This window comes from Poecile atricapillus, chromosome 2 (genome assembly GCF_030490865.1).
Source record: "Poecile atricapillus isolate bPoeAtr1 chromosome 2, bPoeAtr1.hap1, whole genome shotgun sequence".
Taxonomy (NCBI): Eukaryota; Metazoa; Chordata; class Aves; order Passeriformes; family Paridae; genus Poecile; species Poecile atricapillus.
Genome location: NC_081250.1, coordinates 64,456,532 through 64,744,889, shown reverse-complemented (window position 1 = coordinate 64,744,889; position 288,358 = coordinate 64,456,532). Strand labels below are relative to the sequence as shown.

Sequence of the window (288,358 nt, the reverse complement as noted above, 5' to 3'; positions counted from 1 at the left end):
GAGCAATAACAAAGCCACCTTGAAAGTACTTATCTCTGGCAATACCTTGTACTTCTGATTTCTGTCTGTCTGGAGTTTTCAGTGCATTTCAAACTGTCCATGAATTAAACCCCACAAGTAAGGTTATCTCATTTTTCCAGTTGTAGAAACCAAAAACCAAAGGGGTTACAAATAGAATTAGGCGACTTCTTTGTGTTTTGAGCACTTCCCAAGGCCACTGGCGACAAGAGGGCTGTGCACAGAGTGTGATACTGCCTGAAGTGAATCTGGCTGTGTGATTCACCTGTCAGCATGAGGTTGGTCTAGAAAGAAAAGCTGTGTCTCCTGATTCTTGGTTGTGCACCTCAGAGATGCTGCTCTTTCCTTTCTTTAGAAATAATGGTGCTGAAGAGTCAGGCAGTATTCAGGTACAAAAAAGAGGAAAATCTTTGGTGTCATATTGGATCATACATGCAGAATTTTATGAAGTATCAAGGCCTGATCCAAAACTGTTACAATTACCCATTGTTCCACATGAGTTTGGTTTTATTTTCCAGTGGTTCTCTTGCTGTAGGAATGAGCAGAGGCAATTCTGATATTGCAAACCACTGGATTTTTCCCTCTTTATGTCTACCTTGAGTTTTTCTCAGCACTGTAGAGGGAGGTATTTTTGAAAGCATAGCTCTGTGACATATTTATATGATCAGCTTGAACTATGAACTAGGAGAGGAAAATCTAAAGGGGATGACAGGAATTCAAAGACTTGTTAAAATAGTTCGAAAATTCCAGGAATTCAAATGGGAATCTCACAATGGTCGGAACTCATGTTGTCAGCTTGTGGTGGTGCCAAAAATTTCAAATTAAACCATAAATTAAAACCAAGAGTCAGATTTTGAATTTCATGGGATTGTGGTAGGGCTGAAGGAACCAGCAGACTTTAAAAAATGTTGACAACACAGGTGTTTTTTAAAAAAATGAAGGAGATGTCCTCAAAGACATTCTCTGAAGTAGATTGTATGGATAAAAAAGACAGTTAGGACTGTAAATCAGTGCTTCAAACATACTGGGATAATCAAATAAGGGGGTAGGACTTGTTAGAACTGGCCTGTACTGAAGAGGAACAAAAATACATGGCAGAACAGAATTGTTTCTGCCCTAAGGCAGCTGAATCTCTAGAAACACCTGTAACAGTTCTGCTAAACATAATTACAGTTGTCAGATGAAAAGGAGACACGATAAGATCAGATAATTCCACCTTTCAGAAGTGCAGTCCACTGAAATCAATTAGGTGTTTCCAGGTTACTTTAGAGGATGCTGGGTCAGAGGGAGAAGGACCTGCTTAGGAACTGAAAATTTGCGGTTTTGCAAGTTTGTGGTATTGAAAAGCACTGCTATAGGGGGGGAGAACTGGAAGTTTTGAGGAAATGTCCTGCTCTGTGATGCTGATATGTCCCCTCCTGCCTGATCAAGAATGCATCGATTGAGAGGCAAACAAGGGGAGGGGAGGAGCTCAGTGTGAAGGTGCAACAGGTCATGGATAAACACCAGCAGATATGGCTTTAATCGTGAAGCTTGAAGTTACAGGTACTTCAACAAAACTCAGATGTTTTGAAGCTGAGTTTTCTTCAATTCTGAATCAGAGAAAAAATGCAAACGTACTGCAAATTAGATGAGCCAGAGCTTAGGGCTGTATGTAGAAGTTAAATAAATGCCTGTCTACTATCTGGATTGTGGCATGCTTATGTGAGGGCTAAACAAAAATTAGTTTAATGAAAAAACAGGGTTCTCTATCCAACCTCCAGCAACTCCAAACCAATCTAAAAATAGGATAATTCAAAAACAATAGCTTGACCATGTTCTTGCTAGCTAATGACCTAAGCATATGAGAAATCTGATGTGGCTACCATGCATCAAATTGTTGACATGGACTGTGAGAGTCTGTCTGTTATTTTAAAAATAATTGGGGGAGGGAGGGAGGGCTATTTTGAAAGAAATAAGTTTTGCTGAAAGCAAGATTTTTGCATTTTAGCCAAACAACCTTTTTGAACATGACAATGAAGAGAACAAGGAGCAAAAGTTGTTCCTCACCTTATCTTCAGAGGGAGCAGTGAAACTGTTTTCATTCATGTCTGGAAAGATGGTTGTCCCTGCTAGACTGTTCCAAATGCATCTGAATGACAGTTTTAACAGATAATTGCCAGCTTTGAGTCAACTTATAAAGGAGAACACAAACAATAATTTAGATTTCACAAGAACCCTGATAACATTCTTAGTCTTGAGAAAGGATTACTGTGAAGGAGTTCACAAAGAGTAATGAAATTCTTTAATGAGTAACTGCATAGTTGATATTAACAGTAGTCCTTATTTTAAACTGCTGCATGTGTGTGATTGCACACGTGTGTGTGTGCGTGTGCACGTGTCAGTGTGGGCAGAGTAGGAGAAAGCTTATTGTGCTAAATGATGGTATTGTTTAAAACAAATAGGTGAGTTGATCTTTTAAGCAGTGCAGATTTAAATGTAAAAAATAAAAAAAATTAGATCCAAATTTAGGAAATTTTATTTATGACAGCATTTGACAAATCTTTTTAGCATAGTCAGTGGGACTTTTCTATTTCATGGTGGGTCCAATCCTTCAGGCATTTTAATACATGTGAACTATCGGCTGAAAAATCAATGTATTTCACAGAAAGATACTCTCTAAACAGACTAAGCAGACTCTTTCTTTTCTTATTTTTTCCTCCAAAGCTTTAACTATTTAAAAAAAAAAAAAAAAAAAATCCTAACTGCAGTTTCTAAGTATCCACAGGTATGTTCTTGCAGCAGCATGGCCAACAAAGCCCCGGAGCGTTCCGGAGGCAGCGCCCGAGGTGGCAGGGTGCAGCTGGCTGTGCGGAGCGCTCTTGGTACCGCAGCGCTCCATCTGCCGGGGAGTGGGGAAAGTCTCCCGTGCACCTCTGCCTCCCTCTGCCGCCCCGGGAGCCGGCTCCGAATGATTTTAGATGCCTTAGATCAACCTGTGACGCTGCTTTCACACTGGGGAGAGCTGACATATTTAGCCGGTGGTATCACCTTGCTTCCTTCCTCTGCTACATGGCTGTCCAGGCATCTTCATCTGTCATCGAGGTTAGTGGCTGAGATCGTGTTTCAGCCTTTTAAGAGCTGAGATTTGGAGGCCAGGGATCCCTGAAAGACCCACTTCTCAAGCCACAGCTAGCTGTGCCTGCCAATTCTTCTGAGTAGTAACTGCTGTGAATAAATTGGTGGCCTGGAAAAGGGGCAGGTAGGAAGAAATCTATCGCTAATGTCGGATGCATTAATTTATTATTTGCATTTTTAAGGTCTTGTCAGTGACTTGGGTTAAAGGCAAAAAAACCCCTTTGAAATGGGGGAAAAATGTCTGCATATATGAACAGTGCTGGGGTTATCCATTCAGTTAAAACAGATCTTTAACTGCAGTGCCAGACAATCTACATGGCCAGCTCTGGCTAGAAGATCTCAAGTGAGAATTCTGTTCTACAAGGGGACCAGGAGGGGTTGCTACTTGGATTTTGATGTTTTACTATGATGAAAAGCCATATTCACTATGGAAAATCAAATACTTGTTTCAGAGCATGAGAATAGAACATATTCAGTCTTGTCTGTTTCTCTAAAAAGATGTGACTTAAGAAATCAGTTCATTTTGAAAAGCATTACCTTTCCAAGTGGAAAATTATTCAGCCAAGAGCTCTCCAATGAAATTCATCATTATTTCTTCAGCTTCTGAAAACAATGCCAGAAGTTAATAACAGCTTATGTAGACATATTCTGATCTTTTGCAGGGCAGAGAAACTAAGCTGACCCTACTTTTCCACCTGTAAAACTAATTTCCTTTGGCTGAAGTCAGCGTTTACAGCTGGCTCCTTGCAGTGCTTTGCACGCACACAGCACAGGGAAGCTCCCAAACCTCCCAGCTGCTATGAGGGAATAGGGCAGTGGGGCAAGGAAAATTAGCTCGTCTGGGATGAAGATCAGTCCCTGTATAAGCTCTCAGGTGCTCCCCATGGACCCTTTCACCGGCAGGTTTGGATGTGTAAAGGAGGCCTGGAGTCTCTCAGGTGTTTGTGGTGGCTCAGGGCTGGCTGTCAGGCAGACCATGAGGGTTGTGTCCCAGCCTCTGGAATACCACACAGCAGTGGAAGCATGGGATTTGTATACAAATTGTGAAGGCTTCTTTGTCAGGTTGTCTCCCCCCCCCTGCTGTTTTCCCTGCAGTTCCAAGCCTTCTCCTGATCCCTGCTCTGCAGAGCTGGTCATGCCCCAGCTGCCAGCCCTCCCTCTGCCACCCCACCAGCAAACCCTCTCTAACACCGTCACCTTCCCCACGTTTTCTGCTGTGCCTGTCCTCCCCACCCTCAAGGTGCCACAGAGGTGGAAGTGGTCTTACCAGGCCCTTGCTAAAGGACTGCTTCTCTTTTCTGAACATTAGTAATTTAAGGAACTAGTTTATCTGATGAAATTCTGAGATTATGTTCTTAGGTATTTTTCTTCTTATTTTCTTTCCTTCCTGTTTTAATTATCAGGACAGTGCTGCCCACTGTGATTTCTCCTCCCTGAGATCTTTTCAGCCCTCACCACCTTTGCTTGCCTTGCTCAAGCAGCTGTGGTATATTCTTCCCCTGAGTCACAGTTTCAGCAGCAACCTAAATCCTTCTGGGAATCCCTTGCCATCATCGCTGTGCCTCTGAACATTGCTGCCTACAGAGCTCATAAAAATCCCTGCAGGGAGCTGGTACACTCAGGACTTCTGTGGCAACACCACCCATATGGGACGTCTTGCTGAGGACAGAGTTGGCTGCAATTCCCTGCTCCTACGAAGCTACAGTTTGCAAGAGTGAATTTTGGTTGTTTCTGCTGCCTCAGTCAAGGCACTCTGTTCCTCCAGAATGACCTCCTCCCAGTATTGTGCTACTGGGAAACGTCACTGCCATGTAACAACCCTGTGGTTTTTTTTGCTTTAAAGTCAGTACTTGAGCAATATTTTCCTGAATAATCCAGTTAGCCTTGTTTTCACATGATGAATTTGTATTTAAATTTGTATCCAGCTCACCTGCTGGATGATGGATTGAGGATTAAGTTGAATAAATTATATGAATTATGGCCCCTTTTACAATGAATCTCTGTCCCTTTATCACTTGTACACTGTCCCAGTGTGTTGGAGGTTTTTGATAGAAAAGGTTAATTTAGATGTTGCATGCCTGAGATTTGATAACCATTTTTAGCCTCTAACAGGGAGTTTCAGTGGAAGCTGGACTGTGGTTTTGGTGGATCTCTCTTTGGAAGAAAGCTGGTTTGTTCTTCCAGGGCTTGAGAGGAGCAGCTCTGTGTTCGCACTGTCCCTGCACTGCTGGAGAATGATCAGCCCTCCCTCAGGGAATCTATTTTCCAAATCTCTAAGGAGAAACCATGTGCAAAATCTTGAAAAATGGTCCTGAGCAAATACTGCAAGAGTCTGCAGACTACAGAGATACCCTCTTGACCTCTATGTGAATGTGTGTCCTGTACTTCTACTGTAAAACCTTGAGGAAGGTATTCCAGCAAGTTCTGAACACAAGTGGTTCAAAGCCAGTATTCCCCATGCACTCTTCCTTGTATGGAACAGAAAAAATCATCCATGTGCAGGCAGAAAGGTCAGCAGGCACCATTGCAGCATTACTTACAGATCCATGCATGTTTCCATGCATGCCTCTGGCCTATCAAGTAGTCTTGCTGACATCTGTCAGTAGGAGATTCATGAGAGAAAATGGTCACCAAAAGTACTCTTCCTTTTTACAGTAAGTTTGATTACACCACAGTGTCCTGCAGAGTATACCTTGGTCTACAGCGAAAAATAAATTTTGGGTCTGGGATGTTTTTTTTTAAATGGCATTTAAAAATGTTTGTTTTCTCAGAGTTTGGCATGCAGAAGTTAAAAAGAATAAACCAGAAAAACTGTTCCTAAACAATTCATTGTATGTTTCACATTCAAATATAAATTATATGCTCTTTTCTCACTTAGCCCTACAAGTATGGAATAATTCTGCCCTAAAAATGAATCACTACTGTATAATGAAGGGAACTGTTTTCTGTAAGGCCTGAACTACACAGCTGTAAAGCAGTGGGATTACAGGGAGAGAGAGGACCTTCCCTCGATCATGGAACAGGGATCTGGCCCAGCAGCTGAGTTCTTTCTCCATCAGTGATCCATCCCGTGCTTAATCAGTGAAAGCCAGAGCCCCCTAGGGAGCTGTTCCCTGTGAGTTTCTCATTGCCTGGCTTGATACCTACTTGCAGAAATGCCAAGCACTGTCAGCTGCAAAAGGCTTTGGGAGCATTCCCCTGAATCAGACATCCTGCAAAAATCTATCTGAAAAAATTCGGGTCATTGGCATCAAGCAGGATATTAGTTGATTTATCTGACATGGCTCTTCATCTATAAATTGCAAATTTTATTATGAGTTGCTTTGCCTCTTCAACCCTTTCCATCAAAGGATGCTGACATAAAATGATGTTAACGATGTTCTGTAGCAAGCACTGTTGAAGAAATGCCAGCGAGGAAGTGTGTGCACTAAATGTGGCCTAGGGATGCGAATTTAAGAAGGGATGGGGGATGATTGCTGGCATTTACATCGGTAAGCACCGTGCATCCCGTGATTCGAAAGAAAAGAAGTTTTGAAAGAAAGAAATCGCGTCCAGCTTAAAGACGCTCTTTATTACAGGAAATCCACAAAGGCATAAAATAAAGAATAAAGATTCGCTCACGATTTCTGACGTTTTCTAACCTTCGGTGACTTTAATCTGCGGCCACAGTGACGGTGGAACTACGAGGTTCAGAGGGATAGCAGGGTGAAAACACTGCTCCCATCAGAACTCAGATTCTGCATTTTGCTCTTCTCCGATGCTTAAACGCCCTCAGAAGCATCAGCTTATATACCAGCTTTAATACCATGGAGTGTTATCACTTTATTTTCCCCTTTAGATCTACACATGTGTGTACAGATTTTATTTGACACACTTCTTGCTAACGCAAGTTTCTTTGGGCTTCCACGACATGCCCAGTCTTTCCCGCTCTCTTTGAGTCAAATTGTGATTCCGAATTCTGGTTCTCCCTTTGGTGGGAGGAGCCCGCACTCCTCCCCCGGCTCCTCCGGCCGCGCCTGCGCGGGGCCGCCCTCCCGCTCCCTCAGCTCTCGCTGCTCCCTCAGCTCCCGCTCCCCTCCGGGAGCCTCCCCGCTGCTGCTCCCGCATGGAGCCGCCCGCCTGAGGGACGGCCCGCCGCCGCCCCGCCCTCGCTCCAGGTGATGCCGGTGACCGGGGTGACGATACCGCCGGCGAGGCGGCGGTGGCCACTGCTGATGGAGGAGGAGGCGGCGGCGATGATGATGATGATGATGATGGTGATGGGCTCCGCCGCCCGGCCCTGCCCCTGAGCGGCGGGGAAGCGCCAGCGGCCGGCTCCCCTCCTCCCCCGAGATCGCCCGGCTCCCCCCGGCCGCCGCCTCCCCCACTCCGTCCTCGATGTCTCCACCGCGGCGCGGAGCTCCCTTCGCCGCCTCCCCGCCCTCTCGCTGCTCGCCGCCGCCGTCTCCCTCTCGCCCCGCGGTCCGGCGGCTGCCGGAGCCCGCCCGGCGGCGGCACCATGAAGGTGGAAGCGGGGGACAACTCCATGATCAACCTGTCGGTGCAGCAAGTGCTGAGCCTGTGGGCTCACGGCACCGTCCTCCGCAGCCTCACGGGTAACGGGGCCGTGCGGGTGCGAGGGTGCGCTCGGCGGGGCGGGCGGGCTCCGGGGCTGGAGCACAATGGAGGGCGTGGGAGTGGCGGTGGTCTCCCTGTGCTGCGCCTAGGGAGAGCCGGGGCTTGTGCTCCCCAGTCTCTCCGGGTGCCTACGTGCGTGTTCTGTGGGATGTATCGTGTGTGTGTTTGTGTGCGAGTGATGGGTACCTGTGCGTGAGTGAAGGATTGTAGAGAAAGTGTGTGTGAGTGTATAAATAAATATGTATGGAAGGCTGGAGTGTGTTTGTGGGGGTGGTTGGTTTTTTGTTTTATTTTTTTTCCCCTTGTGCATATATGCTCACTGGCATTTGACAGAGAGCTATAAAAAAACAACTAGAGGACCGTAAAATTGAATGTGGATAGTCACAGACTTCCCCCCTGTGTATACCTGTGGACGACGAGACCCGTGGGAGTGAATTAGGTGACAGTTGTTTTCTGACAAGTAGTTGTAATCTTAACAATCTGGGATTCTTAAAGACTGAGCTGTTAAGAAAAAAATCCTGTGAACCAAAGTAGAGTCAGGTCCTCACCCTCTGTTAGGAGAGGGGAGCTTTGGCTGGCTTTTGGCAAGAACTGCTTTTTTCTGCTCAGTCTCAGGCTGGCAAATGGGTGTGGACTACCGTGAGACCCAAGGCATACAGGGGAGAGGGGTATCCTCCCTTATTCTGTCCATGTGTAAACAAAAACATACAGCTCTGAACTAGCAGGGATTGGGTGTCAGTAAAAGAGATGTAACTGAGTAAATTCTTTCTAGTCGGTTGTAGGGGTGTATTAGGTGGTGATAGATTAGTGGAAAATGTTGAGTAGCGGTGGGTTTTAAACAGCTATGGAAATATTCCAATATTTATGAAAGAGTATTATGAAATCTTTTTGTATGTAACCATATAATAATGGTTAATAGATACATTCTGTTCTCTTTTTTTTAGTCTTTTCAAGGTGGAAGAAGTGAGATGGAAATAGAAGTGAGATGAAAACAGAGGTGTAGCTGAAGTTGAAGCTGTAGCAAACAGAAAGTGATCATCTTTCTTGTTCTTTTAACTTACAGGATGCATCTTAGTGTAATAAAAAAAAGATTAACCTTTTAATATTTATCTTATCTGTGAACTTTGTAGTGTGTGTCTGATAATTAAAGTTTCCAGGTATTAGTGTGGTGACACACTAAATACAGCTCACTTCCTGAGTAGTCACTTTAACGTACCTGCTTTAAAAACTTGTGCTCTTAAAGGAAAAAGTTCACAATGGATTTTGCTTTGCTTTGTGCCAGACATCCTCTATAAAGTTTTTCTTATTAGATCATTATGCAACATAGGCATTTCTATGAAATTCAGTGCCCAGAGTTAAAATCAGCTCATTCCTCAGTGCTTTTGTAATAAGATGAGGGCTTGCATAAGGCATTTCTAATGTGGATTTTTTTCTTTTTAACTTAAAAATATGAAAAATAATTTTTTATCCATCATAGTGTTGTTGGAGAATGTGTCACAGACAGTTATAATTGCAGTTTCTAAATTGGTGCTTAAATGCAGGGTGCTCTTACAGCCATAACCTGTTGAGCTCAATGTTCTCATGGACTATCAACAGTCCCAAACTTGCACTGGACTTAAAAATCATTTCCACAGGACAGAATCTATATTGATATAATGATTGATATTAACCAAAAGCTGAACTGGTTACATAAGCCCTTTCTTACTACTTATTGAAGTAAACTTTGTTCAAAACCTAAGAAAATTGGTTTGTGAATGCGTTTATCTTCTTTGGCTACTTAATCCATTCCCTTTTGCACCTCTCTGAGGTATAAGCAGAACCTTCTACACAATATTGGGAAAAGAAAATCATTAATATACCATGTTCCATGAATATTCCGGACTGTCTGCTTTTGAACTTAAAGTTGTGGTCCTTTTAGTTGCACAAGTAAAGATTTATCTCCTTGAGATAAACCATATTGATTATGTTTTCACAAACATGTTGCAAAATTTTATCAGCATCCTTCTTAAAAGTATGTTAATTTTCTGAAATTTTCAACAGGGTCCTGATGTGAACTCCAGCCTAAGCCAGGGATGCTTCATGCCCTAATAGCTTAGTTTTGGTGGGTTCTTTTTCTTGTCAATGCAAAAGATAATTTTTATACCATATTTGTGAATCAGGTTCAACATAAAGAAAGGAAATCCTGTCTTTCACTCGTGGCCTCGGATGCCCAGGAGACCACAGACAGGTTCATTGTTGCCACATACACATCACACCAGTAACAGCTAAAGCTGCAAGCGTTGCTCCTTTTAGCTCAACATAGGTCCACCACCATGGTGTGCTTGGTTCCCATCTTCCTGACCTCTCTTGGGAGGCGGAAGTAAGGCTTTAGGAGACATTGGAGAGGTGGAGTGGCTTTTGCCTCACTCTTTGTTACATCCTTCAGTAAATCACAAGAACACCTCTTTTATGTGAACTGTTGTGTTTTAGAATTAGTGCTAGATCAGGGTTTGCTAGAGCAGATCAGATAGCTGAATTTGAACTGCAAAAGGAGGAGAAAAAAATCCCGTTTTTAGTATCCAGTAAAATAAAAATTGTTTAAAGGCTGCTTCCACAATAAAGGACTTGGCAAAAATAATACTAATAAAATACTAACACTAATAGAAGCTCCTAAGCTCCATTCTGTGCTCCTTTGCCCCAGATTGTCTGGATTTTCTTTGCTCCCTATGCTGTCACTTGAGAGGACTAGTCTGTAATTTGAGATTTAAATGCTCCTCAGCTAAGTGCTTTTTTCCCCACTCAAAGAAGCAAAAACGTTAGCATCTCCAAACAACAATTTGAGTGCATTGTTGATAACTTTGAAAGTACAAGTTAATACAATAATTAAGGACAGGACCTGCTGCTGAAGAAAAAAATGCAGCATGTAAAGAGCTGAATTACATTTGCAGGTATGATATGCTGTCACTTCATCTGAGTGCTTTGAGTTTATAAGCTACAGGAATGTAACATTACTGGGGTTTTTTTTAGTACTAAATTTGATGTGTGCTACATTGTGGATTTAAATTTGTATTTTTGTATTCTTAGTACAGGTGCTTATTGCTTGACTTACCTCTGTAGCTAATAGTAGTAGGCTGGGTACTGGGTTTGGGCTGGACATAGAGAGACACTTTTTTTTGGAGTGAATCACTTGATTTATGACATGTTGTAGGCAATCATTATTCATCTGGCCAAACGAGCTTAGAACTAGAGGAAAAGTGCTGAAGATGAAGGACTAAGGAGATACTCAATGTTTACTGAAGCTGAGTGGCAGTAGGGCAGCATATTGATATATATATAGAGATAATATTTGAAAATGTTATCATTTATGTACTTTCCTTGTGTAAGAGGAAACTCTTGATGGAGTGCAACTTCAAGTCTTGATAAGGTGGAATTGATATGAATGTCATTCTAAACAATAACATGCATTAAAAAATATTTTCCTAATCTTTTATGTTGTGTATGCCTACACTAATACATGTATAATGTGTATTTATAGTACATAAGCATAATGTATGCATGTTTTCTATCTGATATGTATGAGTATCAAAATTAACAAAGTACACTAAAACTGGTACGATTGGGCATTAATTACAAGATATTTGAGCCTTGCAGCTTTTCTGATAGGAAAAAAACATCCCCAACTAAGGCGAACCAGAGTAAAGAAATATAAACACTGTCTTAAATCTTCTATTCAGTTTAAGCAGTAAGAATTTTAAACATGAAAAATGTATCTCAGTGGCTCTTATTAGTAGAACATCTTTGCAATATACTGAATGTCACTGTGCTTGTAAATTACTGTGCCTTCCCTAGTTCCGAGGGAACTAGTATTTCTCTAGGAGCTGTGGAGTTTTGATACAGGTTTGTTGTCTTTTGTTGACTTTAAGGAATTTGGATACACTAAAAGTAAACTCTGACATTTTCTTAGGGTCAAGCAAAGGAAGTTGCAAGTATTTTGTTGTTTGTTGTTTTTTTTTTTAATTTTATGCTAGTCATGTCTCTTTTGGGATGCTCTTTGAGGACATGACTAAATAAACTGAGGCTAGGTGTGTATTTGAATCTCTCTGACAGATAGAGGTAAATCATTACCTCTGTAACAGCAAAGTGCTCTGTCTGCAGTTCATGTTGTCAAAAGAGCCAGCTGATTAGAATAGCTGCACAAAGACTGAAGTTGCTTTTTTTTTTTTTGCCAGGGTAGCAATACATAAATTTATGCTGCCTAAAGGATCAGTCACTGTATGGGACATAAATAGCTGAGACACTTCAGTCTCACTTCCTCTTCCTTAGAGATGTTGCAAGTCAATTAGCAATCAAACTCCTCAGTCATTTTTGAACAAGTGAAGTCTTGACCATTTGTTTTCAGAGGTCCATATTCTCTTTCTCTATTATTTAGTGGCACCTCTCAGTGTTATTCCCAACCCATTCTTTGTGTCTTTCAGTGTTATTCTAACATACTGTTTTTGAGAGTCATCTCACTTCGTGATTCAGAGGTTAGATGATATTGAATTTTACAGAGCATGAATAATTCTCTGCCCTCACCGTATCAGGGTAAGAGCATCTACATTGTCCTCTACATGAATAGAGCTTAAGGTCTCCTCTAATTTGCTGGAATATTTTCTCTCTCTTCATGCCTTGTTCACCTCTGTTAAACAAATTACTTGGCTGGCTTCATCACTCACCCTATGAACAGAAGTAAATAAATGACTGTGTTGACCTAGCAGGCATAGAAAGAGTAAATAAAGGAGGATAAGAAAGGATAACTTCTGGCCTTTCCTAGGGAAGGTGCTTCAAAGTGATTTATCCTGTTTCAGCTCCTAAGACCTGGGTGATGTTTTAATGAAGGGAGGTCATAGTTTAACAAAGCTCCAACTGGTTTTGTGTCAAACAAGGAATATTTCTGGATGTTCTCTAACTAACTGTTCAATATGCCTGCTGCTTTAAAGAGTAGGAGGAGAAAGTGTGTTACAAAGAACTGAAGTTTACATTCCTTTAGCCAACAGGACATTTTGGTCCTTTTTCTATTTCCAAGTCTCCTGCCCTAAATATAAAGTGAGGGGTGATGCTAATTTTCCTTGAGCCTTATTTGGAACATAAATAAGACCGAAGATAGTTGCTCACTGTGGAGCTATTTTGTTGTGTAAGAGTTTGTAAATATTTTTGGTTTCTTAGTTACAGGGGAGTAGTTAACCTTCCCATAAGCTTTCATTTTCTTCTAAAAATACAGTCATCCTAGTGAGTTTTCCTAAGACTGGAAATCATTTGTCTTTTCTACCTGATAAAGGTTGACAATGCCTACAAACACCAATTTCCTCAAAGGTGGTGCAATGCCTAACAAATCCGGTAGAAATTACGGGGTATGACTGTGTCAGATTCCCGCAGACTTTCTTGGTCCAGATTGGTCATTAAATCCTAAAGTTTGTTTCCCTGTTGTCAAACTGTAGGTCTGACAGGGCTGCCGTGTTCTGTATTGGTAGATCTTAGGTTAATCCTCTTGTTCACGTGCTTCCACTTGAATGAAACAATGGAAACACCCAGGCTGTGCTAGTATTGGCCCAGGCCTGTTAGGACAGCAGGAGAGGTTCTCCTCCCACACATTAGCTCAGTCAGTCTTTCTTAATTTTAGTCAGGGGGTTTGTCAGGGGACTACCTGACACTCCTGCAACTGTTCTGTCACAGTAACTTCTGAGAATGATGAGACATTCATTTAGGGGAACAGTACCCTGGTCATTATCCCTTTGCCAAGATTTTTGAGACCCATTTTGGGGCCTGGGCTGAAGGGATGGAGGATCTCAGGAGAGCTGCTCCGAGCCTCCCTCAGGATGTGGGTGCATGTATCCAGGCACTCAGAAGGAACAGTTGCACCTTGAACTACAGTTGAAGTATTAATTGGATGTAGATTTGCTGGCCACTTTCCTTGCTGCTCTCTCAAAAGTGCTTTTGGCTATCATGATTTAGAGGAGTTGTACATCCTTGGGCAGGTATAGTGTTGCCATTTATGCCTGTGTGAAAGGGGAAAGGTTGAGCTACTCCCAAAGTACTGCTAAATAAAAAAAGCATAAACTCTGTATCTGTGCTATCTATATACATATCCTACTGACAATGGGCTCCCAGGGCTGTGGTTATTGTGTAGCAACATTTTATTCTCAGCATCTTTTCACGGTATGTTTTGTGCTGCTCAGTATTTTTAAAATTAGCTAATTGGGTTGTATTTTTTTTCTCCAATAGTTGATATGAGTCAAGCTACATTAATACAGGCTTGCCTCATAAGTACTAAGTATCTTGCTTTTGTAAGGAAGCTGGGGTTTTTTGTTTTGTTCTATTTTTGAGAGGGAACTGCAGCAAATACTGAATTAATGACAGTGTCATGGGATTATGAAATATGTACCCTAATTTGCTAAATTCTGTAATGATACATACCTACTGTAGCTGACTTAAAACAAAAGAGATTTTTTTTTTAATTTTCTTACCCTTTTGATTCATAGAATGTTTTCAGAAACACCAAGTGAGAAAGGTTCTTCAGTTAGTCTGTAGCTCCATAGATGGTTCCAGATCTTTTCTTTGAAGGTACTCATCCTGTCTGCCGTTCTTCAAAGAAATGTTTGTGCTTCAAACATTCTCAAGATCTGATGCTCATTTTAGTAATTTAAATAATAGTCACTACCTCTCTCTGAAGTTCTGTACTAAGCAATTAGAAGCGAGGAGTTAGATGTGTTAAAATTTCTTGTTGAAATTATAGTGTTTTTATTTGCATCTTTGAAGCTAATTTGATGAAACAGTCTATTGCAGCTCCTGGGTGTAGATAAGCCAAAGTCTTTAATCTCAGTTTTCCCGTCTGATGTTACCTCATGCTGTCTCTTATTTGTGAGGGTTGGGAAACGACAAAAGATCCACACCCGCCCCAAAGTAAAAACTCACGACCCAAACAAACCCCAAACCTGTTCTTGAGTTTTTCCTCGTTCAGTCTTTGAGTCAGAGAGTATTTCATTCTACAGAAGAAGTTACAATTCCTACTAAGAAATTACAATCAACACTATTTAAAGAAGCCATTAAAGGAATTATGGCTACTTGTAAAAATACATCTGAATTAAGATTTTTGCCAGAATCCTTTTTATAATTTTTAACATAATACAGCTAATCCTTTCTGACAGACTGCTGAAATGAGGAAAGAGTCTTGAACGTGTGCAGATGGTGTCACATGTATCACTTTTAAGATGGAAATCAGTATTGCTTTTCTCTTACTGTTGATTGTTTGCAATGTTTTAAAGTTTCTTGCTTATAAAGTTCTTGTCTAAAAAGTATTAACCCTTTATTTGACTGCTTTCTTTCAGAGATGTGGTACTGGGTTTTCCTCTGGGCGCTCTTCTCCTCTCTCTTTGTCCATGGTGCTGTGGGAGTATTAATGTTTGTGATGCTGCAGAGGCATAGGCAGGGGAGGCTGATCTCTGTCATTGTGGTCAGCATTGGATTTCTGGGTTCTATAACTGGAGCAATGATAACTAGTAAGTCTGCCTTTTGTTCTTGTTTGGGTTTTTTTTTGTTGTTTTGGGGTTTTTTTCCGTTCCTATTTTACATCTAACTTCTAAAACAAACAAAACCAAAACTACTTTTCTGAGTTAATTGTTTATTAAGGATTTTGCAATAGTTATAGAGTGACTTCCCCCTCCCAAAAAAAAAAAAAAAAAAAAATTAAGCTTTGCTGATGTTCTAGGTGAAGTACTGTTTGTCAAGGGCATCTGTTACAGAGTTTCTTTTGGCATTAGATGAATGACTGCCACTCAAGATACAATTTTTATTTTTTGACATTGTATCCTCAGATAGATGCAACCATTTTTTCTGTTCAAGCCGGAAGATTCACAGAGCTGTAGTTAAAAACCACACTCGTGTTTAAAATATTGCAAAAAGTAGGAGTGTGTTATGTAGTTACACCTGACCAAATATGACACGAGTGGTGCTGCCAAGAATGTTTTGAGGAAATGCTGCTAATCTTTCTTCATCTAGAGTTATTGGTTCCAGATGCTGCTTTTCCATCTTTCCCAAGAAATTTCGTTATCTGTGTCAGCACTGAAATATGGGCCATAAAACCTGTAGAACACTTTATTCATTCTTTGGTTTTATCATGTCCAGCTCTGTTTATCAAACTTATAAAAGGACTACAGTAGCTTTCCCAAGCAAGTAGGAGCATGCTGAGTTTTCTGTTGTGGAGGGAAAAATAGTAGATGTTATTTTTTCAGGAAAGTAGAGTGTGTTTGTCTGAAACAGTGATAGTTAGGAGTTCTCAACATTAAAATCCGTGTGTTGAATGGTGCCTATGTTAACTGATCAGTAGTTTCTGCCTCAAAATCTTCGGTGTTGCAGAAAAGATTGCCTAACTTGAAAGGTCTCTGAGGGTAAGGAGCCATAAATCTAGCAACCACCGTATAGTCTGAAGGCAAGACTTCCTACCTTTCATTTTGGTTTTCCTGTGTTCTGCCCAGGCTGTCAGAATAGTGGTATCACTATCAGTTTTGGACACATTCAGAGAGGATTTGTGACAGATTATTTCTAATTGCTGCTGAAAGACCTTCCTGACTATTGTTTTTCAAGGTTAAATAAAAATACAAATGTCATGAGAAGGTTCACTAAGACTTTCCTCAAAAGGTTGTTTTAATTGCTGCAAATTTGTCAGCTTAGAATTTCCATCATTTAACACAGTACAGTTCAATGTAACTATTTTTTGTTGGATTTTTGCAGGGGTGTTGGGTTGATAGTTTTGGGGTTTTTTTCTAAGGCAAGTTGGAACTAGCTGAGTGCCTGATATGTTATCCTGATTTTTGTTTTAGGATTAAAATGGGAGCGGCCTGTTACAAAGTCAGGCGTGCATGAGCACTTCTGAAGAACTGAAGTTAGGAAATGTGGTGCTGAGAGATCTGAGCAGAGACTTTCACAGCTTTCTGTGGTGGTGGGGAGGTTTCAGGATCAGTGTCTCTCAAATGAAAGTACTTTGTGTCTTTTATCTTTGCATAAAAAGAGGAGGAACATGGTTTTATTTTTGGCATCCAGTTTTTCAGGTCAAAACATTCAGCACATAAGCAGTCCTGTTTGTGTGCATATTCATCTGAGAACTTCTCTAAACCTAGACTGTAGACTTGTTATGCTGTTCCCAAGGGTTTTGCAAAGAGCATTGCAACTTGGTTAGGCAAGTACTTCTACCTTGAAGTATTTTTTCTGGCCAGAACTCAGTTGTTTCATACTGAAAGAAATTCTGTGGGGAGCTTTTGAAGGCAAATTATGGTGATCAAATATTAAAGAGGATTTTTAATAGCTACGGTGTTGCAAACTGGGAGATGTGAGTTGAAGTATCAGCTATTTGAATATGCCTGGTCCAGTGCTTAAGAAATTGAAATAGCAAACTGACTTCAATTTCCACTTTGTATTTCCAGTCTTCAGCATTGTTTGTGTAGGAGAATGAAGGCAGTATAGCCTATTCACAATGTAAGTTTAATTTTGCTCAGGGAGATCTTTCAGACTTTGTGATGTCTGGGACCTTTTTACCACCATATAGAAAAGCAGGAGATTCCTCTGTTTCTACACTTTGAAAAATCATGGAAATTAAAGGTCATTAAAAACAGTATGAAAAAATTACTAATCAACAGAGGATACAGTAAAAAAGAAAAACCAACAACCAAAAAACCTGAAACCAAAACCCAACAAAACCTAACAAAAACAAACCCACAAAACAACAACCAAAAAAAATCCCACCAAGCCAAACAAGAATATATAAACACCAGGCAGCTTAAGGCAAGGACTTCAGCTGTAATTGATCCAGAAGGGTCTGTCCTTCCTCCTCTTCCCCAGCACACTCCTTTTTGGTGACAAATTCTCATTTCCCTCATTGGCAGCCTATTGTACATACTTTTGGCTCTATACCAGCTGTGCTGGGTTATGCATTACAGGTTGTTCTGCACACTGTTATTTCTGTAATAATACATAATTAGCAGACTACCAAATTTTTATTGTTTTATTCTGGATACTTCCCAGAGTATCTCAGTGTTTTCTCAAAGCCCAAAATTTCTGTTATTGATCTAGTAGTGACAGTTCTGGTATACGTTTCTGGCCAATTTAAATTTGCTTTAAGAGTTCAATCTGAAAAATAATTTTAATGTCAGTAGTGAGCTCAGTCTAAATGATCTCTTTCAGTTTTTGACAGCAGCTAGCCAAGGAAGAAATGGAAAAGCTTATGAAAGGTAGCTGAGTCAAATACCATAAGGCTAGCCTTCTGGTGAGATATTTCAGACAAAATATACTTTACAGAATATGTGCTTTTGGGTTGTTTTTTTTTAAAAAAGCAACAACGAAAATAAATTAATCCAAAAATCACCTAACATTACGATTAATAGTGTTTATAAATACTGTTATGGCCACAATCATTAATGAGTTCTACTCTTCCTAAAGCTACTGTAAAACTGAGGTGTTACTTTTTGAAGATGTCAGATGATTCAGATGCTGATTGTACTTTCAGAAAATCTATTGGGACTCAATGTATTTCTGTGTCGCTAATGGATTTTTGATCACTCCAGCAGTCTATTCCTGTTAGTGACTGTGCAAAAAAAAAAACCAAAAAAAATCCCCTTTTTCAAAAAAAACTCTTGCATATTATTTGAAAAAGTTTTGATGACTCTTCAGTTCTCTTTGAGCCTGAAAAAGCCTCTGTGATCTCCAAGGGTATTTAATTATGACTAGATAGCATCTGAGACAATGCATACTGAAGGTCTACAATTAAGTTTGGGATTGGTTTTGGTTGATCCTGGCCTCTTGATATTATATTTCAAATGTTTCAAATATTGTACACAGCTGTAGAAGAAAAATGATCTGTTGAGTTTGTTTTGGTTTGTTGGTTTTTTTTATGTGCTTTATAGCTTTAAGTCTAATTGTACTGGTTAGAAATTTCCTCTCATACACATTTGTGGAAAACACTGCAATACTTTGACCTTTTTTATGTTTTCCTGGTTTTGCTAAACAATTGTTTCCAATTGAGTAGTTTAAGTCAAAATAAACTCATATGGTATGACCAGTTTATTCATCTGAAGTATTAAATGAAGCTGGTAAATGTGTGTTTACAATTGTTTTGTTGACACTAGCAGCTTTATTGTTCTTGTCTTCTCCCTGCCTATACAAACAGTATTAAACCACTCTTCAGACTTGGTCAATTTTTAGAGGACTGCCTTACTACCTTTTCAAACTGGTGCAAGGCAAAAATGTTAAAAAAATAAAATAAAATTTGAAGACGTGGACAGGGAAAGAACAAGATTTGATTTTCTTAAACTGATGATGGAAAAGTTGATCTGGTTCAATTGGGAAAATCATTCCTGAAGGATATATTTAACTATAAAAATACAAGCAAGGCTGATAATTGTGTAATGCCATGAAGTAATACAGTGTTTGGTAATGTTCTATAAATAGCTGACACATAGAGTAGATAATTTGTCACATATTTAAACCTTGGCTTTTTCTGTGATTTGATCATTGTTTTCCTTGTGATTCTTAGGTGCTGCGGTAGCTGGAATTTACAGAGTAGCAGGAAAGAATATGGCTCCCCTAGAAGCTCTTGTCTTTGGCGTTGGACAGACAGTACTGACATTAATTATCTCATTCTCAAGAATTCTTGCAACGCTTTGAAACTTATGTAGAAAGCGGGGAGAAAAACATCTTTGATTTGAAGAGAAGCTTCCTGAAATTGGATTCATCAGCTTATGAACTCGAATTCTAGTGCAAGAGGAAGGAAGCTATGTGGAAAGTGCACTACAAATCTCGAGGCTCAGTCAAATGATCAGGCTGTCCTCTAGTGTTGGAACTGCTGCACTCCTGCACTGCGCCTTAACGTGCCTCCGTCATGGGTGAGGGGGGATCCCTGCGTGCCAAGCAGAGATGGAGTACCTCCAGCAGCTGCCAGGCTTGGTGATGGGATCACTGTCCTTAACACCTTGGAATTGAACAGAGGGGCCGTCCTGAAAGTTGCTGCGTGTGCCAAACTTGGGGTTTAATTCTGAGCGGGTGGCTGGGTAAGCTCTGGAATGTAGAAGAATTCTGTGAATGTGCACAATTCTCCTTGAATTCAGGTGAAATAGCAAGATAACTGACTTGTGTGTATTAGAAGAATCTCTTTGAATGCTGAATATTCTTGTTCAGCATTCAAAACAACTGTTAGATCTGTTTCAAAATGTAGATTAATTTTGATGGGGTTTAAGAACCACAGCTTTAAGAACCCTGATATAATTAGCACTATGTGAAGAATGGCTCGTGGCAGTTTTCTTTGGCACATTTCTTCATGATTTTAGCCTGTCAGAAATCAGGAGTTTAAGGAGATTATATGAAGGTTACTAAGTACAAGCTGTTGTATATGCACAAACAAATCCTAAACTGATGTTTTCCTCGAAAATATTTTGTCTTAAACATACAGATGGTTACCAGCCCTTCTGCAAACCTCAGAAAAAGAGTACTCATTGCAAATAAACTCCCTATACTTAATTAAGCACTGATAGGACCCTTACCCCTACATGTATTCTGTAAGGAACACACAAATATAAAAAACTCTCAGAGAATACACCTATGAGGAAAATGGAGAGGGGTAACAATATGATATGTTTGTTTTCTACTGAACAAAAATATTAAGTGTAATAAAATAGTTACCATACAACAAAAATTTGTAATTGGGGCAGCACTAAAGTATTTACTACCTTGTTTCTGAACACTTTGTATCTTTGTAAAGATTAAGATACCTGGAACTTTCAAATGCTTAAGCTTTCAGTAGATTGTGCTTTTCTAGTTTAAAAGGGACTGAGTGGTGTTGTGCATGTGAAATGTCATAAATGTGAGTGTTTGGAGTAAAGAAAAATTTTAAGTCTAATGACTAATTATTTATGAAATGCAAAATTTAAAGGGCATAAAGTTCTGTGAAGAATAAGGAATCTTTTACATTTTTTCTCAACTAAATGCTTTTCAGCAGTTGTCTCTTAATGATGACGGGGAGTAAATCACTCAAATGTTTTGCTGTTATGATGTCAAAAACACTTTCAGGACTGTCACAAACACTGGCACCTACTGCACACCTAAAAGAATATGTTTAAAATATAACTTGCAATCCAGTCATTGCTTAGTACTTCAAAAATATAATTAATTAGCCTGTCTGACTTTATCTTATTCCACATACCTTTCTTTAAAGTACTGGGAATGCTAATGTTATTTGTTTTCTTTAGAAGCATCAAAGTCTTGTTTGAAAAACATATGAAGTTATGGGCTTTGCAGGGAACAAATTAAAATATAGGTTTATAAATATTATTTTTACTGTGTTTACGGTGTTATTTTTACTTTTAATTGCTTTAAAAATGTGGCTAAATACATATGGTCTCACTGTTTTTGAATGTCTTCAAAAACTTGTTTGTGGTTTGGTTTTTTTTTGTCTTTTGTCTTTTACTTTCTGCTTGTACTTTTTGGCACACAACCATTGCACTTTAGTAGACAATGAAATTATGACATCTGTAACAAGCAATTTAAACTTCTCCCCATTTTCTTAAATTGTGAGAAAACTGATTTCAGGTATTTAAGTCAAATGGATTAATAAAGTAATTCAATATATTTCTCCTAATGTGCCTTGTTACATATATGTTTAGGGGAGAGGATTTAAAACAAATTGTCATGTCTTCATTCTTGTTCTATTTTGATTATTTCTAATCAGTTTGGTTCCTTGCTACCGTGTCTTGTTCAACAGACTTTAAAACATTTTATTTGACAACCTGGAAATGCTTGTCTGGATCAAAACCAACCATATCATGAAGCACTGTGTTCATTAATTCAGATTGTCTCATGCCTTTATCTCACACTGAGAGTTATTCCACAGGTGCCAAATGTCCTTGAACATCTCAATTCTTGTTTTTAATAGGAGGCTATTATTCTGCCACTGGTCAATGGCTTTCTGTCTTTCACCAAGTTAGACTACAGCAGACTCCTGCTATAACTGATGAGATACATATGCTTGTGTTGATGAACTTCATTTTTCATTTTAATTACTGTGCCAATGCAATTGTTGCCATTGTAACTTTCCCCCTTGGACCAGGAGGCATCTTTGCAGGTTTTAAGCTACCTTTCTCCAAATAATTTTTATTGCAAATGGTCATTGTATTCACTTTTAAAATATTGTCGTGTGCTTAGTTTTCTCTGCATTATATGGCATTATTGCCGGGCAACAAGGGACAGGCAGATAATATAATGCTTAAGTGGCATAGGAGGGACAAGGCTTTATTTGACAGAAGTTTGTTTTCAGCTGTTTATTGTGAGGAATTTTTAATGATAAAAAGTTTGCCTGTGAGGTGCTCTTTGATCACAGCACGAACATATTGCTCAATAACTCTAGCAGTGAAAGAAAGTGTAAGTGGCCTTATGTCTGCAAAACCTGGAACTTTCATTCCATATCCCTAGAAACAGCATTGTTAAGCATAAGGTGCTTTAGTCAGCATGTGTATGTGTATATATATATATATATATATAAACATATATGAATGAATGGTAGCTTTGTGGAGTGTGTTTTATGCCTGACACATGCTAACTGAAACAGCTTTTCCAAGAAAAATAGAATTCTTTTCAATAGCCTCCCCTCCCCCTGCCCCTCTTAATTAAGCTACAAAGATATCTTGGGTGTGAATGGCACTGATGGTACCCTGGTTCCCCTTGGACAATAGTGTTGTCCACACAGGATGTTTGAGCACTATCTTGGATCAGCTCTGCCTGTCTCTGCCTTGTATCACTGGGCACATTCTGAATTGTGCAGAACAAATAATACATTGACACTGTTTAATATTTGGAAGAAGGGGGAGTACTGAATATATGATTTAATGTGGAAAAGCTGCTGGTTTTTTTTAGAAGCTGCTGCTATCAAAGATTTAAACATTCCACACACTTTCAATTTATCAGTATGATCATAGAATTATAGAGTACCAGGTTGGAGGGGACCTCAACGATGGTCTGGTCCAACTGTTCCTGTCAATAGCACAGTCTAAACAAGGTAGCCCAGCACTCTGACCAGCCAAATCTTTAAAGTGTCCAGTGCTGGGGAGTCTAACACTTGCCTGTGGATTTTGTTTCAGTGTCATTATTCCAGTGTCCAATTGGAATATCACAAAGGAATTTGTACACATGACCCCCCGCCTTTTCCTTGTGACTACTTGTAAAAAAGGAGTCTCTTCTTTGTAGCCACCCTTTGAAAATTGGAATATGGTGATAAAAGTTCTCTTAAGCCTTCTTTCTTCAAGGCTGAATCAACCCAATTCCCTGCCTTTCCTCATGTGTTAGGCTTCCCAGACCTTTGATTATCCCTGTGGCCTTTCTCTGGACCCCTTCCAGCCTGTCCATGGTTTTGTGGGTTTTTTGCATATCAAGGACCAAAGCTGAATACAGAGAACCCAGTATTGCAGGTGTGGCCTGACAAGTGCTGAGTGAGATGATGGTGATTTTATCTCTGCTGGTGATGCCCTTGTTGATGCAGTCCATTCTGTCAACAATCCCGTTGGCTTTCTTTACCATAGCAGCACACTGCTCACTCCCATGGAGCTGCTTGTCCACCAGGGCCCCCAGATCCCTTTCCACAGAGCTGTTCCTCACACAGCTCTATCCCAGCCTGTGCTGCACTCCTGGATTGTTTTGTCAAGTGCAAGGTCTTAGCCTTGTCCTTGTTGAACTCCTGAAGGTTCTCTGTACATCCTATCAATGTCATTTTAGTTCTCAATGTGTATTTTCCTGCTTTTCCATCTCTGGTACACTTCTCTTCTGCCTTTGAGAAGATCCAGAGGTTCACAGTTAACCAATGAGGTCTCTTGCCTTTCCTGACATTGAAGGTGATGAACCAGTTTAGTGTTTCCAGGAGACTGTTGGTGGAAAACTGCCAGCACTCACTAGCTTCTTTTTCCTCCATGGCATCCCTTCCCATGGGTTCTGAGCATAGTGAAGTTTGCTCTTCTGAATCTAAAATCTTTGCTTTAACACTGATCTTCAGTGTGCTCAGCAGGGTCCCACTACCGTGGTCATGGCAGCCAAGGCTATCACTGATTGGGATTTTACACAGCAGGTTTTCTTAGCTTTTGTAAGTAGTAAGTCCTGCAGTGCCTCACCCTTGGTTGGCACATTAACCATCCGTACTCCAAATATGTCGTCTACGTACTCCAGGAACTTGTTGGATAACGTGTGGGCTGCTGTATTGTTCTTCCAACAAGTGTCTAGGCAGCCAAAATCACCCATAGAAACAGGTTCTGTTGACCCAAAGCCTTCTTAAGTGACCCAAATATTGTTTAATTTGTGTTATTTCCTTGGTTTAGAGGTCAGTAGCAGATGCCTACTTGGAGATTCCCCTTGGAGACGACTTCTCTGACCTTGATTCAGGCATTCAATAGAGCTTCCACAGTCTCTGTGCATTGATATGCATATACTGGAGGTGGTTGCTCTCTTGCTTCTCCTCTTGGGAAGCAGCTAAGGAACATTTGGCACCGCTCTGGTTGGCCTGACATTCCCCAGATGAAAAAAATTTGTTTTGGTGCAAAACCTGCAGCTATGTTTCAGGAAAAAAAGCTTCCAAATAATTATTGTCTTTAATTTTCTGAGTAATTCTGAGTTTATGATACTAAGCTGTGTACTGTGGCTATCCATGATTTGCTGTTGACTTTTTTTTAAGAAACCAATGGGTTAACCAGTTTTGAACATTCAACATGCATCTGATTTTGTCTAAAGTAGCTTTCTATTTTTGAAATACACTCTTTTGTTGTTGATAAAGGAAATAGTGTTTCCCTCTCAACATATTGTACATTGATATTTATTTTGCTTACGTTTTGTATTTGAGTTCTGTTGTGGGGGGCACATATATAATGGCATTTGAGCAGAAACTGGAGTGTGAGCTCTATTAACTATAAGAACTGTTCTTTTTTGTTTTAATTTTTGTATTTCATGCACTAGGTTTGTTTTAATTATGCCTTGCCTGCATTAAATCTAAGTATTTATATCAGGAGTATATTAAACTGCATGCTTTTGTACACAGCCATCCAACATCACACATTTATAATTCCAAATAAATAGACACAACAGTATTGCTTGGTGTAATGAATTGTGGATTAATCAGTTACCTCCCCTCTCCAGAAACTATGTGTCTCTAATAGGGCCTAGAAATGCAATTGTGAACCTGAGAATTATTTTTCAGTTCTCTTCTGTTTCTAGAAGTAGGTTCTTTCATCATATGTGTATTTCAGTTAAGGGGAAAAAACATGGAGATAGGTCATAGTTGCCGTTCTAATAACCAATCTAATTCCAAGCAATTTGAGACAAAATGGAATTCTGAATGTTGTTCATAATTTATTACATACACAAAAATGCTAAAGCATAACCTTTTTTTAGAGTTAACAAAATTTAACATACAATTCCATCAGCATATTGATGTGATACCTTAAGAATTATAACATTTTTTTTTAGTCTTTAGATTGGGAGCAGCCCAAGGTAGAAAGACTGTTCAAATCTTCAGCTGTTGCTTCAGAAGAAATAAATGTTCTTTGAGCAGAGATGAGTTCATCAGAACATTTGTTTTGGGCTAAAGGTCAAATATTTGGTCGCACTTTGGTCACCACCATCACAACCTTTCAGGTCAGTGGGAAAAGTACTATGAACTCTGTTACAACAGTGAAATCTTCATCCTGTTTCATTAATTTGTGTATGTAACTGCACATAATTTTGGGAAAGTGAAGTTATAGAAAGTAGAATTCCACCTGAGTACATACATTGGATTTCCTAAAAGTGTGACAGATTATGTCCTGAAGCATTTTGTTTCTGCTGTTTCCCACAACTGTGCCTGAAGTTACACATGAAATTCAGGTTATACATAAATTCTAAATGTAATCACAAGGACATTTCAAAGCCTGTGAAGATATGTTACTGTTTGGGGTATTCTCCCAGTGTAGCAGGTATATAAATTATGCTCTAAAAAAAATTATCTAAAGAAGTATTTTCTTTCAAGAACACACATTTTGTCACTTCTAATTGTCATCTTGTAGTTACTGAAGACTTTAGGAAGCTACTGCATGAATCCTGGCAGGATTTGACATCTGTTGAAGGGAATGGGTAGTATAATGGTCCTTCTGTGCTTCTTCTGTGGACTGGGAAACATCAACTATAAGGAAAAGTAAATACTGAAGAGACATTTTCAGTAAAATAAACAATACTTGATTGATACAAATGGCATTTCTTTTGATTTGAGACCTAACTCTCTAGGTTTACTTGAGATATTTAGTATCAACACTGTAAAATCCATTATGAATTATCCATCAATATAAGGTATATGGGAGCTAAAAATCTAAAACTTTTTAAAATTTCTTGGGTAGAGGTTTTGTTTGAAATGTGTCTAAATTTTGTACAGTTAATGAAGTTCTGAAGGACCTTAATATTTTGCGTGTTTTAGAGAATAATCAGGTATCTATAGAACTAAACTTTTGCCTGTGACAATATATAGAATAGCACACAACTCTTCAGAAGTACTTATAGAAACCACTCACAATAAATACCTATTTTACAGTTAGAAAAAGCATTTAGCATATCTGTATTGATAACTTCAACAGTTGTACTATAAACTTTACAAATACAACTATTATAACCATTTGGATTTGTCTGAACAAATATTAGGAGAGGAAAACAGGAATTTGAAAGTCTTTAAAAATGACAAAGGTAAAAAATATCCATTAATCCACTGGCATGCTTGTGCTCTTTCAGTGCAGGTTTTCATCAAGCCTGTCTTGAACAAAATAACATTGCTGGGATCTCACCATAAACTGTCTTGTTTATAGAATGCATTCTTCAAACTTGTATTAGAAATAGATATTCATATATTCACTTTATGAAGTTGCCTAAGCTGAAGTGTTGTGACCTAGGCATTGTTATGAAGCTCAAAGATAGCAACAACAGTGATGGAGAAGAGTGATTTAACATTTGGTTGATTTATACTTTGTACAGGACTCTATTATAGTGTGCAAAGGGTACTTGTTTTGAGTTGTGGATGTACTGCATGCTCATGTAATAGTTTAGCTCCAGTTTAAAAAAGGATGGCTTTTAAGCTGTAAATACTGTACACTACTGTATTTCATTTTTTAAAGCAACTTTTTTATTTCCCTGTTTGTGTACAATTCTCTATGTGCATATTAAAAAAACCTAAAACAAACAAACCACAGCATTTTGGGAAACTTTTGTAGTCATCTTTTTCATTTCAATTGTGTTAACAACCTAAATATGTGCATTCAGCTGTCTGTTTAGTTTGAAGTCTCCATTGCATGCTTTCAGGTTCTTTGAAAAACAGCAATAACAGTTGGACAATTACTTAAAGTAAAACATTCTTCTGCACAATTTCCACTTCCTTTCTTTAGAATGCAGACACAGTGAAACAGTTGTCCAATTGTAAGATTTAAAGAATCTTTAAGTAATTATTTATATTTCTTTTATTTTCTTTTTGGTGGTAGGAAACGTCTCACAGTAGCTTATAAACAAAATTTGCAAGTTAAACATGATTTCTCACGCTGATTTATTTAACTAAAATTTTCTATTGAAGTATTTTCATAAACTTTATGTAGCTTGTTGCATGTTCTTCTTAGTAATCATGAAGTTATGTGTCAACCTCTGTATGAAACACTCTGATAACACAAGTTTTACATTTTGTGAATCTGTTGAAATGTACAGATGTACACATAAAATAAAGCTAAAATTAGTAATTAAATGATGTACCTTCTTGTAGACCACACTGGTGTGTTCCTGCAATTGTCTTAATTGTGATTTACAGATAGAAAAAAAACCCCTCACTGTTACCTGTATTAGCACAAGACTAAAGTGTGTTGTGGCAATACCTTCATTTCTGCATTGTTTCCACACACAGTTTTTTAACCTATGGCCTCTGTTTCTTGTAGTTAAACTTTAGTGTTTGGGAAAAAAAATACCTAAGCAAATGAAACATCTGTAAATGGCTAATTACAGCAGAAACTGAGGCAGCTGCTTCTGTGGTTATAATAAGGATTTGTTTATGCAACTGAGTGTATGTAGTTTAGAAAACAAATTGGTTGCAGAAATGAGAACCAGATTGATGTAGTTCATCAGGTTAAGCCAGCTCACAAGGGAAAGCTGTTTGGGGAAAATATGCTTAGTCAATATTTTGCTATATAAATATAAATGGTTTTATATTTTTTCTTTTGTGATCCTGCTGAGGTATATAGCTGCTAGTTATTCCTGCTTTTGTCCCATGTACTTAATTTTTAAGGAAGTCTAATTCACCATGATTAGTTATTATCTCTTGGACATGTGATTTTGTAAGCTTTGTATTGCTTATTTTAAAGGAAAAAAGTTCGATTTGCTTTGTATTTCCTTAAATAATATGTCTGAAAACATTCACAAGTACGTTTGTGTGTCTTCCAAGGAGACTGAAAGTATTGCTTTTAGAGATGGCATCACAGAAGCTGACTTATGAAGTGCTTAAAGGGCTTTAGAGAGTATAAAAACAGATTGCTATGTCTCAAAGTAGTGGTGGGTTGTGGGGTTTTTTGTTTGTTTTGGGGGCTTTTTTGGTTTTTTTTTTGCATTTGAAGTTTTGTTTTTGGGGTTTTTTAACTTGTAAGTTTAAGTTGCTTTTAAGATGAGCTTTTACTGTGAGTGATGGAGGTGCAAAAAGGGAAATCTGTCTGGAGAAAAGGATTCAAAATACCTGAACCTTCTGATTATAAACTCTGGAGGAACTTGTGTAAAGCACAATGCAATGCTGTGCAGAAGTATCAGATTTCAGAGGAACTGCCAGAAGCAAGCAGCTCCTTTAGCTTTGTGCCCTGCATGGGGTATCTGCCTCTGCAGAGCAGCTGGGTACCCTCTGCATCTGCCTCTGGATGGAGCAGGGATGTTCCACTGCCACCCTGCTCCCTGGCTGCCTTCCCTGTCCTGGAACTCTGCAGGAGCATCTCTGAAATCTGAGCTGTGTCCCCAGCAGGAGCTGAGAGCAGGAGAGCTGCTCCAAGGTAAGTCATCTCTGTCCAACCTGGAGCCCTCACTCCGGGAAGAGTAATGTCCAAATGCTATTTCCAGTACCCCACAGTGGCTCATTCACAACTAATTTTTTTTTTTTTTTCCTTCTTAAAAAATGAGATATACTTATTTTTAAGACACATATTCTTCCAAAGAACAGATTTTCTTGTTTTCTGAGAAGCTTAGTTTCAGGGAATGCTGTTAAGCATTGCATCTTACATTGCTTCACAGAAAGGTTTTTAAATCAGTTTCACTCTTCCTTACACACAAGAGAAATAATATGTCAACTTTAGAATACCATAAGTAATTAGCTTGGTGGGTTGGATGCAACCAGAATAAAACTGTGTTAAAGTGTTCTACATATTATGACATATATAAAATATCTACAACCATATATGTAAATACAGACATGTAAATATGTATATCCATATTTACTTGAGTTTGTCTTCCTGGCTATACTTTGTAAATGGTGGTGGGGTCTACCTTTTCTTTTAGATGTATTTATTATTTTTCACAATAAAAATTGCTTGGACACAGAAGTACAGTGTAGGTGAAGCTTGTTCAACTGTAATATAGAATATATTTTACATATTTATAGTTTAAATTATTCAGGGAGCATGAGGACACAATTTTTATTTCAAGTATGTTTCTTTTATCCAAATAAATGATGGCATATGTCAGCTCAGCTTTGTTGATGGATAATAGAACAACACTGATTACTGACATTCCAGGCATGCTAGAACCACTGGCACTATCAGGGGTTTTTAAAATTGTTAAAAGCTGACTGAAAATATTATTGTAAAATAGCAGCTTAAAATGTTATCAGTGGAAGGGGAGCCAGAGTAATCAGTAGTCTGAGCATATAGCTTCCTATTTAACATGGAATTTATCCCAACACAACTGTTTCAGAACCAGACAAAGCTGTCCCTTTGCACAGTGCCTGACTATCAGCTCACCAGCACATCTGTACTGTGGCTGCATTTTACTTTAGAGCTGCCTAAACTGTCCTTGCTGCTATCTAAAAAAAAAAAATTAAATAATGATGCCTTAAAAAAGAATGTTTCCGATGCCCTCTTTATTCTCTCTTTAGTGTTGGAGCAGTTACAGACAAAGGATGCCTTTCCATTTCCAAACCTTGCCAGGCACAGCTTCTGCTTTTAGTACCATTCCAAGCACCCTCCCTCATCAGAGGTTGTTGTTCCCTAACTATCCTGGGAGAGGTGTGCAGCCCTGCTCCTAGCACTGGACAGCCTAGAGCCTTGACCCCTGGCTGTTTCCCTCTTGTGCTGGCATGCATGCACAGGACCTGTCCTAAACAGGCTGTAGCTAAGTGTAAGACTGTAGAAAAGTAATCAGGATGGGAAATATGAGACTATAGCATTATTCAGCATGCTAAAATGCTAGGGTTTAGGAAAATGTTTTATAAAAAGTCAAAATTGAGGCTGTTATCACATAGGTAACTTGAGTGATTAGGGATGAAGCATAACAGTGCTTGAGAAGTCAGTCACTGCCCGACAGTAACATGTCAGGCTCATTGGATGTGGGTGAAAATGCCCTGATAGTGCATTAGATGGCTTGAGTGGCACATGCTTTTGGAATACCTTGAAGTGAAAGCATGGAACTGAGCTAGGATGGGGAAGCCAGAGCAAGAGACAGCGTGGGCAAGACTAGGAAACATTGAATTATGGTGAGGATCTTTACAGAGTGCACAAAGGGAGCAAGGTAAGGTGTATTTCTCAGAATGGGCGAAAAGGATGCTATGATAACAAGGAGGGAGGCAGCATGAGCTTCATCTGGAAGGCTAGGAGAGTTTTATTATTCTGAATATAAAAAGGTAGACATCCACATAAAAGATGTTGCCTCAAGTTTAGCATTTTTAATTATAGCAGTTCTGTACAGGAAGCGAAAGAAAACAGTGATATATGAAAGCAAAGATTAATGTTTCGTGCTGGAAGAATTAAAGACAGATTCCAGAGAATCTTCATACTTCACTCAATTCTCCTTCAGAGTCAAGTGCTGCACAAAGGTACACACCCAGGGCTGTTCCCCTCATGCAGAAGGAACACTTCTTCTTTCATGTCGTATTTATTCCATGTATTTTGGGATCCCACCAGTTTAGAAAACCCATGCCTCTATTAACTAATGACAAAATAATTAATTATAAACCTGTACCGGTACAGATAATATTTAAGTTATTTTTATCTAAATTGTTACTTTGGGGAATATTAGGACAGGTGCTTTGCCCCATTGGTTTTCCACAAATATAAGAAAAATATTTTTCTTTATAGTTTTTAAAACAAGCAAGCAAAAAGAACCAACAAGTACTACGTATTTCACTGTACCAAATCGTATGCTATGAATTTTTTCCTAATCCTGAAACAATATCTAATTCTTCCTTTAGGAAAGGGTTGTAAAAGAGTTGGATCATTTGTTTCTCTGACACCAGGGGTTTGTCTGATAGTTGAGCAAACCCCTTGCAAAGCAGAAGTTTTGTCACTAGGTGGTGATCTTGGCCTGTCCATGATTTCCCTTCATCCTCCTTTCCCTCCCCTTTCGTCCCACGCTGCATTTCTAGATAATGACCAAAGCAACAATCCTATTTTAATGCTGCTTCTGAATATTATGTCTACAAAAGTAAATAATCTTAGCATTTAAAAGCTTAGGACAGACTGAAACTATTCGTTCTCACAGCTTTCCTCTTAACTTTATCTTTGCTTATGATGTCTGGTATTCAAGGTATTATTTATTATTTATTCCTGGCTCTGTGTTTACCATTGTGCTATATGACACGAATATTTCTAAAATTCCAACTAAAAACTACAGGGGAAGATGAGAAAATCCAAATCTTGAACACTTAAATGTTAAATTACTCTTCACCTGACTCAAAAAAGAAATGTGGTTTTGGTGGTGGTGGGTGTGTTCCCAAATAAAGGAAAAGGGCAGTAATGTGTTGGCTTGGGAATTCAGGGCACAAGATTTTGCTAGTGAGAGGTACTAAGGAAACAGTAAAAGTGGGAGTGTGCAACAGTCTGGGACAGAAGGGAATGTCTTCTTGAGGCTAGACTTGCCACAGCAGGTGCCTTCTTTGGAGCACATCCCTTCTTTCCATGCAGCGCAGCTCTAACTCTGCACTAACTTTTGCAGGCTGACCAAGTGGGCCAGTAAAACTGGGAGTTTTTCAGGAACTGAATGTGATGGTTTTGCCACCTGTGTTAGCTCCTGCAAGCTGGGACTCAGAATCCCATAGGCCAACTTTAGGCTTGCCTCTCTCAGTGCACAGCCATTGCATTAAGTGCTCTCATTTCATGGTGTATTTTGGAAACTGAAGCCCTCCTTGGCTTCCTAATTGGTCAGACTGGGATATGAGATACTTCAGGAAGAAGCATTTCAGTGCCAAGACAGAGTCTTGCATTTAAATCTTTGCAAAGCACTTCCCAAGGGTTTGCTAGTCAGAGTAATTACTTTGCAGACAGAGAGGATCTTGGTCAACTAATGCCTTGACTGGCATGTCTGAGGAAGATCAGCCTGAAAACAGACAGATCATCCAAGTCACATTAGAATCTCAGTCAGCTACAAGAGAAACTTATCAGTTCTCACTGGAAGTAGAGCTATTTCACAGGATTTAATGTCCCATGGGAAAGATTCCAAACAGTTCTGTAGTGAACTTCAATAGCTTTACAGTAGAGAGGGAAAGTACCTGAAATTCCTCATATAAGCATTAAACCCCCCATACTTCCACTTATCTGCCTAAACAGTCTCATAATCACAGTGATTGTATATGTCCAGTGCTGAGCCACCCATTTTCATATTGAAGATTAACAACTATTTTTATTTATTTTATAATAGGGTATTATCCTGGAACCAATCAGGGGGAAAATAAGAACTTCAGCTTATGACAAGCCTTTTAGCTTCAAATTAACTCGTTTTTGAATCACTAACATAGTCAGTTTATTATATTGAACTTTGTCAGTTTCTGAGTACAGATTTCAGGTAGGTTAATAAGAAAAAGAAGACTTCAAATCTCCGAATTTAAAAGCTATGGGGGATTGTTGGGTTTTTTTTCAAAGCCCTTTTTCTTTTTCAAATAGGTTAAAGAGTCTTTGGAGTGCTTCTTCTAACTGAAGTCATCCAACTAATTCTTTCAACATGGTGAAATCTGTTAAATCTAAGCTATAAACATCTTTTAGATATCCCGTGGAAACTTCCAGTTGAAAAAATAAATGGTGAGTCCCTGTTGTAAACTTTCAACAATGCCAATAACAGCAATATTCTGCCTTTTACCGTAAGTCTGAAGAGTGAGTTTTCTAGTAAGTTTACAATTCAATAGTTGAATGCTCTTGCTTTTGCAGAGGGGCCTCTAAGCACAAACAATGTAATGTGTGGATCATGTGCTTGGAAGGTACTTTAAATAAACTCTGATGGAGAGATTTATTACTCCAGTAATTAACCAGAAAGAGTAAAGCAAGCAGGTATTTAATGCCAGAGGTTGCAGAGGGATCATTGTTCCGTGTCAAAACATGAACTTGCAAGTGGTAGAACAACGATTAAGTTCACACAGTTCCAGTTCTGAACCTGAAACTTGTAGAGCTATGAGTTTTGAAGATATCACGCCTTAATTTAAAAACAAAACAAACAAACAAAAGGCTAAATAGTCTGACCTATTGCAAAACAAGTCCATACTCAAAGGTCAGACTGAGTTCGGGAAGTGCAGGAGGAACAAGCACGGATATCCATCTTCTGAGAGCAAACAGCCCAGCCTAACCCTCTGAACAGCCAGTACTCCTCAGCAGAGCAGTCAGGGTGAACATGTGCAGCTATGGCTGGTCAAGAGCTTGTTTCCCTGACTTCTCTCTCCACATGAGAGAAGGGGACAACCCCCTTTAGTGAAGTCTCAGTGTTAGCTAAACAATGAACCCTATTCACCTGTAAACATGTGCATTTGAGGCTTTTAAAAGTGTATACGCTTTTGATAGAATGCCTATTACTAATCTTATAGCACAGGTCTGCAAGGTACAGCCTGCTCTTAGGCTTCTTGAGTGTTCTCTGCTCTGATCTTCCTTCAAGTGTTTGACACTGGTCTTCCTTGGTTTGTAAAGGTTCAACCTACCAAATTCATCCTATACCTAATTCAGGGAGTGAGGACTGAACATCTCATAGCCCCATGCCGAAAAGAGCAGAAGCAGATGGTGCTACACCTGTGTGAAAGTATTAATGATTGTAACACTGTCTGCCCAATTGCTTCCTATGAATAACAGATGGCTCACAAACAGGTTATATCAATTGATCCTTCCATCTTCTCTTCTGTATTTGCCAGCAAATTTCCCTTTCCAGGCTCAGTTTCATAAACATGTAATTTAATGGGGGCACGGTTGAATTACTTGGCTACTATGGTTATGAAAAATAAAAGCTGAGAGCTCAACACAAGAGCATGCATAGTTTGGGGGGACAAGGTGGAGTGTCATAACATTTATTGTTAGTCTGTAGTGAAAAAGAGCCCTACAAAAACCAAATACAGTGTAAGATTCGGGTGCTCCTTTCTGTGGCAGTGAACATTCTGTGAAATCTCCCCACTGCCTGCACGGTCTCTGCTTTTGTGTAAACAGCACAGGGAGTGGTGTGTAGGCAGTGGTCAGTGGTAGACTGACATATGTTCCAGGTGTGAATATCTTTAAAGCTCGTTCTTTCTCAATAGTTCCCTCTCACTAACAGCTGCTACTCTGTTGCCTTCTCTTTTACCGGTTCTTGATGTGGTTTTTGCAGCAGGACTCTTCTAAAAGGCTGCTACCTATCTGTACTTGTTCCTGCTCCATACTGGTCCCCCTGGCCTCCAGTAGCTCACCCCTTACAGTGAGCATGAGATTAAGTAAAAATATGGGATCCATTCTTTTCATTACCATAGTCAGCTGAGATATCAGTTTTGATACAAAGCAATAGTCCTCTAGGTATATCCTGTCTCACACATATGTATTTATTTGAGTAACACAAGCTGGGGTGAAGGAGTAATTCCCAGTGTGTATCAGTCCTGCACCACAAACAATGATATTCAGTTGCTCTTAACAGAGCACTTAAAGGGTTTCTAAGTTTCAGTAGTGTGCCAGGTCATATATACGTTGTATGTTTGCTGGCACCCATGCCGACTATATGTCTCTTTTTCAGTGAGAATAATTTTCTTTCAAAGAGCTTCTAATACTTCCTGGAGGATTCTCTCTGACTTCCTGTTTTTTATTTAGGATGACACTTTTTTTTTGATGTTCTCTTTTGTGTTCTGATGTGAAGTTACAGCTGCTTTTGTATGCCATTGCATTATTTTCCCCTCCGTCCCCAGTTCCAGTAAAGCTTGCTGCAAGACGGCCAAAATTATTTGTCTTGAACTGCCTGGGATAGTTGATATTACAAATATCATGCTATGTATAAGTACTGTCAGATATTCCTTTTCTCCTAGGTTTACTTTTGTCTGGATTCCTTAAAGGTGCTATGGAAAAGAGAACTTTACGTTCATGCAGCTGGAGGCAGAAATTATGCAGCTTATAACTACCTTTTAAAAATCTATTAAAAAATTAATTAAAATTTTAAAACCTGCCATTATATTATGGGCAAGCAAAATTGCTGTTTTCTCCCTACCCCTGGGTATCTTTTTCCAGGTGCTTTAAGGACATGTAGTACCTGTCTGACTCTATGCATTTATGACTCATTTTAGTTGTCTAAGAGAAAAGAAATAACTGACTTACGCCACACAAAAAGACACCAGTACAGAGAACGTGCCTCTTTGATTTTAGGAGTGAGGGGAAACATATGGGTGTACAACAGTAAAATCTCCTCTCCTTCTTGTTCTGTGGTGCCCTAGGAAAGGCAATCTGCCAGGGAGCAGTAAGGAATTTCAAGCTTCAGATGTGCAAGATTCTTGCAAATGTGTCTATCTTACAGGATATTGTTGTTCATTTGCTTTCCTGCTGTGAGGACTTTGTGTTGCAGTTAGAGTGCAGAAAGGGGGAAAGATGCATTGGTGTAGTCCTATCTTTTATCCTGAGACCCGGGGTTATTTTAGAAAATGACAATTCTAGGATAATAGCTTAAGTTAACAATATTCCTTAGCTAGATGAGCACTACCACGGCTTTAGTTAGCACATGTACAGGGTTTTTAAGTTACTTTTGCCAATATGCATATCTTAAAATCTCTGGTACGTTTTTCCTAAGCCAAAAGACACTTAGAATCAAAAGAAACCAAACCAAACAAAAGAAGAAGAAAAAAAAAACCCAAAACCCCAAACAGACTCCCAAACCCAGAAATGGCCATTTCAAAACTTTTCAATTATGCAGGATATATTTAGAAGAATATTGATGATTTCAGGCTTTGCAGATGGCTGTTCATATTGCAAATGCCACCAGAACAAGCTATTAGTACAATCTGAAGGATGACGTGTATTGAACAGGCTTGGCAGTGGAACAATTTTCTTCCTCTAAGTGTTCATCGTTTTCCTGGGGCAATGATATCACGAGAGAAGGAGTGAAGGTGTAGGAAAGGAGAAAATGAAGAAGTCCTGTTGCTTTTTTCTGTGGCAGCTTGATTTATGGACAGAGTTCCTTGTCTCAGTACCAAATAGTATTTGTCAGCCCTTCAGGAGAATTACTGTTATTTTAAGTATGCTCTGATTTATTTTCATAGAAAAACTTTTGATAGATGTTTCATGCCACTGACCTTTGTAAGTAAGCACTCCGTATCTCACTGAAGCAGCAGTAAAAGCAAACTATACATTAGGAAATTCATTTCACTCATGATTCTTCACTGCAGCACACTTCACAGGGGCATCGATCCAATGTCAAAAGAAGGGGTCAATTTAGTTTTAAATCCTTAGCCCTGTGACAGCAGTTTGGGATCTGAAGAAGGATAAGGTGTACCAGGTGCAATGGCTACAGAAACAAATTGCCTATGGACAGGCACAATCTCAACCACTTCAGAAACCACAGAGGCTTGCAAGGCAAGATGTGTAAGGCCTGTCTTCCTATGGATGACTTTCATAATATGAAGTTAAGGTGAAAGAATATTTAGTTGTGAAGTAAGAGGGTCTACAGAAAGTTACATGGGAGTGCTTAGCCTAGATTAAGTGTAGACAAGTGTTGTTAAAACAGGCCTCTAAAACTCATGTGGAATGTGAAAGACTTAATTGATAGGTCCTATGTGATACTGACAGAGGTATCTAAAGACCCTTATGACTTACAAAAAAATGATCACGCTAATTACTGGCTAAAGCAGCAGTGAAAAAGCCCTAAAACTTTTCCCCTTTTTGTTTTTCCCCCAGAATCACAATATTTAAAGAATACAATGAACATGAAGTAGCAGTTGTTTAGCATCCTACCTACCCTTGCCCACAGTGTAGTGGCCTGTTGCACACCCCTACTTCTCTTCTCCTACGTGAAGCAGCAGCCTCTATTCCTGCAGAAGTAACTTCTGCTGTCAACAGCAGTATGCTATGTCATATCTGGGGAGAAAAAAAGCTCAATGTGTCCATTAGGATATGTTTTGTTATGGGCAAATGAACAACTGGTGAGTGGAAATGTCCTGTGGAAAAAGTTGTTGAGTGATGTAGGACAGTGAAAGGAAGCAAATGAGCAGTTGGCAATTTAGAGAGAGAGCAACAGAGATGTTACAGGTCAGTTCTGGGAGCAGAAAAGTATTTCACGCTAATTAGCTGAAAAAATATTGGCAGTTTTAATTTCCTGAACAATTAGGACAAATAGAAATGTCTTCTGCTTGCTCTGAAAAACATCTTTTAAATAACATCATGCTACAAAAAGAATTAAGGATCTACAATAACAGAAATGGGAAGTGTAATAATCAGCTAATTACACCTGGACAATAGATCCAGGCCTCATAAATAAGATCACTGTCTGTCTTCTGATTGGCATTGAATGAAATCAAACCTTTTGCAAAACATGTTTTGAATGAAGGCTAATTCACTTCCATATAGTGTATGCTTATTTTCTCAGGAAAAAAGAGAATATAATAAAACAAAGTACCAGGAAGTTGATCTTGTAAACTGGAAAGAAAAGCGTGAAATTTCAACAGAGAAATTCTACAGAATGCCAGTAATCCTTGGGGGAACAGGTCTCCAGTTGGTAAAAGTATTCAGAACCTCATTATTCAGCTTCATTTTGGAGGTGGCTTTGCAGAAGCTGTAGGTTGCCCCTAGGCAGCCCAGATGCCAAGTCAAATTGTTCCACAAATGGTATAAATGGATAAAATCATTAGCTCTGTGTCAAAGCTACGTGGGAGGGAACCACCGCTTCTCTTCACAGCTTAATGGCTCGCCCCCCATTAAATTCTCAAGCCCCAGAGCATCCTCATGGCAACCTCATTATTACTTTGCAAGGAAGTTAATCCTAAATGTGCCTTTTGGCTTCCTTGAGTGTGATCAGCTTTCTGTCCTTGCAGGACTGTCCCCCCTGTCACTGTGAAGCAAGAGGAAAGCAGAGTGATGCACTTGACTCTCTGTGCCGTGCCAACGCTACCAGCCCTGCTCAGAGGCCCCTGTACTGGGCTGTTTCCCTCTTCTTAAATTAATCATTTTGGGTTAAGCTTTGCCAGAGTGAGTTCCTGGGATAGGTCTTGTTTTTCACCTTTGAACAATAACAGAACTGGCGCACTACCAGGAAGGGCAGTGGCTGGGGTGGGTAGGAAGGAAAGAATCATATGGGAAATAATTGTGTAGGAGGTTTTTAAGTATGAGGAAACAGAAAATAAGAGCTGGGACTTATATAGATCTGTGATGAAAACATATGTTCAGCTGTAAGTGATATCTGCATAGAAAATTGATTTATTTTTAGTTGGCAGGCTTTGAATCACTGTTCTAATATGCTATTCTTGTTTTTCCCAAATGTACTAATCCCTGCAGGTGATTCGAAACTGGAAGATTAAATGTGAGTAATTTAGGGTGATGGGGAAAATTCAGGCTGCAAATCCCAACAGCCCAAGATTCATACTCATCTCTGATATGTGCGAGACTCTGAGAGATAAAATCATCTGGAGATTTGAACTTTGTTGGAAAATTGGATGATTGCCCAGGATAGGGATGGGATGGAGGAAAGGAGACCTGCGATTCTTGCACTACTCAGATACAAAGACTGCATTTTCTCTAGCTGCAGAAACAACAAAATATCCTGTCTTCCCAAACCCCTGTAATGCTCTGGCCAGTTGATGGGTAACTTTTTCTGTCTATCCAGAGTGTGAGCAAACATTATTTGGGAGGAAGGGGAGGTCTGTGAAAGTAAATGACTGACATTGCAACTTTCCTTTATTTCTAAGGCTCTGTGTTTCCTCAGAAGCACAGATAGGGCAAAGGAGAAAGGGAAGGCTTTTTCACTATGTGGATTACCAGTGAAGCAACGGGATGATTGTCTTAAATGAACTTCTGAGAAAAGAAAGTAAAATTAATGGCAACCTTTGGATTTTTCTTCAGGAGACAGTTACGAAGGCAATTGTTAAAGATCTTATTAGCACTCCCTGTGATCCAATTGATACTTTAGTCTTAGTTAGAAGCTGCTGGAGTGTTTGAGGATAATTTTTGGTCCTTGCAAGATGAGAATGATTGGTAGCTTGCTAGACTTTATTTAAATTTTTAAAATATGGTCATCCAAACAGTTCCTTCTGAGGGCTGTGAGAGGTTGTCATATAATTGTAGTCAGAAATAGAGCACTACATAAACAGTAAGACAGGCGGAAATATGCCTTAAAAACAGTGCCAAAAATGGAAGTTATTATGCAGGACATCTACCCGGTTTTGAACACTCTTGGTTTCCTGGTTGTATGGTGTTATACTCTTGCACTGCAGATCCTATTCTAGAGGCTTTTTTTGTAGCTATTTTTGGATGTGGATGTGTATTTCATGTTCACCTATGCATAAATTCTGGGTGCGTTTGAGAATAAGGAGTCAGTGCCTACCTTAGCCTGACTTAACAGCCCTTGGGGGGATCCATGTGAAAAACACGACTTTGCTACAGACAGCTCAGCTGTGACCTTGGCAGCCTTCCCAGCCTTCAGTTTTGCTATTTTTTCTTTTTTTTTTTCTTCTTCCAGTTTTCTACCTTTTTTTTTCTTTGCAATTCAGCTAATCATCTCTGGCTCTAGAGTTTGGCACAAAGGCCTTTATCCCACTGCTGAAGTGGAGTGTTGTGAGGTGCACTGTGATACTCTGCTTGGGAAAAGGGACCTTTGATGATATCAAAGAATTTTTATGAAGCAGCACCACAAAGATCTGTGTTGTTTGTACTGCTGTTGGCAGGAATATCTGGAACAAAAGATCATATGAGCTCAGATATCCTTCAGATCTGAAAGAGGAGCAGCAAACCTCAAAATTGAAAGCAGGGTGAGGCAGTAAGCTTGATCTGATTCACAAAAGAATGGTGTAGTAACTTTCTGAATTCTGGGACACACTTGATCTTTCCTTCCTTGATTCTCAGGACATCCTAAGTTATGCTTTACCTGTGGAATCTTGTGCTTCATACACACATGTCAGGATTTTGCCTGTCACCTTAGCAAGGGTGATATCTTAGGTGTCCCATTCCTTGTTCCCCTCTCCTGCAGACCATGGAACTTGGCTAGTCAGCCAACATCATTAATTGATAGTAAATAACATCTCCTCAGTGCAGTTATTTCATGATCTGTTTGCACAGACTGGTCCCTGAACAATGCAAACAGAAGGAGTACATATCTTGAGCTGTTTGCTCTCAATTTATGAGCAGCAATGAAGTGACTACCTATTTATGAAAGTAGTGTAATATGCAAATGAAAAAGGTAAGAAAGCAATTAAAGAGATGGCTTCATCTAGCTGGTGGCTAACATTACATTCAAACAGGTAATTATTTATGATGTACTGTGGAAAAATCTGTTTACCACCTCTTTAGTGTGGCATTTACTTTATTTTCAGTATGCGGCTGCATATGCATATTAATTTTTTTTCCTTTTAAAGGTTAGAGGCTCTTTCAGCTCTTTTCTGCTGTCGCTTACCTAGAGGCTTCAAGACTGAGTCACCCTAAACCATTCAGTGTTGTTTTCAGAAAATAGCCAGAAGTGACAGAACTTGCCAAATCTTTCCTTTTCCTTGAAAGCAGTTGTCTTGAGGGAGTGCTGCTTTGCAAGGATTTTAACAACCTTTGTTTTTGACTCCTCTGGAATGTGACACATTGTTATCACACTTGCCTTAGAAGGCTTTGGTTGCAGGTTTATCATATACTCCAGGCTCATGAACTATTTCCCTGGGGACCACGCTGCATTCTTAATTTACATGGCGTCTAGTGACCAGCCAGCACCATTCAATTCCTGTCCTCTTGGCATCCTGTCTTAGAAAATGACCTTCTATTCTCCCTCAGTATCTCCAAGCTGCTATTGAAAAAGTGCCTGCTGTTCAGGAAGACCCACAGGCGAGTCTGGCAAGAGAAAACAGCATTTGAGTCTAGGAAGTTTCAGTGATGCATATACACACACACACACACAGAGACACAGCCATCTCAGGAAAAGCTGAGCTGTTTATGTTCCTGTCTTTGAAATGATGAAGAATACAGAAAAATTCCAACTATGTACAGTATGAAGCAGGTGCCGAGAAGCCCAGTAACAAACAAAGGGCAACGCAGAAAACCCTTCCAAAACATGGGCAGAGTTTGTGCTTTACAAAATGCTAATTCATAAGTTATTTCCAACATACAGCTGGGCAGATGCCAGGTTTTCTTTGATTCTGACTTTATATTCTTTCTTTTTAAGAACTCAGTTTTCAGGGGAAAACAATAAATAATCCCTTTTTAGGAATTAATTGCCAAACCATCTTGCAGCTCTCATATGGTAATACTGTAGACATTAAGGCATTTGTACAGTTAGCAGGATCCCCCTAGAACATAATTTTTAATCCAATATGCACTTAATCAACTATCTTGGTTCAGGACACAGTGAAGTTGTCACATTTTTGGAAACAGGTGCCCACTATCTCCTCTCCACCAAGTAATGACCTCCTAAAAATCACATTTTGCAGACAGGAAAGGCTCTTCTTTCCCTAACTACCTCAGAAAAAAATTTCAATTGTAGTATATTTATTTTAATAGATGAGAATTTTCATAACAACACGGAAAACCATTTTTTTCATCTTGCATTCATTAAACTCTCATTCCAAATTTTAACAGCACATTCCTAATTGAGAAAATGGAGCGATATGTGCCTGATTTATATTGTAGCAGTCCCTTGTAGATCTTACCCTTTCCAATTTAGCAAGATGGGTAAATGCATACTCAGCTGCACACGGGTTGTTTTCCACAAGTTAAGGGTGGGGCACACACTGAGTTCCTTGCTGATATGCATCTGTCGTGTGCAGTCCACACAGTTTGATATTTTTAACAAACACAGCCAAGCTACATTCCAGAAGAGCACTGCTCTTATGGAAAGCCAGTCTGTAGGGAGAAAAGGAGCAGTTTTTTCTGTCTGTTGCAGTCCTAGCTGGGCTCCACATGTGGGGTTAGAGGCCCTGCAAAGTAGTGACCCTAAAAGAACTTGGTTGGGTAAGTTTCTGACTGCAGCCCTTTCACACACGTGGAGGACAAAGGGATTTCTGAGGCACAGAAACAGGTGCCTCTGGCATGGCTGTGTCTACCCTGAGTGTCCCAAAGGTGAGCAGCTCCCAGTGCTGGAGCAGGGGGTGCCCTGCCTGCTTTCAGCTGCAATCAAGCATCTCCAGGTCTGGTTTACTCTTATCAAGGAGCATTGTACTGTGTATATTACTTTTAAAAAAAAAAAAGTTAAACACAATAAACTTTTTGAAGTGTTTTCTACAATGTTTAAAAACCCAGCTAAAGAACAGTGCCCTAGGAAACCTTGGCTCAGTACCCAAGCATTTTTCACCCATGTTTCAGATTCAAAAATAGCTCTTGTTGTTAAGGCTAATCTCAAGACAATAACAAAGTAATGATGATGATGATGATGATGATGATGATACTAAAAAGATCTCCACTTCCCTCAGAGATTTGGCAGTAGTTCACGTCTCTTTCAAACCTTTCTCTTAAATGTAGCCCTTTCCCATCATAGCCCTTAAGGCAATTTGAATGCTATGAGTGACCAAACAAAATCACATCACTGTGGAGCAAGAAGCAATTTTTTATCTGAAAATATTTATCTTCAGCACTGACAAAACTGATATTAAGAGCCAGAGGCATGTGTCCACAGGTATGTGCTTTTCCAATCCTCTCAGTCTCAGCAAGTTTTAAGCTAGTGCTGCGTTGGTTGCAGGGGGCAGATTTTGGGATGAGAAAGACCCTAAAACTACAACATCTTTCCCTGATTTCAGACCTTGAGGGCACTCTGTTGCTGCTCCATGTCAAGCTGCAGCCTCCCCATCTTTCTCAATAGCTCCACTCTCAATGTTATTCCAAGGTCTTTGCATCAGACACTGAAAGCCAGAGATGAGTGTGCCTAGGTCTGACATGGTTATATGCTCCTGTGATGATTTTTATGTTAATCCTTTGATTTGGTGTAACCACGTAGGTTCACACTGATTACGCAATAAGTTCTTCTGGGAATGCTGAATCAAATTGCAGTCAACAATCACCACTTTAGTCATTAGTAATATTGGTTCTGACAATTTCTCAGGACTTGCTATCAAAACAGACCAGTTGTGTTTCTTCTTATTAGAATAAAACAACAATACATTTCAGTAATTCCTTTTCCCTCTAAGGAAATAGATGGATGTGATTGAAATTTTTTGTTCTTTTTTTTAAAATCTCTTATGACACTTTAATGTACCTGTTGAATAGAAAGATGTAAATAAAAAACTTGTGTATAATGTTGCTGAAAAATTTTGTAACAATTTGAAAGAAAATCTTTGTTATTTGAAAACTAAACAAAAAAAGAAATATTTTTTCTAAAACATGGGGTTTTTTTGACTGAAAAGTTTCCAGCATGGAAATATTTATAAAGTTTCCTTAACAGTTCTTTTTCATTCAAGTAGTGTTAACAATAGCAGTACAATCATTTCTAGTTATCACTGATTTTTAGAGTGAAGGCATACTGAAAGACTATCTGAAACATGCTGCAATTTCTTCCCAGAACAAAATTTTGCTTATCTGATAATGATACAATTTTTAAAAAATTATGATAAAATTTTGCTGAATTACACTGTTCATCTGAAGTTTAAAGATATTTGAAATCTGGGAGATGCTTTGCTAAGTGGGATAGAAAGCCTAGCTGACATGCATCACATTAGGAGACTGTTGATGAAAAGGAAAAAAAAAAAGACAAGACATTGCTCAACTGGACTAATATTGGCTCAGTGTACAATAACTTTTCATTCCTGACTAGTTAGATGATGTTTCTTTGCTGGAGCAATTACACATTCACCTCCCCAGGGGCCCATGTCCTCATGGAAGTGTTAGCACACATTCCTCTCTAAAAGTTTTTGGGCATGTCCAGCTGAGGTCATGGTAATTAGAGATAGAAAAGACCCTTTGGATCACCATATCTTTGTCCCTGCCAATGCAATTCTGTTTCTTTAGGAGGTGTATTTACAATTGACTTGACAAAGCTTTGGAAAAGTGACTCAAGATGAGGCTATGGAGACTGTTACACAACCAAGAGATCGTAAGAATACTCTCTTTTTTTCTTTTTTTTTTTTTTTTTTTTTTTGTTACATTTTCTTACATTTTCCTTGCTGCAATTATTTTTTTATCTGATAGGCACTTGGGAATCCCCAGGAACAATCTGGTTTGGAGCTTGTCTGTCATTAGCAGCTTCCTACTTTGTCACATTGCACATTACCTCACTCCTTGAGCAGACATTCAGAACTCAGCACATGATGTGGACTTCCTTACCTTTTTATTACTCTGTTGTTGAGCCACTTTCTTTCCTGGAAGTCCTTAAGCTGTTTTGGGCTTAAATTCAAGTTTTCTACATGTGAACAACAGCATCAAAGTCAGACCTGAAAGCAAAAATTTCATTTTGAGGGAGGTTTGGGTGGGGGGAGCAATAGTTTTTTCTGACTACTTCTGCTACTTCTTGTTCATGATACTGCCTCAATTACACTTTAGTTTCTTGTCAACAATACCTCTCCCCAACACTTCCTTTGACTAGATTGAAAAGTTTGATTATGAGCTTGCTTATTCTGGGTTTACATCACTGTAATTCCATATGGCAAACCCATAGCTAGAGATGTTGAAGGCAGTTGTGGTTTTTACCTGTTTTTCCTGCAGTTAACTAGTACAAGTCAGATGTCCACATTTCCATTGTCTCCACGAATCCCTGCCTGTGTGTGCTGGTGTATTTATTTACCAAGAGAAGCTTTTCTTCCCCTGCCTTGCTCACTGCACGATGGAAAAGGCTTCATTTTCTGTCATATTAAAATAAATACCTTTGTACTTAAAGAAGAAAAAGAAATTCATATGTAATGAATCAAAAGCTTGATCTGGAGGAGGCTGCCTTCTAGTCCTAAGTGGTGGCTAAGATATAAACAAAAATAATTGGGGTATTTGTGTTTTAAAAGCCCAGTGTTCACAGCTGGCTCTGCTTTATCAGGAGGCTGGACTGGATGATCTCCTTAGACTCCTTCTAACCTGGCTTAGTCCATGATCCTAAGAACCTGCTTGAGGTGACAGCAGGTAATCCAAATGCATCACTTGAGGAAATTTCAGTAAAAAAATATTTGGTAGAAGTTCATTTTATGCTTCTCTCTTGCACACCTTTTTTTTCACAAAAAGCCACAGTATTTTAGAAGTAGGTCTTTTAAAATAATTTTCAGAATTTATCTCCATGTTTCATTTGTTCTATTCTGATATCAGACACTATGTGAGACCACAGTTTTGTTACTTGAGAGATAAATTGCCTGCCAAACTCTGCTTTAATGTCAAACTGTTGCTTTTACAGAGAAGATAAAAGCACAAAACAAACAAAAATTTTTAAAAAAATCACACAAATCCACAGCAACTTTTGAATAGCATTCAGACAGCAGGGTGCTTTATAAACATCCCTGCTTACAAAGTCACCTTTTGAAATACCAGCAATTATACTGCACAAGGCACAGTTACTACTCATGTGCCAGTTGTCACTTTTTAAAAGATGGCTATTATATTTCCTCCCTATGAGACATTGTGAAGCTGCTTAGCATTTTCAGGAAGCAAGTATGTTTTCCAAAATGCATATATCTTAGGAAAAAAACCAAAACCCAAACCCGCAACCAAACACTTGGCATTTATAAATGGCATAGGATATTTATGGCTTAAGTAGAAGCTCATTTTCTGTTGCAGGTGAGGGCTGCTGTCTGCACTCTCACTGCAACCTCACCATTGGAAGACTGCCACAAATACGTACAACATGTAGGAGACCAAAATGGAAGAAAGCAAGAGCAAGTTGTGGATTAGAAAGTAAGTCTTAAAGTATTTTTGTATCCATTACGCAGTTCTGACTCCTGTCCTTGCACCACTGTGTTTTTTTTAAGCATTTTTTAAAAATTCTAATAAAAATGTGTTTTTTAAGTTCATCTAACATTTTCACACAAAAAGGAAGTAATTGAAAACCTGGCTCAAAGGCTGTGAAGTAACATGGGGCTTTTAGATGCCTCTTCAACCTCACGTTGGTCTCAACCTGTACTCAGAAACTGGGAGTGCAGAGACAGATTTAGCAAAAGGGTTTTTTTGTAGTAGCTTCCAAATCTCTCTTTCTTGTATCTCCTTCTGTGTCTGACATTAGAGATGCCATTAGAGATGGAGAAGTGGCAGAGACAGAAATAGAAATACTATTCTTGGGGTGAAGCAGGGGGAACAAACCTAACCAAAGACCTTTCCAAAATGCCATCCAAGGCTTTATATTGCTGCTTCTTTCTGCTCTCCATGTGTGTAACAGCAAGTCAGCTGAACAGACATGGAACAGGACTCAGGGTCATTGCCAGAAGGGGCAGAAGGTGGGCATGATCTTTCATCACCTTTATTTCAGCAGTAGAGTGCCCTTGCACAAGCTGTCTGGCACAGTGATGGCATCCTACCTCTCGTGTCACCTGCTGTGTCCTGCTCAGCCATCCAGTGACTGGATGCCTCACATGAGGACAGCCTGAACTAGATTAAATAAACAAATGGTACTTGTGCAAGAACGTTTTCTTGCCACTGCTCCTTGAGAAGCAACAGAGGCCTGGGATGGGAGTGTCAGCTGTTCTGACCTTCCTCAGGAGCTCTGTGTTGTGTGAGCCTAACATTATGTAATTTCTTGTGTCTGCCACATTTAATTGCAAGCCTTTTCAGAGTATGGGAATGACATAGCTAGCAAAAAGTCTCCAGTGCACAACTAATCTATGCAGCTCATTTCTCACTGCAATATGAATTTCATGCAGGGACAGAATAACTGTACTAGAAATTACTGTATTAGAAAGCTCCCATTTCTTTTCATATGTGGCACCGGTTTTGACAAAATGCAAACTGTTCTGTGTTCCTAAAGAACCACAAAAAGTTGCTTGGGAAAGGCAAACTAGGTGTTTCTGTTACATGGAGCCAAATGAAATATGGCTGATATTTACCACTCTAACCCGGTTTTGAAGGTATTTCATGTCTTCATTAGCTTCCCAGATTTTATTATAGCTACAGCCTTCATTATTGTGGAAGTTAGGAAGAGAAATAAAATGTAGGCATAATAAAGGGAGTATTTAAATTTTGTTTTATTAAGAATGAACAGGATTTTATATTTTAATTTCTGAACTGTTATATTTCATGTATAAGCCACCATGGGGTTTGAGACCTACTGCTCTAAAATGTTATTGCTTCTTATTTCCATTTAGGGAGGAAAAATCTTCATTGTTATGGGTAAGTAGCCACAGGAGAACCTGCATTAAATCAAAGCTAATCAATACTGTGCTTAACAGTGCATTACCTGGGAAAGCAAAACAGATGCTTGAGAAGAGCAGAATTAACATATTTTGTGTTAGTTCTTACAGAAATTTTTTGGAGGAATCCTGACCAGATTGGCCCCCTTATTTTTTGAGAAAGAACAATAATTTTCTGCTTGCTTTATCAGATCTGCCATTCAGCCTCTTATCAAAGAATTGCCTGCATCTTTTCCCTTAAATGTTCATTTTGGGGTATTCCAAGAGTAGCTGTCTTCGAGGACTTGGTTTCATTTGCTCCAAGATCTAGAAAAGTTTGTTTTCACCGCCATATTTGAAACAACTTTAATTCTTGAGAAAAGGATAAATCTTACCATGCAATTAAACTGAATGTGATTTTTGTGTGGTTGCATTTATGAAAAAGGAGGTAACCACTCCATGACAGGCACAAAGTATTCAGCTAACAGCAGACCTGTGTGCCCCCAAAATAACCCTTGCTTTAAACAAGTTTTGGTGGAGGGATCACTGCTAGATTTGGGGATAGCTGGCAACCTTTTCTCTCAAGCTAGAGAGCTCAAGAGAAGCTATTTAAGTCTCCTCTATATGGAGAACCTGTTGAGGAATAAGCTAGTGGGAGAAGTTAAAGAAAAAAAAAGGTGGTTTCTGGGAAGAGGTTGTAGTACCAGATTGTTACTATGGAGTGCAATAGTCATGTTGCAAGCCCTTAATTTTACTTCCCTGAATAGGGGTGGCATCTTGGTTTGGAGTTCACTGTTCTAGTGTCACTTATGAGGAAATCTGATTTTTCATAAATAGAGCACAAAAGGCAGAAAAAGAGATTCTAGACATCATTTTGCTTCTGAGAACAGCATAGGACTTAAGGGGTCTCTGGGCAGAATACAAACAAAAAGAACCCCATGCTGAAGCACTCTTAATGTCACAGTTTTTCAGCATCGCATTTAAAGTCAGTGAAAAGCAAAGTATGGTGGCAGACCACACTTATTGGTGACTTGAATCTCTAAGAGACACAATTAAACTGAACCAAGCAGGGCTTAAACAGGTAACACTGTCCATAGAATAGCTTCCAGGTATTGGACTAATTTGATTAATAAGCTATTTTAAGCTAACATTTTGCAAATTTTGAATATCAGCATTCATCTTTGTGATCCAAGCATAACTACCTCATGCTAGCTCCTTAGAAACAAAAACATGGCAGGCTGAATTTAAAAGTAAAATGGTCTCTTTCAACAACACAGTCTAAGATGGGTGAAATGTATATAAGAAAACAGCCATATAGAGAGATCACTTTATGCAACTTATCAGGCATAAGCCTTTTGATCAGAAGAAGATGAAAGTTCTATTGAATTGCAGGGGCCAAAGCTCTGATGTAGTTTACACAACTACTGACAGTGGCGCTAATAACAGAGTTTGTTCCACAATTTCTATCTTCTGTGTGCACTGTTGTTTCAAAATACCTGATTGTGTGCATGTGTGATGCTTGCTTCATTGGATTCTGGGAGTGAAAGGGGAGCAATGTCTAAATCCCTTTTTATCTCTCATCATTGTTTTGGCACAGGGAGAGCTCTCAGTCTCTCAGTCAATCATCATTTGTATCCACTGGCTATGAGCAGCCTGGATTGAGGCTCAGCTCAACTGTGCTTTGTCCTTTCCAGTGGTCTTCGCTGTAATATCATTTACTGCCATGTGGCTGCCAAGGCACACCCATGTCACCCCTGTCACAATGTCACTTTAGATGGGTACAGCAGTGGGATTTAATTCAGCTGCTGACATAATGCAGGATCACTACTCACAGCAAAGCTGCAGCACTGCTCCAGCTGGTATGCAGGCAGTACAGCTGGGGAGATGGGAAGGCAGGACAAGAAGGTGAGTGCATGGGAATAAAACAAATCAGGGGCTGTAATTGCAAGTAATGTGCTTAGCTCAATTGTTTGATAACCTCTATTTTCAGCTCAGTATGATCATGTGAACTTTGTGGCCAAAACTTTGCTGAAACAATAGATATCATGGTGTAACCTTTGTTAATTAGAACCACAATAACAGCACATGGCAGCACAGGAGTGCAGAGTTGGGTGAATGGCCAAGGTTAAAGCCCAGTGGAAATATTTTTTGTATGCATTGATCCAAAGCCCAGTGAAGACAAAGGGAATGAAGTCTTGTGCCAGAAGTGAGAAGACCCAGATCCTCTTCTGATTAAGTCTGTAATGTTCTATCCAGACTTTTGAATTTCAGGTGTTTTGAAGGTAGTTTTTGTTTTAAGTACTCGTGTATTTCTGGGAAATCCAGTTTGATTATTTGAACACCTTCATGTATGGGCAGAGGAATATGCTGAGTGATAGAGCTGAAGTGGCAGCCATGGTCTGTTCTTGGATATCAGCAGCCATGTCATGGAAGAAATTATGAAGTTTCTTTTGTAGGAAAGTTGGGGAAATAGAATGGAGAAAAACAAAGTGGGAGAGCTGGAAGCAGATGGTAATACTAATAGCTGATTATTCTGAGTTATATGAAATTTTGAGATCATCTAGTAAGGTACAGGGAATTTAGCAGGGCTGGTACAAAAATGAGGGGGAAAACAGATGGAGAGGTTTGAGAACTATCTGCAAGCATGCCAAAGCATTGAGGCAGACTGAGAGGTGCACCATGGGAAAGGACAATGCATTCCAGACTTGTGTTTGCCATAATAAAAGACTTTTCCTAAAGCTTGGGTCAAAATGACACCAACAAATTTCTTCCACAAGCAAATGCAAGCTGGGTGAAGAACTGTATCCTTTGAGTTCTTTTCTCTCCCCTATAGCAGTGGTTGCTTGTGGGGCACACCCCTGCAGACCCTCCTTGTGGGGCAGACCTCCTGCTCCCCCACTGGACAATGGACAAACTGTTTTTCCTCAAAGCCACGTGCCCATCCTGGAGTCCATTGTGCAGCAGGATGCTCGTGTTGCTTGGGCAGGGGTGGAGAAAGCCGCTCTTCTTCCACTTCCACCCCCTCCTTCTTTTCATCTAACAGGAATACCCTAATCAGGGAAGTATGCACAGGCTGTTTAGCAAGGGGTCAAATCCATTTGGATGAAATTCCAGGGCTTCAAGGATAACAATGGCAGGAAGAGAGGTTTTTAAGCTGGCCCACACAGTACCTTGTTGACAGATAGGACCTGCTGCCTCATGCTGCCAGCCCTTGGAAAGCCCTGGCTGCTCCTGACAACAAGGAGAAACAAAAGCTCACTGCAACTGGAGTTAAATGGAAGAACCCCTCCACTAATTATGAAATTATTCTGTGACCATATTTCTTAGCCCAAACCTAAATCTCCTCTTCAACGCTTTGGACACTTTAGGTATTTCATAGGATGGTATGTTAGCAAAAAGGGAAGTCCACTTTGCCCCTTGCCTCATTCCCATAGGAAAACCCTCCTGTACAAACCCCATGGTTTTCATTACAAGCTCAGGTCTCAGATATTTTCAGTCTGTATGAGGGAAATCAGGATTTACTGGTTGCTCCTCAAAGCATATGGGGCAGCACACAAGTAAGATGCAGCACACAGACTTTGTGTGCTCGCTGCCGATGCTGGACACAGTGGCTGTTTTTTCATTCCTTCAGCTGCTGTTTTTCCTGCTTCCTTGAAATTCCCCAACAGTTAACGTAGGTGGGCAATTGGAACAAACCCAGGACACAGGACTGCATCTGGCATTTGCTTCAGGAATGCGAGTGCTGTAGACTGAGAGATGTCTCTATCTGCTTCTGACCCTGGGATGAGGAAGGGGGAGGAACTGGAGGGCTAGTCCAAGTTAGAGCACATTTTTTCATTTCCAACATGACACGCAGTTCTCTGATTGCCTGATAGTGACTGTATGGGAAAATTCTGTCTTATCAATTTGTTAAAAATGCCTTTCTCATTGGGCAATAGGAGACGGCATTCACATGCACAGACAGGAGCGTAGGAGCGCTTTGGGAAGGCTCTGATAACCGGGGAAATTCCAAACCCCAGCAACTTAGCAAAACAAACCAGAAACTCCTAAAAGGCACCACAACCACGAAAAGGAAAGGCTTTTTTCTGTCAGTGCAACGATGAGATCAACCTAATTTCTGTCATGACTTTCGTTTGTTGATTTGGGGTCTTTTCCCCAGCTGACCACAAGAGTGCACTCATGGAATGATGTCCTGCAGTGTTTCCTCCGGGTCATTTCCTTTCCCTCAGCTCTGGAAGCAGCTTGCAGCATGTGGAGGTCGGGGGGTCAGACCTGGGCCCACGTGTTGTTTCTCTGGACGTAGAGATGCCGTGTCCCCCGGGAGGAAGGCTCTGCAGCTGTACATTGAGTGGAACATGCTTCCACGATGAGCACACGGACATGTCACCAGGGACACACGCTGGGGGGACATCTGAGTGGCACAGGCTCTGCCCACAAGGCTGTGCTTTACTTTGGTAATGATTTTCTTCCTTGTCAGGGATGGCTATACTTAAAGAGCACGGCTGAGATTCTCACACAGTCTCGTCTTGCCGTATAGTTGGGGTTTGGGGGTTTTTCCCTTCCATTTTTCCTCCCTCACAGTGTTTCTCTACTACTTTTCTGTGACCTTCTAACACCGCGGATCATTTGTCAAGTAGCCAGTAATGGCTAAACAGAGGCCCATTGTAGCAGGCACTTGCAACAATTTGTTAACAGTAAATATGATGTGATTAGTAAATACCTCATAATTGAGTTACATTATGTAGAAATATCAGCTTTGGTACTTTCCAGAATGTTGGTTGTTTTTTGGTTTTTTTTTTTTTTTTAAATTAGCTTTTCTCTGAAGTAATTGTTATGACTTTTTTTGACTTGCTTAAGTTTTTTCTACGCCTATGATTCAGGACTTCGGTCTAAGTTCTGCTCTGAATTTGTATCAGAGTCTAGGATTTAGACTTAGGATGACTAAGTAGATCGATGATTAGAAGTAGAAATGCCAAGGAAAACTTGAAAGTCAATTTTCACATCGCACACAGTGTGCATGTGGATTTGACCTGCCTTGCAGGGCTTTCTTTATCAATAAATGTACCGCTGATGGAAGACGAATGATCTTTATATCCAGAGACATGCAACACAGAGAACAACAGTATGAAGGCCCACTGGTTCATGAAGAAGCCTCTTTTGTGGCCTGGACTACTAATAGCAGAAAAGCTAAACTGATCCTTCACTGTTATTTAATGAACTACATGTAAGAAATAAATTCAATTTTTAGGATGGCAGTTCAAAATAACACAATTTTTTTTTCTTTTTTCCCCCACCTCAATGCTTAAGTTTTGAATTCAGTACAGACCAGACTGCCCATAAGCTACAGGCTATATATATATCTTGCTGTGGGTCTGTGACCCCTATAATTTCCAGATACTTCTTATTCAGATAATGTATTTCTCCAACCAGGAAGGGTAGGCATTTTATATTCCCTCCCAAATCCTCATTCAAAGTGATTCTTTCCAAAATCAGAGCTGCATAAAAGCATCGTTTAAGGTGCAATTGCACAACCACCGAACTCACTAATTATATGCAAGCTGTAGGTGATATGAGCAATCAATTATTTGTGGTTTCACTTCTGCAACAACATGAAAGAACGAAACTAAACTAAACTTAACTAAAACTAAACACTTCACTATCATTTAATATAAACACTTTCTCATAATGCTTTTCTCTCTTCCATCCCCTACAACTTTCTTTTTTCTACTCCACCCACTTCCAATGTTCCTACGAGGTTTTCAAATTGTTCTGCTCCTTTCGGGTTTATTTGTGCTGCACACCATCCGTAAAGGCATCTCTGGAACTTTTAAGTAGTTTTGCAAAGACAACAGTGGGAAGGCAGTTGCACATCATATTGTTTTTGGCTAGACCCTTCAGGAACAATGGCTATTGTTTGGCAAGCTAGCAACAAGGAGGCTGCGTTAGTGATATAAGGGTTTAGAGCCCGGGGGATGTTCCACAAATGATTGCGAGGCATTTTGGAGTATGTGTGATTCAAAAACATTTGGCAACATCTGTTAAAAAAAAAAAAAAAAAAAGAAAAAGAAAAAGAAAACAAAAAATACAAAAAACGGGGGGTGGTAAAGAGGGGGGAAAAAAGAAAAAAAAATCCAGAACATCCACAAACCTAAACCTATGGATAAAAATAATGCGCTCTATTAACTTCTGCACATACGTTAACTTATCTTGCACGTAATTGTTACATGTGTTGACCAAAATGACCTTCTATTTGTTCTCCCTCTTCCTGTGATTTTGGCTTAATAAGGTGGTGTCGGCTGGCTGTGATCCGCCGCAGTGGGACACGGCGGGGACTCGCCCTCGGCTGGGGCTGCTTTGGGCTCACTGATGTGTGACGGCAAGAGCGCCTGTGCCAAAGAACTGCCCCCGTGCTTGAGAGGTAAACGCTGGTGCGTCTTTGGGAATCCACCAGGCTCGCCTCGTAACAAATTATTAATTATCGTATTAATATTAATTATTCATAAGAACGAAGAGGCGACCCCCGGCCGCTGCACCCCGGAACGCCATCGGCAAAGCTGAAATCGCCCACCAACGCCCATGACGCTGCAAGGACCTGCTTTGGGGAGGATGTGGCAGCTTTCCGGGGTGGGAAAGGGCCGTTCCCGGCGCTGGGGACCGGCAGAGCCGGGCCGGGAGTCGCCCCGGGCCCTCCGGCTCCCGCCCTTGCTCCTGAGGGCTGAGGGCGGGCGGGGGAGCCGGGCGCCGGCAGGGGGCGCTGTGGCGCCTCGGGAGCGGGGCCGCGGAGCTCCCGCCCTGCCGCGCTTCCCTCCGGGAATTGCCCCGCGCGGAGCGGCCGCAGCCTCGGCACCTTCGCCGGAGCGGAGCCGCCGGGCTCTGCCGCGCTGGCTCTGGCGCTGGGGAGCACGGCAGTAGCGGCGTTCCCGCTGCGGTGCTGAGTGCAGCGGGTCCTCGGCCACACCTCCGGTCCCGTGTCCGCTTCTGAGCCCCGCGCTGCAGCAGGGACGCTGAGGGCTGGAGGTCGTCGGGCGCTGGAAGGGGACGCCCACAGAAGTTCTGGAACCACCGTCCCTGGAAGTGGAAAAGACGTGTGGATGTGACATTTTGGGGCAGGGTTTATTAGTGGACTTGGCAGTGCTGGGTTAATGCTTAAATTCAATGATCTTAGAGGTCTTTTCCAACCTTAATGACTCCATGATTGAAATTGTGGTTCTTCCCCGTTTGAAGCGCACTTCCACAATTGTGCTTCTCTCTGTCCACAGCTAGAAAAGCCTGATGGAAAGAAATGCTTAACCATGGAGCTCCTTTTATACACGTGTCCTCATTTCCCACTTGGACACTGATGCTTGGGCACGCTCACTGGGGGTTTCCACATCAAAAAACTTGATTTAACATCTCAAAAAGCAGTCTTATTTGGCATGTATGGGTTTCCTACTCCTCTGCCTAAGGAACGTAGTCCATACCAACAGTGAAACCATATTTTGCTGCATACTTGGAGGAGGAGGTAATTCTGCTTGTCTTGGGTGTAAAATAAAGTATTATTCTCTTATATATGTGCTGTTTTCCAGGTAGTGAGGGAAATTACCCTCTCAAGGTGAAAGGAATTTGAAGCTTTGCTTAAATGTTTTGAGAGCATTTGATAGAAAGTGACATTTGAAACACCAAGTATTACCATTAAATTTTATAGTTCAGAACTCTTATTGGGCCATATCCTAAAGGTTTAACTCAATCTCTCATTTTTAGACTCACCAGTGTCTGGAATCTAAACTGAAGGCTACTGACATCAAACACTAAGGGAATTTGGTTTGCTTTTCAGGAACACTGAACTCCTTGCAGTGTAGGGTCTCTGGAGACCTTAAAAGGCAAAAATTCTGCTTTGGGGCTTTTGACCACTTGTTCTGATGTCTGGCCTATTGTAATTGTATTTGATTTTTACCTGATGCTTCTTTCCAAATGGTTAATTCAAGGACAAACAGTTTTTAGTTGTGAGCAGGAGCTTTAGTTCAAGAATCATTCTTGATATTTGGATTATTTATATAAATCCACACTGCCAATAACCTCTTCCCCTAAGGTAAGAGTTTACTACAGATAATCAGCAAGATTAAATACTAACAAAAATTATTATGAACCCATGTACGACTGCAATGGTTTTTTTACAATATTTACTGAATAACTTGCCTGGGAAGTGGGTCTTAGTTTGACTCTCATGGTTGATTCTAAGCCTTCTCTTACCCATACCCCTGAGACTCTGGTTAATTTTGTGGCACAAAATATTTAATTATGTGCTCTGCCAAGTGAATACAAGGTCTCAAATTGAATTTCAGCGTCCCTGGGCAACTATTTTAGACACTTTGGTAGAATGTAAATGCATATTTTCTGCATGCCAGATCCTGGCTGCATATCCATCAAAGTAAATCCTCACTGGTTCCACTGAAGGCTTGGAACAATCTTAAATTATGTTGTTGAGGTCACATTGTGACCCTGAAGCTTTGGCAGAGACCCAAACCAAGAAATTTGTGTGGGAAACTGGGGAGGGAATAAATTAGCACTTGCCTATGCTTTTTGTGGAAGTAAACTGTTTCAAAGGTGTGAGTTAAGATGAAAGCTCCTCATGGTGGTGGATATTGCTTTCCAGCTGTTTCTGCTGGAAACAGCTCAGTGTGTCTGTATGGGATGGGTCCTTATTTTCTGATGGTGCTCTGCCTCAAATAATAACCAGTTTTGCATTTCCATCCTCCCCACTGTGCCTTCCTCCTCACCCCCTCTAAACAAATATCGCTTAATCTTATAAAATGAAAGTCCAGGGGTAGGTTCTAGTCTGGGTAGGTTTTTTCCCTCTGGTGAATTTAATCCTTCATTTTCTCTCTCTGCCAAATTCAAGTGGCAGGTCTAAACAGTATTAGGTAATTGTGGTTGTCATGCTGCAGATTGCACTGTGGAAAAAAATTAATTGCTGTTTTTTCGCCCAGGGGTTTGAGCCGTGGTCCCTTCGTCTGCCTGGAACAGCGTAGTTTCCCTCCCCATTGGGGCTGTGTTCTGTGGAGCAGCATGAAAGAGCTCCTGTGCAGCTGCTCTGGGTGAGTGGGCGGGCACCTCATTCAGTAATAACAGCTAATTTATACAGCCGTGAACATCGACAGCTATAAATAAACAGTTCTGACTGACTTTGCATACTTAAAATGAAGCAAGAGAGACTGATGGACTGGAAAGAGAAATCTGGTGTAAATGTCGTCAAGGCCAGATCTTTACCCAGGGTGTCTCAGTAAAGCCTTTTGAAAAGTCACTGGGAAAATGTTGGTTTGTGAGCAATGACATTTTCCTCCTTTTGGGCCTTTGTGGACATGAGAGAAAGGAGCAAAGCAAACCCAAGACCCCCAGTATTCTGGGGACAGGCATTCCTCATTGCTTTCCTGAAGTGCATGACTGGAATCCAGCTTCTCTCCATACAGGATGTAGCAGAGAGAAGGGTCTCTTCTGAGCCCTTTTCAAAGAAATAAACATGATTCTCCTCAAGGCCCTGTAGTCCAACAGCTCAGTCATCACATCAAATCCCAAAGGTACCCCTGGTGTGAGCAGGAGCTGAGGGTGAGGTCTGCCATTTGGCTCCTCTGGTTGGAAGTGGAAAGACCTATCCCTCTGTGCTGGGGCCCAGGCTTCGTTTTGAGTTTCTGACAATTCAACTGTTTGTACTGGAGTATCAGTAAGAAAGAAAACAATTTAAGAAGAAGAGAGGTAGAGACAAAAATACCCAACAAACCTGTACAGGGAGTTTCCATAACTTTCTCTTCTTTCCTAATTCCCTTCACGACTTTTCTTCTGTCTCTCTCTCTGATATATTTCCTTTGACCAGCATCTTTCAGCTTCAACAAAAAAGGAGGGAGGAATGTGTTTGTGTGTGGGCATGTGTAATTGCTTACATTCCCCTTGCAAAGTTAGCTGGAGCGATTTATCTAGATAGGCTGGGAATTATTGAATGCATGCACGTCTCTCATTGAGTTCACTTAGTTTACAGTCTAGGCCTAGCATGTTAACTTCCCAGATTAGAATTTTTATCAGGTGCTTAACACATGAGAAGAACAATCTCATGTATACGCATTATCTTTTTATTGCTCACAGGCAGCTTACAATGTGCTTCGTTTTCACTAAGCTCCAGCGGCATTTGAAAGGTGAAAACAACAGCCTGGTGAACTGTGTGCACAGTAGCTCTAAGTGAGGGGCTTTGGCAACGAGGATGGAGTTAGACATTTAAGTACTGCAACTAGTTTCAAATCCTCTTTGAATGCAGGAATAATAAGAGAGATTTTTCTTTTTCACATTGACCATTAAGGAACACTTATGCTACTCGCGGTTTTGCATGTTTATTGGAGTTTGCAAAGCAGATCTCCAGTGTTTTGGATGTTAACAAAATGTTGAGGCTAATAACAGAAATCAACTATATTGAGGAAAATTAGTAAACATGTGAATGGAGTGTAATTATATGGCAGGCAGCTTTATGTTAAACAGTGCTTTAAATTAACATGCTTTCTGTCAAAGCAATCATACAGTCAGTATAATTAGGTTACTTTTGCTGCGAGATTAACTGAAACCAAGAAAAAGGAAGAAACTGTTGCTTTCAGATTTCCTGTTAAAATGGAGGGGAGATATTAAGCATATTAATATTACAGAAAGTTTCTCATTAGAAGAACTCAGCTTCATGGTGAACTTTCTGAGCAGACATTTCTAATTACAGTGCTTGTTAGCCCAATTTGTTATCTAGCTAGCTTGGAAGTCACAGCACTGTTAAAATTATCTCTCCTCTTAATTTTTTCCAGACTTGATGAAGGGCAATCCAAACAAGAGCTGGCTTGCATTCACAGGTCTTTTACAGAGTGGTGCGAGGCTCATGAGGGAGTGCATTTACCAGTGACAGCTTTTAACCATGGACACATCCTCACGTATGTTGTGCAAGAGATGAGAAATCTGTGTAAACAGATGAACACAATTTTCTTATTCATAGCAGTTGCAGAGTTATCATGAAAGAGGCAAACATTTCATATTTTCCACCAGTTTTCCATATGTCTGATGTCATAATGGCTTCACCAGAATCTGCAATGCTTTGGAGAAAGGATTTATCACAGCTGCATTTATTTTCCTCTACTTCATGGCTTCAGCATTCATGGAGAGATTGCTTGGCTTCAAGAGGAGGATTCACTTGCCTTTCCACTTGTGGTCCAGTATTACTATTGAATCTCCTGTTTGTAGACAGAGGAGAAGATATTATTGGGATGTGAGGGGGGAGGCACAACAGAGAAGTCCTTTCACACATCAGGCATGAGGAGGATGTGAAACTGGCCCCAGCCTCCCAACATCCCCAGGGAACTCTACCCATTTGGGAGTGGGAGTAAACTGCAAGTGCATGTCTTGGACCAGCTGCTAATGCTAAAGTGCTGCAGAAGTCAAATGAGCCTGGGATGTCCCCAGCAAGTAATGGATTACTCAATGACTGAGGAATTATTTGAAATCTGCCATGGGCCACACCCATTGAGAATAATTGTGCTTTCCCAGTGGGAGAAAGTATCTGTCACCAAGCAAACGTAGCTTGTTGTAAGAATATGTGAAAAGCTTTAAAAGTAAAGCTTGTCTGGAAGGGCAGCAGATGAGTAATCCCTGCACTTCAGTTATCTGGGGGATCCTCACATGGCTGGTCAGGACAGCACAGGAGCTACTGCAATCCCACAGTTTTCTGAAGCACCAGTTATTGTGCTACTGTGGGGCACCCAGTGTGGCAATAATCAACTGTTTATGGGTACCTTTTCTAACACATTATCTCAGCCTCTCTTGTTCCCCTCTGAGGATCATTCACTTACAGGAAACTCTCCTTTAAATGATCTTTCCTTGTCCATAGACCTCAGAGGCTCTGAAACACTAATTGCTGTATGGTATTGGTGTGTATTGACCAAATAGATATTTATGGGTGAGGGAAAAAAAACCCAAACCACAAAGAAAAAAAATTGTGTGGCAGGTCAGGACCAGCATGTTAACCAGCACCTGTTAATATCTGGCCTCCATGTGATGAATTCGTAAGCCCTGGTTTGTGAGAGAGGTTCTGATCCAGTCTGCCTCCAGTAGATCACCAGATAAACATATCACTAAAAGTAGGACCTGTGACAAATAGTGCAGGTTTCTTTTATGCAGTCAGTCATCTCTGCCTGAGGGATAAACAGCTTTGGGGAGTGACAAAATAGGAAGGACATAAATGTGCCATCACAGGTTTGTGGTACAACTAGGAGGAACGGATGAGTCAAAAGTAAATATCCATATTTAGTTTGCAAACTCTGGGATTTAAATCCAGTAAAATCTGAGTTCCATTCAACATCGGCAATATATTGAAATTATGGATATAAACATTATTTATATATGATAAATGTATATCTATATAATAATATAGCTATTCCTTTAATTATTACTGAAAGGAATAGTTAGACTCTGTACTCTTATTCTTCATTTCTAAAGGTGTGATACAACAAATCCTCTGGAAAGGAATCTCAGTTTAAAAATCCCTTCTGGATACTGTAATAACAAAGGGTGGAACCTGTGTCTGGAGTAATAACTATGGGCAGAACATCAGCATTTTAACATTCAGTCAAAAACTGCTGTTGATAAGCTTGTACCACTACAACGGTAGCATGGCTTCATACTCCACACAGTTGCCCTTCACATCCCTTCATTTGCCATCCGGGTTTCTGCAATCTCAACAGCTGCTCGGAATAATGACAGCATCAAGAATTCAATCTTATTATAGTATTGCTTTGTATTGCACAGATTTGTGAGCTGCCACATAGGCTGGATTTCCCAAGGCTACAGGGTATTAAGGGAGCTTGGTTTCAAAAGCCCATAAATACAAAAATAAAACTCAGGGAAAATAATCAGTTGTGAAAACATGTTATATCATTCTGGAAAATGCATTGAATGCAAAAGTACTTAAACACAAAAAAAAAAAAAAAAAAAAAAAAAAGGAAAAACAGGCTAAAGAGAAGATTGTTGTTTAACTTTATTTCAGACTTAGGTAAATAGGCTTCGGCAATGTCTTCCCAAGATATTTAAGAGCTCATAGAAGATCTGGAAGAGTGCATCTCTCTCTGCACTGAGCATGAGAAAATTAATCCACCATAATTTTTCTCTTTCTCCTCAGAGCAATGGTTCTTACTGTTGTTGTTCTTCCTTATCCCTTGCATTATAATAACCTTAATTTTTGTTTTGCCCTTGACAGTGTTCCTCAGCCAGCTGCTGGCCAAAGCTTTCCCTTCTGGAGGACAGCAAGCATCCAGGTGGGTCTGTTGGAGCTGCTGCATGCTCCAACAATCAGCCTCCTTTCTTCCCTGTTTCTTTCCCAAAGGACGGTTCTACCACCTGGGGATAAGCATTTCTCTGGGAGAGGCCTTGGGCCCACAAAATCTTGCAAGTGGTTTGCCAGATGTCCCTCAGGAGGCTTTTCAATCACTGGTGGAGCAAGTAGCTGTTGCTAGCTATAGCTCTTCTCCAGCTACATTTCAGAGTATTGAAATGAAGCAGATGATGAATGTTATTTTGGGTTTTTTTTTTAGATGTGTTAGATGGCAGAAAAAAGAAAGTGCTCCATCTTCAAATGCTGGTTCTAGATAAGAGACCTCACTTGAAAGGTTGCTTTGTCTGATGGGGAGCTCTGATCCAAATTTCTCCCAAGGATCTGATTGTCCCAACAAGAGCAAACCCCAAGCAAGCACTGCTTTGCTTTATTTTTGAGGATTCTAGTTTGACTGGTTGAAGAAACATGAGGTCAGTTGCCTGTGTGATGTTTTCCATCCATCAGGAAGGGGAGAAACTATGACATGGTTCATCTTTGGTACTCAGACCCTGCAGCCAAGTTCTTGGCTGAGGTAAATTTATGGCAGTAAAAGAATCAGCTCATTGTTTCAAATTATCCTCTTTGGAGTTTCTCTATTGCTCAACATTGTCTTGTACTCTAGAAACTCTGGGATTTAAAACAAAAAGAAGTCATTACTGGTACTATTTTCTGTGCCTCTCAGGCTGTGCAGCTGGGTTGCCTTAGTTACCACCAATCCAACTGTGCAAGGGGAGGGAGAGGAGAGGCACATGAGAGATAATACATTTTTAAAACCTCCAATACTGTATGAAACAGTTTGTCTATAAATAATAAAATGAATTAAGGGTCTGGCATCCTGAAAAGGAAAAAAAAGGTTATATTATTCTGCAGCCTAGATTTTCCAGCTCTCAGAAATGATGCTGCATCTCTTCGGTCAAGCACAGGAGGTAGATTTAACACTTACTTGCTTGAAGCTGGAAGCTGCCATCTATAGACTTTGGAATAAGTTGGAACTAAATAAATCTTTAAGTGTGGAAAAGAGTAAATATTTATGTAGCTGGTTTTAGGAAAAATAATAATGGCCTGGAGTTATAAGGGAGTGTGGAAGAGCCCATATGAAGCATGGTGTGCTGTGGAACAAGCTTCATTAGCAGCCTCAGGATGTAAGTCCAGAAGGGAGCCAGGCTTGCCACTCTGGTGGAGCTGTTTGTTAGTTGCTTCTTGCACCTTTGAATAAACACATCTGGGCAACAGTTCTTCATTCCAGTGGGAAAGAAATGAATGGAAACAGCAGCCCCAGATTTTTTTCCTTTGGGGAGAATCCTGGTGCCAGCAGCCCAGTCAGAGAACTCTGCCTTGTTGGATCCCACCAGTATCAGGTCTAATTGTTTGGTGGCTTTCAGGTGTTCTTAGACAAGGTGTTTTCAGATGTGCCTATAGGAACCTAGTAGATAACTGCTTTAACCTGTAACACAAACTGCCTTTGGGGAATGAGGAGGAAGCAAAAGACAGATCAAAAGTGCCCTTCCATGTACTTTGTCTTTTGGGGGAGGGAGGAGGTGGGCAGGGTGGAGAGTATGGAAAGATGAAGAGATCTGTCCTCTACCACTACTGATGGCTTTGCCTTGCGTGGGGGGTTGGTTTTTGGGTTTTGTTTTGTTTTCTGCAGGATCATTTCCACAGCATCTTCTGCCATATTGTGATGGAAAGGGTATGATGAAAAAAGTACATGGAGCCATTTTTGCTGTGGGAACAAAGGTATGTTGGAATCATGTTTTCATTCAGTTTGCAGCTCTGTTTTCTCTGGCAATGCTGAACCAAAAATTGTCTCAGTCAGGAATATATTAAAACTCTGGCACACTGTTATTTGGAATAGCTTCCCTGTGGCTATGTTTGAAGGCTTAGCGGGACTTCATTATAGATACCAGCTTAAGGAAGTTCTACTCTTCTCTTGGGTGGACGCAGCTGGGAAGTGGATCAGGAAAAGCACTTGGCACCAGCATGGGGAACTCTAGCTCAAGGAGAGTGTCTTGCATGTGGATGAAAACACCATATAATTGTTAAGGGCAGGATTCTGTGGCTCTTTTGAAAAATACCAACTGTGCATGGAGAGGCAGACCCACCACACAGATGAGGCCTCCAGGGATCGCAAGAGCACACCAGATATCAGTGGAGAATATTGTGTATTGTTTATATACATACTCTGAGGTTACATTCATGCTACCACAGCTGGGGTGCTTTTCAGCCTCTCTGTGTGCACAGTAAAGTTGAGTGCTTGCTCCGGTTTCTTTAGTCAGCTGTTGAATATGCATCTAGTTTTTGCAGTTGATTTGATCTCTGCTTGGCACAACATTTTGTCCAATCATTTAACACTTTGGAAATCAAATTGTTTTAATTCTTATTATCTCCATCTTATGCAGAAGGCATATTCTAGGCCTGAAATTACTAACATGGACTCAGTGATGAAAAAAAATATGATATATAGATGTATCAGATATCTTATATAAAGACTTAAGCCATCATGTAGTGATGGTGCAGTCTTTGATTAGTAATACTTACTATTTATGTGATGCCTCTTAAACCAGAGCTGGTGCAGAAAGGCTGCAGATCTGTTTTCATTTACCAGCAACCCTCATCTTGTATTACGTTTATGCAGAATAGAATGTGGCCAAAATCTCCAAACATGGACATGTAGAGCAAGCATCTTGTTTGCAAAGGTAGCAAGCGGTGAAGTTGGTTATTCAGCGCATTCAAAAGCCAATCTGCTGCTTTTAGGTAGCTGAGTGCGGATAGTGAGAGACTAGCTACAGACACTGCTTTGGCTTGACAGGCATGTGAGACTTCACAAAATGGATAAGGCATCAAATGTTCCCTGAGAACAGAGGGACGTTGTCTTATTTATTTTCAGAGGTGTTTTTGCAGTGTTTTTTCTTTCATCAGAAAGCTAGTTTAAGAAATTGCAAATGTTCACACATTTGTCCTAAATAAAATACACACATTTTCCTGACAGAAACAATTTCATCCTCAGAAATTCAATCTTGAATGAAAAAAGAGAGGAAACCAGAAGGAATAATAATGACAGAAACAATAATAATAGTAATAGCATTCCATGCCAAACCCCCAAAGGTGCTTCCTCAGTTCTCTCTTTCTTCTACTTGTTAAATATGCTTTCCTAAACTACTTCTTTTTTCCCCTCCAACTGCCCATTATGTCCAAGGAATCTGCTTTTCATTTTTTTAGGTCACAAATGGTTATACCCCTAGTAAAGCAGAAGGGAAAAATTCTTAGGAGTTTGTAAAACTTTCCAAAGTGCTGTTTTAGTCAAGGACCTGCTGCCACAGTGCTTTTGCTTGGATACACTAATGCATTTCTGTAAATTTGCAGTAAACACTGCTATTTCCTAGTCTGGTAAACAACCTGTGATGCAGGTATAAAAGTTTTAGCCCAAGACATGTGGCTTCTCTGGACCCTTCTTTGAGCAGAAATTCAAAATCCAGTGATTATGCTGGTAAGAGGTGTTTCTTGAGCCAAATTAGAGGAAGCTGGTCCAACCTTTGTCTGGTAAGGTTGGGACCCTTGCTCCAATTTGTTCCCTATTTGTTAGCACATGGATGGGACCCAACAATCACAATCTGACACCCAAATGCCACCATCCCAACACCTTCCCCTCATGAGGGTACTCATGCCCTCTTCCTCTCCCTGCCTGCCTGGGTAATCACAGCAATTCATTTTAGGGGTATTTTTTTCATATGCATAGAAGTGGTGAAGAAAACTTGGACTGACCCCATATCATACGGTTGAGGAACTCTCCGAAGTTGTAGAAGGAGACGATGACAGCAAGGCTACCGGCAAAAAAGGCTGCTAGCCCAGGGGGGCTGAACAAAGCAAAGAGAGGATATACCCACTCTCCCGTTACAGAATAAATCCACAGGACCCTAGGCAAGGAAGGAGAGAAATTACCTTTGGTTAGGACCATACCTTTGGTTAGGACCATTCAGTTAGAAGAACCACTTCAAAATTTCCAACTCCTGAGGGGCTGAGTTATCAAAACAGGCTTGATACAGGGAAAATTAGCTTGGCTGTCAGTACATCGCCTCGGCACTTGGGCTATTTGCTGTGAAGCACACTTAAGCCAGTGCTAAATTAGATGGCTTTCAGTTCAGGTTGAAATGCACACAATATTCTGCTGTCACCCTGGTGGCATTGGCTATTAACAGCAGTAAAAGCACAGTAAAATAGCAAAATGTTCAGGAACAGGGACATGCACTTGGCTATGCTAAGTGAAGCTTATTCAAATAAGCTCTCACATATGTTTACTCTTTAGATACAACAGCTTTTCAGCCCCTATCCAGATCCCTAGAGTCTGTGGAGACACAGAGCTCTTCCTCCCGGTCTCAATCCTTCTGCTGTTGACCACTGCTCTGAGGAGTGGAAAGAAATTTTCAGAAGGTGAGAGAGCAAGGGCAATTCTCCAGCACCTTTTCTCTTGTAAGAGAAGGAAAAGAAGAGGAATAGTTAGGTGGGAAACAGATGTAGCTTCTTCACCCTTTTGTGCCAGAATTGTTTGCAAAGCATGGTTTGGAAAAGAAGGAAAAGGAAGAGGATTAATATGCCTGCTTTATAGGGTTTCTTTTCTTCTAATTGTGCTCTCTCTTTCTGCCTTTTTTATTCTCTCAGAAAATATATTGTAGTGCCTGTCAGTTCGCTGGTAATATGTTCATTATTTGTGGCTTATAAGAGTGGTTGGTAGGGAATGCCTGAATTTAAGAATACAAAAGTGATCTTAATATATTAAGTATAGGAAAAACAATACTTTTTTTTGTGAATATTTTTTGTGAATAAAATTATTTATATTTGTATTGATTATGTAAAGAATTTCAAAAATAGGGTAAGTCTTCATTGATTGTTATCAGGATGTGCCATTTTAACAAGGACAGTACTTACCTAAAACTTTTAAACTTTTGGGTCCAAATGGTCCTAAAAGGTTTAATTCTTTATTAAAAAAAACCCAAAACATATCTGAGGATTATGCCATACTTTCCACCACCAGTGCTAACATGGGAATGCAATTGCAATTTTTTCTGATGGCACCCAGCCTGCTACCTTACCCTGAACATCATGCCTCAAAGAGAAGTGACAAATGGGCTGCCACACTATCCTGAAACTGTGTTGTGACACTGAGGAATGGGAGAATGCTAAGGAGGAAAAAAAAGGCTGAAAAGATGCTTCTTCCTTTCTCTCGTAAAAGAAGGAAGGAGTGGGGCATAAAAAGATGGTTTTGTCTTGCCTGTAAATTAAGATTTACTATCCTCACCTATGGAATAGAATGGAGAAATTGAGGGAATTGATAGTAGAGCTGTGTGGACTGAGCATGGAAATATTTAAATGTAGGGATTAATTTTCATGATTCAAGATTCTTTCATCTAACAAACAGAGCTGTGAAACACCTAAGTAATTAAATTTTTTTTTAAAAATAAAGAAAATAAAGCCTGCAGGAAAGGCCCCTGAGAAGCTGAGCAGAAACACTGAAGTCCAGGTGCTAAGTAGAGCCAGTGCAAATGTCAGCATGTGTTCTTCACTGCACAGGACTCCTCTTTTCATATTCCAACAGTAAAACAGGAAGTGACAACCACCTTTCTTTTATGTAGCGAGGAACTAGATTATCTTAATGAGATTTGGCTGGTTGGGGTTCTCATATGAAGCACTCCAACCTGTATTTTCAAATCCAAACAAATGACTGTGCAGGGTATTCAAAGCCACAGTGACACCCTGCTCAGAGGCAGGTGTCTGGTGTGAGGTGTAACTGGCTGCTGAGTTTCTCTGCTGCCTCGGAGGGACCAGTCACTTCTCAGCCCATTGGCACTGCAGCAATGGCAGTGACAGTCCAGGGAGAGGCTTGGAGGAAGGGCTCTGTTGCTTGTGAAACATATGGTGCTCAAATAGGGCTATTAAATCACCAGGTTTTAGCACCAACAGTAAAATATGTACATGTGTTGAGATTTAGCTGAAAGGGCCAGAAAACTTTTCTGTTGGTTGAAAGACGTCTGTGGTTTGCAGGGAACCACGAAGTGGAGGCAAAAAGAAAGGAGGCAGGGGATTCCTTGCTGATTTGAGGATGGTATTGACACCTTAATATCTTTTATCCAGTTATCAGGGCCCTGGCACCCAGGGAACAAGCACTCTAAGGGACCAGCTTCCACTCAGGACCCTGGCAACACAATGCAGCACCAACTCACAGAAGATACTGGAAGGGCTCAGATGCGTTGCTGCTTGTGTTGACCTTCATCCTTTGGTCCTAATTCAGGTCCTAATATGAGCCATGTCTCTTGAGGGATGAAATTGCTCAGCTGATAGGGATTTTAGGGGAAAGCATGGCTCACATGCTAAGAGCAGTCTGGTGTCAAAGATAGTAAAACCCAAATGTTGTCATAAGACAAGCAAAACAAATCTGGTGTTAAGCAATTGGGTGAATCAGAACATAGAAAAGGAATTTAGGAAGCCATGGTCCTAATCCTATTAGGCTCTGGGCTGGATTAGAATAAATGGCTCTTAATTTGCTTCTATAATGTATCACTGAAGTCCCTTGTTTCCACAGCCACTCTAGTGAGTTTCAAGTCACTCCAGTGTTTCATCTGAGCAGTTTACTGTCTGAAATTATCATTTCAGATTTTCACTCCCTGGGCTGAAGATGGTCTCTAGCTGAGAGTGAGAACTGGTAAGTAGGAATGGGAAGGATGGGTTTCCTCATAGTTCCAGTGACTTCTCAGAAGACTTACATGAGGACAAGTTGCTTTCTTGCTGACCTCTTGTTGTTATACAGGTGTTCTGTATTCTCTACCCTAGAGCCTGGATGTTTCCTCAGCTCTGGAAAGTTCTATCATGGCATACCCTGAAATTACACAGCCCCCTTCCTGAGTTTGGTCTCAATATAAGGCATCCTCTGAGAGCTTTGAAGTGTTGGCAGCTGTCCACAGTTACATGGGGTGGCCGTGCCCCCATATCCTGGCACTGCAGCCAGGATGCAATGAGCAAACCCACTCCAGGGGTGCATGACACGCACACAGCAGGTGGCTATGAGCTGTGGGAGGTGCAGATTAGATACAGTTTATTCTCTTGGGATCATTCTCCAACAGGTTGGGGGTCAACTGGTGCCTTGCTGGAAAAGTGGGCAGTGTCCACTGGTGAAGTGGGAGGAGGTGGTGGGGCAGATGCCTCCTCACTACCCACCAGTTTGCACCTGGCTCTGGGTATCATTTTCTGTCTCAAGTTTCTAAAACCAGCCACGTGTTCCTGCCAAACACTAAACTCCTCTCCTGCTCTCATGACCCCCAGACCTTTAGGGATTTTAGGTGGTTTTGCAGTGAGCAGGACAGAGAGTGGAAGCAAATTTGATGGTACCGGTGAAAGTAAATACTCCAACCCAGAAGAAATTACTCAAATTATCCCTAAATTTATGGAAACTTAGTTACTTTCCTATAAGAGACCTTACAAGAGCAGGAGGCACTATTTAAAGGTCTCAGGGTTTGAAGAAACCTGCCTTGCTTATGTTTGGAAATAGTTTTCATGGGTCTCAGCTGAAATTTAAACGATTTCTCCACAGAAAACACTGCTGTCCTCCATGTGTCTGGGTGGGAACTCTAGATCTAAAATACAGCATTTGGCCTTATTTTAAAAAGTAGATTGCTTGACAAAAAAAATACTTAAATTCTTACCAACTGATATACAGAAAAGCCACAAGTCCCAGTAGGATCAATCCCTTCTTCTTTGCTGGGTAACGATGTGGCAAGGCAAGGATTTCCAGGAGAGCAAATGGCAATACAGCCGTGTGCTAAGGGAAAAAGAAAGTGTGTCACTGACAGGTCACGGTGTGTCGCCTTCAGTCATTGCTGATCACAGAGTTCAGCACCTGCTCAGAAGCAAAAAATTATTTAACAATACTGAGTATGATTGTATACAAATGTGCATACTTTATTTTTTACAATTAAGTACCCCTAGAGTAATAAGCATAAAAATTTTCTTGTTAATACAATGTAAAAACAAGGTTTGCCTGTAGCATGGTCTATGTTTATAACAGGTGAGCTCTCCTTTTACATTTTGTAATGCATTTTTTTTTTTTATAATTCCTATTAGAGTACAAAAGATATTGAACTCTATCATTATGTACGGTTGAGGATGTTAGAAGAGTGCTCCTTGAACTCACTAAGCAATTGCTGAATTGCCTTCATGTTCTCTTCTAGTCATTATTGTATTTTATATAGTGTCATTTATTACTTGCTCCAGTGCAATCCCAGTGTGTTGTGCTTCCCCGTGTAAATGGAAAAATGGAGCTGTAAACATACAAGGGACTTCAGTTAGCTGTGATTGAAGGTGTGAAGGAACTTAAAACAAGCTTATCCCAGAGTCAGAAAGGATTAAAATTGATGGAGAAATGTCTCTTTTTTTCTCTCTGTTTTGTTATTTTGTTTTTGGGTTTTTTTGTTTTGTTTGTTTGTTTTGCTATGCTTTTCTCATTGAAGAGTTTGAATTGTAGCTTCAATTTCAAGGACTCTAATGATAACTGTATGAGCATGGAGGATTTTCAGCTCTGGGCAGACAGTTTAGTGACACTGATTGTTTTGAGGTGAGGACCTGCCTTCAAGAGGGATGTCCCTCACCATGGGAATGTTGGGAGAAAAGCAGAAAGCCTAATGGGCTCAGATGTTAAATGGCCAATGCAGGGATTCATGGGATGCTAATTACTTAGATTTTTGACTGATTTGTAACAATTTCAGAAAATAATTTTCCTGGGTGAAATTTCCCCACTGAAAATTTTGTATTCCCTGTGCAAGCAAACAATAAATTTGAATTGCAATACAGATGGCTTAAACAATGTTGGGGAACAACAAAGCAAAACTAGTCAATGAAATGCATCAGGAGAAAACTATAGCAACAACTGTAGCTGATTAGGTAGTTAAATTCCTGCTAATTAAGTAAATAGTTTCATGGGTAGATGGGGGAGGTATGGGAGGAGGGCAACAGAGAAAGATAGATAGACTTTTAAATAGAAAAAAATGTCAAACTAAGGATTTTTTTTTTTTTTCTCCATGAAGGCATATCCTGCCGGATGTATGGTATGAAGATTCCTCTTGTCCCAAGGAAATGGTTCTGTTTTTCAGAAACTGTGGTCAGTATCTCATATGGCAATGTAGTAATATGCCATATATCTATGCTACAGGTTGTGAAAAATACATATTAAATTCTTTAAATGTACACTGAGCTATCAACAGCATACAGATATTTAGCTATTTGTTTAAGAGATGGACATCCATTTTGTCTGCTGTTCCAAGTGACCATTGCCTGGAAGCTGAGTGTCCTCCCTCAGCCCTCCTACCACAACCAGGAGCTGCTATTCATACGTGGCTATCCTTCTATCAAAATAACTATTCTACCTCAGCTATCCTTTTTCAGAGAAAAGAGATAGAAAGTATTTCTTTGATGTTCCAGTTCCTTTCAGTAATTGGCACTGGGATTTTCTCCTGTTCTGTTTCACAAAGATATTTTTCAGCTCTACGACCTGCTTGGTTGATTGCAGAGGTCTCATATCAGTACAAGTGATTCTTGGATTCATTTAACCAGAAAAATATCTTCAGTGCACACAGTTTTCATATATAATCCCTGTAACTTCTTTTAGTCAGAAATCTATGTGTTAAGCTGCTTTCAAAAAGATTTGAAAGAGTTTATTTTCCATAGTTGAACAACAGTTTGTCCTTGAACAAAACCCAAAATGCCCATGGCAAGGCAGCAGTGATGGAAAACCTGCACCTTGTCCTCATTTTGAGGCTTTAGCCTAAGCCTTTGGCTGGCACGCTGATTTAGAGCACCTCATTTTGACAGGTATTTTGGAGCACGCCCAGGAAAGAGCAGCACAAAGAGCCAGAAAGTATGAACAGTGAGGCAGCCCAAAGGCATGCATAGAAATTGTGAGTGCACTGAATGTGTTGTTGCATCTAGAGAGGAAAGGAAAATGAGAAGTTTCAAAGGCTTAAGAGATTGATGCAGTGAGGAGTGTGATGGGCAAGTGTTCCATGTCCATCGTGTCCATGACCAGGGGTGAGTGGCTCAGTGTTCCACAAGAGAGATGTAGCTTCTTGCTGGGAAGCACATACGCTCCAGCAGCACACAGACAACGTGTGGACAGCAGGATATGGTCACAGGGAGAGGCTGTGAAGGGCAGCCTGCTGCTCAAACACGCTGTGCATTGGCACTGCTGCTGAGCAGCAGGCTGCAAAAGATTGCTGGGAGATCTGCTTTTTAGTCTGTGCTGGTTTAGGAAAGGCTGATATGCTTTACTACTCATTTTTGTCAGGCTCTTCCACTTAGAGAAAACACTCAGGGGCCTATAAATCAATAACAACTTGACAGTTACTGGCAAAACTGGAAAATTTGGCTGCTTTTGGGAATAGCCAGGACTTCAGTGGACGGGGTAGGCTGAAATTTCTGCTCTTCCTGTTTCGATGAGCTTTCCACTGCTTGTAAGAGTGTTTCCATGTCCAAGGACAGCAAAAGCATTCAGGAGTGGGACAGTCTGCCTCTTGTTTTGCAAACAGTTTCAGGAGCTATCCTGATTTGGAAAAACAAATGAAAAAAAAAAACAACAAAACCCTAAAAAAAAATAATTTGTTGTGGCATAGGAAAGCTGCAAGCTGCTCTCTTCCCAAGTCCAGTGATGTCATTGGCCCCTGACTGTGTGCTGTGTTTTCATTCAAATAATTGTATCTTTTAAAATATATTTTGCCATGCGTATTAGCTAGATGGGTTTTTTTTGTAGAGTCATTTAAATTCGCTGTGAAAATGCCTTCTTGAGACAGAGTTCTGCAGCAGTTCTGAGCTTTCTCAAGCACCCCCAGGATGGTCTTTTAAAAATCTTATTATTTTTCCTTTGTGGATATAAAGGGCTTTTTTTTTCCATTTTTCCCCTCTGCCCCCCAATTCCCTTTTCATGTACACATACACCCCAGGCTCATAAACATGTGGGAAAATCTTCCCTTGCACTTAAGCTATCCCAGAGTCTATTTCTGCCAGGCCGAATTTGTGCATTAACAGTAAAATCACAGAGGAATTTCTATCGCATACCCAAGCAAGTTTATGACAGCAGATGAGTATTTGTAGAACAGACACCAGGGGAATGTGTGGATGGCTGCAGGGCGCAGAGCCTGCCCTTTGCCTACGACACACTGTTGGCTTTCCACATGATTTCCCTCTCACAGCCCAGAGACGTTGACTTTGGCAACATCATTAGTGATAGACCATATATCATGGTTAATCAGATCTGCTGAGAGGCTATAAAGGCTGCTCATACCCTTCTCAAAAAAAAAAAAAAAGTATTTTCTCATATGCATTATTTTTAAACATAGGTCTCTGGTGTATAGTCATTAAATATATTTTCAGTCCTACTCAGCAGTGTTTCGTATTCTTAAACTGATGCATGTCTGAGGAGCACAGTATTTGTATGGAGCCAAATTAAAATATACAGTTTTGCCTCTTCCTTTAAAGAAAACTTAATGATTAAGCTCAGATTGACACAGATCAAAACATTGGCAAAACTTGTTGGAAACAGTGACTCATTTTTTATTTCAATTAACAGTTTCTCAGTTTCACATATAAACAGTGAAACTGTCAAAAATAATTATCACAGAGGGAGGGGGAAAAAAAAAAACCCTATTTTACTCTAAGGTAAGGAAAACAGGCTAAAACAATAGCTGTGTGTACTGATCAGGCTATCAATGAACCAAACTGAATCAGAGAGCTTTTCCTACTCTTGGCAGGGATCCTGTTGGTACTTATTTTTATGTTCTTTGAAATATTAATGTATTTATTTGTCTAACAACCTCTGTTTGTTGAGGAAAGCTTTCAGCTTTGCAAGAGCAGAGTTTTTTTTATTTCTTTCTATAGTGAAGAGACAAAAGTGATGGGACTTTCAAAATTATCAGAGATATTTAGTTAACTAATCACACTTTTTTAGCCTGAATTCTGCTTCCAAACATTCAATTTTAAAATCCTTTGTGTCTCTTTTTGGCAGTCATTATGATTTTCCAGTTGGTTTTAGTTTCTTTTCTTCTTTCCGGAAAAACTCAGATGAATCTGAACTAGTTATAAAATTTCTACAAATTTCTTTTTGTTGCTCATACAAACTCTGGCATATGAATACAGAAGGAAGAAAGTTTCTTAAACATAATCTGAACTTTATCTCAAATATTGGCACGTTAACCTATCTCCTGCAGACAAGAACATTCCCCTGCTTCCTTACTCTTTGCTTCCTACCCTGTGTTGTATGTTTCCCAGGATACGTTTCAGGTTCATGAGTTTAAGCTGAGATAAACAGTCCTCTCTGAATATTATTTCCAGTGTTTGCTAAGACTGTATGGAATTTTTATGTCCTGTATTTTGAGTAATTTGTGTATTTATTTAATTCTATATCCTCATTTTGCCGTTGAGAATTCAAGTAAGAGTGAGTTTCCTGGGGCTGAGAAGACGGGATTGGGTAGGGTTTGTGCTCAGCTGCAGGCGCTAGCCTAGGCTGAGCTTCGAGCCCATGAATAATCTCCCCAGAGCTGCTGAGGTCACTTGTGCTCCTGACACGTGTGTCGCAGTTGACTCGGTGTGACCTTGTTTGACTCCAGAGCAAAGGAAATGATGCCTCGGTTGACCAGAGCTGTTTGTTTCTGATTCGTCTGCATTTACATACCCTCCATGTCTGCTTTCCATTAACATGTGAGACTTTAGGGAGGGATCTTTTCACAAACAGTTACCACTGGCCAAACTAAACTCCACTGGACACGGTTGGAGACCATCAACTGCTTTTGAAAAACTGCCTGTGTTTCTCCTTTCAGACCAATTCCCTGCAGAGCTTGTGTGCTGACAACTCGTTGTGGCCAATACTCATGCTTCTCTCTTCCCCATCACTACGTTACTGCAAAGGAAAAGGAAAAACCCACTTTGGTGTTGCCTTATGAGGCTTGTAAGCCAGTTCATTGGTTGTCTCTTGAGGTGTTACTCAGATACTCTTTGTTGGGAAACCTCCTCCTGTCTGTGGAAATTTCTTTCAGTTGAATGCTTTCATGAACAATTACAGTCTGTGTTATCTGAGCATAATAAAACTAAACAGCTTCCTGTCACCATAACCTCTGTTTAGTTTTATGCTCATAATTTTCCAAATCATTGTATGGTCTCTCCTATCTTGGCCTAAGTTTGGAACTATTTCCCTCTTTTGATTTATTTTGCTATTATTTTGCCTGTGTTCAAAGGCCTCCTTCAAAATTTTTTTTTGCAATCTCTCCCTATACATTTTTCATCTTCTCTTAACCTCTCTGTTTTCAGGGTGGAAAGGGCTTATGCATTATTGTTCCTTTTATTTCTTTAAGTAGTACCTTGCCATTTTTAGTTGAAGAAATAATTGTGTCCTAGGCTTGCTGCATGTCTTTTGTGTTTCCAACCATCAGCGCGTTTTCAGGGAACCACAGATTTATTTTGTGGATAGAGCAGGAGGCACAGGGAGTCCTGTTACTGAGCAGGTGTGTAGGAGATTAGCAAGGAAGCTATTGCTCGATTTAATTCCAGCAGCACTCTTCTCTGAACCACCAACTACTATCTGTTTCTGCCCTTTCCAGATCCATTCACTCTCACCCGTAAAGAAACATTAATATTTTTTTCTCAGATGTGTAGGTTGTTTGGAAGCGTTATCATGAAAAATGGGTGAAACATTAGACCAATTGTATGATCAAAGATAAAAGAGCTTCAGAGATAAAGTTTCTTGTCTGCACACATGCATTTTTGGGAATAAGGCCCTGGCTGAATATCCTATTGCTTACTAGCAAATGTTTTGTCTCAATGTCAATGCCAGAATTTTAATTGCCATTCTCCCTGACATTAGATATGTAGTCTAAGAAAGTGATGTTGCATTGCAGCTGGAGGCTGACATGAAACTGAAGTGACACATCCTTTGCTGTGGAATATTTTTCTCCAGCTGTTTCTTTGTGGGGAGGGTTACAGAGACTGCACCTGTGCACGCTGGGGTAGCAGCAGCCCGGGAGGATTCCCTGCCATAACATTTGTCTGTGAAACACATACTCTCTCCCTGAGGAAATGGGCTTATGTCAACAAAAATGGAAACTTCAAAAAAAATCTGCATAGTGCTGGGAAAAGCTAAGCATCTTTGCTCTTAAAAGTGTGGGGTGATTAATTTTGTGTGCCATATTCCTCACACACACATTCTTCTTCTTTTGCCAAAAGCTGAATGTAATTGGCAGCCTGTGAATGTCCATAGTTGCCAGACAGCTTAAAATTGAGATACTGTGAAATGCAAACAAATGGAAATGTTTCTCCCTTGTGTAGAAATGTAAGAATTATTAAGCATTAAATAACACTTGAAAAGAGAGTCATTTAAGATGGTCAGAGATGAACCTGAGGTTGTTCTCGTGTACACACCTGGAGTAGAAGTTGAGTTCGAGTGGCCTGGACAAGAGGGTTCTGCCCTACAAACTGAATTTGTGCCCCCTTTTTTGGTTAGTGATGCAGCAGCTTCCTAAAATAGCTGTAGTAAGATGTAATCCTTCACATAGATACCCTCACATGAGAGTAACTTACATTCATATAACTTCCATTTTTTCCAGATGGAAGTAAATCACACTCATCTGAAATACCATTTCTGTTGATGTAGATGTGTCCACACAGGGAAAGGTGAGTTTTAGCTACGTAAGCAGAATGCAAGCAGCTTCTATATGCCAAGAAGCTCCAAGATGAGAGGGGATATGGCGAGTCCTGCTGGTACTCCTGCAGTGGGGCATTGGTGGCCTGCTTCAGTGAAGGAAAATTACTTGTATGTACCTTGCTTGTTCTCTCACTCCCTTGCATATTCTCTTTTTATTTTCAGGTACAGCTCAGCCACAACAGGGCAAAGTGCACTGGAGCTTCAGAAGTTCAGGCAGTAGGGGATCTGTTGTCATCTTTGCCAAGAGTCTGCCAGGTAAGAGATGTTTTTTCTGAGCCTCCATTTACCTTCCTTCCTTGTTTATTCTCAGCTCTTTAGCTTACAAAATCTTCTGAACATACACAATTCATAACCATGTGTCAGCAGAGTGCCCAGGGAGCTAAAATGCTGTTTTTTGTAAAGGTGAAAGGGTAACACAGCTACAGGGTAAATTAGAAAAAGAGGTGGCCAAACTCAACTTAGCTGCAGTCTGAAAATAAAGAAAATCATGCTTTTGAGAAGAATTGTGCCTACAGACTGAAAATATAAATCTTCTTTTACAAAAACACAATTGTACCATTACCATTTTTGTGAGCACATCTGCTCTACATTTATATGTATCTTTTGTTATAGATCAAAACATTTTTGAGTTGCCTTTTCTGACCTACCAATGGCACACTTTATTTAGCATTCAATTCTGTCAGACCCTTCAAGGTGTAGTGTTCCCCAATACTGCCATTAAGTTGAATAATACATGCATATGGTTTAATCCATGCTGTCTCCAGCAGTTAGTCTCCTTCTGGAGAATATCCAGACATAGCTTGAAAAGAGATGACTAGGAAAGAAATAAACAAATTCACTTGACAAATTGGCCAGCGTATCTTTTGTCTCAGCCATCTTCCACTTCAAAAATCTTGTTCAAATAAAATAATTGTGCTTGAGACATAAGTAGAGCAGACTTTTTTCATCCCCAAAGGTCAAGGTTTTATATATAGATGGTAAAACATAATTATCCCAGGCAAACAAAAGTGAAAACTGAGGCCCAGCCTTTGGGTTAAACTCAGTAGAAAAGCAAAGAGAGAAACATAGACAGTCTGGAATATTTGGTCTCCTTCAAATATGAGCAAAATTCCTTTCTACATTGACCATCCTGTCTTCAAAACAAAATTCTTCTGCTCAGAGTGCAAAAATATGGCTAAACTGTATTGCTCTCTCTGCAGCTCTGGGCTGCCAAGTGGGCACCAACAATTCTTTCCCACTGTAAAAGCAGGCCATGTGAGGAAAAAGATAGTTATTCATTTCTGCAAGGAAGGTGCTGCAGCATCACCACAAAGCCACGGAGCTCAGTATTCCTGAAGTGGTTTTGCATGGCTATTTTTTTAGGTTCACTCTCCAGTTGCATAACAACATATGCTTTCCATATTTACAACATTAAAATAGACCGAGATTTTAAAAAAAGAACTCCTACTGCAAATGATATGGCACTGATGGTTACTACTGATACACCCATGTCTTTCTCCTCCAAAGCCAGCTACATGCTGCCTCAATCTGTCATGAAATGCCTGTAATCTCAGAGCCATCATGCAATAGCAATATGCAAGGAAATGAACCCAAAGAAAAAGTGTCTGCTTGGCATCAGAACTTGGAGATTGTCCCTTAAAGTGTTGGTATGTCCCTGGGTCTCCCTAGTGTTTCCAGCGGATATTTTGTGTTGGAAGGAAGAAATGTCTCAGCTAAGCCTGAAGGCACCTGTTGGAAGGTGCTCTAAAACACAAGGATTGTCGATAGTGGGGATCAGTCTATACTGGTGGCAGATGTTTCATGCCTGATAATGACTGGAAGGAAAATTTCCTACCAAGGAACTGTCAAGCACAAGATGTCTGTAGTGTATTAAGAGCTTTAGAAATAAAATACCAGGTTGTGATAGAGGCTTGCTTTATGTGAAGTTTCTCTCTCGTCAAAATAATTTTCAGGAAGAACTGTTTTTCCTTTTTTAACACCTGTTTTTGACATTTCTGCTACAGAAAAGCTTTTTGTTGTAGTCAAAATAACTCTGTTATGAAATGTAGATGTAGGTAGGGTAAGAAGAAGTTATAACTGATATGTTTGAGGGGTTCCTGCAAAGAGTTCTTGCACACGAAAGAAAAATGTATGCCCTAACAGCTCTCAACCTTCCTATGTCATAAACAAATGTGGAAATGGAAAGGGCAAATTCTCAGCTGTGAGCCAGGATTAAAACAAGCAGCAAAGCCTATCTTCTCTGAGCTTCACTTTGTGCTACCCCCCTCCCCCCTTGCCCAGCACCTCCACCACTGTGAGGCTTTTTTAAACCAGTTCCCCATACGAAATCCTGGACCTGAAACCAGCATGATGCTGAGGACATGAAGAATCATTCAATTTGGTGGATGATGGTTTTCAGATAGAGCAGTCCCCTTTTGTACCTGTGAAGAGGTTTGGACAGCCACAGAAAGGTCCTGGTGGACAGAGAGCAGATGACGAGGTTAAAAGTGCACGATGGCTGTGGTTCACCACTCGGGTATCAGCAATGCGGACATGCCTCTGTGTGTTTGGATTCCAGGCACACAACTCTGAATGCACCTGTCTAAATCAAGGGGCTGCTCAAACCTTGAGCTGTCCTCAGCCAGACACCCCAAACCCTCCCAGATTTACCTTCAACACTCACTGGGGACTGCTGCAGTGGATGGCAAGGCACTGTTCTTACGAAATAAGGTCTGGAGAGAAATGAGTCTTCTATAAAATTATTTCATACTTTTTGGCTTCTCTCATTCAGCCTAGCGCTGAACCTCTCCCTTCTCTCCCACTTCCCATTCGCCCCACGAGGCCTCCCTGACCTTGCAATCCACCCACAGTTTCCATGTTACTGTCAGCCTCCTTTCACTTGACTGATGAGAAATATGTGATTATTCAACACATCATAAAAACAGCCAGAACAAATGAAGGAGAAATCTGGAAAGTATTTATAGAAAATCTGTAAACAATCATTGCAATCCAGCTATTCAAAACTGTGCACACATTAGTTTATTAGCTGTAGAGCTGTCAGAGTCTCTTTTGTTATTTCACCTTTTTTTGAAAATTAAGAGCTGCTTTGTTACACTCATAGCCATTTTGTGTTTCAGAGATTTCTGTTAGCAGACACAATTTCTTTTTTGAACCACAATAAGTGAGATTTTCTTTCCTTGTGACTACACATAATTTCATTGACTTCAGAGGTTTGACAAGCACCGATTCACTGACACTCCTTGTGTGCTAAAAGGCTTCTTGAGGCAGCTTCAAGCACAGGCATCTGATTGCTGTGTACAGCTCAACATCAGATTCTGATAAGCAGGAAGGAGGAGGTGAGAAGGGAAGAGCTGTAAAGCTCTTTGGGAAAACAGCACAATGCAATGGTGAGGCACACGTTGCAAAGTCTCTCTTTTCTCTGCAAGAGGCTGGGGTGTTTCTTACTCACCATAGCGTGATTTAACCAGAGCGGGATGACTCCATCAAGACTTTTGGGGTAAACCAGCTCTCGGTTGTAGGTATACAGTGTCCAAAAGGATATACACACAAACTGGAACCAAAATGCAAAATGAAAGAAATTTTAAAACAGAAGACAAACATAGCTGGTAGGATTTGGTTAGTGCTTTCATTTCTGAGAAGGCAAAATGTCTCCATGTTTTTTTACATGAAAAATGATGACATTGCCAGATAAACTCATGTTATCTCACATTTACTCAGAGATGCAGTGTTCTGTGTTGATACTGAGAGAAAAAAACCCTGCTTTATAAACTGCCAACACTGACATTTTCTGTGGAATCTGAGATTAGCTGCTGCTGCTTTTTTTTTTCTTTCCCTTTGCAGATGGGATCTTTTGATGGTCAAGTAGTTCTCCTCAAGGGACTGTCTGTCAAGACTTTGTTTTGCTCAGTAACAAAGTAAAAACAGATCTTGATAAGGCAGTTCACATAGACTTGCCCTTTACCTTCACAATTCATAAGCCTAATTCCTAAACTGCAGGTGAAAGCTGCACACTGTGAGCACCCATTTTTTTTCCCAATAGAAAAAATAGTGGGACAACTTAACTGGAGGAAATGATCCCTGGTTTCAGTTACTGATACCTGGAAGCTGATTTGCAATTTTTGGCCTGTCTTTGTATTTGAGCACACTTTATGCTTGGGGTTAGAAGTCGGGTGTGAGATGCTGGAAGAGTGAGACTATGCCGCAGTCCTGTGAGCATGGTGAGGATGCCTGGTGGGATATGAAAGCAGCACAGTGAACACTGCTGTACAGGGAAGATAATTATCCAATCTCTCTGACTCCATCCCTGGCAGGGCTTTTTATGGAGCCAGCTAGCTGAGCTGCTTGTGGACCATGTTTAAACAGTGCCTCTGAGATTCAGCTGGTGAGGTGGCTGCAGGCATCACTCTCACAGAGTGTACCTACATGTATAAATAACCCATCAGTTCCTGTCCAACCCACGGCATTTTGATAAACAGCATTGTCTGTGAGGGAGTAGGTGATCCATGATGAATCTGACGTAGGCTGTGACTATAATTATTTTTCCGTGAATCTGTTTCTCTCCAGTGCTTATTTAAAGCTACTCTGGCATCAGAGAAGGAGATGTGAGATTTTGCTGTCTCTAAGGTAGCCTCTCATGTCCTCCTGACCTGTGCTGCCCTTTAGAGAAAAGCCCTAAGTTGATAAATCCACAGCTATTTGGACCATGAGATTAACAGAGGGGTTACACCTCATTCACCCTTTGGGGTCAATCTGTGTCCGATTGAGGACAGCAACCCTAACGTTTGTGCAAGAGGCTTTGCTTTCAACCACAACAGGCTCAGCATTGTTTCCTCTTCTAAATGGTCCAAATCCATTCCAAATTCAAAGGTATAAGAAAGCCCTTGGTTCTTACCTATCTCATACACATACTTTTGGTACTGTACACTTCTAATCATTTATGCAAACGTTATTTTCACATCCAGAGACAAAGGGTACTTACCATGGACACTGGGAAAGCCAGGACACTGAAAAGAAGGTCTCTGCTGGAAATTACGCACTTAGCACATCGCAGTTTCTTAATTAGTCTCAACACATCAGCCAGGAAGGACACCCCATAGAAGACAGCCTGCAAAACCTAAAGTAATTACACCTAATGAGGGAAACTCATCCAGCTTTCATTAGCATGTTCCTGAATGAAATCTGTTCTTGCTCTTCAGGGAGCTGTTTTGTTTGTGAGCTGCAAGCCTGTGTGAGGGATATAGCTGTTGGCTAAATCTCTTCTACTAACCCAAAGTGATTAAATAAAGTTGGTCAGGAGACAACTTTAACAGTATCCCAGTTAACAGACTAAACAGAGATGTGTGATGCAATTCAGATGGGTGAAGTGAAGGGATATGTACAAAGCCAGCTCGGTCACACTTCCTATGTTAATAGTTGACCATTGGATGTATCTCAGCAGGAAAGAACAAATTATGCCAGGATATTTCCTGTAAAGCAATTGCTAGATAGCTTTTCCACTATTTAGCCAACACAGATTCTTCTTTCTAGGGACTCCCAGTGCAGTTGATCTTAGTGCCAAGTAGCTCAAAATGATCTAAGGTGAGAATTGGGTGCAGAAGTTACAAAAACAGAATCTCTTTCACTGAATTCAAAGGGATTTGAAAAAGGATTTCAAGTGCTTAGAAGCAAAGATCCAGACATCACCAACTTAAAATGAAGTTTTACTTAAGTTTGAATGAAGCAATTTATAACTAATGAATTTTAGGGTTAGGAGGTTGTGTTTTGGTTTGAAGTCTTTTTCCTTTTTTCATTAAATCATGTATAGGTAGTGAGGATGGGATTTTTTGGGGAGGGCACTAGGAGGGTTTGGTAAAGAACTAGATATGTGCACAGTGACAAAACAGTTCTCCAAATTATGTGTAAAATTGTCATATTACTGTGGTTTAAACCAATATTGCTTTTCTAATTGCTTAATTTTCCTCTAACACTACACAGCAGATCAAGATGAACCAGATTTGTCAGACACGCTAAGGCAGAATAGAACCTTGCAGTAAAATACTTCTCTCACTGTCCTGCATTTAGCACCAAGTCAGTTCAGTTCACTTAACTCCTGGGGTGACCGCTTCTTTTTAAGGCTAGGTTGTCCCAGAGCGATGCAATATGGGAAATGCAACCTACTCCAAACACTGGATCAGCTGGTGATGCTTAAATGGAAAGAGGGCTACAGCTTTCAGGATGAGATCTCTTTTGCCATGATCTTACTCTGAATCATATATTTACTTAGAGCAAAGTCTCTGAAGTTGTGGCTGGTTACTTCATCAGTTTCTGAAGAAGCTGAGAAGGGTGGTGCTTGGGAGAGGACAGGATTAGTGCAATGTTTTTCCACCAGAAATTCCTTTATTATCAAAATATATGAGGGGAGGAGGAGACTATGATTTCACCATGCCTGTTGTCAAACAAGGGCTTCTGCAAGCTTTAGTTTCCAGAGACTGACTCTTCCTGGGCAACAAAATGACCATAGTTTGTAGTTGTGTGAACGGTCCCAAAATATTTTGTTTCTTCACAGCACAGGGAAAAGAGAGTCTTCCTTCCCTATCCTTTCCACAGCCCAGAGAGCCACAACAGTAAGTACCACGGTTGGATTGGCCCTCTCCCTGTGCAGACCCACAGCAGTGGAGGTAGGGAGGTGCTGACACAGGCTGGGTAACCAGCCCAGGGTCACCCAGGATGAAGTATCAGAGGTTGTGAATCACCCAGTTCATCTGCAAAGCCCCACGTTTCCTATCAAGGCCTATTGTAACAGACATATCTTTACCAAAAAAAACCAAAAAAACAAAACAAAAAACCCAAGCAGGTTCATCAGAGCCCACATAGATTTTTGTTCAATTCTGAGGCACCTAAAGAAGCTGTTTCAAGTGTGATTTTCCCCTCTCCATTATCACAATTAGCAGGTACTATTTCAGTCAGTAGGGATTCATCCCTTTAAGTCACGGGTCTGGTTCAGTAAAGTCCATGCTGCTGTGCAGGGTGCTTAGACACAAACACATGTTCAGCCCAAATGTCTGTCCCAATCCTTGGCCTCACCAGGACACCAATAGCAAGTCCTCGAAGAGCTAAGAAAAGCCTGGTAATAAACAGTAGCTCTTGTTACACCATGTAGAGTCAGCAGTAACTTTCTGTAGAAGGCATGAAAAATGAACATGAGGGTGGTGACAGTCCAGTGACACATGGTGACTAATTGCCAATAAAGCAATTAGGGCGAAGCCTGGTTCCCAGAGGATGGGGCTATTATTATCTTGTTCATGGTCAGCCTTACATTAATCATGGGACAGGGATAGGCTGCTTCTTTCCCCGCTTCAAAATTAACTAAAATAAACATTGCTGAAAAGAAACAGTCCCAAAACAGCCACATTCTCAGCCTGGTAAATATTCTGTTATACACATGGGAGGACAATGTTATCTTGTGTATGGAAAATTCTTATCTGAATGTGTAACCTGACCCATTTCTCTGGCTAAACATGGAGAAGAATAACCCCTGAAGAAGTTTGAATTCAGCCTCAGGAACTTGGATTTGTGCTGCTGTAGCTCTACCCTTGTTCATCATCATAGCTTCAAAGGTGTTTCAGACACTTTAGTGATCACCCTGTATTTCCAAGAGCAGTGGAAGGTTATACAAGTAGTTTTCAAACCAGAAAACTGAACTTGGCTAGGATCACCCCTAGTACTGTGCAGTCTGGCACTGTACACCCCCAGTAGATTAAAATCCAAGCTCCAAACCCACTGGAGTTATTGTTGTAAGAAAGGTGCATCCAAATCTTGTAGCCCTCCAGTAAAGGGAAAATGCTGACATTAAAAAAAAAAAAAAAAAAGTGAAAACATCAAATTATTCCAGATGTCCTGTGAATTTCCCAAGCAACAGTGCTGGCACTCAAAAATCCATTGCAGGCGCTCATGGAATATAAATCCACTGGCTGTAAATAGACAGGATTCCCTAAAGTGTTCCCACACGAACAGAAGGAAGACTGGAAGCATTCAGAAAGCTAATGATTAACCCAAAGAGGAGAATATGGATATGATTATCCCTGCTGGTGAGAGGCTGCTTTCCCCTCTAGACCCTGTAGAGATCCATGGTGCTGGGTGCTGTAGAAACATTTAATTTGGCCAGATCAATTTTCCAAACTGAGACTCACAGTGACAAAGCTCAATTTTTATCTGGTGCAGTGATCAGAAGGGTGTTTCTGTTTAAGTAACCTGACATGATTTACTTTTGTGTATAAGATCTTGCCATATGTGTATATTGAAATCTCCAGCTAGTACAAATAAATCAGGCTCATAGTTCTGCCCTTTAGGGAGGGATAAATCCAATATTCTGAGCAAGTTATTAGACATAAAAGTCAACATTTGGTGTAGACACACACCTATTCACATGATAGTGTCCTGGAAAATATCTTTACTAAATACTATTTGGGCCTATTCTGAAATAAGTATAAAGCAGCTTTCAGGACAATTGAAAGGTATTTCTGTTATGAAAGACAAAAGCGTAAGGAATAAATTGGGGCAGGAACTCAATTAATAGCTTTTAAAGGTGCAGTGTGCTTATTATGCAGTGATTTACTAATGGATTTACAGCAGTGAGCAGATTTTTATGAGCTCAGATATTTCAGGCAATGAATGATTCCGCTTGCACTGTTTTGTGTCACAGATGAATGAAATGAATACAAAACTGTTTTTATCTCTCATTTCTGCTTCTTCAATAATGGGTCAATGAACCTCTTTGATACAAAGCCCAATCATCCTTTCTTTTTCCCCTACAAAAATATTTCCTTTCTGAATCTTGATTGCTGTGATCATTAAGAAGATGAATCTGAAGCAATGTCAGAGCTGTAGCTCTCTTGGGAGAGCCACGTGACTAGCAACAAATTGAATGAGGTGCTAAAAGAGGGCCATATCTTGAAGGAATGCTTCCAGCATCTCTCCAGCAAAACTGGGAGACAAGCAGCATTTCCATCCCCAGGAAATGTTACTTCTCCCAGTACTTCTATTTCAGATCACAGTGAGGCAGCCAGAGCAGCTTTCCACAGAAAGAGATTTTTAAATGCTATTCCAAAGAGATAAGAGAAATTTTGGAGGGAAAATTTCCAAGTGATTCAGAGAGCCAGTGCCAGAAGCCAGGCAATCCCAGTCTGGCAGAACACAGGCAGAAGAGCTGGACAAAGGCTGTCTCTGTGTTCCTGGCTCTGGGGAGGCCTCCAAGGCACTGCCCAGGCCTGCCCAGCACAGCAGATCCACTGAACCAGAACAGCCCAGTGTGCAGCTTTTGCCTGCTCTTCTTCCCAATGACCATACCTCCTGACATCCCAAGGTGTTTTCTGGGACTGTGTCCAGACTGACAGAAATTCAATGTGTTGGATGTGCACCCAATGGACAAGTGTGGTTGACAGGCATCTCTTGGTCCTCGATGTTCCTCAGCAACAATAGGAAGTGGCTTAATGCTAGACCATGGCATGAGTTTTTAGGTCCAGTGGAGCCCCACAGGGAGCACCATGGCATGTGGGACATGTTGTTTTCTCACCCTCTTCCTCTCTTATACAGCAGCTCAAGAACCTTCCACCACTTTTTGCTGCTGCTTTACCAAAAAATGCTACCCAGTTCAGCAGGAGAAAGGGGGGTGACAGCATTTCTTTCCCTAATCCCTCTTCATTTTTTGGCAATCCTTGAAAGAAGTAAATCTCTGAAGAGGAAGGACTACCATCCATGAAGGAGTAATTCTGCACACCCTGTCCCACTGCCACATTTTCCGCATGACAGATAGGCAGTATCTTCAGCCCAAACCATTTCCCTGTTGGCTGGCAGCTCCATTTTAGCATTGGGATCAGATCAATGAGTGGTTAAAAGTTGGGAGTCAAATGACTGGGGAAGCGGAGCAAGAGCCCTCACTCATGGAGATTCAATAAGACATGAGCTGTTCAGCAGATCTGTAAATGAGCTGGCAAAGGAAGCAAATACTGCGGTGGTACATTTTGTGAATCTGATGGGGCTTTTCTTTCCCTGTCAAAGCGACCCAACTGTAAAATTGCCAAAGAATCTCAGGATACTGAGTGCCTGAGTGATCAAATACTAGGCAAAAAAAAAAAAAAAATCAGTGTTGATAAGTGCAATGTAAAGCATTTCAGAAAAAAATTAAAAAGCAGCTTCAATTATATATTTTTCAACAGTGGGTTCTATATTAGTTATCACCATCCACTTATGTTGGACTCAGTGTGGATAGCTCTCTCAACTTGCTGTCTCCTTACCTACCAGTGGTCAAAAAAGACAAATAAAGACTTAAGAGCAGTCAAGAAGAATTAAACTACAAACAAGGAAACACTTAGGCTTCTGTATAAACCCATATATGCTCATGACGTGACCGCTACGGCCTGCCTCACCTATCCCCTCCTCAAACTTGAAAAACTGCTGCAAAGGGTGACATGGACGCTTTAATGAAAGAAACAGCCCTTTGTGAACAGAAATGAGAAAAGCTTGGACTTCCAGCTTGCAGAAAAGAGTAACTGAGAGGATAATCTAATGCCACTCTAATGAGTGGCAAAGAAAATGTGAACAAGGATAGATGATTAGATTACAACACAGAAAGAATGAGGCATGCAGTTCAGTTGTCAAGGAAGTAGGTTTACACCAACAAAATTAACTGTTCTTTCACACAAGGCACACTTGCCTCATGGCACAGAGGATAGGGAAAGTACCAGAAGTATGAACAGGCATGTTTTTCCTTTAGACAGATGAAAGGAAGGCTTTGAATGGTTATTAGCTACCTTAGCCTGGATTTATTTTTTGGCTGGGTTACTCAGGATGCTAATGGGACAGTAAAGCTATGCTTGTACATGCTCTTGCCTTGTGGAGCCTTTCCCTGCTGGTCACTAAGGAAAACTGGATAATTTCAGTGAGTATTTCTTCATCCCAAAATACTGGGAGATTGGTTACTTGCTTTGTCCTTTTGATCTCATGCTTTAGAGCTGGCTGGTAAATCTTATTATAATGGTGCCAGAGGATGAGGGTGGAGATGCTGTTTTGCCTGAAAATACAAGTGGTATTTTAGTGGGGTCAGCTATGCCCCAAAAATGGCTCTACTGATAAACAGACAATATCACAATTAGCAGTACAAATACCACCCCACTGCAGTGATATATATGTGTCCTCATCCTTCCACTGCCTCATTCACTGCCTCTTGGTTGCAAATGTTTCACAGAGTCACAGAATGGTTGAGGCTGGAAGAGAACTAAATTCCCCGCCTCCCTGAAGGTCTCCAAAAGCCCCACTTGGAGCTGGGGAGCCTTTAGGCTTCCACTGAACTCCAGCATAGGGTGTGTCCTTCTGAAGGGTAAAAGTAGAGACAAACATGCCCCAGACCAGACCTCCCACTGATATTTAACTCTGACGGTCACACAGAATGGCTGAAAGGCTGCATAGATCCCTGTGGTCATCCTTCAAATTAGCAAGACTGTGAATTTTTTTCTCTTAGGAAAACTCTTACATTTCCTTTATGAACCCTCTCCACAAGCCTGGTCTTTCCACCCTACCAGCACTACTTCCCTGAGTTGCTGATGATCACCTTGGACTTCGAACAAGCCCTTGGGTATTTCATGTACTTTCACTTTTATTTCTATCCTGTGAAATGTTAGCACATTAGAAAAACCAGAACATATTACAGTCTCCTTTTTCTGTCTGCTTTTAGGAAATTTACAACCAGTTGATAACACTGCTGAAACTCATTTAATAATATCACAAGCACCTCTCTCCACAGGCTGAAATTTCTTTCCCTTGTGTTCTCAACTGATTGTCAAACTAAGCAGGTACTCTGAATGGCTAAATTAGCACAGTATTCTGCTTTGTTTCACTTTTCCTGTAATTTAGAGGACATAAAAGCCTATTAAAAAAATTGAAGTAAAACTCCAAGCAGTGCTGAAATGTTTTGAATTGAAGGTTAGAAAACAGGCACCAAATTTGTATGTGTCCTGGCTGGACAACCCCCCACTTTTCTGTCCTTCTCACTGACAATATCTCTTTTGCAAGGAGGCAGCAATCTTGAAAGTACTGGTTCTGAAAACCAAGCATCTCACCAGTCAATATTCTTTCTGCATGAAACCTGTGAATACATTTCACAGCACAAGCACAGATGCCTCCTTAGTTTCCTTTGGGGCAAAAACCAGCAAAGGAAGCAGTTTAACAGCAGCTAATACACCAGCTGCATATGTCTTGAGGCACAGATGGCAGACAAACAAATAGACATATTGGTATCGCTGTACAACACAATTTGCTTACCAGATTGAGAACTGTCAAATATTTCCACTGCCCACCGTAAAGGAACACTTCAGATGGCCGCTCCTCTGTTTTCACATGTGAGATGGAATAGGCAACAAAAAAATACCAGACAAAAGCAAGGCAGTGGTACGTGGCGAGAGTAGAGATTTCCATGCTTCAGCCAGGAGCAACTGACTGCTGCTCCTAAAGCAGCTTTTCTCTTAAGGTGCTCAGTGCATGGGATAAGGCAAGGGAGGAGGGTTTACTGCAGAGAAGTCTCAGGACACGATGCCACTTTGCTCTTGTCAAAAGGAAAAATCACAAGGCTGCAAACTTTGCTTCTGTTTGTTTCCCTTTTCACTGTACAGATAGTCTGGGGGGTGGAGGGATGAGAAGAATAGGCTTATTGCATGGATTTAAATGCCTTGCTCAAGATTAACAAAGATTAGTTGGAGAGTTACATAAGTTTTGGGTTGGGTAATTTTTTTTGCAAAAGTGGGGGGGAGTTTTGCTGCTGATTTTGTGTAACAGGCTGTCATGTGTCGGGTAGAGAGTGAAAACAAGTGGCATTTTCCTCACTTGTAGCTGTATATGTAGCCATGTCTCCAGCTCAGCTTGGGAAGCCTCCGTGACTGTTTTTGCCTTGTGGAAAGAAAGAAGTGGGAAATCTAATGGCCTGTGAAAGAGAAGCATAGTTGATTTGTTGATAGGCTACGAAGGTGGTAAGGAAGCTGACAGGATTCATAGGCAAAGGTCCTTGGGGCTGAAAATCTCAGTGGCTGTTAATATTTTTTTTGTGGGAAAAGGCTCTGCCACCTTTATGCCACTCCCAGCAGCTGGGATCCATCACAGCTGTGCATGGCAGGTTGGACAAACCCTAAGTCACTCTGAAGCTCTGGCAAGGATGGAGACATAGGGCAAAGGCCTTGGGTGACAAACAAGAAGTGCTGAGTAGTGTGTCTTGCCTCTCTGCTTCTTTATTTGCTGCCATTCAACTTCAGACAGCCTCTCTTCCCTGGCATGGTGTCATTGCATCACCAGGGCTGAGAAGAAAAGAAGAACCAGTACAAAATGACCCAAAAATAAAGCAAACAAAAAAATTCCCACGAGAATGGTTGCTTTTCCCTCTGCTCCTGCTGCACCAAGCAGCCATAACTAGCACTGGAAAACACACAGAGCATTTCCTAGAATCTCCATGATTGCTGTGCTCTCAGAAGTAATTGCCACCTGAGTGGTAGTATCATGCCCCATCCCACAGCTGGACCTTCCCCATGCAGGATGGGGAGGCAGGATGCCCTTCCTGCCCCTGCAGAGGTTGCCCCGTGAGCAGGGTTCAGCTTTGGCCAAGCACACTGCATTAAGAGATCTCTTTTTCCTCCCCTTTTAAATGGCCTACAGACAGCATTGAGCAATCTGCTGTGTTTTGGTTTGGTTTGTTTTTAATCTGGCTTTTTTTCTCCCCTCCTACTGGATGCAAGGCTCCATGTGGGATAATTTCCTATGAACTCAGACAGCAATGTGCATGCACGTTGGGAAACAGACCTTGTGCTAAGGCACTTCAGTATTCTCCTGTGTTTCATTGACTTCTCCCCTAATTCAGATTGCCCACATCCAGATCCCCCAGGCATTCCAGCTACCACAGTCCCAATGAATTATTGCTGCCTCACTTATGAAAATAAAAATATGTAGAATCTTCTGTGGTTGTTTGAGGTTGGAAGAGAAAACTCCCTGCCAGGAAAAAAAGAGAAAAAAAAAAAGGAAAACAAGATGGGATTATGTTTTTTGTACTCTGACAATGTCACCAGCCTTTTCATAGAATCACAGAATCATAGAATTTTTGGGGTAGGAAGGGGCCTTAAAGATCATCTAGTTCCAGCTTCCCTGTCATGGAAAGGGGCATCTTACACTAGACCAAGTTGCTCAAAACCTTGCGCAACCTGGCCTTGAACACTTGAAGAGATGGGGCATCTACAACTTTTCTGGGCAGCCTGTTCCAGTGCCTCAACACCACTGAAGAATTTCTTCCTAATATCTAAGTTAAACCCATTCTCTGTCAGTTTAAAGCCATTCCCCCTTGTCCTGTCACTAAATGTCCTTGTAAGAAGTCATTCTCCAGGTCTGTTGCAGAACCCCCTTTAGGTACTGGAAGGCTGCTCTGAAGTCTCCCTGAACCCTTCTCTTCTCCAGGCTGAACAACCCCAGCTCTCTCAGCCTGTCTTCATAGGAGAGGTGCTCCAGCCCTCAGCATCTTTGAGGCTTTCTCTGGACTTGCTACAACGGGTCAACATCCTTCTTATGACCAGAGCTGAATGAGACTACTACAGGTAGGGTCTCATGAGGGTGGCATAGGGGGGCAGAATCACTTCCTTTGACCTGATGGCCACACTACTTTTTATGCAGCCCAGGATACATTTGGCTTTCTGGGCTGCAAATGAACATTTCCAGGCCATGCTGAGTTTCTCGTTAACAACCCTCCAGATCTTCTTTCAGGGCTGCTCTCAATCTTTTCTCCCCCAGCCTGTGTTTGTGCTTGGGATTGCCTTGACCCAGGTGTAGGACCTTGCACTTGGCCTTGCTGAACTCCATGAAGTTTGCACAATCCCACCTCTCCAGCCTGTCCAGGTCCCTCTGGATGCCATCCCTCCAGCATGCTGCCTGCACCACACAGCTCAGTGTCACCAGCAAACTTGCTGATCCCACTGTCCACGTCACTGACAGAGATGTTAAGTAGCACTGGTCATGATACCAACCTTTTAGGAACACCATTTTCACTGCTTTCCACTTGAACATTGAGCTGTTGACCACAGCTCTTTCAGAGCAACTATTCAGTCAATTCCTTATCCACTGAATGGTGCGTCTGTCAAATTTGTGTCTCTCCAGATTAGCGACAAGGATCATGTCATGTGGGACAGTGTCAAATGCTTTGCTTGTGTCCTAGAAAATCTAGCAGAAAAGGGTTTTTTTCATTTGCCTTTACAGAATTTCTGGGTAGGGGCAGTGCTGCTATGAGCTGCTCTTCCTTGTCTAGACTCATCCCTGTGACAAAAGGCAGGAAGAGAGTAGGACTATGTCATGGAATGGTCCTTTTTATTAATAGTTTGCATACCAAAGTCACCAGGCAGTCAGCTCTTCTAACAAGTAATCTTCACACCAGCCTTTCTGAGGTTGAGTGTAACTTAAAAAATGGGTAGGCTGAGCATTCTGCACAGTAGGTGCCTGAATGCATGCAAATGAATGTAAATGTATGCAAAATGGCAAGGTGTGTTTTTTCTTTTCTGGAGGATTTTGGCCAGTATGGCTGGGAAGGTGTCAAGTGCGGTGACAGTTTTCTGATGTGGACATCTGTCCCTCAGACTGAGACCATCTGCTTTGTTTTCCCATAGATGCGAAGGAAGATACATTCCCTTCAGCTTAGCTAAGGGATAAAATTTGGATGCAGAAATATGGCAAAGAAAGCATGAGCACCAAATAGGATCTGAAATCCAACACTTCACACTTCATGGAGTCTTTCTTATTTCACAGCTAGTGTGATGTAGCAAGCAAATACACAGGAAAGGTCATATCTTATGTCATCTCTCTATGGGTATGAACATTGACTGAAGGTTCAGTGGAATAGGAGATTCAGCCCAAATCTTTTTGCAGTGAGTGGAAAAAGGAAGAAGGAGCACACTGGGGTGCAGCAGATGTGTTGCTGCAGATCTAGTGGGACTGTTTAGGGAAACACCATTTTCCATCTGCTTAGTACCACACCCCAGCTTGCATCTGCTTCTCCCCTGGAGCTGAGCCACATTAACACACTTTGATAATGCTCCCAATCCACTTCAGGGGCTCATCTGATTTGTGCAGTGATAGCTGACTTTGTGCTGAATCAAACTGGGAGCTCCCAGTTAGATCATTAACATGGCTCAGCTGAAGGATAGAACAAGTAACTGGAGCTGTAAATCACCTTGTTTCCATAAAATGTCCTCTGCTCATGCCCAATTCTGTGAGAGTGACTTAGGCCAGATTGCTTGGCAGCACTGAAATGGGTTTGACTCACTCATGTTATTAGTATGGTTCAGGTACAGAGGTGACAGCAAGCAGTGTGAAGTGGCAATATCTTAGATGATTGTGTGTCTTCACTGATGGGCATGGTATTTCCAGGCCATCAAGCAGTCCCCAGCTAAGTCCATCATTACCATACAGTGTTTAATTACCACCTCAACCTGTCACTGATGAAGCAGCTGATAGGAACAAATATTTTTGCTTCCTCACTTCTGGCAATTTGTTTAGAGACCAGATAGATGCCTTTCAAATATTCTTCAATATTTTTGCACTGGCAAGGTTTCCTCTCTGCCAGGGCAGCATCCAGTGATGGCAAAACAAGCGAGAGCAAGGCAGGAAATTACTGGCAGGTGACAGCAGTTAGGATCAGGCGATAGGAACAGATTCAAAGCCATGCAAAGGCCTAGGGGAGTTAAAAAACCTGTCTTCATGCTTAGCTTTCAGTTCTAGGCACCATCTAAGAAGAATAAGATACTAGTACAGAACTATGTTTTGCTTCTGCCAGAGTGATTTTATAAGGTGAAAAAAACACAAGGAGTCGGGCAAGTACATTTTTCTTCTAGTTTTTTGATGCATGTGTCCTTGATGCAGTTCTCTGTTTAACACGTAGATTTCCTAGTTTTGTTGTTTTAAATTTACTGCTGTTGTCAGCTGGCTTGCATTAGGGGCAGCATCCCTTGAAAGGGGGGCCCAGGGCTGTTGTTGTGCAGCATCCTCTGTGCAGAATGTGGTTGTGTCTGGAGGCTCTGCTTTCCTTGTTCTGGCTCAGTTGCAGGTAGTGCAGGGGTCTGTGTGGAAGATGTGCTTTCTGACAAGCCCTGTCTGAGAAAGCTTTTTAGCATGTAGTGTGAGGCTGCCTGAGCTCAATGTCCCCAGGGACATCTACGATAACAATTCATTCTATGACAGCCCCAATGTGTGAAATGAAACATAATTGACAAAATTGCAAGCTTGGCATAGTCTGCTCCAGGCATCATCAAATCCTGAGGCAAAGTCATGTGGTTGGTGTAATTCTCAAGACTTAATTCTCTCTGATTTTGTCGTGGACTTTGGTAGCTGCTGGGGGTTTGAGTTAACTTTGCTTTGCAGCTGTGTAAGCAACAAGTGTAAAAATATTTTAATTTTTAATAAAAGCTGAAGGTTTTGCCGAGCAATGCAGCAGTCATAGCAACAAATAATGAAGATTGATTAAAAATATCCTGAAAGATTTCATTACAAATCTGAGAACAAGCAATGCTGCAACATCTACCTAATGTGTGTGGCAAGCAGGAAAATTTTGCAGTTCTTAGCTTATGTATCCTTCTGCATGTGCCTCTCCTCTCTCTCTTGAGAGATTCATATTTTTGTAATTTTTTTTCTTTGTGTAAGATTAATATTTTTAATACGTATTTTTAAGGAGAAGTCAGGAAGTGGCTTACCTCATCTCGATATCTTTGTTCTGAATTGAATTAAAGGGTTGCTCTAAAAAGCCAAAATTCAGAGGGATTTCTCAGTCCCAAAGGGATGACTTGTATACAAGCAGAAATTGGATTCGGTAGTTGGAAGTATTTGCTTAGATTTTAGAGTTTCTCCTTCTCATTGAGTTGGCTTTTAAGCTATGTGTTTATCCAGACTGCTAAATGAAATGTCACTTTGATCCAAGCCCAAAACTTCCTGTGTAACAATGATTTGACATTTCTGACTCTTTTAAATGAGTGAAAATTATGACATTAATCAAAACAAAACCTTTTCAGCTAACAACTTGGATTCTAAAAGTAGATATGTTGAAATGAAGAAACATTTTACCAGAAAAAATGCTTGCCTATCTCATTATCTCCTACTCATAGGGGAAATTAGTAATTGTTTACCTTACCTCCAAACCCCAAGAGTGTGTTCTCTCTTGGCATAGTTAATGTTGTTTAGAAATAAAAGGCATGTTTTTTGCCTATTTTCAACAGCTTCCAAGAATTTATATACTTTTTAAAAGAGTTATATACATTGCTTCCTAATTTTACCTTTTCCTTTTTTTCTGTCAGAGAGGTAAAATTAATATTTGACTATTTAGAAATATTGTGCACAAACAACCCAAAGCTCAGAGTGAAAGAAATATACCACAGTGTATTAGGGGAAAAAATGCCAAGGTATTTATCTCGCACACACGAAGTATAACTGGTTCTCTGCCTTCTAGACTATTGTGTTGGGCAAGCTAAGATATGCATTTATATTAATTTTTCTTGCTTTGCCCTTTCTAGAGGGGGGTCAAAAACTGGTCTTGTAAAGAGACGTGTGTTTGATAACATACTGCATATCAAAATTTTCAAATATGTATGGGGTTTCTTCATCCACCACTGAAACCCAGGAACTTTTAGAACTACACAATAGAACTCTGACAGGAGAGTTTCATATTTATGACACAGAGAGAACCTTGCTGGACTAGAGGGATAAGAATTGTAGGTGGCAGAGTAGAAAAACCAAAGTCACTTTTTCATGACTAAGGAAACATTACTAGCAGCATTTTTTCCACTTCCTTTTCAGAAGATGGCAGATCTAGTACATGTTACTCTTACTGTGTCTATTTATAACCATAAGTAATGATTCCACATACAAAGCAATAGAGATCCATCACTGATTCCACTAAGTGCTTGCTGGATTGCTGTCATTTATGTCCAACTCTATCTTAGATAATATTAGATTATGTATTAGATAATAAGATAAAGTCCTATCTATAGTGTGTATTAGTATAGTACCTAAATCTGTTGTCACAACCTTTGGTACTTGGATTGCAACAAATGCAGAGCATGGAACTGCTTATCCCTGCCACGTGCATGGAGCAGTGCAATCCAGAGCAGTGAAATGGTGTTCTAGTTCCATGGAAAGCTTCTGCTGAAATGTAAATTAATGATTATTCCCATTAAGTCCTGATAACCTCTGAAGCATGTTAGAGGAAAGGACGTAATTGTGCAAGAGATGTTGAAGAGGTGCTGGTTTGCTTCCCACCATTGGTAACATCTTGATGGATGACTCAGTGGGTTATAAAACATATGTAAATGCCAAGAATTTCCTAAACCCTGCTAGATGCTGAGGACCTTGCAAACTGGCTGGAGTGGCAAGTACAAGGATCTCCTCTCCCTGGGGATGCTAATATCCTTTGTACACCAAATCCATGCCCAGTTCCTGGTCACTACCAGACACTGAAGAACAAAGTAAATTTTTCAATCTGTCAAATACAGGATAAAACAAAGGTTGTAGTGTTTTAATGATGCTAACAACCTTTTAATAGAATAATGAAGTTTGAACCAGTGGGTTGGTCCAACTGCTATTCTTGCAATGGGTACAAAGAGTGGGTTTCTTTCACAAGAGCCACTGCTGTGGTTTTCACAAAAAAACATCAGCAGTATCTGACACAGCTTGTGGCTCTGGAGCCTACTTGTGTACTGAGCAGTCAGCTTCTAGAGGGCTCTTGCTGGAGCAGAGGTTACTCAGAGGGCTATTCTGGCTCGGGCACAGCCTAAAACCCCTGCTCAGCTCTCCAGGGAGGCCTTGCCATGGCAGTCAGACTCTAGCTGGGCACTGTCAGTAGGCAAATGTTGGGTTTACCAAGTCAATGCTGCTCTTCATCTCTCCCTTCTCAAACAAAAAAGCAAATCCTGTGTCAGAAGCTGTGTGCGATACCAATGATATGTCAGTGTCTTGGCTGTTGCTCTTCATGGCAATGTATGAGCACTCCTGCAGCTGTGAAGCATTGGGAAATTGCCCCCTGTTATTCCCCCTTTACCCTGGGACCCTGTTAAATCCCCTTTACCTCTGAATTTTCTTGTCTCTGATGAGGATGGGATGACAAAGTGGTAAGCCATGACCTGCTTCCCCAAGCTGAAGTGGCCTGCTGCCTCCTCTTCATTTCTTCTTATCACTATCACCAGGACCAACCCCCACATAAAGATGTTTCCTAACACCAACATCTTTCTGAGGATGTCATTCCACTCCCTCCAGCTTCCTCTTAGTTGTTACATGTATCCACACTCATTATAGGTCCTAATTTTCTTCCTCCCTGGGGGGCTTTTCCTACCTGGTCAAAGTGCATTTATGATGTGTATTGCCCAAAGAGCTGTGCCAGGCATGAGCAGGTTCTGGCCCACAGCACCTCCCTGCAGTATACCAGTGCTCTTGCAGTGCTACATGCGATGGAGGTGGCAGTACAAGCACTTCCTCTCTGCTTCTCAGCCGTCTCTTGCTTTGCAGGCTGAGCTTGGGGCACAGCTTGAGCTTGCCCTCTGCAGGAGAGTGAGAGGCGACGGGGAGCCCTGTGCTTCCTGTAGCAGCTGTGGCTTACCTTGGCATCTGCAGCCAGGGCCTCTTTACTTGATTTAGCATGGCACAATTTCATGGACTGGGTTGATTTAGTGGTGCCTTCTTACAGAGCATTTTGCCAGAGCTGTTTATAAGACTGGCTGTCTCCCATAACAAAATGTTATCCTTCAGGAGTTATCCTGTGTAGAAGTGAGGGGAAGAGGCAGAAAAAAAAAAAAAAAGACGAAAAGTACTCCCCAAAAAATTCACTTTTTCATCCACCTAAAGTTTCCTTCTGCCACTGTCAGTTCCATTAGGTGATGCACATTGGCACATACCCTTTCCTTACAACTGTTTCCAGGACTGAGGAGAAGTGCCTTGAGTTTTTGGAACACTTCATTTGATTACTGGTCAGATAATCAGACGTATTTGTAAGGAATTTGAGGTTGGAATAAGGCCATTTGGTATGAAATTCTTGTGCTGTCTCCTTTTCCTTGCCCTGTGAAATCATGCTGTGCTTCATTAACACTAAAAGTGTTTGCAGGATCTCAACCTTCTCAGTCATGTGCTTTATCAGCTTAGTGAAAACATAGGTAGTTTGTGCACCTTTATGTTTCTGGGATCAGCTGGTGAAGGGAGGCAGTGTTTGCTGTTCACTTCCCATCCCAAAGCACTGGAGTTTTCATGCATTCTTGCTTCCTGAAAGTGGGGGTGGAAAAAAAGCAGGCCCTTGCCAAATTCAAGATGCTGGTTATCAGCTAATTCTACTGTTTACTGTTCACACAGCGAGAGAACTGCTTGTGTTTGGCAGTGAGCTTGACTTCATCTGCAGAGTGCAGGACAGAGCCGCCTGCTTGTTTTCTTCAGGAGCTTTCTGCTGGTGTTTAATTGTAGCACTCCGTGGTGATGTGCTTTCTCTGTGCGTGTTCCAAGACTCTTTGAGGGAGCGAAGTGTCATCTCCCTTGCTTCTTTTTTTTTCCTTGAAAAGGGAAACATGAGTTTCTAGACAAGCAGTGCAGGTGTGCTGGTTCCAATACATTAGATGGAAGCTGGTAAAAAGACAAAGAACAGTTAGGAGTTCGGAGAGTTTTGTTTCTTCCCAAATTTTGCCCCATGCTAACTTGGACTGATACTAAGCGGTGCTGCTGCAGGTCTCTGAGAGCAGGAGTCAGACTTGTGATGACTCCTTACAGTGTTGGTGATCAAGGCAGGAAAATATATGTGGGATGGGTAAAAAAATAAGTGTAAAAATAACCAAAAGTATCCCAGGTCTGGATGAGGCTTTTCCTGAGTACCATCAGCACCAACCTCATGCAAGCTGAGCTTGCATTTTCCTGGGATACCGTGCCCAGAGCTTTTCTTGCAGCCAAATGTACATGGGTCTGGGCAGTGCTGCCTTCCAGTGGTGCTACTCTGGCATGGAGAGCAGTGCTGGTGTCACCTAAGGTGGTGCCAGCACCAGCCCTCTCCACACTCTGGGCTGCCAAGAGGAAATATCGGCCTCTGCGTCATTAGTGACAACTTCATGTTGTTGAACTAGGCTTTGATCCCTTCCTCCTCTGCAAAACTGCGCAGTGGGTGGTAAATTAATCCCTGGAGTTTAGCCCAGCACGTATGCAGAAAGCACAGGGGGAAAAATAAGTGATGCTGTGCTGATGCTGAGAGCCCAGAGCTTGCCTGTGCCCTTGGTTTTAGCTCGGTGTCATGCCACTGACTTGGGTGGCAGAAGGTCTCACACCCGTGTATGTCAGCACAGTCTGTGCTTCTTTCCTCATGCCTGCTGTGCACTCATACAATAAGCATGAATCCAGACGCCACTGCTCTTCTCACTAAATGCTGTAGTCATTGTGGGGCAAGAGACCCTGGCTGAGAGGAAAGGTGGTGCTCTCAGCTAAGTGGGCTCAGTGCTGGGAAACTGGACAGTATTGCTTCATGATGAAACCAGGAGCAAAGCAGAGGAGAATGACAACTGAGGAATAACCAAACAGCAAACGTAGTTGGTTAAAGGAAGGGACTTGCAGTTCACACAACAATGGGAGGAACAGCGGCTGCCACATTAAAAGGGTGAGCCTTCCCAGTTTCACATATTTTGTTCTTTTACCCTTTTCTTTGTCTTTCTCCCCTCTCCATTGAGATGTAGATTTCCAAAATCAAAATGTAATGTGTTTTAGGACAGTCAAAGGGGAAAGAACTTTTGCTCTGTATGTGACTGGAAGATGGAAAAAATACACTCTTAACATGTAAAAAGTTACAAGCTTTGTAATCTGCTAGACAGCTTGATGTGAGAGCTGAAGCAAACTGATGCTCTTCTAGAAGAAAGGCTTTGCTGAGACCCCAGTGACTGGATCAAACTACTGTCTGCTGACAATGTCTAGTTCAATCCCATTAGCTGTAGCTAGGATGTGGCACATGACTGCAGCACATGCTGAGGGTGCTTTGAAGTGTCTTTTTTGCTGTTATTTTTGCTTTTTTTTAAAAAAAAAATTCTGAGCTGTAAAGTATGCAGTTCAGGAAGGTCAAGTATCACATGTGAATATTGCTGACTTCACAGCACAATGAAGGTTTGTGCTGAATGAAGTTGGGCCTCTGGTTCTTTGCAGATACTTAGAAACAATGTTGAGCAGAACATCTTTGCTTTCCACAAGAGTTCTTGTAATTCAGAAAATGCATATGCCTCTCAAATTCAAATCTACACCATGGCAATTGCTATTTTTGTGTAAAGCTCTATTTCACTTATTATTGCATAAGAGTTAGCCTGTGTGCATTTTCAGAGAGCTTGTCCAAGTTGGAATACCTACTCTAAAGACAGCACCATGGGATAATGACTTCCAGACTGTCCAAATCTACATTCCTTCAAGCTTCTCCATCAGTGCAGTAATAAAAACTCTGGGCCACCTGGGCTACATCTGTACTGTGTGGGAGGTAGAAACTAGTGCCCTCTTCATCCCTGCTCCCCTGGCTATCCAGATTAGGCCTTCTGTTGAGCTTCCCTCCTGCCACATGCCGGAGTGTTCTTCCAGTGGAGCCCTGAAATGCATCCTGATGGGGAGTGTGCACACAGGCAAAATAGGGCATCATCCATGGAGGTAGCGAAGGCCGGATCATGCTGGAGATGGTTTCCATGAGCACAGTGAAAGTCAATTACGAGAGGTAAGAACCTCTGGACCTGAAGAGCTCCTTCCCAGGACAGCTCTTGCAGGCTTGGGACCCGCAGCTGGCAGAGGCATTTGCTAGGGCAGCTTTGCATTGCCCTGCCAGTTCCAGAGGAGATCTTGAGCAGAGTGAAATTGAAGTGTACAATATCGAGCAGACCTGAGCCACACCAAAGATGGCTTGTGCCTTCATGGAACAGAAGCTTGTTTCCCAACAACACAAAAGCCAGGGCATGTGAGGACTTTGCTACAGATCAATTAAAATGTCATCTATAGGGAGTAATCAGATAATTCTTAAAAAACTAAAATAAAAAAAAGCTAAGCAGCCCCAAAGCTGATTCTTCCACAAAACCAGTTTTTGTGACTTCCAAGTGACTCCACAAAATTCAAGTCTTATGCAGGACTTGCAGAACTCACCCCAGTAGTGGCTCCAGCTTACTACTGGAGAGAGAAGATAACAGATTTTACTAGCAAGCCTTGTACAGTGGGGAGAAGATCCAAGAACAGAAGCCCTTCTTTAAATCTACAACGGGAGGCCTGCATTTCAATGTTGGGACTTTGAGTTCATACAGTCAACAGCAAATGGATATTTTGTTTACTCTTTGGTGGTTTTTTCTAAATATGTAGAAGAAAATATGAAATAATGCCAGAAATACATATGGAAGCATGTAGGAGAATGCCAATTTAAGTGGTCTTTGAACTAAGTAGTGCAGTGGTCTGGGCATCTTTAAATGATGAGTTTGAGGCTTGCTGTTGCAAATCTGAAGTTCGCCTTGTAATTCTGTGGGACATGCATAGACTCTTAAAAATTTACTTAAAGTGCCTTTTTGCAGTAAAGAAATAAGCTGTCTGTTCTGTGTAATTGGTTTCACTGAGTGCACCTTCTCTTTCAATGAGCCTCAATGTTTAGATTTGAATTTAGGTCACTGAGAGAAGTTTGGCTGGAAAGAAAAGGTGAAGTCAAGGGTTCAAAAATATAATGAGAACTGCAGGAAGAAAGTAGAAGGGTAAGGGAGAAAGCAGACTAAAAGCATGGAAAGAGGAAACAGCAAACGATCTCCAGGAACTGGATCATAACTTTTTCCAAAGTATTTTGCTTTTCAAATGTAAAAGACCACCTGTGCAAATAGGTAGTTAGGTCGGGAGCAGCAGTTCAGAATGGCCTTGTTACCTTTGGATATTGATTCCTTAAATGAAGATGTACTGCTAAGGCCTGGTGAAGCAGGGAGGGGGGTTCTGTCCTGTTTATTTGTTTATTTTATTTCTGTTCTGTTTATTTGAATATATAATATCCATACATGTGGCTGGCATGCTGAATGGCCTTACGTGGGTTGCTCCATTTCAGTCAGATGCCACGATGGAGGGAAGAGTCTGTCTGCATTGGACTTCTGTGAAAGAGCCTGGTGATTGATAACAACTCTTCAGTCAGAACTCACATTTCACCTGTAGGTTGCTTTTTCTTTGGCTAAGCCCCTACTCAAAGTAGGGTGAATTGAAAGCTTGAGTCAATCTAGTATTAAATTCTAGAGTGCTGCTAAGGATCTGGAGCTGTAACTGGAATTAGACATTAATGAAAATGACAATGCATACACATATCAGCCTTGTTCCCAAATCTAGATCCTCATCTGCCCCCAAAATTAAGTGATCCTAGCAGCTGCCTGTATGGATGCTTGCTCTGCACTAAAGTGTTAATTCCCTTGCTGTCACTTGCTTTTTTTTTTTTTTTTTGTCCCAAGAGCCTCAGGAAAAGCTCTCTTGATGCTGCTCCCTGGAACCTGCTGAGGTCTGTATGTCCCCAGTGTTAAAACAAACTCATTTCCCTTGTTTCTCAACTGATGAGAAGAAACAGCAGATAGTAATCAGTCTTTTCCTCTCTCTCTCAATAGCTCCGCCCCCTCCCCCCCCCCCCAAATGTGGGAGACTCGGTGTAATCCTATATTTCCTCTGTTTCTGGTGGAACCTTCCACTGAGGACAAAACTGTTTTATTTGGAATGTAGGGAAACAGAAAGGAGGTGTCATTTTTCACTTTTGTTTCTGTTTTGGTAAACCTTATTTGAAAGTCACTTGAAGCTCACTGGCCCAGAGTGTTTTCTTTGGAGAGAATACAATTCCTATTAAGCTACAGCGGTAATTGTATGTAATATGTATTTTTTTAAGTGGATAAGTTATCCACAAATCCCAGATGATGATATGTCTTTCAAAGAAGACGCTGAAGAGGGCCAAGATTCCAAGAGTACAAAGGAGACAGTGTCATTGGAGGGTGAACAAAATTGAAATGTTTGCTAGGGAAAAAGAACCAACCATCCAACCTTTGTGTTTTACCTCTTTCTGCAGTTGCTTTGAGCTCTTGTGCAGTACCTGTCCCACACTTTCCCCTGAGACTTGAATGAGTTTTTTGAGCATGTTTTGCTCACTGTTTGCTGAGGGCACAGTGAGCAAAGGTGATGTGACCTGTGTGTGGTAGTGCCTCCCCTGCAACCTCAGCCCTGCCCTGTCCTGGGCTTCCCACTGCAGGTACCTCTTGGGCCCGTCTGGAATGGTTGAATTTGGGATGCTTGGGTGATGGCATAAATTGAAATGGATGAGGAGTTGTGCTCGGACATGTTACTGGGGTGTGATGTTAAGTGCCTGCTCCACAGGGCTGTGCAGCCAGTGAAGGCAGCGACTGCTGCTGCACACTGGGAAAGCGGTCTTTGAAATGGAGAGCATTAGGTGGGGCTTCTCCTTCGGTTTTCTTAACTTTTTTTTTATATATATAAAGAGATGGAAAGTTTTGAGACTCTCCATCTGGCTGGAGACTTTCTAAGCCATCTTTTCTCAGGAGTGACCATTTTTATCCTGGAAATGATTGTTGTTGTTTTGATCCTGCCTCTTGTCCCTCACAGCCTCGTTGCTTTTTTGGGCTCTGCTCCATCCCTCCCCACCGTCTTCTCTTTACCCCTTTTGGACAAACTGCAGCATCGTTTGCCTCGGTTAAGAAAAATGGGGCTACACAGGGTTGGGCATGGCTCCTGACTTGTCACCGAAAGGGCGGTGAGGAGGAAATGCGGCCGCAGCTGAGTTTATTTTGGAGACCGCCCACTGGTGCCCTGCCTTTTGCCCGGGGCCCTGACAGAGGCTCCAGCTGTGCTGGGCAGAGCAGCAGTGCTCAGGGGCCGGTCCTCGTGGAGGAAGGAAGATCCTGGAAATCCCCAGCGCAAAAGAGCAAACGCTGCATTATTTTATTCCGACCCGGGACATGGAAACTAGGTGGTTTTTTTCTTCCCCCTCCGCTTTTTTTTTTTTTTTTTTTTTTTTTTTTCATTTTATGTTTTAATTTGGAACAGAAGAGAATCTGCAGATCTGAGTTTAAAAAAAAGCCTGAACGCTTGCATTCCTTTCATTTTCACACATATGTCATGATTTGGATAATCCTGCCATTCTAAAGGAGCGGGTTTGAATGTGCACAAGCTGAGGAAAGCCAGTAACCACTGGGATGACCCGGCGGGAGGACTGGGTTTCCCAGAGCTGTGCCCGTCTCGGGGCTTTGCTTTTCCCTTGCCCTCCCGTCCCCTCGGCGCTGAGAAGGGGCTGATGCAGCCGAAAGTTGACATTTCTGTGCAACAGCTGCAAACCATTTCAAGCCCATCTTTGGGTGGGAGCGGGGCGGGGGAGCGTGTGGCTTGTTTTTGTTTTGCTTTCCCCAAGCATTGCGCAGGCTGCGGTCTGCTGGCCGAGGCGCCCGGCCCCAGCCGCTTGTGACTCAGGGCGCTGGTGGTGCTCCAGGGCTGCAGGAGGGCTGCCCGCAGCCCAGCGTGGCTGGGGAACCACGAGCCTACGTAGGCGCTGAGCTCAGGGATGGGGATGTTCCTCCTCCCCGCCACGGAGGAGCCAGGAAGATCCCTGTCACCACTGACAGTGGTTAGGCACGAGGCACACAAAGGTCTTAGGGAGTACAGCGGAAAAACAAACTCCCTTTTCTTTTTTTTTTTCTTTTTTTTTCTTTTTTTTTTTTTCTTTCCCCCTTTCCTGCCATACTTAAAAGTCCCCTGGTGCTTCACCCTCCCTCGTAACACTCCCACAGCTCCTCTGCCAGCATCTCCCTCAAAACCGCAGCTGAGCAATTAGCACCGCTGCTCCCAGGGTGCTGGCTCCCAGAGGGATGAGTGAGGGGTCCCCGGGAGATCTCTCCGCCTGCCTGCCAGTTAGGTTTACCAAGGATGCTACATCGGGAAAATCCCATGTGCCTCCTACAGGAGTAAACCAACCAGGCGTGCTATACACTCCGTGTGTGTGTATATGTGTGCATGTACAGAAAGATATTATTTAGTGGCATAAGCCCTCATTAATGGCAATGGGATTTGTGTGGTTTACAGCCCCTAGGAAGCTATTTGATAGCTTACTCCTAATTTGCAAATCTTTGAAGCCAATCACCATACCTGGTGATTAAGGGGTTTTTTTGCAATAATCCGGTGCAGAGAAAAACAGAGGCCTCTCAGTGGTTTGCATGAAAAGGCTGCAGAGCGGGTCCTGTGATTCAGGGGCCAAAAATAATGTGTTCTGTTTAAACAAGATTTGCACTGTGATACAAACTGACAAAAGCCAGCGAAATTTAAAGGGACCCTGTCAAATCAGCTCTAAAAATAACCCCAGCCAGCTGTGTTTTGGTGAATGGGTGTGTGTGCTCATGTGCTATGCTCCCTCTGCTCTGCCAGTCTTGTCCTGGGCTGTGGGTTTTTTCAGAAACAGGCTAATATGACATTTGAGCTTTGCCATCTGGTCTTTCAGTGTATGAAATTACTCTGTTCTGGGAGAAAGGGTCTGGCTTTGGCGTGGGAAAGAGCACCCTCATCCTTGGCCACAACATAGCCTCATCTCCCTGAAGGAGGTGAAAAGTTGTTGGTGTGGGATTCAGCATCCCAAAACACTGCTGGCTGTCATCCTTTAATTCAGCGGGAATGGTGACAGCACAGGGTCTCACCTGCACCTGATCTTGCAGTGTTTAGTTAGAGCTGGACTCCTTCTCCTCGCACCTCTCTGGGCTTTGGAGGCATCTTTTTCTTGGGGAGTGCTGTGATTTTCACTTCCCTACAAGCACCTGTGAGATGAACTCCTAGTCATGAGATAGCTCCTACTTGTAGATAAGGCTTGCGTTGAAACTGGGATTCCCCTTCTGCCAAAAATACCCTGTAGCATAAACAGGCATAGCTCTGCCAATTTGCACCTTGCCTGACCTCACCTTGCTCTTCTCAGGAAACAAATCTATGCTTTCTACCTCTGTAAATGAAATCATTCCCTGTGCCCTGTTTTCCTCCTGGGCATGTGAAAAGATGCATAAAAAGAAATATGCACAAAAAAACCTGTGTATGTGTGTGATGCAGATTCTTGGGGGAGCAGAAGCAGGCTTCAGTTGGTTCAGTTCTTCCTCATCTAAGGAAGAAATGGGAGATGGAGAGATGGGTATTTCTCAGTACCATCTACCCCTGTGGTGTATTTCCCTAAGTTCCATTTTTTATAGTCCCCTGTGTTGCCCAGAAATGGCAATAAATAGCTGCTGGGGAATTCCCTCCTGCAGAAATCTCAGGAAAACACCTTTGCCCTGTACCCAGGAGCAGCTGCCCTGTTTGCTCTTCCCTTTCCCATGCACCCACCAAATTTCTTGCTACCCTTTCTGCCCTCTTGAGGTTTCTATTGCAAAAGTCCCTACCCTGTGTTTGTTCCATCACTGGCAGCAGAATGTTGAGCATTTCCTTCTCCCTTGTACAGAGACTGCAACCCCCAAAATATCCTTAGACCTTCCCTGCCAGGTGAATGAAAGAGGCTGAACATGTGTAGCATCTGGACAACTTTCCCCTTGCTGCCACACCAGGAAGTAGGTGTAGAACCGAGGTTCTCTTTAACTACCCCTTCTGAATATTTTTTTCCAGGTGTGATTTTATGTTAATTCAAACTAACGTCCCCAAATTGCTCTGATCTTTCCCAAAATATCTACAATAATAAAACTCAACTCTTCTTCTCAGTGTACTTCGGTATAACTAGAGCATTTCCATCCCATTCTCTTTCTTGAGGGTTTAAGTTGGGTACCATGACTGAATGAAATCTGAAGCAAAGGTGGTTTTGGAATTAAGTTAAACAACTTTATTTTAGCACACTGAAACTGTAAATACTGCTATCAGATTCCTTTTTGGTATTGACAACATTTACTTTTTGATGCTATTTCCAAAACAAAATGTCAGCAAAACTTGATGTCTTGGCAGGATTTTGTGCTTCTCTGATTTTGCTCTAAGGCTGTTTTCCAAGGAAAGTTGTGCTCTTCCAATGGTGGTTTTGCTTTGCTGTATACTTACTGCTTCAGTCTTCTCCCACATGGGGCTAAAATGTGCATTTTACTGTAACAATATAAGAAAACTGATTACAAATGAGGCTGATAATAGGGTATTTATACTGACATTTACATTCTAGTAATTGATTTTTTTTGTTCTAGAGCATTTTTCCTACAACTCTGGGCTTCTAAGTGTAGTACAGGGCAGCAGTGTCCAAGGATGAAGAGAACATCTGCTACCAGGAGAAAGGTGGCAGATATTCAGAATATCAGATAGCCTCTGGTGTTCTTCCAGGTGTTCACTGAGGGGGAGAAATAAGAAACCCTTCATTTTGATCTCATTGCTGGCACTGAAGTGCCAATGGAGTTCAAAAGAACTTTTCATCTTAAGAAGGAGAAAGAAAGAAAGAAAGAAAACTTTCAAGATGTTCCTCTGAATATAGTTAAATGGAAGACATCCAGATTATGGTCTTTCACATCCACTGATCTGATCCGAGGAAAGAAAGATGGACCAGGGAGAAGAAAAATAATTCTAAAGCACTTTTGACTTGGTATCATCAAATTGCACACTGTTCACCAGCATAATTTCATTATTTGCCTGAAAAATCAGAGGTCAGAGCAAGTGTTGCAGAAAGCTTTTACAAAAATTAAATTCCAAATTTCTATCAGAATGCATCCTGGAATGGATTTAATTTGCCTGCAAATGGATTTAATGGTGAGAGAGTTATAGAATTAAAACCAAAGAAAAGGGAGGGATGGCAAAATCACAAGCAAATACCAGAGTAGTCCCAGAAAAGCAGATTCTGAATTCATCATAATCATAAGTGTGGAGTTTTTTTTTCAAAAACTATGGAGTTAATCATTCAAATACAGTAAGACACTGGCTGATTTGTGTGTTCAATCAAGACTAATCACCACAGCTTGAATTTTGAATATTAAATGTTTGTGGAGTCTGCTCACAAATTATGTGCATAATTTTTGTCATGTAGATTAAGTTATTTGATGAATTATGTCAGATGACACATGTCTAAAAGTTAGGATGTGTTGGTGAACAAAATGCACACAGAGAGAGAGGTAATTTCCTACAAAGAGTTTGTTTCTGAGTTGATACCAAGATCTGCAGGTCTTAGTTTTTCATAAATAGCAATTGATGAGTGTGGCTGAGTTTTTGTTGGGTAACATTTATGGGGAAGCTGTCTCCCTTCAGTGAAGATATTGGGAGCTGCTGTCTGCTGCTACACTGCAGAGCTGCTTCCTCAGAGCTGTGTAGTCAGACTGTTAGGTCTGCTTGAGTCCTGCATCTCCTCCTCATGTTGCTGCCAGCGGGAGCCCGGGGAGGTAGGCAGAGCTCGTGAGAATTGAAATTGCAGGAATAAAACAAACAGCCTTTGGTATATGAAGCTGATGGTTAGTCAAGTGGAACTAGGAATTAGAAACCGGCTTGCTGAATCAGAGAGAATCAATGGCCTTATTAAAGGAGCTAAAGTGAGTTGGTAGGTGAGAGACAGTAAAATGCAGGAGTTCATCAGCTTGTGAAACCAAATGAAGCAGTGAATGACGGAGCAAGAAAGAATATGAAAACACTGTGTAAGACATAGAATCGCAGAATAGTTTATGTTGGACAGGGACCTTAAATATAACCTACTTTCATTTCCCTGTCACAGTCAGGGACACCTTCCGCGAGACAGATTATTCCAATCCCCATACAACCTGGACTTGAATATTTGGCAGTAAGTGCTGGATGCAACTGTGGATGGGGTATCCACAGCTTCTTTGCTGGCTTCAGGAAAAAGATGTACAATGCTGCCCAAGGGCTGTGTGAGCTGGGTTAAAAGGTGTGTTTTTTCAAGTGTGGCTGAGGTGCTCTCACTGCCTTGTGTAAATGAGATGATTTATCAGTGTCTGGCTGACGGATTCCCTGGGATGTCCTGGCCTTTCCTTGGAGTGAAGCATTTTAACACCACTGAGGCTTGTGTGTAGATAGTATTTGTTGCCAGTAGAGGCAGGCAAATTCTGTGCCTGTGCCTTCCTGTGATTCCCTCCTGGATGTCCTGTGGCTTTTTGAGTGTGGCTGTTGTCTTGTACCCCCTCGGCTGGGTAGCATCATGCAGGAGGGATATTTTATGTCATATCAATGTGTCACAGCTGAAGCCCATGTCTAGGATATGAGCTTTGTGAAACAGCATGATTCAGATTTTCTAATGCATTTTGTAGGGTTAAGGACAAGAGTAATGCTGTGATTTGGACTCTGCTTACAGGATAGACTGTGAAGTTAATTGAGAATTTCATGTTTTGGCACATTTTGTGTTTGTGGAAAAAGTCTGAAAAAAACCCTGACATAACAATCAAATGTGTATGGTAGAAATGAAAACATATGCAATGTCTTTTCCAAAGCATTGATTTTGAAGCAGTCCTGTCAACTTAAATTTCACCTTGTTATGGACAAATACAAAAAAAACTAGAAGTATATCTGTAGGGCAACGCTGGGTCCTCTGATTGCCACTGACTTCCTGTGACCTCCAGGACAATGAGTCTTCTGAGGGTGTCATCATTTGCATCCTTAGGAATGTGTCTGTGATTTGCCACAAATTAGGCAACTATAGGCAAAGGAATGCAGAAGATGTTTCTCTCTCTCTCCTTTTTTTTTTTTTTTTTTTTTTAATTCCGATGTCAACAGCTGGTTTTCATACAGGATTCTGTCCCTTCCCTATTTCAGCCTTTGCAATTGAATCCACCAGTGACACTTAAGTGTAAATAAAAATGAAATAAACTTGATTACCAAAGCTGGGATACAAGGCAAATGAAAAATATAAGCTGACATATATAATATAAGCCAAATGGATCAAGCTGATATTTTTTTTTTTTCATTAAAAGGGTATTTTCGATTCTCAGTCTAGGCAAGTACATTATTTATTAGCCCATTTATTTGGGCTATTAAAGTCACACCCTCCTTCTAATGAAGAATTAAGTAGGATAGCAATTGGGATAAGGAAACCTGTAATACAAGACAAGATTGTTTTAAAAGTGCAGTCACTGCAGTGAAACAGTACTATAGATCTCCCTGCTAGTGATAAGTGAAGGAGGCCTCAGTCTTTCAAGAAAAGTTCATAATTTCAGTCCCTGGCTGCCCCAGACACCTTCTTGTGTAAGACTCACACCTCAGGGCAACTCATTGTGGTATGTTTTTATAAAAAGTCTCAGAGAGCAAATTGGAGGCTTCGTTCTCGGCCTACTGAATCCTGGAGAGATGGCTCCTAATTATTTCCACTCATGCTAGAGCAGGGATTTTATTACACCTAACAGGAAAACTTGAAATTTCTGGGAAATCTGTGGCAGCTTCCAAAGAGTACTTTGTTGAACATATGGTGAAAAACATTTCCTAAATAAGGGACAATTGTTTGAAAACTTTGTTACCACCACAAGTCAGTAAAGTCCACGAGTTAGCAAGCTGCAATTAAAAAAAAAAACAAACAAAAAACCACAAAAAAACCCAGCCAAAACCCTCATCATCATTTCCAAGCAAACAGTCCCAAGCTTAACAAGAGTATGCAGAACTGCACTAGTGTATGTTATCAAAATTCAGAAATGTATGCACTGGTGGCTGAAGGAACCCCCAAGTGTGGAAGATTGGTGAGAGATCTGGTCAGGTAACCCCATGTTTAACCACTTCTTCAGTCTTACATGGGCTTGTATTTCCCCAGGGGAAGAGCAGGAAGGTGACTGAACTGAAACTTGCTTAGTCACTCCTTTGTCCACAAAACCCATCTGACCTATGTAAAATTTCCAAGTCTGTCACCCCCACTGCCCCTTGTGATAGGACAAGATGATTAGAAGTTGTCTGTGTGGTTATTGGACATGTTGGTAATTCCCTTTGATGGCCCAGTGCCACAGGCAAAGCATGGGTGTTTGGAGAGGCATAAAAGGTAAAATGCAGAGAAAAGAGCAAGTGGGCTTGTTTCTCTCATAAGAAGTGAAAGGATTGATTGGTGTCATGGGAGAAATTAATGACTACCCTGACCATGCAGTATCTTCAGGCTTGCTTTATTTTCCCTTAAGTGGGAACCTATCCCTGATCTATGGAATTTATTTCTTGTGGAAGGATGGTTTGGGTAAGATAGGGCACTTTTGTGCACTTACATGAGGTAAACAAATGCTTTTGAGTGCACAGATACCCACCTTCAGAGACACTCAAAAGCCTTCTGGACATGGTTCTGAGCAACCACCTCTGGGTGACCTCACGTGAGCAGGGGAGTTTGACCAGCTGATCCCCACAGGTCTCTTCTCACCCCAACCAGGCTGATGTGATCCACCTCCAGAGTTTTCACTTAAAGCTTGTCTTCATGGGGAAAGGATGGGTGCCAGTTCCCAATAACTTAATATTGGAAAGAGAAAATGAATACTAAGAACGGCAGAGCCTTTTCAATGCCTCAGGGTAATGAAAAGTGAACTCCCTTTGTTTTAGACCATGCTGTAGTAATTGTGCGTGTGCTTCCTCTATTGATAAATCTCTCCCTAACTCTGGCTGTGACTTCTCATAACAGAAATATCAGGCAAAAATATTAAATATATGTCTAGCAGCACAACTAAACCAACAAAAACCCCACCCTCAATGCAGCCTTTTCCAACCCCAAGCTTGGAATACAAAAGGGGAAACATGCCAGAATCCAGTCGTGCTTTTAAAAGCTGCTCTTTCTCTACAACTTCACCCACTCTGGAGCAAATACGGGAAGAACAGGATTCTGACTTTTCTTTTTTTTAAATAAAGCTCTTGTTCAACATCAGGTGATGTTTGTCTAGGGTTTCTCTGACCCTTGCAGTGTGGGCAGTGTTCATTAAGTTAGAAAACCTGTGATGTCACCCCCCCTTAGATCTGATAATAGCAATGGCTGAGGCAGGCAATTAATGATTACCTGCTGCTGCTCCTCTGTTTGCTGAAGGCCCAGGGGATATTACAGTGTAGGCTTTGCCAAAGACAGTGTAGGACAGGCACTTTATTTTGGAGAGAAGTGACATGATAGGCTGAGAACTAGTTGGAAAAGATATGAAAATATATGAATCATGGGGTGTTGAAACCCCACTAAGCAGAACCTTCTCGGTTCTCACAGTTCTGTCAACGAGTATTTTTGTAGAAATTTAGAACTGCAGCATCTCAAACTCTTCTCTAAATGCATGGTCCATTCCTCCTCTTCCTAAAAGACAAAAAAAAAAAAAAAGGAAATGTTTTTTCAATCTATCACTTAAGGATTGCAGGGAGTCTGGTGGCCCTCTTTGCTTTCTTGCTGGGGAAGTGCGAGATGTAGCAACTGGGAGCAATGTTGTGGAATGACTAATGGAAAGGGAGGCACTGTAATTTGGCATCTTCCATGGCACATAAGCAGTCATTTTAGAGATGCTTTTTCCGTATGGACAAATGTCAGCATTGCTAGCAGTTTTTTCTTTTCTGTTTGTAATCAGCTATGTGAGCAAGACCCAAAACTGTATTCACAACTGACTTATACATGTAAGTGTGGCATACAATAGATATGCAGGCTTCAAAATAAATTCAAAGAGCAAATTGTCCTTGTGATTTTTCTTGTTATAAAACAATTTTATGATTCCAGAATTTTACTAGATGGATAATATGTTGTTTCTCAAGCTGAAAAAAAAAAAACAAAAAACAAACCCTGGAAATTAAAATGAAATTTAGAGTTTTCCACCTGGCAGATCAATAGTTTTTCAACATTTTCCTTTTCTTGTGTTTCCCAAGTGAATGCCTGTTATTTGGAAGCATAACAAAAATAAGACAGAAAATGACTGTAGGAAAATTCGAAGCAAAGTCTTTATTTAAACAACTGTAGCACACAAAGAAGCGATGAAATCTGATTTCTTTTTTTGTCCTTTAAGAAAAGAAAGTGAACAATGCTGTATTGCTGCACAACACTCTTGATTTGTGGGTGTTGGACTGAGCAGGCCCCTTTCTAATGGCAAGAAAATAGCTGGAGTCAGTATCTTGAGGAGCATGCTCCATGGTGGCATTTCCAAAGCATCTAATGTAGATGTCCACAGCTTTTGCTACGTGCTTGGCACTGGAGACTTTGATGGTGTTTTTACATGGCTAGCTAAGTGCATGAAAAGAGATCCCCAGTAATGCTTAAGTACTGCCAAAAAAATAGGATTTACCCATGGCTGCAGAGATGTCTCCAGGAAAGTCTGAGTTCTACTCAGAGGGAAGATCTGGCCAAGCTGTTCATGCAATAACGCAAGAGTATTGTTAGCTTTCAAACTTCTAAATCTGCCAGTGAACTCGATGCTCTTGAGGGAGCAGAGTTACCTATGTGGTGCTCTGGGGTTTTTTTCTTTATTTCTACTACTCTATGACATTGCACTTTTAACCTGAAACATTCATTTGCCTTCTGCACCTCCTGGCTTGTGTGCAGCTGTGCTTTGCTGGTGATGCTCAGGAAAGCACCGATGTCAGCAGGAAGGTCTTGCACACAAGTGCATCTGCTGGTGGCACTGAGCAGGGGCATTGGAGTGACTCGGTGTTTCCAGTGAGTTAAGAAAGCAATGCTCAAAACAGCAGCTGTTAGGAGGCACTTAATGGGGCTAACACAGTGGAGGAAACAAAGGTATGGCCAAGCCCAGTATTCCTGCCCTACCAGATCTTAGAGTGGCTGGAGCAGGGTGGTTGCTTTGCTGAGCTGATGAGTGCTAGGGAGGGAGGTTGCTGAACACTTGGAGAGTAGATCTTGGAGCGGGATTGTGACTCTGCCCAGCATCTCCTTACCAGGTGAGTGAGTCCCAGTGGTCTCTTGCACAATGGGTCACCCTGCTCCACTACCCACTGGGCCTTCAATAGGGGAACGTTGGACAGGAACAGAGGTGACACCTCACACCACTTGTTTCCTGGGAAAGTGGTTCATTTCCATATGCAAGCAAGCAAGAGTGTCTAAGACAAGAATGCAAAAAAGCTGCCAGCTGCCTGGAAATCCCTGAGATCATCAAGGAGGCTGAATCTGTCCTGGCACCACAAGATGAGGTTCTGGGCATTACACTATTTACTCTCAGCCTTTCTCTTTGGGAGAAGGGAGTTTCTACCCCATAGTGCCATGGGCTGCCTTAGTACTCGTGGCATGAGCACTGAGATAGGACCCGAGGAGAAGACCTGAAGAGGTGAATAAGCACCAACTATCACAGGCAACTGCAGCTCTCCCTGTCCAAATCCAGCAGAGCCACTACAGAAACATGCTGGATCTGGAGAGCATCCTTGGTAAAGGGAGCGAAAGGAGCATGACTTCTGGGACACGGTTTGCTTATGGAAACACGTGCTGCTTGGGAATGCCAGGGGCATGTTTATATCACCTTTCCCCAGCACCTGCTCTGTGCTCGTCCCCTTACCCAGAGGGGGAAAGGAACACAAGAGCCAAGGGCTGGGTGTGGAATGCATGAAAAAGGTATGAAAATCTGGGGAGAATAAGGAGGAATTTGGGTGATAATTGTGGAACATCCATGGGCTGTGGCAGCATCCTCTTCTGCATAGGGACCTCTCACAAACAGGACTGCTTCATGCAGACCCTACTGACCCTTCAGGCTTCTTCTGTAAGCTCTTCCCATTAACCATCCCTGAAGGCACTGTGATATCTGCTTGACTCTGCAAAAGAGGAGGGCTCAGATTGTCCATCAGTGTGTCTGTCCTCAGCTTATGGCCTCACTCAGCAATTATGTTTGGTATTGCACATCCCTCCAATTTGATTTGATTTAAAACCTCTGAGGAGCAACAAGTTTTGCCTGATGGGTGCACTCCCAAAGCCACAAAAAAGGGTGAAGAGAGTGTTATGGTTGAAAGCAATGGATCTGGATTTCTCAAACATCTGGTGGGTGATTTTGAGGACTCAAAAGGGAGCTGATTTAAGGAGAAATGATTTTCAGAAGGCTGTAGGCCACTTTGGCTATATGAGGGTCATTAGGAAGAAAACTTGATGCGTTCCAAATCACTAAAGCTTTTATTTCCAATCTTGGCTATATTTTATCCTAACCATCACCCTGAATGCTACCTTTTATTCAGGACAAGTTGTCTTTTCAGCAGTGTTTAAATGCATTCTTAATGTGAATTACCATGTTTTATGGTAGAGCATCTGAAAAAGAAAGAGGCTTGAAGAAAGCTTTTTGCTGGCAATAAATTAGATCCAAGTTTCTGTGATAAGCTGTAATAGCTCTTCAGAGCAGATGTATTTTATCAATTTAAGAACACAGACGGAGAAAACATGTACTGAGTTCAGACTTTTAAGAAGGTATTTTCATGTTAGTGTGTTCACAGTCAACAATAAATCCAGAGAAACTATGATTGTCTTCCAGTTAGACATGATGCAGCTTGTGCTGTGTCTGTTATTTATATATAGGATGACAGAGGCACTTTTCAAGCCACAAATTGCTCCTTAACACAAAGCTGGGTGCTGTTGGAAATGATGGGCTGTTGGCCCAGTTTTGGCCGAGGGACAAGGCATGCCCCCAGGCAGATAACTCACCCACATGCAGGTTTATGGACCCACAGGGCACAGGAGAAGCCTCTCTCAGTTATCTGTAATCAAATTTCCTGGCTCAGGAGCCTTCTCAGCTGCTGTGGTTGATGCCACACATGTGAAATATGTCACTGACACCAACTTCCTCCTCCTCTTCTTCCACCTCCTCCCAAATGTCTATGTTCCCAGCCCCCAGGGAGAGAGGCTGGCAATATCTGCCAGCTTGGGCTGTTCTGGAGTTGCAGCCATGTCCTTCGTGCCAGCAGCATGTATGCATCTCATCTGACTCAGAGGGGTGCCCCTGAGGGTGATAAGGCTGTAGGGGGTGTGGGAAATTCCAGCCAGGCTGTCCAACCCTGAAGCTGATCTGCTGAGAAATCAACACAGTCCCACTCTCCCAGGTGTTTCCATGGCATTTGTCTGAGCTTCTTCAGAGGAAGTAGGTCTACCTTCCCTGGATTTTATACAGTGGGTGTGGAACATGGTCCTTTCCCTTGCCTTGTTACCTTTTCATCTAATAGTGCCAGTCTGTGAGGTGGTTTTGCTCACCTCTCAGCTGTACAGGTTGACAAACATCATCAATCAACATTTTTTTACTTTTTTTTTTTTTTTCCTTGAGAAGAGAGTATTTCGGAGAGAAGTCTGCTCAGTTTTGCACACTTTGTATCTCTTTTTCAACTGGGCTGTGAAACTAATCAACAGAATTTTAGTTACTTATTGTCATCAAAAGACACTGGGAAACAAGGGAATATTTTCCTAAACACAGGGTTGATTTCCACACCTCTGTAGAGGATTGGGCTCCCACAAATTTAGGCAAATCCCAAAGAACCTTACAGTACAGACTGTGTGTCTTCTGTGTTTGAAAAATTTTCCAGCCCTACTGGCAGATTTGTTTGTTAAAATTAGAGAATTAAAAGAACAGAAAAGCAGCTACTTTGAATTTTATTGTTTTCTAGCATGGCTTTTCTAAGGAAGCAAGACTTAGGCAATCATGTTGTCTGCCTGGCTTGAACCTCTCAATGTTTAAATCCTCTGGTCATTTTTAGGCACATTTTTCAGAAGGGGAAATGTCTGAGATGTCATTAAATTCCATCAGTCATGTGAAAATTAGAGTCTCCATTAAAATAAAAAAAAAAAAGGCAAAATGTGTGCTCCAGCACAAGCAATGTCTGCAGCATGATTGCAGATGGTGTTAACTGCTGGAACACCCACATGAGAGAGAAAGACTTTATGAATGTCCCAACCACAGGAAAAGCTTCCCTGGGAGTTTGAAATCAACCACAAGACACAGATCTTCAAGAAGCCAGATTATGTTAAACTGGGGTGTGTGAGGGAGTAGCTCTCAAATGTCTGCATTTTCCCCTTGCCAAGGCCATCCCTGTATCGTTTAATTTGCTCTTCATCCCTGAGAAACTTGCTCAGATCTCAAACATCTAAGAGAGTTTTCCCTGAGCAAGGTAATGGTTGGCAATAGATGTGTACATCCAAAGCAAGCAAGGAGTTTTTCAGAAACCCTGCTGGGCTGAGGTCAAGCAGAGTGAAGAGACATTTTCTCTCCTCATTGCCTCATTCGGTCTTCTCCCACCCACAGACAGGCAGACCTGGGTGAGGAGGTTCCCAGAGGAGCAGCACTGATGTGACACTCTTGGTCACACCACTTCCTCCTTTAATTGTGTTTGTTTCTGTTTCACTCTGTGGTTGAACCAATAGGGGTTGTCCAGGGTTTGCACTTTACACTTCAGTTCCTTCTTTCTGTGTGGAGGAAACTTGCAACTTCCCCTTATGACATGATGTGATCATGTGTAGATCATGACTGTCTTTATGAAAAGCATCCCCTAGTCCTATTCCCCTTTAAGCTTAAAGTGAGTGACCAAACCATATTTGTTCACAATTATTTGGCACAAAGTGGAGCAGCTCCAAGAGGAAATGCTGAATCTTTAAGCAGAGTAGCCAGCAGTCTTGTGGTTCACAAATCACTGGGGAAGGCCCATGTTAAAATCCCCAGTCTGCCTGATTTGGAGAGGGAAGTTGAAGCAAGAGTGTCTGCTGGAGTGTCCCTTTCTGCCAGAGTGAGTGCTGCTGTCCTTTGTGTTGAGGATGATAAGCTTTAAACCAGGTCGGGATTAGAAAATCAGATAAATGCATATATAAAGTGTAGGATAAGAGGCCTGTTAAAGAAAAGCAGAGAAAACAGAGCTCCACTATACTTTGCCCCTACCCTGTTCATCTCAGTGCTGTTTGTAGATGGTCACAGACAATTAGATCCAGGATAAAATGTGGAAAGCACACAAGGATCACTGGAATGAGAGATGGTTTAGCAATGGGCTTGTCAGTATTAGGCTTATGGTTGGATTCTATGATCTTAAAGGTGTTTGTGGAACCAAACGATTCTATGATTCTCTGTCTGATCTGTCTGCTCTTCTGCTCTTTGACTGCTGGGCTGAGTCATCGTGGGCATATTTCCCCACCCAAGTGGAGCTTCTCTTTTCCTCTCTCTAGGCTCTGTGCTCCTCAGGACACTATTGCCTCTTCTGATGGGTTTTTGTAAGGCCTGTCACCATGGGCACTGTTGTGAGACCTCGTACCATAATTCTAAAATGCAGAATAACAGCCCCTGTAGAGTCTGTTGCGTGTACAGGCCTGGTTTGTGTTTGAATAGGGTTGGGAGGAGATATTATAGAAGCTACATAAAAAAACTGCTTGCTCCTCTCTGGGCTGAATAGCCTTCTGGGTGGTCAGGAACTTTGCTGGCAGGGAAATATGACATTTGCCTTTTTCTCTTTACTGGATTTGGCCCCAAGGGGCAAGAGCCGGAGGCTGTGGTTTCTGCAGTCGAAGATTAGTTTTCTAAGTCACTGTCCCTGGCAGATAGGCATACCTACTTATTTACTCTTGAATGTGATGGTGAAGGTTCTATGCTGTCAAGGTGCTTTCAAAGAATAAATATTACACGTTTTAATTTGACATTAAGATTGGAGCAGGAATTTAATTTCCCCTTAGATGTAATCCCTGTTTAGAAAAAAAAATCTCCATGTACCAAACAAAATCCTGGATTTGGGTCCCAGAAAGAAAAAAAAATAGTAATAGTTGTATACCACCATTCACTCCATTTTCTGCAACAGCTGAAACTTTCAAGAGACAGCAGTCAAGGTACTGAGCCAGATAAACTTTCTCATCCTCAAGCATCAAATATCTTCTAGACACATTCAGATGAATGGCATATTCTAGAGTTCAGAGGAAGAGAATGAGAAGACTTTTTTGGAAGGGCTAAACTTCATACATCACTGTTCACCCCTTCACACCAAAGGAGGCTTCCTTTTTAAATACTGCCAGTGCCAACGGTGTTACTGTGGCTTACTAAAGGATAAGGCTTGCGTGAGAATTTGCATATGAACCCCTTAACTAGAGAAAGTGAAATGGTGAATTTGAAATGGCCAGAAAAACTTCTTAGCAAAGCCACAGGACATTACTTCGTTTGGGAAAATTCAAGAATATGTGACCTCAGGGTGCAAGGAGCCTGAATTTTTCTTAGGGAAAGGGGCAAACTTTTAAAAGCTCCTGTTACAAATACTGCAGCAGATGACTGAGCCTCAGACAGCAGAAATAGTTTTCTGGACTTTTTTTTTTTTTTAATTCAATATCTCCTGAAAAAAAAAAAGTTGATTACTTTCTGCTGCTTGGCCTAAAACTGCTCTGCAAGTCTATATAAGGCACGTTGGGCTTCGCAAAGCCACAGCTTGGTGCACACAAGGTCTGTCTCCCACCATCGCCCTGCAAACAGGTGATGGAGCAGCCCCAGCCGCTTCTGAGTCACTGCCGTGGCACAAACAGGTTCTCTGTTCTCACGGGTGGGAAAATACTTGTCCCAGTAGTGTTTGGACTTTCCATAGCTCCAAGGGTGCTTGTGGTGTTATAAATAGCAGCGGTGGGGCTATTAAGGGGTACAGGGCTGTGAGTAACACTGTTTGAATAGTGTGCTCTCTGCGGTAGATTTATGTTTTTATTTCCAGCATTTGTCCAGCATTTTTAATCTTCTCTTCCTGGAGTTCATGATGAATCTGGAAGGGAGAAGGTTTGGTTTCTCATTTTGTGAACTGGAACAACCCTGCACGTTGGGACTTCTTACATATCTCTCTCCAAAGGCACCTCACAGTATAAAGTGATGTACTTTATCCTCTCTCCTTTCCTCTTGGTTGCTTTAAAAATGTGCTTTTCACCAGATTAGCCTGAGTGGTAATTCTCTGCCAACTCGCTCTGAATCTCACCCTCCTACGTGTCATCTCTGACAGTGTAAAGAGTCTCCCCCTTCCCAAGCGTTGGGAAAGAGGGAGGACAAAGGCAAGAAAGCCTCTGGCGGAGGCTGTAGGAATGGCTGAAGTTAAAGCAGACGGTGCCTGATCTGCTGAATGTGCCAGGTCACCCTCGGCCATGGGAAGGTCTGAACTCGGCGCAGGATGAAGTGAAGCTGCCTCGTGTTTCCACAGCTGGCAGGGCGCGGTCACAGATGCCACCTCCCTGCAATGATGTGTGTGGCTGCTGCGTGAGAGGCAGCAGAGGATACTGAAGTGAAACCCGGGGTTCCTCCAGCACAGCCTGGCATGCCAGGGAAGGCTGGGATCTGGCAGCAGGTAACACCAGCACACGAATCGTAGAGCACCCGGGACATGCCAGCTCTCTCCCTCCAGCTAATGCCCAAGACATCCCTTCTAACAATGAGCTCTCTTGACAAGCAAAATTGCAAAAAACCCCACAAAACCCATTGCAGAGGAGCTGACACAGATTAGATCTCAGCATTAGGTAAAATATTCAGCAAGAATACCTCCTGCTGGGTTAGCTTGAGGGAAAAAAGCACAGAACAAAAATTCAGTGCAAAGGAAGAGTGCAGATTTTTAGATACGGATGCGTGAATTTGAAAAGCCTGTTTCTTAAAATAAGGAGGGCTCAAGAGTGTTATGTATGGGCTAAAATATAATGTGGAATATAACTCAGATATGCAGATGTAAGAGTAACTTTCAGGACTAGGTGTTTTGTAAAAGCTTACTTTTTTTGTAAATAAATGGAGCTAAGAAGCCCTATTGGCACAGACCTCATCTAACAAAAACAGTCTAATTATTTCTCAGGATTTAATGGCTTTTAATGAAGATTTCAAACCTCACTAATAGTAGTGGAAATATCCATTGGAAAATGTATTCTTAATTTTCTCAAAATAATGTAGAAATCCTAGCTTTTCAGTAGGATCAAAGCTGGCCTTTGAGGAGCAATTTGAGGCATATAGGAGTATTAGAAACATCTTTGTAGAAGCCATCAATGACCTTTTCCCCAGCTTTTCCCACGTGTTTCAGGTAGGCAGAGATTTATTAATGCAGACAAGTGTTACCAATTGCACCCTGAGAGAGCAGGTCCAGTCAAGTAGAAATCTAGTTTACATACCTTACCTTCACCCCTCTGTGATTATTTTGCTCTCTATTAAATGGTTGGTTGGATTGCTAATTAAAAAGACAAAAAAAAAAAAGGCTTTCCATTTGCAATAGATTCGGGGCCTTAATTTCCTTGGAGGTCTAACAACGTGTGCTGTTGACATAGCCCAAACATTCACATCTCAGTTATCCTGAAAAGGGGCTGCAAATAGGATAATGAGCTTAACAGGTGGATCAGCATGGGAAGTTGGAGAGGCCGACTCCAACCTGTTGCACTCCTCCAGCAGCAAAGAACGGAGGATTATGCCCTGCATGGGAACATCTGTGCAAACACACCCTCCTCTCACCTCTGGTGCTGCCCTTTGTCACATGGGGCTGTCACCAGCTCACACTGTGGCCCACAGCCTTGCAGGAGGCTGAGTTCTGGGGACATCTTGTGAGGTGGCAGCTGTTTTTCTGCAGATGCAATGGGATGGGGGAGGAAAAAAAAGCTTTGTGGTTACCCCAGTGAAACCAGCAGAAGATACTGGCAGGTGTGGCATCTGGTGAAGGTGGCACAGGCTTCCCGTTGTGTTTGCCTTATTTTAAAGCACGTTGGCAGGTCTGTGTGCATGTGTGAGCTCTTACCTGCTCAGCCCATCTGAGCAGTCTCTGCCCTGTGCACACCACTGCTACTGTAGCACAATTTATTTCCTCCTGCAGAGAACATGGTCCAGCGGCTGTGGCCACTCTTCAGAAAAATACAAGTCAAGGTTTCATACTGCCTGACAGAATAGAGATTTCTACAGACATGAGAAGTGAAAGAAGTTGTAGGGGCATGAAGGTGGGAGCTACTCTCTGCTAAAAAACCAGTGTGCTTAATTTTGCTCTTACTGTAGTTCAGTCCTGGGACCCTCTGCCATCACATGGGAGGTTCTCAGCAAGGTACACCTGAGCTGCTGACCCCTGAATCAGCAGGATGCCCCACAGGAAGGGGCTCAATGGAGAAAAAACAGCTGCCATTTAAAGCTCTTGGCTTCTCTGCCAGGTTCAAGCACAAGCTGCAAGATGTGTGACAGTAACTGGGGGCAGAACGCAGGGCTGGGAGATTTCAGATAGGCAGCCAGTGGCCTCTGCACTCCTTCCATTCTTAGATGTTCTGAAGGGTCCTGAAGGGGATACACATCTTTGCCAGTTATTGATCACAATCCTCCAGCCTCTCCATGTGTCTGACCCTGAGTTTGAGGGGAGAAGGAGTGTGCCCTCATGATGCAGGATAGGTGAAATCATTGCTTGGGGATTGCCAGAGAGTGCTGTGTAAGAGCCTTATGTGTTCATCCTCTGAATGTGCCAGTTTTGCTCAACCTTGTTGTCACCTTTAAGGCAGTTTCTTCCCAGAGAAGCTGTTACAAATGGCAATAAAATTTGCCTTCTGCTTTCAAGATTTCTTGGGTCAGGGCAGCATCCTACAGGCAGTCAAGAATTGCAGTGCAAGACTGATTTCTGACTTGAGGGCTGCCTGCCCCAGCTCTGCCCAAGGAGGCCTATGTAACCCTTAAATAACCTATCTGCAATCAGAAGACAGCCCAAATCCAAGCTGTTTGCATACCCTCCCCATTCTGCAGCTTGGCAGGAGAAATGGAGGTGGATTATAATCAGAAAAGGAACATGTTCTGCCTGTCAAGCTGCCAGAGCAGTCATCATACTACATGACGATACTGCATGGGATGGCCAGGATTTGCTGGCCTAGGGGTAACTATGCAAATGCATTCAGTTTTTGTGGAGGAAAATGGACTTGTAGTCAGTGTTCCAGTTAGTGACACAGTATCCAGGCTTCTGAGGGGAAGGCAGAAAGAATCCAGTGGTCATATGGTCACCCCCTAGGCTGGTGGCTGTGGCTCCTTGGTGATGCTTCCTCAGGTCTCCAAGGATAGTGCAGGTGGCCTAGAAAGTGGCCAAATGCTCCAAGTCCCCATGCAAACAGAGAAGCAGTGCTCCTGCCCTCTGTGCAGTGTTTGAGGGTTGATGATGTCTGCTAATGAACAGATGTCATGAGGACCACAGTGCTGGTGTGGCCAGGCTCAGCCCTGTGGCTGTGCACCAGAAGTGACAGATGCTCATTTGTTAGTCCAGCATGTGTGGCACGTGTTTTTATAAATGTACACACTGCTCCCAGGTTGTGGTACTGAATTCATCCAAGTTAACTTCAAATTGTTCTAGGTCTATTTACTGCTATAATTTCTTTCACTAGATCACTTCTGTTTTCATAAATTATACATTACAGATTATACATTAGCGGTCAAATACTCTAGGTTTTCTTCCATTTTTTTTTTTCCTTTTTTTCTTTTTTCATGCTGTTCAACCAGCTCCAAAACTTACATTGGAGGAAATAATTTCAAGAGATTTTATTCTACCTACCTTTGTGCTATTGAATGCCAATACAACTGCAGATTTCTGTTTCATAAAAACAGATTAAAGGTAATGTGGAGTATAACCTCCTTTGTGCCCAGCTTGAAAGTTAGTGGAATTCCATTGTTTCACTCTCCCATGATTATAAAAATGCTGCCTTATATTGCAGTCTGCAAAAGCATAAATAAGTCTGTGTTTTTATATATGTAGATGGTCACTTAACTGTTTCAGAGAAAAGAATATTTCTAGATTGCTCTGTCTGGGTGTAGGAAAAATGTAATCAGTAGTGCAAGTAAAAGAAACAGCAAAACAGCAATTCTAACTACCCTACTCTAAAATATCAAATGTGGGCAAGAAAACAGAGTTTAATCAGTATTTGCTCCAGTGTCTCTCAAAATAGGATTCCTTTTTTCTCTGTTGGGACACAGTTTATCGTGGCACAAGTACAAGTAAATAGTACACTACAGGTCATCCCTTACTTTGAACTGTGGGTAACCAGCTTTGCTGGGTACGTGGTTGTATGTGACTCCTGCTGATCCCTGGTCAGGCAGAGGGTAAAGGTAAGAGTAACTCTGCAGTCCTTCTGTCTGAGCTGATTTACTGCACAAGTAAGTCAATCACTAATAATAGAGCAACTGAAGCCAAGGAGCACTGCAAAGCAAAGCAGGGATTTGCAGCAACCAGAAAGCACAGATTTAAATGGTCAGGAAGAGGAATAATTGCAAATTACAGCATAATTTAGTGTTCATGTCAGGTGCAAAGCATTAAGGAGCTAACCTAACAGTGTGTGCCTGTGCAGACGCACACAAAATGCTTGCCTGTGTCTTAGGGGTTTTGTTGGCATCCACCTCAATGATCCCCAAATGCAGGCAGAGCAGAGACCTGACCCAACAAGGCTCTGGACATCCCCAAGGATGTAGTTGGAAGTCGAGAGCTCTCAGCATCCTGCAACACCAGTCTCCCATTTAGGATTAATGTGACTACTCTAAGTTCTGTTAAAAATGCTTTGTTATTAAATCCTTTTGGAGAGATGAGCTGTTTTTACTAGACAGATACTTCTCTCATCGTATACATTGTCTTATTTTATGCTCATAAGCTGTACTGACACTGGAGAAGACCACATTTTGTGGAGGATTTTAGAAAAGGTATTAGTAAGTTGAAAAAAAAAATAAAAGCCATTTAAAAAAAAAAGCCATTTGTCTTTCAGGACCCCATTCTCACCACTCCCTGTTACTTATAGTCAGGAGAGAACTCTTTCAGTAGCTTCTGTTCTGTTTTATGAGAGCTGAATGCTGGTTTCAGATCTCTGGTATGGCACTGCTTGATTCTGCTGGCTTTTCTGCTTTGAATCATCCATGTTTCAGTTTGCTGCTGTGCTTGCAAAGAAAGAGCCTTTAAATGTGCCCCCTTTTCTCCAACTGTCTTTGGGGTTTCTCTGTTTATTAACTATAGATGTATAAAAGCAGTGGTTTTTAGTTTAATTTTGTATTTGTAAACAAAAAGTATTGAGTTGTTGTGGTTATACAGGACAAATTTAAATTATATCTGTGGCAGCCTGGCTTGGAGAAACATTCAGAGTTAAAGATAGAATAAAGACAGCGGAATAACAATGCAGGGACTTAAAAGCACAAATTCAGTCTCCTTAAAAAACATTCACCGCTTTTAGGACTTTAAAGGCTGTTAAAATAACAGCCTGGTGGCTGTGCCACTGCTAGCCTCAGAGGACAGGATGGAGAACAATGAGCTTCTGCTGCTTTGTGTCCACTCGCTATAAACCCTGAGTAGGTCAGAAAAATGTTCTTGCTGGGAAAAGATACTCAGTTGCCCTTAGTTGTGATGGGAGCTGTGACCTAATCTCTGATTCAGCACAGTCTTGTTTTCCAGGTCCAGTCATAATAGCTGTCGCTCTTTCTTGCCCAGATGTGTCAGGCCATGCATCAGCTAGTGATGCCCCTAACCAAAAAGTATTTAAGCAATTGTCTCTGTGTCTCGGATAATATTAATATTGCTAAATTAGCCCTTTGGGCAGCACACCCTGTCAGTGATTCTGGCTACAAAGCCTTTATCTAAACACCTTGACAAGCTTTAATCAGTGTTTCTATGGCAAATTTTCACCCAGTTTAAATAGCCATGATGTTATCTATGGTAAAGCTATTCTATTTTACACCAAAGATCCAACATAATGGCTTTCTTTCCAAAATACAATCCTGAAAACTGTCTTAGATAGAATTAACCTGAGATGTACACCCCAGACAGTTTTGCAAAATCATCTATGCTATGTTAATGCAGAAAGGAGTTTTACTGTTATTGTAGTAAATGGTTTTGTTTTTATCTTCTTAGAGCAATTATTTCACTTGATTATCACAGAAGAATTTCACCTGACATTGAGTTAAGGTACACCTGAATTCATTATACTGTCTAATTTATATTTGATATAAAATGACAATAGCTTGAAACTGTATTGACAGATCTTTATTGAAGATAATTACTCAGCAAGAATCATTCTGAATGAATTACACTGAAAATTCGCTTCAATTTTACAGCACTCCAGCGATAAGAAACATAACTATACACGTTTCCTTTGCTAAATTGTAGCTATAATTTTGTTTAAAATTCTTTGAATTCTTTCAGGTAAATTTGAGCTCCCCAGAGAAGCTTGTAACACCTAAGCTCAACTTCTGAGACTTGATTAATTCACAATTCAAGATGATATTACTACAGGCAGATGTCTCACTCTTTTCCCTGGGATGGCAGGTTGTCAGTTGTTTCAGGGAGACAGTTTTGTGGGAAGGCTGAGAAAAGTGGCCACCTTCCCTGCTCTCATCCAGAAGAGGGTTTGTTCCCCATTTACAGAGCAGGTAGGAAACTGGTGGCTGTTGTGTGTGTCTGGTGATGTCCCTCCCTCTGTCCAACTCCAGGAAGGAACTGTAGGACTCAGGTTGCACCCCCAGTCCCTCTCCTCTGGCTGTTTCAGTCTATGACTGCCATAGAACCAGCTGTAGGCTCACAACTGATCATCTGCACACCTTTGGGATTACAGAGGCCTTATGCTAAGCACTTTGCAAAATCAGTACATAGAAATAAGAAATATGTCTTTTAACTACAGTGGGTACATACCTTTTACCTCAACAGATTACAATAATTTATTCCTTCCATTTTGATCTACCAAAGAGAGCTGTCATAAGTAAAAATCTAAGATTTGCCTTCTATTTTCTTAATCTTTTAAAAGTGATTTGAAAACACGGGTAATATGAGTGATATAATAGTTGTCATCCATCTTGTATTCTTTGGCTGCAAACTGGCATGTATGGAACTGGCTTTCCAATAATTACCTTTTAGAGAAATTTTCTGAAAATTAGGATATAAAACAGCAAAAAGGAGAAAAAAAAATTAACAGTAAACCATGGGAGGGGAGAGGAAAGAAGAAAGGTAAAATATCATCAGTACCTCTAAAATACAATTACGGTGTGTTCACACAGAGAAGGCATTCAGCATCCACAATGGCTTGACCTAGTAAGTAGTGTAATTGTCACTCAGACATATTGTAGTAGTATTTATTTCATGTCACATTTAAAAATTAGTTGAGTCACAAACTTGAAAATGTTGAATATGAAGAACAGTGAAGACAGGAATATAGAGGTAGAAGACAGAAGAATAGGGAATGATCACACTGAGAAATCATACTGAGAGTGAGTGTGCTACAGATAACTTAATTTCTTCATAGACTATTAATTAAAGGTTTATTTCCTTGTATTGAAGTATCGTTGTCCTAATGGACTCAGACAGAGAGGAAGAAAAGGAAAGAATGGGGTGGATGTAATTCATTATCAGAAGAGGAAAGTCACTGCATGTAATACAGTCCTTCCACCCACATGGTCTGTCTTTCCTAGTAAAACACTTCTGGATTTTCCTCAGCATCTTAGAAATAATTTATATTATTGTGCTTCAGCTGGTTTATTAATATTCGTTTTCCTCTTAGCCAAATGGGATTGTTTATTGAGAAGCATTACTGCACTGAGTATCCAAGCTATTTTAGTTTGGCTGTGCTTGCTTCCTTCAAGTCTCAAAGGTTGCCAGCTGCTTTGTGTGAAGGATCTGAGCCAGCAAATTGTTGGTACCCACCTAAACATTGACTGCTGGGGGCTTATATGGCTCTTCACAGGAACATGTACCAAAGGCTACTGTCACTTTTTTGTTGCTATTCCCATCTGTTCTACCAGCCCTGCAAAACTCTTCATGAGGGATGCTATGTATAAGGCACTATGTATGTGGGGAAGAGGAGGTGATCATTGCCTTGGAGGCCATGCACATGCCATTTTCTTGTTCTTCACCCCTAATGGGACAGTTTGTTCCTCTCTAGTTCTGCTTTTCTGGGTCCAGTGGGGTTCTCCTGATTCATTACATTGTGAGAACCTAGAGGAACAGCTGCCTTTTGAATCCTCCTCTTCCTTGCACCACTTGGATAGCTGTGTAACTATTCATTTCAGCTGAATAAGTTAATTGATGCTGATTTGGTGAGAAGTGAATCAATTTCAATATTGCAAAAGTTGCTGTACATGTTTTGCATTACCTTATATCACATGTATTTTCTTGTCTCACAGGACACCTTTCCAGACTTAATAAGGGTTTTGCAGAATTTCCACAAGGTCTTGGCTAAGCAACTGTATATTTTGTGCAAATTTCCTCAGCCTTTCTAGGAAAAGAAATAAAAATATTGTGTAGGACAATGCAAAGGATTTTTCCATACCTTTAGGCTAAGCACAGGAATAAAAAACAAAGTCTTATGGGGGAAGATTTTGCTCATTTTCACAACCCTAATTACAGACTTGCGAATTAGATGCAGGAATAGCACTGATAAATTCTCCGTCACGTTTTACTGCCAGTCAAGTATTTTCACACATGAGTTATTATATAAAACCCATAAACCACCTGAAGGAGAAACCAGAAACCTCACTGGAAAAAGATGCATGTGTGTTGGCCAGCTGTTGTTCCACCAGGAACCAGTTTTATCCAGTATAAAATCCCACTGTAAAAGCTAATTTGGAAGCTGCTAAACTTTACATCTGTGTAGATTTTGTAAATAGAAGATGAGGGGAAAGGACATACAGTTCAGCAGGTGGACTTAGTCTACCCTGTGGAAGACAGGAGCTCGTGGAGAATGCTTAGATGTCTTAAAGAATAAAAATAGTAGACATAGTCTGTTCAAATATGTTATATTACACTGATAAAGTATAAATCTGGTTTCAAACAGAACTGACAGCTATTAAACTAATTGTGTTCCTCATCTTGGGCAAGGAAATGCATCCTGGTGTAGTCCAATAACACAGTATTTTAGAAGAATGATTTAAAAAAAAATAAGATTAAAAGCAAAGAAATATTCAAAAATTTTAGAGGGGAAAAAAATGGAAAAAACTGGCCACTGGGCTGGAAGTCCAAAAGCAAGGCTTTTCAGAGTATTTTTCTTTGGCCCTCTGTCTTTGAACCTTTGCTGATCTACACTTGCCAGCTTCAACTGGTCTGGGGCAGAAAAGGCAAAAATGGAATATGGAACTGTAGTGACAGAATGTTTGCAGAAGGGCCATGGAAAATTAGAATAGAGGTGAGGTAGCAGCTTCATCTGGGTTTGGTGTTTGGTGAAAGGAAGCCCAAGAGAACCTAGAGTATGTCAAAAGATGGATGGAATTTTTTTTTTTTTTTTAAACAAATCTGTACTTCAAAGAGAATATAGAGAAGTAGATTACTGTGGTTTTCATTTTCTCTGTTTCTTACGTGTTTCTAACAGCCTTTTGTAAATAGTGAATAATTTAAAAAATTAAGGTAGTGTTAGAACAGTGTGAGTGATGAATATGACTTCACCTGGGACATCAAATTGAATTGGAGCAGTCCCTTGTCTAAAAATACACAGCACATAGATTTCTGTGAGAAAAGAAGAAAACAGCTTAGTTTGGGCAAGAACACAGATTCTCCTTCTTCAGGAAGTGAGGGAACATTGTTCTGCTGGAGCACTAGAAAGAAATTCCTCTAGCAGGAAGACATCCCTTAGTTATCTACTACAAAGATTCTTGTGTGTCCTGTAACACTACTTGTATTGTGGCAATACAACTTCCAGCAAAGCAATTTTGGTGCAAACTTTTAATACTGCACATTCTCACTAAACTATAGTTTATGCTTTGAAAAAAACTCCATGAGACAGAAAATAGACATTCTGACTATACCCCTTATTTTTATTGCTCAGTCTGTTCTAAGGCACCTCCCGAGTCAAATTTTCAGGACTTGGTTTCAAGTTACCCACACTTCATGATAAATTTAAGAGTAGCACCAAGATTTAGAGCTTTTATCCTTTCAGTAATGTTCTTATCTTTCAAGGTCTGAGATAAAAAGTTGGATTTACCCAGGTTCCCTTGAATCACTATCTGTGTTTGAGGAAAGTTGTTTTTGGGATTGTGGATACAATTTTGCTTGATTTTAGTATGAGGGGGTGGTTCTTGTCTTTATTGGAAAGAGCATTGGATTTGGCTTATGTTCTGAAACATTTTATCTTGTGGTTGAAAACCAGACTTTTGAGTTACATATATAGTTTTGCTTAAACTCACATCACACTGTACATGGATTTTTCTGAAATATTTTTATGGCAATTCTGTAACTTACCACTTGAAACAACTAACAAGGTAGATACATGAGAACCAACATTATTTCAAGTGTTGTCTCATAGGTAAGGAAACTCATACTGAAAGAATTAAAGGTAATATTAGTGTTTTAATTCTAGAAAACCATAACTGGAAATTGAGTCACTGTAATTGATTATACAATATACTGGAGTTGAATTATTTCTCCAGACTGTTATGGAGATACTTTTTTCTTTCTTTGACTTATAATAGAGATATCCTAGGAATTGGAAGCCTGAAGGCCAGATGCTGAGATCAGATAATATGAAGGATGTGTAACTACTACACAGTAATGGCTACCACATAAAATAAAAATTTATCAATAGAGTGAAGAACATCCATGCTTGAAATTTCCTATGATCTCATCTTTATTTTTTAGTTTATGGTACAGGATAACTGGTTAACCTGCAGTTTTTTTCCAGTGCAATGATGCCAAATTATCAAACTGAAGTACACTGTTTAGTAGAATCTACTGAAGATGTGCTAACTCTGAGGACTGTAGTCTATTAAAACAACAAAAAACCCAACAGCAAAATCTCCAATGGACCATCCCTTAGGTTCCTTAAAGAGGTAAAATTCTTAATTTGCCCTCACTGGAGCAAGGGCAAACTGCCTAAGTAAGAAATATGGGACTGGTTTATATATGTGTTATCATTCTTCCCCCAGCTTGACTGAAATGACCCAGTATCTCAGCCCAGCCTGTCTGGTAGCAGAAACTCCTGAGCCATTTTTCCACTACTTGACCCCGACACCAACAAATAAATCCCAGGGGCTGAAAAGGACAGTTAGAGTGAGAAGAATAAAAAAACATATGGCAAGATCAGGGTATGTGTCTGGTTTGTAATCTGCAGGAATACACCTTCGGATTTTCCCTCTTGCTCTGAGAATGTAGCTCTTAATCTTCTTGCTGCCACAGAAAAGCTTGGCCACCCTTCTTAGATAAAGCAGTCTACTTATCTCATCAATTCCCACTCACCCATTACTTATCTCACAAGTTAGAAAGCTGTCAGCATTGCATAAGAAACATCACCATGAATATTTGATGACCACAGCTGCCATAAGCATAACAAATCTGATCTACTGCTAGCAGCCATTAAATATTCTGTTTACTCCATAAATGTACACTTTTAGAAATCTATGGAGAGACACTGTCCAAGGAGATTTGAAGCTGGGTATTTAATATGAATCTTAGTTTTGAATATAAATTATAAACTTCCCTGAGAATCTATACAACATTTACATTCTCAGTGCATATTTCTGCATGTAATGACTGCTTAGAATGCGACATCATTTTTTACTCCTGACTATTGTGTGATGAAATGCAGTGACTTGTCAGTTTACACTCTACTGGAATGCATTTGAAAGCCATATAAATATGTTTGTGTTTTAATAGGTACCAGTATTTTAAAAGGGTGGAATAATTTTAAATTGGTTTTTATTAAATACTAGGTTGTAATTGCATAATTTTCCAATTTTTAATCCTATTAGAACTTTAGCAGCTTTTCTTTTATGTGCTAAAATCTCCCTGGATTTGTAAGCAGACTTCTTTTTGTTTTGCTATCTATGTTTAATGCAGCAGAGATTTCATTTATCTGTGCTGGAATGTGCTCCAGTGGCTTATACAGTGAATAACAACAACTCTTTCTCTCAAGTTTAGGAGTTACTTTAGATATCAAAAATCTAAAATCTAAATTTTCAGCCTGATTTTTATTATATTTATTTTTTATTGCAGAGCTAAAAAAATGTTAATGGTTTCAATTAGAAATCCAGTCAAGAGTGTTTGTTATGGAGCAGTACTCAGCTTGTGAGACATTCAAGTGAAGATGACAAACTGAGGCAATGATCAGAAGAAAGTCTGGCACTCAATAATTCCCCCATAGAGAAGCTATTGAGCTTTCTTAAGAAAAAGAAAAAAAAAAACAACAAACCAACAAAAAAACCCAGTAAAGATACTGAGTACTAAGTCTTAAATTATTTTCATTCTGGTCTTGAAATGAAAATTATTTGCACAGGAGTCTTGGAAAGCAGGAAATAAAAATAGACAGTGTTCAGTCAGGGGCCAGAGCAGACAGAGGTGGTTTTCCTGGGGGTGCCAAATTGGCACACAAATTGGTGATTTGATGTCCTTCACACCCATGCCCATGGAAAGGGCAATAGTATTCTTCCATCTTCTATGCTGCTGTTCCCAAAGGCTACAAGACAGAATGGAAAACCTGCCTGATGGTAGTTAACATGCAAGTTTTATCATTCAAGATGAAACCTCCTTCAACCAATGTTTACGTATTTACAGATTCCAAAACTTGCCACGTTTGCCAGCAATCTCTGTAAACCTTTTAGCCACACTAACTGCTTTGTGTACTTTTACAGACTTCTGTGGCCATATTTATGAAGTACATTCTTCATCTAACATCAGATTATTTTGCACAAATTTTATATGAAGTCTAGTTTAAATAGCTTGCAATTAGATGTATACAGTTTAGAAACCATAAACAGTGAGAAGAAAAACCTTAATGAGATTATTCTTACACTCATCAACAGAAATAAAAAAATCCCCTGGTTCAGCTGTGTCTGTCAAAAAGGAGGGCAGTGTTAGCAGTCTGAATTCATTGTGCTCTGTTGCCTCTCAGGAACACCGGCCTTTTCTTCTTTGCAAACAAAGATTATGGATCTGATTGAGCTGGATATTTTAAATCTGCATCTTTAAAAAAATTGTTGACACCATTTTAGTAGACAAGGAAAACAATGCAAAACATTCAGAATGAACACGAAGTATCAGCTGTACCTTTTAAAATTATTTTTCTCCTCCTTGCCAGTGTTTCTAGTATCTCTCTAGGAGCCTGAAATTAAACCATGTCCCCGTTGATTTGGGTTGACTTTTTCCAATTGGAAAGAAAGAAAAGAATATGCTTTCCTTTTTCTTCTTTTCCTAGCATTGCAAAAGCCCCACAAGGATTCTTTTCAAAGAAATCTGATCAGTGATTTAACACAATATAAAATGTTATGTAAAAGCACTAAGAAATATTCTCATAAAAGCCATTTGGGAACAAAAAAAGAGACAAAAACAAATGTTTCAGCCAACATTTCCAAAGGAAGATCTATCATTTTTATTATTATTATTTTTAGACTCAATCTTTTTCCCCATTTGAGCACATGAAGAATTGGCTTTTCATACACATCTTATGCCAGAACCCAAGCTGGGAACAAGGTGCTTGTCTGCTCTTCAGCATTTTTGATAAGCTGGACTTGAGGATCCTGAGGGAAAGGAACAAGGCTCATTTGTTCAAAGCAACATTACAACCTTGGCCTTCAAGAGAGCAGGCTTTGGACTTGGATATGCTTGGAAGAATCCAGCCAGAAACATCCCTGGAGAGAAGAGTGGTCAAGGAGAGCTGATTGATTTTCAAAGGTCATCTGTTCCCAGCACCAGAATGGCCCATCCCAGTGAGCAGGATATCAAGCAAAAGTAGCAGATCTGCATGGATGAACAAGGAGCTCCTTACCAAATTAAAATGTAAAAAAGAAGTATGAAAAAAGTGGGAGGAGGTGCAGGTGATCCAGGGTGAATACAGAGACACTGGGAGTGCATCACTGGAGCCCATATGGAGTTGAATTTTTAAAGGTGACAAGGAGTTTTAAGGGTAACAAGAATAGCTTCCCTGGGTACACTAATAGGAAATGGAACACTAGGGAAAATATGGACTTGGTGCTCTATGGGGCAGAAGGGCAGGAGACTTGGTGGCAAAGGGCATAGAAAAGGTCAATGCCTTCTTCTCGTTGGATTTAACTGTAAGACTGGACTTCAGCAATCCAAGGGCCCTGAGAGCAGAGGGAAAGCCCAGAGCAAGGGAGACGTGCTCTAGGTGCAAGAGGGCTGGGTTAGGGAGCATTTAAACAAACTGGACACACTTGAGCCCATGGGAGCTGGCAGGATGCACTCACAGGCACCGAGGGAGCTGGCTGATAAATTGTGAGACTGCTCCCGATAACCTTTAAAAGATCCTGGCTTTTGGGAGAGGTACCTTAGGAGTGGAAGAAAAAAAAAAGTCACTCGCTGTTTTCAGGAAGAAGGATCTGGGGAACTACAGGCCAGTCAGCCTCACTTAGGGAAGTTCACCAGGATGAGGGAAAAACTTATCCAGGAGATAGTTTCCAAATATATGAGGATTAAGTAGGTGAGTAGCATGGACTTCAGAAGGGCAAACTGTGCTCAATCAGTCTGATAGCCTTCTACAAAGACATTAGTGTATTAGGTTATGTGATAGGCAGTACAAGGGAGGGGGTTAGATGATTTTAGCAGGAACAAAAGTGGGAAAATAGCAGGGCGAAGATATAAAAAGGGGTTGTCCATCAGCTGCTGACTGGTCAGTATGGTTGTATGGCTGTGCCCTGCAGCTGCATTCTGTCCTGAAGAAGCTGAGACTGTTTCATGCAGAGAAGAGAAGGCTCAAGATGGATCTTGTGTGTAAAAATATCTGAAGGAAAGATGCAAAGTAACAGGCTCTTTTCAGTGGTGCCCAGTGGCAGGACAAGAGAGAATGGGCACACACAGAAATACAGGAATATACATTTAAGCCTTCACTCCAAAAATGGAACACTGGGATAGGTATCCAGAGAGGTTGTGAAATTTCTGTCCTTCAAAACCCAACTGAAAATAGTTCTCAAAAACTGCATGTAGTTGTCCCTACTTTGAGAAGGGAGGTTGGACTGGATGATCTCCAGAAGTCCCTGCCCACTTCATCACTTTTGTAGTTTGGTGGCATCAGCGTAGCTGAGGTGCAGCACAGCAAAAGTTGGGAGCAGAAGACATCCTCTCTCACACTGTCACCTCCAACAGCTCTGCAGCTGCCAAAGGAATTGGTGAGCACATCGCTTGCCTCTTGAAAGCGGGAGCAGAAGAGGTGACAAGGAAGAGCTGCAGTCTGTCCCTGGTAAGCGGCAGTGGGGAAGCTTCAGCTGTGCTCACAAAGCTGGTGTTGCCCTGCAAGTTCTGCTGACACTTTCCTGCTGCTGCACGTGTCTTCCCCCCACCCTGCCCCAACGAGGCACAGCTGCCTCTTGGCATGCACCTCGTGAGAAGCCTCTTCACGGAATCACAGAACCTTTGGGCTGGAGGGGACCTTTAAGACCATCTAGTTCAAACCCCCTGCCATGGGTAGGGACACCATCCACTAGATAAGGTTGCTCAGAGCCACATTCAGCCAATCCTTGGATGGGTTAGGGTGCCCAGGGATGCTGCTACAGAAATAAGAAGCTGGCACGAGCACCTTCCCCACTTTGTGGGAAGTGATGCAGCTGGGAGCATTTCCCAGACCACTGCCAGCATGGCAGCTGCCCATGCTTGATCCAGAGGGGGAGGTCACTTGTGAGGGTCCAGATGCCCTTCACACCCCCTTCCCTGCCACAAGACAGGCTCCTCTCAAGAGGCATCCCCCTTTAGCATAGGGTAAATATTATTTAATCTAGTAAAATTCCTTTGAATTACTCTAGACTCTTCTTAAAAAAAAAAAAAAAAAAAGCTGCCTGCTAATTTTGGGCAGTTGTTACTGAGACAGTTAAATCCAAGAGGAATTTTATTGGCCTTCTGTAATGCAAGTTAAATATAGGGGCAGCAGGAATTTCCCTCTGGGCCAGATAGGTCTCACATAAAATATTTGAACTTTGCAGGCATGCACACCCCATAAGGCAATGTCGAGCATTTCACCGAGTAGCAACATACTCTCCAGTATTGCAGCAGCCCTGTGTGTGAGTGAGGATGGCTGATTCCCTTTGTCTGTGTTTCATTCTTATGCTACTATGACAAAGTCTGTATACCATCCTCCTTACTCCTACCTGATCATTCCTCTTCTTTGATCCTTTCTAGCTCCATGAATGAGTTTCTAATTCATACTTACTCCTTTGTATGGAATTACTTCAATAATTTCATCTGAGCTATTCCACATTTCCATCAGCACACCTGAGAAAGTTCTCATCATTTTGTCAAGTTCTGGAATCTACTTTCTCATTCATTAAAATTCCATGGGAAATGTTTATTTTGCTTAGAACTCAGTGTAAAGTTAATTTGAAACAAAATAATAGAGAGGAGAAAAAAAAAAACCAAAAAGAGAGAATGCATAGCTGCATTTCCATTTCCTTGATTAAAGCAATTAATTGGTCTGTCCTGGAAGGGCTCCTCTTTGGACAGAGCTCCACACCTTGTGCATACATCTAAAAGTCCCCAGAGAAATGTTACTGTTCCAGTAAACTACTACTCACATGTAAGTACTCACAGACAGCTTGCAGCCTAAAGGGGAGGGGAACAAAAGATGTCTGGTATGAAAGAGCAGGTCAGTGGAAATGCTCCTAGAAACTTTTCAGATGTTTTTCAAATGAGCTCACTGTGTTAATCACTGTGGGGTTGTGGGGTTTTTTTCCTGTTGTTTTGTTTTTGCTGGTTCTTTTGTTTTGTTTTGTTTTATTTTTTATTTTTTTGTAATGGTTGTGAAATCTGGTAGAGTAGAAGAGGAGTGTGCTACAACCAGGCCTGGATTTTGTGTGCCTTACAATCCTAGCCAGAGAAGCACTCCCTTGAATTTATTTTATTTTATTTTTTTCAGTTTATTTACTGGTAAACTGAGATCCTGAACTGCACTGAAAAGATATGTATTGCTCCATATAGTACCTGTCTTGGTAGCAAGATACTAAGTGGATTAAATATGTAATGTTTCCCAAAGGAAAGGGTATGCTTGTAACAAATACAACTCTTAAACCTGACATTTCTGCAGGATGAGGGAAGACAAACAGCTCCCATTAGCTTTCATCCCTTCAACACTACATGTCACTGTGAATGGAAGTTCACAAGTAATTAGATACCTTAAGGATGAGGTGAGGTTCCCAGAGAATATTGATTTTTAAGTAGTGAAAATACTTTCTTGTTTACTTTGTTCAATACAGATTTCTCCTTTTGTGTCTACAGAAAACCTTTCTGGGAGCATATTTTTACTTGCCATAGCCATACTGATGCAAGCTGGGTGCCACATTAGAGAGGTCCAGGTCTAATGCAAGTGCTTGTACTTAAGTATGGGCTGCAGAGCTGAGGCTCTCATTGTAAAACTGCACCCAGAAAATCAGAATTTGGAGGAGAGTGGAAAACGGGGCTGCTATACTTATAAACACCTACAGACTGACAGATCTGAGACAATCTGGAACACCTTATCATTGGGTGTCTCAAGAATAATATTATTAATTTATTTTATTATTTAAACAATTTAAATGGTTTAAATAAAACCCATAGGAAATCTGTGCTCCCTGTGTTTGAGTAGCTTAAAGGAACAGGTTGTGCCCCAGTTTCCTTAGGTGGGGAATTCCTTCAAGGGGGGACCCATTTCTGCTCTTCTTTTGGGGAAGAAGACTGTCCACTTTGTTGTAACTGCTGAAGGTAAATGAATTAAAAACATGAGGAAAGCCAGCAAGAAAGCAACACCTACACCAGAAAGGACAGCATACACATACAGTTAAACTCAGGATTTGTTCCAGAGGTGGAGAGATGAAAAAAGCCATACAAGTCTGTTTCTTTGTTTTGTAAGCTGTATTTTCTCATAAGTGCCATTTAAAGTCTATGCTCATTCTGTTCTAATCTTCTTCCAGTAAAATAAATAGTAAAAATAAGTATTTTTAACCCATCTATGTGCCACCAGCATTTTGATTTTTAAAGAGAAGTGAGTTTAAAGTAATAATCTTGTACAGAGGAGAAGTTTTATTGTCTCAATCATGTCTTAGAGCCTTTGTTTCAGAAATATTACTCTGCAGCATTCTCCTGTGCCTCCTGCAGATATTAATAACACTGTGTCACTCAGACCAGACTATCAAACGAATTTACCAAACTAACTGCAGAGTAGAATTAATTGAATCTTCCTCACAGTCGAGTATCTTATCATCCATACGCAGCAGGTAAGTTGGGCAACTGCTGTAAAAACTGAAGCCATGTGTATGTGCTTAATGGTGATAAACAGAAGTCATTTCTGTGCAAAAGCGTTTAATGCAACATTTTCTCATCTACAGAGCTCCTCCATCCTCAGTTTATTTTCCTGTCCACATTAAATCAGATGCTTTCACTGGTGAGCTCAGCTAACCCCAATTGTTGCCGTTTTGCTACCTGCAGTGTGAACATCTCTAAGCCAAGAGGGCCAGGTAACTGTGCCTGTGTCCACAAGCCATTCACTGCAGCCATTGGTTTTGCAGTGAATTGTCTTCTTGGAAGTGACAGACCAGGAAATTCTGATTGAAACACCCACTTAGCAGGCTCTTCTCAGTTACATGCAGTCTGCATCAATCAGTAAAGCTGTGCTATGAAAAGTCATTTCATTTTGTGGAGGATTTTGATATTGCAAAATCTGGTTTCATTTCAAATTGGAATGAAACCTAAATTTTAGCATTTTTCCATGGAAGGGAAAACCCTTGGGTCACATTCCTGCATTCCTGGCAGGCTGCTGAACAAGGAAGAGTGCTGGAAACCCTCAGTCCCTCATCCCAGGGCTTTCCATGTGACTGGCAGGACTGGGACCAGTGGGCCTAAAAACCACAGGGTCTCCCATTTTCCCAGGCAGCTGCAAGGCTTCAAACTGGTGATTCAATTCATCATTCCCCAGCAGTCCACATGGTAATCTCTGGAGAGCTTGGTGTTGTAGCCCTTCTCTCCCTCCTCTTTGTGTCACTAGGTCCAGTCTGCTGCATTTCTTTGCTTCGCGTCTTTGGATTTCTCAATGCGTTCCCAAAGTGCAGACCCTCTCTGAGCATCCCCTTATGAGAACCAGGACCTTGGTATTCAGTCAGCCTTGGTATTCAGTAGGAGTTTTGGAGCTGAGTGCCAAGTTTATGAGCAAAAACTTTGTAGCTGATTTGCCTTTGGTGCCAACTCAGATCTTTAGTCAGAGTGAACTTGACCTCCATGTAATGGTTTGCTCCCGCTGATGCAGATTCTGAGGCTGGTCTCAGGTCTCAGAGACTCCCTGATGGCTTAATCAAACTCTTTCCCAGAGCACCAGCTCTGTGGATATTCTGGCAGGCTGCCTCCTCAGGGACACATGATAGCTGAAGTGAATACTGCAGCCTTTGCATGAGGTTTCCAACCACATCCCAGTCCTCCCCCTTACAGCTCCCTCAACACTATTTTAGGCAGCAGAAGAGAAATACAGATCTAGGCAAAACAATAACATGTCTGTGTGCCATACCATGCCTCAGTTTTCTCATCATGCTGAACATTTTTGAGAACTTTCTGGGGTCTTGCTCTCAGAAATGCAGAGCCTCTTATCTCTGGACCTGCCCCTATAACATGGACCAATAGTTTTCTTCTCCCTTTTGTGAGCCTTAACCCCTTCTTTCTTCCAACATTAATAACAAACAGTCAAAATGGTGCCTCTTTGCACTATTTTCTCTATCATATCTATTGCACTGTCTAAATCTGTTGAAAATGCCAGTGACTCATCTAATCCCTTACCAAAGACAGAGATTCACCTCTCTTTCACCTATAGCATGCTGATTTCATCTGTCCATTCATTACCTAAGCCCAGGTCCCAGGAAAGATCTCTGAAAACAAGAGGGTCACATAGCATCAACAACAGGACATTTTCTGTAATCAGTCTCTTAAGAGGATTTAGTGTGGATGAGTCAGCTTTCTCCAATGGGCAGAAAGCACTTCCTTCAGACAGTTTCTGACCACTTGTGATTCACTGGGAGAATGAGAGTACCAAGCTGAAGTGACTGGAAGTGCAGAAAGGGTTTCTAAGGATGTGAGAGTTTGCCACCGTTATCAACCCTAAATGCATCTGAGGACATGAGATGCTGCATAAGACTATTGTATGAACACAGACTCATTCTGCACCTACCTCAAACCATGTTTTAAGAGCCTTGTCTGAGCATCTTCAATTCCACCTCAAGTCAAGGAGGGTCAAGGTTGTTTAACATTTCTGAAAAACAGGCCTATCGTGCACTGGGTTATGTTGATGTTCAGCCAGGAGCTTAAACAGTACGGTCCTTTCTCTCCCTCTGGAGCATTGGGCCAGTCTGTTTTCTTGCAACCACACACAGCAGTACTAAGAATTTATTTATTAGTTGTAAGGTGACAGACATTTGATGGGAGCCTCCACATGTAGGTCTAGATACAGGTCTGCTTTTGTGATTTTTTTTTGTTTGTTTAGTTGGTTAGTTTGTTTTGGTTTTGTTCAGGTTGGGGGCCTTTGTTTGTTTGTTTGTTGGGCCATCTAGAAACTTTCTATATTGGACTATCTAGAAACTTTCTGGAGGATACCAGAAGAATTTAGCTTGTTTACCTTGTCAAAACCAATGTTGTGAGAGATTATGGGAGTGGTGTACAAATACTGGGTAAACAGTGGAAAGATCACTGACATGAAAAGACTAGGTTAGCTAAGAAAAGTTCAAACTGGAAGTGAGGTGTTTCTGAAGAGACAGTATCTTCTTAGAGGAAATAATAGAAATAATTGCCTTACTCCTTCCTTCCTTGGCACTTCCTTTTAAAGACAGGGCTTTGTAATTTATACAAACTCAGATGCAGTGTGCCTCCAAGGCACAGCAGGGAACAATAATCTGACACAGAGAAAATCTTCCCAGTTTTAAGGTCCTGGAAGTATCCTTTCCACAAGGGTCTGGGCTATTGAACTGACAGAAAGCTGCTGGAAAAAGAATGTTATTTGAACTTAAGTCTGCTCATGGTGAATTCATTTGAAAATTCAAGCAGATGACTTCAGGGAAATCATTATGTTGCTTGCTTAGCTGCAGCTGTGATTTCCTTTTTGCATAGTGTAGACAGAGTTTTACAGAATGTTTCCCAGCACCTACTGTGGTAACTGACAGCTATAAGTAAACTGAGCCTATTGTTTCAGATAGCACAACATCTTAATTGTAGGTTTCAGATTATAAATATATTGAAAATGAACAGACAAAGCAGTAAAATATTAAGAATTTGTTTCACTCATTTGTTTTTTATATGTATTCTTGAGTATATTCTCCTTCTGCCACATGCATGTGAACTCAATTGGTGTTTAATGGAAGCTTTGTGAAAATGCTGAGGAAAAAACATATTTCTCTGAAACTCAGGTTGTACTTTGATATCAGGGTGTATCATATGAGCATATGAGAGACTTTCTGTCCAAAGGAATATTGTCTGTCTTATTTCCTTTGCCCTGTTATCTTTGGAGATTATTTATTTTTAATAAGGCAATGGCATCAAAAAATTGCAGAGCTAGATTGTGCTGCCTACGCAGAATGCTGTGTAGGAGTCTAATGACTGTTTTTCCTGAAAAAAAAAAGTCCCACAAGTATGCAAACTGCCCCCAGATGACCCTGCTAGGATGCAGGCTGAATCATAGAATCATTTAAGCTGGAAAAGGCCTTTAAGATCATTGAGCTCAGCCATTTACCCAGCACTAGTTAGTCCACCACTAAACCATGTCCTCAGGTGCCACGTCTACACTTTTTTTAAATATCTCCAGGGATGGTGATTCAACCACTTCCCTGGGCAATGTCCTAAAGTCCAATCTAAACCTCCTATGACACAACCTGAGGCCATTTCCTATTGTCCTATTGCTTGGTACTTTTGACACAGCTGACTCCCACTCACTACAACCTCCTCTCAGGTTGTGAAGACACATGAAATCTCTGGAGAAAATTTGCTGTAGGAATGAGGAGGTGGAGGAGACAGAAAAAAATATTTGGATATAGAGTCCCTTTCTTCATTAAGAGGATTCTTACAGAAAAGGCTTGAATGAAGGATTGAGGGACTTACATTTTTTTAATTGTAAAACAAAATCTGAAACACCATCACTAATCCAGTAGACCAGCAATAATCAGAGAGCAAGAGAATACTGTATGACACTGGAAAGGATTTTATGCAGATGATGTCATTCTTTCTTTGAATGAGTGCTATTAATCTGCATCTGAAGCATAAAACCATGAGGTAATGGAATACATTAATTACTGCAAGCTGCCAGTGTCTCTAGGCCAGTGGTTACCAACAGCTTTGGAGCCAGCCTCTTAGCACTTTTCCTCCCAGCCCTTGTCCCCAGTGGAAAACTTCCACCTTTTCCCATATTAGCTGAAATTTCCCATTTCCTCTGGCCAGACAGAGTCATTGCTGCTCTCCTGTGTCCCAGCTCCCCATGCTCCTGCTGCTTTTTCTTACAGCCAGCCCCCAAGCACAAGGCCACACACCCCAGCAGAGCTTATTCACTTGTCCCCTTGCACTGTATTGAGCCTCACCTTCAATGTGGACATAGCTCTCCTCAATGTGTCTGGGAAGGGAAGTCCTAAGTTACCTGAATTGTTCTGCTAGCTCAGCAGGAGTGGTGAAGGGAATGCAAACACAGAGGATCAGTGTGGCGTGTTTTCCATCACGAATAGTAGAAGTGTGTGAGAGCTGTCTGGTAAGAGCTCATTGCTGTGTACTTCCAGGTCCTCAGGACTTGCTCAGCAGGAACCTCAGGGGATTTTCAGAGCATGGCCTTGCAGAGCAAGCTATCAGCATTCCCAGAGTATGCCCAGAACTAGTATAATTTACTAAGGAAATAGCACTTCCATCTGTTTGGAGGGGTTTTTTTCTGGTTAGTTTCTTGGGTGGTTTTTTTTGGTTTAATTAGATTGTACATCCTTTGAAGCATATTTTGTAATGTATAATATAAATACAGGCAGATAACTGATCCTGATACTTAATACAGGTTTTATAGTAATGTATTAGAAAGATAAAGATAGTCCTAGCTAATTTTTATAGTGGTGTAAGTGCCAGGTCTCTGACCCCAAGGTCTGGCCTGCCATTCTCTGAGGACTGGAGCTTAAGCTCTCAAGTTGTAAGTAATCAAGAGACTTTATTTGTGCAGCTGACATGCTGAGGTATTTAAGGTGTCTGAGATCAGGTCCAGGTGCCTGTAAGGACAGAGCCAGCAGCAGCTCCAACTCAGGCCTGGGGTTGAAAGGACAAAACTAGAGTGAGTCCCCTTCTTTCCATCTTTGATAATCCATCCACATGCCACCAGCCAAACAGCTGGTAGTTCCAAGAGAGAGGAGAAGTTGTGGAAGAGGAGTCTGGGAACCAGGGTAGAAGGGATAACTGAGACAGAGGAAGCTAAAAGGAAGATGACAAGCTTGATAAGGAAATGGAAAAGGAGGATGAGTATGGGAGCTGGGAGAGAGCAGCATCAGAACTGGTTCAACACTGCAAGACTGTTTAGAAACTCAGAATGACAGTGGGATAGGGGAAAGTTGTCAGGGTAAGAAAAGGCAGAAGACTGGAGCTGGAGCTGGAGCTGGATGAAGGGTCTACAGAGGCACCCTGGTGGGCTGAGGGACTTTGTAGGAGGAAGCTTTGGGGTAGAGCTGGGACTGTCTGGGCAAGGAGGCAAAGGCAGAGCATTCATCAGGGGCAGGAAGACTGTACAGCAAGGGGATGCTTGGGAAGCAGAAGTAATGAAGGGAGGAAGAGACTCAGGTAGGGAAAAGTGTAGTTTGGCAAAGAGCCTCAGATGGGGATTCACAGCCAAAAGGAGGAAGGAAGGGAGGAAGGAAGGAAGGGATTCAGCTGACAAGGAGAAATGGATAGGGCTGAGGAGTGCCAAAGGTGAAGAATCAAAGCAGAAACATCATAGTGGGGTGGGACAAAGTCAGTCAAGCTGGGGAAGGAGAAGCAGAAGAGCATGTGTCCCAATGGACAGCAGTGTCCCTCAGGGGTCTGCACTGGGACCAGTGGTATTTCATAACTTCATAACTTCATTAAAAACATATACAAAGGGGTTGAGTGCCCCCTCAGCAAATTTGCAGATGATGCCAAGCTGAGTGGTGCAGTTGACACACCTGGAGGATGGGATGCCATCCAGAGGGACCTGGACATGCTCAAAAAGTGGCCTATGGGAATCTCATGAGGTTTAACAAGATAAAGAACAAAGTCCTGCACATGGGGTGGGATAACCCCTGATAGGCTGGGAGATGAACAGGTCAAGAGCAGCCCTGCTGAGAAGGACTTGGGGGTGCGGGTGGATGAGAGGCTGGACATGAGCCAGCAATGTGTGCTTCCAGCCCAGAAAGCCAAACATGTCCTGAGCTGCATCCAAAGCAGCGAGGGCAGCAAGGGAGGGAGGGGATTCTGCCCCTCTGCTCTGCTCTTCTCTGGTGAGACCCCATCAGGAACCCTGCATCCAGCTCTGGGGTCCCAGCACAGGAAGGACATGGACCTGCTGGAGCAAGTTCAGAGGAGGCCACCAGGATGATTAGAAGGTTTGAGTATGTCTCCTATGAGGAAAGGCTGTGTTTATTCAGCCTGGAAAAGAGAAGGGCTCAGGATGATCTAATTGTGGCCTTCCAGTTCTTGAAGAGAACATACAGGAAAGATGGAGAGGGACCTTTTACAAGGGCATGTAGTGACAGGACAGGGGAGAATGGATTCAGATTGAAATTGGATAGGCTTAAGTCTTGACTGTGAGGGTGGTGAGGCACTGGAACAGGTACCCAGAGAAGCTGTGGATGCCCCATCCCTGCAAGTGCTTAAGGCCAGGCTGGATGGGGCTCTGATCAACCTGGTCCAGAGAAAGGTGTCCCTGCCCTCAGCAATGGGGTTGGAACCAGATAATCTGTAAGGTCCTTTTCATACCAAACAATTCTATGATTCTATGGCTCTGTGTGCCTCTTGCAGCATATGTTTCTTTGATTCATACAGTGTCAGCAAATAGCATTGAAACCCACCGGCAAAATGTGCATGTCTGTGAGTGTGTGTGTGTTTGTGGTATACACACTCACATACAAGAACATGCATACCAGGTGAGAGCCTGTCAGATGGTCAAACACTAATGAAAATTGTCCTTTAGTTAAAATAGGTGATGTCTTCAAGAGCAGTATGCAAGCTCCTGTGTGCTGGGGTACTGAGACAAAACAGAAACACATTTCTGGGCTTTCAGTGTGTTTTTATAAACTTAGAAAATACTGGCCTTCTTTTTATTATTATTATTATTCCCTGTTAATGTTTAAAAATACCAAGTCCTTACTTTTTGGTCAACGCTAGAATTAAGGTTGCAAAATGCTCTCAGCTCTGAGACCTATAATTTTAACTGCATCATCATACATACTTTGTCCCTCAGGACACTTCTTTGCTGAAGACACAGGATGGATCTGCTCTGGGACATATCCAGAGTTCCTTTCCTTGTTCTACATAGAAATTGGCAAATTTCTATACAAATAAGAGTTGTATCTTGGTTCTGGTCTAACTCATATATGATGTTAATCAAGCTTTGACAGTTTGACAGCTTATTTAAGCAAGTGTGTTTCTTATATACTTTATTCCCAGATTTCAGGTGCTGCTGCATATGTTTGCAGCAAAAGTCAACTTAACTTGTCAAGTAAAGTGCTGTATAATGCTAAGGCTTCTAAAAAAAAATCAAACTGGGCATTTAAAATTAATGAACAAATGGGTATTTGTGATACTAGAGTGGCGGGTGTTATGGATATTAGCAATTCTGTCTCCACCACAGGGTTTGAGTGGCACCATTACTAAGGCTTTGGTACCATGCCTTGAGCAATATGGCAAAAAGGAATATTGAACAGGAGCTCATTAATGGTGCAATCACACACAATTTTCTGGCTGCAGCAGATCCTGTCTCACAGGTTGCTGACCTCTCAGGTCTGCCGGTAGATCTCACTGTTCCTCAGCTTTGCAAAAATGATCTGCCTTAGCATGGGCACTGCTTTGGCTTCCATTTAAAAGCACACACACCCCTGTGCTTCTCCCCACCCCACCCCCCCAAAAAAAAAAACCCCAAAAAAACCAAAACTGGATCATTTGACAGACTTTGAGTTAGGAAATTACTACAGATGGAGCTGTGCTGGCAGATCATAAAGTGTGGTTTTGTCCCTGGTAGAGAAGGGGTGATGAGCAGCTGGTGGTAGCACCAGGGCAGTGATTCTTTCTTGGGACGAGCTCTGATCAAAACACATCTGATCCTGTTTCACTGGGGTGCCACCCTCAGCAACATGCAGAGAGAGCATGGGCTGGCCTTCAGGCACAGCAAAGGAGCACAACAGGATGCTGGGCTCCAGTACTCACTACACAGGACTAAACTATGCTGCACAGGTGACATTTCTTGTGGTGTTTTCCAACACCAACAAGTGGTGAACTTTACAGTGTGAAATATATTCTGAGCACATTTTTATATGTCAGTACACATGGAAATACATGTTACACAAGGTTTACATGTGCCATGCATATGTATGGAAATATATTTTTGTTACCTTTTCTTTGCTATGCACTAGGAAATACTCAAGGGGCAGATGAAGCAGTCCTATGGCCCAGTCAAAATTACAATGAGTCTATCAAGTAGACCTCACAGAGAACATTTAAATCCCATAGGCATTTCAGAGACACTTACTAACTTCTGATGCTCCTTAAATATTAACAGCTGCTCTGGACTGTTGGACAAAAGATCATTTGGAAAGTGTTTTGTGCAGATCCATGACATAACGGTGTCTCAGTTGAAGTTTATTGAAATCATTGTGTAACATGTTTGATTCACCATGGAGTTGTCAAGTAGTGTGTCCCAAGTCTCTGCAGCAATACAAGGCACAACTGGGGTGGGGGGCTGGTGGTGGAGGGAATAGAAAAAGGAAATGTTTTCTAAATCAGGCCCATAACCTGAATCTTATGTCAGAAGTGAACAAAACAAGTTTCCTAGCTGAAGGTGGAGTCTGAAAACTTCTTTGATTTGTGCCAGCTGGTGGTCTCAAGAGCACATTGAAAGGAGAAGCAAATAGCCTGAGGACAGCAACCAAGCACTGACTAGTGGTGAGGATGTGGTAAAGTGGTAAAGTGTCTTGTAAGGGATTAATCCTAGTCTTGATCCTTATGCCATCCTCAGAGAAGATAAAAGGATATATAAGGTGCTCTGCTGACTTCATATTAGCAAGTTAGGCAACTCCCCCAGAGTGAAGCCAGATGGCTTTCAGGTTTTGGTTTGTCTCTGCTATTCCAAAAGACTGTAGTGAAGATATGTGGGCTGAGCTGGGAAACCTGCCCTTCTGCTCTGGTGTACCTTGAGTGATATTCATGTATGAAATGCATCTGTTTTGATTGAGAAGGATTTACCAATGGCAAAGAGGCTTGACATTGGCAGAACAATCATTCCCCACCACCTGGTACCGTGTTCTGCACTGAAAGAAGGATTGAAAGGTAGTTAGAGCTCAAGAACCATTTTATAGAAATTTAAAAGACAAGAGGTTCACCACAACAGTGACATGGGTGTTGAAGCCTTGAAATCCCTTACAAGACACTTTACCACTTTACCACACAAACCTTCCCTGAGGGAACTAATTTTGCCTGTTGGGAGAAAAATAATCTATTCTTCTTTGAATGAGAAAAATTGAGTTTAAAATTGGAAATAATCTTCTGACAAACGGCACCACAAAGGTGGAGAAAGCTTCCTGTCACACTCTTGATGTGATAACCTAGAATAAATGCCAGTTGGTTGAAGAGGCTGTCCACATGGTAACCATTCATGCTATGTACAAGTGATGCAATTGATTTTTGTAATCCCAGACAAAAGTAGACTCTTCTGAAGCATTGTCAGCCTGTGAAAAGCTTCCAAAGACCAAAGCTGCTGCTGAAAAGCCAATGGTGTGGCCAGCTTCCAGCTTGGCATCTGCTGCTAATGTTCCATCTACCTAAAATTGTCATTATAACATAGTTAGAAAAGGCGTTTTTCATTTCCTGCTCTGCACTGATGTGTAGAGTTACTGTGTGCTGTTAGCAACGAAGTGCTGGTTTTCACTTCAGGAACAGATGCCTTTTATTGAAGGCTGGATCCTGGCAGCCCCTCCATAATTACAGAGATGGAAAAGGGTGCAAGGAGCTGCCTGGACTCAAATGTGCATGTGCGATGCTCTTTCTATCAAGTTTGGTTTTCTCTTTTCACTGTCCTCATCTTTGGTTTCTCAGATGGCTTCTTTTCTGATAAGAACACGCTTATTGAGAAGAGGAGCCCTTGCTGCATCTCTCCAGCACATGAGAATGTTCCTGGATGCAGGTAGCTGCAGTCCCTGCCCAGATCTTCCTTGTGTGAAATTGTTGGTTCAAGCTTTATGGGCTGCTCTGTAGTTTCTAAAATATTTCAGACCTCCTCCACTAAGACATGCTAGGCAGCTGCCAGTCTCTAAAGATCAGGGCATGATGGGCACTCATGCTGGCCAGAGTTTAGTGTGAATCAGACTCATTTTCTCTGAAGCAATTTGAGAAGCTGAAACTGTCCTTGTCCTCTCTCTGGATAATCTCTTCCTGATGGTGGTCATGAATCATTCTTTAATAACTCTTCCATAGAGATGGTTTTGGCATTCTTTTGAGTCATCTGTGTAATCTGGGAGGGTTTGCTGTATGCTGGCTCCACACCTGCATTTTCCAGAACAGCCCAGTGGGAAATGCCCTGTGCAGTCGCTCGTGGTGTTCTGAACACAGTACCATGCAGCATTCTTGGTCACCTCCATGTCTTTTCAAAGGTAATGTAGCTTTTGTAGCATTCTTGCTTTCCAGGTTTCAGCTAAGCCAGGTCATAATCACATGCTTACTGTGAGGATGTTTCTGCTGGCTGAAGATAATGCCTCTGTGAGGTACTGGTCCAAGTGCAGAGGTCTCTATTCCCACTGATCAGCCAGCAGGTGGAAATGTGTTTACATACACCATTTGTTTCTTTACAGAATCAACTCAGTAATCTCAAACCACTGAAGAAGGCAGTCTGAACTAGCCCATGTGCAGTGGAGCAGCTCAGGGTGTGTCCACACAACCCCTTCTGCTGGCAAAGAAGGAGCTGTGAACTTCAGGTGGGACTCCAACACACAATCACAGCTGAAAAAGTAATGTGAGTCGCAGACATTTATCCACAGCCTGGAAATCCATCTGACTTCAGCCTGGTCCATTTGAGTTAATGGTAGCACATGGACAGGCTTTTAAATATTAAAAGATTCCAACAGAAACTAAATTAAAAACTAATTATACAAACTTGCAATGAAGAAGGAAGAATAAATATAATAACTGAACTCCATTAAGGGATTTGCATTTGTACGGGAACATTTGCAAAACTAAATGTTTTAAAAATTGTTTCAGATAATTTGGCCAGTAATAATTATCACATAAAATCAGACTGTAAACACAGAGAAAACCAAATTAAGCTTAGACAGGAGGTAAAGTAAGTTATTAATAAGAATAATTGTTTTGTATTTTGTTTACTTTTTTTCAACAGCCCTGAAATGTCTTACTGCAGGATAATTAGAATATAATCTTGTTCCAAGAAATCCAGCACTTGCAAGCCCAGCCCTGTGTGTGTTTGCATTCAAGTCTGTCTGCACACTGCTTGGAACAACCTGACTGATGTGCCAGATACTCACTAGTATCTATTAGAGATCAGGGAGAAGGCAAACGGCACTAATTTTTCAGTTTATTTCTAACTTAGGAAGAAGTACAGGTGCCATTAAAGGCCATAAAAAATAGAGAGCATCTTGGAAAAGTTATCCTTATGGAAAGGAAAGATCAAAGGGAGAATCAATATGGGGAAAATAGTCTAAAAGTGAGCATAACAGGTAGTAGTAGAAATACAAAGCAGTAATGCAAATAAAAGAATAAAAAATTTAAAAAAGGATGTGGAAGGATGTTGAAAGTGCAGAACAATTCTTTCCAGATTTATAATGATTTGTAGACACTAGAAAGAAACTAGAAAGTTCGTAAATAAATTTTAAAGTAGCCTGGATGCAAGTTGGAATGCAGCCCATATTATTTGCAGCTTGAAACTTTTTCCTAAAAGTACTTGCAATCCCTTTATTACAGCTGTCTTTCTTTAACTTCCTAGTATTTTGCGTGCTATGTGACATCATACAGATTTTTAGAGTTAAGGTCTATTCCAAGCCTTAGAGGTTCTAAAATCATAAGCCAGATCTTTGGAAATTGAGAGGGGGGCTTAAGAAACAGAGAATTAGTAAAGTGACATATAGGTTGTGTATATATATATATATATGTATGTATATTTTGCAGTTTCTTTCACTCATTCTCTCCATCAGGGTCCTGCGAACACTTAATATTTCTCAATAAACCTGGCCAGCCCCATCTGGGACCTCCACCCAAGAACCTTAGAAGGGAGCAGAGCCCTGTTTTAGTTCACCTGGGGACTGTCAGCATCTTTTTGAGCTGTTGAGGGGTATTTTGGTCTTCAGGTCAGCCTGGCTAGGACTTGCTATGGAGACCTTTTTTTGGATCTCATTGTCTGCAGTAGCTGCCCAGCCTAAATTGGGCACTGTCTTATCATCATGACCCTACTTGGACATCACTGGACCTGACTTATGAAGTGGCCTCCTGGTTCTGCCTTTCTGGTTTAATCTTGGATCTGCCCTGTCAGCATGCTTTTGCCTTATGGTCTGGACTCTTGGTTGCTCTCTCTAAGCCCATCCTGCTTGGCTAACTTGAGGCTGCAGGGCAGGCTATGGGGTCACCTCAGTTCCTGGCTTGCCATCCCTTGAAGAAAAGACCTGCTTTTGCTGCTCTCTCTTCTGCTTTCTTCAAGTGTGTGTGTGTGAGTGCACAGAGGTGAGGTACTGTGCTATCACAGTGACAGAAGGTGGTGGCTCCTACCTACTCTACAGAAGTGCTGTAACTGAAGTCATCTCTTTGCCTAAGGAGGAAGGAGCTGTTGTTAACTGTCTGCTTTTCCCCTGGAAGCATTAAAGTAGCAGCAGAAGGCAGTGATAAGGAATAGAAGTCTCTGGCATCACTGCTATATTATCTGCACCACAGGAGGAAAATTCAGATAATAGTTTTATTTTCAGATGTGAAGATCTGTGGTTCAGATTTAGCTAGAGGACTTTGCCCACAAATATAGATAATCCTCTATTCAGTGTTTCACTTCACTGAAAAGCCTTGCTTGTTTAGGTAAGAAATGTGCACTGACGTGCCTCATGTGTTTCCAGAGCTCAGTGTTTAGGTCACACTCGGTACTTCTTATCAGTCAGACTGATCCACTTGTGCTTCATAGGTCAAGGGGACTGGGATTCTGCAGTAAGCTTCCAGAATCACCTTTTGATCACTTTTTGTCGCTGCATCCAACCAGCTCCACAATATCAAGGAATGTTTTTGGCCTCGATTGCAACACGACTGGGCAGCAGGTCCCAGATTTGAAAACAAGAGAAGCTATTTGTATTGCCATGTCTTCTCTGTGCTTCCACTGGGAGCTGCTTAAGAGGTATCCACCGAATGGTCAGCCCAGAGGGAGGATGATGGAGAAATGAGTGGAGAAAGTTTCAATCTTTCCTTTCCTAACCTGCAACTTCTCGAGATACATCCAGACTGGGAAAAATAAGATGGAACACAGTGTCTCCTCATGCAGCCTGGGTAGGGAGAAGGTGCTTTGAAACTGAGAGAGAAGTAATGTGGAGAAAAACTGGATAAAGAAACAAAACACAGCAGGAAGACAGGCCCTGGGAATGGGAGTAGGGAATGAAGAAGTAGTTAAAAAGAATGTGTAAGTGGGAAAGGTATATTAAAAAGAAAGTTTATATGCAGCCTCTGGGTCAAAAAGAGGAGATGAAAAGGTAGGTTCCATGAGTTTGGCCTCCATAAGCCATTATCTTGCTTACTTTATTCTGCAGTCCATAGCAGTGAAGTGTTTCTGCATCTCTTCGTTTGTGTGAATAATATGTTCTTGGCATCAGCTTTGGTTTTAATGTGATTGGTTTTTAAACATAATTAGAAGTGTTTTTACAGCTTTGTGTATTTCTGTTTAAGAGACAACAAAAAGTAATGCACGGTTTTTTTTCCAGAGAAAGAGCTCTAAAACATTACACCAGAATGGCACTACTGCCTTGATAATAAGGACATGCATGATGGATCATTGCAGAATTGGCTCTGACTGTTTGCCAGCAAAGCCTCTGACTCAACAGAAAGCACAACCTGTGGTTTGTTAGCCCCGTCGACCTCGGTGCCTCATTGTGCAAGCAGTTCACAGGATCAGATACCCCAAAATGGAGCCTTAGATGGGGGAGGAAGTGTTAAGTAATGTTTCAATTATGAACTTTCTTGATTTAGTAATATTCACTTTCCTTTTTCATTTGGAGTTTACTGCGGAGGCTACAGTAAGATCATCAGGGACTCCAGAAATGCATGGTCCCACTAAGCCAAGGGGATAACTCACATGCTCAAATGATGCCTGTAAAACTTGATACAAGAACCCCTTAAGCACATGCTCTGGTTTTCTGAGAGTGCATTAGTGGGACTTAACAGACACACAAATTCTTTCCTGAAGATGGGCACAGGAAAAATTACTCCACAAAGGAAATACCTCTCCATGAAGGGATTCGCATCTGTGCTATGCACTCTTCCCCCTCACTGCACTCTAGTGCCTGAAGCCTTTGGGGAGCTGAGCTGTTCTTCACAGGCTTGTCTCCTATCTGCGTCCAGCATCTGCCTTGTGTGGCTTGGTTCTCTTTATCTCAGCTGGCCTGGCCTCCATGCTGGATTTCTTCTGGTCAAGCAGAGAAACACAGTATTTTTAAGAACTGAGTGGACACCGTTTTTGGGTTTTATAGGCTGATTGGCTGCTCCTCCTGTAGCATTTTTATGTCAATAATATAATCTAATCATTTTGAAGGACCTCTGGCAATTTAAGCCAGTGGAAGATTCAATGTATTCTGCTTTTTTGTGTGTTTCCATGAGCTTATCTGCAAGTTTAACAGTCCATCAGTGTCAGATTCTACTTTCCACAAATGTACACACATTTAATTCATCAGAATGGCTGTTCCACAGTTTGGTCCAAATAATACATAAATATTTTAAATTATTATTAATACATATTTTTGTGACTTTAAAAAGACCTTAACACTTGCTGTAAAGACGGGGCTGTGGAATGATTCACTTCTGAAGGAAATAGTGTGCTGTTTCTGTTGTACCACTTCTTAAGCCAACAGACAGCTTTGAGACCTGCTGCTGCACCCTAGAACATGTTTTGATGTTGCCTTTCAAGTGTTTAAACAGAAAATAGAGTCAGTTGTGAAATGTCTTACTCCTTTTTGATGAAAAGGAGCTTCAACTGGAAAGTGACAAAGCCATGGCACAACTCTCTGGAAGGGGCACAATGTGCAGCTGGAGCTGAAGAAGTCCATGTGGAAGCTGCCAAGCCAGACTGGAGCAACAGCTTGGATCAGGGGGAAACAGGGCTGGATGCTGCAGCAGCCATTGGCTGATCCATGAAAAACCAAATCCCAATTATTTCTCTTCTACTGCTGTGAGAAGCCAGCCTTGTCCCATGCTTCTTATTCGTATCGCTGTAGTTCTCCTTTGTCTGTCTTTCCTCTGTCTTGTACTCTACATGGGTAATTGTTTATCAATGTGTGAAAATGGGTAAGGGATGCAGTCATACTGCTGTGATAGGATTTTTGGAAAATGAGATCCATGGCTTTTACAGTGTAGGCCTTGTGAAATTTTGGGACAGCAGCAAGGCTGCAAGTTCTGTGTCTTCAACTTGCATTTGTTTCCAACAGTGTGTATTTAAAATTTTTCTACACTCCTCAGCATCGGAGCTTGACCTTGTTAGCCTTAGACTAATAAGATTTGTAAAATCACTGGCCACAACCAGAGAAAATTATTTTTCAGGAGACCCCATAAACAGGGAAATTACATAGAACCACAATAATTCAAAGCAAAACCGTATGTTTAATTATTGTTGTAGTCATTTGGATTTAAGGATGACTGAACATCTTTAAATGATAGAGCATGGCTTATGAAAGGTGAGCTCTGTGGTTTGTGATGCACCACGGCAAATATTCTGTGTACTATTTGAATGCCATTTCATAGTTCTGAGGAATAAAGGCTAAAGGAACTTGAAGCTTTGTTGTTGAGCTGTGCCTAGTGATCTGCAATATGCCTACAATCCAGTAGTAGGATTCAATCCAATTGATTCCAGTAATCAAATAAATTTTAACATATTTAAGAATTTTCCATAGAATGGGGATTATTTTCCCCTTTGTGGATTTCTTCTAGTCATATCTGTACTGGTAAGGAGACAGGGGAAAACCTTTCCACAGAGAATAACTATGTTCTGCTTATTTCCTTTTAACCCTGCAACCTTTGAGCTGCTAAGCTAACTTAACGTGCTCAAAAAGTGATATTTAAAAGACCTCTCCCACACGTATCTGTGACAAACAATACTAGAGGGCCACTGAATGGCAAAAATACTTGGGGAAGAAAGCATGGGTTGGAATGCTTTTTAATCATTCAGATATGTTAAAATGTTTGTGGTTGAACCTAAAGAAAAAGCATACCACTGAAGGCATCTTGGCAAGGTGCACTTGTGTTAAGTGCCTCATGTGTCTCCTGTTTCTTTAACTGATAATATAAAAGGCTTAGGAAAAAATGCTGGCAAACCACACTGTATTTAAATGAACAGTTCAGAACCTAGAGCTACTGAGAAAGAAAGATCAGAGTGAACTGGCAGGGTGAGGTAAAAAGGAGATGCAGTGGAAAATATGAGCAGCTTCATGAAAAAGTTCAGAAACCTGTCTAACTCAGAAGTAAAAGTACCAGGGTGGAAGGGAGTAAAAGGGCTGTGAACGTGCAGAGCCTGCTGACCTACAGAGAAGCAGCTCTTTCTGAAAAGACAGAAGCAATTTTCAGTGGAAAGCCAAAAGCTCTGGAACTTGCTTTTCATGGGTACATCTACACTAACTTCAGAGCACTGGCCCAAGCTCAAACTTGCCTCATGTTTGGACACAAGACTCTGCTCAGGGCCTTGCGTGAGCTCCATCTCTGGGAGGAGGTGGGGAGCCTTTGCTGGCTCAGTCCTTTAATATAACCCAAATGGTATCATACCATGCACTTCAGAGGAGCCTTTGCCTTCTCCCAAATCCTCCATTCCATATCTCATAATTCTGTGTGGCAATTATCTCCCTTCACAAAAGTGCTTAATGTCACATCCCAGAAAACCCTGCTGGATGTGTGGTGTGCTGAGTACGAGGCATTCATAGGATGCCAGTGGTCCAGCCTGCTCCTTATCCTGCTAAGGGCAGGTCAGAAGCAGCAAGGCCACACCATCTGCCCGCCACTGGGGCTTCCTCTTGGACAAAAAGGCAACAGTGGTTTAACCAGTACAGTTTTAACCATTTTTTGGTTTTCTCCTAAGACTTCGGCATGCCGTCACAAATGATTTGGCCAAACACAGGCCAGCCTGGAAAATGCTGAGGGTGACTCCCTGTCTCTTGGCCTCATCAGGTGTCTCTGCAGGGAGGATGCTGCATGAGGTGTGGGCTCAGCACTAGTCTCACCAGGGCCTCCAGTACCGAAGGACACCTCACAGGGACTCTGTTAGCAGGTATTCTTTTATTGGCTGCTTTGCTCTGTGGCTGGCCTCTTGTCTGATCTCTGTCCTGTGACTAGCCACATGAGGCCTCATGCGCTGGGAGGAAAGAAGGCTGATGTCGGGCTGTGGTGGTGGTGGTTGAAGTAGGGTTGAAGTAGAATTTCTTCCCCTGCCTCCATGAGCTGTCCTGTGATTACCCTTGGGGAAGCACCCCAGCAGTTGTGACTCTTCCAAGAGAGAGAAGGACAAAAACTCACCAAAGAGATTTTAGCATGGCCTATTAAATGCAGGTACTGTTGTCTGAGACATTCTAATATCATTAAGATGAACATGATGTAAATAAGTAGATATGGTATCAGTGATGTTGAAGTTCATTGAAATGTTTGGTTAATAATACCTGGAAAAAAGGTGAAGCTCTGTCAGTGAACTGTGCCCTATATCACATGATTAACCCAAAGCTGGACAGATTTGTACCTCTTCTTGCCCACAGGAGCTCATACCAGGTACCACCACACAGAGCTGCAGTGTACACACATAAATAAAAAAGAAGGTTGTGCCAAAATTCTTCGATGAACAGTTTGCATTATTTAATGCCAGTTTCTCCAAATCAGAAAGAACTGAGCCAACTTATGGGATAATGAAAAGCAGCCCTTACCTTCAGGGCACCCTGAGAAGGGTGGGGATGAAGGATATTGCCATGCAAAATGTCCCAACGAAGACCAGCTTCTTGTTTGGAGCTGCAGGCTGGGAGGAGCAGTGCATGGCCAGGTCCCTGCTGTTGCCTTTGCCCGCCTCCAGGAAAGTGTGTGGCTGCTGCTGACAAGGGAGAGTTGTGAGTATCTGGGGTGACAGCTACTGCTACAGAAAAGGGGTAAATGACCTCCCCTCACATCAGTCGTTGCTGCCCTATCTCTCCAGCCCTGCTGCAGGAGGGGCAAGCCCTAGGAAAGTTCTAAGCACCCACTGGTACCAGGTAAGCCAAGATCCTCTGACTTTTATGTGAGTAGTGCTCAATGAGAAGCCTCAGAGCATAAGCTAATAGACAGCAGTTCTTTTAGTGAAACCTTTATGTTAATAAAATACAGACTACTTATGGAATTTCCCTTCTCTGAGAAAATCTCAACTTCTATAGAGAACAGCACTCAGGCTTGTTCTTTTCCTTTTCAGAACTTCAGAAGTTCCCTCAAAAATTCCCCGAAGCCTTAATAATAATGATTTTCAGTTGCATGTCAGGATGTAATGTACAATGTAAAGTTTTCACATTTGATGCTCAGCATAGTTAAATTTACCACAGTGCTTCACATTCAATTTATTCAAAGAATTCTAGCAAAATCACATACTGTTCAACCAGAGATTTATCATGGGGTGCTTAACAATGAATTATTCAAGACTACCTAATGTATCGTGGCTTCTTGAGAGCTTAATGTGTGTATGTGTATATATTTATACATAAAATACCTGTGAGCCATTACAGAAAACCAGTTTCTGAGTGAGGTTTCAAAAGTAAAACTAGAGGATGTTTAAAAATAGGTATCCTCCTGAAAATACAATGAAATTTTACAGAGAAGAAAACCTCAATAATCTTCCCTGTTCAGCTATACACACAGTCATTTAAAGAGGATCTATATCCTGTAGGACTCCTTTTAGGTGACATTTTAAAAGTATCTGAATTCTGCAATGAAGGTGTTGTTGTGCTTTTTTTCCTATGTGCATATTGATGTGGCATTTCAGATCTCACTGAAAAGTTTTAAAGAATTTCCCTCATTTGCAGGTTTGAGAAGATTACTCTGTGCCTCCTACTAGCAATCATCCACAGTACTTTTCCCTAAGTGCTTTACTGAGTGGGTATGCACTTCCTTTTTACCGATGGAAAAACAGACAGAAAAAGATGAAATGATCTGCCCGGGATAAACAGCTTGGTATGCTGCCTTTTCAAAGTCTTTAGGATTGCATTTTTTACCTGGCCGGGGGCAGCCTGCTGGAACGACACTAAACTGGGCTCAAGGCAGATCTTCAGTCCTTAGTTCTGCTTGCTCGAGGGGAGCAGGCTGAGGAGAGTCCCCAGTTCACAGCTGCCTCTTTGGCTGCTTTTTCAGATGGCCGTGGAAATAACCCCAAGGGGCCAGACTTTCAGTTCTTCGTTTTGTCCTCTGACCCAACCTGACTTTGAGATGACTGGTTTTATGTTCGAGGGTGGATCAGCTGCCACCGTCTGATACTCATCCCTGGGGACCTGACTCCTCTTTGACACCTCATTGAGTCTTGTTAAGACAGTTGTGCCTGTTTGCAGAGGAGGGGCACCTATTATATTCCTGTGCACACAGGTGTGATGAGAGGGCTGGATTTTCACACTCATGGGTGGGTGGCAGTTTGACTAGTTCTGGTAGAAGAAACTTTCCCGCTGGCTGCAGGGGGGTTACTACAGTCTTATTTCAGCTTGCAGGCTGGAGCATCTATTTTGAACTTACTCAGGTCCTTGTGAAGAGATGAGTGACCTAGAACTCCCTGTGGAGCCAGCAGCAGCTGTGATGGCTCCTTTTTCCTAAGGCATCTTATGAGGAAGGGCCAGTATCTGAGGCTTTGTCCCTGATGACTCTGGTGATCACAATCTGAGGCTTTCAGACAATGAGTAGCAAAGAAGTAGCTAGATGCTATGTGTCCCAGAGGCCTGCAGGACAGAGTTTAAGGGACAGCTGAGCAGAACAAGCAGAGCAAGTAGAGGTTCAGACCTAGCTTCAGAGGTCGCTTGGTCTTGGGTTTGTGACTGGTCAGACTTGGTACACTAATTTAAGTTTATGGCACCAGGATCATATTCATGCTGATGTGTTTAGGATAACAGCAATTTTGTTTTTTAGCAAGTCAGAGCCCCAAGTCTAAAAGCCAGACAAAGGAAGAAGAAGGGGGTGGGGGGGCAGAGAAGGGGGAAGACAAGCATTGTCTCTTAACAATAAAGAATCAGTTTTCTTGTCCAATAGGAGTAGCAGAATGTATTTCTCCCGAGGGTTTGATTTTTCCATGAATCTCCAGTTCAGCTATGAATTCTGTCTTTTGCCCTAACCACCAGCTGCAAACTAGCCAGGGATTTCACTTATTTTTGCCTCCCGTGTTGCCTCTGGGCAGGACGTAGGACAAGTTACCCACAGCAGAGAACCTGCCACCATTGCAAGCTGTAAGTGTTCTCAAAATATAATTTAAGTGAGCTTAAGAGAAGAAATAGCCCAGAGACAGTGCCTGTGGCCAAAAACTCAGGCAGAAGTGGTGTCATGTCAGTCCACAGCTATGCAGTGAGGTACTCTGCATCTTCCTGCCTTGGTTTGTCCCCTGTGAAATGGGGATTAAAATACTCATCTGTTTTACAAGAATGATTAAACGTAGGTTGAAAGAAGGCCCTGTAAAAACCTTGAAAACTCTGAGAATGGCGGTCCTGTTCGCTTAAGGCAGGATCTGGTCTGGACACTGAACTCCAAAGGGAAGGATGTAGCAGGGCCAGGGTTCTCACAGCTGAGCACACAGGCTACCAGGGGAGTGCAGGCACGGGAGGAGGGAGAGCACGAGGGTGATGCAAGAAATATTTAATTTGGTTTATTTGCTAAAGACATCACGTGCTGGCTTCAAAAAAAAAACCCGATGGAAAACCCGAGTGGCAATGAAAAGCTGCCAATGCTGCTTTGTCGGGGGGTTTGGGTGCAAAAAGAAAAAAAAAAAAAAAATAAAAGAAACGCCAAATCCCCCTCCTCAGCACCGAAAGCCCAGTCCGGGTCCCCTCGCCTTCTGGAGGGCGGCCCAGCGCTGCCTTGCCCGCGGCGGGGGAGAAGGGAGGGCAGCCCTTGGCCGGGCAGGGTGACCCGGCGCACACACACACACACACAGATACACGTGTGGGCTGTGCACACACACCTCCGCAGCTGATGCAGGAAACCAACCGCGGCGGCACAGCCCCCACCGGCAAAACCCGCATCCCGGGCCAAAAAAGGGGCGCCGCGGCGGAGAGCACGACGCGCCTCCTCCTCGTATTTCCTCCCCCGCCCACTTCCAGCGGCGGAGGGGCTCGCTGCCGCCGCCGGCTGCCGCCCGGGATGGAAAGTTGTAGCCGCGGCGGGATGCGCGGCGCGGCGGTGAGTTTCCCCGGCGGCGCCGGGGCGCGGCGGGCCGGGCGGGCGGGGGCGCGGGGAAGCCCGTCCGGGCGGGCGGCAGGGAGGAACCTCCGGGATCTCCGCGTCAGCCCCGTCTCCCTGCGTGTCCGTCCGTGTGCGTGTGCGTGTGTGTGTGTGTGTGTGTGTGCGCGCCCGGCCGTGCCGGTGCCCCGGGGGCCGGGCCCTGCCAGGGGGGAGCGCGACGCGCACCGCGCAGCGCCCCGAGCGGCGGCGGCTTCGGCCGTCGGGGGGAGGCGCTGCCTCGTGCCGTGTCCGGCGGGGACCCCCCCTTGAGGAGACCCCCGGGAGCCGCGGTCGGCGAGGTGCCCCCCTTACCTCGGGGCAGGGGCCGGGGCGGCGGTGCCCGGGGGTGTCTCCTCCCCCCCCCCGGTGAGAAGGAGCGGGAGGAGAAAGAAGAGGAGGAGGTGGAGGCGGCAGCGGGGCAGCAGCGGCCCCCCGGCCGGGCCTCCCCCACCGGGCCGCGAGGAAACCCCCTCGGTGACCCCTCCCCCGACCCGGGGAGGGGGCGGGACCGGGAGACCCGGTGACGTCACTGCTCCGGCCGCGCTTCCTGCAATAGAAAGTGAGAGAAGGTAAAACACCCCCCGCCCCCCGCGCTCCCCCCGACGGTGACCGGGGCGCCGGGGGGAGGGGCGGGGCGGGGCGGGCCCGGCGGGGAGCGCGGCTCTCCCCGAGGGGACCCCGGCGGATGCGCCGAGCCCGCCCGTCCTCCCTCCCTCCCTCCCTCCCTCCCCCGCCGGGCCCGCTCCGCCTCTCCCGCCTGCCAGGGGAGGCTCCCACTCCCCCGCCCCCCGTTCCCCCGCATTGTGTCCCCCCCCCGTCCACCGCCCCACGGCCGAGGGGCAGGGCCGCGATGGGGGCTCCCGAGTGGGACGTGGGGGATGGGGCTCCCGGAGGAGGGGTCTGCTGCCGCGGGGGGCGGGCGCGGCCGGGGGCCGGGGGGCTGCGGAGCGGGGCCGTGCCGGGGGGCGGCGCCTTGGCCGGCCCGGGGGGACGGTGCATGGAGGAGGGGTGGGTGCCGCTGCCGGGCTCTGTGTGTGCGTGTGTGTGCGGGCGCGGTGGCGGCTGTGGCGGCGGCGCTGGGTCATGTTTGTGTTTGAGGTTGTCAAGTGAAGGAGGCTCCCGGCCCCCCCTCTCCCCCCGCTCTTTCCCCCTCCCTCCCTCCCTCTCCCTCCCGCCGCCGCCGCCGCCGCCGCGCAGGGGTCGCCGCGCTCCCCGCCGCTGCCGCCGCCATCAGCCGCCGCCGCCGCGCCGGCCCCTCCGCCAGGTTTGCAGCGGGCCCCGCGGGGGGCGGGAGGGGGCTCGGGAGGCGCTGTGGGGACGGGGCTGCGGGGCGGGACGGCCGCCCCCCGCCGCCCCCCTCGGCGTGGAGCTGCGGCAGCCACAACACAATGTGTCCTCCGCCGGCGGCGGGGGGGAACGGGCGGGCGGGCAGGGAGGGGGAGGACCGCAGGCCCCGATTCCCCCCCTCAAACCCCCGCGCTCCGCCGCGGCCCCTCCGGGACGCGCGGGGACTCCGCGCTCCGGCTGCGCCCGCCCCGCGCTGCGCCCCGGCTCCGGGTGGGTTTGTCCGGGCGCCCCCCCACCTCCGCCCCGGGTCTGCAGCCGGGGTTTCGGGGGCACTGGTAGCCGCGGAGCCCCGGCCCGGCTCCTCTCGGCGCCGCCGCCGTCCCCGCTGGGTGCCGGGCCGCGGCCGCCCCCCGTCCCTCTCCCCCACTTCCCCCCCACCCCCCCGCGGCATGTGTGCAGCGCTTTGTTCGGTGCGGCGTTGCAGAGGGGTTTTCCCAGGCTCCTCCCTCTTTATTCATTCATGGATTTTTTTGCCTGCCTCCCTCCCTTCCCCTTCCCTTCCCCTCGCAGTCCCGCTCGCACATACCGGCGGCTCCCCGGGCCCCGGGGCGGGCTGCCTCCCGCTCCGCTCCCCCATTTTTGGGTGGATACGGGGTGATGTGACCGCTGCGATCGCAAAGGCCCGTTTCTCCCCCCCCTCCCTCCCCCCCCCCTCCCTCCCCCCCCCCTTTTTCTTTTTTTTTTCTCTTGTTAAAGAGAGGGAGGGAATGACTTTTGGCGTGGGTCCTGCCCGGTGTTTCCGCCGTGGCTCTCACGGCCATCTCTTCCCCGAAGGAGAGGGTCCTGCTGGCGAGCGGGGAAGCTTGGTGGCATTCAAGAGTCAGTAGGATGTCATTTGTGCTGCAGGGAAACGTCGGGAAGGGCTCCCGATTTACCGAGACCACGGGGGATTTCAAAGTCTTGCTCCAAATAACTTGTGTTAAGAAGTGACGGTGTTTATTAGCGTCTTTAAAAACCTCAGCCCAGCCCCAGGGACTTTCCCACTCCAGCCAGAGGAAAGGGGGACTGGGGCTCAGGGATGCTGGTCGCTTCAAGCCATCCAGCCACTTTTCTCCATTTCCAGTTCGTGCCTAAGACCTGGAAAGTGGACCTGTTAGCATAAGGTTTTATTTAATTTCTAAATATTTCTGTTACGCTTGTAGATAAAGTGCTATGAGTTAACAGCTTGACAGGCACTGTGCTCTGTTTCAGATTTTTTTCCGTCTTTTTCCTTCAACGTTCATAATACCCTAGCGAAGAACCATTTAGTTAGAATAACATTTTCCAGCTTTCCTTTGTGTCAGTTGCAGTAGTTTTTTTTTCTCTTGTTTGGGTCTTTTTATGCAGCAACAGACAAAAGAAACATTAAAAATTAATGATTATATTCCTTAACAGTATGTAGACTGAAGGGGTGGTTGCAAATAGTCTATTTTAATTGGGCTTGAATTAAATTTTCACAAAAACATGGTTGCCTCGAAAAACAATATAAATGACCCTAAATTAATACTTACAACAAATGTTAAAAATTCAGCATCCTTCTTCCTTCAAGTAGCTGTCCTTTCAGTCAATTTCCCTATATTAGAGACCATTCCAAAGTTCATATAGTTTTAAAAAAAAATCTTCTTAGTGCTTACAAAAAAAAAAAACAAATCTGTGAACATGAAGTAGTATTACTATCAAAAGAAGCAGAAATCTGTTAGTTTTTAATTTTCTTTAGATGGAAGAGTGTAATTACACCAGTCATCTTTTTCTTTAAGTTGTGTGTAAGTAGTTTTCCATAGGTCTTTGGGAGATTTCTCATATTGTATCAGAAACTGAACAGAACGCTTACTGAACTGTTAACAATTCCTAAGAATGCTTGAAATGTAAGAAAGTACAGGTAGGTCAAGAGCTAGTGTGATCCTCTACTGTACACTTATATTTAGGCAGAAATACCCCATGTGAAATTCTTCCAAACTTACATGTTCCAAGTAAAGATTCTGTAGGTAACGTTACAAATAGGATGATGCTTTGTGAGTTTGTCTTCCCCTCTGTACTTCCCCCACCCGAAGCTAAAGATCTGTATCTGAAATCCTGTTGCCAAATTTTGTTTAATTTTTTGGATTTATTTGCATGAGACAAGGCGTTGTTGGAAGATGTTTTCTGGCTGGAAAACAGCTGACAAATGTGGAAAAGTGTTTTAGTTTTCTCATGCTTCCTGAGTAATCTTAAAAGGAGTTTCAGCCTCACGTGGAACATTTTTCTCCATAAAAGCTGTTGGGGAATCCATGCAGTGCAGGTTGTGCAGCCGCAGTGGGAGCTGCAGGTTGAGCTCTGGGTGGCGGGAGCCCGGGGCAAGAGGCCGGGAAGTGCTGCCGACCCTTTGCACAACAAAGGGCACCTGGATCTGTGGCCCTGCCAGGGCACAGGGACACAGCAGGAACCCAGGACTCAGCTGGAAGACCCCAGGTTATGGCACGCATAAGACTGGGAGGGTGTAAACGCCCGAGGGATCCTCGAGGAGCCCTCCTCTGAGGCATCAACTTGGGCTGTTACTCTGTTGTTGCACCATGAAAAAATTACTTAAAGGGACCAGAGGTCTGAGACTGCTGTGGGAAACCTGGGTCGAGCCGGCAAGAAAATCTTGTCTGACTGTGTGAGAGTGGAGGGTGGATGGAGTCAAGCCCCCTGTGAGAAGAGACTTTGGTCCCAGCCATGTAACTCTGGTGGTCAGAATGTGACTGCCAAGGTGGCTCCTGGGCTGTCAGACAGGAAAGTTTCCTTCTCAAATCATAGGTGCAGAGATATTTCTTGCTAATTTCCATAGTCATTTGAGGATGAAAGGGATCAGATAGGTATCTTTGTTTTTCTTATTGATGCCTACATCTCATAACTTTCTCTCTCTGTTTTTTTAGCATACGGATTAACTGAGCCCTTTGACAAGTTTATGGAGCTGCCATCTCTCTGCTTGCTGTACTTTCTGTTTCTGAGAGGAGAAAGTGGTGCATGAGATTAGAGGAAAATGCCTCGGACAAAGCAGATACATCCCAGAAATCTGAGAGGTATGTAGCTCTCAGTTGAGAAGGAAAAACTCTTGGGAAGCTCGGTTGCAGTTTCAATTATGAGGTTAAAGGAATATGTATTTAAGAAGTTGGTTATGTTCCAAAAGTAGTTTGTAAGCAAGTTTTAGGAGTTTTCTGTGAGACTGCTCTAGTTTTCACAGAGAAATAACTGGAATATATCCTTATTCCTGCAGTCTGTGTACTTGACAGCCTTCTTGATATTTTCCAGCTTACAGCAATAGCCAGCATGAACTTTGAAAATGCAAAGGAAGAAGCAGTTTCCTTATCACAGAATTTACAGTTGAAATACAGGGGGAGGTGGGAAATGGATGTGACGTGGCAGAACTTGACATGCAGCCGGTATTTGTTTTTCTTTAATAGTTGTCAGTTTGGCTTGGTTTTGAGGGGATCAAAATCTCCTACCATGCATGGCTTCTCACTATTTATCTATCACCTGTCACCCATGCTACCTTGAGCATTGCTAGGTTTGACCTTGGTCTCCTCTCTCTCCTGCCTTTGCACAGCCACGGTAACTTGGCTATAAGGGGCAAGCAGGCAAGAAACCTGCTCTGCAAACTGGCAAGCTTGCATGTCCTGGCATTTCCTTGACCAAAATCCCAGTACACTTTACCAAGCCCGTATGAATGTGAGGAATCTGATCCTATGGATATTTGTTACTGCCTTGGTAGAAGTGGCCCTAGAGGAATTAAATGAGAGGAAAAATGCAGGTCACTTGATGAGCAGACATCCATGTTGAGGGAGAACACACTTCCATCCTCACCCTTTTACCCACTTCTGGGAGAACATGCTTCCACCTGCACCCCTACATGTAGCTGTCATCAGCTCTTTTCAGGTTAATTTTACAATTGCAGTATGGAAGCATCCCTTCAGTGGAAAAAAAGCCATTACAAAACCACAAATATCAACATAAGGCTTTAGGGGCAGGAACAGTATTTGATTCTGTTTTTAACTTTTTTTTGGTCAAAACACAGCAAACATCCTCATGTGTCTTAGTTTACAGTTGTGAGTCTCTCAAGGGCTCGTGCTTACAGCTGTATCTGAGACCTCATGTTTGCAGACTGTTGTCATTGCTACCACTAACAATCTCTGCTGGAGAAGACATTTTTGCAGTGTCTTTATTCAGGAAGTGCTGAGTCGCATTTTGGTATGATGGATAAACCTCTCTCGCAGATCAGGGATTTTATATTTCTCCTTCTTGCTGGATGTGAAGTAATAAATCAGAGCTGAATTTTTAATATTGCTCCTTACCAAGTTGCTGACATAACTGAGCTTATGTTTTCTGATCAAATATGAGAGTGATCTAATTTTAGTACTCTGACTGATATCTACTCTTGTATTGTTTGAAACTTAATAGGAGTTAAATCTATTGTAAAGCTCTCTATTCACTTAAATAAATAATCTATTTAAACTCTTAATTGTGTAAGAAATTAGTTGCCTTTTTTCCTTGCATAATTTCTCCAGTCATTTAGCTTTTATCAACCTTGTTACAGCAGTTTTCATCAGTTCCTATTTTTTTACAACTAATGGAGTTCTTGAATGAATAGAGATGGGTTAAATGTTGAGAAGGGAAATAGCAGTATACAGCAAGCCCATAGTTAGAAATTATATTGGAACAGCTCAATGATTGCTAAAACTATACAGGCTGCTGCAAACTTCCAACACCTTGTGAGCATATATTGCTACTGTCATGGGTTGTTCAAGGCGAAGTGATTTGAAAAATCAGTTTATTTCTCATTAGTTATACACTTATTTCCATTTCTAGTTTAGATAATGAAGAAAACTGGATTTCACTTTCTTCAGTCGTCTTATCAGTCTCTGAGAGCATTGCAGAAAATATTTGCTTGAACCTTCAGTTTCTGCTGGAACTTGGAACTGTTTCCTGACAGCTTATTTTTGCGTATGCAAAGTTAGACAAATCTTAAATTGATACTGTTAATTAACTATTAAAACTTTAAAAAATGGGTGGTTTAGCACTTGGTTTAATCCATGGTAATTAGTATTGATGACAACTAAGTGTGCAAAAAAGCATAAATGTATATAGTCGAAGGTGAAACTCAGCAAACTTGACAACCGAAAAATATGTTCTGTAACATTTGAAAGATGAAGGTGTAAGATTAAGTAACCTGTGTTTTTATGGGTTTTTAGGTTAAAAGCTATTTTTAAGTTGTCTAAACCTGATAGTCACCTTTTGTACTATGTACAAAGAACACTCCATGGCCTTACCTGGCTTCTCCTTCCCTGCTGCCAGCTCCTCTCGTTGCCCCATAGCAATCAAATTGCCAACAGCTTTAACTAGACTTGCTCAGAGCCTATCAATGTTTAACTTTTTTGGAGATACCCTTGAGACTCTCTATGCTGTTGTGCGTTAGATGAGTTACTTGGGTTGCACTTGCAGTCCAAATCAGCCTGGAGAATAAATAACCAAATCCAAGAACCTAAAGTATTTTCCTTTTAAAAAACCCCAATACAATCCCTCTCCCCACCTGCCAAGAAAACACACAGGAGAAAAACCACCATAGAGATCCCCCCCACACACTCCCATTAGTTAATTGGAGGTTTGCTGCAGTGTAGGAATAATTTTTGAAGGTTTTAATATTGGCTGTGTTTACTGTAAGTAACCTTATTGTATGAGGAAAATAATGTTTAATATGGAGAGCTAAATTTAAGATTTTGTCTTTGTTTTTTGTCATGGCTTGATTTTGCTCATTTTGTATATTCTGTGAGATCTGACAGCCTTTGGCAGAAAAGCAGTGTCCCTAAAAGATCCTAATATTCTCAAGATTTCACTGTCTGCTTATAGATGAGTCAATATAGTGCTACACTGACCTGATATTACAGCAGGAAAAGAAACCTATATAAGTAAGATGGGGTATGGGAAACATTATTTTGCAAATAAAAACTGATCTTATTAGTTGGCCATTTGTTTTCATGAATGTATTGGTGACATAGCTTTGATGCCTGTTTGCATCTGAATGAGCATGTTGAATCTGAAGGTACCAATAAGGCATGTGCTGTACTGCCCTTGTTCCATGAGGTTGTTTTGTCACATCAGCCTTCCCTGCTTCTCACTGCAAACCCCTCCCACACCTGAAACATGTTGCCATCACCAGTGGGCTGCTTTGGTAAGAGGAGTCATGCACAGTGTCAGGCTTAGTCTCCTGACCAACATCATAACTTGTCATCCCCTGCACTGGGGCTGCATGGCTAAAATTTGAGAGAAATTACAGTTTTCCAGGTCTCAAAGAAAGATACGGATTGGATACATGGAAGTTCTGGAGAGTGTTCAGTAGTTTCAGAGGTGGAGGCCAAAGGTATGCCTGGGAAAAGCCTGGCCTGGGTTATCCATCAGTGATGTGACTGGAGCTGAGTTCATAAGCAGGTGTTCCTGATGTTGTCTTAGTCTTTTAAATATTAAGGGTATGTATTGTGCTTCTAATCAAAAGCATCATCATTCCTCCTTCAGAAAACAAAGAGGAAAATATTTGCAAAAGAGGAAAATACCTGTCTTGCTCAGGCACCCAGAAGTCTCATTTTCTTATTTTCCTTTACCGTTTTAGCTCACTAAAACTAACAAAACATCTCTTTCGCATGTGGCTGCACCCTGTATTTACATGGCCAATTGATCCACGTGTAACAAAACATTTCACGGAATCTGTAATGTATTCCCAGAAGTACAGTTACATTAGAGAATCCTGCTCTTAGCAGGGCTGAGCGGGTTTGGTTTGTTGTCAGACGGTTGTGAGGATATAGAAGAAAAAACAAGTCTTTTTTTTTTATTTAGAAGTACACAATTGCAGAGTTTAAAATGAAAAGTTTTGTTATGTGTACACTGTTTAACACAGTGCTGTGATTCATCAAAACAAAACTGGAACAAATATTTTGAATTTTGTCTCTTTCTAGATAAGCTTTCTGTTATTTTTCAGAAGAAAAGTTGTTGCTGTTTTTCCTTATCAATCAAGTATTTCTCTTTGGAAACAATGGCAGACAGGCCCATAATGTTCAACGGCCACTTCGAAATCTTCTAGCACTTTGCATTTGATAAGGAAATGCAAGTATAATATGAGTAACTTTGCTGAATAGGTTGATAGCTTTGCAGTAATCTGAAAAGCATACTTAAGTTTGCTGGGAAGCTGTGTATGTTATGGCCTTAAAATATCCGGAAGAGCTGAGCATCTTCTGCTTCTCAAGTGTGAGTTAGCAAAGTCTCTTCATGTTGTTTTAAGACTGTAATGTGCTTTTAGTGCTGATATAGGTCTGTCTATGTTGAAAGCTGACAGATTGATATTCCTTATTAGTGTTGGTTGTGTAGTCTGTGTAAGTTATGAATAGATTGGTGTACTGTGCTTTTTTCATGATTTTCAGCAAATGACTTAATAAAAATATCGAGCTTTCTTGAGGCTTGCTTTTAGAACCTGTGCTTGCTTGAGTCAAAAGAAGTTTAAAAGCACATTTGACTTTTGGGTCTTGGTATTGTTTCTGATTCAAAACTGATGCTCTTAATTTAGGGGCTGTTGGTACAGTATTCATAGATCAGGAGTGCTGGTGGTCTGCACTCTGTGGCTTTCTTGTGGGTAAAGGTGTTGCATATGTGTCTTGCCTAGTTTTGTGGAGCAAGAGTGTGACATAGGTGGAACAAGAAGGCAGAGTTTTGACTTGTTGACTTCACTGCAGAAATATCCCATTATTTGGCAGCAGTTTTTGTTTCTGTGTATCAGATAGTTTCATACCATTTGTTCTACAAACCAAATCTGAATTTAACGTCTCTCATGAAGGTAGAGAGAATGCATGGGTCTGTTGGTCTATCGCCAGCTGGAGTATCAGCAGATCCACCTGTAATGCAGTGAATAGACATCTCTTGTTGACCACAGAAGTACTCTCTTCCTGTGCATCTTGAGTTTCTCATTTGGGATGTGGAAGGGTAATGTTTCTTTTTTTTTGTTTTACTGGTTAAAGGTGTAAGATCTTTAGGCTGTGTCTTATGGTGTGTATGGTCCAGCATCTTGCAGATTAGATTTCAATGTACCTGCAGACCTTAAATTTTATTGTAATGCAAATGATGTCTAAATGCAAAAAACTGTCCCACATACTCCATTGTGTAAGAAAGGCTACGTTTAAAGCTGCAGTTTGCCACCTTTTCCAATTACCTCTGTTGCTCCTGTCTCATTGTGCCGTGTTCCTGAATTTGATCATGTGTTTTCAGCAGGGTGTAGACCTCTTCACTGTACAGGATGGTTGGGGTCTTGTGTCAGTAGCTACAACTGATGGACAAAAGCCTGTTGAGAATTGTAAAGAGGGGAAGGAACAGTATAGGGTGGATAACACTGGTCACTGTTGCCTTGAGACAGCTGTGTTGAATTTCTGCCTCCACCACTGAGTTGCTTGTGTTGAGACTGAGAGATTCTGTTACACCAAACCTTTGCAGCCACCCACTAATTGTGAGTGCTGCACTTTGCCTGGCTTGAGATATCCACGCACAAGTTCTGAATTTATGCAACCACAGTTGTTCCACTATGGTGACAGTTTGGTGCAAAATACTGCAAAAGTGCAAGGTACATTAAAAAAATAATCAAGGTCTAGGTGATGTAAGCTGAAAATCCAAAATTAGCCAACACTTCTGTCATATCTTTTAATCTCTCTCTGTCTCTTAGTCTCTCTATGCCTCTGTTTTCTGCTGTAAACTGAAGATACCAGTACCACATCAACTTCTAATGACTCAGAAGATGAAGTTGTTAGTGTTGTGAAGCAGACACTCGGTGGCTAAATAACGGAAAAGATGATGCAGAAACTGGTAGTAAACAGAGCCAAGCAGTGAGCACAGCTCAGTTTGCACACTGGCTTTGTTTGCATAAACACCCTTGCTTTTGGCATCCTCCGACTTCTTGCTGCTTCACCTCACAATCTTAACATTTAAAAGGTATTCTTAAAGCTTACTTCCTAGCTTCTAAAATACCAAACTAAAACCTCAAGAAATTCCACCGTATCAAACCACAAACTTCTCCTGTGAGTCATTAACATGTTGAGACCTCAAGCTGCAGTGCAGGTTTCTGTTGTGTGACCCGGGCAGCATGTGCTGTTGTGCCCTGCCTGGACCTGGCACAGAGCTCTGGAGAAAGGAATCTCTCCCATCAGTGTGTGTTCATCATCATGTGTCAGAGTTTCATGCTGTTTCCGAGAAAGCCCCTGAAGCCAGGAGGGAATACTCACTGGGAAAGGTCTCTAGAGAGGAACACCTTTAATGTTGTTTCCCAGTTTGTTTTGAGATTGGTTTAAGCCATTGCTGCTGGAATAGGAGGAGGTGTAGTGGTCCTGCCTCCTGCCCACCTTAAATTCTTGTTCCCCATGCACATTGCCCTTCTCACTTGCTGGCCCTGCCATGGAAGAAGTAGTGGTACCCAGAATGAGTTATGCCAGCATCATCTGGGTTGTTTTTTTTGGCTGGGTTGGTTGGTTGGTCCCTGATGCAGTATACCCTTGCTGGAGCCAGTGGCAGTGGCAGACAGGGAGAGACGGCACAGAGGCCGGGGTTGCCTTGAGCCTCTTGCTTGAACTCATGGTGAAACTATGTTGTAAGCCTCTATTTGCCATCTGTGAGCAGCAGATGAGCTTCTTTATTTGCCCAAAAGCAGGTCTAGATTTTCATGATTATAGCAAAAAAAAAACCAGTTCCCTGTTTCTGCTTTCCTTGCTTTGCTTTCCAGAACCCTTCTCCTGAAAAATTTCCAAACTTCACAAGTGATGTAGTTTCTTAATGGATGACTTTAATGGTACTGGTAAGCCAGGAGGAAACAGAACTGGTCTCAGCTGACACCTTAATGAAAAATAAAATAAAACACTCCCTCTAAAATTTGGCTTAGACCTTTCATTCAGAATGAAAAAAAAAAAAAAAATTGGTTGAGATTTAAGAAATTAAAAAGGAAGTCCGGAAAACTAAACTTGATTGTAGCTGGCACTGAAAGCTCTGAATATGTATTTATAGATTTTTGCATATGCATGCTAAATACTGGGAAAAGAAAATTTGGATAATACAAAGAGAATCTGGATATAGACCATGGTGAAAATAGACACTCTGAGAGGGAGTTAAAATAACATGAAGGAGGAAGGTGTAAGAATGGTATTCCAGCTAACAGGATTGCAAAGAAATACCTGCAAGAATGTTGATGAAAGTAAAGGAATGGAGGAAGGAGCTTAGTTCTGCTCTTTTGATTTCAGGAAACAACAAATTGTATTTTTATGGAAAACCATTATAATTGCAGTTAGATATCAGGCTTGAGCTGGAAAGGAATGGTTAAGGGTAATGTCAAAAAAATTGAATTCCTATGGAAACAAAAAACATATCAGTGAACTGGGACTTGAAAGCTATATATAAGCCAGTTTAGATTTCTTTCAGAATACAGTGAAGTGGAAACAGTGCACGTCTTTCATTCTGCCTCACCTTTACATCTGTATCTTCTTTATTGCTAATTGAGCGTGGAGTAAGAAATGCTACAGAATTTGACATTTGCTGAAGCATGAACTCCGGAGCGTGTTAGGAAGGTCATGAAGAAAATGGTAGTTGTGAAAAGAGAAACAAAAAGTAAGATTTCAACAGTGTTCTTTCAAGTATTTCTATTACAGCAGGCAGTTGGCTTTGGGATGAAACTAAGACCAGTCTTTTGAGGCTAAGAACAATTATACGTTCTAAGAACCAAGCTTCCTTATGAGCATTTAGAGGAATATGGCTTATTGTTTAGTTTTTTGGTGTTTTCTAAATCCTTGCATCTCAGAATTGTTATTTGGGTTGCCGTGAGTGTGTATGTAAGGTAACTTTAAATGGGAGTGTGTGCGCATGTGTAAAAAACCAAAGCAACAAATGAAAAACCCAATAGCCACCACTAATATGTAACCAACTGAAATAAACATGTAAATAGCAAAATTCCAGAGAATCTTGGTTAAGAGAGCCTTCTTGCAGATTTATGGTCAACTGCATCTTAAATGGCTGCTTTGAAAAAAGGCAAAGGCTTGTGGTCTCGTGTTTTCACAATTGGCTTTTTCGGGCTTCAGAATTGTGCAAGGTTGTTTGTTGACTCCTGTCAGTATTTTCAAACTTGGAAGTTTTCAGCCCACTGGGCTTTGTAGTTGTGGTAGTGTTGCTGCCGTGTTTTACATCCAGTCCAATAATCTCTCCAAGAACATTGTTACCATTTAAAAATACCTCATTCCAATTAATTATCCTTAATAAAAAATATAAAGAGGAATTTGCACGCATAGTAACTTCTTTCTTCAAACTTGCATCTGCCAGTGTTACTATGCTTGAAAGGGCTTGTGTCCCAAACACCTGCTACTCCAGGTGAGGATTCTGTGGAAAGACTTCCCAGTCCTTAGCTGGACAGACAGGTATGCAGGACCTTGGGCAGGGAGCACAGGAGAAACACAGTTCTCTGCATGTTAGGTGGGAGTATCTGTTTGACCTAACCCTTTGCAAAATGGTTGAAAAGATGAGAATACATTTTTTCTAACCACAGTCAGTTGCTGCCGTCAAAGCAGTCACTCATAGCCCACCTTAATGTATTCAGGAAACTTTGCAAAAGACTCTGTTTTGAGAATTATGTTATTCTACTTTGGTTTTTAATCCAGGAATTGTTCCTTATCATGGTGTGCATTCTGACTTTCTTCTTACAATCAGATATTTTGATTTCAAATTGCAAACTGCTGTAAATATTTATGCTGGAAAACATAAAAGAGACTTCCTAGAGCCACACATTTTCAGGGAGTTGGTTATACCAGTGCGAAGTTCCTAGGCTGGTTCATTCTTTGGTATGTTGCACTTCTGTGTTAAGCATTTTAGTTCAGTAATGGCTTATGAGATTATGGAGAGAGGAACTGGGGCTCTTAGTTGGAAAAGTAAGATTTTCCTTGCTATGTAAAATGAATAAACTGGACTTTAAGTTTCCAAATCACATGCGTTGGGCAAAGTGCAGTCTTTCCCACCACTTGTTTAAATATATCATAACTCAGAATATTTACATTAAGAGGAAGGAGGAGTGAAATAAAGCACCAGGGCAAATTTTTAGAGCTTTCAGTGAAGCATTTATGGGGGAAGTAGGGAAACTCTGGTTCAGTAGGTGAGACACTGCTGTTTGTTTTTAAATAAAAGCTTTTTACATGCCTTAAAGCTTCTCTCAGAATGACGCTGCTCAAAGAGACTCTGCTGGCTTAGCAATTCCTGTATGACCTTTGGTGGCAGGCTGAAGAAGAAATGTCTTTGTAAGGACCCACAGGTTGTGAAAAGCAGAAGGAGGATTTTTGCTAAGGCAAAATTGAAAAAGTACTTGAAAATTTAATCGGTGTTGTATGCATGTGGCCAATTCAGTAAACTGGATTTAACATCTCTGATTACCAACAGAAACAATAACTAGGGAATGCATGTTCACATTTTAAATACCCCATGAACTTTCTTCCCTCTGAATTCCTGTGTGTTTAAAAGATATGTTCTCAGCAAGTGCCCTTTGTAAATCCTAGGATAGACCTCCTGAGCTGAAGCTGGGAAAGGTTTGGAATGAGCTGCAGGGAGGAAAAGCAGCGGTTCAGCAGGAGCCCGTGGTGTAGTGTCGCTACAAAACAACTGTGTGTGTGTTCCTAGTTACCTATGAAATATGTGGCTTACTCCCTGCCAGCGGTGGTAGTCATGGAATATCCAGAGCACACCACATGATTTCCTCTGAATTTTGGCCTAATTTTGGGGGCTGGGAAGTAGGGTAAGTTAATATTAAATGGCATTGTTTTTAACTACTGAGCTCTGTTAAGTCAGACGGGAGATTGCAGGCTTGTTCTTACCTTAAAGGTTGCAATGCAGACAGAATACAGAGCCAGGAAAAAGAAAAAAAAGTGTATGGAAGTGGCACTTAAAATATAATTGCTGTGGTGGTTTTGCTGTTCCATTACCTGTAAGGAATCTCTATCCAGTGTGCTTTTTGAAGAGAAGTGTGTGTCTCATACTCAGTAGATATATGGATTTTATCTTTCTCCTTGCCTTAGGCTTTTGTGCAGAAAGAAGTATTCTGTCATAGGTTCATGAAGAAAACACAATGGTGTATGTATTAATAGTGTTTAAAATACTCTGTAATTTTTATGAGCAGAATACCTAATGTACCCAAGTGCTCCTGTAATTCTCCATGTCAAGAGGCAGAACAAAATACATACAATGCATAGCCTAATGCCTTGAGTCATGAAAGAGAATTGCCTTCTTCAGTGTAAGGGCAGTGCTTTTGTGGCCAAGTGGCAAATTAGGAACTGTGAAAGCACGAAACTTTATTGCAGAAATTATTTAGTAATTTTTAAACATATCTTTTTGTAGTTTACAATGAGGACTTGCTGCATTTGTCTCAAGTACTGCATGTATTTGTCAGGAGGTGTGATAGTACCCTTTTTTGTGTTAACAATTTATGGAACATTTAATTTTGTTTTCCCCTGTTTTTTTATTTTTTTTTTCTTTACTTTAAACAACATACATTTCTGTGACAATAAAATGCTAAGTTTATTTTAGAACACTGCCTATGTGTGCTATATTCAGATATGTATGTCCATTAGTATGTTCAGAGTAGTGTTTTCCTTATGTGCTTTTTTTCCTTTTCTTTCTTAAAATTCTGAAATGGTGATGTAACTTTTGGAGATACCAGGAGCAATACCAGTTGCTGTTCTCATACCAGATGGTTTTCCTTTTGTCAGACTTATGAAATGCAATTGGTCCTTGGTGCCCTTTCAGCAAGGTCTGGTACCAGAATTGCTGCAGAACCTGGCTGCCATCCCTGTTCATGTACATGAAATCCATTGCTACAGTGGAAGAAAGCAAGCCAGTTTGTCTTGTTTGGCTGCTAAAATGTGGGTCTGCTTCTCTGTTGAAAGGGTCTATCTTCTCTCTCTTAGACTCATTAATTAGGCTAGAATCCTATCCTAGTGTGAGAGGGCATCATACACAGATGGAGGCACGTCCCAGAGCTGGTGGGACATTTTCATAGGCACACAGGTGGGAGATGAGCTTGGCAAAAAACATATTTTAATTATTGTTTCCCCAGTATCTCATGGCTAACTTCTATCATGCCGTTTAAAAAAAAGAAAAATAAAAATAGCATATTCTCCTTTAAGACTGTATTTTTTTAACAGCTTCTTTTTTCTTCTGTGCTTTTTTTCTTTTCTACCATTCTGCATGCTAATGCAAGTATGACAAGCAGTCTAGTGGGCATCTAGGAAACAGAAAAATTCATAGTGTCGTCTTATTCCTGCCTGGTTTTTCCTTCTGTCTTTAAACCTGACAAACCTTTGATATTGAGAACATCTCACATGTTCAGTTTGCTCCTTGAACTAAGTTGTAGATACTAAAAAATACAGTTAAAGTGTGTTCTTCAGGAATAACACCTGTATAGTGCTTTGAGAAAGCAGAACAAGAAGTTGGCTGTAGAGAAGCTGGGTTTGAAGGATGGGATATCCATGTGTAACATGCTCGGGAAGCAAGGACAAGTAATGGATTTTCAGTATATCTGAAAACTGACCCCATTACTTTAGGTAGTGTTTCTACAAACAGTGTCTTCAAGATAAAAGAGAAAGTGTACATATGGCTGCATTTCTCATAGGTCTGTATAAATACATTTAAGACTGCTTAAAAGTGCAAAAAAAAGGGTTAATATTGGAATATTTTCCCAACTTTTACAGTAATTTTAACACTTTTGTGCCTTTTTGGGGAAGGGGAGGAGAGGGGGACTGCCAAGAGCAGTTCTCAGTTTTCCCATTTGTGGGAGAGTCACATTCTAGCAGTTTTTCTTTTGAATGTTCAACATCCATGCTTTAGCAAAATGCTGATGAGATTTTCCAGTAGATCTCTTTAGTGAAAGGAAACTTGTGTGTGATAAGCGGGCTGATGTGCCCCACATGCCTCGCAGCCTCCTTTCTTGCTGTCACTTTGTAGCCTCAAGGGTAAAAGATAGATTGAAGCCATTAGAATATATTTTCCTGTGGACCTTAGTGTTGCTTGAAGTCAAGCGGTAAAATCTTATAAATGCTGCTTGTGAATTTCTGATTTTCAATTTGACTGCTAAACCACGATTTGCACAGCATGGTCAGTGACAGTCCTGGCTCACCAGCATTGGCCTTCCATAGCTGGATGTATTAATTTATAAAAGCTCTTAAAGAATACTTGGAAACAGGTGAGAATCTGAACATTAATTTCTTACAAGTGGGAAACATTGGCCTGAAAAGGATGTAGTGGTCAGTGTTTTCCAGAGCTGAAAGTTTCTGGCTAACCACGTAGTTCAGCAATGGCATTCAGAAATACGAAATATTTTAAAAGCTACTGTTACGAGGCAAAGGGAGAGAGGAGACAAAGCCTCTTGTTAAGATAACAGAAAAGGGTTAATGCAGAAGCGCATTTATGTAGTCCTTACCTGCAAGTAAATTGCAGTCTCACATTTCTAGGAAACACTGTCCTAAAATGTGTCTCTTGAGCCAATGTTATAAGTAATCTGCTTTTTCTCCAAGAGGCTTTAAAAACACAATTTTGGCAACAGTAACTACGGCAGTATTTTACAGAAGAGCCCCCCAGTAAATGGAAAGCAAGCTGGTAATCAGTTTTGATTAACGGATCTGCATTCTGTTATTTAAATGTTTATATCCTGATTAGCATTTAGGCTGTATTTAAATATGCAATTTTATTTTAGCAAAATATGAGGCATGGAGAAATGGAGATAATCTTTCAGATGCTAAATGCTGGGGATGTAAGGTAAAAAATGTGCACCCACCCCCCTCAGCTTTGTAAAGTGATATTAATGTGACTGATATTTTTACTTCAGTTGTGGGATTATGGAGTTTCACAATCAGATATGACTAAAGGAAAAAGTGTTTGTGTCACTTAAGTTACAAAACCGAGTTTTAATTTAAGTATTAAGGCTTTTGTTCATGAACTAAATGTCTCCTGCTCCTCATTTAGTTAAAGACAAAGCAAGTTGAGCAGGTACAAAAGTTTGGGTTTTTTTCAGCCATTTTAAGAATTGCCAATCTATGATAGAATCTGATCATTTAAATCTGCATTTCCTTTGCTACATTCATGTGTGGAGAATAGTTACTATTCCTTATGTTGCTCATAATGTGTTTTTTTTCCTATGCAAAAGCATTGATTCTGATGGCAGTTGTTAGGTACCAGAGGTAGTGGTTTGCTTTGCTAACTCACTTCGGCTGCAAAGTTGGTATTTTGTGGCCAAGGGAGCATGCACATCTTTCTGGGTTGCAGATTCCAGTGTTGTGAAAAACTGACTGATTCAACAGAAAGGTTGGCCTGCCACGTAAGCATGCCATAAAAAACGAGCATTTGACAGCTCTGTGGCTTGAAATAGTGGATCTGACACAGGCATATGGAAAATTCATGCAACAGGGATACTGTATCAAAACAATTTCTGTAGAGAGGCAAAACGGAATGCTTTCCCTCCCTTTCTCCCCTCCTTTGCTTTCTCATGACTCCCTGTTTTTATGTTTGCTTCTTCCCCTTTGCCTTTTAAATGATGCCTCTTTAAAAACTGACACCTTACACAAGGATTGAGCTGTTCTCAATCATTGTTTTTAGGCAGAGTGGTTTAACTTTGAAGGGGAATATTCAAACAGGAATAACATCAGGAAGGTGGGACATTTCTGAAAAGCCATGGTTCCTCTTCCCCGAATGTGACTGCCTGAAAGGAATGACAGTGGACTGTGCTCATGAGTTGGATAGGGAATTCCTGCACAGGATGACTTGACTCTTCCTTCTTCTAAAGCAAACTCAATATCCTTTCTGTGCCTTCTGATGACACAGACCTTTTCTCCCCTCCCTCTGCTGTATTTCTGTTGCATTAGGTTTGATATCCTCTGCAAGGTTTCTTATTAGGCTTCTACCTGGGCCTGTAGAGCAAAGACTTCTGTTTATACAGAAGACTTCTGCTGTTGAGCTGGCAGGGGTTTTGAGGACTGGGAAGGGATAGAAAGTAAACATATGCAAGCAACAAATGGAACAATCGCCCTCCTCTCATAGTGAGCAAGTCTATAACTGATATTACTGGCTTATTTTCTTCATAATTTTCTTTTTTTTTTCCCTCCCCTTCTGCTTTTCACATTTTTCACCAACTGTCATTGGGGTTTCCATATTTTTAGCTGCACTTCTTTCAACAGACCTTTGAAAATAAGATATTGCTGTTACAACTACCACAAAGTAAAGAAGCAGAGGCACAGGAGGATTAAGAGACAGCTTAACCAAGTTGTGTAGGCACCCACTTTCTACTAAAGCCTGAGGAGCTGTTGTGCCCAAAGTCCTTGATGGATCATTCCTTGGAATGATCGGTTTGGGTCATGCTGAGAAATGAAGCTGGGTCTTTTGTGGTTGGCCTGGGTAGCAGTGGTTACTGCTGACCCAGTGTTTTCCAGCAGAACCCTTCCCTAAAATGTTTGAGCTCTGTGGTTCTCTTTACAAGAGCCACCTGCTCATATATTTGTGCCTAGCACTACAGGGTGTAGATTAATGAAATACAGATAAGTTCGTCCAGGGGCCCATGCCTTATGCTGCCAGTGGGACATGACTGAACAGCATCACCAGTTGCTCAGGCTGCACTTTACTCTTTATGAGTTTTATCTGAGGGAAGCTCTCTGTGGTGAATGAATTACTGAAATGAAGCGCCTGAAGACACAGACTTTCATTCATCCTGAGAAGTAATTAACATCTGGATATCTTGCTGCTGAGAATTAATTTCCTTCAGTAGTGGCCAAGTCCTTCTCTGTGGCCCTGCAATTGTGTTTGTGTCTGCCGTTCAGCTGGGCTGTTGCAGTGAATTTTGCAGTTATGCTGCTGAACATGAGGAACTGTGTGTAGAGCAAGCCTGTGCACTGGACTAGGGCACATACTCTTGATTTTGAATCACCAGCAGGTTCAGTGGAGCCTGGCCCCAGTTGTGTACAGGTTGTGGAATTCTCATCTGTATGCAACCTCTGTGGAGCAGCTAACTTCATGCCTGTGTAACTGCACTAGCCTAGGAACCACGAAGCATGAATCACAGGAATGAGATCCTCATGGGAAGACCGAGGGAATAGACTCTGGCTGCCCAAAGGGGGAAAACTACTGCTGCATCTGTGTGTCCAGGAGTGCTGAAGACCTTGGTGCGATGCTGCATTGGTGAAAATCGTCATGGATTTATCCTTTATGTGTGGCCACGTGAGAAAAATGTGTTTGGTAAACGAATTTTAAAAAGCCTGGCTCGTTCCTTCTGCTTCATATGTAAATCCCAGTGTGAGAACTGCAGATCTGCTTACTTAGTGTTTAGAAGTTGTAGGGGGCTAATGATGCTGCAGCGTGGGTGTGTGAAGCCACACTGCTGCTTTTTGTGTCGTGTCAATCTTTTTGTCATGTGCAAATCATCCAGGAGTCTGCCAACACATGGAAAAAGGGATGTCTTACTCCTGGTAAGTTGCTTTTTTGCTCCCTTGGTAAAACTGCTGGATCCACACATTGCTTAGCTTCTTTTGGTGCTCTTCCTAGCTATTCTAAATATTCATTAAAATAACAATGCAGCCTTCTAAGTAAAAAGCTCATTGGAAAAAAAGATGAGCTTTTTCCAGAAGCAAATCCAATTGCCCCACCCATTTTCTTCAGAAACTGGAGCTGAGGAATTGCTACAGGAATGTTCTTCCAAGTCATGGTGGTTGCTTCATCCCCTTCTTAATAACTACACTCCTGTGGTGATGAAGTATAGAAATGCTTCCAGGCTCAGCATCAAAATTCTCCATACAGTCACCAAAAAAAGTAGTTTGCAGTTAAATGGATAAATGTATTTTCAAAGAAAAGCTTTGTCTGTAACTGTCCTTATCTGACACTAATGTTGGAGCATGCAGCTGAGAGAAAGAAGGCAGTAAATATTCCAGTATTCCAGCTGAGTCATCTTTGCTTCTTCCTGATTATCCCTTTCTATTCATGATTAATGCCCATGGAAATATTTTTAGGCGTTATTGTATTTGTTCCTCTTTTTCTCAATAAATAGTATATATCGAGTATCTTACCTGAAAAATTAGATTAAAAGAACATATTTGAGCAACTAAGACAAGAACTAGAAATCAGAAAAGCAGGTTTGTGGGTTTTCATTCAATATTGATTCATTTTACATCCTGTCCTGGATCAGGCCAAGTCTTTTTCTCTGCAGAAAATGAGAAGCATGTACTCATGTCAAGAGCATAATTCATAGTTATTTTCAGCAGGTGCTTAAAAACATTTGTAAATTCCAGCTTATAACTGAGCAATTCACCCTCCACCCCCTGTATGTAAATCTGTAACAGAGGATTCAATAAGGGGTTTGAGTGTATAAATGATACCTTTATTTTCAGCATGGAATTCCCATTGAGAGGCCAGGCCTAAAAATACCAAATGTTTCCACAAACAATTCCTGCACACTGCATGTTGAGTAATACAGCTACAACCAAGGGGATAGCTTCTGCTGACAGTTTCCCAAATGAATGCAGGAGTCCAAACTGAGTTAGGTTATATATAGTTTTTATTACTGGTCATAAGCTCTTACCAGAAATCCAGATGTGCTTGAATCATGAAGCAGATTAATGACACAAAATGACTGTGGTTGCAGGATGAAGGCTCCTTTTGTGTACTAGAGAGGATACTGTAACTTCCAGTTAATGACTTCAAAATACCTTACAGAATGAAAAGGAGCAAGTTAAGGCATGTAAGCAGAAGTTGCCAGACTTATCAAGGTAATTACATGGTATTGAAATGTGTGACTTGATTTAAAGAAATAATTTTGTATCAGTGCTGTCCGTTTCTAATGGAGTGTTTCAATAAATAAATATCTTAAAAAGAAAACCCCCCAAAAAAGCCCACCTCAAAACATTCTCAGTAAGCAAAAGGAAAATTCAAAAGGGAGAAGCCAAAGGGCGTAGAGGAACTTTACAGGTCAGGCAATGTGTTTTCTGAACTTGTATAAAATCTTGTATAAGGGAACCCAAAATGCTTTGATTTTGGAATGTTTAAATGTAGCATATTTTTGAGTGGTTGCTAATTTGAAATGTTAAGTTCTGCATGGAAGTTAGTAGGCTTACGAGTCTGGGTGTTTCTCAGTATTCATGTCCAGTAGGTAAATAGGCATGTTTGTGCAACATCAAAACCCTTGATTTTTCTTTTTTCTTGCTCCTGCCATACTGTATGTCCCTTGTGGAAAATCCAGGTTCAGTGATTGTGGAGTTTCATGTCAAAGTACACTCTCTCCTGATTAAACCCTTGCAGAAGCAGGTGAGTGGCATAGATAACCTGTTTGTTGTGGCTGCATCCAGGAGGTACAAGTTTTCTTGCTGCTCAGGGTTTACTCACAGGGACCATTTACTCATTTATTTGGCAAAGAAGTTGATTGTTGTCAGGCTGTTGCTGGTTTCACCAGTATCTCTGTAAGAATGGTTTAAAGTACCATATGTAATTGGAAGCAATGTGGGACAGGTCAGCAGCACTTGCGGAGTTTTTGTCTTGATTTTTGCCACAGTTGACACAGTTTCACCCCTGAAAGTGAACAAAAGATCCTTGTCGACCTATCAGCAGTGCCCTTTGGCACTTAGGTCAGTCACTGTGTCATAGAGTCTGCTCAGGACTGTAATTTCTGCTCCAACAAATCTGCTTTAAAACCAGCGTTGAGCACTACTTACACCAGCAGCTGTTTCAGCCCAACGTGTGTCCATGAGTAGCTATATTTTTCACTCTGTTGTATTAAAAATCTAAGCTGTTAATAGTGGTTGAACTTGTCCTAAGCTTATTTTCAGGGTTTGTTTTTTGGCAGAGAATTTTAATTATTGTCATAAACAGGGATGGGCTGCATGTTTCCTCTGTGTTGTGAAGCTTTCACATAGTGACTTTTTGCTTGCCTTAACTTCAGTAGAAATCCACCTTTGAGAAACGGGTGACATTTGCACCAAATTCTCTGCTTCCTTTGGAAACACAGAAAAAAGAAAACATGTTTCCTGTTGGTGCCTGTTTTAGTTTGTATTTCTGTTTGCATGAGAGTATATCCCAAATGTACAGAGAGGGATTTGTTTCAGGTGCAGATTTGTTCTCAGGGTACACCCTGAGGGCTTTCAGTGTGTTTTGTTGTTGTTGTTGGTTTGGTTTGGTTGGATTTTTTTTTTTATTCCTGGCAGTAGGATTACGTTCACTGTTTCTCCAATTTTGAATCTAATTTCTAATCATGATGGGAATTGTAATGTAGTCATCTCCATGAAATGTCGTATTATGAACACTTCCAGGGGTTTTTGGGTTGTTTTTTTAACCAGTGGCTTGTCTAGGCTGGGAATGAGTGGGGCTGTTTAGCCAGAGGCACTGGTGGCTGTGTTGGGCATAGTCAGGTACCCTTTAGTCTTTGATTATTGTAGTTGTTAATGGTACTGGGTGTAATACATTTGTGCATGTTGGGTGTTTGGATTTTTTTTGTGGTTTTTTTTTTTTTGTTTGCTTTTCAGGGGGTTTGGTTTTGTTTTGATTTAAGTGAAAATAAGGGTGCTGATGGGCATTTCCCTGTTCCTAAGGCAAGCACAGTATTGATACAGAAGTGTTTTCTCTTGGGACATCAGAATTGAATCTGGTTTTTCTGTATGCATACTTAATCCTTCTAGGCTTGTAATATTCTCTGGAATTCCCAGTTTTCTGCAAACAGCTTTATTATTAGATATGCACTTTCTGAAGTCTCCATTTAGGTTATCTTCAATATCCTGATGATATTGAGCTCACACCTAGCAGCCAGACAGCCTGGGTCATATATATACATATGTGGAGGAAAGGAGAAGTAGACAGGGAACAGAGGTTCAAGGAGTTACAGAGGAGTCAGAACTATGCAATTTACATACCTTTATGGGAAATGTCTACATACAATTATGAAAGAAACTTCCTTAGATGTTTCCTCAAACTTATTTTTTTCTATTTTCCTGGAGTAAAGATAATGGAGAGAGATAGGACATTACAAGAGGCTGTGGTGAAGATTCACATAGGAATATAGATTTTCCTGATCCAGAGAAGATAGTTTTTTTAAATTACTGGTATGCTCTGAAAATATGTAGAAGAAAAGATAAGAATGAGAATAGATGGTTGGTGCAAAAAACACCCAACAAAATTAGATCCAGATGGAGGAAGTGGGATCTATGTTCCTGAGCTGTGCAAAGGCTGTCCCGCATTTATACCCCTTTCCCATTATTTTCAGCACAATGTGAGGAACTCTATGCTATATTTATGTATTGGAACTGAGAGTAAGAAGGTAGTAATGAGTCTGTTGTCAGCATGTTGTGCTTTCTTTGATTTACAGGATCATCACTGTGCTGTGCTACCATAAAGGAGAGAATATAGCCTTTGTCCCCTCTCGGCGCTAGCGGAACCGAGAGTGATGCACTCAGTTGGCAAGGGCTGCAACAACAGAGTCCCCATTCATCACTGCCATCAGAGCAGTTTGGTTTAGCTGTGTTACGTAAGCCATTTGTGGTATAACTCAGGACATTGCACAGAATAATATTGGGCATGGATATCCAGCTGTTGTGCGAGATACTGAGAAGGGAATAAAGGTACCTTATTGCAGTCAGGGGCTGGGGCATGCCTTCAGAAGCTCATTGAATTGAAGTATTGCGACCCATTCCCTCAGCAATCCTCACATGATAAGTGCTAGAAGCAGTATTGAACTACTGCACTAGACATCCTTCTTGCACAAAAAATACTCAGTTTTACCCTTTATGAACCTAATGCAATTCCGTGGGATTTTGTGACCAGACTAGTAAGGGAAAGCTTTTTCTGAAAATATTGCATGAGTTACCAACATCATGCTGTAAGGATGATGCAGGGCTGTAGGAACTATAAAACACGTAATATTTTTGTCATTGAGCTCTGAAAAGTTACTGCCTTTAGCTATTGGGCTTCCTGAAGGTAAGTCCACCTGCCTTTTGTAGTTAGTATTCTGCCCAAGGTTATGCAAAATAATATTATTAAGTAGAATGTTTTGGCTTATCATGAAAAGAAGGAAAAGAGCTGTTAAAATACATCAGAAGTTGGCGATGGTGAAAATGCCTTGCCATCCCAAATATTATCTGATGAAGTGAGATGCCGTATACAATTCTCTTCAATTAAAGTGATGGGTCTCAGTGTTTCTTTTGAAGGGCTAAATAAGTGAAATCAGACATTTCCCAGAGTCACGGATTGTCTTTGCCTTTGTTTTGTCAGCCCTGTGCCAGGGAGGCACTGGACATTGCCTGCTTGGCAAAAAGTCTTGCTTTTCCTGGCATTTTATATCATTACTCCTCAGCGTGACCTTGCAAAGTGACTAGAGATGCTGGAGAAACTTCAGGCAAAAACTAGTTTTGTTTCAACCAGGTGGTGGTTTAAGTCCTTGATTACTGAATTAGCACAAACAAAAAATGTAAAGTATAAACCAAATTACACAAAAACTGTTGCTATATATTCTGTTTAACCTATTTCTCTACAATTTTGGCCAAGGTGTTCTATAGCTACAAAAATCTCTACAGAGAATCCAGCTCTGCATAGGCATCTTTTGCCTTTAAAATGTTCCTTTCTAAGAAGAAATCTTTACTAGAATAAAAAAAAGAAAATTTCACATGATGTTTCTGTTGGGTTTTTTTTTAAAGCTCCTTTTTTCCTCTTTTGTCTTCAGTTATGTGGCAACCAAGATGCTGATCCTATCATAGCCTTAAATCTTATTTGGGAACAGGTCTTGATGCTGAAGAGCATCCTTAAAAAATTCCTGTGTTTTCCGTTGTAATAATTCACTTGCATCATGCACTAGAAGCACTTTATTGAATCATGTAGCACTTTGTCTTCTAGAGCAATAACACTTTATTGTGATTATGTATGACATTAACGTGAGCTATTACTTTTACTCGGGGACCAAACCTGATGTATTAAATCAATGACAGACTTGGGCTTGCGGGGTGATACTTCTAAATAGTCTTCAGCAGCTAGCTTGTTCTACAGTTAGTAATTTTTGTGAGTTCTGGCCATCACAGTGATGAATTACTGAAAATAATTGGAGAGTTTATTGTAACTGCAAATTTTGGTATTCATAAATATATACGGGCAGGAAGTGCTGATAAAAATTCTAGGTAATTTTTCATGGGTTTGGGGCCATTTTTCACTTGAATGTAAAATTGAAAATAATCAGTTGAATAATTTTATAAGAGGGCAGCATACATTCCCTACATGTATAACTACATACTCTGTAGTTGGGCCATACAAGAAAAAAATGTTTTCCTTAGTTTTGTTTTGTTTTTTTTGCATTTGAAATTTAATTGAATTTAAAGGATGTATAAATGTAAAGGGAGGGAATGTTCCAGTTCTGGAACAAAACCAAGTGCTCTGTGTCTGTTCAAATTTACCTATTTTTTAAATAGAATACTTAATCAAGAATAGCTTCTAGCTGTGTGTAGCTAGGCTTCGAGTGTACAAATGCTCTCTGTGTCTTATTTGGGTTCCTAAGGAGGCAATGCCCAAGTATTATTTAAGTATTGGGTTTCAGGCTGAATGTTTTCTCTCTGCTTGTTTTGCAAGCACCTAAAATTACTGTAACTGAGAGAAGGGGAAAAAGTGTAGTTTGTGCTTTTGATAACAGTATGTATGTAATCAGCACCTCCTGGTTAATGAATTAGTTGGCTGTTTCTTTCTTACAGCAGTAGTAGGGAGAACTGCTGGGATAATCAGCAAGTATTGGCAGAGGGATTCAGCAATGTATATATCAGTTAATATTTCCTTTAAATAGTTTTCAAGTAAACTAGATCAAAAATTTGAATAGGCCCCCTATGTGTCTCAATATTTTTCAGGAGCTGAGGCAAATAAAATATTATAAACGTGCAGTATTTAATTACTTTCTTAAACCTCAAGGAAGCACACAGAATGGTTTTATTCCCCTTTCATGGCGCAATCAGTTTGCAGAATAAACTCCTAATTTTGAATTTAAAACATTGAACATAATTGAAGGTTTTGCTTGGTTTTCTTTGTAACCCAAAAAGGCCTCCTTTTAATGTCAATAGAAATAGCTTTTTCTTCTTAAATGGTGATAAAAATATGTTCTTTTTACAGATATCTTTTACAATTGCAATGTATTAAATACCTTAGACTCAACCATGCATGCAGAAGCCCTGTTAAAATTTAGAGTTCACTGCTTAGAGCCATCATCCCAGGACTCAAGTGTTAAGAAGCAGATGCATCAGCAGAGAACAAATTTACCTTTGGTGATGGCTACCAAACCCTCAGTAGTGCCCTCAGTGTTATGTTCCAGCACCCAGACTTGTCTTTAAACATCATTTCTTGCCAAGTGGACTGAAAAACAAGCCCAAGTGGGCACAGGGCAATTCCCTGAGAAATAAAGAGAGGGCAGTGTATGGATGACCACTAAGTGATGGACATCTCTTCCTCACAGTGAGAGGAGCAGCTGCACAGAGCAGTTGTGGTTGAGGGGAGGCTCTGGCTAAGCCTTGCTCCAGTGCCTGTCTCCGCAGCCCCGTGATGTTCTTCAACACAGATCTGCTTGTGACTAGCTCCAGCTTTGGGAGAGAAGCTCTGCTGAGGAAGGGAGCCAGACAGCTCCTAGGACAGGCTGGAATTGAGTACTGCAGGGGGAACAGCCTTCTGGAGGGAGTGGTTGCAGGGGATGTCTGACACGAGCTTCCTCTTGTTATCTGCCTTGAGACAGATACTTCTGCAGATGGTGGCGATTTGGGGGTTTTTTGAGGGTATTCTTTGGTTTGGTTTTGTTTTGTTTCTTTTGTTTTGGCTTATTTAACAGAACCAACAGTATCTTTTTGTTTAAAAGAGAAATGCTGTAAGCTTGAGGTAAGATTCTTTCATCTTGGCTATAACAAAACAGTAAACCAAATAAATGGGTCAGAATGGGTGTGTTTTTCCCAATTAGTGAGCCTCATTGCTAGCACAATGGTTTTGTAGAGCTTATTATTTGCTGTACATGAATGTGAGGTACAGATTCCTTGCTCAGTGATGGTAGCTGCCACCCAAGGACATTGGTGCTGGGGAGCAGGGACTTTTCCTGGGCTTGCACTTATGCCAGGTGCCATGTAGGGAGGCTGATCCCTGTCCAAACAGGGAGTCAGGCTTCATGAATTGCAGAAGGCTTTGCTGACTGTGGCTCTTGGGAGGATCCAAGACTTCTTGTTTCTTCATGTGTGAAAGTAATTTGAATTTCAGCCTGACCTTGGGGAGCACTGTGCCACTTTCTGCTGGGTAGTAGTGACCAGATCTCAGTGTGTTCTGGTGATTTGGTGTGACTACTTTCCTTCTCTACTTTATTGGTTAGCACTCATTATTTTCTGTTTAACAACCCAACTGTTCTTCTGTAAAAGGTTTGGTAGCAATATAGTAAATTACAACAGTATTTTCATCAAATGTCCAGCAAAAATAAGTTTCTGGAAGGACTTAGAATTGTGGGAAGGTGTTTTGCAAATATCATTTTCTAGTACACTACAACAGGAGGAAACCATGGTATGTATTTTGCATTTAAAAATAAGACAAATTTAAGCTATAAATCATTGTAGAAGTTGGGATCACTGAGATAAAAAAAAATTGTCCACACAAATAACTCAAAATTTTGCATCTGACTGTGTTTGTACTTTTCTCTTGTCTAAAGGCTGCCAAATTCTAGATGCTGTCTTTCCTGGGAACTAACCAATGCTCTCTGGCATGATTTTCACTTCCCCTTATGTCTATATTTGAAAAAGCATATGTGTAGACCCTAAATGAATATATTGGTTAACAAGCTATGGATGACAACCCACAAAACATATTTCTTAAAGCAAGTTTCATACTGCTTAATGGAAAACAAATACCAGAACGACTAAACCTGGGATATTGCTATTCATGCATATATTTCATATATGAGAAAAGGTGATGGAAAAAATTCCCTTCTGAGTTTTTCTTGGGCACACTTCTTCCTGTTGGAGTTAAGTTACTGTAACCCTGGGAGCAGAAATTGGTTCTTCCATACATATTTATGTTTTCCCTGGTAGGGCAGGACATGCTATATGGCAGAAACAACTAGTTACTGTCATTACATGAGTTATAGCTTCATCCTTCTTAGCTCCTAAGGAAGGAATCATCCTTTACATCCTAAAGAAGTAAAGCCAGCAGCCACAGTCCCCCTAAAGCAGCACTGTTAAGTCATTCTGTAGTAAACAGTGTCTCTGTTGTTCTTAAAAGAAAAAGAGGCCATGCAGAACTTTCAAGCCCTCTGTGATGTGTTTTGTGTGCAAGCGACGGGACGTACGTGATGCTGGAGAGGCTTGGGGAAGGACTGCAGTGTGTGGGGAAAACCCCTCCTTGCAGGTAGTGCATCACCCCTGACTGAGGGGTGACCTTGGAGGCAGTGGGGAATGGGCCATGGCTGGGATAGAGCAGATATTTCTGCATTTTTCAGCAGCAGATTGCCACAGGTGCATGGAGCCCTTGCTGCTCAATCCAGGTAGCACTGAATTTGGAAGCTCATTTAAGTAGCAACTGCTGGCTTGAACACATCATGAAATTAGAGGTTTTATTACAAAATACTAAAGCTTAGTAGTGTTCTTAACCTTGGATTCTCAGTCTTCAGCCAGAGCTTCCTGAAGCTTGCTTATTCTATTAGATTTTTTTTTAAGATTTAAAAGTAACTCAAAATGTATTTACTTGCCTTCTTTCATCTGGTGACTCACATTAGTTTCTTCCACATGACTGCTCTGCTGAGAAGGTTAGGAACCTAAGAAGTAAAACTGAGATTTCTGTAACTTTATGTTTCCTCCATCAAATCCCTTAAGAAATTATCAAACACTGGCAAGGTTTATGATGTCATTAGAGCCTTTTATAACTGCCTAATGCTCCAAGTAGAAGAAGAAACTTGGTTGTAACATGTTGTGTAACCAAGCGCACTGGTCTTCAAAAACAGAATTTAAAGCCCATTTTTTTTTTTCAAATTACCTGTCGATGCCAATATGAATACATTAAGTTCTGGTGAAATCAGTGAAGGTTGTTAAATGGGCACACCTTCTTTGATCTGAACTGCAGCTTTGTTTTGTTTTTCCTTAATTTTGGTCCTAAGTGCCTAAATAGTTTGCTGATACTAGTGCACTTGGTATTTAGGAAAAAGGGGGTAACTTCCATATTAATTACCCTGTTTGGTAAAGCAGCTGTTGTAGAATGTCCACCCTTCTGCCAGGGTTTAGTCCATGAAGTGTTTAAGAAAAAAGCCTTGCACATGCATGCTTATCTAAGGTTTTTTGTTTTGTTAACTGCTGTGGGAAACAGTGGTTTTCTGATGAACTTTATACAAACCTGGAAGAAGAGTCCTTTCTCATTTGTTGTAGGTGAACCTGCTGTAGCAGAGGCGTTGGACTAGTCCCTTCCAACCCCAACCATTCTGTGATTTCAAAATGAGTTGAGGAGTGGCTGCTGGGTACTTTCCAAATGAGTGCAGCATGACATCTGTGGCCCACATGAACCTCACTCAGGCCAGCTGTTGATACCCTGTCAGCGAAGCCATATCTGCCTTGCCCTTGCATGACGTTTTGGCTTCTTCAGAAAATAAGGAGGATGAATAGAAATATAAAATAAACTTTCTTTTTATTTTCCTTGAAGTTCAGAGAACGCGCGCATGTGTGTGTTTGATATTTGTGTATATATATATATATATATAAATATATATATATATATATATATAAACAGAGAAACAAAACCCAGTATTCCAACAATCCTAATGCGTGTGCAGGGGAGACAAATATACTTTTCAGATAAGCACCCTAGGTCATGACTATACCATGTAAGTGTCTGCCCCGTAATGATTCTGATAAATTTTTGTTAAAAGCTGCTGTACTTAAACTCAACAGTTCCTTAGCAGATACAACTCCAAAATGAGTTGCTGAAACTTTGCTAAACCAAGCATGTGTTAGTAATATTAATAGTGTTGTTACCGAGGTGTTCTGTTCTGCCTGGATTGTTTTCTCAGAGAGCTTCAGTATATACAATATAATACACTGCAAACTGTATATAATACACTGCCAATTTCTGTGTTGTGGTAAAAGGAATAGCCAAAGGAATGCATATGTGTGGTGGCTGAGAACTTTACCCAGACTCCAGTCCTGTCAATTTTCACAAAAAAGCCCTAATCTGGAACGTTTTTAATGGATCTTTTAATGGACAAAGGGTAATGGCTTTAAACTGATAGAATGGGTTTAGATTCATATTAGCAAGAAAAAAGAACTTCTTTGACTGAAACCAAACTTGTAGCTGTAGCTAAATCACAGTGAGGTGGGAGATGCAGCTTGTTTGGACAGCTAATGGCTGGTCAGTGCTTATAATCAAATTAGCAAGATCACTGGTTTTTTGAGGGATTGGGTGTACATAAGTAAAATAGTTTTTAGCCCCAAACTACTAGTAATCTGTGCAGACAAAATACATGTAAGAGATAAAAAAGCTACATACTTTACATAGAGGCAGGGTGCAAGAAAGGCTGATGTCCTCCAATAGTATGCATCGTGCTGGTAAAGTATAAAGAAGTGAAAAGTAGTGTTGCAGTAGATGTTTTCCCTTTCTTATTTCTAGACCTCTTAGCAGCTAACTGCAAACCCCGGATTTTATTTTCTCTGTAGCTGAGTGGAAGGATGCTGGGGTTTTTGTGCAGTTCAGGTCACTTGCAGTACTCCACATGGCTACGTCATCTTTCATCATTCTGCCTTAGACTTGCTGTTGATGGGCAGGCTGTACTTGACCTTCACCCAGGACTACCAGGGACAGCAAGACTGAAGTCTCTCTTGTTTCTGTATTTTAAAATAAAGGGACTGCTCCTCTCGTAGGCCTCGGTGGGCACTTTAGTGCTGGGCAAAGGGCAAGGCAGTTTGCCTGCTTGCAGAACCACAGGACTGAGCTGTGTGCCCAAGGAATGATCTGACCTGCTTACCCTAAGACAGGGCTGACAAAGTCATTTCTGACAGCAACTAGCATCTCTACAGAACTTAGAGATATATGTTCTTATCCTAATAAAAAGATACAACATATATCATCTGTGATGTATATGTATGCATATATATATAAACATATATATGTATAAAATCTATTCACGTGCTTTTCTTTCTGTCAGAAAGCTTTTCTCACGGTTGTGGTAGTCTTTCCTCTTTACATTTGAAAAGAAATTAATTTCCTCTTTGAATCTTCCTCCAGAACAATTGTGAGGACTGTTACCTTCTCTGCCTTCAGTTTCCTCTTATTTAGATTAGATACTTAATTTATCCTCTTTCTACTCTTCTCTGAATATCTTCCGACTTGTCCACGTATCTCATGGAGAGCAGCAGTGAAACTTGACCAAAATATTCCTGTTGGCATCTAGTAATGGTGAGTACAGCAGAAAGCTTTCCTCACAGACCTCTCTTGCTGTCTATCCAGCACAACATTTGCTTTTTTGTAAGAGTGTGATATTGTTGGTGCTTATCTAGCTTATTGTGTGCTGTCACCTTTAGCTCTCTTCTGCAGAACTCCTGCCTAACTAGAAGAGTACAAGCTGAGCAGTCAATTAAAGATAGAAACCTGGTTGTGAGGCTGGCCTGGGATAGTGAAATAAAAAAAAGGGTAACAATGGCTTAGAGGAAAACTACCTGATTAAATACCTGAGTAAATATCTCGCTAAAAAAAAAAAAGGACAAAATACAAAATACTTTTTTGACAGTTACTAAAGCAGATGCCAAGGGGATTTTGGCATCAAATGTGCTGAAGTTCAGTTTGGGTATCAAGGTTATAAAGTGTTTGAGGCTAGGAGATTGCCAAAGAAATGTTTTGCTTATATATGCAAGACAGTGTTCTTAATAGTATTAGCACTAACATTTGCCTGCTTGCTCTCCTGCCTGCTGAAGTCTGTCACTTTGTAGCCCAAGCTGCTTTTCCGTGTTACCTTTTCATCTTCCTTTCGGAAAAAAATTCAGTTCAAGTGATTTTTGTATTAGATAAATTCAGTTGGGTTTGTGTGTATGCGTTTTATTGTAACAGTAGTAATTTCGTATGTTTCAAGAAGTGGTACTTCAGATTTTTGTGTGATCTTTTCATCCCACATATAGAAGAGCAGTGTTGCCTTGCAGTGTCTGGAGTGGGGACCTATGCAGAGCAAGTCCCATGATGGTTTTGGTTATTTAGAATGTTCTACACATGCACAGTGAGTTTTTTCTTCCTGAAAAGAGGGGAAATCCTCACTCATTGAAATAATTTGTCTTCCAGATTGGACAAAAAAACCATGGGTTTTTGTAGTGGGCTAAAATCCCGCAAAATTTCAGCACTGTATTTCTTCCAGTAATCCAAAGATTGTTTGTTCAGCTGCTTTCATTCAGTGTAGCACTTAATGAGAGAATTTTTAAAAAAGAGAGGTGGTTAGAGCATGGAACTTTATATACATATATATTTTTTAAGTACTTTGACATATACTTGTTCTTTCATGCTCCTTTCCACATCCACGTTGTGTGTGTGTGTGTGTGTGTGTGTGTGTAAGGGAGTGTGTGAGAGGCACTCCCCGGAGGGACGTCAGCAGTTTGTGCTCCTGAGTCAGCAAAAGTTGCTGGAAAAGGGACAGAAGTGTAGTAACTGCTGCGGCGAATGCCGCGCTTCGCGTTGTGTTGCCTGATCCCGATTATGGGTCTTAAGCCCCTACTGACAGCTGCAATCCCCTTGTTTATGAATCTGTTTCTAAATGCTTTCTTTCAGAGAGTCACACAGCTATGACTGCACCCTTGGTTCGTTTCGACATTTCCTCATTAGCCTGAAGGGAACTCTTTAAAACCTGCTACCCCACGCTGCTTCCATCCTCAGCAGGAAAGGGGATCGTTTTACAGTCCTGTGCAAGGACCAGAGGCTCGGGTGGATTTGGGAGCCAGGAGGGAAGGGTGCTCCATGGTGGCTGCAAAACCATCTTGTCAAATATCAGCTATATTCTTCTATAATTTCTGATCCAACTATTACTGACTTGGCCAAGGACTGGGTTGAAATAATATGGGACTCTGGGAACTTTATATCCCTTTAGGATTTAGGATATAAAGCCCTTTCACCTTGGGTTACTTCAAACCAGAATGGCAAAAATTGAGTTGGAATATACTGTTCAACTTAGTTGATCTTCCACTCATGATGTGGTCTGGGTTAGGGCGTTGGGGTTGCTTTTTTTTCGTTTTGTGTTTTTAAGTAGCTAACCACCTGAATCCACAAAGTACTTAAAGTGCACTTAATAATCCTACTTTGCTTCTGTGCTTGAGCATGTGTACTACTACAAATGGGACAATCACCTGTAGAATAGACCCGTACTTCATCTTTCAAGGCTCGCACATTGGTGACTACATTATTTGCTGTTTAGCATGTTCTGTGATCAGTGCTAAAATTTGAGTTGCACAGTTTGCAGAAATGCTGAGTAACTGCTGTTTCCATGTTATTTTGTTCTAAATAATTCAAAAAGATGCTTATACAAAAGTGTGGGCGCTCTCCTACATAATTAATACCATAACAAAACTATGGCAGCATTAAAATGAATAGTCAAAAAGGAGCCCTGCCTGTCTGCTACCTACAGAGAAAATTCTGTCCTACCTTTTTATTGCTCTGGAAAGGTCTCTACACCACCAGTTTAAAATAAGTGGCTTTTGCTTAAGTCTCTCAGTTGAAATTTAAGGAAGGGTGAAAAGGACAGGAGCAAAGAGCTGACATGCCCCTGGAGAGCTCAAAGAAAGGACCAGTGGATGCAAAGTGAAATCAAATCTCTGCTCTCAGGAAGGTGGGATCTGTATCCATCAGTTTTCATTAAGGTACAGTAGGGTTTGAGCCATGGGTGGAGCTGGGTGCAATAAGGCAAGTCTTGGGGTCACCCCAGTGAGTAAGCCACCAACTTTTCCTGAATTTTTTGTAGAGGAGCCCAACACGAGCTCTCAAGTGTGGCTGAATTGTGTTTTGTTTTTTTTTTATTGGAACACAAAATACTTTTGATGCTGAAAGTTAAGTTGAAAGTTTACAATGATTCCTTTGTAGCAGTCCCTTTTGAAGTAAACAGTCCAACAGCTACAAGAAAACACTACACAGAGGGATAAATTCTGCTTTCAAGTCTATTTTTAATATAAATGTCTTATGAATCTTTTTCAAACAATATATGTTAACAGGAATATTTACATAAGAAAATTAAATAGGATTTTAAACTATTCCACTGAATATGTGAGTATCCCTGTCCTTGCTTGCTTTCTTTTTCTTCAAATAATCAGCAGCCTTTGGTATTTCACATCCTTCTTAAAGTAATTTTCAGTAATTTCTTCCTGAGTGCTGATACTTGGTTCTGTCTTAGCTATTTGATACTTAAGTTTCTCTCTGTAAGCTTTCACATCAATATGCACTGTTCAGAAACTGCCTGCTTTTTTGAAGTCCCCATCTTAATTCATATAACAGTATTTCCTAAATTATGTCACTATTGTTTCTTGTTTTTTTTTTTATAGAAAACCACTGATGTTCTCAGCAGTGGCTGTGCTGCCATGCCCAGCAGCCTCATGGCAGGGCTGTGACCTGATGAGAAGCTCTTTCCCAGGCTGGTCTGAGAACACCAGTAATGGTGTTGGTTGCCTCTCCTGAACCAAGTTTAGCACCAACACAAGGGAAACACCTAGCCATGCGAACACAGCCGCCTTGGGCCCGTGACAGGCTGCATTGCCTCATGTCATGCAGTGCTGGTTGGTTATTAAAGGCATCCATGCTCTCACATGTTGGCAGCCTACCAGACCTATCTTCTTCCAGCTGAGCCTCAAGGCTTATTGTATGAGAGAGAGACGTGCCTGCCCTAGCTGTGTGCCAATGGTGGCAGTCAGATGGGTGATATGGGGTAACTGGCCACTCTTGATCATGTATTTTATATCTGATTTAAGGGCCCCAGTAGATCCTAGCTCAGGGGAGCAATGCATGTAGCTGCCACTGGGCAATGAGGCTGAAACCTCAGCCTGATGACAGTCAGAAGAGGTACTGTTTGCTGAGGCCTGACAGTTGGACCCATGATGGTGAGACACCAAGAACTTTTAATGAATCCTGGGAGTCGTTCCATCGCTGCTTGACATCCCCATTTCCTATACCTTAGTGCTCAGAGGGAGTCAAATCGCTACACCCAGCGACTGATCCTTCTTCACCTTTGTTCTCTGCCTCTGTGGGGTCTGGACAGGCAAGACCCTTGATTTGGGTCTTTTGTAGGAAAGAACCTTGATTTGGACCACCACATTGAAATTCATCCTTGAGAACCAGCAGAAGCATAAAGTGAGAGCCATTCTGTCATCATCCTCCATGAAGTAACTGCAGAGTTGTGTCATAAAGAATGTGCGGTTCTGATCATCACTGCAGAACATGCTGTGTGACAGACAGCCTTGCTAAGAGGTCTGTAACTTAGGGATTGTGTTGACTCATACAGTTGATAATGTAAATGTAAAGAATAATTGATGCATGTTAAAATTTGAATTTCATTTGGTGGAGGTTTTTAGACTTGAACAAATGAATTATTTTTTTCATGTAATGCTGTAACATGCTTACTAGCTTTGACAAAGAGTGTTTCCCTTGATACAGAAATAGCGGATAATAATAAGCAAGCAGATAAGGTTATGCAGCAAGGGGGTATTTTAATCATCTTCGTTTTGGAGAAGACAGGCCAGAGTGAGGTACCTCTTAGAAACAATATACTTCACTGATACTTTGCTTCAACAGATTGACATCATTTCAGGAAAGAAAATAACTGTTTGCTATTCCTGTCATAGACTTCTTTCAATCACTGCGACAGATGTTCCAAGCATGTTGTTCCTCTGTTAGGTTTCTTTAGTAGTAAAAATACTGCAATCTAAATATAGTTTAAATTGGTTGAGGTACCTTGTTTGAATATGATTCAAAATTGCATTATACCTGGTTTAAATCAGAGTGGAACAGGACAAAAACATTGAAAAGTCTAATTATGATAGTTTGAAGCCCAGGTAGGAATTTTTATTCAATCATATTTAAATGCTATATTTTTCTAATATGTCTTGCAATCCAATTTAGGATGAACCTGGATAACATAGTGAACTTCCCTCCCCCTGCTCATTATTTGGAATTACCTTGGACAAAAAATGGGAAAAATACTTATATAAATAGCTCTCTTTTCCTGTATCTGGAGTGTTGTCTTTTGTGGGGGCTGAATGATCTACAGCAGGAAGACACAGATTCTGTTATCCTTTTTCTTCAATGAAATGGAGTTTAGTGTTCAGGAACAACTGAGGTGGCTGAGATTAGAGAGAGAACCAGTACACATGCACAAGGTACCCATTATTCCTTTGGGGACTTTGGAAGCTGAGAAGGCTACAGTCCTTACGAGCCCCTAGTTCCTCTGTCAGTGACTTCCAGTTCAAACCTCTTTGTCATCCTTCCTGCTCACTTGCTTCTGGGAGAGCTAGCAGGATGATGCAGCTTGAGTTTTGCTGAACCTGTTCGTGGTAAATAGCTCCTCCTTTTCATTCTCCCTCTCATTTTGTACCTAGATGATTGGTTGCTGCTCATGTGGCCCACTTTTTGAGACCACTGGGTTGGGAGCACAGCTTCCTGCCTGGAACTGGGTCATGGTGGTGTGATAGTAACTGCACTGGTGTGTGTCCTTTCCAAGTGCAATTCCAGTAAGTGACGTTGATCCAGGGAATGCTCTTGTTTGTATACTCGCTGGCTGGAGTTTTCTGCTCTCTCTTTCTGACACGTATACAGATGAAGTTGCTGAATTGCGGTGTCTGGGACAAGGTGCTCATTTGTTTCCAAAAATGATGAGTAAAGCTACAAAGTTCAAGGTTTATTTCATCACTTGGACTTTTACTCCAGTGATAGAGGGTGGGAGTTCAGCTTTAGAAAATTGAGATCCTCAGTTTGTAATCAGTTCTTGTTTCATTGCTAGTTAACTTTATTTAATAGACTGTTAAAATAATCCTGCAAGAAGGAAGTAAATGTAGGAAGATACAGCTGCAATGATCTCCAGTGCCTAATGACATTGACAGTTAGCATCCTTCATTTTCTGTTTGTTTTTGGGGGAGGAGAGAGAAGTTTATGTGGTAATCACACGCTGCCAGGTCATTGCAGGGAATCTGGTGCCAGCTTTAACACTCTCTTCAAGCTCCTGCTTCTGTGGGAAAACTCACGGGTAGTTAACTTGAGCATTCGATTTTGAGCCTTCACAGAGGAGAGTGGTTCATTTACACTTTGTCTTGAAGCCATTTGGGCCCCAATATGATCTCTTGTAAGGAGACATTTTCTTCTGGATCTGGTTTACAGATTTGGAGTTGGAATCATTCATATTGATCTTCCTTTGGTTTCAAGCTTCTTTGTACAGCAGTGAAGGTTGTAGTTGTTTACTTACTAATTTCATCATTGTACTTGTGTTGATTTAGTGTCCATAGGTATTTAAGCTGTGAAAACAGTGAGAAAGACTTAACATCTCATTTTTCCCCTTTTTGTTCTTACAATTAAAGAGAAATCCTACAGGAGTCATCCAAAGAGTCACTTTGTAAAGTTCATGTGTAATTTCAGTATTCATGGACAGCTGAATACACTTTCGGGGCGTTTCTGCAGCATGATCCTGGCCTTCTCTTAATTGTTTCTATGACAATTTTATATTCAATTTAATTTAGAATAAAAGAACAAAGGGATTCTTCAGCATTCAGACAGGCTGCCTAGGGAAGTGGTTGAGTCACCATCCCTGGAAGTATTTAAAAGATGGGTATACATGGTACTTAGGGACATAGTTCAGTGGTGGACTTGCCAGCACCGTGTTAGTGGTTGGACTTGATGATCTGGGAGATATTTCTAACCTAAATAACTAAATGGTTCTAAGATCCAACCTACTACTTCTTGAGTTTGCTTTCCTGTTTGAAGGGCTGAGTTGCAGTATCTGGGTTTCAAACTTCATCTCTTTTGTCCAGCTTCCATGCCAAGTATGGTGAGATCTTTAGTTCTTGAAAGGTAGATTGGATATTTAGGGACAGGCATTTAAGATTATTCTTCATTTGTTTGCCCTTGTTTGTTTATAATAACAAAGTTTCCAGGAAGAAGATACTGCCTGTAGCTCAGGATTTAGCAGGGCAAATTACTTCGAGTGAGAAGATATTTCTTGGAGGTAAATGCAGCAGAAGTGTTCCTGCCTGCCTGTAGCATTTGGATATACCTCATAAGGATGGGAAACACCCTGACCTTAAGGTAACCTTCTGCCCTCCTACTTTGCCATCTGTCTCAAGACCTGCAAAAGATTTGACTGCTTCTCACAAGCTCTTCTACCAAGGTTGTCTCCCAGAAAGGGAAAGAGTTATATAACAGTTTTCCTCCAAAAACTGTTATGGAATTCAACCAAGACCCTGATTTTAGCTCCAGTAGAAGTCTAAAACTGGCACAAATTGTTTTCCAAGGTCCCATTTTCTGTGTGTATAAAGAAAGTAAATGAACCAATAAATAGCAGCAAAGGAGAATGGCTCTTGGGAAGAGCCACAGCTACCAATTCACTAGTTAGTGAGCTTTCCTTCTCCATCAAGGGATACAATTTCTTTGTCAGCAATCACCAGTGGAGAGCTTGGAGGAGAGGAAATGCACTGTGATGCAGAAATGGAACCCATTTCAGATATGATACCTTCCTGTTGAACATTAATGAACTGCAGCAGTTGTATGTAAGGTTTGTGGCTTGTTACATATGCTTAGCTTGTCAAAAGTTTCTCGGGACATTAAGGGCAGACAGTGTCACTTGTGCAACAGGCAGAGCTCTCTGCCTGTGGATGTAACACTGACCTTACTTGAACTAATAAATAGCTGTCCTATCCATGACCTTTAATAGCTGTAATGTGTACACCATCTACAGCCTTTTTCAGGTTTGCTTCAAAAGAGATCACTGGATAAAGCATGTGTATGTTCATATGCAGTGCTCTGTGTGATCTTTTCTGGCTTGTAACAGCACATCAAGAGAATTCCAGAGTTCAGAAGTAGCAGAGCAATCACTTTTCCATGTGCTCTTTCTTCCTCATGAAAGGTGTTCATTCACAGGGATGCATGGTGTTGGGCAGCCAGCGGATCTTAAAGGAAAAAAAAGCACGACAGAATGTAATGTTGGACTTTATCCCCTTAATGTAAAATAAAACTTACCTTCTGTTTGCATTCCCTGGTTTAATTTGAAAGAGGACAGAGGCAATATTAAAATATAATGAGGGCAATTCATTTTGTGGTTCTCGGTGGCTCAGATTTAGAAGGGAAAAAGCTCACCTTAATCAGCACAGTACTTAAGGGCTCCCTGTAAGAAGGCTGTGCTTAACCTTCAGCAAACGCTTATGGGCTGCCCTGAATAGTAATGGGTTTAAGCACATGCTTAAGTGTTTTCCTGAAGGAAGACCTAAGCATCTTCTCAAGTGTTAGATTACGGCTTCATTTACCTTATTCATAAATCCCAGCATCAGAGGCAAACTTTTCTTTCATCTCTTGGCAGATGTGTATAGATTTTTCCACCTCCGTTTGCCCTGCTTTCTATGGCTCTCCTGCTGCAATCTGATCAGCCCAGGCTGACCTTCAGTGGTGCTCCACATGGTTCGGGAGCCTGCCCGCATGGCTCCGATTGCACGATCAAAGTCCGTACCTTGCCTTTCATCTGCCGGCTCTCTGCCCTTCCCTTCCCAGGGTTATTAATTTGAAGAACTCAAAGGCGCAACCCCTTTCTGCTGCGCCTGTTCCCGGGGAGTAGGAATGGGAATTGGCGGCTTGTCCAGCGGCTTGGCTGTGGTCAGTTTTCCATGGTGGGAGATGGGATTGGAGCGGGTTAAATCTCTACCAGCTTGTTCTTGGGTGGCTGTCGGAAATGCAAGGAAAAAAACCACCAAACCACCAAACCAGGAGACGAAAAAAGACCCCAACCAACCCTACAAAAATATGGGGGGGGAGGGGGGGAGGAAGGGAGTGGGGAAATGAGGAAACAAGACGAAAGAGGGAAAACAAAATAAAGGCGGAAAATGGGAAGAAGAAAGGGGGAAAGAAAAGAGTAAATATGGGTGTAAAGGGATAAAATAAAAGAGTAAACAAGAGAAAGGGAAAAAAGAAAATGAAAATGGAGGAAGTGAAACAAAAAAATGACAGAAAGAAAAGAGAAAAAGGGGTAAGAAAGGAAAAGAAAGAGAAAAGGGGAGAAAGAAAAACTATCACGGGGAAAAAGGAGGAAAAAGAAGAGAGAAAAAGGAAGAGGAAAAAAAAAAAAAGTGGGGGGTGGGGGTGGGAAGGAAAGGAAAGGAAAGGAAGGAAAAGGCGGGGAGAAGGCCGAGCCGAGCAGGCCGCACGCCCAGCGGCGGCAGGAGCCCGCAGGCCGGGGCCGAGCGGCGGGCCCGGGCTGCTGCCGCTGCTGCGCCTCTTGCGTAAGCGGGGCCCCGGCGGCCTCCAGCCCGCCCGCCCGCCCGCTGGTGCCGTTGCCATGGCGAGATAGCGGGGGAGGATCCCTGGGATCCGTAAACCGGGGGAGAGGGACAGATTACGTCTTAACCCGTCACTCCGCGGCGCCTAACGTGATGTGGCAGGGTCGCCCAGGTGTCCCGGGGGGGGTGACCCGGCGGGCAGCTCCGGGCTGTTGCAGGCATCGTTTTAAATAAAATAAAGCTGGGAGGGCGGGGTAAGAGGATTAGATGCGTTCTCGCATGGGGGCCAGGATGAGAAAAATACCGCAAGGCTTGAGGGAGGTGGGTTTGAGGAATTGCCCTCGATGGAAACGGGAGGCATCCTTCTTTATGAACATTCCTAGTGCCTGCTGAGAGCCGCCTGACAGGTGCTGGAAGGGGGTTCTTTTAATCTTCATCTGCATATTTTATTACCGCGTTTAGTTGTCAGCGTTTTAATCGTAAGATGTGCACATAAACACACCCTGAGAATCTCTTAAGCATTGAGTCCAAGTACCAGCCCTATGCTGATTCCGAGCCTAGATCAAATCATTGACAGATGTCTTTTACATGAATGGAAGGAATGACGGGAGAAGGCATCAGTGTCTGCTCGGGTAAGTTTCTTTTCTGTTGTCTTTAATCATTAATAGTATTTTACACCGTCTCTTCCTCAGTGTCAGAATGGGAACAGTCAACTCTAGTGGGGTCTTCTTGTGCTTTTGATCTTGCTGCTCTTTGCCTGCTAGAATTCCTAGAAGCAGGTGAGAATTTGTTGAATCCTTTTGCTGTAGTCTCTTCTTTGTCGCTGCAAGGATGTCATTAGTGCAGGCAAAAACTTCATAAATTCTGATGTGTGATTTTAAGTTTGGAGAAGATGATGTCTGGTCTAGAACTGAGTATGAAAAACACTGGTCTCCAAATTTACTGTGCTGAAAACATGTTTCTTAAGAGAGCAGCCCCTACCTGTGTTAATAATAATATTCTTTGCCAGAAAACAGATGTGTGTGGGGAAAAAGTCTTAAGTGAATTTAACATTCCTAAATAGTTTTAGAGCAATGGGGTAAGAAATGTAAGCGAGAATACTACTGGGAAATGAGCTTGCGTTACACCCACAGAGCATATACTGTACATTAGTTATAACCCTGTTGTTTTTGTTGCCTGCAATTAATTGAGTAATTTCTTCCATGACTGAAACTGCAGGTTAAGCATGTTTGCTTTGAAAGCCAGTCTTCTGAATTGAGATGGCTTTTGCACTTACCATATATTAACAAGCTCTCGCAAAGTACATTTTGTGCACTGTGGTTCTGAATTCCTGAAAGGTGTCAGTGGGGGTTAATTCACTGTTACATAAACAGCCAATAACAGTTTCCGACTGTACTGGAATTGCTTTAAAATAGTTATTAGCTTCAAGGCCATTATAGAGGAAAAGGCATTGCACTTTTGCAGATATTATTTCTATGAAAAAAACAGAAATGGACTGTGAGAACTCTCAAGTGTTGAAGTGAGGACGCTGCTGTACAAATAGGCAAAGCTGTAGCGTAGCTTTACCCCTGGGTTTTACAGCTCTGACAAGGCCTTTACTTCCCAGTTTTACTTGGAAACCAACAAAATCTCAACCAAACCAGTTTTCCAGAAGCTGAGCATTTATTGTATGAAGACACGTGAGTAGGGCATCACTGCTTTAGTTAGCAAAGCCTGCCTGCTACCTGTGTGCACACATGCTGATATTCTAAACGAGTAGAAGTCAGAGCTGTCATCTCAAAAAGCCAAAGCTTAGAGCTGTACTGAACTGTGGGAGCACAAGGGCAGCATGGGGAGCCAGAAGCTGGGATTTACTGCAGCAGGGTTATGCAGCAGTTCAGCCTGCTCCAGGTGGTGCAGGAGCTGAGAATCAGTTTCTGAGCTCCCTGGCTAGGAAGCAGGCATGCCTGGAGGGTGGAAGATACGCCTGCAGCCATTTCTGGAGCCTTCTGGTTTTGAAACTTCCCATGGGGAATTTGCTAGATAGTTTTGCTGCTGGGGTGTTTATTTGGCAAAGCAGGCCTGGTACCTGTTGAAGCAACCTGCAAAATTGGCTCTGTGCTCTCTGGGCATGAACAATTGTTGTTTGCTCAGAGAACTGCAGTGTTTGGGTATGACAACTTTGTTTGTGCTTAGACATCTTTGGTTGCCCCCAAACTAGCTTACACCTTGACTTTTCAGGATATGGGAAAAAAAATCTTCTTCTGTTGCATTTCTAGAAGTAAAAGAGTACAGGAAGGGGTTTTGTTTTATGCATAGTTCAGCTGTTTTTTGCATATGACTGTTCATACTCCTATGAACTACTTTCTAAGAGATAATACTACTTTCTAAGAGATAGAATATAACTTCACGTTTAAAACAACTTCATGTTTTGGTTGTTTCAGCTGTAGGGTTTGACTCCTGTTTCTTTTAAATGCAGTGTTGTTCTGCTTCACCAGCAGTTATTTATTTAGGTGCCTGAGGGAGACATATAACTTGGCATTAGCCTTTCTTTTCCTCCCATCTCCCCTGACCCCAAAGTAGTTCAGCCTGAAATTGGCAAGTTAATTGCAGTTACCTTGGCAAAATTAAAAATAAAGATGGATGAAGCCTGGCCATAAAATTATTTTTGATAGGTTGGGCAAATGCAGCTGAGAGCATTAATTGCTGCTGCTTTCGCTGCTACCTTTGACAGTGTAGGGTTTCAGTAAGTAATTCCTCTTTGAAGGAAGTGAGATGTGCTATGTCATCTGTTTCACTTCTGAAGCTTTTCTGAAATTCCCTGGATTTACGACTTGTGTTAATCAGTGTTGTGTAGGTAAGTCAGGTATTTTCACTTCTCTGACATGGAACTAGTCCATCTCTGTATCTTTATTTTGGTATATGTGTGCTTGTCACAGGGAGTTACATGTTTGTGCATTGTTTAAAAATGGCAAACCCTTACTACAGTCAATACAGTTTTAATGGAATTAATGACATTTTAAATTAAGAAGAATTTTTGCTCGTTTGTCTGTTATGAACCATGATTTTATTACAAACCCCAGCAGTGCTGATGGCCCTGAAGATGATAGATGACAGGACACAGCACATACTAGAGGATCATCTGTTAATGTTGCTTCACCCACTCCTGCTTACGTTGTGAAAAGATATTTAGGAGATGCCTGTAGCTCAAACATGGAATTTATTTAGAGGGAGATTTCAGAAGAACACCAAGCATAAATCTTCCTATATTTGCGAGGGTTTTTTGTGATATTAAATCTGGTGGCTTTTGTAGTATGTTTTAGCAAAAGTGATCCTAAACATTTTCAAGTTGTCTTTTGTCCAGAAAATGGGTAGTACAGTGAGATTGAGAAACAGACTTTTGACTCTTAATGAAGCTAGCTCAGCCAGAGATGAAGTGTCAGGTCGGAGGCAGAGCTGTCTTTAAAGAACCACATGGGTTTCTTTTGGTGTGGTCTCAGTGTCCATTTGAGACCCTCTACAGGTTCACAATACTGTTTTGGTCTTGTTTGGGTTTTGTATATTATAAAGCGTATGGCTGTAAACCACTTCACACTGAACGCAGTATTCCTTCTGGTTGAACATCCCTGCTTTATTATATGTCTTTATCATCACTGCAAGATAAGTATCAGGGCTTTATGACTTAATAATAAGTTTTATCTTTAAAGATCGTTTTCTGAAAGATTGAAATGGGTTGTTACCTCACCTAGGAGTTATGATTGTCGGGAGCACCTGAGAGTTGAGTTAGATGAATGCTGTTTTAATTGGCAGATTACCAGTTTCTGTGGGAAAATGAATTAGTTAAAACCCATCACAACGGCCTTATGAAAATTCTCAACTGTATTATGAAGATTGTTGATTTTGAAATTAATTACTACAAGCTGGAAGAAGAGGCTACTTTCTAAGTACCCCAATTTTGCATTGTCTCTACAATATTTGGTTTACACTGTATTTAGGAGACACATACAAAATCCAGTTGTGTTTTTGTAAAAGGGTTTTAGCAGTAGCTTTGTGTGGGCCCACTTTCATACAATCTAATAGGGTCTGATTTTCAGAAGACCAGGCTGGTTTCAGGCTGGTTAGAGAGCTGTGGTTTGGCACTTTGACTCGTTAGCTGTTTTGGAAGTCTCTGGTCTCATTAGTTAGTGTTACCTGTCAGAATGTATAAGGGCAGGAGGAGTTTGTGGCCACCCTTGGATACAATAATAATATGTGATGAGACACTGGCACGGGTTGCCTGGAGAAGCCATGGATGCCCCATCTCTAGAAGTGTTCAAGGCCAGGTTGGATGAGGCTTTGAGCAGCCTGGTCTAGTAGAAGGTGTCCCTGCCCATGGCAAGGGCATTGGAATGAGATGATTGGAACATGATTCTATAAAATAGCAAAAAAAAAGCTGCCTTTAAACTTTTGTGTGTCATTGGAAAGGGCACTGGTAAATGAGAAGATGTGCTCAGGAGGGCAGGCAAGGGGTTAACTCTAGAGTATCTCTATGTAAGTCATTTGCAATTAAGTGTCTAAATATCTCTGTAAGACTTCATGTGTACAGTCACTGTGTTCCTTAGGAATATAATTATCTTTCCAATAAATTCTTGGAGCATGGAAATGTTGTTTTATGGACTGGAGATATAAAGTACACAGGAAGGTTGTGTTGGGCGTTGGTACCAAATTCACATATCCCATGACAAGTTCCTAAACTCAGAGACCAGACTTCCCCTCACTAAGAAATTCCCTCACCTCTCCATCATCATCCCACACATTCTCTTCTGCCTTCCCATCACTGAGCTATGTGGTCAAAAACAAGAATCCTCTTCCCTTTTCCCTCTTGCCTTAAAAGAGGGAATTTTGAGCTTCTGTTAGGTGACTTGCTGCCTGCTGTTTTTACTGCTCTGTGCCTGGACATTTTCCAGGGCAGTCAGTCCTCACTTTCATCTACGCCCTGGGATTCCACAGGTGCGGTGGAGAAGTGAACCTTTGTGTGTGATTTGGCTGGTTTGCAGTCTCTTGCCACAGGGGAATGGAAGTAATAACAAGGGAGTTCCCACATATAGGTGGATGTTGTGGGGTTGTGCCAGGAAGTTTTGGTTTCCTAATAAAATTGAAAGATGAATTTCTGCTTCTCTTAAATTCCTTGGGAACTTGATAGTCAGCCTGAGCACTGCCTGAATTTTGGTGAAGAGTCAAAAGCTCACCTGAGACTGGAGCATGGGGTTGGGGAAGACATTTCAGCTCCATCTAATTTTTTCTGTGAGATATTCACCTGTGTGCGCCTGCACACTGCCACAAGGGACAAGTGGATAGATAACAAAGTAAAATCCCTGCATTTTGACATCCATAAATGTTACTTAACAATGGCTATGATGTTCATAGGTTCATAGGACAATGTTGAAATTTAGAAGTGTGACTTTGTTTTCCTTTGTAACTTGTATTTACTGGAAGAAAACCAACAAAAAGTAAAATGTTAGAAAACTCAAAACTTGTCATATTTCTATAGTTTTTCTGAAGTTATATGCATTAAATGAGGGATTCATTGTTATAAATTTTGAAGACTTTGTACTGAATTTGCATTTTCAAAGTCTGCATGGCTTCTAGTTTAAATTAATAAAAAAATAAAGTTTTGGACAAATGTTTTTTGAGGCTTTTTGTTGTATTCTTTTTTAGGAAAGATGAACTGTTCATTCCAGAAAATATTTTGTAGTGTAAAATTTACTGAAGCTCATCTTTTCCACAAATACCTTAGATTCTAGTAGTGAATTTTGTGTAAGATTCTTTTTTTTTATTATTTTTTTGGTCAGATTCTCTCTGGCAGCATCTTTTTGTCATCTCCATGGGAGCTTACAGTTTTAGGGAAAGATAAGTGTCAGCCACCATACACTGTAGCCAAACAATGTGTCCTTTGGTAATATTAGAACGGGAGAAATGGCCAGTACATCATTAAAGAAAATTGAATTTAGTATTTCAAAATGCTGGAATATCTTAATAAGAGTCCCTATATTGACTCTGAATTTAGGAAGTCTCCATGTGCCTTAACAGTGCATTTCCCAATCACAGTATGTTTCAATTTATTTTGCTCTGATTTTATGGATGTACATTACTTGTTGTGGGGATAAATGTCAGGATGATTTGCCATATAATGCATTTTAGTCTCCAGTTGGCATTTATTGCCAACCTGTTTTCTTAAAACCTAGTTTTTATAGGGGGAATTTTAGATGAGAGTGCATGGATTGATATGTTTGATCTTGCTTCTTTTTACGCAGGATTTGCAATATAATACTTAAAGCCCCTTTGCTAATACCGCACAGAGTTTCTTATTTGCCTGTACAAGGTATTGCCAATATTTGTTTGCTAGTGTGGTTTAGTGCAGCCTTCAGGTTTTCCTTGGCAGTATGCCTTGAGGAAGCTTTACTGTTGCATTGTTTGTTTTCAAATTTTACATCTTAAATACAAATTAGATGTGATAGAAAGCAAAAATTTGAGGCCAGCCACCTCAAATCTGAGCTAGAAATGAAATATTACAAATAAAATTTTGGTTTGCTCTAAGTCTTGTTGATCTGTATGAGACAGAAGGTATCATTTCCTGCTATGTATCTTCAGCAATCAGCAGTGTAACAGCAGACTGATTGGTTATTTACTTTTTATTTTCTCTCCCATAGATCTAATGTCAACAGCATTCAAGTAGAGTGTAGCATGGTTATTTTTACTGTATCTTTATTGGTTGCATAGATTAAAACATGACCAGTTTTATGAAGGTTGCCTTTTTACATCCTGACATCTTCATATTTGTCCTTGTCTCTATTAAAACATTTAATTTCTCTCAGACAGCTTAACCTTTTTCTCCTACTTCAAATAATGACAAGGACAAATATTTGTCAACGTCCTTTCAACTTGATGCATTCATGGCTCCGTCAGTATCTTGGGGGTCTAGAAAAATGTTTCTGACCCTTCCTGTAGCCAAGGTGGTGGCTAGATATGGGAATGGCCATCTCTGCTTTCATCTCTGCAGCAGTTCTGGTGATGATGTGCAGCTGCCCAGGCATCACCAGCAGCCCTGAGGACCACCTGGGGAGCTTGCCTGACTAAGATGCTCTCCCAAAGCCAGGTCACTGTGGGAGCATGGCAAAGAGCAGGCTGCAGGCTGGGTATGTTTCACATCTTCCTTTCTCCTAAGGTATTCCTCCAGGCCTCATGATCTGTCATCAGGTGTAACATAGCAATGAAGCAAGCAAATTCTACAGTACCTCCAAACCTGGTATAGTTGTGGAGTTCCACTGTTTTGCTTTGGATAAAATGATTAAAAATAATGTTTGAGGGAAACAATGACCAGACGCAGCGACTTTGTCAGGATGTGTAGGGCCTTGAGCAGAGATACAGGTTTTGGGGATCTATAATGCTTGTGAAATAGAAGCAGTATTTAAGAGTATGGATAAGTTAAACTTCTAGGGAGAAAGGGACTAAGTATTTTTTCCCTTTCATATGTGTTGGGCACACTGTTTAGTAAATATGGTCCTAATCCTTCACTAGCAGACTATGATATGAATACCAGCGATTTCCCCGTGTCTCCTTCAGACCTGTGTGATTAAAAACCTTACATGTGTGATTAAAATCTTACATCAGCATTGGAATGATCTGGATTCCTTTATGCTTTCAGCTTTCAGGTTGTCAGTAAAAAAGGTCTATTTCTACCAACATGTGATCAGGGATTTCTGTCGCATTCTGCCTGGCACAGACCTAGTGATGATAGATTTGACTGGTACCTACACAGAATGTTCCTGCTGTGTCTTTTCCTGAATGTGTGCCCAAAGGGAAGCTTGCCATGGTTTTTGAATGGTCTTTAACTGAAGACTTGTTCAGGAGGGAGAATGTATTTTAAAGAAACTGTGGTAGGTATGGATACTGGTAATAAGGCTCTTGTGGTCTATGCAGTGCTGCCTGACAGATCTATATTTGATTTCACTGGTGGCCTTTCAAATGCAGAGTTAGATTTTCTACATGTTATTGCAGTGGAACAATTGCAGGTATCTCCCTACAGAAGGCCTCATTGCCTTTTCCTGGTCAAATACTCCCTTATTTGTTCATATCCTGCTCTTTCTCTTTCAAAATGAGTTGAAGTGTTTCATTTAGGAAGAACACAGTCAAGTATTTTGTGCTGTGAGACAGCAGAAGGTGTGTTTGTTCCTGGTGGTGGGGCTTGCTGGCGTAGGTGTCTTCTGTGGTTTTGGAAGGAATGTTCAGCAGATACTTGATGACCTTCTGTAGGAGGAAAAAAGGTGCACAGGTGAAAATGGAGGAGGTTCTTGTGAATGTCGAGGTCTCTTACAAGTCTGGAGCTCAGCCTACGTTCCAGTACATAGGGAGAGAGTTGTGGTGCCAAGAAATTAATGTTTCTTTTACTGGGATACTAAGGGTCTCACTGTACCACATTCAGAGCGCTTCCGTGGCTTTGCTTACAGACCTGGATTTGAAAAAACCAAAAATGTTACGGCTGGAAGGGAACTGATTTTTCTTAAAAAAAAAAAAAAGAGAGAGAGAGAGAGAGAGAGAGAGAGAAGCCTTGGAGTGCCTTGGGTGTGTTGGGTAATTGTGTACTCAAGAAACACACTTACATAAGTGAAGACACTCCTGTAACCCTCGCCTGCCAGGGAGGCAGGCGCTGCAGAAAATCCACTCATCGCAGAGGCACTCCAGCCGGTGCAAAAGGGGAGGAGAACCTTTGTTCTTTGTGCTGTATTTATTCACAAAGAGAAGTTGTCTTTGGCATGTGTGCTTGGCACCAGAGGATTCCCGTTTTTTATCCTGCGGAGCTGCTTTTTCTTGTCGGTGTTGCGGGTAGGTTTCCTTTCCTAATGCGGAAGGGGAGAGGTGGGTATTTTCCATAGTTCATCACAAGGCTTTGCCCCCGCTGGTTGAAAGAACCCAGCAAAGCACCTCCGAGAGGTAGGGTGGGAGTCAGAAGCAAAATCCTGGGCAGCAGCTGTGGTGGATTCCATTCCAGCACTGTTTGATGAGAGAGGGGAAAAATATGGGAGGATGTAGAGGTGGCATGCAACAGGGCACGGTGTTCAGGATATCGGTCTGGGTTCCCTAGTTGAGTAAGGAGAGCCCACACAGATGGGGAGGGACTGTATACAAGGGCATTAGTGATAGGACAAGGGGCAATGACTTTAAACTGAAAGAGGGTGGATTTAGGTCAGATATAAGGAAGAAATTTTTTACTGTGAGGGTGGTGAGACACGAACAGGTTACCCAGAGAGGTGTTAGATGCCCCATGCCTGGAAACAGTCAAGATCAAGTTGGATGGGGCTCTGAGCAAGCTGATCTCGTTAAGATGTCCCTGCTCATTGCAGGGGTTTGGATTAGATGACCTTTGAAGGTCCCTTCCAGCTGAAACTATTTGATGATTCTGGCACATGCTCAGTAAATATGGTCCTAATCCTTCACTAGCAAACTGTGATATGAACAGCAGTAATTTCCAGATCTACCTCTCGTGCTTAACAGTGTGCATTTAGGGGAGTTCTAAAACAGGGACACTTTCTGGGCAAAACTAGGCTATACTATATTTACCAAATAAGCACATTTTCCATTAATGTAGTTTATAAAACATACAAACAGGCCTTAGTGTTTGCTTACATTGCTTAGGGTACAAATGTCAAATTTAAATGCATGTGAAACTTTATTTCATATGTTTATTTCAAATGTAATTTGATTTTACTGTGAAAATATTTCAGGAGTTAAGTTTGAGATGTGTGACAGAACAGCAAAGATATTTAATACTTCGCTTAATTTAGAAAAATGACCTTTCGGAGAAAAAAACTGTGCTTGTCAAAAATATACTGATGAATTAATTTCTTGTGATGCCAGTGTGATAGTTGACTTTCAAGAGCAACCTTATAGATAATGAGTTTTATTTTTATCTTAGATCTGTCTGATTGTAGTGCCTCTCACAAATCAAGTCACTTTACTGACTCCTGTGGTTATAAATACATAGCAAAATTTGGAAGCAAAAAGGAGCAACCAGAACCACCACCCCCCCCCCCAAAAAAACCCCAACAGAAAAAACAACAAAAAAAAACAAAACCAAGAAACCCCCCAAAAAAACAACCCCCACAAAATTAAACTAAATCAGAGCAATGTAAATCTGACTGACCAGTGTGGATGGCTACTTGGGATTTTAAATGACATTGCAGTTGTAAGATAAGTAACCCCTTTCACCACCTCCCCACTCCCCATCCATAAACCACCCTTGCAATACTATCTAAAAATACCAATGTCCCTAATGGAAATGTGATAGCAACACTGTCTTAGAAAATACTAACTTTGTTTCCAGAGACTATGTGAATGACTTTTATTTTGTAAAAATCTGCAAGGAAATTGAAAGCAATTTTAGTACTTCTTGTAGGTTTCTGACTGCTTAAATTGATTTATGTTTAGAACCTAATCTTGCTCACTTTGACAAAGCTGGCAGCTTCAGTGGGTTTATTTGTGCAGATCGAGTGAGAAAGATTCAGCTTTTGATATAAATACTTTAGCTTTCTGGTTTCTGAGAACTATTTTCTTACAGTTAATTATGCATTCTTAAAAATGTGTACATTCATAGGCATATGTAGAGGGAGAGATGGCAGATTAGTTTGCAAAATATTGAGCTTTGTTTTGCCTGTCAGTGTTTTTCATTTTAGTCAGAACAATCTCCAAAATGTTAAGACAGATCAAGACTTAGAAGTCATGTCACATATATTGTCATATGTAGCATTGTAAACTGTAAACTGTAAAAGCATAGCTATTACTGGAACACCAGTATGTTTCAAATATTGTTTTAAAAGTTTTTGCTGGGTTGGTTCAAAGTGGTCCTTTGAGGTTCATTTGGGGAGGGACAGATGTCAAAATAGGAGGTTTGTGTTCTTGTGGGCCATGGGCGGCTGTCAGGTGGAGGGGAGAGTGCGGGAGATGACTCAGCATGGATGGGCTTGGGAATGGGTTTGTGAAAGCTAAAATATTGCAAAACCAAAATTCTTTTCCATGCTTGAATTATATTAATTGAGATGGTTTGAAATAAAGTGGTGCCAACTTGAAGCAGCTTGCAAGTTTAAAAGTTTGCATTGTTTAAAGGAAATACAGAAGGGTCAGTGATCAGGTGTGCTTCTTACTAGAAGTGAAGTATTTGTATCAGCAAACAAGAGAATGTGGATTCATCAGTCTAAAAGTTTGCAGTCTGGGTGAGATGCAGCCATAAAAATGCATGGTAAAACCACATGGGTTTACCTTAATCACTAAAGTTTAGCAGTATTTTAATTTTCTTGTGTATAAATGTCGTCTTAGTTATTTGGGTTGAGTATCAAGTTTGCTGAAAATACTTTTAGCTGCAAGCTGCTGTTGAAAGTAGAAATGCTCCTCTTGCTGTTTGATCACTGTGGTTATGATGGAGTTGGTGAGCAGCAGTCACTGTCGTGTTTTGGTGGTTACACTGAGGTCACTCCCAGCTAGGCTTGGCTGAGCATTTTTGGTAATGTTGTAAGTATACTCCAGCTTTGCAGTGGCAAACTTACTGTAATTCTCTGGTGATCTCCTTTTGGGTGGTAGTTTCTTAGAATAGCTTTAGTTATTGTTGGAACAGTGGCAAGTTTAAAGGGTATTGCATGCATGTAATGGTATTTCATCTCAAGCAAAACAAAGGATGTCAGTTTCTAAAGCAACCAGAATTATTTTTAACTCTTTCCTCAGTTCTTTAAAACAAACTCAGAGTGATTCATCAGGATCCTGTCTCAGAGTGGCTCCTGCAAAGTGTTTTTGAGGGAGAATAACAAGGAGTCCAGTGGATAATTTTGCAAGAACCAGCTGTGGATCATGGTATTTTGTTTTGTGGATTTTTTAATCTTTAGGCAGTGCAATTAGAAGCTGGGTGGTGTTCTGAAAGTCACATTTGATCTTCATCGAGAGTGTTATCTGTTTGTCCTTACCTAGGGTGTGTTCTTCTTAGTAAAGAAAGTGCTGAGATTTCCCAGCGTACAGATTCAGTATTCCAGGACAAAAGCCCGGGAATATCTCATTGTGTTTAAAAGTGTTTCTCAAACGGAATTGATCAATGAATTCATTTGCAGTGGGAAAGCTAAATCTCAAACACATATATTTTAAACATCTGCCTGAAAGCAGGGAGGAAATGGGAGCTAAGATAAATTGATAACACAAGATGGGTAAGAAGTTCAACTCCTAAGACCTACAGCTTGGCATAGAAGAGTAACAAAGCTTAAGTTTGGTCTTCTATTTCACTAATGCTCAGTTTGACCTTCCCGGTATCATTTATCATATAATATACCCTTATTTCAAATATTCCTCACCTCTCTATAAGTTACAGTGCTGTAAACTTTTAGACTCTTGTCACTGGGAAACATCTGCAGGTTTGTAAGTATTTGTGTTGCTCTTTGAACTTTTTTTATTTCCGATATAGTTGTATTGTCTGTATTTTTCCTGAAGCAGCCTAATATTTTATCTGCAAAGACTGATCCTTCCTACAAAGAATTTAAAAAAAATAAACCAGCAAAGTGCCCAGGAATGACATTTTTGTGTTATGTGGTTATTTTCAGAGAGTCATCAAGACCTGCAGGTCAGTTCTTCAGCACCACAGACCAAAAGGTCATAAATTGAATGTTATGAGTAGTTTAAAAAGATACAGGGATTTGACCTATTTCTTTCTTTATGTATTTCAGTGCTTTGATTGTGGTTTTTTACCTTAGCATTCTTGTTGTGATACAGCATTCCAGGTACAAACACTTTCCTATAGTCCAGAATTTAGGCTGCTAATGTCCTGGTTGGGCTGCATTGCTCCAGCTGTCCTGTAAGGAGGTGACTCGCAAGGTGCCATATGACAGCCTATAGTTTAGCTGGGAATTAAGCCAGGAAATTAAACTATTTGCATGCTCAGAACTGTATCCTGGTAATAATTTAAAAACCCTGTCTGTTTGCCCATATTCAAATCCTAATTTTTCAAGGGGTATTTAATGAGTGCCACTGGGGTTGTCCCTGCTTTTGTGCTAAATTTGGAGTGATAATTTCCAAATCTTTTGTTTACTGTAACACTTTCCGATCTTTTGTTTACTGTAGTGAGATTATGAAATTTGAGCCACCAAAGTCTTGAAGATCTACTAGGAGTGTTAAAATTTTATCCTATTTGATAATTGGTAATTAAGATCAGATTCTGTTACTGAATCCTGGCTTGTGTTGTTAATGAATACTGGTTGACTATTTGATTTGAATAAAGGATAATTTCTGGAAGTTCTTAAAAATAAAATTGCCTAAGTTTAATATGGTTGGAAGTAATTACTAAAATGGTTAAATGAAAACTGAAGTATTTAAACACCTAAACCATAAACTTGATATGAACGGAAAGGGTGTGGGGTGTGTTGTTGACTCTGGGATGTGGTTGGCTGATTTATTCTTTTATTTCTTTCTCTGAAAGTATTCTGTGCTGAAGATTTATTCTATAGCATGAAACTAAAAGGCAAATACTTGACAATGTATAAGAAGTTGGTTAGTCTTGTCTCAGGATTAACCCAAGATTATTCAGTTTGTATTTATGAATTGTAGCTACAGAAAATAAGCTGTACAGAAGGACTGCCAAAGATATGAAAGCATCAGGTCATTTGCTGTATTTATTTTAATTAAATTTAGTCACTGATAAAATATTGTCCAGTGTTTTGTTAAAGGGAAGAGAAATGGGAAATCATGAGTTCAGTATTTTCCTACTTGCCTTTATTTCTCTTAAGTAGATTCCTAAACATATGAACTGATCTATCATTTTCTCAGGAAAAAGGAAGTGAAAGAAGAAAATCATTTCAGTGCATCATTTCTACAGTGTAGCCACTTTTTATATGCCTTGTATTGTACTTCAAAATTTTCTTTTTTTTCCTGTACTGTCTTTTTTGCTGCCTTGTTCTGCTGTGTCCTTTCCTTCTCTCATCAGTTTCCACACGGAGTAAACTATTTCTGTTCTTGAGAACCATAAAGAAAGAGAGGAAAATGAGGTCTCCCTGAAGTCAGAGCCATCAGGAGCCTTGACCTACTGCAGTTCACATGGGCAATAACAGATCTGTGCATTTGCTGAATGCCCATGACTCAGGGCCCTAAATATCAGCACCAGGTGAATCTGGTGGTAGTTGATGGGAGGAACTTGATCTTCCTGATATGATTCAAGCTGAGGAGGGGTTGGCAAGTGAAAAAACCTGAGAGATGCTGAGGAGCCTTTCTTCTGGGCTAGAAATTCCAGTCATTCCAACAGTTTTGTGTGATGATTTGTAACAATGAACAAAGTGAATTTGGAGATGATATAAGTGGAGAAGAGTAAGTCTTGGGAAGCAATATTTGTTCTTGGGAAGGCCATCTCTATGATTTCTTACCTTCGTGGAAATGTTCAAGGTGTAAGCTTTAGTGAGAAGTTGGCCAAGCCTTTTCCCTCTACACAACTCCAGGTGCTCAGGCCCGGGATGCTCGGTGGTTTTACTAGTCACTGTGAACCTCCCCAGAGAAGAGAAATCAGAGAGCAAGAGAGGTCATCCAGTTGGCCTTGTTCTCTGTCCTCCTTCCCTTCTTTGGCATGTGAAGTTTCCAGTGTTAGTTTTCTTCCTATTAACTGTGCATAATTTTTGTCTCAGTTAGCCTTTCTCTGTAAGGAAATGTGGAAACTTCAAGCAGGAATTTATTTTAGCTGAGCTGTTGAAAAAAAAAAAAGAAAAAAATATTTCTGAAAATAGGTACAGCATTCAAAACTGAAATAAACAGATTTGAGTATATGTAGTGGTAGGGAGAACATGCCCTTCAAAATTTGAATAGTTCAGGAAATTTGGGGCTGTTTCTTAAATCATTAATTTTAGTGCTAGCAAGAAAATGTCTGAACAAACTTATTAAAAACAAAACCAAAAAGCAGTTTCAGGACATTTTACTGGGTTTTCATTTTCATTGTTTTAGTCAAGTGTCACATTCTGATAATCTCTTCTCCCACCCACCATATTTTCCAGAAGTCATTGTTCCAACAAAACACAAAGATCTTACTGTAAATTACGTAATAGAGTTGGATGTAATTCTTTCTACTCTGTTATGGCAGGGGGCTGACTAATGTAAAATCTATATGTTCAAGGCCAAAAAGAAAAATTTCCTTGAGGACTTGAAATCCTTGGATGCTCACTTTGGCACATGGTTGATGAAGTCAGCTCCCTCCCGTTGAATTGTTCATTTCCAAATTTAGGATCAGAATGGTGTGTGCAGCAGCTTGCTGTGGCTTTCCTCCCCCATGTTCCTCACCGCCCCCTCATCTTCAATCAGACAGCACAAAATTGAGCGTGAATTCTAAATAAAACAGAGAAAAAAAACACTTGGGTGATGTTCACATTGCAGAGTGCCATCATTCTGTAGGTGTTTAAGATGTAGCTCATTAATTATCTTCCTAAGCTTGCAAGTACAGAAGGAAAATTTCACCACTGAGCCCAGAAAATGAAGGGAAGAAGGCTGGATTTTGGAGTGGTGTATATTTTACTGGTTGGATTTTTTTTTAAAAAGAATTCATAGTAGTTTGCTGTTCCATAGCAATAGGAGCTGTACTACTTATGGGATGACATGTGAATCGATCTATAAAATTGTTCATATTTCAAAACACTTCATAGCATATTAATAATACACTTAACTATCTGCATACTGCCAAATTTGTTTTCTGTTCTTTATTTACTGAACAAAACCTTCACAGCTACTTGTAATAACTAGGGTTTTTTTGTATAAAAGTCAATGAGCTAAATTTGCAGTGTTAATGTTCTGGGATATATTTTTTTCAAGAGCTGATTTCTTATCCAAAGGTATCTTGGAGATAATTAAAAAAAGAATGCCAGATACTCCAGCCTCCTTTTATTTCCGGGGAGAGAATATATTATCTTTTGGGGTGGGGAGAGAAACAACATTTCAGGGCTTTTTCTTCAGTTTTGATGCTAATTACCATCTAGGGCAAATATTTGAAAAACTCCCAGCCCTCCTCAAAGAGAGAGAAATAAAAACAGTTTTGGTTGGGACTCTGCTTTGGAGGATTGATTAAAGATTTCACTATTCTATTCCCTTTCTGTATAAATTCAGTTCTTTGTCTCTGCTCTTTTTTACTGGATTTGTATGATCTGAGCAATTTTGACTTCTTGCAGTGGTCAGGGACAAGGTCCAGCCTACCCTCTTGGCTCCAGCTGAAGCAGGCACAGAGGAGGAAAGAGACAGACCTGGATGTGCTGGAGACAGGTTTTAACCAGTACTTTGGGACCAGCACAATCCTGCTCCAAACAGAAATCTTCTTGGAGAAGAGAAGCAGAGGGGAGCTTGAAAATGCCTTGTGTGGTTTGTAGGGTAAGCAGGTTGTTGCTTAAAGCCAAGCACAGCCTCAGCAGGCTGGTGTATGGTTGTGACCAGAAATTATCTCTTCATAGTAATGTGAACTGTCCTTTCAGTACCAAACATCTCCCTTGCATGCCTGATTTCCTCACTGAAAGCCTGCATATTGGTCCCCTCCTTCCCCAAGTCATTCCTTGGGGTGTGTCTGGGAAAACTTGGATGATGTAGGGTAATCACCACACAGCTAACTTGCTCTGCTTAGGGTCTGCCTAAACCCAGGTAGGGCATGATTAGTTTCAGGAGAGATGGTTTATCCTCATTCCTGCCATCTTTGTCAGGAATACCACATGGGTTGGAAAAGACAGGTGCTCACTGGGATGTTCTAGACCTAGTTTTTGACTCAGGTCTTTAAGGAAGTTGGGAGCAGGTAGAGGAAAACAGTGAAATGAGGTATTGGCTTCATATGTATATTTATCACCACCAATTTATAATTTGCCCAGAGAAAAGAACATGAACTCCCTAGAACTGTTTGGTTTGTAAGCCTCTTAAAGTGGCTAAGCTCCTGTTCGTGGCTGCAACAAACTGTTAACATGAAAAATGTCATATCTTTGTGCCTTTGCTAAAGTTTTGTGTTTCAGGTACACCTAGTTCTACATCAGCATGTATTGACTAGATTTTCAAAGGTGTTTTTCATTTTATGAATCCAATGTTTTTTCACTTTAAAGCTCCAGCTAGTAACATTTCATTTGGCATGTAAAAGGGCAAAAATTGAAAATTACTATGGAAAAATAAGCTTACAAAGTCTATAGAGTAAGGTCTAGTATAGCAAGTGAATTGTGGATTTTTAGGGTTTTTTTTTTTGTTTTTAACGCTAAGACTTATTCATGTCATTATGACAGTTCATATGTTAGACTGACATTAAGACTAAGTTCTTGGAAAAAACAGGTAAGCAAAACATGAGATACCTTAGTCAAGTTAATGAAAAACTGTGACTTTGCGTTTAATGTTTATTCACGCTAAAAGAGTGATTTTGAATTTGAAGGTGTGATTTTGCAGCCCTGTTGGAAGGGGATTTACTGAACAGCATAAAAAGGCAGCTGTCCTTCAGTGTGGAAAAGCCCCAGGCTGTGTGTTAGAGTTGGTCCAATTATTGTGGTATTACATGAAGGTGCTCCAGCACAGGCAGGAGCTGGTGAGGGAGGAGTGGGCAGGGTGGCTAGAGGTGGTGACCCAGAGGCGCTTTGTACTTTGGGCTGTACACAGTGAAGGGGTGACAGTGTTTGGGCTGGATTTTAAAGTTTGGAAATAAGGGCAAGGTTTTAAAGAAGAGACAGTATCAAGTGTACTCCCCCAACATACCCCAGCAGAAAAATCCCTTATGTGTAAATTAACTGAGGCTGATATTTACACATTTTGCAGTCAATACCTGCTCCTTAGCAGACAAACATTGTCTGCTGTTTTACAGTTAATAGAAATGTGCCACTGTCAATTCCTGTTTGCCTGAGTGATCCAGAAAAAGAGCAGGAATAGAGAAGTGACACTGTTGCTGATTTGATGGAAGTTATCAAGGGAGGTGAAGATGAAGATGCAAATGAAATTGAAAAGGATTTCAAAATGACATTAGGTTGCTGTGCAACCAAATTGCAAAAATGACAAATGAAATTCAGTGCAGATAAATGTGAAGCGATGTCCACAGGAAAATTATTCAAACTTTTCATTTAAATTGAGTTGCTTGCTAACATTTGGACATGAGATCTGGGGGTCATGTATTAGTGTGGCAAAGTCAACTGTATACTCTCCACTATCAAAAAGCAAATAAAGCATTAGGAATATTTATGGCAGTAGTACAGAAAAACATATCTGTCGTTGTAGCATCTGTGCTGTGCCTTCATCTCTAACAGTGGGATCAATTCTGATGTCTTCCTTCTAATTGTCTTTCCCTTCTTCACCCCCAAAGAGGATAAAATAAAAATAAGATAAAACTGCAAAAGCTGCAGAGGTCTTATGTCTGTTGAACAGCTTTTGTGTAAGAAATGACTTAAGTAAGATGAGGCCATTTGGAGTTTGAAGAAAGATGTGAAAAGCTTACATGGATTCAGTATGAAAAGCTGCCATGGATTCAGTTGATACTGTGAGAAAGTAATGTAGGAATAATCTGTGAGACCCATGATGAAGTTCAAGGACAGCTCCTGGGACTCACTTGGTAGCTGCCTGGTTTCAGAATCTGCAACTTACTCTTCTGGTTTTCCCTCAACTTATGCTGTCAGCTGCTGTTGGAGGCAAGATGTTGGGCTGGACTTTTGGGCTTGACTTGTGGGCTGTTGATTCATTTTGGTTTTTTGTTAGTCATCAAAAACTTCCTGTTTTCTTAGCACTACCATTTATTGTTCGTCTTAATATCAGGTAATTATAAGAATTTCAGTATCCAAAGTCCTACTAAAGATCTCATATTTAAAACTATTTCTACAGACACTTTAGAATTTCAGTAAAGAGATAGTTTTTAGGGTATATGCTAAGCTGAAGAAAATTAATCTCTGCTTAAACAGGGTTGCTGGTGCTGTAGGTTCCTCGTGTTGAATGCATCTATTTACCTGATGTCTGCCTTGTAAATTCAGTAGTGTTTGAGGAAGTCCAGAAATAGAAGAAGAAATTACAGAGAAGTTTGACCCCTCAGAGAACTTGCAGAGAGCCTCTACACTTGTCTCAGGTGATGAAACACCAACTCTTGGTGCTGTTCTACCTGCTGAACCAGTTTTGTGCCTTTTTGTGTTGGGCAATCCCTCCCTCACCAGCCATGCAGCTGAGAACAAGTGCTTTTGGAGTACCAGAAGGATGCATGGAAACCTTTTCCCCTGTTTGGCTGGGGAGTGGCTGGCTCCACTATTTGGTGCTTTGGTTTAGGATATGTATTTGAGAAAATACAGAATTCAACTAAATCTTTTGGGGTCCACAAATTATTATTTTGACCTGTTTCCAGCTGTCAGCTTGGTTTGTTGCTTTTTTTAAAATGCTTTCAGTTATTTCACTGGCATTTATTTAATTTCTGTGTCAGACTTAAATTATATATATATATATAAAAAATTGAAAACAACACCTTTTTCCAATCTGGGGACAACAGATCATAGGCCAGTAAACCTGCTAAGGGAGGGAACGTGTCTTGGTGCAGAAGGTACAAAGGTGCTCCTAGCTGCAGCTTGGAGAAGGTGGTGAACTAGAGCAACTCATGGCTTAATATTTTAAATTCTAACACTGATACTGGGTTAGGTATAGAAAAGACACCCAGAAAGCCAAAACCGAGCCTGGAAACAGTGAATACCCTAGAGGTAGTTAAGTAATTATTATGCAGATTTTAGTGATAATAATCACTCTGTCCTAGGTAGGCAGCTGAAATTTGGCAGCGGGGCAGAACAATGCCGTAGGATCAGCATAGCGATGGGGTAATTATTGTGCTAGATGGCTAATTAGGAGCGATGCAAATGGAATGCAATCAGTACTTGTGTTTGTTATTCGGTACCGGAGGGAGACAATGTGTAAAGGAATTATCTCTGGCGACTCTGCGGGGTGCTCTCAGAAACGCACACAGGATGCAGGATCACCTGTCTTTGTGGGGCAGGTGGAAAAGGAACTAGCCCTGGCAAGTGCCACCATTGCGTGTTGGCTTACGAAGGGTGAGGAGGTGCCAGGCAGGAGGTATTTCTGAAGATACTTCACCTACACTTCGGAAATTTTATGCTTGGCAGCTACTGTGCCTCTCTTCACAGGCGCCTCGCTGTTTGCTATATCCTTCTGTAAGGTGACAATCATCCAAAAACTCTCTTCCTGCCCACCCCCTCCTGTGCTCAGTTTTTAATGAGTTTAAAAGCCTCATAATAAAAATTCAAATCATGTAAACAAACAAACAAATGCAAGATTGAAAGTTCCCCAGTCACAAATAAATGACACAGGGACAGAGTTTGGGTTCATATGTAAAGTGCTTATGTAATTTATGCACATACACCTTGCCAACCTCATCAGGAGCCCTTACCATATCTGAGTAATATTATGTGATGGCAAGGATAAAGCCATTATATATTTAATTTATATACAGCCTTTGCATTGACTGTTGTATTGTATATACAGTACAGCAGTGATCAGTATCATTGCTGATACAAATTTAAACTGGAGATTATAGATTGTATTTTCAAATATACAAGCCTCTTTTTTTCTTAAAATAAAGAAAAATAAAAGGAGGATTTTCATTTTCTGTTTTCAACTGGATTATATAAAGTATCTGTCATGAGTTCTTAATTTTTAAATGCAAATAATTATATATGGCAGGGAGTATGATGAGCATTCAAAGTTGACATTAAAATGAAAATGCATCAAATTTTTCTGAAAAACTGATCAAACAGGTCATTAGTCAAGGTTATAATGACTAGTGGAGCGTTTTAAATTGTTTAAAATCTCATTTTAGATGTTTAAAAAAGTAGTTTATGGTTCTTAATAGGATGACTGCTGCTGCATCACCCTATTAGTTGTTAAGACTTTCGAATTTACTTAATTTTTAAGAGGTCTTTTTTCCTCTCTTACAGCTGTACAAACAGTCTTTAGACACAACAGTACTGGACAAACTTGAGATTTAATCTGTTTTTCCTTGCATATTTGATAGGCTCAGGACATCCGTGCTATTAGTTAGCAGGCTCAGCATTTGGCAACTCACTAAGCCGTGGTGCTGTGATTCTCTAAGCCCCAACTGGAAAGGAGAAACCACAAAACAAACCATACGCCACAAAGTGTCAAGTTCCCACAGTATGAAATTACAAAGTTGAAGAGACTGCCTTTCCTCATCTGATCTCTTCCTTTTATTCTTGAGTGTTCCTCATTATACTGGAAGAAGGAAATGTTTGGGGACAGAAGAATGGTTTCTAATTAAAAGTAGATTTAAATCTGAGTGAGAAGAGTGCCTCGTCCAGTGGCTTTCCTGAAATGCCCTCTTCCGGCTGTCTGCCAGCTTTGAAGGTGTTCGCTTTGTGGCAGGAGGGTGGTGGTGGAAACTTGGGGCCATCAAAGGCATCCTCAGCTGCCTGTGTCTGCCAGCCCGTGCACCCTTGGGTGCAGGGCCCCCTTCTTCAGCACAGAGGGACGGTGCTGCCATGCCCGGGGTGCAGTGGGGACCCCGGCTTGGCTGGTTGGGTTTCAGGTTTGGAAGCTCTCGTGCAGTGTGGGGACGTGCAGGGGCCTGCCGAGCCTCCGTGCTCCCTGAGGAGCAGCAAGAGGCAGCATCCCACCGGCTGTGCTGCCTCCCAATTAACTTAATGGGCTCCTTGTACAGACAAGACTCTGGGGTTTTGGGTTAGGATTTTTTTTTTCTTTTCCTTTTTTCTTTTTTTTTTTTTTTTTTTTTTTTTAATTAGCTGTTTAAAGGAAGTCTTGGGATTCATCTCAGTTAACCAAAACACATTAGGACTACGGCATTCTTGTTTTAGCAGGTTGTAAAGAGCCTTTCCTCCTCCTAGCAAAAGGGAAAGACAAGCATCACAGCCCCCTTGCAGTAGAGCGTGGGTGCTTCTGCGTGCTCCCCAGTCCCAAGTGGGTACCCACAGCTGCAGGCAGGGTGCCTTGGGATTAAACACTGCCTCTTGTGCCAAGGGAACCTGCCATCTGGGAAATGCTCCAAGCTTGCATCATCTCTGCGTCGTTCCTTGGCTTCATGTGGTTTCCCTTCCTGCCCTGCCTGCAGCGTATGGGCACTGCTGCTTGGATCATCTCTCTTCCCTCTGGGGCAGGTGTGAAACGTCTCACATGGGATGTGGGGCTGGGCTCAGGTCCACCGTGTCAAGTCTGAGTCCTGGAGATGTTCAGGGCCAGGCTAGATGGGGCTTTGAGTGGTCTAGTGAAACTTGTCCTTGCCCGTGGCTGGGGGACTGGAATTAAATGATCTCTAAGGGCTCTTTTTAACCCAAACCATTCTATGATTCAGATGTGCTGCTCTGCACCACCTGTCTGGTGCTCAGGGTATTTTTAAAATTTGTTTGAAAGCATTTACTATTAAATAAATTAAACAGGCACGCTTTTATTCAATGAAATGTGAAACACTTTGTTACTTGCACTTGGGTTTCAATAGTCTGAAGATGGAGACTTCCATGCAAGGACTTGGCCTCTTTTCACTTGCTCTCTGAATTTAAGTAGTGGTGGAAAATGCAGCATTTTGTACTTTCATCAGTGTTTCTCTTAAGCTATGCACACCCCTCTCCCCCCCAAATAAAAACACACTGACAATTGTTTTCAGTAATGCTGCCCAGTGCGTACAGACTGATTGCTTTAATGTACTTCAGCTGAAGAATATTTTGTCACTTTGATTTTCTTTTTGCCCCTGATCTAGATGATCAATGCAAGAAAAAATAATTGAAGTGACATCTTTCTTTGTGTCCATCTTAAAACCAATGCAAAGTGATTTTCTAAATTACTTTTCAAATGTCTTCTGGTGCAGTAAGGTAAGAGAGAGTGCAATTTATGAGAAAGCAAGAAGAAAATCTGCTGCCATCTGAAGCTGTTTTGAAGGAGGTATTTTTAGGATGACTCAGGCCTAAGGCCTGAGAATTGTTCTTGTCTGTAACTGAAGGGAAAAAATATGCTGATATTTTTCTTCCAGTTGTTTTGGTTAAATATTTGAAGATATAACTCCAGTGTATCCAGGCAAGATATAAGCTTGTATTTTTAAAAGTTTTGATGTCATAGCCTGTGTTCAGCATCCAAAATGGTCTAAATCTGCTACTTTTCATTTACCTGTAAATAGAATATCTATGTTTAAGAAACCAAACACAACAGAACACTTCTTATTGTTTTAGAGCAGCAATTGTATATCTTAAACAGGAAGCCAAAAAATTCCCGTATTTACATCGATACAGACACATTCAAATACGTGCAATGAAAAATACTCGGGTTTGGGTATTTCACAAAAGCTTAACGAACTTTTCACACCAGCCACTCCCCTGTAAGCTTTCCTGGAGGCTTAAACGTAGGTCTTCCTCAGTGACTTCATTCCTCTGCGTGTTGTCATTGTATGGGGCGGGGTGACTTGCTCAACAGAACAAAGTCATCTCATTATGCTGCTCTGCGGACACTTGTGAGCAGGGGAAAAGAAAACAAACAAAAAAAAAGAGAGATGAAAAAAAATCCAAAACCCCCCAAACAAACACCCAACTAGAAAATATATTGTGCTCTAACTTAAATTGCTGTCAGAAGTTACTGGTTTTCTATTTTGCTAACCTCACGCTTTTAAGTATTTCTGCTTTCACTGCTGGAATTCCTAAACCTTTATTTTCCTTAACTCACCATATAAGTGAGACCTTTAAAATATTTCTGAAAATTTGTAATGCATATCTAATACATAGTATACCAGACATATTCAAGGTTTTATACATTAATGGGATAATATATTTAAAAAAAAAAACTGTAAATTGCATTTTGTTTGTGAATTAATTAAAGTCTGTGAGGTTATATCTTTCATTGAAAACCAAAAATAGAGACTGTAAAGCTGTTGAAAAATCTGGTTTATTTTTTCATTTAAAACCTCACCACAGCACCACCATATCTAATTCAGACTGTTGGTATCCTTGTAATGATCTATCACAGCAGGAGCTGTGTAAAACAAGAAGCATATTTTACTGCATGCCAGTCTCCTTCCTTGCATTCCTAAAAAGCACAGTTACATTATATATTTAAAACCTCAAGGAATTTGATGATATTTCCACACAGCAGATACCTGCTGGGAGAGCTGTGTTGGGGAATAACATGAAAAGGTTTTATGCTGGAGTAAGAAAAGCTGTTGTGCACATTTTGTCTCATTTTCTTTTACACATATGCTGGTATGTGTGTGTATACATAATATATATATATATATATATATAAACAAAACTATTACATGATGTTACTTTTGATTTGCATTTTTGTGGCATGCACCTGGCTGGGATAACCAAGAGCTGGCTCTCTGGCTCGTTGCATTGCTGTCATATGGAATCTCCATTCTCTACAGCCATGCATGTGATGATTTCCTCTTTCATTGCACCTCCATATTTTCCCCTCTAGTAAGTGCTTGGTGAGAAGTGTCCCATCTTCAGTGAGAGTGTGTCTGTCACTGTCATTTGCTTCTAGATGTGTGCTACTCCATGAGGCTGTCTGCTGAAGGTTGTGGCCATTAGGTTAGGTCTTACAGTGAAGTAGTGAGGATGTGTACTATTCTGGCACTTAGGAGAAATGTAGGGGGTGCCATACCTACCATGTATTAGAAATTTCCATTAGTTAAATGGCTTTCTCTTATCCTAGTAGAAGTAGGTGATATTCCAGTGATAAGGAAATGTTTCCTTTGTAAAATGTTCAGGTTAGACCGTATCACGCGTTTAATTCTGAAATAATATTAACCCAAACAATTATTGGGTTGGATAATATTATTTGCAATTAATAGAAGACTTCTTGGTTTTCAGTTCCTCCTGGGCTTTACAGATGATTTTTGTGTGGCGTATTTTTGCTTATAAAGCGTTTTCAGAGGTGTGTACCATTAAAGCACCTATAATATAATTATAACACAATGTAGTACATTGTCTGAAATAATTTCCCTTAAGATGTTTGACATACAGGTAATTTAATGGCACACAAGAGAAGGAGATGATGGATAATATAAATTTGATGTAGTTAGCAAGTTACTGCTGGCGTACGTGCGAGTTGGCAGAAGACCTGGGGAGGCTGCCTTTCAGTGTTGCTGGGGTACTTGGCTCTAAGCCTGCTCTTGCCACCTGCTCCACAGCCCTTAGGGATAACCCAGTTCTTCCCTCCAGCCTGAAACATAGCAGTTTGTCAGGCAGTTGCCTGTGTGGGATCTGTAGCTGTAAAATGCGTCAAGGCAAGGAGCAGCTGCTGCAGATTTTGTACCATGGTTTGGACATGCCTTGGTGCAATAGCCAGAGCAGGTAGGGTGTGATGCTGGCCATCAGGAGGATGTAGGCCCTAGCAAAACATTTAGACCCAAAGTGATGTCAAAACCTACGCCTCATTTACAGTCCAGATCACTGCTTTTGGTTTCCAGCAGCAACACCAAGATTTTTCAGTGTTCACAATGTTCAGAATTGTTCTGCACAGATATACTGCCATAGGTATGAAGAAATACACACAGCAAATGTAACTCCTTAGGGAAAATGTATTAGGGAGAGGCAGGAGGTGTAGGAGACTTTCTGGCTGTGTACCAAGCACCTGTTTACCTAGCTATTATTCCTGTTATCTGTGGTTCTTTGTTTGGGATTACAGTCTGACAAAGAAATGGTTGGGAATTACTGATAGGAACTGATTTGTTTATTTTAATTTTTTTTTTCCAGTAAGAGAGACAGAGTATTCAGTTAAGGAGATCAAAGCCTTTAATTTTTCTCACAATCTCACGTAGCATGATTCCAAAATACTTAAATAATTTTTCTTTAAAATGGAGGATGATGGTGAATTTAAATGCATATATTTCTTGTAGCATTTATGTGAAATATGCAGATAATTATTTTAATAATAAAACTACAGTTGTCTGTGTACTTAGGTGTAAATTTCGTTGACTAAACACTTACTCTGAGAGCAGAAACACCTTGTATATTGTGCATTAAATATATCTCTCATCATAGGGCAAGTGAGTTTGAAAGCCAAACTATAGGTTTGATTTCTTGTTGCCTTTTGGTAAAACCCTACAGCTTCATTTACATGGGTAATTTGTTGATATTTTTTTTTTCTGTCTGTTCATATATTTTATCAGCTATCCTGTAACTTTGTAATTGCTTAGTCCATCAACTTTCTGTAAAGCAACAGTCTGTGGAAAAACTGTGTAAGATTGCTAGGTGCATTTTTCTCTGATAGTATTAGTGGCACATGTATATAAAAGATGTTTTGTTTGTATTTCCTCTTATTTTTGTTGGAAATGATTATTTGCATCCCTTTCTGTGCAAAAAAAAATGTATTAACACATTTAGTATTTCAGCTGTAGTATTTAATCCAGGAAAGCATTAAATATTGGGTCTTCTGTCTTTAAAGTAAGCCTGCATAACTGGCTTGGTGAAGAGATAGTGAAGGATTGTGCTCTTTTTGAAAAGACTGTCTTTGTCTTCAGCAGCCAGTAAGTCAGTACAAAAGAAAATGTGATAAAATTTTCCTTTAAATATGTACGTATATTTCACTAACCCCAGGGGAAGCAGGAAGAAGTTTGGCTTTTAAAATTGCAGTGGTAGTCTTCTCATGAGAAGCTCTGGGAGTCTGCTCATTTAGCACCCTTGTGAGATATTCTGGTTCATTCTCTAGGACAATGTGCAATGGAGAAATTACTGAGCTTTAATGAGAAAGGAAGCCTGGTACTTGTTCTGAAAACCAGAAATGCAGAACCAGAGTGAGCTTGACAAAACTCAGTTTTAAAGCTGCAAGAATGGTTTGATTCAGTTATAATTATTTGGTTCTACTGAGGAAATAATCGAGAAACAATATCAGACTTCAACTGTGAACAAATGGTTCCAACATGCTTGAGTAATTCAGCTGATAAATAATAGAGAAGTCATCTAAACCCACTTATAAAGAATTGTTGAAGGAAGAGACATTTTTTGAAACCTTGTGTTGCATAGCAAGGTTGAGTAAAAGTCAGACTGAGTAAAGCCTCTATGCTTGTAAAGAAAGAGGTGAGGACTTTACAGAGCTGTCGTCCTCCTCCTGTGTATGGCAGCCGTGAAGTCTTTGTACCAATAGATACTGAGAGATTTAGGATTAATCCCGTTGCATTCTGTTCTTTCAATTTAGTTCAATAAAAACTGACCTCACCAGGGGAAAAGAACAAAAAAATAATACAAGGAAAAAAGGTTTTCACAGGTATTTTAGAAAATGATCTTTTACATCTGAAAGCCATGTTCCAAGCTCAGATCTTGGTCAGTCAGGCCATAGTTTGATGCTCAGAACATCAAGAGAGAGAGCTCAGCCTCTCCTAGTGCTGATGCTTCATACCAACACAACCTTTTATCCTGAACCCACTTAGAGGACTGTTTGCTACCAAAAGAAAATTGGTCTTGAATTTTTATTCATGCCAGTTGTGCCTTTTCTTGCTTCTTGCTCTGCATGTGCAAACAATCACACTTGCAGAACAAAGACCCCCACTTTTCCATGCGACCTTTTGTGCAATAGCAGGCAAAGCACAACTCTCCTTCCAACACCAGTGTATCTGAGGGGCAGCAAGTGAACTGCAAAGACAGACTGGAGTAAAGACTCAGGGCCTCCTTTTGCTCCTGCTCTGTGTGTGTGGAATTTCTGGCCGTTTCACCAGGAATAAGGTGGGGGCTACCACTCGCCCCCTGCTGCTCCCATGTGAGACTGTTGGCTCCATTGCTTCACTTAGCAAATCCTGTTTGCTGTTCTTCTTGCTATGTTTAATGCAACATTGCCTTGCTCTAACAGCATTTTTCAAAAATGTATTAAAATACTCTGTAATGTACCATAATACCTATTCCAAAGAGTCCCCTGACTGCACACATTATTATAGATGGTAGGAAGCTACAGTGGGATTAGCTGTTGACTGCAGATCCGATGCCAATGCTTTTCTTTCTGTGGTTCCGTGTAATTTAATATGTCAATAGCCTCCCTGGTAAAACATGATAAAATTTGATACGGTTGTATTACTCAAAATGTACCATATAGTTACATATGAATGATACCACTCCTAAATATAAGCAGATATTTCAAGACTGATTTCAGTAAATGACTAACTACAATCTTACCTTTTTGATATATGTATTTTAATAGTGATCTCTCTTTCTTGCAGACAAAATTGAAGAAGCACAAAAACAACTTAATGGAACAGAAGACCAACAGAGAGGTAATAACAACCCCCCAAAAATAAAATAGAAAATAAATAAAGTATTGTGATCCCAGAGGCTGGTCCAAAGCCTTCCTGTGTCAGTGAAAAGACTTGGCTGGGCTGGGTGCTGGATGAGGCTCCACCCATGTGTCTGCAGATCAAGGGCTGTGTCTGTAATGTCCCCCTTCAACTGAGACACAAAGGCTTTGTTTTAACCACTCAAGTAGCTGTCTTGACCTTGATGAGATTGCTGAAGCTATAGTGTCAGGGGCATGCATACTGCTGACCACAGGGTGCTAACTCTTGATTCAGTATGGGATTTACCTAATCATTAATAACCCTACTCAGTTTATGGTGAGCAATATGTGGTGATTTCAAACAGATGCTGAGGAAGGGGACTGATCATCACAGCTTATTTTAAGAAACAGACGACCTGTGGCAGATTTAATCTGTGTGTTAGATCTTAGAAAGCTGGTGTAAAGTCATTGCATTTCAAGAATAGCTGACTGCAGTGTTATGTGTTTGGTTGTGTGGTAAATCTCATCTGCATGCCACAGGGATGCCCAGATACAGAGTGGGGAGCCCAAACAGCTTTGCCAGGTTACTACTGGGCCCATCATGGGAGAGGCATGAGAGGTCATCTCCACAGATTAAAAGAGCACAAGGGCAGGAAGAAACCCAAATTAAGGACTCAGAGAAGGCGTGATCCTGCCCAGTCTCCCCTCAAGCCTGTGCCTGCAGAGCCCCAGCCCATGTCCAAGAGTGAAACTGTCACCATGCACAGTCAGGGAACAGCTCTGCTTTCACGTTTTGGACTAACAGTGTTGCCAGCTGGGTGTGTGGGACAGATTGGAGGATGCAGGGGAAAAGCTTTTGTGGATTCTGTAATGCTGTGTACCAGCATTTGGAGTGGAGCTGCAACCCTGAGGGCTGGGATATCCAGGCACAGCAGCTGAGGAGTCTGGGATCCAGGGGTGGCTACTGGGCAGACTGAGTTTCTGAGCCAAGCTGCTGGTGGGATCCACCGTGAATGCATAGATGTATTTCCATTAGTAGACTTTTGCCCTGTTTAGCCATATCAAGGAGAAGGATGAGGTAGGAATGCTCAGAGTGTCTGTCCAGGATCTGTATGTCCAGCCATATATATGTACATATGTATGGAGTACGTGTGTTTGCTCTGTGTGTATGTCCCCCTCGGGAAGACATTTTCAGCCTTGCTGCTGGTTGGACCTGGGGGCATGGAGCAGCAGCAGCTGCACTTCTCTTGGGCTGCTGGATTTGGCAGATGAGATGTTTCCTAGTATCTGGTGTCAGTGCTTTGGCTTTTTCTGGGTAGGCATTCACCTTTTTAGTGGTAGTGAGCTGCCCATCTAGCCTGTGACACATCTGTGAACAGTGTAGTAAATTCTTCATGTTCTGTCCTAGAAGGTTTATTATCTTTGAAAGCAATGAACTTCAAAACTTTTTGAAGATCAGAGAGCAGAAGACATACCCAGGTGGATCTCAACAGGGCCTCTCTGGCCCAGCATTTTGCCTCCAATGAAGGGAGTAGGATGTACTGTTTAAGGACACCACATAAGCTTGGCCACTTTCTTTGGCCTCTTCCTGTTATGAAGTCCACACACATTGAATTAGGGAAGCGTGCTTCATCTCTTTATTATCTAGACATTCATGGAGCCGTTATCTATGAGTACAGTTGATTAAATGCTGTTTGCACCCAACATTTTCTGGCAGCAAACTGCAGTAGTTCACTAGCAATGACATTAAAAATACATGATTTTATCTTTTCTCCTCAGTTTCCAATTTTTCTTCCATTTTTAACAGGTGTGCCCTAGCTCAAGCACTGTGAATCATTAAATAGCAGTTCTATACTCACCTTATACACTGCCTTCATGATTTTATAAATCTTGTCCATATTTTGCTCAGCTTTCTCCCCTCCAAACCTGTAGCTGGTCTCATATTTCAAGATGTTTAATATAAACTGTCTCATATGAGTACCAGGACTGTGATGTTGCTCTATATATTTATAAAAGGTGGAAGAGATAAAACATAACTGGTTAGATAGCAGACCTTCAAATGTTTGCAGAGACTTCTAAACACACCAGACCTTCTGTTAAATCTTTCTTACGTATTTCTGTTTAGTGTCTCATAGATACATGGTATTGCCATCCAAAGGTGAAAACATGGCACGCAAGGTATAGCTGTTCTTGTTGCTGTTGGTCTCACGAAAGTAATACTGCTCTGGATGATTTTTTGTGATGAACACGTTCAAGCTAAAGATGAGCTAACCTCTGCTTTCAGGCATTTGTTCTCACACGTGGCACAGTAACCACTTTGCATAGAGGAAGATAAATTCTCTAGGGTAAACTTAGCAATGTACTCTGGAAGGGGTGGAGTTACAAAGGTTTATGTGGTGGTAGCACTCAGCTTTCAAGCATCTCAGAATTAAAGAGAGATTTGACTTAATTTTTGGCTTCTAGCCTAAATTCTTGTGGCTGGAAATCGAAAAATAAAATGTTACATTGAAAACTGATATAGAAATAACTGAGGTAATAAAGTTACTCTTTTCAAATTAAAACCTCTATGGGGTTTTTTTAGTTTCTTACATGCCTGAATAGATCACATTCTTGGTAATATGAAGTAAACAAAATTATTTATTTGAAGCTTTAGACTCTGAAGGCTGCTGAAAAAAAAGAAAATACATGTTTTGAGCTAAACAAGTAAACAAAAATATGCACATATTCACATAAGTTATTGTAAATCACAATCCAGCCTATAGAGATTGGTGTGAAGTATGATTGTATATTTTTCCTCTTGGTTAATTTATTTTGGTTTTCAGTTCATCTAGATCACTTTGGATTTGTTTATTTCCTATCTGAAATTATTAAGAAATGTAATTTTGTGGAATTTATCATAAGTTAACTGCTGCTCTGTCAGAGGAGCTGTCAGTGGCACAATGTATTTGTGGGGAGGAGTTTTTCATAAATTTATTCACACTGAGTTTCTGCTGAGTAGCATTGTGCACTGATCAGTCATAACTTTATACATGTGTGGGATTTAAGTTGAATTTAATTGACTACAGAAATACACGTATTTAACACCTCATTTTGCCATTAGCTATAGTAATCCAATTAAGTGCAAATTGGAGTAGGACTCAAGCACAGATGAGACAGCAAATGAGCAGACATAGTTTTCAAGTTTGCACTTTGATTATTTAGTATAAAGTTGCAACTGCATTTTATTTTTTGAAGTGTTAGTCCACAAATTATTCAAGTAGCCTTGATTCAAATAACCACTTGAGACCAGAAACATGTTCATTAGGGGCTGTGCTCAGCTTCCTGCTTAGTGAGTGTGCAAGGGGACTAATTCTTATGTCTTTGAATTTTTTCTCTCCTGCCCAGTCGCCACTCTGAATTTTCAGAAGAAACTGTACTGCTTCTTATCTTTACTGCTGTCTCCCAATGCTTCTTTACACCCTGAGTGTGCCCCTGCTTTGGGGCTGAATTTTGACTTCTGACATGTACAGGGTTTAATTAGTGTGATAGAGTAGGTCTTGTTCCACATGGTGTTCTTTAAAATCTGGAAGGGATGATGAGCTTGAACAACACAAAATCTCTCCTTGAGAATGCAGTGAAAGTTTTCTGTGGTGTGGGACTCAGTGGATATTGTAGGCTGGAAAGCTTTCAGGTGAATGCAACTGCTGTATCTTTGATCTGCTAGTGGCCATCCTCCTAAGAAAGCCATTCCAAGGATATCTCTCTCTCTCTTCTCCCTTCCAGACAAGTTAAGTCAAGTTCTGTCAGATTGTGATCACCACAGAGGCATCTGATTTGGTCATCCTCAGAAACAGTCCAGCCTCTGAAGTGTTGTAAGCATTTTGTTTCCTGATTTATTCATTGCAGCAGTTCTTTGCCTGTCACAGCACTCTGGGTCCTAGGTACATCATTGTGTTCTTTGGACTAGTGGAACTAACTTGGCTGTCTCCACACTTGGTGTCAGCTGTGCTGACTGCCACCTAAATCCCTCTCTCTCTGCTTATGAAAATGTTGGGGAACTCAAGTTGGTGACAAACTCTAGCAGCACCAAGATTTGCCAGGAAATGGATGAAAGATTTCCAGAAGGACCATCTCATGGCCTGATGTATACTCTGTATAGCTTACCAGTCCTGGGATCTCTCAGGCTGGTAGGACTCCATCATTTCAGGTAACTGCTTCTTGACGTGTCACAGCCAAAAGGATCAATGATAAATTTCTGGGTAAGATGGAAGATGGATTTCTTTGTTCTCCTTCTCATTCATGGCTATTGGGGTGTCCTCAGACTTTAGGGTGGTCTGGGATGGACTGGAGACATGCATGTGTTCATCAGCTTCACTGGAGTTCAGACTTGCAGACTGTCCTGGTTGTTTGTCAGATGTGAATTCATCCCTCTGAATAAGCTGCTGCCCTTGATCAAGTTTGATCAAGTTTTTGACTTTCTGCAGTATCAAGGTTTATCCCCAGCTGGCAACTAAGCCCCACACAGCTGCTTGCTCACTCCCCCACAGTGGGATGCCGGAGAGAATCACAATAGCAAAAGTGAGAAAACTGGATGGAGATAAATATAGTTTAATAGGTAAAGCAAAAGGTACTCAAGCAAAGCAAAACTAATAACTCATTCACCACTTCCTATCAGCAGGCAGGTGTTCTTCCATCTCCAGGAAAGCAGAGGTCCACTGACATTTGTCCAGTGACAAATGCCGTCATTCCTCCTGTCCACCTCTTTTCCTTCTTCTTTATCCTTCTTCTTTTTCCTATCTTCTTTATCCTTCTTTGTATGCGGAGCATGGCGCCACATGGTCTGGAATATCCCTTGGGTCAGCTGGGGTCGTCTGTCCTGGCTGTGTCGCCTCCCAGCTCCTTGTGCACCCCCAGTCCTCTTGCTGATGGGGTGGTGTGAGGAGCAGGAAAGGCCCTGACACAGTGCAAGCCCTGGCCAGGAGTAATGAAAACATTCCTGTGTTCAGCACAAATCCAAAACATAGCTTCATATGAACCTCTGTGAAAATTAGCTCTATCCCAGCCATAATGAGCACATGCAGGAAAGGGGGAGATGGGTGTACTGTCTGTACCTATTCAATACATAAAATTTTAAACAGGTTACTGATTGTCTCTGCAGGCTGTACACGGTATAATAAATCCATCCTGAGCTTATCATTCTAGACCTTCTTAAGGGTATGCAGGCATCTGCCAGTCTCTTCTCCTGATTTCTTTGCAGAAAGGTATCTCTCTGTATATCTGTGTATCTTTCTTCAAGGAAAAGCCTTTTTTTTTTTTTTTCTCTTAACATATTTGAGACTTTGTATTACATGCTACCTCAACAATTGCAGCTGACTTTATTCAGGCAAAGCATGGGAATAGCTACATCTTGAATATAACTTTTCCTTCAAGGTCTGCGCTCCATAGCATGAACTAGGAGGATCCATGTTCTGTTGGCTTAGTTTGTTGCAGCACACCTAGTCTCACCCCCAGAAAAGGCAATGCCATAAATAGCAGAAAGGAATAAGCAATTACTTAAGTTTCAGATCAGTGCCTTAGGTTAGTCCCTTGCAGTTTGCCAATTCTGATAGTGTGTACTCATTTTGGAGTACCCACCTGAATTAAAGGGTCTGTGCTAAGGTCTATTTAGCACCTGTTCGAGTCTGTCATTTGCCTTTCAGTCAAGTTGTGTAGTTTCTCACTCCATCCTTTCCACATTCCTCAAAGAGCTTTTTCAGTTTCTTGCCTTCAGTTGGAAATGCAGGAATTTAAGTACTAAGCTGTTCCTTCTTCTGTGTCATCAGTTTCAGATCCTCAGCATAGTTGTTCACTTTCTAGTCTGTGAAGATGAATTTCTAAATTGCTCTCACTTGTTCCAGAGGCCAGTTGTGACATATGTTTTGACAATAGTCTTGCCTTTAAGGGGTACCACAGGTATGTCCCTAAGACAGTATTGGAATTTGACCCAGATCAGCTCTCTTTCCAGTCTTGTGCTTTGATATTAGTAGAGTCTCTTCACATTTATCTTGAGATACAGAAACTTTGTTGGCAGGTTTGAGAGTTTTGCTTGACTTGATCAGCAGATGTTCAATGGCCAGAGGTTCTGTCAGTGCTCACTGAGAAACCGCCTCACCAGAACCATTCATAGCCCTGGTGTGGACTCCAGCAATGTCCAAGAAACTTCTGGGGTGCTGTTGAAGTACACCTTTATTTCCAGCCTCTGTCATGGAGCTGCCTGAAGCCTCCATCATCATTTTCAGTGGGTGCTGATCTGTCTCTGAAGCCTAAAGGCTGAATCAGTGGCTCTGCAGTAACTGCTTGCATGCAGAACATGACTCTCCATTTGCTTCCTTCAGTCCTGGTATAGCCGTGTGGAGCAACCCATGGAGTGAGTGGACCTTTGAGCTGTCCTGCATAGAAAGAGAAAAGAAAGGAGCGATTGCATTCACCACCAGATACTCTCTGAGATGCACAATCCACATGCACATATGTTCCCCTCCCACACTTGCAGTCCCTTCAAAGCAGTGTGTTGGCATGGAGAAGAGGCAACCAAAATTAAATGCCCTTTACCTTGTTTGCCCATCTGCTGGTTTTTTTTAACTAGAATGTTATTTTTCTAGTAAACTGAACAGCACTGAGTTTTGAGTGAGAAAGTTTGTCTTTATAAATGTGAACATGAGAATTAAGTTCACAAGTATATGTTCTGCTGCAGATTCATGATAGACATATTTTGTATCTTCAGAGTTCTTCCAAACCCTTCCTGGTTTATTATCCCTCTTGTTAAATGAATGCATGCTGTTGACAAAATTATAGAGGGAGTTTGAAATAAATTATTATAAATACACCAGCATTGTGCTTAGATAAACAAAGCATTGCATATGTCTTACCTTAAAGATTGCTGCTGTTTTCATGTTGTCATCTCCCAGCTTGCAGACAACTCACCCACTGTCTGGCCCCAAAGGAGCAGCCAGGTTCTTTCCCTCCTCTCCCCTCCTCACAGGCACTTCCATTCCTGCCTTCTGCCTCTACACCTCTCCAAAAAAGCATGTGGGAGCACTGTATGCTGGTGATGTGCCCTGTTCCCTAGGCCATCACAGAATCATAGAATGGTTTGGGGTGGAAGGGACCTTAAAGGCCATCTAGTTCTAGCCTCTTCCAAACCTCCTGCCATGGGCAGGAGCACCTTTCACTAGACTAGGTCACTCAAAGGTTCATCAAACCTGGCATTGAACACAGCCAGACAGCTGCAGTTGGTACTGTATTCTTTCACTTGGGGGAAATACAAAGTCAAATGAGAAGGGGGGATATCAAACTAAAATCTGGAAATGTGATGCTAGACAATTTACATGTTTTGATTTACTAGCTTAGTGTGATGTCATCCTCCACATGTTTCCCTGAATTTTTCCAGGAAGTTCACAGGCACAGGAGCTCTCTGGAATCTTTGCTGCTGTGTGGTACCAATGTACTATCATTAGTCCAAAACATTTTCTTTCCATTTTATATTTGTAGGAAATTGCCTTACTTTTTGAGCAAGGTACATAACCAAGATCCAAAGTTTCATTTGATTCTTTTAATCTTTTCATTCTTATCTTCAGCAACCCTATGGGCTGGAAATACAGTCATTCTAAATGGAAGTATATAATCTTCAAAAATTGCAAGTTACAGTAATGTCATGTTCGTTACTTAATGCTGGTGAGAGGATTAGCTTTTATTTTTTTTTTTTACATACACCACAACTACCGAGCTTTTACCTTCCAAATGTTCAAAACTACCACTTAGCAGAGAAATTTCAAGCAATTCACTTGTGCATTTTCCTAATAACTGATTTCATCAAGTATTTGTATCTGCATTTAAATATGTCAATACATCTATCTGAGGGGTAGTTTATTTAAATTGTGTGTCAATCTATAAGGCTTTAATTCAAGACTGAAATGTGTTCCTAATATATTTACATCAGCTCAGACATCTATGACTGAAGGAACTGCAGGAACTATTCGTGTCTGTAGCTCATGTCATACAAGATCTCACGTTTTCATAAAATCACATCTATTCTTAAAATCTCTGATGTTTTCACATTGAAGGAACATTGTGTGCTACTAATAACGACAGTGACAACTTGAATGGTCCTATCTGTCTTCAGGCACATTCAATGCAGGGGTTTGTGCCCAACAAAGAACAGTGAGAAAACACTCCTGACTTCTGTGGGAACAGAAATAGTCTCTGATATCATTTAACCTCATTTTTCTTTGCTCTTGTCTTCAATGGTTAAGTACATTTTAATGTCCCCACTTAGCCAGTGGGGGCAAACTGATAAAAATGGAGATGTTTATGTGTACTGTGCTCTGAGAGACAACGTTAGAATATGGGCTTAACTCAGGGAAGTTTTGTGGCTGCTGTAAACCTCCTGCATTGTGAGTCAATGTCTATGTCTCTTATTTCTATTTTAATTTTCTTCAGTTCGTACATTTAATTTAGACTACTAGCAGATGTAATCTGCTCCATATATCCATTGCTGGTGCTAGACATAGCAAGAGCTGGTGGTGTTTTGACAGGCAGACAAACAGATTTACACTTTTAAATTGAAAATTTTATCCTTTAGAGCTATTATGAGAACTTGGTTAAAACACTAATGGGATATTAAAGTAATAGTATTTTGACTTCTCCTGACAAGTATGGCAAATTTTCTGAGTGACAGTTCAGCAAAAGAGATTCCAACCTGCAAGTATAATTTTCAAAGGGACATTTTACAAATTAACATTATAAAACAATCATTGGAAAAGCATCTTCCTGATAGTAAATGGAAGGTATACCTATTCCAAATCCACTGTGCAGTACATTGTTAAATCAGTGGCTATGTTTTCAGACACAGCAGCATTTTGAGCTTAGTCCTGCTTTAATGAATAGAAGGATTTCTTTCAACTTTATAGAATCTGAGGCCAGAACAAGCTCATTTTTGTGGTGGGAGGATGCTGAGCTAACAAACTGGCTAATTTGAGAGCATACCTACGCACACGCGCGTAGTAAATTCAATAGGGTGCTAATTTTAGCTGATGTGAGCTGGGAGCAAGCCAGTTGTGGAAATGCAAGGTTTTTACTTGTTAGCTTCCTTGTAGTCTGCCTTGCATATGAGTAATGAGTGGGTTTTTTCATACTTTCCTGATATTCCTTTAGCTTGGGGAGTTGTTAGTTTCCTTTGGTCTGCTTCGAAAGGGAAAATATAATATATAAATGGATGATGAGTGATGAGTTGGATAAAATGTACCACTCTCTGGTAACTATATGCTTATGGGCTGACCTGGATGTAGCCTTTCCTAGGAATCTCCTTGAATATATGGATGTGTGAGAGGGCAAAAAGAGAGACTGAACATTTGTGGATAAAGGGCAGGTGAGGCTGGGAGAAGGACTGAGTAGCTCAGAGGTCTCAGAATTGGGGACTTCCCACTGATGCTGAAGCAAACCTACCCTGGAGAGATCATCATTCCCACCTGCAGCACAATAATACAGTCTAGCTATTCCTTGGTTAGGACATTTCTCACATCTAGAATTCAGTCAAATGGACTTTTACCCTACTTTTGTCGTGTTCACAGCACCATTTAGTCCCAAAAGAAAGACCTGCTATATGGGACTTTTCCTACTCTGCCAAAACTATTCCTTTCTCTGTCTTTAAATAAGGTTGTTAGGTGTGATTTCTTTCCTACTCTTCATTCCTAGTGAGTTGCTACAGGCAGTATGGAAATTGCTCCATTTGATCCCTGCTTTTCAAATGGAAGATTATGTTAAAGAAATGCTGAGAATGTGACTAAGGAGCTTGTTCTGTTGGAACATCATTATGTGCCAGGATGGTTTAGTTAACATCCTGTTCCTTTTATTTCTGTTTTTTCTCCCCATACTCATGTTTGGATATTTTGTATTCAGTGTCTCGTCTGACCATGTAGCAGTTGCTCTCCGCTGAAAACCCTTAAACTGCCTGCTGTTTCATAAGCCTGTCTATCACTCTATTTTCATGGCCTTTCTTCTTCAGCAGTGTTAGAGGTGGAAGTTTTTCTGATGATTTGCTAGCCAAATCCTAGCTTTCCAGTAACAAGTGGACATCCTTAAATTACAAACAGATACTTGAGTTGTAAAACTGTTGACAACATTACCTGACACGCAAGGAAAATTTCCGGATGTCCCTGAGCTATTTTAGTTAATTTCTGGCATTATACTTTCTTTAACTATTTGTATTTAAGCAACTTTTATTTTACATGGATAATTAGGTGGAACTGGTTTCTGCTTTGACTAGGAGCTCATTAATACGCCTCTTGGGAGGCATCCTGTCTTTTTGCTCGTCTTTGGAGTATGCAGCAAGGAAGAACTTCTCAGGCTGTGGTTACTAGTGATGTGAGTTATCATAGAGTTATCATAGCATTGTCTCGCCACTTACTCATAGTCAATGTGCTTTATCTTAACAGCATTTAAGAGGTGATTGCTTTTCCTAGATTAGTACAAAGGGTTCTGTGTAGATTAGGAATATAGAACTGTTAAAGGGCTATAATGCAGAGCCAGTACATGAATGCTGTTGGGCTACTTAATATGGCAAGTATTGTAAATTTTTTTCCAGATGTTTAAAATGCTGTAGTATATGCCCTTCCTGAATGTTCATACATTGGCAATTCACGTGTGTAGTTAGGCATTAACCACAGCATGTGTGGTCAGTGTCTGCTGTTTTTGTATTGCTTTTGCTCTGTTTTCAATGTCGAGTCCTATGAAACCTCACAGTGATTCACCTCTGCAGGTTTCTTGCACCATAATGGTGGGAAATCTCGATCAGTACCAAATGTCATGTTTCATTTAATGTGTGTCATGCTGGGCAGGGAATTAATTCTTTTTTGGGGAAAAAAATCCTATTTCACTTTGGTCAGAGTTTTTCAGATGTGTTGAAGTGTTGCATTTGATTCCTGTTTGCATGTGGACATTGGAATTTCTCCGTTGAGGCTCTCGTGTTACCTCAGTCCTCAGATGTTTATTGCTGTTTGATCTTCATGGTCTTCCTCATCAAGCATGCTGATTTTATGGCTAAAATTCTGCTGGTTGTTACTTTCCTCACTTGAGATGCTAGATGCATTAAATGAGACCAAACTGTTCTAAAGAAGGTATTTCTTGGTCTTTTTAGTGTAGGGCAGTTTATGTCCTTTACACCTCATCAGAAGTCAAGGTTGTCTCAATGTGAGTAGCCATGACTTGAAGAGGTGCCACCAGGAAGGCAGCTCCAGACTGCAGCTTATCATTTACTCTTTACCTGTCCCAAGGCCAAACAAGGGTTGGCAGGCTCTCACATCTGAAGTGAAACTGTATCATGGGAGAGCTTCCTGGTAAGTCCAAGCCTTATGCCTGGGAGCGAAGGTGTCTCCCTTTCCTAATGCTAAAATGTTATTGCACAATTTATAAAGCTAATCCGCTCTGCCCTCTGCCCTCACAATGGGTATTTCACCATATGTGAGGACTAGCCCAGAGGACACCTTTGTGGCTGGAACCTTTAAACCTGTCAGTTGCTGTATTTCACTTAGGAGGTTATGTGTGTCCCTGTTCCTTGGGGAGGAACCTTTTATGGTTTGAATTAATGACTGGATCATATCTGTAGCTCTTCACTGTAGCTTTGATCAATCCAGAACATTATTCTCCCCTTTCAGCTTCAGTGTAAGTGCAACTTCAGCACTGGTGAGGGAGATCTTGAAATCTGAGGAGCTGAGGAGCCCCTTGCTCTCTCCCACACCAGCTTCTCTCTCCCTCACAGGAGAAATATAGGCAGGCCTGTTATTTCAGGGAAACACCACTCAAAGCCAAGAAACACTTCTTCCTTTCCTTGATGTTATGTCATAGGTAACATACCTTCACAATTCTCTCCTGCAAATATGGAATTAGTGGAAACAGTAGATTGTGTAGTTTGAACTTTACCATTTGTACTAAACATTATTAAGTAATACTTGCCAGTTCTTAGCAATCGTTTATTTTTGATAGCCAGCAATATGGGTATTTCTTGGAGTGTCTGTAATTGAACACCTCAAAATTCCATATGAACAGAATGCTTTTATATTGAATTGTTTTTGTTGAGGTGTCTGTTAGTTTTGCCTTGGTAGGATGAAATGTGAACAGAATTTAATGGTAGGATTTGTTTCACAATGGAAGTCTCAAATGGGAAAAGAGATTAAGCAAAAAGGAAACTAAAAAAGCAGGATTCCTGGGGATGCTGTTCCTGGTGTAGGGAGAGAATGTGTCATTGGTGTGTGTTCTGATTGTGATGACTTAACAAGATGAAGACCTGTGGAAGGATGCAAACCATGCCTTGGGTATGAACAAAATTACATACATACATTTGCAGACATTCAGCTTTATGTATTCCAGTCTCATAACAATGGAAGTTGATGCAAGCTCTGATAACTATGATAAAATGACTTCTTTTATACAACTGGGGACAAGGGGACACTGTTACCCACAATATTGCTGTATTCAGGTGAGGTTGGTAAGGTCTGGCTAGGTGGAAAACCAGAGAAGTAGTTCAACAGATACAAATGCAAAGCTCTGCACCCAAACAGGAGGAGCCCCAGGCTGGGGACTGGCAGGCCAGACAGCAGCTCTGTGGAAAGGCTCTGGGGGTGTGGTGGGCAGCAAGCTGGACACCCACCAGCAGCACACCTGGCTGCAGGAGAGACCACACCATCCTGGTCTGCATGGATGAAAACATGCCCAGATCAGGGAAAGGAATTGTCTGCCTCTACTGAGCAATCCCTACACCACTTTTAGATACTGCAGTTATACCAGCAGCACCCCACTCCCCCCGGTGCAGGAGGAACATCAGAAACCTGTAGTGAGTTCGGTGTTGAGGCACCACAGCCGTCAGGGCTGGAGCATTTGCCCTCTGAGGAGAAGCTGAGGGACCAGGGCTCATTCAGGCTCAAGAAAAGGTGGTTTTGGAGGTGGTTATGGAGTTGGATTCTTCACAGTGGAGAACGGTGAGTGGGTGAGAGGCAATAGAACAAGTTGAAACAACAGTGATGCAGAATGGCTTGTTCCCCACAAGCACAGTCAAGCAGTGGAAGATGTTGTTCACAGAAGCTGTGTAGACTTTCTCCTTGGAGGTTTCCAATACTTCACAGTTCACAGCCCTATGGACTCAGGTCTGATCCCATAGCTGGTCCTGATTTGAGCAGGAGGCTGGATTAGAGATCTTCTGAGGTCCCTTCCTACCTGAATTGTTTTGTGATGGTATAAAATATCAGTTTTCAATTTGGAAAATTCACTCAGTGGCAGAGGTACTGGATGTGATTTCTGGGTGTGTATAGATCAATATATATTTTTCTCTACAATTACTTTTAATATATTAACTTAAGAAACACTGATTTTGTGGGTTTGCCAGGGTGTGATGGCAGGGGGCATTAAAATTTGACTTTCCAAAAATGTGTGCTGTCATCGAAGTCAGTGGTACTACTCAAATGGGTGCAGGTGCTACATATTAACACAGGTGCACCTTTCCTGGAGCTTGTGTTAGTAGTACATTTGGTATTTTGGTTAATAATGAGAAATTATGCCGGTAAAATAGTCATTCCAGTCCAAAAATCTGGTGTGAAATGACCCTTGAAAGAGGACTGGGGAAACTGCCTGACAGTCAGTACAATACCTTTGATGGGTCACACATCAACATTGTCTGTTAAAAACACCAAGAAAAATAATCATGTGCTTACAGACAGTGCGAAATCCTGAAGCCATACTCACTTTATCCATGCCCTATGGAATCATCTGCTGTTTGCTGGTATGAACAGAAGGACAAATGTTGGTACAGATGAACACTTGATCCAATCCCTGCCATATTGCTTTAGCCTTTGAATGTCAAAGCTCCTACCTACTTTTTTTTTTTTTCAACTAATCCATGTTAAAATGTGCTTTACAGCAAATCCAGTGTTTTTAAGGGTCTGCTCTAGATATGTTTGGACTGGTGTTCCCAGTAATAAAACCACATAAACATGCATTAACCCTGCTGACAGGGGTTTTCAAATACCACTGCTGATTTGGAGTTCCCCAAGTTCTGTCGTCTGCCTCCTGACCTTTGAGAGAGGGAGAGACCACCCTCTGGCCACTTCATGAAGTCTGAAATTAGTCACCTGAAATAAGGCTGTTAAACTTATTGGTGATTTGCTTTAAAATCTTATTATTTTTGTACTTAAAATTAAGCATGACACTTTTGTTAATCATGTGCAAATCTTTGTTGACTTGTTGGCTGTGAACATTTTCATAGTTGCATGGGTTGGTTGTGTAATCAAGGTTTTGTTGTTTGGTAAAAAATGTAATTTTAAGGAAAATATTTATGGCTGTACTTAACAATGTGTAGGAATCGGCATGAAGCTAAAAAGGCAATTTATTAAAAAATAAACATGTAGTTATTCCTTGCTGCATTTAATGAGTTCTGTTGGCCACTTAATGTGAGTTCTGTTTGCCTTATATTTGCCAGCAAGACTTAATTCTTTATTTCATAATTGTGTTCTTTACTTATTTATGGAAACAGACCCAATGAGGTGATTCATGAGTGCTTCTGATAGTTTTGGTGAAATCAAAATTAAGGAGTATGGAAAACTTAGCTTAAATCAGAATGACACCCTTAGTAACAATCTCTCTCTTTTGGGAATGCTTCCATCTTTGGATCACTAGCGTTGTTGGTTGTCAGAGTAGCCTCTTAGCCATTCATTTAAGGTACCAATTAGTAGCTGAAGACTCTCAGAAGAGACTTGGTCTTACTTGCAGTGCCCTGAGAGCCAAAGTACAGATTAGGAGCTAAAGATCAGGCACTTGGATTTGAACGTCTGGTCTTTGTATGGGAGCCAAGAATGATTTTTGAAACTCTGCAGCATGAAATGAGTGCATAAGATGAAAATTATGGTGCTCATTGGACTGCAGAGGTAGATAATGGTTGTTTGTTCCATGTTCACAGGACGGCACTGAGGGAGGAGGGAGTGGTGCCCTTCCTTGGTTCCATCTTACTCTTTTCTTTAAGTTCAAGCCTGTAGCTCTATTAGAAGGAAGAGAAAGAGAGTGGGTGTTGTAATAACAGGTAGGCTTTGAGACAGGCAATTCTGGAAGTTACTTAAAACCATTGAGATAATTTTGTCAAGACACTGTCTGGTTCACCAGTAAATGCTTTGGAAGAAAAAATCAGATCACTTCTAACTTCCCTCATTTGCTGCGTGAATTACTCTGCAGATTGCTATCTACACCATCACACCTGTGTTCTCTTGTTCTATTTCCTGTGCATAGAGCAAAGTGCATCAGAGAAATTGTAGGTGAACAAAATCATGTTCAGAGACATCAGCTTTTTCTCGTCGTGCTTTGAGTGCAGAATTCATGCTGAAGCAAAGAATTAAGTGAAGAGTCTTTAGAGCAGGCAGAACAAAGCCAACCAGGCAAAGCACAAAAGAGATGCTCTGGTGTCCCTGGAATATGAAAAGTGAGGTACTGAGCATAGCGGCATCACTCCTTCTTCTCCTTGCCTGGGTAACTTAATCCTATTTGATATAATACAGCTTATGGGAAAGATTCCTTTTAGACATCTGATTGAGGTGACAGCAGTTCTCAAAAATACCACTTCACCAGCAGAGGAAAAGGGGAATTACCACTAAATGATGAGAATGGCTGGGTGACTGCAGAGAGGGTGAGCAGAGCACATGGCAGGGCAGGGAGAGAAAGAAAAGCAGATCAACTTCATCCTTTTTTCATACCTGAGGATGTTTTTACATTCTTTTTGTTCAGTGTCAGTTTGTGTATGTGGGTACACAGATGGGCCTGGCAAGTCATCACACTCCTGAAAGTTTCACGGCAGAGGAGTCTTTAGCATTTGGGGACTGATGCTTTCTGACAGTTTTGTTGATGCCTCTGGAAATATTGATGCAGTTGACCTTTGTGCAGTCATGTAGCTGTAGATTAAGAAACGTGCAGTGGAATATCTTCAACATAAACTGGGAATACGAAGCAAAGATTTATACTAAAAGAATGACAAGCTAAAAAATAAGTAAAACAAAGTTGTTGGTAGTTCTTTTTTTTTCTCCAGATATGCCAGAAATTTGGTTGTTAGCAAACATAAGGTGAATATTTCCATTAAGAATAATAATAAAGATTTCTAAATTATCCAGGAGCAGGGTAGAACATGTGACTTAAACAATTTTTAGGCCATGTAAAGTCATTGTCAAGTACATTTTGCAAGATTTTATAGACAATTGTGAAGCAATTCTGTAACTCCATTTCTGGGATCACAAAACATGTAGACGCAGAAATACAAATAAGAAATTAGTTCTCATGATTTCTGTAGACTGGAATTTTATTGGTATGGAAGCAGCACAGTTATAGTAAAGACTGAAGAAAAATACTTTTTCTATATGTAATGCAATGCATAGCTTTCATTTTTGTAATATTTTTTCTTTTCTTTTCAACTTCCCAAACAATTTTTACTTGGCATGTATTGAACAACATTTTTAAAAATAAAGCAGTAAAGAAATTATGGAAAATTCTGATCTCGTTATTTAAAGCAAATTAATCTTTTAATTGCTTGACTGATAGATTAGAGTTACATTTTTGCTTCCTTTAAGGCTTTTTTAAGCCACGTTATATCTTTCAGCTGTGTTGGTTTCCAGTTCGCTAATACATTGTGCAGGTTGAGCATCCTTGTTCTTTGCCACTGTATGGTTGAAACCCAGAAACAGTAGCTTTGAATATTCTGATACATCAGGAAGCACCACATCATTTGATTGTTTGATTGCTGCAGTATGAAACAACTTAGTCTTTTTTATGTACATTTGCTTGGATGTTTGCAATTCATGGCACTCTTAACTTTGCTAGCTGTGTAATCTGCCCAGCTCTTCCCGTAGTGCTCCGGCACAAATACCAACAGCATGATCAGTGTGGAGACATGATTGTGACAGCACAAAAGCTACAGTGTGTGCATAAAAGGAACCAAGTAAATTATGCACAATTAACACAGCCATGTTTCAGAGAGATCACCAAACCATGGCTAAAAGCACGCTTTTATGTAATTACCTTGTTATTTTCTCTTTGATTTGTGTTAAACTGGTTTTTGTTGTTATTAAAGAAAAAACAGTTGCAGTAGACTATTAATTGTAAAGAATTTCACCTTTAATAATATAATTGATAACTTATTAGTGTAAGTCACTATTAAACTGTGAAGCAATGGAAAGTTCAAAACGTGATGGAAGACTGCTTGGCTTTGAATATGTTAAATCCAGCCTAATAGGAATAGGTTTTGATGATACAGCAATAAATCCAAGGTTCATTTAAAGGTTAAGTGAACAATTACCACAGAAATTTCTTTCTTGATGCCCAAGAGGAGCACAAATTTACCAGAACTAGGATTTGGAGCCAGTAGTTCTGGCAAGGGATTCAAGCATATCTTTCATGGGACTGCTGAATGTGGCAAAACAGACTCTTAATAGGTAAGCTTTCTCTAGTAGGGCTGGGAGAGAAATGAGTCAGGTTCTGCAGAGCTTCCACATTTGCAATGAATTATGTATGCTGTGGTTTCACCCCAGCCAGCAGCCAAGACTCCGTAATTCCCATTCTAGCCACTGCAAAGAAAGTTAACTCTACACCAGCCAAAACCAGCACATTGTGTGATATGTAGTCTTTAATCTTTCAGTTTGCAGGGTAACCTGAATATCCATTCACCCTCACTGAATATATGTGTATAATTAAGTTGGCATCAAGGCAGAAATTAGATTTTGCAATTCCAAGTATCTGGCATTAGCACACATCCCAGTTGGGTTGTGCTCTGGCGTGGAGAAAACAAAACATCTTTGCTTTTTTTCCCTACTGGTCACTTTGCATTATCTTCTGCTAGACGAGCTTTAGACATTGCCTGGATTTCCTCCACATGTCAGATGCACACAATACATTGCCTTTTCCTCCCACCGCAGTATGGAATCCAGCTGGTGTTTCTGAAAGGGGACAGTCCTTGTGCCAGCCCAAGGGGCCATAGGCTTGATGGGTACTGGGAAGTCTGAGATTCCTCCACTTGCCTCTTTGTGAAGTTGGCTGTGAGAATTTTGTCCCTTTATATGTTGTCGTAAGTCTGTTCTTTACCTAGAAGTGCACATAAACCTCTGTTCCTGAGTTACTCATGCAGGAAAAACTGCACAGGGTTACATGGTGCTGCTTCACAAAATGTGTGTCTGAACCTTTCCAGAGCCATCAGCCCTCCAGTCATGTCGGATTCCTCCTTTGCTTTTAATATTGGCAGTCAGACAAGTAGGGGTTTTGCTAACAGCATGACAAAGGAGTTGTTAAAGCCTAAAAAAATGAATTTACATACTTTTATTATTTAGCTTCCTCTGTCCTACCAGTGATGCTAGTAGAGGAAGTGGCTGTAGCTGTGTCTGTGTTAGGATAGAAGTAAAAAAAAACCTAGCTGATAGATTTTCATACATTTGAGGTAGAAGGTGTGAAACTTGGATATCCACTAAAAAAAAGGCTTTTGTGTATCAACACTAAAATTCAGTCTATTTGTGGTTTTCGTTGTAGAGGGAATTGGACTGCCTACAAATACAAGTGCTTCCTACAAAATTATTCTGCTGAATAATGCTCCAGTTCATTTCCTATTCCCTACCCCCTGAAACTCTTCATGCATATCTGCTTAAAATCAGTAACAAGTGTAGCTAGTAATGAAATAATTCAAATTTAGTTTATTTTGTTTCTTGATGCACAAATAGGAAGTCATTTAAGTGTGACTGATTTTATTCATCCACAGTAGTTGCTCATCTGAAATGCTATTGAAATTCAATAATTGGAGCTCTGAAATACAGTATTTGACAGATGGAGTGGGTGGTTGTGCCATTTCCATGATAAATCTACTAACAAATATAACCATGAGGAAGCTGTGTTCATTCCTTGACTATGGGAACATATAGATGGAAAAAGTGACAAACATGACATATGTGTCTTGATTCTTCATTTTCCTCCTATAATGATTTGAATTCTTAAACTAATGCAAGAGAGAGGCTTCTTTTACTTGTCTGAAAAGGAGCTGCTAAAATATTCTTTCAGTAGCCTTCCTTTTCTTACATTTCCTTTGAAGCTTTTCCTACAGTGAATTACTTTTGTAATGTCTTAGAGCATCAGTTAGAAAGCATTTCTCATTTTAGATGAAAACAAGGTAGATCTTCTCTAAGATACATTTACTCTTAACTGAGAGTATTTGAGGCTGGAGAGATGGACAGTCCTGGTGCCCCAGGGCTTACTGTTGAAACTTAGAGATGGTAAAATGGTATAAATAAAAATTATACTGCATTATCCAGTTTGAATGTTCTTTTTTATTCTCTTTTAACAGAACTCACTGATGCTGGTACTAGAGGAACCCAAGATACAATTAAGGGTGTGAAAAGAAAAAAGATTGTGTCTGAAAACCATCTTAAAAAAATACCAAAATCGCCTTTGAGAAGCCCTGCTGAAGCCAAGGTTAAGCAAAATGTAGACCCTTCACCGCTAAAAGCTCTTCCGGATGCCTCCGAACACGCCACAGTACAGGATCACCTGCCTGTGCAAAATGGAAATCAATGTACCAAACAAAATGGGGGAGCACTTAGCAGTGAGATAAGTGTTGAAACAACCAAATCTGAGACATCAATGCAGACAAAGCTTTCACTGACTCATCAGTCCTTAGATTTGTGTAGACAGGCAGCAGGGGATACTCATGCAAACCAACTGAACTCAGCAGAGAGGAAGCCTCCCTCAAACTCCTCATCAAGTAATACAAAGACTGACAGTAATGAATGTAATAATTTTGTTGATTGTGGCACGTCGTCCCCATGCGCGCGTACTGCATTCGATGTCTTACTAAAAGCTATGGAGCCTGAACTGAACACCTTAGCACAAGAGTGCCCCCCTTATGGGATGCAAATAGAGAAACTGAGACCAAATAAAACTGTAAGCACCTCTTCTAGCCTCACGTCCAATACAATAAGTGTCCAAAATCAGTCTGCTTTGTCGCAGCAGGAGTTTGCAGCTGGACCTCACTATTACCCGTGTACGTTAAACAATGTGCATGTAGCAACAACAGCCAAGACTGGACAAGCACAAGGCCAATCAGTTTCTCATTCACAAGACCTTATTACTAAAACCAGTCAGCAAAATCATCAGGTTGTTATGTGTCCAAGTTTAACTAGGTCGCTGGTGCAACAGCAGAGTCAAGAAAACCCCAAGCTCCAGCAGATCTACAGCATAGCAGTAACTTCATCTGTCGTCACCTCATCTTCCACTGTAACTCAGGTTTTCTCTCAAAACCCATTAGTAGCTAGTTCATCTTCACCAATGTCAATTAACACATCAAGTTCAACACACTTGTCTATAGGTCCTGTGTATAATTCAGCCCAGATAGCATCAGTTGTAAACCATGGAGTAGAACAAATATGTAACCTCTTGAAAGACCAGAAGCCTAAAAAGCTAGGGAAATACGTCTGTGAGTATTGCAATCGGGCCTGTGCCAAGCCCAGTGTTCTCCAAAAGCACATCCGATCCCATACTGGAGAACGACCATATCCTTGTGTGACGTGTGGGTTTTCATTTAAAACCAAAAGCAATCTCTACAAGCACAAAAAATCTCATGCACATGCTATCAAACTTGGACTTGTCCTACAACCAGATTCAGGTGGCCTCTTCTTATCTCATGACTCAGACAAAGCACTTAGCATTCATTCAGATGTGGAAGAAAGTGGTGAAAGTGAAGATGAAGGCACTGCAGATGAAAGACAAGATGATCAAGAACTGGAACCTGCACAATTAGTGAAGGTCATTTCGAGTGCAGAAACACTGCAGAAAGGAAGCCCTGTTCCATTAAGCAACCCAGACTGTATACCAGGTGACTCTTCATTACATGATGCAGAACCTCAAGTAAGGGCAGCTTTACCAAAAGTAGTAGTTCATCCTGTAAATGTTTCTCCATTGAGGGCTGATAGCCCAAAAGTGACAGAGCCAGCACCTGAGCTTGCTGCAGCACAGAGAAAAGGAGATTCTAAAGTCACAACTCTTCAGTCAAATTTAACACATACAGCCTCATTCAAGGAGAATGACATAAAGCAGCATCAGAAAGTAGAAGCAGGCCTGTTAGAGGAACAACCAGGATCTACAGGAGGACCAGCACATGCTCAACTCCAGAGACAACAGGCAACTGATGGTTCTCAAGATCAGCAAGGAAAATGCCTTTTGAGTCCCAGAAGTTTAGGCAGTACTGATTCCGGTTATTTCTCTCGTTCTGAAAGTGCCGATCAAACAATGAGCCCTCCAGCTCCCTTTGTAAGGGGGTTGTTGACCTCTGAGAAAGATACAAATAAAAATCTGCCTTGTGTGCCACGAGCTAGTGGCATGGTAGCATCAGTGGTACAAACTGTTTGTGCTGAAAAAAATATGATTCTCTCTGGCCAAATGCGACCTCCCTTGGCAACAAAAACTCTTGAGGAGCGTATCTCGAAGTTAATTTCTGATAATGAAGCTGTTGTGGATGACAAACAGTTAGATAGTGTGAAACCAAGAAGAACATCTCTTTCAAGAAGAGGAAGCATAGATTCACCAAAATCCTACATATTTAAGGATTCTTTCCAGTTTGATTTAAAGCCCATGGGAAGAAGAACTAGCTCAAGCTCTGATATACCAAAGTCTCCTTTCACACCCACTGAGAAATCCAAGCAAGTTTTTCTTCTTTCTGTACCATCCCTTGACTGTTTGCCTATAACACGAAGTAATTCCATGCCTACCACCAGTTACTCAGCAGTACCTCCTAACGTCATACCTCCCTCTCATCCCCTTCGAGGAAGCCAGTCATTTGATGATAAAATTGGTTCTTTATACGATGACGTTTTTGTGTCAGGACCTGCTACTCCACTGAACCAAGGCGGACATCCTCGGACCCTGGTTAGACAGGCAGCAATAGAAGATTCTTCTGCTGGTGAAAGCCAAGGTCTTGGACCAGTGCGGTCTGTAGAAGAAAGTTACCTGGGGTATAATTTATCAAATGAATCCTTACTGCAAAGGAGCAAATCTCTGGCACAGGGATCAAATTTAGAAAAAACAAAGAAGTCCCCTCAGGTGCGAGGAACAATGTTTGAATGTGAAACCTGCAGGAACAGATATAGAAAACTGGAAAATTTTGAAAACCACAAGAAATTTTATTGTTCAGAGTTGCATGGACCTAAAACTAAAGCAGCAGTCCGAGAGCCTGAGCACAAAACTGCTCCAAATAGTACACAGCCTCAAATTCTACACTACAGAGTCACAACTTCAACTGGTGTCTGGGAGCAGACACCCCAGATAAGGAAAAGAAGGAAAATGAAAAGTGTTGGTGATGATGACGACCCACAGCAAAATGATACAAGCAAACCAGCAAATTCTTCCAGTGTGTCAAAACACAGTGCCACAACCGTGGTAGGATCACAACAGCCAAGCAAGCTTCTGCTTCAGAATTCCCAAATTCAGCTTGTGGCTCGTGGCACAGATCAGACTACTGAGCCAAAGATGGCTCCACTCATTGAAAAGCAGACAAGTTCAGCTGTGCAAGAAAAGGTGGAGTTGAAAAGACAAGGGACTGGCATTTCAGTAATACAGCACACAAATTCACTGAGCAGAAATAGCTCATTTGAGAAATCAGAGTCCTTTGAAAGAGTATCACCAGTTTCTTCTCAAGAGCCCAATAAGGCCGCAAAGCACCGCTCTTTGAATACAGTTGTAATCCAAGAAGACAGACACTCTCATCTGAGCACTCCCCAGCGTCACCAACCCTTGTTGTCAGAACCACCTCGAGGGGAAGTTCAGGGAAGCCAGCTAGTTTCTAATGAGAGAAGTGCACCACTTCAGCCATCAAGACTCGTTCGCCAGCATAACATCCAAGTTCCTGAAATACTGGTCACAGAAGAACCAGACAGAGAGCAAGAAAACCAATGCAGTGACCCAGAAAAGACAGAAAGGTTTAACTGGCCACAACGCAGTGAAACGCTGTCAAAATTGCCAACAGAAAAGCTTCCACCGAAGAAGAAGAGAATTCGGTTGGCTGAAATGGAACATTCATCTGCTGAATCGAGCGTTGACTCCACACTTTCCAGAAGCCTAAGTCGGGAGAGTAGCTTGTCTCATGCTTCCAGTTTCTCAACTTCACTTGATAAAGATGAAACTTTAAAGGCTGAGAACCCTTCCAAAGTAGAGCCTGTTAGTAAATCGTCAGAATTCCTCATGATTCCTGCTGGCTCACACGCACTGGCAGTGCCCGGACCTCATTACCGGGAAATGAGACGTGCTGCCTCAGAGCAAATCAGCTGCACACAGCCCTCAATGGAGGTTGTGGACTACAGGAGTAAGTCTTTCGACTGCGGAAGCATGTCTCCATCGAAAGCTATCCCACTCATAGAGGTAGCCACTCCAAAAGTGTCATCTGCAAATGGAGCTGCTGGACACGTGCCTCTGTTAGAAAGGAGGAGGGGGCCATTTGTAAGACAAATATCTTTAAATATTGCTCCAGAAAATCAACAGCCTCAAGTGAAATCGACTTCTTCATTGCAGGCAGCTCATGCCGCAGATGTGCCCACAGTGCCACAGCACAGGTTGCAGACCTCTGGCAAAGCCTCGGTGGAGTTTCCTTCAAGTACTCAGCATTCACAGACTAACCCCAGGCCTCATTCAGTGAATCAAAATTGTAATCCTGTTAGCCTGTCGTCGGCTCAGCAGCCTCTAGATCACATGTTGAATAATCAAGGCCAGTTATCCTTGACTCATCAGCCTTCCCAGCCATCTACTAAAACATCAGCCCAAGGGGAGCAAGCAAGCACAAACTCGCTTTCTTGTCATCCTGATGAAAAAAAGGACTGTTTTGCTCCAAAGTATCAACTCCAAGTTAAAACATTACATATAGGTCAGCCATATTCTTCTAAATTGCTCAAAAATACTTTATCAACTCAGACTGGTCCGAGTCAAGTTGGGGTGGACCAGAATGTGTCTTCCTTTGAAGTGCAGACAAAACTCTCTGACATGTCTAATCCATACTCTGTGCCTCCTCTAAAGCAAATTGTTCCCAATAACTGCAGCAGTCAGATACATCAGATTCCTCCTTTTGTGGTTCCTGTCCGTATTCAGAGCAGTATGCCATCCTATGGCTTTGCAACTGTTACACCCCTGCCTCACATTTTAGTGACCCAGGATCAGGGAAATCAGTCCATCTGCAAAACGAATGCTGTGACAGTGCCAATGCTTGAAGGCAAAACTCAGCTGCCAAAATCTCACAAAGATCATCAGAGGACTTTGCCAAATTCATTTGAATTTGAGAATTGTGGAACCAGAAATTCACCTTTGTCAAGCTCTTTGAATATCAATCAGAAAGAGCCAGTTAGCGGGCTCTTCCCTCAACCAGAAGTTACAGCTTCAAGTAAACGAATGCTTTCCCCAGCAAATAGTTTAGATATTGCCATGGAAAAACAGCAAAAACGTGTTAAGGATGAGAGTGGAGCTGCTTGCATGACAGATGCTAGACCATTGCATTCACTGAACGTTAGATCTAATGAGCCTACTAGTAAGCAGAAGAAACCAGTTTTGGTAAGACAGGTTTGCACCACAGAGCCTCTTGAAAATCACCTCCTGGATCCTGATGTTGTTACACAGCATGAAAAAAGCAGCAAGGCCAGTACTTCAGACCTGCCTGACCATCAACCATCTGACACTGGGGTTTCAGAAACCCCAAAGAAGTCACCAGAATCTGAAGACCTTAAGTCTTTCACATCACCAGTGTTTGTAGTTAGGAAACCTTCTGAATTGTCTCCAGTGAATAGCCAGAGTTCTCTTCTCAAGGCTGTAAGTAGCAGCCAAGAAAAGTCTCCGAGTAACAGTGATGAGAGCACCCACGTCAGCAGCCCGGGCCAAGCAAAGCCTGTAGCAACACTGGCTGTGATGAATGCAGGAGAAATGCAGAGGCTGTCATTTCCAAGCCTCAAGACCACAACAAATTTTACCTGGTGTTACCTCATGAAGAGAAAACCATTGCATCTGCTGCAAAATGATCAAAAAATCTCTGCCTATTCTACATGGACCATTAGCCCAAATAACCCCAATCCGCTTGGTCTGTCGACAAAGGTAGCTCTCTCCCTCCTCAATTCCAAACAAAAAGTTGAAAAACCACTGTACACTCTAGCAAGAACTACGCACCCCAGATCTGATGTATTGGTCTATTCAAGCAAATGGAAGAGCAGCTTGACCAAGGTACTTAAGCTATGTTTGATATATACTGATCACTTACAGAGGATTTGCTTTGGAAATCATGCTTCTTCATATTTTAGAGAATGTAATATGCCTGACACATACCATATATGTGCTTATTTATTCTAATTATGCTGGATCAAACTGCTAAAAAGATCTTAAGTAATTCAGTTAAGAAACCTGTTCATAAGGATTTATAATTTTTTATGCAAATTAGTTCCTGGGTTTAAATCTGTGTATTCAGTGTTTATTGTGGCAGGAATGTGGCTATTTTTTTGTCTTGCAAAGGGTAGAACAAAATAAGTCTGATATAAGTATTATTTTAAATAACATTCCTAACTTAAATTAATTTAAGATTATAATTGCATATTTTGCATTAAATGTCAGCTGAAGAAATAACAATAAGGGAATTTTCTGCTTCAAAAGAATGCTTAGCTTGAACAGGTGTCCACAGTTTTCACCATCACCGATCATCTACTTCTGAGAGGAACAGCATACCATTTCCCTTTCTCTCACCTAGGTTAATCAGTGGTGTGAAATAATGACAAAAATAGCAAGGTTGAAACAAAATTGCCACTGCCATAAAACCACTGACAGCTTCTTGGATTGATTTGGCTCCAAAGTTAACATTAAATCTTGTGCCGAGAAATGTAATCCAGGCAAAGGTTGTGACCCACATAAAAACCTACATCATTCCAGAGTCCAAAGTGGCAGAGTAAAATAGTCTCTTGTTATTTCCTTAGCTGTTTTAGGGCTGCACAGATGTGATCAAGATTTTACTTGCTGAACAGTTTTGTTATGGACAGGACCAAAGCTGTTTGGTTTAGACTGGATTTGGTGTTCTCTAGTGATTGAACCACCGCTGTGCCTGGGTGAAGGTGGCTCTTAGACCTGCACTATGGCAGCAGGTGTCTGCGTAATGTCTGTGTCTGTGTAATGGACTCAGTAGAGGATTTTATTGTCCCATCTACTGAAGTTGTAAAGCTCTCTGAAGTGTGCAGCATGGTTTCATGCTTTTCCTTGCTCTGCACTGCATATACTGTGTCTTTGGTGCCAAACACATTGGAGCAGGCAAAAACGGGGCATCAACAAAGCCATAGACCTTCCTTTCTCCATGGTCCTTCAGGGCATGGAAGTGGTTCAGCAAGGAGGTAGAAGCAACTGTAACTTGTCCTACTGCCATTAGCAAAATGTCCCAGACACTGGGACTCGAGGGTCCACAGGCTGTAGTCACTCTAGAGGAGGCATTCCACAGCCTTGGGAGAAGACTGTGGGTGGTGTGGGTGTTGAGGGACAGAAATTGCTGCTGTCAGAAGTCACCCTGGAATGTTTCTGTGTCTGCTAAATGTTTTGCTAAGATACAGCATTGCCAGTGGGGAGAAAAGCAATAGGAAGAGAAACTGTGTGATAGGAACAAATAGTTTCAGAATTACAGGGCAAGTTGTGAAGATATGCTGAAACCTTTAAGGCCAAAAGGGCAATGGAGTTAAACCTGGTCCTCCTGAAATCAGTGGGACATTTGCTAACTTTATATTGGAATTCAAAACCTTATCCATAATGTTTCCTGCAGAAGATGAATACAGGCTGCTGATTTTGTTTTAGTACTGTAGTTGAATTGTAGTGTTGTAGCGTGCTGCCTTGATTTAAACTCTTAGTACCTTTTTTTTTCTTTCAGTCTGCTTCCTCATATATTTCATGAGATGTTGCACTTAAATAGTGCTTAATTAAAAAAAAAAAAAAGGAAACAAATGTTTAGCTTTTTTCATTGTATGTAGTTGAGCGACTGTTCCTAAAGCAAGTCTCACATCCTTGTGTTATTGAGTCATGTTTGTTGTATTTTTGAAGAACAGTCTATCAGAAGAAATTCTGTGATAGAAAAGCAATTGTATGCCTCCTGAAAAACAGATTTTCTGTACAAACAACTTCTGTTTAGAATACAAATAATGGATAATAATATTTTGAAAAAATATTTTGACAGCACAGTTTTAAAACACTCCAGGAGTGAGTGCTTAAATGCTGTAATAGGCAGCTGTCAGGCACATTTACAGTGCTTCTGCCACAAAAGAAACACAGTTACTAATCTTTCTTCAGTCTTTCTTGCTGACGTTTTGAGTGAAGCACATGAGCATGATGGAAATGAAGAGTTTTTAAGCTCTGCTTGGGCTGATTTACAGGCTTTGCTCAGAGCCATTACTTAGGGAAAAAGTGCAGCTAATAGCACCAATTAAAGTTTAATTTGCACCTCAGATTGTATGAGCAAGGTGTACCATGTCAGGAGTTAAAAATTTCAAAGACCTGATAGGTTTTTCTATGTAATACTTCCAGAGTTTGTCTGCTTTCTCTTCTAGTGATCCAGGCAGCAGGATTTCAGCTGTTTTCCAGAATGCTGCTGCTGCTGTTACAATATACTTCTGTGTTACCAGTCTCCAGTTAGACCTAGTAATGGAATAGCTGATGCCAACTCAGAAACTTCCTCACAGAAGCCATGTTTAAAAATAGCAAAAACTGAAATTCCTCAGTTCAGGGCCAGTAATTCCACTGAGTTTTTGGTTTGTTTTTTTTTTTTTTGTTGGTGCCTGAAGATGGAAAACATTGGAGATAACTAAAAAAAAAAAAAAAGAAAGAAAAACAAACACAAAACAAGAAAATGCAGCACAAACAAAGCCCACAAAGAAAATAGCAAATAATTCTAAAAAATAATGTCGTTGATTTTCTGCTTAGAACCTTGGCAGGGTCCTGAGTCCCTTGGGGAACCATGGTTTGGATTGCAGGTGTTGGGGGTAGAGTTTGCACAATTGGTTTACGTGTTTTAACCCTGATCTGACAGAGAGCTTTTAAATGCTACCACAATCCAATTTACGAATAATAATAAAAATGCAGTACTGTTATGTCTCACCTCCTCTCTCACAGCCGTAGCCCTTTCCAGACTCATTTGGCGTATTCTGCTCATGGGGCTATAACTGCTGATCTTCTCACCGAGATAAAGCAACTTGCTGAACTGTTCCCCCAGAACTAAACCATGTTTACAGACACCTCGTGCTGCTGCATAACCGCTACTAATCACTGTCACAAAAAAAGGCAGTTCTTTCAACAATAGGTACCATGGGAAAGGAAGATACATGTGAACAAAATGCAAACAAAAAGGAACCCTGGGACTTTGTTTGCTCTTCACAATTCACTGCTCAGAGGCAATAGGTGAAGTTGCCACGTTCCAGTGATTCAGAAAACAAACCACAAAATGTTATTGTGAAAGAAGCTCCTGGAATGAGTGCAGCATGTTAAAATGTAACAGGAGGTTTCACCTGCATGGAAAAGCATTTTATCTCCCTCATCTTCTTATTTTATTGTCCCATTTATTACTACTTTTCACCAGTTTTCCTCACTTGAATTCAATGGTGTTACATCAGGAGTTCTTTCTCAAGCCTCCACGCTGATCTTGGCTCTTCTCACTAAAGTGAATCAGTAGTGTGTGCAATATTCCAGGATGATGATTTTTGAGCAAGGATAGGCTGAAAAATGGAAAGTTTCTCCTAACTGTGGAAAGCTTTCCTTTCTTGGATGATATGCCTCAACAGTCCAGCTTACCACTGGAAAGTAGTTAAATGCAGAAGATTTTATGTGTAAACTAGTAAAAGTTTAAAGATACTAAAAAAATTTTCCCCATGTGGCTGTGTGCCAGCGGGAAAAATGTTTAATGAATATTCTAATCTGAAATTTATAACTTTGATGATTCAGGCTGTAGCATGTTTTTTTTTCCAAAGGATGTTGTCAAGTACCAGAAGTATCTGTTGAACTGTGGTTTCTGGGCAGCTCTGAGAGCAATTTTTTTTTTTTTTTCAGTTTTATACCAGTAATTGAGGACAGTGGAGTAAACTGGAACAAAATGAGTAAAGTAGAAATGAATCATGGTCCTTGTCTCTATGGGAGTAGGGAGACAAGTTTCTCTGTTGGAAACAGAAGGCAGTAGTAATCATAGAGAGGAACTTTTTACTGCACTGCTGTTTTTCTGCCCTTTCCACCAGTTCATGTGGGGCTTGGGGGGATTTCCGGTGAGCTGCATTAAAGGATTTCCACACAAGAAACCTGTGCTCCTTGGAGACTGGTTGCTTTATAAATGTACAAAGGGCAAAGTCATTCTCATCATCAATTTGAAATTTTTCAGAAAAAGCTAAACAGACTGTTTTTTTTCATTGTCAATGAGCATTTCTGTAGATTTCTGGGACAGAAACTAGGTGTTTCTGTTACTCTTATCAGCATTTTGCATGTTCAAGACACTGAAACAATTTCCTAAAGCAGCAAATAACCACTAAACTAAAGTACAGCAGGGGAGGTAAGTAATTTTAACACATAAGTTGAGCTGTCTTATATCTGTATATAGACACGTGTTTAAAAGAAAAGAATGGGTAGTGGGAGCATCAGAGGTATTTGGTTTCATGGTAGTTTTTGCATTCTGAGTGCTTTTGTGAATATACAACTTATTGTAACAGTTTCATCATAGTTTGGATAACAACATGGGTCTAAAATTTCTGTAATCTTTCTTTTTCCTTTGTCTTTTCACTACTTAAAATTAAATCTGGAAAAAAATAATTGGTATATAGTATTGAAAGATCAGGCACCTAAAGATTGCATTATTTCAGCTGCTGGGAATATTTATGTGCTTGGTTTCTTGTGTGTATTCTGTATTTTCCACGGCTCTCTTCCTTTTAAGCTACAAATGTCACCTTGTTTGCAGTGAAAACAAAAGCAGTTCATGTGCCAGGTAGTGCATAGGAACTGCAGAACGGCTGAGTTGCGATTATCGGAGCAGGCTTCACTTCTTGTATTTCTCATCCAGAACATCATCTCCTTTCACCTTGTATGAGTGCTGTTAAAACATGCAGGGTGAAATTTCTTTCTTCCTACACGCAGGCAGAGTTGTCATGTGTGCTTTGGTAGAAGTGCTCAGACGTTTGAAAATGCAGCCTGAATCAATCCAGAGGGCTGTATGAGGGTGTACGGATTGGGGTAGTGCTTGTGCTTGTGCATGTGCTTGTGTAGCTTCCTGGGACCTTCAATTGAATAGGAAGATGCTTTTCTTCTGATCTGTGTTAATTCCTTATCATGTGGGAATTAGAAGGGAAGGCAGTGTCTGTGGCAGCATGAAGGACAATGGGCAAGGACCAGGTGCCAGAATGATGTCATCCTTCAATGTATGTAGCACCCAGCATAACTGATCAGTCATTTTAAGCCAGCCGGTGAAGTCATTCCTCTTGCCAAGAGTCCACAAGCTTACAGCATTAAATTTAATAATGAGTGAAAAACATAAGGCCAGACTTTTTTTTTCTCTCATCATTTTATTCACTTATCAATATGAGCAAATGAGGTAAATGTGCCAGCTATGTGGGTAGAACAGTTTATAAATATAGCAGTAATAATTGCTGGCTAATTGGATCATTCCTTCATTGTTGCCCATTTTATAAATATTCTCGAGTTGGAAGGAGTAGATTTTAATTGGCAAATGTTAGGGGAACTCATTCTCCTTAAAACAAACAAAAAGAAAATCCTTGACTAATAATCAGGGAAAATGAAGAAATAAAATCTTGTTCTGCTAGACAACTGTATGCTTTTTCTTGTAATTTGGTCTGGCAGTAGGAATTTAAGTGTGGAGTCTTGCTTTGGAAGGGTTCTGGAACCCCTGTTAATAACCTCGCCAAATCAGGAATAGTCAGTGTCCAGAGCAAAAGAGCTGTAGTTCTTGAAAAATACTAGCACCGAGAAATGTTACCTGTTAATAACCTCCCTAGGTACACCCCTTCTTGCCACCCTTCTTCTCTCTGCTGCACTGTGGTAGGCAGCTCCTGCTGGCCATGAGACATTGCTGTGTCCTGGGCCAGCAGACAGGTTGGTCCAGTTGCTGCTGTTCAGTAATCAGTTCAGTTTGATTGTACACATCTTTCTCTGAAGGCTGTTTGTGAGATAAAAAGCATTACCTTCATCTTCCCAGAATAACTAAAAGGAATGTCCTACTTCAGTCTCAAAGCATTCCTGGTTTCCTACCAGGCCATAATCTCTGTATAGATTTAGCAGTTCACAAACAGGCAAGTTGGTAGTAAAGAAAAAGTTTAGCAAAAGATATTTTTTGTTTCATGTATCTTAACAGTTTTAAAAACCAATTATTAGAATTGTGCCTTTTGTGATGCTTTTATTCACCATAATTTGAATGTTCGAATAGCAGATGAAAGACACTAATTTTAATGATAAGCATATCTCATTTTCTTTCAGAGAGCATTAAATAGGAAAAAATTGACTCCAACTGAATTCAGCAATAAGGAAAACTCTGAATCAAGCACTGAGCATGATAAAGAAAACTCCTTTATCAAAACTGTACCAAGAAGAGTTAAAATATTTGATGGAGGGCAAGTATTGTACTTTGTATACTAGATATCATTGAGAAGATATTTTTTCCTAGGTTCTAGACTTTGCAGAGATGTTGCTTCCTGATTGATCTATTTTAAACAACAGTTCCCATATTGTGGTCTGTGGATGTTGGTTTATATTTCCAAGAAAAATTGAAAGTCATCAGTAGCATGGAGCCATGAGAGTTATGAGAAGGGGTAATAAAATAAAGAACAGTAGGCAGTGCGATTCATTTTTTTTCCCAAGGAATGAGAATTAATCAGCGCTAAAGGAAACTAGATACAGCCAGAGATGTAAATTCTGTTCCTATGTTTCTCTTACATGATAAATAATACCTATTCTGCAGCAAAGTTGTTTGACTGTAGCTGGAGAGGAAATAGTCCAGGGGCTAAGCAGCAGCCTGTGGTGCCATCTCTGTCTGGCAGCTTGCTGTGGCATACACAGGCTGGTGAGCTCTGACTAGAAAAATGCCACGGAAATATTTACTGAGAGCCCTCCTCCCTGCACCATAATACTTTAAATCTGTTGCCTGATATAAATAACAGTTGCTGCAGCCACAGTGTTGCACTATGTACAACATAAAATAGGTTTTTAAATAGAAAAGTGCCAGTGACATCTGTAAAATTTTGTTGGACAAGTAGTGCATATTTAATTAGTCTTGATGGTCAGCTGTATGATAGTCAGGCTTTAGTTACTTGTTCCCAGTTTGAATCTAGTCTAGGCCAGCAGTTAAATCAGCTGCCCAGGTAAAATATTGCTGTGTCTCTGCTCAGATCCAGACGTTGCAAGGAGCAGGTCACCAAAGCTAAACACATTTGGCATCCTTGAGTGGAAATACGAAGGGCGTAATTGAATCCGAATGACTTTTTCCATCTAGAGACAGTCCCCATAGGCTGAGTCCAGAGGACATTGATAGGGAATTTTAAAGACTTTCCCATCATTGTAACTAATGTTATTCCTCTGCTGCACAAGGCAGAGCCTCAAAGATGCTCTTTTAAAGCTCCCTCATGGTGCTCAAACCTGCTTCCAAGAGCTGACACCTTTAAAAGATATGTTCCTGTGTTGCTAAGAGGAAATTTGAAATCTTTAAATGCTTAGTATCAACAGTGCCTTTATTAAAAAAGATTAGCTGCTATTCCTAAACAAGTCTATGAATAGCTAGTGATAAATTTAGATATTAATTTAACAAATACATGCAGGAGTGAGCAGAAAAGAGTGTGATTAGTTTTGCCGGTTATTGATTTTCATCTAATGTGTTATTTTAAAAATTCTGGTAGATGAGGGTTTCTAGCTGGACTCATTTTCCCACTACAGCTGATTTCTTTACTCTCATGGTACCGTTACTAGGTACAAGTCAAACGAAGACTATGTGTATGTGAGAGGGAGAGGGAGAGGGAAGTATATTTGTGAGGAATGTGGAATACGTTGCAAGAAGCCCAGCATGCTGAAGAAGCACATTCGCACACACACCGATGTCCGTCCTTACCACTGCAATTACTGCAACTTTTCCTTCAAAACTAAAGGTAAGTCTACTTTACTGGGTATGTTTTTCCCTCTTTTTCTTTCTACTTTAAAGTAGAATTGTTTTTTCTCACAGTTGGCTGTTCATGAACTAAAGAGGTTCCCTCTCCGCGGAGTTTTATTGTCTAGTGCTTCAAAAATTTGTAATTTCTTGTTTCCTGCTTTTTCTTTGTCTTTTGTATATTTATTCACATCTTCATATGAATGAACTACCTTGCATGCCACAGTGGGTGAGAAATTGGAGTGGAAGAGGGAAATTGTGGGAATATGAGGAAAGTTAGGTGAAGAAAAGTGAGATGGTTAGCTGCTCATCCTAGATAGAGATGGGAGACAGAATTTTAAGTCCATTACAGTGTCTTTTGGAGGTAGGAGATGGACATATATTGTACTTGGCACTCAACTAATTGCTCTAGGAAAGAAATTGGCCTCTAATAAATTACTATATTGAAATTCTTTTTTTTTTTTTACTCTTGAAGAACAAAGGTTCACTTTCCACTTGACTTTTTGAGACCCAGAGTTGGACATGTACTTTTTAAAGCCTGTTTATATCTTTATACACTTACATGCATCCCAGTTGATACAGGCAGTGTATTAAACAGTAGTAGATCCAGGACTCAAGTGAAACAGGCAGGAGAATTCACAGCCAAAATAATTTCAGAAAAAAAATTCTAAGCAGTAAAATTTTTCTTGGCTTTGAATATCATTTAGCAACAATCCTCCCCCCTGCAGCTGTAACCTCAGGAACATTTGTGTTTTTAGTGGGTTTGAGACTACTCAGCATTTGGGTGGAAAACTTCCAAGAAATAACCCAGTGCTGCACAAAGTGGGATGAATAGGCTTCAGATGTGTCAAAACTCATCACTGCGTCCTGACAGGCTGGGTCATCATACTGCCTTCACCATGAAATGCTGGAGTGCAAACCCAGTAAATTCTCATTATGGCTTTTGCAGAGGAGAGGTGCTGGCCAAGTTCAAGTAATTAAGTTCTGCCCGTGTAAAGTTCTCCCTGGTTTCAGTTGTAGCAGATCCTCTTCTGCATTTGCTGTGCCTGGCTCTTGCCATTACTGCTGGCAGGTCACACACAGTTGGGTGTTTGATGTTTGGTAAACCACTCTTCATGACAGGAAAGCGTAGCCAGCAGCTCCATGAAGTGTGCAAAAACTGGAAAATTTGCTATTTGTGAGTCAATATGTTTGCAACAATTATTTCAACATTTGGGATGAGTTACCACCTTCATTTCAAAGTGGAAATAAAGTACTCCATAATAGGAGAGTCAGCATTACACTTCAATTTTTCCTACTTAAATACCTCAAAGAAACATTTTTGTGAAGTTTAAGGTGGGCAGTTACATCTAGCAACAGGCATTTCATAACTACAGTCATTTACAGATCTGAGCCACTCTTAGCCATTTCTTGATATTTACCATATTTTCTTTTTAAAGAAGAAGGGGAGAGCAGCCTGTGAGGCCTCTCAGCTACACATTCACTTTTGAGATTCGGATCAAGTATGTTCATGCTCTGATTTTGAATAAAATTAACGTTTTCTTAAGTTGGCATTGAAAATGTTTACACTAAAAATAGAATTCATCAAATACTGAAAGCTGCAAGATACGAACTTCAGTTTCACGTGATAGCTTCCTGTCAACATGACTTTGAAGACTGAATCACCCTTTTTTATACTTTGCCACAAACAAAGGAGGGATCTCTTACACCAGTACAAAATACATCATAATTTAGAAATTCCATCTTCTCCTATTTTATGTCATTAAAAACTTCCTGAAATGTAGACAGCAAGCTGGTAGCATTCAGGATGGTGAATCTGCTGCAGCCCTTGACAGCTTGCATTGAGGAACAAGGTTCTAGCAAGTGTGAAATCAAATTATGCGGTTGTTACAAATGTATCTGAAGAAGAGATGAACACACTGAGCATATATTTGTAGACATTTGTGTACTCACAGAGCAGGTAATTTTCTTTTTTTTCTTAAGGAAATTTAACAAAGCATATGAAGTCAAAGGCACATAGCAAGAAGTGCATGGATTTGGGAGTCTCAGTAGGCTTAATAGATGACCAGGATGGAGAAGAAGAATTTGGTAAGAAATTAAAGTCTTTTTACTGAATTATTGTGTCTATTTTGTCATCTCAGCTTCTTACTCCTTCTTTTCCAAAGCTTTTTAATTCTTGTGCAGGGAAAATATACAGAGATAAAAACCTTAAAAGCTAGTCCAAGGCAGCCAGAAACACTGGAAAAATTTCCACCGAAAGAAATGACAAGCATATGCTAAGGATAAATTGCTGCTGAATTTTTCACAAAGTGTTATGCAGTTTAACTTTATCACTTTCACAGATAAATATGACAAGATTGAAAATACCAGAAAAACAGCTGTTTGCCTAGAAAAAAATGCAGTCAAGTGTAGTGCTTCTTTGAAAATAGCTGTGCATGAAATGGTCCAAGTTTTGGGATGCATATTTCATAGAAATTAAATCACTAACGTGCCACACAAATCACAAATATGTTGCTGCGTGTTTTGCAAGGAGGTTAATCATCTTCCAGCATAGAATTCTGTCCTCCTTCACAAATAATTGGGATAAATCTGCAGATAGAGAACATACTGAAATTAAAAACATTATTCATCTCGACCTGTTCTACTTCTTCATTAGTGATGAGAGTGTTTTCAGAATGAATGTATTTGCTAAAAACTGGAATTCTGCTCTTCCCACATCCCAAGAAGGTTCTGCTGAAGAGGAGATGAGATCAAGGACAGGCAAAGAGAGCCAAACCAGGTTCATGAGTGATTTGCTTGGCATGGTAAGAAAGGTGTGCCTGCACCAGAGCCAGTGAGGTGGAGAACAGGATTGTGTGTTAGGACTATTTGGGATCCCAGTGTGTCTCAGTGCAGTGATGGCATTTTTCCTGTCCACACATTCCTCTGTGGGGAGATGAGTCCTGTTGCCTTGCCTTGGCATATTTTTCTCTCCAGTGGAATAGTTTATTAGATTGTGGATGAGACTTGGAGAAAATAAAGCAGTAGGGGTCTTTAAATAAACTGTAAGGGGAAAGAAAGATGAATGCACTTGCTCCCATATGACAACCACTGGCAGAATAAGCGAATCATCTTGAATCTAATTCTAAATAATGCTGGGAATATGACTCAACTGCTGTGATTCAATAGTGCACTAGGTAGAAAGAAACCTGCATTTTTCCCTTTTTTGGCCTTCTTCAATATACTCCTTTTTCGTAAGCAAAAAATATGTCTCCCTCCACAATTTGAGGTACCAGATAAATAACACAGAAGATAAGCAGCAAGGACAAATAACCATCTTTTTCTTACAGAGGAACAATTTTTATTAATATTTTCAGTCTTCACATGACAGAAGAATTGTCACTTTTTAATGCAATGTTCTATATAGCATTTGACATTTTTGTTAGTTTCATAAACTACAGGTGAACTGATATTTCCATTTACTAGGGTCTGAAAACATTTTACTGATTGATAAATTGGTATGCCCAATTGCATGCATTAGTAGTTGCATTTGTGGTTATAATGCAGTGGGAAATGTTTCAAATGTTATCTGAATTTTCAGTTACATGGGGTTGAAGGAAGTCAAACATAGGTTGAAAGAATGCTTTCCTTTGACTTCAAGACTATTCAATGAAGAAAGAGAGAGGCTTTCACTTTTTATATATCATGTACAGGCTTGTTTGACCATAGTACAAATATATTGTATATTCACTGAAATATGTTTTTTGCTCAGCAGAGTAATTACTTAAGAAATTAAATACTTTATTTTGGAAAAAAAAGCACAGGTATTCTACAGGATTTGCTACATAATCCTTGAAATTCTTCATGGAATTTAATTTTACGGCTACAATGGCAATTTTTTTTTTCCCCAAAATAAAGGACATAGCACTTTTTTTCTTTAACTGGAACCTCAAACCAAAAAACAACTTGGTGATAAAACCCTGCCTTTTCCAAAGGATCTGGCTCAGGTACCCATAGCAAAATCAGCAGTGCAGAACAAAGTTCAGCACAAGAGACCTATCCAAGAATCAGGATAGTTAAACCCTTGATAAAGGTGCATTTGCTGCAGCCAAACCAGTCTGGCCTCTCCAGTTGCTGCAGAGCTCAGGGCATTTACAAGTATCCACAGAAATTCAGCAAGCAACCCTACACTTTCAAAAATGTGATTTCATCTGTCTGCTCACCTGGCCAGCCATGAAGCTTTTTCTCATGATAATTCAGAATCTTTCTTGTCAGCCTATTTTTAAGGCAGAATCAGGAGGCGAAAAAAGTGTGATGTATTTGCATACGTATTTTTTTAAGTGTGTTGCCCTCTCTGAAATCCTGAACATGCTAATTTTAGTCAGCGTTTGAATCAGCTTCAAGCACCTCTTTGGCTGCCCTTTCCCCAGGGCAGAGCAGCAGAGCTCACACTGAGGCCAGAACCCCTGGTGCCAGGTCTGGGCTCCAGGGACAGCCCTGGCAGCGACACGTCACCCACAAAGGACAGTGTATGGGCCGTGGGAATTGAGCTGCGTTTGTGGTGTTGGCCCTTGGCCCTTCCACCCCTCCTCCCTCTGGCATGCATGGCTGGCACAGCTGTGCCATATATCTTTCAGATGTTTTAAAAACCAGCATCTTCAAATGCTTAAATTCTTGGGGTTTTGGTTGTTAAAAATGTTCTGTCTCTTAGAGAGTGGTCTGTCTACTCCCATTGCTTTCCTCAGCTGGAAGGCAACCTGAGAAGCAGTAGAGGAAGGTGCAGAAAATCTGATAAGAAATAATTATGACCTCAGAAAAAAAAAACATCTTCCTGAAGATTCTGTGAAATTGGCCTGTTTCATGACCTGTAGAATGTCTGTCTGTCTATCTGTCTGTCTCCACCTAATTAATTATCTGAACATTTGGAATACTGATTATTCTTATGGTAATAGAGATATCTGCACCTTCACTTAATGTACCTAACCTGTATGTCTTCCACTAGAATTCTACTTTGAACTAGAGAATTTACCCAGAAATTTAAGAAAACCACCAATCTTTTATTTCTTAAGGAATTTGCTGGTTCCAGTCTTCTGTAGTTTTTTTTTTTAAAGGCTGGGTAATCACAGTTGTTTGAATATACAATTTTTTAGATTCATATGAGAAGCCAGCTGTGACCAACAGCAGTACAGATTAAATGGATGCAAACTGAACCAGGAGTGCAAACTTGTGCACAACACTGAGCACAGGCAGACACACACACACAGAGTCTGTTTTTTCAGTAATCTGAGAAGCTGAAATTTTGTTGTGCTGTAGTGTCTTGGGAAAAAAGAAAGATGCTCTCTAGCTGCCTGAGACTGTATGTGATCAGAGCTTTTAACATAGCATTCTTTGTATTTGGACTTGTCATCATTTGGGTATTAGTAAATACTTTCTGGCCTGGGTTTTTGTATTCAAAACTATTCCCTCATCCATTTATCTTTCATCTTCTGCTCTGTGGAATGTTCTTGTCACCAAAATACAGGGTTACAATGTGAGGAATGTTAATATCTGAATTAAATTGTCAGAGGAGGTGAACTGTTTAGTGTGACAGACTGCAACTGGGGATATCCTTTTTGGCCCTGCTTACACAACATTTTGCTATCCAGTCTTAAAATTTGTGATCAAATTAAAACAGTTAAAAACATTAAACTTGTAATAAGCTCATGTATAAATGGTATGGTATGTCTCAGTAAACTTGCACAAGAGAATTCCTTAATCATGAAATCAGTAGATGGGAAGAACATTTAAGGGATTTTTGTGCAGAAATTCTATCCCAAAATTTTCACTTTAACAGTAAAAGGACCTAATTGTAAGTTTCAGATACGTTTTTATAGATATCTGCACACACACACACACACATATTAAAAAAATACTTTCGTTTTCTGCAGTATTATTACCACAGTTCTAATCAGTTTTAATTAGCTATATGTTACTTACGGTAGATTTTAAGTGACTTTCAATGGCTCTTCATTAGCTTAATCATGACTCAGTCTGAGTTTTCACTGAATCTGCATTTAAGAAGTGAAAATAAATAAAAATCCTTGAAATAATATCCTCCTTTTACAAAGAAAATGGAAGGCTGGTTTTGTGTAGTTTACAGTATTTTTTTTTTGTAATATCAGTCTCATCTTCAACTAGATGTAATTAGGCACACTGAAGCCCTACACCCACAGCGTGATGTGAGAACACCTCATGCTAGGTTTGAGTTACAATATATGAGTTACTTAAGAAGGTTTAGGAGTAAATAATCTCTTTAAGCCCAAGTTGCTCTTGCTTTTTGGTGTAGTTTCACTTCATTACTTTCTGTGGTCTTAGGAATGAAAGTCAAAAGCCCAACGATTTTCTTGTCATTTCTGAGGAGCCCTGGTGATCACCAGTCTGAATTTAACCCAGTAGATGTCACTGTGAGTCCTGTTAGAGGGTGATGAGCAGTGGACAGTAGCTGAAGCAAGAATGAAATCAGATAATTGAAGCCTATGAACAGTCCTAGAATGACAGGAGGGCAGCAGGGTTGGGTATAGATGCTGGCATTGTTTAACCATATCTTGTTTACCCCTCTTTTAATTTGTGTGAATGGTTGTGGAATGATCTATTGCAAGTCTAATTCAACGGGTGAAAGGCAAGTCTAAGTTGTAATTGTTTAGAGGAATGGAGTGAATTGATGACATACAGACCTCACTTTCGATTTATGATCATATAATGATATGCTGAAAAGTACTTATGCCTTTTTTGCCATAATCTACATTTTTTCTTGAGTTTGATGGAGAATATGTAGAATATAGAATAAATTTTTATTTTTAAATGCATTTACGTAAATGCCAGTCCATAACTGAAGGTACTTCCAGAACTTGAGACAATAAACACTGCTTTTTATTACTCAGGTGCTAAAAGCCAATAAATGTAATAAATTTAGATTTAGATGCTAGTAGATAGTGAATAGATACTTAGTAAACTGTGTTTAATCTGAATAAGTAGAGCTAATGGCAGTCACATAGTAATCTACATAACTGCTCATTTCTTTAGGAATCTGTAAAACTGAGCAGACTTGTATTTTCAAACCATTCTTGTCTTCCTGCCACTGAAAGAATGAAAATGAACATTTTGCTCTTTATGTGACAATCTACTTAAATGTGATTAAGTTAAAACTAAATGTGACTAAGTTATAAGCTTTTAAACTTCATCACTGGATTTGGTACAGAAAGTGCTAAATCTGTAGCAGGTCCTCATTAAGTCAGGTCATGTGGCAATGATACTGATATTAAAATTAAAAGCTGTAAGTTGTGGATCTGAAGAACCTTTGTTTTAATACTTTGCAGTATGATGGCAATTAGATGGCTGTTGTTAAAACCATGTACAGTAAGGATTCCTATAGGAAAAATTTCTAATAAAATGAAAAGCTTCGAAGTACATAGGGAGACATATTTTTCAATTACCTAATTCATAGCATCCCAGCTGGAAGTAGCAGTATGTGCACTTACCAGCCCCAGGCACTTCACAAATGGACATATTAGGATGCTGATAATTCCAGCTAATGCTGTTGTGCTAAAGAACTTAGAGTTTTTTCTTTTCTGCTTTGGGGTAAAATGTCACTATAACAGAGCCTTGTCCAACAAGCTCAACACCAACACCACAGACACAGTACAGAGCTGACTAACTGAGGACTGACAGCAAAATAAATGAAGCACTAAGATATTTTTGCCTATGATATGTATACTCTTCAATACATAGGATAAAAAATGCAGTTTTCTTAAAAATAATTGTAGCTGACATGTGAACAAAATCCCCAATCAAAAGTTTTGTCCATGTTTCCATTAAGCCTTTATTTCCAGCTGTTCCTAACTTCTGCAGAGTTCAGGTCTGTAAAATTCACTTACTCCTGTGAAGTCCAGGAAGAAGAAAGAGTCTTTCTAAGGATTTAAAATAAAAGATTGCAGCAGTTGACAGAGGATGAAAGGCATCACCTACTCTTCCAAAAAGACTCTTTGTAAAAAGTTGAGTCTGTCGTGAACAGTTTGTCTGTTAAAATGGTGAGAGTTGAGTTACAAATTGGAAAGAGAAGTAGGTTTCATAAGCCTTCACTTAATAGTGTGAAACTTTTTTCCTGTTTTCTTTTTTAAAAAAGAAACTGTGAACTTTCATGCCAAGAGCCATTTCTCCATATGTTAGGAGCCTTTAAATTTATGATACATCCTTCATTCGAAAATACCATACACCATTTTACAACCTCATACAAAGTTAAACACAGAAGTAATTTTGTTCCCTCTGGAAACTGAATCAGTTCTAGTTATATGTATGTTTATATATATATATATATATATATATATATAAAATAAGCTACATAAGCATATGGTTATAATTGTGCATAGTTCATGATAGGAAGCAAAGAATTAATTTTTCCCCAATTAAAACTGCCAGAGAACTTTAGTAGGCAGTGTACAATTACCAGAATGGATTGAGGCCAATACTACTTAGTTAAAAAGACACTGCTTGGATGAGAATCTTCCACCACAAGGAGTGGTCACAGCTTCAGCCCGATGCCTCCTTCAGAGGAGACCCATAACCCTGCCTGGGTCTTCTACTGCTTAAAATTCCAGCATCAGGTCTTCTTGTAACTCCACAGTGATGCTTGGTTGGATCACTGATTGGAAAAGCCTGGGCACCTCCTGTTTCAGCAAAGGTGCATGTAGGTATAAAAGCCAGAGGAAAGCATTCCTTTGTGCATTGCCAGAAAAAGCAAGTCAGGAATCTTATTTTTTCTCATCTGATGTTGCAAAGCTGTGTGGGAGTAAGGGAACCACATTTATAGCTGTCACCTCGCCTACACTGCAGGCTCTGGCTCCAGGTAACCACACTCAAATAGAAGCTGGCAAATGCACAAAGGGTGGAGGTAAACAGGGAAACAATAGAGGGAAATGATATCCCATGGAGTCCTGCATGTAAGGAATCTGTGTTCCACACACAGTTTCCCTTTCTCTTTCCATGTCTTTTTTGTAGAAAGCAGGGATATATGCAGAAAATTCCTATATAAGCAGTATTTGCTGGTAAATCCAGTAGCATTTTTAAATGTTGATTTGAAAAATAGTTTCTTCTAAATCATTGTTTGCACATATGTTTTCCTTGCTTTACAAATGCGACAAGTCAGTCTAATTACTTCAGGTAGTTCCTCCTGCCAGTAGAAACAGTCATTCATGATTGACATCAGCTTTCAAAGCAAATGTGATTCATGGGGGGAGAGGGAGAAAAAAAGACAAGAATCAGTAGAATTTCATAGAGAATAGCTATGTGACATTGGTAAAGAGACTGAATTTTAGAGGGAGTCCAGAGTGAATTCCAGGACTTTGCAATGCCCCCTGCATTATTTAAAGAGTTTGAGGAAACCTGTAGGTCACCCTTTAGATGTGACACATGGAAAAGTCTTCAACATCTGTTACAAAGGCATTGAGGGAATCACAGAATATTCTGAAGTGACCCACAAGGATCATTAAAGTCCAGCTCTTAGCCCTGCCTAGCACCATCCCCAAGAGTCACACCATGTGCCCAAGAGCACTGTCCAAATGCTTCTTGAACTCTGTCAGGTTTGATGTTGTGACCACTTCCCTGGGGAGCCTGTTCCAGTGCCCAACCACCCTCTGGGGGAAGAACCTTTTTCTAATATCCAACCTAAATCTCCCATGGCACAACTTCAGGTCATTCCCTTGAGTCCTGTCACTGGTCACCACAGAGAGGAGATCAGTGCCTGCCCCTTCCCTTCCCCTCACGAGGAAGTTGTAACTGCAATGAGATCTCCCCTCAGTCTCCTCCAGGCTGAACAGACCAAGTGATGAGGCCTTGTAAAGCTTCCCCTCAAGGCTCTTCACCATCTTTGTTACCCTCCTTTTGATCCTTTCTAACAGCTTGATATCTTTTCCATATTGTGACACCCAAAGCTGCCCCCAGCACTGGAGGTGAGGCTGCCCCAGCTCAGAGCAGAGCAGGACAATCCCCTCCCCTGCCCAGCTGGCCATGCTGTGCCTGATGCCCCCCAGGCACACCCAGGGCTGTCCCTCCTGGCTGCCAGGGCACTGCTGGTTTGTGTTCAACTTGCCATCAACCAGGACCCCCAGGTCCCTTCCCATGGGGTTGCTCTCTAGACTCTCATTCCCCAGTCTGTCTGTCCATCCAGGACTGTCCCGTCCCAGGTGCAGAATCCAGCACTTTCCCTTGTTGAATTTCATACCATTGGGGATTGCCCATTTCTAATTTGTCACAGTCTCTCAGCAGGGCCTCTCTGCCTTCGAGGGAGTTCAACAGCTCCTCACGGTTTTGTATCATCTGTGAACTTGCTCAGTGTCCCTTCCAGTCCTGCATCCAAGTCATTTATGAAGATGTTGAAGAGCACAGGGCTGAGGATGGGGCCCTGTGGAACCCCACTAGTGACAGATTCCCAGTTTGATGTCACCCCATTCACTGTAACCCTTTGTGCCTGACCCATGAGCCATCTGTTCACCCATCACATGATGTGCCTTTTATCCAGCTGTGAGCTGGACATTTTATCCAGAAGGATCCTGTGAGAAACAGTATCAAAATCTTTACTGAAATCCAGAAAGGTTACATCAACTGGCTTCTCTTGGTCAACTGCATGGGTGACCTTGTCAATCAAGGAAAAGGTTTGATAAGCAGGACTCTCCTCCCATGAAGCCGTGCTGGCTGTGTTGTCCTCTGATGGCTGCGTTGTCCTTCAGATGTTTTTCAATACCTCCCAGGATAATCCTCTCCTTTACTTTACCAGGCACAGAAATGAGACTGACTAGTCTGTAGTTTCTGGGGTCCTCTTTCTTGGCCTTATTGAAAACTGGGATAACATTAGCCAGCTTCCAGTCAGCTAGGACCTCTCCAGATTCCCAAGACCTCTCAAAAATCATCAAGAGAGGCCTTGCAATGACATCAGCAGGTCTTTAAGTATTCTCAGATAAATCCCATCAGACCCCAGGCATCCAGCTGGAGCAGCAGTTCCCACACATCTTCAGAGTTGACTGGGAGTTTCTCACAGCCATGGTCCTCCAGCTCAGGGCACTGGGACCCCTCCTAGCTTGTCATTGGTATTGAAGGCAGAGGTAGTTGTTTCCTTTCAGAAATCAAACATACATAGCTGTTCTTAACATTTTAGATATGTTTGCTTTGCAAGTTAGTGAAAAAACATTGTGAATTTTAGAGAAAAAAAATACCAAAAACATTTGGTCAGTCCACATGTTATTGTTGATAATATCTTTAACAATCATACTTGCCATAATTTTGGAATGGAAGTTAATGAATTCATTATTCCACTAAAATGTATTTTCTATTTTGAACATTTTTGTCTGTGGATGAGAATTATAAATTAAGACTATTTAAATTTCTGATAAATTTGTTACTATCATTCCAATGACCTGGAGGATTTGGAGTATTTTTAATAACATGTCTGACATGTTCACATCTGCTGTAGTAAATGTAGGAGATCTAGTTTCCATATTTAGCTAATGTACAAATTATTGTGTAGGCAAAGAAGGGGAAAGTCATTACAGAGGGATTTTTTCAAAGAAGCTATTAGTTCCTAATTGCATTGCTCATTTGAAACCATAAAGGCTTACAATGGTGGATAACTTACTGAAAGGTATCTCAATTAAGCCCATTTATTTTATCTGGAGTTCAAAATGCTTATTTTGGTTTTGGCTACTTAGAGCCTAAAGTACAGGCAGTATATTCAGATTCTTTTAAGGGTCTGATTTTTTTCAGGATTGTTCATTTTGAAGGTAAGTTGCTGTGTAGATTTCCCTAGAACAGCATTTCTGAGATTTTGTCTAACCAGACATCTTTGGTTTTACAGTGCCAAATGATTTTTATGCTGATATGTTTTTTTGGACAGCTCAAGAGACAGACCTTTAATCAAATACAAAATATTAATATATTCAAAGCATTTTGTCTTTTATAAAATATGATCCCAGACAGTCTGGCTTGGAATCAGACAGAGCAGATGGGATTTTCTGTTGCTTTACTAAGGACAACTCTTTCTTTCCAAATTTGATACAAAAGAAGGTGAAAAGCTGCAGTAGAACTGTGTTTTGTGGAGAAACTTACCCCTAGACAGAGGTTTAGCTTTAAGACTTGAACTCAGGAGTGCTTCTTTATGCAAAGAAAGATTCATAGGTAAGTTTTGATATGATTAATGCTTTGTTGGCTCCTAGGACATCTCAGGTAATTTTTTAATAAACCTTTCAAAACACTAGTGAAGTGAAGAAATCTAGTAATGTCTAATTTTGGTCTCTTTTGCCTGTTAACGAGACAGATTCTTAACTAACAGCCTCCAGTCTTTCTGTTTACATCCTCCAAAACCCTTTGTAGCTGTGATTCATATTAGGTACAAGGACACCCACTTATGAGTCAGAACCAGCCAGAGAATAACCCACCGCTACGATTGACAGACCAGCCCCGCATGTCAGCACTGGGAACCTAATGAACCAAGAATCTGCTCACTGCTCCCCGAGCAGAAGAGTGAAGGGTGACTTTGAGCAAATGGTTACAAATGGCATGAAGGAAAACAATCAAATCCAGAAGGTTAAAAACAACGTAGAAGCAGAAGATGAAAGATTATGTAGCTGTATAATTAAATTTCTAAGTTGGAAAATGAAAACAAAAATTTAAGTCTTCCCTGTTGCTTTGATGCAATGGGGTGTGAGTGGAAAATACATGTACCATGTGGTTTTTTGGTGTTTTTAGTTGTTCCCTCCCGCTTCCTTCCCAGTCAGTCCAGGGCCTTCATTGTCTTAACTTCTACTTCCACTTTTGCAGGTGAGAAGCAAAGGTTTGGCTATGACCGGTCAGGATATGACGTGGAGGAGTCTGATGGTGGCGATGAGGATGAAAATGACAATGAGGACGATGATGAAGACAGCCAGGCTGAGTCAGTGCTATCCACGACACCCTCGGTGACTGCCAGCCCCCAGCACCACCCCTCTCGCCACAGCTTGCAGGATGCCGCCAGCACTGACGACGACATCAGGCTTCCAGAGTGCTTCACTGAGGCTCACACGGACTCAATGGATGGTCTCCCAAAAGCACTGCTGACCAAGATGACTGTCCTTAGCACAGTGCAGTCGGTCAGCAGGACCTCCAGGTCGCCAGCAGAGTCCACCCATCAGGAAGCACATGAGGACAAAGCCCAGGAGAGAGGAGTGGATCCCTGTGGTGCCGATGCGGCACTGACGGATATCGCTCCTGCATCTCCAGGTCGCCAGATGTCTGTGGATTACCCTGATCCAGATACAGCCTTGGGCCACTCCTTAGTATCAACAGCAGCTCTTACAAAGGTAGGAGTGTCTAAAACCAGGGAGAGAGTGGGATTTTAAGTCCTCCTTCTAAAAAGATCTTTTTGGAGATTTTTCAAAGATGAAAATGTTTGCCTTTCCCTTCATTCTTAGAATTCTGGGTGATGAGCCTTTCAGAAGAGTTAGATTTAATCCAAGCACAAATATGTAGGACTCTAGACACAAGGATGTTGTAGGAGCATAGCTTTTCAAATTCTTCAATTTGATTGTATTCTTCCTGAAAGGTTTAATTGTAATATGGTCATTTCAGCTGATGTTTGGAGCTGATAGATTGTATTACAAATCAGAAGGAAATAACAAATATGTGGAATGAACATATGGTGGTGGTTATGAAGTTTTCAGGTGAAAGTGATAGAATTCCATAATCATTTCACTCTGAAATATAATGATACAATCATTGGTAATTCCAAAGGGAAATTAATCTAGTCCCAAAGTTTTTTGCCTTATCACACACAAAAAAGGTGCAATTGTTTATCTATACCCCAAATATGCTTAATAGTAGAATTAGAAAGAGCACCAGATGTTCAAGGAAGCTAGGAGATTGCCCTTGCACAATAACAGAAGGAGAGATGAACACAGGTCTGAAACCTAAGTTCCCAGTGCTTTTAGCTTTTCTCCAAGCTGACAGAAGATTTTAATCAGAAAAGGATGGATTTTGTCCATGCACATGTTAGACACACGGCTTTTCAAAGCAGTGTGCAGGAGGATGAGGTCAGTCTGTGTGCAGGTCTGTGTGAGTGTTCAGTAAGTTTGGAAACTGTTTTTTTTAAAAACTGTGCCCATGAAATCACAGAGGGAAGTGGCAGGTGATGAGCCTTTTTCAATTCAGCAATGGCTTTAATGGACTGTGGTGGGGACACTATACATTACTTACCAGACTGACCCTAAAGATATCTTTTGGAAGTTTTGAATTCTTGCTACAGACCATGAAAGCATTTGAGCTTTTCAGAGTAATGCTCAGAAAAATGAAATGCAAAATAGTTTAATTAAAGGGGTAATCAAAGCACTGCCTTCTCCATGATGAATGCAATATTTAGAAATACTTTATAGAACTATATAATTATTTAGGTTGGAAAAAAAATCTTGAGATCATTGAGTCCAAGCCTAAACCTAGTTGCATGCAATTATTGAAAAAAAAAATAGCAGAAAATTTTCAAAAGGATAAAAAGTAAAAATTTCAATCTGCTTTAAGTACTTAGTGGCTTGTTTTTTTCTTTGAAAATTTACACTACTGGATTTATTTTTTTACACAGTTCAAGATGGCAAACTGTTGACATGGAGAAAGTAAAAATTATTGCTGCATTCAGCACAGGTTCATCACTGCTTGTAGGAACTGTGAGTTCATGTGGCAAATGTAAATTGGAGCAAGTCTGTATTGTGACAGAGAATAAAATGGAGTGGTCTCTGATCACTGTATATGCCTGCCATAAAATGGGTAGGGTCCTAGTATTTGGAGTTTAGGTTCCATTGTTGCCAATGGCTACCAAAAGGACATTTAACTGAGTTTACTCCCTCATTAAATAGAACTGAAGCCTATTAAGAATGTTGAACAGTGTTCATTTATTTAGCTCTAATAATTGTCTACATTAATATATTAAAAAAAGAAGGCATGTAAGTAATACAAGGAAGTAATTCCTTTCCAGATTTTCTTTTCCTTTCCCAGACCAAAAGAAGCATCAGCCTTGTGTCTCCAGTGGTTAATCCACAGTCTGTTCCTACTGTGAATGGCTGTGGATCCTGGTTCTTGCAGTCAAGAAGTCAGCACAGCTCAGGAAGGCTGTTGTACATTCTTTCAAAAGCGTCCATACCAGTTTATCAGGATCTCTTGTGAGGTGTCAGTTCTGAGAAAGATGTTGACTTCTTTCTCACACCCATCTTCTCATTTAGACGGTCGGCACTGCCTAGCCAGTTAATCATATTCTCTCTTTGCCAATACGTTTTTTACCAGCAGATTTCAAAAGCATTTCTGTCCGGTTTGGAGTTTTTTTCCTGCTCTAGAGAATTTTTGAGAGTTAATACTGTAAAAATTAAGTAAGGGCACACCAGTGTGTGTATGTGTGTGATGAATGTGCTTGAAACAAAAAGATAACCATGAGATTGCAATTGCACTTTCAGACTACTCATTTTAGGAGGTTCTAGGAAAGGAGTTGCAAGCCTTGGTCAGTAACAGGCTGTAGGAGAAAAAAAGGGAGGATAGAAACAGAATTATAAATCCAGGCGTGTGCACCAAATAAATCACTGATAAATAAATCACTAATAAATCACAGCTGAAACAGCAATGGGATGTGGGTCCCACATCTCACTCCAGTATCCACCCATCACCTCCACCTCTGCAGGAGCTGTAGTTGTCAGCCATCTCGTGTCATTGCATACCCTGTCTGCCACATTAGAAGCACCTATGACAAATGTGCCGTGATGCTGCCTCTGCCTGCCAGAGGCTGTAATGCCTTCAGGAGAGGAACCCAGTGCATCAAAAATGCCAGCTTATGCTTATTTAACCATCTTGCCTGGGGTGATTTCCACATAAAACAGTTCTCCAAATCCTTCTCGCCACTTAAAACACACGCGCAAAAGAGATTCAGCAATGTTTTTGAGCACTAGTGTCTGAGAGAAATTAAGCAAGGGTAATTAGGAGAGGAAAATGCAATTAGTGGGTGAGGAAGGAGAAGGAAAAAGAAAGGAAGGAAAACAGTTCATTGTTTAAGCTGAGCACTATATACTATGAACCATTTTGTTGTTGTTCTTTCTTAAAAGGGGGCATGGGAAGCACTTCCAGCTCCCTTGTGTTTCCATGTCACTGAAGGGCAGCGGTGGCTGCCACATTAACACGCCTGTGTTGTTCTCTCCCAGAGCATGCCCTCCATCAGTTCCCCGTCCTCGCCGGCAGACCAAAGCGTGCTGACGACGGCGCCGTCACCCTACACCGAAATCCCGGAGGAGAAGCCGGCTGCCGAGCCGAGAGCTCCCCAGACTCACCTCTTCAGCCACCTGCCTCTGCACTCCCAGCGGCAAGCCAAGGCTCCCTACGGCATGGTGCCGGTCGGGGGCATCCAGGTGGTCCCTGCTGGCCTGGCCACCTACTCCACCTTTGTTCCCATTCAAGCAGGGCCAGTGCAGCTCACTATCCCAGCTGTGAGCGTGATTCACAGAACTACCAGCGCCCTTGGCGAGACGGGCGGCACGGCCGCTGGTACTGCCACAAATCCTGTGGGAGTCGCCGAGGTGAACAGCATGGTGCCGTGCATTCCCATCGGCCAGGTGAGCATGCCGGGCATTCAGGGGCTCAGCACGCCCAACCTGCAGCCTCTGCCACCGCTGGGCATGGAGACAGTGAACATCCTGGGCCTGGCAAATACCAACATCGCCCCGCAGATGCGCCCTCCGGGAATTACCCTCAATGCCGTGGGCCTCCAGGTGCTGACGGCTGGTGCGGCTCCGCAGAGCACCCCCAGCCCGCAGGGACACCTTCCCGGCCTGCAGATCCTGAACATCGCCCTGCCGACCCTCATCCCCTCCGTCAGCCCCGCCAGCGCCGAGGGGCACGGAGCTTCCGAGGCACCCACCGCAGGCTCCAAAGCCAGCGAGGTCCAGCTGGAGCCAGCTGCTGTCGGCTTCCCCACAGCCGAGACCAGCCAGGCCGGCCGGGATGCTTCTCCTCAGGCAGCGGCTGGCAGCCAGCGGTACGGCGGGAAGAGCCATTCCGAGCCCACCCCGCTGACCAACCCCGCTGGTCCCGGGAAAGCTGATCCTGAAAAGACGGACCTCGCGAACCCCAGCAAGCCAAAGCGTGACCTCCCTGCCCTCCAGGTGAAGAGGGCTGCCCCAGCAGAGCCCCGCTCCAAGGTGAATCCCAACACGTTAACCAAGTCCCCGGTCCACCGAACTGTCACCCCGGACAGACAGGTACCCAGGCCAGCCGCCCCGCCCCAGCGGCAAAACACGCTGCAGTTTAGCGATGGCAGCAGTGACGATGAGGATAGACTTGTAATAGCAACCTAGTTTTTGTTTTTCATTGTGTTTTTATTTTTAGGGTTTTTTGGGTTTTTTTTATAACACCTGCAGGTTTCTTTGCAAACCTTCCTTTCCTTAAAGCACATTTTTCTGACACAAACCCATTACTAATCTTCGTGCAATCATGAACTCTTGACCAATAATTGTTGTTTCTTGTCAGCTCCAGCCATTTTTGTACATGTTGTATAGACGATTGTGCCTTTTTGGAGTTTTATGTTTAGAAACCTGTACAGATTGTTGAATATATATATATAAAATATATATATATAAAATATGTATAATAAAACCAGGTAGTTGCTTGTGTTTAGTAAGTAAACATCTTATGTCAGATAAATAAAGGATTAAATTATATGTTGCACTGTTAAATGTAAATTTCTATGGCTGTGGGACAAAGTTTCTGTGTACAGATCTAGTATGTAAAACTCCATATTTATTGTATCCATATTAGTCTTGGAAAAGGGTCTGTCCATCTTTCTTGTGTAAGACGGTAGCTTTACACTTCAAAGAGAAATACAGTATCTGTGTTACAAAATATTACAGTAAAATTTTGTTTACTGACTTTACCATTGCTTATGTTGTGCCTTCTTGATGCAGCCCGGTAGCCAGAGAGGTGCTTGACTCATTCCTTTCAGTGCCCTTCCAGTTGGTTCAGCTTGAAGGGATCTGGTGGTGGTAAAAGCCCCTGTGGTTTCACCTGCCATGGGAGAGAGAGTAACTTATCAGGCTTTACTTGGAGTAAAATCTTCCATTTCAAAACATCCAGCAATTGTAGAGTGGGGAGGGAGTCCCTCATCTTTCTGTAGAGCAAGCATCCATCCACCTCGTGGTTTTTTCCTACCTAAAATTTGAAGACTTGCCTGAGGGGAAATGACAAAAGGGTCAAGATGAAATATTTTTTTATTTGTAATCTTGAACTATAAAGCCACTTTTTACTGACATTAAAATGCTGATACACAAGAAAGGAATAATTCTTTGTGTGTTAATTGCAAAACCTGCCATAGAATTGGTGAAAATGCCACTGCTGTAATGAGGATTTGGCATTACTGATTACCATCAAGCTCTTACAAGATTGCATTTCAGGAGATCTTCATTTACAGATATACAAAGCCATTTTCTCCATAAATACAACTTTGTCTTATTCATGCAGGGAAAGAAGGGACTAGAGGTTTTACACATATAGTTAATGTGCCGTTGTAACAACAAACCTGTCATACTGGGCATACAAAACATGGATGGATTGTGGAATAATGAAATTTAACACTCCTCTGTTTGCAGATAGTGAAAACAATGTAAAATTATCACTGAATTGTCGAGGTGTTCCAACTATGGCATGAGACACATCTGACAAGTTACAGGGCTACACATTCCTAGAAGTTTCAAATTGACTTGGGATTCATGCTGTACTTTTTAAGTAGTGTTGGTTTCCTGCTGTGTCCTTTTATCACATTGTTACAGAAGTTTTTATAACCCCTTTAATAGCCAAATTCCAGTAGGAAACTGGAAGGTGTAAATTAAAAGCATGATCACCTTTATGGAATTAACAAGGATGAGCACATAGAAAACAACTGGAAGAAAAGGACGGGAAGCAAATCTGGAAAAAAAAAAGGGAGTGAACTTGAATGTGAGCTGGGCTGCATTGTTCACAGATTAATTCCTGTATCCATCTCAAGGAAGTAATTCATACCTTGCACTGCTCACATTCAAAAACAGCACTATCCTAGATCCATTTTATACTTTACACTGGCTTTTGTACAGTACTCACATTGTACTCATTACATTATTCTATTACAGCTTGTTGTAAAACTGTAGGCGATGTTGAATGAGCTTTATTAACTTCCAGAAAGAGCACTTCAGTAGCAGAAAGCCATTTCTATTACTCGTGATTATCTGGCAATTGTACTAATCTAGCAATTAGAAACACACACAATAGAAAGGGGAAATTACTCCCGTCTCTGACATGAATGTGCAGAGCCTCGCTGAAGGCCCAAGTACCTGAACCACCAAGCACTCTCAACTCACATTGAACTTAATGAGAGTTAAGAGTCCTCGGCTCCCCGCAGCACCGGACTTCAAATTTGTGAGTGTCTTATGTGCAAGCCCTGTGTGAAGTGTCACTGTGCATTTGTATGTTCTTTTTATAAGTGTAGTAGTGGTGTCAACGTGTCGTGTACCATTGTCATTTATACCTGTGTGAAATTACCCCAATCAGCCAAAGCTAGTTCAAAACGTTGCTGTGTTACATGTGCTTTGAGAGCCTGAAGCTTTTTCTAGTAGAATCAGGTGATGGTTTGCAGTTAATGAACTCAAGAAATTTTGAATTACTTTTAGCTCCTTTGAAATGGCCACCAACCAGCAAACTAGAACTATGATAATTAATTTGAGCATATTTGTCTAAAGCACGACCAAAAAGAGATGACATAATCAGATAGCTTAACAGCAAAGTAAAACTATCTCCAAAATTTTGAATACCATTACAACTTATTATCATTTCCCTGAGTTTTATAAGGCAGCAGTGGGTAAGGAATTGCTGTTGCACATGCCCCTAAGTCCTGATTTTACTAAACTCCAGAGATTTACTGTATACACATCTTAAATATTTACTTGACGAGCAATTTGTGATGCACTCATACTCTGCTCAGAAATAATTCCAGGAAGTCTCCAATTTAATAGAAAATTCACCCTGGTGAATCAGGTGATCTACATCTGTCTTTTCTATTCTAGGTGTTTTGAAGACATCAAGGGCAAGAGATGGAAGCATATCTTGAAGAGCAAAAATGACATGACAACAGATATGTCATAAAGAGGAATGTTAAGACGTGTCATTTGGTAAGTTCATAACCGGAAAGCAAGGAGAAAGGACCGAGAGAGAGGATACATAAGGCCCAGAAGATGGAAGTTGCTTCTGGGGATGTAAAGCTGCAGGTCAAGAGATCTGAGAGGACAAATACTGAACCATCACTTACCCAGGCAAAGCAAATAAGCCACATTTGAAGCAGGAACTCTACTATGAGCAGGTAGTTTTAGATATATCTAATGTTCACATCAAGGTTGTGAGGAAATCACAGTTTTCTAAAAAACTGTGGTCCTGAATATTACACTGTTTCCCTTCCCTCTAGGATATTTCCAAATGGATATTCCTTGAGTTGCCTCTACAGCTTGTGCAACAAGAAGAAGAAACAAACTAGGAGTGTGACCAGACCTGAGAGAAGGTTAAGCTCTGTATCTCTCCTCTGTTAGTGCCTGTAACCAACATCTATATATATATGTCAGCACACACGGGTGTCCTGCATGAGCACAAGCCTGTGACTACTGCATTAGCAATTACATTTTCATTCTGAATTAATTCCTTTTGTTTTAAATTGTGTTGTATATTTTATTGTCTTGTCCAGAGTCATCAGTGATGGGGAAATCATGTTCCCCTTGCCACAAGGATCCTTCTGGTCAAAGCAGTAGCAAACGTTTCAGAGACCTGCCAGTGCAGGATTAGGCTGCATTTCAGATGGTGTGAATTACCACAGCTGAATTGGAGTAAATAACACCAGGCTGTTTACTCAGGGATCAGTTTTTAACGACTCTGTCAGACACCCTCTGGCAAATCCAGCACAGCTGTTTAAACAATAAAAAGGCCAGAACAAATGTTGCTCCTCAGTGTACCCAGGCACATTCTGGCATCTTCTCACAACCTGTTCCCATCAGGAGGATGCAAGCAGGTGCCAGTTAAAGCCTGGGTACAAATGCAGCCAGAGTACAGACACAGCACAATCAGCTTCTGTGGGATCTGTGCAGATGCTTCCCTGTGATCTGCCAAAAGCCCTCACTAGAAGAAGAATTGACCAGTGTCCTGTAGCTCTTTCAATTTAGACCTTCCTTGGTTTGTCATTGCAGTACATGACATTTGCTGGTGACATGGGTACCTGATCTTGGAGGCAGCATGTCCATATAATAATAAAAATAATGGGTTTGGAACATGAACTCTATTAAATGTGTCTGTGTTTTCCCGTTGGGGCTTTAATAAGCTGCAGCACGGCCTGTCACTTCTTAGAAGAACTAAACCAAAACTAAACTAAAACTAAACCAGAGACAGACACGTTTGATGTACCTGGTCTCAGATCTCTTGACTTGTAGCATTACATCCACAGATACAACTCGCAACTTCTGGACCACAGCTGAAGTAACACAAACTTTGTAGGTGCAGGGATGCTCTGCCCTGCTTTGGTTACTGCTGCTGTATACACCTTTGCCCCTTTCTTTCTCAAGTAACTTGCTGAGCTTCAGGTTGCTGTAAATTATGCCCTGAGGCTAGAGCAGCCCACAGTTGGTCCATATCAGCCAGGCCCCTGCCAGAAAGTCTGACAGCAGTGTTTTGCATACAAATTCAAGTGCCCATCAAATGCATTTCATCTCAGACAACTTACGTAGGCTGAGCACAATATGGCCCACCTCAAAGCCAGAGATGTACCATGAAACAGACATCCATGCCTTACACTTGGCTAAACCACTTTGTATGGTTTCTTAACAGATTTATCTTGCCTTGAGTTTACTGACATGTGGTTAAACAAAATATAAAATTAATTTGTCGCTATATAACTTACTCCAGAAGTTCTCATTTTTTGCAAGATAATCCTCACTAAGCTTTCATAAACATTGTACTTTAAATCCGTAAACTGCCTTTCAAACATGTGTTTAACATTGGGACAGTTTCATCAAAACAAAAAATCCTCAGTTTTAGCATGAGTGACTTGCCAAGAGCCATGGAAACCAAACAACCCACAAGTGAGAGTGCTCTCTCAAGATACCTTCAGCTGACTTATCTGATGGGCCACTGCTTCAGTTGCTTTGGAAAGATCTTCTGAGACCAGTATGACCATCTTATAGCAGGGAATCCTTTCCTTGCTTTCCTGGTATTTCATGCAAGCAGAAAGTGTCACCCATCTTAGGTGGCTTCTGACCAGTCTCTAATTGTAAATGTTACACTATGAATGACTGAAAAAAACATGGCTAGAATTGTCTCCCCATGTTTTAGGGAAATTTCTGTTCCCTGTAAGGAGTCTCAGATGGTCTTTAAAATTGATACCTAAAACATCAAAGACTTAACACCATTTCTGGCTTATATCTTCAAGGATAAGACCCCTGTCTTAGATCTAGACACTGGACTGCTGATTCTGTTACTGAGTTAGGGTGAAAACAAGCTACTTTAAAGTACTTCAAATTGATTATTAGGTAATTTTATATGGAATGTTCGTGGGTGGATGAGCAACAAGGGTGTAACAGGCTGTAATTCATTGATTTGATGTTCGTGTTTTGTTCCAGGAATGATAAATCACAAAAAAGAAAGAAAAAAAAAAAAGAAAGAAAAAAGGTGGTGTTGCCATTAATGTTTGTTACATTTCTCCTCTTTATACTGAACAGACTGCTCAAAATATTAGGAGGTGACTGGTGATTTTCAGATATTCCATGAGATCTAAGGAAACCATGCTAGCTGAAAGATGGCAAGGCTTTACATTCCTATGGTTCAGTCATGGAAACAAAACCTAGAGTTCTAAGATGAGTCAATTAGCTAGGCATGCTTAGTTTTCTTTGGTAATTGTAGGCTTGTTTTCCCCAATAAGGTCAAATGTTAAGGCTTGTTTGGTTTTGTGGCTGTGCTCTTTAGTGTATTTGAAATCCATTACCATGCTAAGGCATTTGTGCTGGAAATGGGCCAACTGAAGGCTGTTTGTAAAGTCAAATGCCCCCAGCATTTCCTCTTTTTGTTGAGTTTAGGCAGTTACAACATCCCTTTGGGCTTCAGAAGTTCCATTTGCAGGTCATTCAGGTCTAAGGTGTTTTGGTGTTGGTACATAAATACCTTAGGGTTGGATTTTTCCTTCTGAGAAGGAGAGCATGTGACACAGTTCCATCTCTTATAATGAATAGTAAGCTCTCCATTAGAATCACGGACCACTAAGAGCCATTTGCCACCCCATCATCTTTCTGCTCCAGATCTAGGTGTGGAAGTGAGTTCAGAGCCCACATGTTGGCACAGGACTCATCCCCATTGCAGCCCCACTTTCACGAGGGGCTTTTCACGGGGTGCCCATGGAAGGCAAGAGCGATCCCTGGGTGTGAACATGCAATGAGGGACACAGCGTGGAGGGAGCATCACCAAGAACATCCACCCACCTCCCAGGAGCACAAGGACAGGGTGCACCAGTAGGGATTTTGCTGTGCAGAAGCAGATTTTGAAAAAGGAGTTTGTCATCATTGCAGGAGGGTTGGAATAGATGACTTTTAAAAGGTCCCTTCCAACTCAAACATGATTCTATGAACAGTATCTACCCAGACCTGAAGCACTTGAGTGGAAAGCCATCATCACCCTTCCCTGTTTGAACAGCATATTACTACATCCCCTAATTTTGCTAATGTTCAGACATTCCCCAGCCTGAGCAGTTGCCCTTGTGGCACCCAGCTGTCCTGCACAGGATCAAACAAGGTAGTATCCTTCAGGAACACTATGTTCAGAATGATCATACTGTTTGTACAGCCCAATCACAAGGGCTTCATCCTGAAACGGAAACACGAGGAGGAGGAGATGGTGCTGCCCATTTCTTCTTCGCTCAGCTACTGACACCGCAGTGGTGGCAGTCTCTGCCACCAAGAGGTGCCAGGGAAGATGCAGTCACCATCCTGTAGTGCAGCACCAGCTCCCTCCTCATCAGCCAGGGACTACACAGCAAGGGAGGTGATGTACCTCAGGTCTCTGGGTGAAAGGACACATCCATTACTTACACCTCCTTCCCAGGAGGCTGCACCAAGCTCCTGTGCTCTGGCCAGGCCAGCTGCAGGCACTTGCTGGCAGAAACGAGGCCAGGAGAGGAGAAAGAGGGAAAGATAAACCAAGCTGCAAGACAGAGCAAGCCAGAGAGAGCATGGCATTGTAACCAGGCTGTTGGGCGGTTTAGGCACAGGAAGGCAGCTCTTGTATTTCAGACCTGTTACCCAGTGTTAGGTGTGTCCCTGGTTTGCAAAAACAGTCTAGGTGCCAGAACAGAAGCAAGTGTTGAAACAGTGCCTCTTTGCAAAACAGAAGTCATGTTTTCATCTGGACACCAGACAGTTTTGCTCCACCAAAAAATCAAGTGGGTGGTTCAGAAACCATTTTTTACACTTAGAGGTTTAAATTGTGTTTCTCTCTTTGTTTGTTCCCATACGTATAATGATCTGTGGCACTTTTCTTATTTACAGTGTTTCAGAGCAAGAGCTCACACAGCTAATGCTGATTAATTCTGCTGGACTGGGCAGCTGGCTCCCCTGTGGATATCCTGTTTTCCTGTGAATCATCGCTCCTTCTTGAGACATCCTCCAACTCAGATCAAAGGTCCTGAATGTATTAGATATGAAGACATCAGACAGCTCGAACAAATTAGAAAAGACACACACAAAGAAACGTGTCCCAGCTTCTCCCGCCTGTCCTGCTGAAAACTGGCACAGTGAACACAATCCTAAGCACTTGTCATAAAAAATAGAATGACAAAAAATAGAAAAATGGAGAGAGGCTTTGGGAATGTCAGTTACCCAAAAACTTCTGCAAATTGCCCTTTCTAGATATTTGCACTTTTGTACTTACTTAGTTCTCCCTTGCAGTTGGGAACTCCTCAGGCTAGCTCCTCATCTGATGGAAAATGACATCCATGAACTTCAGCAAGACCTGCACCAACTGCGTCAGCAGAGGACTTGGGACTATCCCTTTAAGCACTGAGCCTTGCCTACAAACACAAAAATTAAAGGAACATGAACACCTGTGGTCTGTTTTTTTCAAGTTTATGTAGTCTGCTGCATCCTCCATGGTTTTATCCAATTTTCCATACAGCTACATGAACAACTGAAAGGGTCCTGTACCAGTGAAATGCCAAAACCTGAGGTCATGAGGTCAAACTAGATTATCTTAATAGTCCCTTCTCCCCTTGCAATCTTTGCACACAGGTTTTATCTGATAAAGGAGATAAAGTCTTTATTTCAGCAACGTTTGATCTTGAACATTACACAAATAATTCGTCTTTTAAGCTTCTGAGCTTTTTTCAAAATAGAATTTTAAACTCTCCATTTAATGGATGCCTTTTAATCCTTATGTTTAAGTGTGAGAGCCATGCTTGATCTAAGATGACAGACAATGTGTTTGGATAGTCAGAAGGCCATTTTTATGGGAGTGTTTGAACAATGCATTGTGTTTCTTCAAGAAACTCCTCCTCCAATCAGTAGAAAGAGCTGGCTGAGGGACCAGAGGACAGTCTTTTGCTGTCATTAAGCTCGTATCAAAGGAAGGTAGGATGTGCCACTCTTACATCTTAGAGTGGCCCTGTGCCAGGCCTTTTTTTAGTCCTGGACTTCTAACTCTTCTTCTATCCTTCTGCATCTGGAGGGAGAAAGAAACCCTTTTAACCTTATGCACTGGGAGTACTCACTTGAAGGCAGTGGAGGGAAGAATACCCAACAGGAATACGCTCTGCAAACACTCAGCAAAATCATTAGATCTGGATATTCTTAATCATTGAGGTCTTGGCAAAATAAAGGCTGGTGGTTTTTATCCAAACTGTAGTTTGTCCAAGTCCCTGGGGATGGGGTTCAGCTGTTTATGTTTTCTTAGAGGAAAAATGTCTTCAAGGTTTCTTGCCTCCCAAAAAAACCCTAATGTGGGAGTATCGGCATATGGCAGGGTAGTGGGAGGCATGTGAACTGAGCCCAGAGTTTGCCCCTTGATGCAGCTCAGGCAGCCATCAGGGCCACTGCAACCACCCAAAGGAAGTGGGACTGGGTTTAAAGGAATGAGGGCCAAATGACATGAAAAATGTTAACCTTCTGCATAGAAACAGAAACCTCATTGCCCATTCCTGAGGACAAATGGGTAATCCTTTTTTATTTTCAGTATCAGTGGAATTTCTGTTGTTTTTGCGACCTCCTGTTTTTGCGTTTTAATTGGACCCATGTATGCAATACACATGTACTTAGAAATGCACTGGAAATAGTGATGGATAACATCATTTTCCAACATTTGGGAGAGGAAGGGGGTGACTGTTGGTATGTCCAATCTGGAAAGCAGTAGGAATACCACAGCATATGCTTGAAACCTTGCTAAGCATCTAGGACATTAAACCAGATGCTTCACCTCCCCCGGATTCCTCCCTGTCAGTTCATCTGGGGCAGTGATGAGGGAGCTGGGGACTGCTGGCTTTTTACCCAGTGCTACCTTGTTCCTCAAAAGGGTTCAGACTCTTACCTCCTCCTCCTAGGGACTATTTACTGTGCACACCTTGTGTCCTGTATGTGCACGGTAATGCAATTTTGTCAGGCCCATCAAATCACAAAATGCCTTGGGTTAGAAGGGACTTTAAAGATCATCTCATTCAACACCCCCTGCCACGTGCAGGATTGCCCCCCCTTGTGGAATACTGACCAGACAGTAATGCTGTCAGAATAATGATGATGCCAAACCATCACTTCCCAGGGAGGAAGTGGAGCTGAAGGTTGCGTGTCTCACTAGCAATTGTCTTGTGACTTTCTGGCACAGCACAAAAAAGAAAGCTATCTGAGAAGGGGTTGGAACTTGATGTTTTGGAAGGTGATGTGAAATACTTTTCAAATATTTGTTTGGGCCAGAAAATTAAGACAAAGAAGATAAAGCCTGGCCTCAGCACTGTCACAAGCAGACTCCTACTGCCTTCAGGAAGGCCAGGATTTCGCTCATGGATTTTTAAGGCTGGCGCAGAGAGTGTATCTTACAGTAGAGCATGGGCATTTCTGGCACTGGGGATTGCTGCTAAGGACACCGGAAAGTAATTTTTTTTTTTTTTTTTTTTTTTTTTTTAACCTGGCATTGCTCCTTTGAGCAAATTAAAGTCTGATACATTCACATTGCTATGTGTCATTAACCCAGACACCTACTGCAGGGCCTAAAGCTTGTGGCTGCTGGAGAGATTAAATCCTACTAATGCGCTTTTCCTAACACACTGAGGGAATCTGGAGTCTCTCCTTTTGAAGCTGAGTTGCTATTTTGACTAATTGCTTCTGGTAACAGTTAATAGCATTTTGCAAAGGCACTTCATCTGCTGACAGCAGATTGATGTAAGGAAGGGACACAGTTCACATTTCCAAAGGGAGCATCGGGAAACCCATTACCAGCTTCATTAATCTGTTAATAATAAAATTAAAGTACAAATAAAATGTGACAAATTGAGTTCTGTTGTGAAAGTCACTTTAACAGGAGGCTCTGAATAAAGGTCAAAACAGACTCTGATTTCTGCTGTGTTCTAATAGTAGAATCAGAGGAGAGCATTGTAGAAACACTGTAATTAATCTGGCAATACTATAATTGTCCCCAAATAATACAGAGTTTGAGGAGTGTTTTTTTTTTTAATCCTTTTTCCTTGAGAACATGTACAAAACCTAGAACATAAAGCTCAGTCACACAACATTTAAGTGCTAATCCAATTTCACAGGAAGCTTTCCACAATGTAGGTATGGTAGACTTACCCTCACTGCCTGCCTTCTTGTGGCTGCTATATCAGTCAAAACTCAAGTTTACCCAGCACAAGGGCAAAAGAGAGAAGAAAAGCCCTGCAGATGTAGAT

At 41.2% G+C, this 288,358-nt stretch overlaps 3 protein-coding genes across 10 annotated transcripts; 2 read left to right on the top strand and 1 right to left on the bottom strand.

Annotated features, from left to right (window-relative positions):
- The first annotated feature begins 7,197 nt into the window (after window positions 1-7,197).
- On the top strand, window positions 7,198-27,529 carry TMEM170B (transmembrane protein 170B). Its single transcript, XM_058833176.1, has 3 exons — window positions 7,198-7,730; window positions 15,096-15,266; window positions 19,292-27,529. The coding sequence occupies exons 1-3, from the start codon at window positions 7,634-7,636 to the stop codon at window positions 19,420-19,422; spliced, it is 399 nt and encodes a 132-aa protein (XP_058689159.1). The 5' UTR covers window positions 7,198-7,633; the 3' UTR covers window positions 19,423-27,529.
- A 30,437-nt stretch (window positions 27,530-57,966) lies between these two features.
- On the bottom strand, window positions 57,967-88,339 carry ADTRP (androgen dependent TFPI regulating protein). Its single transcript, XM_058832466.1, has 6 exons — window positions 88,000-88,339; window positions 80,684-80,818; window positions 79,154-79,255; window positions 68,672-68,787; window positions 64,743-64,894; window positions 57,967-58,848 (listed from the first exon to the last, which is right to left on the bottom strand). The coding sequence occupies exons 1-6, from the start codon at window positions 88,150-88,152 to the stop codon at window positions 58,805-58,807; spliced, it is 702 nt and encodes a 233-aa protein (XP_058688449.1). The 5' UTR covers window positions 88,153-88,339; the 3' UTR covers window positions 57,967-58,804.
- A 69,736-nt stretch (window positions 88,340-158,075) lies between these two features.
- Window positions 158,076-286,743, top strand: HIVEP1 (HIVEP zinc finger 1). 8 transcript variants are annotated; one of them, XM_058833732.1, is made up of 11 exons: window positions 158,076-158,169; window positions 162,432-162,578; window positions 227,164-227,217; window positions 246,571-252,470; window positions 258,729-258,862; window positions 260,211-260,386; window positions 262,369-262,473; window positions 273,208-273,725; window positions 276,594-277,586; window positions 280,476-280,580; window positions 284,979-286,743. In XM_058833732.1, the coding sequence occupies exons 2-10, from the start codon at window positions 162,539-162,541 to the stop codon at window positions 280,482-280,484; spliced, it is 7,929 nt and encodes a 2,642-aa protein (XP_058689715.1). In that variant the 5' UTR covers window positions 158,076-158,169; window positions 162,432-162,538; the 3' UTR covers window positions 280,485-280,580; window positions 284,979-286,743. The 8 variants fall into 8 exon arrangements, with proteins under 8 accessions (XP_058689715.1, XP_058689714.1, XP_058689707.1 ...); XM_058833731.1 differs by having other exon boundaries at window positions 276,594-277,646; window positions 284,979-286,742; XM_058833724.1 differs by lacking the exons at window positions 280,476-280,580; window positions 284,979-286,743 and having other exon boundaries at window positions 276,594-278,429.
- Window positions 286,744-288,358: the final 1,615 nt, after the last annotated feature.

Bases quoted from the DNA above. Each gene is read 5' to 3' on its own strand.
- TMEM170B (XM_058833176.1), top strand. From the start codon at position 7,634: ATGAAGGTGGAAGCGGGGGACAACTCCATGATCAACCTGTCGGTGCAG. The intron at 7,731-15,095 runs GTAACGGGGCCG...GCTTTCTTTCAG, and splicing joins CGTCCTCCGCAGCCTCACGG to AGATGTGGTACTGGGTTTTC. The intron at 15,267-19,291 runs GTAAGTCTGCCT...TGTGATTCTTAG, and splicing joins AACTGGAGCAATGATAACTA to GTGCTGCGGTAGCTGGAATT.
- ADTRP (XM_058832466.1), bottom strand. From the start codon at position 88,152: ATGGAAATCTCTACTCTCGCCACGTACCACTGCCTTGCTTTTGTCTGG. The intron at 79,256-80,683 runs GTAAGTACCCTT...TTTTGGTTCCAG, and splicing joins TGGCTTTCCCAGTGTCCATG to TTTGTGTGTATATCCTTTTG. The intron at 58,849-64,742 runs GTCAGTCCAAGT...GTCTACAAACAG, and splicing joins CCTCAACCGTATGATATGGG to GAGATTCAATAGTAATACTG.
- HIVEP1 (XM_058833724.1), top strand. From the start codon at position 162,539: ATGCCTCGGACAAAGCAGATACATCCCAGAAATCTGAGAG. The intron at 252,471-258,728 runs GTACTTAAGCTA...ATTTTCTTTCAG, and splicing joins GGAAGAGCAGCTTGACCAAG to AGAGCATTAAATAGGAAAAA. The intron at 262,474-273,207 runs GTAAGAAATTAA...CCACTTTTGCAG, and splicing joins GGATGGAGAAGAAGAATTTG to GTGAGAAGCAAAGGTTTGGC.